Source organism: Lynx rufus, unplaced genomic scaffold, assembly GCF_022079265.1.
Source record: "Lynx rufus isolate CCGP_SWC_20201006 ecotype Redwood Valley unplaced genomic scaffold, mLynRuf1.p SCAF_15, whole genome shotgun sequence".
Taxonomy (NCBI): Eukaryota; Metazoa; Chordata; class Mammalia; order Carnivora; family Felidae; genus Lynx; species Lynx rufus.
Window position 1 is genome coordinate 23,822,857 of NW_025814829.1, and position 279,656 is coordinate 24,102,512.

A 279,656-nucleotide genomic window follows, 5' to 3' on the forward strand; every position below is an offset into this window, starting at 1 on the left:
TGCAGGGTTGGAAATAGACTGCAGGGAAACAAGAGTGGAAGAGGGAGAGCAGACAAGCAGCACCTGCAATAATCTAGTGATAGATGAAGATGCCTTGGGGCATCTTATAGCAGTGGGGCTATGGGCAGTGGTTAGATTCTAGATGCATCTGCAGGTAGAAATGGCATGATCTGCTGACTTGTCATTATTTATCATTATATATTTGAGCAAGTGTTTTTAAGCATTTGTTCCACTAGACTGAAAGCTCTATGGAGCACGAATCACGCGTGTATTTTATTCCTTGATGGATTTCCCATGTTGAGCCCAGTTCAGCAGTATTTGAGGGAGGAATGGAGGAAACCTGGGCATCTTCTTGATAACTTGTGCCTGTTGTGCCCCTGAGCAGGTGACCTCTTGCCCACACTCCCTTCTCTTGCCAGAAGTCCTCTGATGCCACAGCGAAAGGGCAGGGTGGGCTGGGACAGAGGCTGGAGTTGCACCAGCTGAGGAGATGATGCGGGCAGCGGGAAGGGACGGCGGGAGAAGGATGCACTCATCCAGAAGCCTGAAGAATCACAAGGCCAAAGAGAGGGAGCTGCGATGGGAGAATGAGTCAGGGGGAAGGAGGAGAGAGACGGACCTTTCCAGTAGAGTTGCATGGCCACACACGTGCTCCCCTGAGATCAGTCCACCAGCGCATGGGGTCACGGGCATGGTGGGGATGGACTTCACAGCAGGAACCCCGCAGCCGTGGAACTGGGGGTTGTGCTCCTCCCTGGGCACCAAGGGCAAAGGTCTGCCCCTTCGGTAGCCCGGTGGCTCTGGGGCAGGGTAGAGGTGGTTGCAGGCGGATGGAGATTCCGAGGGGCAAAGGTGAGGGAGGAGGAAGGGGCATGCGGAGGCGCAAGGAGAACCACGGAGGGAGCCAAGGCGGGAATCTGAAGGAATCCAGAGGTACAGCACTGTCCCTCTTCTGCCTGACATTCCATACCGTCTTTTAAATTAGCGATCCTTCCGCATGGTGCCAGGGTCATTACTTCTGATCGCTGTCCTCCGGGGCCGTTCACACGAGCTCACGGGCTCACTCTCACCTCAGTGTTCACACGCAGCTCGCCCTGGTACCTGCAGCACACACATGCCACGTGACTTGCTTCTTCCACCGCCCTAACCACAGAAGAATCTGTACATCGGAATGCCCGCAGTGCGCGCATGCGTGCGCGTGCACCCCCACCCACAGACACACCCACACCCATACACACACAAGTACCAGGACAACAGGCGCCAGGCAACATAGTCTTACTATCTCTATGTCTGTCCCTGAGACACAAAGCCTTTCTGGCCTCCTCATTTTTCTCTAGGTCTGATCTAGAGAGGGAAAATTTTCATGGTACTGTAATTTTATCCTAAAGCCTCTGCCTCCAAGGACTTTATTCTAGTCCTTCCATTCAAAGGTCCCCTCTGCTGCCTCTGAGCCTTGTTTCTAGGTCACTTAATCTGCCCTGAACCTGGATCTCTGCCTTTCTGTCAAGCATTGTTCAAAGCTTGTTGAAGGCCGTTCTCTGCCAGAAACCTTCCCTGCCCTCCTTTCTCTCCTGCCCTCCCCTGCCATCTGCTGCCATTCCAGCATCACACAGATGCAAGGAAGTTTGCCAAGGATGGAGCCCGTGTGTCTTTTTTACACCCCCTTCTCTCCCTCCGCATATTTGCACACAATCTCTGTGAACTCCCCAAGGAGAGGATGATGTCTCCTTCTCCCTCTGGTTATCCTTGTACCACCTGATCCTGGGTTCTGCCCAGGAATTACTCAGCCTTGGGTGTTCTGCCAGGAGATGGGATCCTTAAAGCAGAGACCTGAGCAGGCTAAGCATATCACATGTTCGCAAGTGACTGCATGGGGCATGGGGGCGGGGGTGCAGGGTAGAGGGGGCAGGATGGTAAGAGGGTGGCTCCTTCAGGACTGTAGGTGCTGGGGTTAAGCTCCCCACCCAGCAAGGCCAATCTCAGCACTTGAAACAGATCTTTCCTATTGAACGACCTACAGGCGGTTGCCCTTGACTGGTTGGAGAAAATTTAGCACCTCTCAGCTCTAGTATTTAATGAGCTGCCCAGGCTGTTAATTGCTTTGTCAGCTTTCCTGCCAGAGGCGCTCTCTGGTGAGGAGAGAAGGTGAGAAGAACCTGGAACAACCTGGAATAGGGAGGGCAGGTGTCCTGTGGCAAGGAACTGGGGACTCAAAGGGAATCTGGGCAAATCAAATCTAACGCGCCCCCCCCCCCCCAGGTATGAGAGCAGAGGCAAAGGGCCAAAATAGAAAGAGAATGAGATGTTGGTTTGCAATCTATTTTTAATATCCCGTCAACATGCCTTGCTTGTAAGCAAGTCCTGCTAAGCTGCCAGGCAGGCTCATTCCAGTTGCCCCCCAAGAATACCTCAGAAGTTATCCCATCAAAGGCACAAAACCCTGAAACGAAGAGACGTAGCAGCTCCCGAGGCACAGGCCTGGCAGGGCCCAAGGGCTGGGACTGTGGCCATTCACAGCTAGCTCTAAAGCAAAGGGTGAAAGATCAGAACAGGTTTTCCAAAAAGTTGGGGGGAGATGAGCGTTGAGATGAGAAAACCATCAGGTTGGAAACCGCCCTCTCTGCCTCCTCTCCCCAGTGCTCCTGTCTGACTCCCCCACCACATGGAGCTGCAACGGAGTGAGTCTGGCTGGGCACCCACCGGCCTGGCGCCTGCACCACCCTGCACAGCCACAAACCCTCCACGGCCACAACGGGAGGAGTGGGGGCGGCGGGAAGGAAGGGTGGGCTGCAATTTGGATTCAAATTCTCATTGACTTTCTGACCTGATTTCCTTTAGCCTGTGTCCCGGTTTCCCTGGCTTTCCAACACCCATCTCTGTCTCTTCCCTCCCTTTGGGGGGAAATTGGGAAGGCTGGAATGGTGATATCTGGCAAGTTCTTGTTCTTTGGGAGACAGTAGCTGGGCCCCAGGGGTATTATCAGAACCCTAGACTGCAAGCCTGGCCCATGTTGCCCCAGCTGGTTGGGAGGGGAGGGGTCGCGGTTAATTTTCAGCGGTGTGACTGTCCTAATCGCTGTTATAATTGGAGTTTTCTGAAGACAGTGCGAGCTCAGAAACTCCCCTTTCAAAAGAAAACCCCTCAAACTGCTCCAGAGGTAAATATTCACTCTCTCAAGGGTTCCTTCACTCATTCACCCCTCCCCCCCACAAACATGGCACCTTCCTATTGGAAGTCCCCCTTCCAGACAGAGTCCAGGAAAATATTCCTCCTATCAACTTCCCTCCCCAAACGAAGGTCTCTTAAGACAAGATATCTGCCTCTGTTCAAACAACTCTTGGAACATGTGATGCACATGTGTTTGGCCTTAATTAACAGAAACGGGCGCTGAAGGGGAAAGGCTGGTTCTATGACCACGGGAAAGGACCTTTGCTCCCTCAAACCTCGGGAAGTTTATAGAGAACGTGATGGACACATGTATTCCCACAAGAGTTAAGGGAGAGCTCTGCCCAGTGACAGGTGAGATAAATTCATCCTTTTGATACATATTTAATTGATCAGCTACTGTATAAACATTTATTGAGCAGCAGGTCTTATGCCAAGTGCTGGGGTCCCTGCCTTCACAGAGTTTTCGGTCTAACCCCTTTCTAGCAGAGGATTCAGGCAAGCAAGCGGTTACAACGAAGCACAATAAAGCTACAGTAGGGGACTGCTGGGGTTTAACAGGAGCACATGTGGCAGGCCCAGCCCAGACTCGGGAGACAGGAGCAATCTGAGGAGGCCTCCTGAGGAAGCGGACAGGATGGGCAAGGTAAGTGAAGAAGATGGAGGAAGAGTGTTCCGGGTAGAGAGAACAGCACATGTAGTGGCATATAGAGGTGGAAAAGAGAGGGGTGCCCGGGAGGAAGTGAAATGATTCTGTCACATCTGGGATGATTCCTCGCAAGGCTCGTCCCCATCAAGGTCGTCCCAAAGGTCCCGGACAGGAAGCATGTCACCAGCCGTACTCAGCTCAATGAGGATGTGCTTTGGGTGTTCTCCTAAGTGCATCGGCCTTGGGCTGCTATGGCTCCAGCAGCAGAATACATGGGTGTTAGTCAATGACAAGGCCTGTGGAGACTGCCCCCTTAGGGAGAAAGCTGTCTCTGCACAGGTGCTAGAGAAGGACTGAATACAGTGGTCAAAAAGCCTGGGGAACTCCTCACTCTTAAGACAGCATCCCAGTGCCCCATTCTAGGCTGCTTCGAAGACAGCAATCCTGACCCTCAGTCAGTGCTCTCCCTGGGCCTCTGTCCACTCATGACCTCTGGGGGGGTGGGAGAGGTAGGCATCCCTGCTTGTGTAGGTCCAGGGTGGGAAGTATGACATGGAACCTGCCCGCTGCTGCCTTTTATCAGGGATCAACAAACTACGGCCGATGGCCTGTTTTTGTAAATAAAGTTTTATTGGAAACAGCCAGACTTACTACTCATTTACTTGTCCTCTCGAGGTACTTTGGCGTGACGACAGCACAATCGAGTAGCTGCAACGGAACTTGTGCGGCCTGAATAAAATATTCACTGCCTGGCCCTTTGCAGACCCCTAGCCTAGATGAATGGAATACTTTAAATCTGTGTGTGTACCTGCAACATTTCTGGAGGCCTGCCCCCAGAAATGCCATCTCAGCAAATGCCCTGGCCTCAGGGCAGTACAAAGAACATGAAGAATTTCCTCCCATGGAGATTTTTGAGACGAGCTCTCAGGTGGGCATGGAGGAGGGAATATCCTGCAGAGAAGCAGGAAGTACACTTCTTAACCTTCTAGCCCTTTCTGCGAGCTGAGGCTGGATGACAGAGGGATAGCTTTGAGGGTCTGACAAAAATTTAATGAAAACCGCAGCTGCGAGAGAAGGGGGGATGGCAGCCAGAAGGGCTGGGTCACAGGGAGGCCAGGGCAGCCAGAGGGGCAGGAAGAGGGCTCCACACTCAGCCCTTGTGACTAGTGAAATAGAGAGGCCTGTCAAGTGATGCTGTTTTCTGATGGCTGCCTCATCAGCATCCCTAATCCTGCAGGGGTTTGCACACTCCTCTCCTGGTCCCACAGCGACAGCTGAACTCAATCAGGAGCCCCAGACCAGCCTGTTGGACCGGACAGAAAGAGAAGCAAGTGAAGTCCAGAAGGGAAGAATTCTCCAGGGAGAGTTTGAGTCTCCTTGTCTGCAAGGGCCTTCAGAGGTCATCTCACTCTCCCCCCTTCTCCAGAGCGGGGTGCACACACCAGGCTGGAGGGGCAGTCTTGCAGGTGGGTGACATCTGAGTCTGACAACCACACTCCTAGAAGGTTCTTCCCAGGCCCATCCTTTCTAGGTGGTTAAGAGCATAGACCCTGGAGCCCAATAGCCTGGGTGTGAAAGCCAGCTTGGCCACTCCCGTGCTCTGTGACATTGGTCACATAATTTAATCTCTCAGCACCTCTGTTTCCACACTTGCAAAATGGGCATAAAATAATATCTGCTTCACGGGGTTGTTGGGAGTTCTAAGTGAGGTAATATTTGAATAATATGTAAAAGAGTGCCTGGCATAGGGTAAGTTTAAAATACACAGCAGCTCCTAGACTCAATCAAGTTATTAAATCTTTTCCCTCACTTATATTCACTTGCTCTTGTAGGCTCAAGCATTAAAATAAGTAGTTGGCAAAAGACAACAGATACTTCCTCTGATTCAGACCTCAAGGGGCCTAATAGTATGTTGGGTCCTGTTGATTCAGTGTTTGGCTCCAGGGCACAATCTAAAACTGGGATAGAACATTCCAGAACGCGATAGCTGGCCTTCCTACCTCCTCAGCGCTGAGCACCTAGAACTCTGTTAGGAAGCCTGCCGAGAAGGCTAGTCCACCAGAATTCTGGCCCTGAGTAAATCCAAAAGAGTCTCCAGTTAGAGATGTTATGGATGTGAAGACTCAGAGCAGTGTGGGCCCCACGAGAGGCCACAGAAAGAGAAGCTTTCTGCGACATGAAGCTAACATCTTGAGCCCACTGCCCCCTTGCAAGGAAAACGCTGTCCCTGAGCTACCTACCCAGTGGCAGCTTCTATCACCCTGGAGACGAATCACAGCAGGTTTCTGCCACCCAGATGACAGTTGAAACAACCATAACTTCTCCCTCCCTCTCTCCTGATGCTTTGGGGCCAGTCCTCCCAAACACCAGACTCTTTAAAAGTACTCAGTAAGTACCTGATGTGTGCCAGACACTGTGTTAGGCATTTTACTCAAGTTCAGACATTTGGGGAACTTGCTGGAAAGAGTGAGTCACCAATCATATGTGCCCATGGCGCCATGTTGGGAGCACTTACTCCACTGCCTCCTTCTTGGGACAGATTTCTGGGTCTTGGGGGTAACTGAAGGAGGCCCTTCCCGGTGTACTCCTGCCTGCCCCGCCCAAGGATGGTGAGCCATCCCTGTCCCAGGCGGAGCCAGCTGCAGTTGGCTGTGATTAATGGCCTCTATTAACAGCAAGCTGTAAACTGATCGAGTGCACGGTGTCTGTGAACATCCCACCCCTGCTGAATTCCACACCAGAGACTACTCTTTAACCCCTGGAACTTCCTGCCTCCCCCAGTTTGAGAGACATAGGATCAGTAAATGGCTTGGGGGGGAGGGGGCAGTTCAAAATGCTTTGGAATCAGGGAGCAACCCTAGGAAATGCTTTGGAATCAGGAAGCTAACCCTTTGGGGGAAAGGTCCAAACCCTAAAACCTGAAGGTAGGGGGAGGCAAGACTGATGTCTGGGTCAGGGGAGCCAGTTTCAACAAGCCGCAAAGAAATTCCAGAGCTGACTCTGGCCAACACCTGGGTGACCTTGGGCAAGCCACTTCCCCTTGTCTGGACCTCAGTTTCTTTATCTGTAAAATGAGGGGGCCACCTGCTCTCATCAGCCAACTCAACAACACCGGCTGCGATCACAGGAACGTTTACAGAAGTCACAGGTCAGGCTTTCCCCTCATTCCTTCATTCCCTGAGAGAATTCCTGCACATAAGCAGTCCCTCCCACACCATTGCCCCCCACCCACCTCTGACCCTCATCTGACCTAGCCATTAGGTTGATTTCCTTCAAGTCAATTACAGACTTTTTAAAAGAAAACAAAAGATCAAATTGGCTTTCCTTGGTGAGCAAACACACATGCCAGAGAGGCCAGTGAAATTCATAGACTTCCATCCCATTTTAACTTTCAAACACTCTTTGGATTCTCTTTTTTGTTCTTAAAAGGAGGTAAGATGTGCCAGGTTTAGTTTAACCCATTGAACAGGTACGAAAACTGAGGTCCAGGGAGATGCTGTGGTTCAGAGTGAGTGGCAACTCAGGGATCAGAGTCAGGGCCCCTGGTCCCTCCCTGGGAAGCTCTGCCCCCAAAGGCCCCTGAGAACACGAGCTGAAAGCCTCCAAAACCACCAGTCCTTCCAGCTATGAGTGCAATTTGAGGTACAGATACTTAATCTCTGCCGTCTGAAGTGATTATGTGTAAAAACTGCGGATTAGTGTCTCCCGTGCTGCTGTGCCTCCTGGGATCCGCTGGATCGAGCCTCCCCACCCGCCGCCACCCGCGTCCCCCGCCCCAGGAGGCTGGCGAGGACGCAGAGCGGTCACCTCGGGGCTGCTGGCGCCGTGAGCCCAGTAGCCAGCACACCCCCTGCTGTGGTCCAGGCTCACTTTCTCTGACCTTAGCCTCGTGCTTCTAGCTCGCCGCCTGGTCGCGGCACCCGAGTCTGGAGCCCCAGACGTCCCCCACGGGATTTGTGTCAAGTCCTCCCACCCGCACCTCCTCGAGAAAGGGAGGGGACGCCCCCACCACTTGATTTCTTCCTGAAACCTTCTAGGCTCAGGCCCTGTCTGGGAAAGGCCCGAGCGGAGCGAGTGAGCGGCAGGCTGGAGGGCGGTTGCCCCAGGGATTTGTCACATTTTTTTCCCCGGGGTTAATTACCTAGCGGAGGGAATCTGAGCTGTGCCTGTCTCGGGTACAACAAGCCTTGTCGCCGGTGGGGGGATCTTAATCTTTCTCAGGTGACAGCTGCTGGCCGGGATAGAAATGTCCTCATCCTGGGGGCGTCACCTCCTCCAGAGGGCTGCAAAGGCCCAGGACCGGCTAGACCAGGGTGGGGTGATCAGCGGTTGGACAGCTGGAGCGTGAGGTCACTTGTGGGTGGGGCTAGGGCGGCCACATTAGGGCCGGAAGGCCCGGGCCTGTAAGGTAACCCTCCTTGGCCAGCCCCAGGCTGTTTAGCGCCAATGCATTGCATTTGCCCTTTGCATCTACGGGGCAAATATTTAACCTTTCCATTTTTGCACTGGCTTAATGAGTCTTGGTGTCTAGTATAGGGCTTGACACATAGAACGCATCTGATACCTGTTTGTTGATGTACACGCCTGTCAGCTTGTCTGTCTCCCCGGGGGGTGTCGTGGTCTCAGGCCTGCAGGCTTGTCACCACACAGTGAAGGCATGTGTCACATGTGCTACTAGTAAAAATGTAAGCCTCCAGAGGGATGCATTTTTCCCTTTCAATGATAAATTAGAATCGGTTGAAGATTGTTTTTATCATAATAGATCAAATGCTCTCTAGAGCTCTGTTGTGCTGTCCTGAGTAGGAGAGAAAAGGGTGAAGTATGCAAACACTTGTTTGCCCTTTCTGACAATAGTTTCTGATTTCATCTTGGGAGATGACCTTGGGCTGACAATCAACGTGTCCTGAATTTTCTTGCCAGGGGGCAACTGTAAGACCCAGTTAGGTCCATGGCACCACTCCCTCTTCTGGACTTTGAAGACTGAGTAGCAAGCTAAGGATGGGAGTGGAGGCATCATCTACCGCCATTTCACCCCAGTGGCAAAGATGTGAGAGGATGCACTAGTTTTTTCCCTCTTGATGCCTTATTTTTCAGCCATCTCTTAGATTACATAATATTATATGGATTTTCCTCTTCTTTCCAACAAGCTCCCCTTTTCCTTAGGCAAGTCAGTCAGTTTCTGTTGCTTACAACCAAAGCACCCTAACAGCCGGAGTCGCAGCTACTGATTGGGAATACACATAACTCACCACCTGGCCCCTGTGGGAAGCCACTCACAATGAACTGGCTTTGGTGTTGAAGAATCCTTAACTCACCCTCTGTTTTACAGATAAAGAATGGAGGTTCCAGGAAATCCAAAGTCACACAGCCAGACTCGGGGGATCTCAGAGCTAAAAGGGAACCTAGAGTCATTTGTCAAACTTGTCATCGTTGTGAGGGATGAATTTCCCTCTGAGGTAGCTTCAGGAAGTAGCTGACCTAAAGATATGTGAACACTCCCGGTAATAGCAAAACGGGCTCTCCGGGCAATATATTTCTTCTTTGGACCTCCTTGGTAAACATCCTTCCTGACACCAAACTGAAAGTTTTCTCTGTTAGTGTTGACCTTTTGGAGTCATGCACTATAAATTCTATTCCTCTTCCACATGACTTTCCCTCAGATGGCCAAAGACAGCTATCATACCGCTGAGGTGTCTCTTTCCCAGAACAATGTCCCATTTCCTCCAGCTGTTCCTCGTGTGGTGGGGTTTCAAAGCCTCCAGCCTGCTGGCCACTGTGTGCTCTGAATGCATTGTGTCTGTGCTCCTCATAGCATATATCTCTAAAACAGAACAGCCCAGAAGTGGGCTTCTGGTACAGAGCAGAGCAAACATAAAATGTTTTCTGATCAAAAGGACTCCTTCGGTCTTAACTTCTGCTAATTCAGCCTGAGTCAAATGAGTTTGTCAGTCATTTCACACTGTATTAGTGTAAAGCACTAACATATCTTGTGTTACATTACGTATCTCTCTCATCCTGTATTTGTGTAAGCGGGGAAACAGATCCAGCCTTCATTACAGTGTTACAAGATATTTTGGACCCTGACTCTATCCTCCAAAACATTGCCTTTTCTGGGACTGTCCTCCCCACTCCAGTTCTACACACACACACACACACACACACACACACACACACAGACACACACACACACACACACAGAGCTTTGTGGTCTCTGCAATTTGCTCAGGATGTGGTCTCTCTTCATCCAAATTCTTTACCCAAATGTGTCCCTACTAAAATCCTCCCTCTAAGGGCGTGTTTACCAGGACACTAAAAACTCCCTTTTGAGTCAGAAAATCCCTGCAAGAATCTGAAAAGGTTTGAGATCATCTTTATCCACCCCACCACCAATGCACCTTCTTATATTCATACAAGATTTGACATAATAACACTGAGTGTTGGCAACAGTGTGGGTCACCTAAAATCCTCATACACTGATGGAGTGGACATTGGTACATCCAGTTTGGAAAACTGGTAGTATATACAAAAGCTGAACATATGAGTACTCTATTACTCAGCAATTCCGCTCCTGGGAACATACCCAAGAGAGATGAGTGCATATATCCCCCCAAAGACATTTATGGTATAGCAGCTTTGTTCACAATAGCCCCAAACTGGAAATAATCCAAATGCCCGCCTTCAGTGGAACAGATACATAAGCTGTGGTACATTCGTGCAATGGAATACTGTTTGGCAATGCACGTGAATGACCTTCCACTACCTGCAGCAACGGGGGTCATTTTCACAGACATAGTGATGAGAAAAACAGCCAGGCAGAGATGAAAAGTAGATGCTGTGTGATTTAACTACATGAAGTTCAAGAACACCCAAAACCAGTTAATATTGATGGAACTCAGAAAGCTGGATGCGTCGGAGGCAAGGAAATCCATACTAACTGGGCTGGTGCACAAAGAACTTTCTGAATAACTAAAAATGGTTTCTATGTATTGTATGTTGTATGCCTAGATAAACATTCATTGAACTGTTCAATTAAAATTTGTGCATTTTATTGTATGCGAAGTATAGCTCTATATGGAAGTTTAAAAAAAGAAACTACATACCTATCAAAGCAAAAAACTACTCTAGAATCATCTTGCATATACACAGCACACTTTGTGGAATAATAATCTAGTTTAATACTCTTGCCTTATAGTTGGGACAACTGAAATTCAAAGGGAGAGACGTGCCCCTTCAATCGTGCAGAGATTTAACGGCAGAGCTGAGGACAGAACCAGGACTCCTGACTCCCAGGCCTGAGTCTTGCATACGAAAAAAAAATTGACTGAGCTGTACACTTTATGTACTTTACTATAGATTTGTTACGTCTCCATTAAAAGAAAGTTATAGAAAAAAACAAAACCTTTGGCAGGACGAGGTTTTTCTTTTCTCCCTTTGGACTGCTAGTGGAAGGAGAGTCCCTAATAAGAGAGTAGAGTCAGAGACCTTATTACGACATAATAAACCTAAAAATTATTCTTCTTCTGACAATACAAATTGTACTTTTACAACTTGTGCTATCATCCCACAGTTGTCTAAACAACCAAATAACCTTCTACTATGCTGATCATTCACCACGAGCATGACCCAAACAGCAGGCCCATCCCTTCCTCCACCTCTAAGTTACAAACATAGCTTTGTAAAAGAGCCCTTTTGAGTATTCTTAGAATTTTTGGCAGACTTCATCCTAGACTTTACTTTTTTGTAAATATCACGCCGGGAGTAATGAATATATACATTTTCTCCCAAAAAGTGATACCATGTGACCCATGCTCATTAAAGAAAAGTGAACAGGGAAATTTACTTTTGAAGTAAAATAAATTACTCATAGTCCTTCTCTTACCCCCCTATGAGAAACAAACAATAAAGAGAAATGTGTATATTTGTTATTTCTTTCCCATCCATCCATCCATCCATCCACTTAGGTAGAAGAGTAGACATCTGTCATTTTGCCTTCTTGGTATTCTCCTGGTCCTGATAGGAGTTAATCACAGGGCTTCCCCTTCCCACAGAGGTGGGCATCTGAACCAGGCTGGACAGAGTCACTCACCACTGTGGCCCAAATGATTGGTTGATGGATTAACTTGTGATCCAAGCAAATCCAATTAGAATCTTCCCTAAAATCTGCCACATTTATGCTGTGAAGAGAGGGTCACTTTTGCTTTGATGTCTACAGTCATGAAGATGTAGGCCTAGGGTCATTAGCAGCATCTTTCCAACCGTGTGCAGTGATCCTGAGAATAAAGCCAATTCACAGAGGAAAGCAGAGTCAGAGACGAAGAGAGTGACAGAGCTGTAAGGATGTCATTTGATTTATTGAATCCAACTGTGCCTGAGCTGGTTCAACACATGACCTTCCCACTTACGTGAACTAATACATTCCTGTTGTAGTCAGTTGACTGATATGAAATCGTCATTTATAAGTCAAAACCAGTCAAATATTAGCAATATAACATAGTTTAGCTTATAATTCAAGCAAATTCAAGTTAGATTTCCTTAAAGTTTATTTTATTTATTTTGAGAGAGAGAGTGCACACATGAGTGGGGGAGGAGCAGAGAGAGGCGATCCCAAGCAGGCTCCGTGCTGTCAGCACAGAGCCTGATGCAGGGCTCAATCCCATGAATTGCAAGATCAGGACCCGAGCCAAAATCCAGAGTCGGACGCTTAACTGACAGAGCCACACAGGTGCCCCTTGAGTTAGATTTCTAACAGAGTTAGCATCTTGACTAATTCAGGTAATTAAAAAAAATTAAACTTTCTATTTAGAGATAATTGTAGATTCACAGGTAGTTAAAGAAGTAATACACAAAGATCATCTATACTCATTACCCAGTTCCCCCCCTTGGTAGCATCTTACCAAACAATAGTGCAATATCACAATCAGGATATTAACATTGATACAGTCAAGACACAGAACATTTCCATCACCACAGGGATCCCTCATGTTGCCTTTATGGAGTCATATTCACCTGCCTCCCAACAACACTCTCTCCTTAATACCCAGAAACCACTAATTCTCCATTTCTATAATTTTGCCATTTCAAGGATGTTATATAAATGGACTTATAAAGTATGTAACCTTTTGGGATTGGCTTTCTTTTTTTTTTTTTAATTTTTTTTTAATTTTTTTTTTTGAGACAGAGACAGACAGATCGCAAGTGGGGGAGGAGCGGAGAGAGAGGGAGACACAGAATCCAAAGCAGGCTCCAGGCTCTGAGCTGTCAGCACGGAGCCCGACGCGAGGCTCGAACTCAGACTGTGAGATCATGACCTGAGCTGAAGTCGGACGCTCAACCGACTGAGCCACCCAGGCGCCCCTGGCTTTCTAAATTCAACATAATTCTCTGAGATTCATCCAGGTCGTTCCATGAATCAATAGTTCATTCCTTTTTATTGCTGAGTAGTATTCCATGGTATGGATGCACCAACTAGGTTAACCATTCACCCATTGAAAAACATCTGGGCTGCTCCCAATTTAGGGCTATTTTTAATAAACCTTCTGTAAACATTTACATATAGGTTTTTGTGAACATAAGTCTTCATTTCTCTAGGTTACATGTCTGAGAGTATAATTGTCTAGAGTTGCACTGGAGATCCATATTTAGTTTTAAAAGAAACCACCAGACTGTTTCCCAGGGACCTGTACCATTTTACCTACACCATTCTCACCAGCACCCAATTTATTCACATCCTCACCAGCATTTGGTGTTGTCACTGTTTTTTCCTTAACTTAGTCATTCTTACAGGTATATAGAGATACTGCATTGTGGTTTTAATTTGCATTTCCCAAATGGCTAGTGATGCCGAAAATCTTTTCATGTTTTTATTTGCCTTCTGTATGTTGCTTTCAGTTGAAAGGTCTATCCGTGTCTTTTGACCACTTTCTAATACTGAGTTTTGAAAGTTCTTTATGTACTCGAAATCCTAATCCTTTGTCAGATAAGTGATTTCCAAATATTTTCTCTTCATCCTCTTAACAGAGTCTTTAGCAGAGCCAATGTTTTCTAATTTTTATGAAGTCAGACTTATCATTTTTTTCCTTGTATGGATTGTGCTTTCTGTCCAAGTGTAAAAATGCTTTTCTAGCCCTACACTTTAATAATTCTCTTATGACTTTTTTTCTAAAAATTTTATAGTTTTAGGTTTTACATTTAAGTCCATGATTCATTTTTTTTAAGTCGTCTCTATACCCAGCATGGGGCTCAAACTCATGACCCCAAGATCAAGAGTCAGATGCTCTACTGACTGAACCAGCCAGGCACCCCAATTTGTGATCCATTTTGAGTAGCTTTTTAATAAGGTGTGAGACTTTAGTCCAGATTCATTGTTGTGCTGCTGGGTGTCCAACTGTTTCAGCATCACTTGTTGAAAGTTATCTTTCTTCCACTGAATTGCTTTTGAACTTCTGTCAAAAATCAGTTGGGAATATTTGTGTGGGTCTATTCCTGGGTTCTCTGTTCTGTTCTATTGATCTATGTGTCTATCCCCTCTGCCAATACCACACAGTCTTGATTATTGTGTTTTTAAAAAGGTTGCTGGTCAGGGTGCCTGGGTGGCTTAGTCTGTTAAGCATCTGACTCTTGATCTCAGCTCAGGTTTTGATCTCAGGGTCGTGAGTTCAAGCCCCATGCTGGGCTCTGGAACCTACTTAAAAAAAAAAACAAAGATTGCTGGCATGTAGTAGATGTTCAAGAAATGTTACTTAGTCATTCACTCAACAAATATATATATATATATATATATATATATATATGTGTGTGTGTGTGTGTGTGTGTAATGCTAATATTCTTCCTATTTAATTTTCAGCAATTTGTCTAAAGGCAAAATATTTAGCAACCTGAGGTTCTCTTAGTCCTAGAAATGACTACCATAAAATCTCTGCATTAAAAGAACTGAAAAGTATACATGCAGAATTTTATGTAGAGAAAAATGCATTCAAATGATAGAATCGGATCTGTTAATACTCAGGAAAAGTACCCAGGAGTCACTAAAGCAGCATTTCCCAAACAATGTTCCTTGTTACAACGGTCTTTAAAGAGTCTTCTCAAAAAAAGAGTTTCTGGCTAAAACTATGAGGAAACCTTATCCATGGTAGTATTTTTTAAAGAGATTCGTTTTGGGATGAGCACTGGGTGTTGTATGGAAACTAATTTGACAATAAATTTCATATAATAAAAAATAAAAAAATAAGCCATTAGAAAATAAATAAATAAAAATAAAAATATTAAAGAGATTCGTAACATGTATTATCACATCAAAACTTCTAAAAAGTTCTGCAGTAAATACATCTACATAATTTAAACTAGGGCTTCTCAAACTAATTTATTCATAGAAACTACATTTCCCCATGTTCAGTAACATCCCATGAAATTATTCCTGGGAGTGTAAATTCTGAAACATTTCGAAAAACACTACCATGGAGTATTCTCAGAAAGACCACAGAATGTCAGATCTGGTAGAAATGTTTTGGCCTTCTAAGCCAGCGGTTTTCAAAGCGTGGTCTGGGGACCGTGTGGGTCTCCAAAACCCTTTTAGCGCAATCATAAGGTCTGCTGATTTTCCTAGCGATGGTAAGATGTTATTCGCCTTTTCAATCTCATTTTCCTCCAGGCATACAGGGGGATTTTCGGGAAGCAGATGACACATGATAACACGTAATTCACAAGGAACTGAATGCAGAAGCAGATGTGAGAATCCAGCTGTTTTCTATTAAACCAGACATTAGGGAGATTTAGCAGAAAAACAGGTAAAACGATACCACCTTCCTCGCTCCATTTTTTCTTTTGGAAAATACAGGTTGTTTTTCACCAAAAGATGTTTATGCACACAACGTGTTTGTTATTGCTATTTTAAAACAAATTTTTTAAAGCTTCCTAGCTTTAATTTTAATACTGTAAGTATTGATGGATAGGATCACATAAAGCTCTTTGGGGTCCTCAGTAATTGTTAGGTGTAAAGGGGACATGAAAATAGGGAAAAACTGCTCCCCCTTCTCCGCTCACACTCACATATCAACACCTCTGACGTCAGATGCGTAGGTTTTCCCCACGTCAAGCAATTCTGTGACATCAGCTGGGTGTCCTACAGTTCCATCTCTTTCTGACACTAATCAAATGCGTGCAGACCTCACAGGTTGGGGATTCAGTCCCACAAGCCTGCTCCCTTTCCCCTACTTCAGATGCCCATTGTGAGTCACCTGCTTTCGCCTATGCGTCTGACTGGCCGGCTGTAAATCGAGGATCCCACGACCCTCTCCTCAGGTTCAATAATTTGCTCCCAGAACTCAGGAAAGCGCTTTCTTTATGAGAGTACCAGTTTATTATAAAAGGACACAACCCGGGAACAACAGCCAGATGGAAGAGACGCAGCGGGCAAGGTATAGGGAAATGGGTGCAGAGTTTCCAGGCCTTTCCAGGCACACCGCCCTCCCAGTACCTCTATGTGTTCGGGAATTCAGAAGCTCTCGGAACCTCATACTTTGAGATTTTTAGGAAGCTTCATCACGCAGGCACGATCGATTGTTAGCTCATTTTCCAGCCCCTCTTCCCTCTGCAGAGGATTGGGGATGAGGCTGAAAGTTTCAAGCTTCTAATCCTGGCTTGTTCTTTCTAGGTGACCAGCCCCCACCCAGGAGCCCACCAAGAGTCACTTTATTAGAACAAAAGATGCTCCTATCAGCCAAGAATTCCCAAGGGTTTAAGAGTACGTGCCAGCTGTGGCTGTCATGCAGGAAAGAAAAGATTTTAGGAGTTTTGTGTCAGGAACCATGGCAGAAACAAATATATAGATTTCTTATTATTTCACAGGACGTGAGACCAAAAAGATTTAGAGCTGCTCTTTCGAACAAATCCTTTGAGGGAGAAACTGGGGCCCCAGTGGGCTAGTTTCAAAATAAAACCCAGATCTTGTGATTTCTGAGCCCGGGGACTTACCCAGCCCCCATCCTGCCTCATGTACTTTTGTGAGCTGAGCTAACAGAATCCAAGATACTTGATGTGGTTAAGACAATTGAAACCCAAAGTGAACTGTTGCTCTATACTTCTGCAGTGCCCTCAAGCCTGCACCAAAGAGGATGTGCAGCAAAAGAAGCTGAGCCAAGAAAGATAGGAGAGGAGCCACTTAGTGTAAGATCACACACGTAATTGTGCCCAATTAATAATTGCTGGTAGAATGACTGGCATAAAGTGGGTCCAGAACTTAAATTTAAATGTGTGTGTGTGTGTGTGTGTGTGTGTGTGTGTGGACTACATATGTATGTATATGTGTGTGTATGTGTGTGTGTGTGTGTGTATGTATGTGTATGTATATGTCTACGTATATTAGACTGGGTGCAGTTTATGTCATGTAATACACTTTAGATAGAATAATGCTTCCATTCAGAGTTCTTCTCAGTTAAATATAATTGTTCTTTGACTAAGTGCTGTCTTAGCTGGTTTTGGGGAGTGCAGCGTGTGTGTGAAAAGGCAACTTTGGGGGCCCAGGCAAAAAAAGAGTACACATATTCAGGCGGATGTCAAGCCCGGGGAGTATGCTCTCAGCTCTGTGCCCCCTGATGCCTGAGAAATCCTGCTGTGGTCAGAGAGAGCAGACACCCTCAGGGCATCTGACGATGGTGTTCACTCCGTCTCAAGGACGTCCCTGGGCCCCTGACCTGCCATCTATGGGTGGAGTGATGACTTCCTATTAGAGGTGGATCAAGGGCTTCTCTGTACTCCAAACTACTGCCCCCTTAGAGCCTGTTACAAGCATCCAATTTCTAGCCCTTGAACTTCCTTCTCTGTTTGACTTGGATGACACTTTATTCTCTGTTTAGGTTGGATGATGCTTTAGTGTAGCTATTCCCTGGTGGGGCTAAAGCGTGGGTGCTGTTGTACAGATTAGGAAGTTAATCATCTTATAGGAGCTTGAGGGGCCAAGGCACTGGACAGATAGATAAGCTTTGCTGGGAGTAGAGGAAGAGCAGGGGCACATAGCTGATGCCGGGGAGAGTAGGCACCGTTTGGAGGTGATGACAGCAGTCCAGTCCCTCTCCAGGAGAACCAAGAGTGGGGACAAGGAGTGAGGAGGAACCCAGACTTTCAGCTCTGGCACAGATGCCAAGACCTGGTCTTTTCAGGCCAACGGATATTAGGGTTGTTGGGGTAAAAGCAGGTCCCTGAGAGGGACCTGTGGTCTAAGTCCCAGAGCTCCAAATCTGGGAGTAGGGAGCAAGGTGCAGGATGAAGACCAGTAGTCCCATGAGGAAGCAGCAGGAAGCTCACAGCTTCGTTCAGCCTCCTCTGCTGGAGGCAGCACATTCCCGAAGTTGCCTGGTCCTAACCCTGCCCTTGAACCCCGAGCCAGGGGCCCGGGCTCATTCGCTGGCTCACATCAACTCTCTGCTGTCATGAAGTTCTGGCCTTGGCTTACCCTCTGCCCTCCCTTCCCATTCACCTGCCCTGGGTTTGAGCCAAACCAAATCGTTTGCTCTTGCCCTACGTGCATGTTCCCAGGGCCATCTCTTTGCTCTTCTCACACCCCCTCTATGTGGATGTCCTTCCTCATAATCACCCTGTTCCTGAATTCTGTTCCAAATTTTGCCCACCCTCCTGGCTATATTAGGTTTCTATTGCTGCTGTAATGAATTACCATGAATTTAGTGGCTTAAAACATCACAAAATTTATTATCTTACAGTTCTGTAGGTCAGAAGTCTGACACAGGTGTCACTGAATTAAAATGAAGGTGTCAGCAGGGCTGTGTTCCTTCTGGGGACTCTAGGGGAGAATCTGATCCTCGCCCTTCCCAGCTTTGAGAGGTTATACCCTCATTCCTTGGCTCGTGGCCCCTTCCATCTTCAATCTCTCTCACCCTGCTTCCATTGTCACATCTCTTTCTCTGATCGCAGCCAGAAAAGGTTTCCCTTTTTTAAGGACTCACCTGATTAGATTTGGCTTGTCTCGATAATCCAGGCTACTCTCCCCATCCCAATGACCTTCATTTAACTACAGCTGCAAAATCCCTCTTGCCATGGAAGGTCACATAATCACAGATTCCAGGGATTATGATGTGGGGGGCTACTCTTCTGCCTATCACACTGGCCCAGCTCAAGTAGCCCCCCACTACCTTCAAAGCCTCCTCTCTACCATTCTGGGCTCCTCTGGCCTTTGGTCTCGGTTTCTCACCGGCCTCTGTAGGTCTTCCCCACCATAGCTCTTACCACCCAAAATTGTGATTACTTGTTGATCTGTCATTTTCCTACAATAAACTTCAAGGTCCACGAGAGCAGGGACAGGGTAGGTTTTGTTTATTGATATATCCCCAGCAACTAACATGCTGCCTGGAACATAGTGCTCAAAAATATTTTCAGGGAGAAAACTCTTCTATGACATATCACTTGATTTTTTAAAAAATTTTTTATGTTAATTTTTGAGAGAGACAGAGACAGAGAGAGACATACACACACATAGAGACAGAGCATGAGTGGGGGAGGGGAAGAGAGAGAGGGAGACACAGAATCTGAAACAGGCTCCAGGCTCTGAGCTGTCAGCACAGAGCCCGACGTGGGGCTCGAACTCACGAACCACGAGATCATGACCTGAGCCAAGTCAGACGCTTAACTAACTGAGCCACCCAGACGCCCCAGATCACTTTCTATTTTAAGTTACTTCCCGGCCATATGATTACTCCCGTACAAGACTACACACTTCTTGAAAGCAGGTTCCCATGTGGCTTGTCTGTGGTACCTGCTGGGATGTCTTGACAGTGCTTAGTCAATGTTTGTGGGATTGAATTGAATAAATAAGTTCAGACTCATCTCAATGGCCTGGCACTTAAACTCAGGGCACATGGAGGATGTGTGGGAATGAGGGGCCCTGGGTCAGCTAGGGCGACCGGGGAAGAGTTCCTGGAAGAGAAGTGCTTGGGGTAGAGGTTTGAAAGAGATGCAGGATAAGGATTGGCAGGGCTGAGGGGCTGAGAACATCCTATGGAAGGACTGGTGTGAACAAAGTCAAATATAGGAGATAACTGGTGGGTTGTAACCAGAGATGAGATATGGTGGGTAAGGGCAGAAATGGTGGCCAGGGCTTGGATGCCAGGTGGAACTGTCTGAACTTGATGTGACAGGATCCTACCAGGGATTATTGAGCAATGAACGATGTACTGAAAGCAGGGTTGGAGGACAGAGGAAGGGAGTGTATTTCAGGAAGCAGAGTGCTGGCTGCAGGGTTTGCAGACAGGGGGATGATAGCCCCTCCACAGAGACACCTAGATAGACTAGATGGAGACAGGAGATAGCAGAGACAAGGATAATTTTTTTTTTAACGTTTATTTATTTTTGGGACAGGGGCGCCTGGGTGGCGCAGTCGGTTAAGTGTCCGACTTCAGCCAGGTCACGATCTCACGGTCCGGGAGTTCGAGCCCTGCGTCGGGCTCTGGGCTGATGGCTCGGAGCCTGGAGCCTGTTTCCGATTCTGTGTCTCCCTCTCTCTCTGCCCCTCCCCCGTTCATGCTCTGTCTCTCTCTGTCCCAAAAATAAATAAACGTTGAAAAAAAATTTTTTATTTATTTTTGGGACAGAGAGAGACAGAGCATGAAGGGGGGAGGGTCAGAGAGAGGGAGACACAGAATCGGAAACAGGCTCCAGGCTCTGAGCCGTCAGCCCAGAGCCTGACGCGGGGCTTGAACTCAGGGACCGCGAGATCATGACCAGAGCCGAAGTCGGCCCCTTCACTGACTGAGCCACCCAGGCGCCCTGAGACAAGGATAATTTGACACCACAGTCTGGGGCCTGAGAAAAGCAGCAGGATGGAGGCCTGGCTTCCATCAGATGAACAAGATGGTGAATTCAGCATTGGGCGCCTTTAGTGTTGGGTGTCAGAGGGGCATGCCTTGGAGGTGACTGGGACTCAGCCTAATTGCTTTTGTCCCTGTGAAGTTCCCCACCTCCATATAAGAGATGAATTGGGAGAAGGAGGGTATTTTTCCCGTGCCTGAACTGTCCCTTCTGCCCCCATGTGGCAAGCATGCTTTCTCTGCCCCAGCTTACTCACCCAAGCAGCCATTCTGACCCCCAGAATGAGCTAACATCTCCATTTACAGATCCCTCCCCTGCTTTGTGCTAGCCTGCCCCTGGTGCTTTGCACATAAGGATCCATTATATTCTCACAATAACCCTGAAAAGTAGGTAATATTAGCCCCATTTTATGGATGTGGAAACCAAAGCCCTCCTAAAGGGTAAGCCAACCACCCAACCCTCACATCTAGGACAGGAGGAACCAGGATTCCTTCCCTAGTCCCTGAGCTATGATTTTGTGTCACACCATTGTGCCTCCTGCCTGCTGTCCAATGAGGTTTAATTGAATACTACCCAGTTCAGTTTAGCAAACATTTCCTGATCACCCACCAAGGGTAGGATAGTCTACAAGGTGGTGAGGACTTAAAAAGGCATAAGACATGAGTCCGGTAAAGAAACATAAACCCAACTACCTGCACACAAGGCGTCTAGTGTGCCTGTGAGGGGCTTAATTGTGCCCACACCCAGCCCATATGCTGATTCCAGCCACCAACATCAAGAGCGGGCCACATCAAGCCACTCCCTGAAATCCCCAAAATTTCAAAGCTGAAAGGGACCTTAGTATCCAACCAAATAAGTTTACAGATAAAGACACTGAGGCTCAGAGAGGGGAGGTGGTTTTTCCCAGGGTAACATAGCTGCTTAGTGGCAAAGCCAGGGCCAGAGCCTCGGTGTCCTCACTCTGGGTCTGGTACCCCAGGCTCAGATGGCTTCTCTTTCCTTCACAGCTGGCAAGAAGTTCACTTCTGCCCCCCAGCAGCCCAGACTTCCCTCTCTCTTCCCCAACCCCCCACTCCCCACTCCTCATGCTGGCCTTGCACATCTTGCCCCAGTCTGCCAGGTCCAGAACCGGTACTCGGGGCAGTGAGACCAGGTAACCGGTGGCCGGGCACACGCCTCACAGGCTCAGTCCTCCACTTCATTGCCACCCCTGGTTTCCTCCTCCTCAGGGAGGAGGGTGGAGGGAAGAGTAGAGCTGGGGTCTGGCAAAGTCTTATGCAGCAAAGACATGGATCCCTAAACATTTCCAGATTGTGAGCGAGGACAAAGCCCTTTATTGGATTTTTTAAGGTTATTGTTGTTACTAGCTTATTGTGTATAAAGTGCTTTCTCTTCAAAACAACAAGGTGAAACAAGCTTAGTCCCTCTCCCATCCTCCGCCTTTTATAATACAAGGAGGGGCCAAGCACTACAGTGGTAGTTTTACAGGCCCCACAAAGGCAAGACCCTTCCACGTTTCGGCCTGGAAGACTGACTGACGCTCCCTTTTCTTGTTTGGTCGGGTTTGAGAAATGCCTTCCTCTCCCTTGCGCCGGAGCCTCTAAGCCCAGGCGAAGGTGGGTCTTGTTACCTTGGCGATAGCGAGGTTGGGCTGAGAGACTGCTCCGGCAGCCAATAGCGGCCGGGAGGGGGCGGGACCGGCTGGGTCTGCTGCTGCAGCGGCGGGGCTCGCAGGTTAGCGGACGGCGCGTTGGGGGAGGGGACAGGGGTCGTGGGGGCACCTGGGGATTCGGGGACGGCCCAAGACCCCTAGATTAGGTGGGCACTGGCCTTGGCGGTCGGATTAGGTCTTCCAGCCTCTGCACCCAAAGTTTTCGTCGGGCCTTGAGCGGGGAGGAGCTGCCGGGCGGGCGGAGGCAGAGATGGCGGAGGGCGGTGGAACGGCATGCGAGGGTTACAGCACGGAACGTGGCCTGCTCCTCGGGACTCGAGGCCCCCTGCGGCCGTGTCCCCGAGAGGCCTCTCTTCTGGGCGCTCCGGGTGGGCAGTCGAGAGCCGGAGACTTGGGGGAGAGGGAAGGCAGCATTTGGCTACAGGGTTTTAGGAGGCCCTGGAATGCTGAGCCCAGCCCCCAACCCCATTCCCACGTCCCGGCTAGACGGCCAAGGGGCCGAGAGTGCCGACAGTGGTGTGGTCACCTTTCCTTGCCCGACTTCATATCTCTTATGCAGGTGTCCGGTCTGGTTGGCACCCCCAGCCTGCCAAGCATGAAGCTCCTATGTTTGGTGGCCGTGGTCGGGTGCTTGCTGGTGCCCCCAGCTCAAGCCAACAAGGTGAGGGAGGTGAGACAGCAGCACCTCTTGCACGACCACCCTCCCTGCGGACAGGGCTTCCCCAGGGGTAGCTGCTGTTCAGCCCTGCCCCTCTCGCTCGTTTATGGGCCATACTTTTGGGACTCGCAGGCGCAGAACTGCAGGCGTCGGGAAGGGTGGAGTGAGAGGAGTGGGGTGGTGCACAGAACATAGGTTCTGGACCAGATGGAAACCGAGGTAGGATTCCAGCAAGGGAGTTTGTGTTTGAAGGAATTATCTAAGTTCCCCATGCCTTCCTTTGCTCCTGGGTTAAAATAACTATGGTTATAATATCCACTACTCTGCTGAAGGAAAATCAAGTAATACAGTGAGTAGAAATGCTCTTTAAGTGTGAAGTCCTACACAGTTGGAAGTTTCTGTTGCCAAGGGTGACCAGCCTAACCCACCCTAAGCATTGGGACTCTGGAGAAATTGCCATTTTTTTTTTTTTTTAGGGGCATATTACCCGGAGCTGGGCAGCTCTGTGGTATTTGAAAATTTGAAGATCCCCAAGGCTTTAAGTAAGGTGGAGTCAGAGGGTTTGCTTGCAGTCTCCCTGGGGAATTCCTGATTGGGATGAAAATATTTGTGGTGTTGTTTCTTACCCATTTCAGAGAGGAAGAACTTTCTGAGGGGTTGCTTGAGTATTCCCACAGAAATGACCCTCTTTCTCTTGTTTACTTCTGCCCTCATCCTAACCTGGGAAGTTGGAGATGGGATGATGGAGGGGTGAGGAGAGAGGGTCTCACCATCAAGATTGCTGGACAGAGGTGCACACAGCAGATGTGGGGCCCAGAGTAGAGGACTGTCACTTTGCTTGCCACACACATCCCTACTCCAAAGCACCCTACTAGGGCATGACAGCCCTAGGCAGCTCTCTGGGGGTCTCATTTGCCACCTGGACAGTTGACGTCTTGAGGGTCCTGTGACACTAGCATCCTTTCTGCAGAAGCCATTCCTTGCTGAACTTGGGGATGGGAAAGGTCAAGAGCATTCATATATAGAACAGGGAAATGAAAGTTGAAAGTCTTTGCTAGAACCTGAACCCATGGGCCCTGTCTACCTGATACGCTTTTTCTTCCAGAGCTCTGAAGATATCCGTTGCAAATGCATCTGTCCACCATATAGAAACATCAGTGGGCACATTTACAACCAGAATGTGTCACAGAAGGACTGGTAAGGCACTGTACAGGCTGGCTCATGGCTGCTTCAACTAGTTGAAGTTACAAGTGTTTCCTGGGATTCTTGGACCCCTGGAGGATAAGCTTGCTCTCTCATTCCTATGGACAGTGTACAAAGTACTGTTTTATCCATGGTCACATAGCCAATTGGGAACAGGGCCTAGGTGCCTTGAATTCTAGCTGAGGGGTTCCTGGTCAGAGAAGTGGATGTTGTTATTTTGCTTTGGTTTGGGTGTTTATTCATATATGCAAAATGGTGGCAGAGAAATTGGGAGAGGTTGTTAGTATGCCCGCATACTGTGGGATCTTTTGTGTACTTTTGCAAAGCTCTGTTACGTGTGTTATTCTGTACCAGTGTCATTAACACCTTGTGAGGTAGGCGAGATAGGTAGTGCTCCCTTTTTATAACTGCAGAGTCTAAAATCCAAAGGGGAATTTTAAATTATACTCCTGGAGTCCTGAATTCATTTCTAGATGCTTCACGTTAAAAAAGAAATGAGGAAGCACAAATTCAGAGAGAGGAGACCAGCTTGATTAAAGGAAGTTTCAACACATTGTCCTAGAAGGAGTGATTTAAGGGAGGCTCAACGAGGGGAGGGTTTGGGGACATCTGGTGACTGACAAAGACCAGGAGCAGGGCTGGCATGCTATGGGAGGTGGGGCGCATGGAAATGGGAATCCGTTATGTTCCATGTGGTTTTTTGGTGTAGAATTGGAGCCAATAGAAACAACTTTAAGGAAAGCTTCAGGGAAACAGATTTAAGTGTGAGCTGAGGAAACATTTCTAATCCAGACTGTTTTGGGAGCTGGGAAGCCCCATCCTTGGAGGGATCTGAGCACAGATGGGGTGATTCTTTGCTAAGGGCACTGTTAGAAGGGATTCACATCATGGGGAGGGGATGTCCAGGTCAGTGCGCCTGCTTGGTTGTACGGCAATATCATCAGGTGGGCTTTGAGAAAATACAGATTGCCAGCACCTTCTGCCCCCCCAAGATTGTGGATTTTGTTGTTTTTTTTCTCCCCAGCTTTATTGAGATACGTTAGACGTAGAACTTTGTGTAAGTTTAAGGTGTATATCCAGATGGTTTGATATACATATTATGAAATGATTGCCACAATAAGGTAAATTAACACCTCCGTCTCCTCACATAATTACCTTTTGTGGCTGTGGTCAGGACATTTAAGATCTACTCTCTCCACAGTTTTCAAGTGTATAAGACAGTATCGTTAACGATAGTCACCATGCCCTACATTAGATCTCCTCCCCCCTAAGATTTCGATTCCGTAATCTTGGGAACAGGAAGGCAGGGGTAACATTTTCTTAAAGTTCCGTAGGTGATCGTGAGGCAGTTTGTTCGGAGAAGCATTTGGGAATTTTGAATTTACCCAGTTCTGAGATAGTCTGAGTGATTTTCCGAGAGGCTGTCTAGTTAGATGCACAGGCTGGGGATCTGGCTTGCCTTGCCCTCACTCTGGGTCTGCCATTTGCTCATTCTGTGACAAGTTACTTCCTCTCTAATGTACTTCAGTTTCCTCATCTGTAAGATGGGCGGCAGTATTTTGAGTATTAAGTGTGTGTGTGTGTGGACGTGTGTGTGTGGTATATGTGCTTGTACGTGCCTGTGTAAGTAAAGCACTTAGACGATGCCTGGCACATAGTAAGTGCTGTGTAAATGTTAGCTAATATTAATATATATTATCATGCGTTATTAGAGGCCACATAGATAATCGTCAGACTTACACCAAGCCCCAGAAAACTTGAGCTCCTCCCACAACATAGGTAGACTGTTTCCCTCTGGTTTTGCCTGTCCTGATGGAGTCACAAAGCCCTGAGACATGAAGTCCTGGGAGGAGCCCCTGTGACCTCCTTGTATGTCGGGGTTATAGCTCAAATAACATCAGGAAATGATCTGATAGACTGTCAGAGCCCCACAGCAGGTAATAAGACTACATCCCACAGGCAGCAGCAGATTTTATTAGCAATGTCTCCGCCCTGGGGTTATACTATGGTCTGAAAGCCCAAGTGTGGATGCCCACAGAGAAACGAGTCTTGTCTGGACCTCTCAGGCTGTAGTTTCTCTTCTCCTTAGAAATCACAATTAAGGGACTGCCTAATGAACAATCTTAATGGAGAACTTCAAGACAGTTCCATTAGGGTGGTAGGTGGAAACCGAGGCTGGACAGATTCTAGGACCCAGCGACACTGGTGACACTCCCTTAGTACTGGGATGGGGCTTGACATGTGGTCTTAGGGTCTCCGTGCTAGGACCAGAGGAGTCCAGTTGTGTCTTCAAGTCTCTGCCACCTTGTCACTGTGCTGCCACATTGGTCCACAGCCGGGGCAATACTTGCACCCTCCTTTGTGGTGCAGAGTGAAGCCAGAACTGCCTGAGCCGCAGTCCTCACATTTAATGGCATTTATGTTCCTGCGGTGCTGGTATCCTGCCATCTAGTGCTGGTAGTTCAGAACCACATGCCTGTAGAAGGGCAGAAACCCTACCAATGTTGCCCTGTTGGTGGGCCTGCCGAGGAGATAACGTATTAGAGGCCATCCCAGAGTAGGAAGGAACCAAACAGGTTGGCTAGTTCAGTGTCTTTCAGACTTATACAAACTGAACCTTTCTATCGACAGAATCTGTTTTGGAAACACAACGTACAAAACAAAATCAGAACCGGTGCCGAGAGGGACCCGTCCCTCAGCCCCTCCCTCAGCCCACCTCCTTGCACAGTGGTTCTTGAGTGGTTCTAAGAGAGCACAGCTTGAAAGACACCGATGGAGTTCAGCCTCCACTTATAAATGAGGAAACCGAGACCCAGAAAGGGTAAATAAATTACCTGCCATCACAGAACACATAGAAGAGCAAAGAATTAAACCCAGCTTATCTTTGTAGACCTCTCCCCTTAATGTCCTCTGGCCAATCCTTGGAGTCTTTTGATAGCATTGATCCCCAAAAAGGTAAAGGAAAGCCTTAGAGAGCAGGATCATGTTTAGGGTTTCACTGACTCTCAGGAGGGCCAGAGCCAGCAGAAAAATTACAGCTTTTCATTTACTGTTGCCCTAACCTTTCTAGAAACAGCCTGTTCCTGTAATAGCATTCCAATTTGAAGAACCTGGGTTGGCCCCTCCCAGCTCCCCCTGACACTCCACCTTGGCCTTGAGGGTAGTCCACATATCCTCCTGCAACACTGGCGTGACCTTCTAAACCACGACCCCGTGTGGCTCGGAAAGGAGGCATCTGGTCCTCAGGAGGCTTGTGGGGACTTCCTGGAAAAGAGAAGGTCCCAAGTGAACACTTGATGACCAAGTGTTGTGCGTGAACCTGGCCTTGTCCATCAGCCCCCAGAACTGGCAGTGTGCAGGGTCTGGAAATGATGCATTTAGTTATGGTAGAAGAGGACCCCTTCGTGCAGCTAGGAGTGATGTGGTGAAGTTGCTACCCAGTGGTGAAACTGGAATCGTCAGAGGTTTAGATGAAATCACATATGCTGCGGGCCAGATTTTTAAGGGGATCAGAGGATTTTAGAGGACATCTCATTTTTATGTCAACACTTGATCTTCACGTCACATGTCTTTGATGCCTCTGCCAAAAACCCAGCCTGAGTCTAAAAGGACCCTGGATAGCTCAGAACAGGCCTGGTTGTTTTCAGAGAGCTATGCGTGACTCTTGCAGGCTTCCTGTTAGACCAGGAAGGGCCTTCAAGGTCATCTGGTACAACCCCTGCATCTCAGAGAGGAGAAAATAGGCCCAGGGCCCCAGACACTTAGCGGCACAGCCAGGACAGCCCAGACCTGGCGATCCATGGCAGTGTGATGCCTGGCTCACCTCCGTGAACCTCTGAGGGTGTGTTTGACCTTTCCTGGTGGTAGTGATAAAGGCGCATGCTCTAGGTCATTGGCTTACTGTGGTCTGTGAACCATACTTGTTGAAAACCTGCCGATCTGAAGGGCTGGGGCTGATGGAGAGACCCAGATAAAGAGCTGAGCACAGGCCCTACTGAAGCTGAGGGTCAGATGTAAAGATGAGCCAACGATCAGGGTTTGGGTCCTGACCTCATCGTGGTGGAGATGCCACTTTGCCTTCCTGAACCCACCACCTTTTCAAATGGGCCTGTGATCTTTGGCTCACCTTCTGCAGGAGCCCTGTTAGGGAAAGGTGGGCTATGTGGGCATACTGTTAGAACATGGGATTCATTTGGCAGTCACTTGTTCACTGAGTGCAGCTCTGCCAGGGTGCTGGGGATGGCCTCTGTCCTCAAGGAACTCAACATCTCCTGGGGGCGACCATACAAATAAAGGTGAGATCACAGTACAGTGTGGTCAGTGCTGTGATAGAGATGAGCAGAGGGAGAGGTCAGGTCTTTGAGCTGGATCTTCAAGGAGGTGTAGGATTCAGAGCATGGAAAGGGAAGGTGACAAAGCCATGTATTCCTGGCAGAGGGCGGGAGATGTATCAAGGAAGGGAGCATGGCTCATTCAGAGAAGAGTCCAGAAGATCAGCATAGCTGGAGGAGGATGGGGAGCAGGTTGAGGGGAGGCAGGGATGGAATTGGACAGGTAGGCGGCCCTGGAATCAGGTGGATCAGTAGGAGGCCGAGGGGCAACAGCTCAGTTCGTTCTCACCCTAGAGGCTGGGTGGAGACATTGAACCAGCTTTCGGCTTTAAGCTGGGGGTGACATGACCAGAGTTTCATTTTGGTAACACCACTCAGCTGCCAGGTGCAGGTAGTATTGGCACAGGGCCAACAAGAGCAGGAGAGCAGTGGGGAGGCTGGGTCGTTTGCCCGAAGCAAGAATGATGAGAACTTCATCTGAGACACAGCAGCAGGAGACAATAGAGAAGGTGGGTCTTAGAAATGTCTAAGGGGGTAAAATCACTGGCTTTTGGTGGATTCATAGGTGAGAGGAAAAGGCAGTGTCAAGGTGATTGCCAGGTTTTGACTTGGTCAGTGGAGTGGACAGTAGGGGTGCTTTCTGCCGTTTGTAACACAAGACTCCAGGACTGGGGGGTTGGGGCAGAGGGGCGGAGGGGTGGATGTAGAGTTTGCGGACCCTGTGGGGTGCTCCTGTGGTGAATCCAGTGGGCAGCTGCACGTAGGAGGGCCCCGGGGTGGTCCTGACTAAGAGATTCTAGTCTAAGATACCAGTCCAGGCCTCACCAGCTCGGAGTTGAAAATCTTTGGAATGGATAAGCCCCAGCAGGGGAACCATAGCAGGAGACACGAGGGCAGCTAAGGGTAGAAGTTTGGGGAACGTTAGCGTTTTTCGTGCCAGCCCTGTAGGCACACTTTGGAGAGCTGGTTCGGATGGCCAGTGGCCAGGTGCTGTGAGGCTCTGAGTTGGGGAAGGGGGCTGGCGCCAGCCTGACCCTTTATAAACTCCATACTCCCTGGGAACACCCTCACCTTTGCCCAGCCCCTCCCCTCCCAGGCTGCCCGCTTCCTGTGGCCCTGCTCCCACCGCCCTGTCTATCTCCGTTGCAGCAACTGCCTGCACGTGGTGGAGCCCATGCCGGTGCCCGGCCACGACGTGGAGGCCTACTGTCTGCTGTGCGAGTGCAAGTATGAGGAACGCAGCACCACCACCATCAAGGTAGCCCAGCTCTCGGGGGCCCCCCTCCAATCCCCAGCTGCCCGGCACTCACTGTCTCTGGCTGTATTCTGAGCATCCCAAGTGGCTGTGGGACCGGCTTCTGGGCTGGCCTGGTCACAGATGCAGGGGCCCGCTCCCCACACCTTCTTGGAGCCAGCTTTCTCCTCTGACCTCTGTCCAGTGGCTCCCATTACACGGGGGCGCTGGGAACCTGGGAGAGGTGTTCAGTGTCACTCTTTTCTTCCCAGTCTTTCCCTTCCTCTCTCTCCCATTCCTTCAGGGAGCCTCCTTCAGGTGCCTTTTATGTTCTGGGCACCGCATAGGATGCTGCTAATAGAGCAATAAGCCCGCCCTCCTGGAACATCCAGTCTAACCGAACTCCTCAGAGTCCTGAAAAGCTCCCAAGAGTTGTGGACAAGGCGAGGTGTCTGCGTGGGGCAGCTGGGCAGGAGGGGCTTTAGCCCTGACCCTCGTTCTCCTAGGCTGTTGGGTGAATTCAGGAGAGAAGTAGTAGACACAACCACTCCCATAGCGAGTGAGGACGGGGGCCTTGTTCTTTCCTCTGCCTGAGGCAGATGCAACAGGACCACGGCTCACGCTAGCAGGGTCTCGTCCACCCACAGCCCCCCCGGGACTCCTAGTCTGTGTTCCAACACCTGAGCCAGACCCCGTCTACCGATTTCTAACTTAAGCCCTTCCTGGCCAGGTTCTGTGGAGAACCTGGTTCTGTGGAGAGTCTAGAAATAGCCTCGAGAAAGGAATTTGGGAATTTAACGACACTGCCTCATCCAGGTTTCTCCTTTTGAGGCTCAGGAGGGGAGGCGATGCTCACTGCTGTCCTCCCAGACCAGGGAGCCGGCAGCACCTTCCCTGCCCTGCAGTCCTCTGTGTTCTCGCCTTTCTCATGGAAAGCAGCTGCCTATCCCCCACGTCCGTCACTCCTTTTATCCTCCCACCTGACCCAGCCACTCCTGGAGCATCTTTCTCCTGCTCTGAACGTGCTCTGGGGCCCCACCCTCTGGGGACCAAGTGGCTGAGACTGAATTCTGAGCCAAGTGTCCCCTGTCCCTGTTTGGCAGAAAGGGACTTCCCAATATGGGGACCTCATCAGACACACTTCCTAATCCCTCAAATTTCCCTCCAGTCCTCCTCCCAAGGAGCCTCCCCCTCCCCCCAGCTTTAGCCTATTAGAGACTCAGTCTCTACTCCCCTTCCCCTTCCTGGGGTACAGGCAAGAGGTCTGATCATTTGCCCTGTTTAAAGAGGCATGAACGTTGATGCCCCAATCAGGGAGGAAGTTGGTCCAGTTGAACTTGACCTTTGAGCTGAGCTTTGACTTGAAAGTCCCAAGGTTTCTTTCTTCCTTTTATCCCTCCTCGCAGTCCATTTAGGGTCAAGGCCGGGTTCAGAGGCCAGTGATGGCCAGGCATTGTGGAAGTAGGAAAGCATTTGAGACAGTCAGTAAATCTGAGTTCAAGTTACATCTCTCCCACTTGCTAGCCTTGGCACCTAGGCTGAGCGGTTTAGCCTCACCATTCTCAGGTGATGGCAGCCGCCCAGGGGGCATTTGGACACAAGCAAAGGTGCTTCTGTAGTCCCAGTAACTGAGGTGTATTAGTAATGCCATTACAGGGACTGAAGCTGCTAAGTGTCTTGGAGAATCCTGTCTTAAATGCCCAGAGTATCACACTGGAAACCTTGAATTGGCCTCACTGAATCTATCTTCTGTAAAACAGAAATTACAGAAATTACTCCCGGGGTGACCGCCGGGAGGGGGAGATGTAGCCTCCAGCCTCCAGTGCACACCTTGCCGGTCTGTCCCCCTCCACCTGTTGGCGTGCCCTCTCAGGACCGCAGCTTCGCACCTGTCCATCCCGTTGGCGGGGGGAGTGAGCCCTCGTGCCCAGGTGCTCGGCCTCTGCCTTCAGGCCTCTTCACCAGCCGGTTCTTCCTTGCTCTTAGTGTCCAATTGCTTTCCACCCTTTCTTAGAGATATCCCGGTAGCCCTGTTTCCCCTATCCCCACCCCTGGGAGCATCTTGGGGTGTCAGAATCCAGATGTCTTCCTTCATTATCTGTTGTTTTTATGTCCGCCATTCTTGGGGGGTCCCCTCAGTTTTAGGGCAGAGCTGGTACACATGTGGAATAGGGCACATTCCCTTCCCTCTTGCCCTCCAAGCCCCCAGTGTCCTCGCCCTCCCCCAGTGCGGAAGTGGAGGCAGCTGCGCCATCAAATATGCACAGCACGGGAATGGACACGATTTGCCCTCCTGGCCCAGGATGCTCACAGGACAAGCTGGCTCTTTCCCTCAGGTTACCATTGTCATCTACCTGTCAGTGGTGGGGGCCCTCTTGCTCTACATGGCCTTCCTGATGCTGGTGGATCCTCTCATTCGAAAGCCGGATGCATACACCGAGCAGCTGCACAATGAGGAGGAGAACGAGGTAACCGGGGTTCTGGGCGCCAGGGCCCTGCCAGTACCTCTGCCCACACGTGGGGTCCTGGGCCCCCGGCATGCGAGTCCCCGGGGCAGAACCAGAATAGCATTACAGAGGCCTCGTTGAGGATCCGTGTCCCCCACCCCCCATACTCCAGTTTGCTCTTCTGTTCAGTGTCCCACACGTCACCCAGACTCTAGAGTTTTCCTCGGCAGGGGACTGCCCTTTGCACTTCCAGGTGAAGCGGGAGGTGGCCCTACACTTCTCCCGATGTCTGGCATCAGGCAGCCTCAGGGCATCGGCGGGGGGAGCCATATGTTCCTGTTACCCTGCCTTTCTAGGCCGAGGGGGAGTGGGCCAGCCAGGGCCGGTCACACGTGAACACAACACGTGACACCGGTTGCTCAGACACTGGTGTCAAGCTGTTGGCAGACTTGGAGGTAGCAGGTTTGTCCTTTAGTCATTCTGTAGTCCTCTGCGGAGCACCTGCTCGATGCAAAACACAACCTGGGCGCCTCGAGAGGAAAGTAGGATTTTGAGAGCCAGTGAGGAGTAAAGTAGGTAGCGGTGCTGAGGTGGGAAATCACTGTGTGTGCTTGAGGAATTTGGAGCGTTCCGAGGGTAAGGTAGGCAGGAGGAATAGTGGCAAATAGAGCTGGCCAGTAGGTTTAGGCCAGATTATTGTTGGCCTCAAATATCAGGCTCAGGAGTTTCAACGTCATTAGATAAAGGAGATGGGGGACCACTGGCACCAGGCAGCCTGCAGACCCCTCAGGTCAGGCCCGGCATAGCTAGCAGCCACTCTTGCCCTCCTGTATCTGTCCCCATGCTGAGGGGTTAGGGGCGCCCTGCAGAGGAAGCCCTGTGCGGGGCAGAGGATGGCTGCAGGAAAAAAAAAAAGTGAGAAGTGGTGCATGTATAGGCGGCCTGGTGTGATGAGCCAGCACGCCGCCCGAGGGAGGCTCCTCGCCCCGCGCGGAGCTCCCCCTCTATGGGATCACACAGCCACCACGACAGCCTCAGAGCAGTGGCATCCGAAGGCAGGGCAGGTCTCACTGCCACTCTCTACCCTGAGGGACATGCTCTGAGAAGTTGTGGGAAGCACAGACTGGTCCGTTAGCTCTGTCCTTGGTGGCTCCGGCTGCTGGAAGATACTGTGTATCCCCAGAGTGAGGGAAGGAGTGAGTGAACCAGCGCATGCACAAAGGGGCTTCTAGGGGTGAAGCATCTCAACCATGTCCTGGGAGGGTAAGTTGAAGAAACCGGGAGATGTTTAGCTTAAAAAAAAAAACCAAACAAGCCAAACTCAAGGAGATACGTGACAGCGGCCTTCGGATAGCACGTCTTCAGAAGAGGGCTTTGCTTCGCCCAGGTAAAGCCAGGGGTACGAGGACCCACAGTTGGGAGTTACAAGAGGGAGATTTCACGAGATCTAAGAAGGAATCTTCTTGCAGATGACACCGCTGATAATGTGTCAGGTGGGCTCCCTTGTAAGCGAGTGCGTTTGGAGTCACAAGAAATCACCAGGCATCGGCTAAACTGCCACCAGGCAGTCAGAATTTAGAACATTTCAGGCACTGGATCGGAGGTGGGCAAGGGCGGGTCCCCCACCAAGAGGGTCCAGGGCTCAGACCTCAGTGTGCAGCCATTGTGGGTCTGAGCCAGCACGAGCAGGAAGACGAGGCCAGGAAAGGAGGGAGGCCTGGCCATCCCATGGGCCCTGTTGCTTCTCTTGGGTGTGTGCCTGGACCATCCCCAATCTGCCCCCAGCCTCCTGCCGACATGCGTTTGGCCAAAGGGGGAACAGAGAGGCTGAGCCTCGCCCCTTGGAGCTGGGGCCTGGGAGCTGGTGGCACTGGCGGCTGGGTGGTCTGTGTTCAAGAGGAAACCTTGTGTGCCTACCCGGTTATTAATGTGCAGTAATAGCAGCTCTGATGGGGAGGAGCGTTGCTAATAAACACTCAGCGATTAGGGGTAATGTGGTAATTGCAGTCCTGGCTGGGGGAGTAATTGAGAGATGCAGCCCCGTGATTACCCAGTCCGCACCGCGATTTCTCTGGAATGTGTGGCTCTCGGGCATGGCCTTGTTGTGTCTCCTGCCATCCTGGATGTGGTGCCAGAGGGGAGGGCAGCCTGCCATCCCTGGGTCTGGGCGCAGGCCCCTCTCCCCCAGGAGACCTGGGACGCTCCCCACTTGGAGTCTTAAGTCACAGCTGCCTCTGTATGAAAGGGCTTTAGAGAGAATGGAGGGGTTAGATTTGGTCATCCAGTTCCTGAGAGCAGATCCTGAATCCACTGGAGCAGATCCTGAATCCAAGGGAAGACGTCCCCTGCGTGCAGATTTTGGCTGAATAGGAAGGAGGATTGGCCTACGAGGGGGTGCTGTCCAGCCATGTATCGTGGGTGCCTGCAAGGGCAGTGGGGTGCCTTAGGCAGCCCTCAAGCGGAAGCCGGCGAGCCCAGACTCCACACCGTGGAGGGGATTTCTGCCTTGGTAGAGAGAGGTGGGATGACACCCTCACCTCCTACCCCAAGGTTCTAGAAGGTAATAAAAGGTGTTCAGTCTCTGATACCGTGACCCAGCCAGCTCTGCACAGATGTGGAGGGTGGGGCAGGGTGCAGCTCCTGGGTGCAGCTCCGGAGGGTGGTTAAAGGAACACCTTCAGGCAGCCGTGAGTGGGGTCTGTCCCCCCGTTGTAGCACTCTTGGCATGGATTGTCCCCTAGTCCCAGTACTCGGCCTGGCTCCCCATCCCCTCACCTTGTGATTCTGTATGGTGTCCCCAACTTAGGTGTTCCTAGGTCATCCCTCCTGGGGGTTCAGCAGCACCATTTTTCTCCCATGGACATGGCGTCTCTTCTTTCCTCTGGACTCAAGAATCCTGCAGGTGGCGCTGTGTAGATTTGTAGACCTCATGTCTGCCCTCAGGGGGTTTATGTCCCAAGATGGAGCCCCAACCAAAGGAATGAGCAGGGACCATGAAGGCAGTTGGTGAGATCAGGTTTTAGGAGATGGGCAGTCAGAAAGCTGGGTGCTCTGGGAAGCCCTTTATTAGACTGGGGGCTGGGCACTTACCCTTTTTTTCCTGTTGGTCTGGGAAGGAAGGCTTCCTGGCAGGGGGCTCTTCAGAGCCAGCTCAGAGGATGGATGGGACACTGATAGCTCAGCTGCTGTAGGGACACTGGGGTCAGTAGTGCCCAAAGGTTTCATCTCTCCAGAGACCCAGTGCCCCTAGTCTCGGATGTTGAGGGATACTGTGCTGACCCACCTCTCTCAGTGCACTTGGGGAAAGGGGGGTGGGGTGGGGTTGGGGGCAGGGAGAGCAGGCCCCAAGGCCACCTGGCTGAGCAGCAGCAGAGCCAGGGCTGAGGCTGTGTCTCTGGGTTCATTGATGGTCTGGAGAATGTTTCCCTTAAGGAAGCGAGAAGGACGGGGTCTCCCCTGGGGTAAAGGATTTAGCTTTCACCCTGCAAGGAGGAAAGTTGGAATAGGACCTCTCAGTTCTTTGAAAGTTCTCCTGGGCCTCAGTGACCTTGAGGAGGAAACTGTCCAGGCTCTGGTGCCCCCACCCCACCTCCCACCTTGAGTCTGGGACCCAGTCAGAGATGGGTCTAGGGATTGGATCACTTCCCAGGTTTGGGGGCCCTTGTCCCCATTCCCCCAACTCCTGTGGCCAGGAGCTCTCCTGCCCTGGGGCGAGAGGTCTGGAAGGGGAAGGGAAGCCTCCCCCACAGCCGCAGCCCCAGCACCTGAGGAGGGAGATGAAAGCCTGGCGTGTTCCCTTTGAAAGTGCTGGCAGGCCTCGGTGGGCCCTGATTGCTTAGCACTGCCTCCCCTGGGATTCCGGCAGCATTAGGCTTAATCCCCAGGCTCAGACACCCTTTGAAAGGAGGAAGCAAGCATGTTTGCTGGGACAGAAACAGCAAACAGAGCTGTTTTAGATGTACAGGTTTGGCCCTCTTTGAAGAGAGAAATAAGGGTTTCCATGAGGCTCTGGGTGTCTCTGCTTCTTGTAGCATGGGCCCCTGAGCTCTGCGGGGTCCTCAGAGATCTCACCCCACTGGGGCTGGGTGCAGCTCCAGGCCCCCCGTGTGAGAGGGGTGTGTGGGGAAGCAAAGAATGGTGGTGACGACGAGGGCAGCAGCTGGGGGCACGAAGGAACCGGGGTGGCGAGAAGGCTCAGGGCCACTGGGATGGCCTCCCTCTCTGTCCACGGATAGGCGGGCCGCATGTGTGCTCAGGGCTCTCCCTCCAGGGAAGCTGACAGACTTGGAGATACACGCTGATGGGGACAGTCCTCCCACCTCCTCTGGGGATAGACAGAAAAGTATGTGATTCTAGAGCATCCGTTAGAGGACTCCCAGCACTGTCGTTGGGAGCAGGGCTTTGGAGCCACAGCTCGGGGTTGGAGTCGGACTCTGCCACTTAGTAGCCACGACACCGGAACTCTTAGTGTGGTTTCCTCAGTCTGGATTGGGTGCAATGTAATCAGGATCATGTGTGTTCCAGTTTGACAAATGTTTGTGCATCCTTAAGAATGAGGGGCCGCTGCCTGGACCGGTGTGGCTGCAGGGCTGGGGGACGCAGGGGAGGTGAGGCCGGGAGTGTGCGCCTCAGCCAGCTCAGGGGCCTTGAATGCCGTACCCACGAGTGTTTCATCTGTGAGGAGCCGAGTCAGCAGGCAGGGTTTTTGGGTGGGGGAATGGCATCATGCCATGTCCTAGGAAGGTGACTGGGAGCATGTGGGAGTCAGGGAGAGCTTTGCAGCAGAGAAGCAGTGGGATTAGGTGACAGCAGGAAGGATTTGGGCTAAACTGGGAAAACAGACGGAGGCTGTGTGGTCACTTTTCTGAAGGGCTTTGCACCAGAGCCATTCTTAGCTGTGTGACTGGGTAAGTGACAAGAGTGCCGGTCCTGCCCCCACTCCCAGGGCTGGGGACAACGGTGGAGGGGCCGCAGCTCCAGGTGGGGGTTCTTTTTTCCTCCATCTTCTTGTCATCAGAGAGGCTTCGGCCCAGCCCAGTGTTGACTCAGAACCAGTGCTCCTGTGTGGGCTGGAGGGGCTTCATCTAGGCCACTTTGATGGTGGTCGTCGGCTCTGGCCTGTGTGCACCAGTATCTGGGGCCTGCCAGGCCTGGATGGGAGGGTGGCTTGAAGTGCCTGATTCTGGGTGCCTTTACAGGTGCTTTGTTCTTCCTCCAGTGTAGCGGAAAGATAGCAGCTTGCTTCTTTGGGTTTCCGCATTGGCTCCCTCTTAGGAGAAACCAGCCAAAGAAGGACCCAGCAGAGTGCTGGGATAAGAGAATCACAGACATGGTTCAAACCCCAACTCAGCCACCAAAATGGCTGTGTGACCTTGGGTAGCAAAATGATTCATCTCCCATAGCCTCAGTTTCCTCATCTGCAGATGGGAGCGATGTTTCCCATGTGCCAGTCTTGTAAGCCTGGGGAGAATCCACGTAAAGTACTTAGCAGAACCCACGGCACTTAGTGATGCTTGTCATCGTGCTAGTCTGGTCCCACCGGGCATCTCCTGGTGTCCCATCAGTATCCGGCACCTTCCTCCTCTCCTAGCTGCCCTCTGGCTCCCTTAGTTCCCGGACACTCAGCCCCAGAGGAAAGGAGCTAGATCGGAGGAAGGGGGCTAGAAATGGTGCTGTTCTCCTCCTCCAGCTGCCATTCTGCCTGCAGAACGGGCAAGGGTAAGGCCCCGCTCTGGGCCGTCTCTAAAACAGATGTGGAGTCTTTAATACCTTTTAATCAGACTATTAGCAATGGAAACACGGAGGCTCTCAGCAGCAGCTTTCCCCCACTTAGGAGCTGTTTGTTAAGACTTTACATGAAGGGAAAACAAATGATACTGTGGTAATGCGGTGAATTTCAGCATGTTCCCTTAATGCTCTGCTCTTGGCTTCCTCTGGCTTCCTCTCCTCAAGACGTCCTCCCAAGATGCAGAGCAGTCAAGGAGAAGCAGGGCTGGAGCTGCCCCATCCCTCCAAGCCTGCCTGGGTATCCCAGCCCACACCTTGGAGCTCGCACCTGGGCACTCCTTGTGGGACCCAGAAGGGACATGATTAGAGGTGGGGGCCTGAGGGGGGAGGGGAGAGAAGCCCCTGTGGCCCCTGACCAGAACAGCAAGGTCCTGGTGGGCCAACAGCTTCCTCAGTGGGGCTTCAGTGCCCACGTCACCTATACTGCCACATGGAGCCCTGTCCTTGGCCCCCCATAGCCCTCGGCTGGCACAGCTGAACGGGGAAGGAACAGCACTGAAAGGTGGTACAGGGCCATGGGGGTTTTTCAAAGGCAGCTCCCTCTGGCAGCAGGCTGCCGGCTTTCTCCTCCTCTCTCCCACCTAGTAGAGCTAGGGTCTGCCATGAGTAATTGGAGCATTTGCTATCTGCCAGGCGCTGCTAGAGGCCTTACTTTCTTTGCCTCATCAAGAAGCCGCTCTTGCAGTCCTCACCTTATGGATGGGGAAATGGGTTCAGAGAATGAGCTGACTGGCCCAGGGTCATATTCCGATAGGTGTCAGAGCCAAGACTCACAGCCAGGTTGGTTTGATTCCGGAGTATTCTTAACCGCTGAGCTGCGCAGTCCAGGAAGAAGGAAACTAAACATTTCCTGAGCTCCTACTCCGTGGTGGCCAGTACACTAAGAACTCTGGACATACTGTTTTCCTTAACCTTGCCATACCTGTCTCCTCATCCTAAGCCGTGTTTTTCAAAGTATGGATCCCAACTGTTAGGCCACGAAATCAACGTACTGAGTCATGACCCGCATCTTAAAAAATAAAACGGAGCAGAGCAGAGAGTATCCGAATGCCTCATACTAAGTGTCTTGTAAAAGTTTTAAATGTAATTCCTGCTGACAGTACAGTCAGAAAAGTCTGAAAAGACTGGCTTCGTTAAATTGAAGCTCGGAGAGGTAGTCACTTGTCCAGGGGCACAGAGCTGCTAGGTGGCTGAGGCCACCCCTCTGTCCCAGCTCCCACTGGGAGGCCTGTGAGATGGGCCCTAGGGGTCTGAGGCGGGGAGAAGGTGGCCCCTCGGAGCCCCGGCCTAGAACCCAGGAGTCCTGACTCCAGGCTCAGTGCGCCCCCCGCCTCATGCTGACAGCACCCGCGTCCTTGATGTCACCGTGATCCTCAGCTAACCAGGCTGAGGAGGCCTTCCTCAGGGTTGTGGACTGGGGCTCCCAGAGGGCAGTGTTCCTCATGAGACAGTGACTCGGAGCTCTGCGGCAACGGCGAATTACCTCCCAGCCTTACCCCTGGCCAGCCACCGCTCTGCAACTGCCAGCTCTCTGTGCCTCCCCTACCCTTGCCTAACCACCCCTCCCTTCTCCCCAGCCTGGCAGCTGTGAAGCGACAGAAGCCGTGCCAGCTCGGGGCATTAGAAGCAAAGTTGCATTTACTGGGCGGCTCTGGGCTTAGAGAGGTGTGCTAATCCCTTAAGAGATGTGTGGCAGCAGATGAGAGGCAGGGAGAGCGAGGGAGGAAATCCCCACAGGGGTGTGGGCCTGGCCCTCGGCTCTAATTCCCCCCAAAGATCAGGTTGGGGTCCTGCAGGAAATGCATGGGCTCCGGAGCTTCAGAGGCAGAGGTGGTAATTAGGGGAGCCACTGCCTTTGACAACAGAGCAGTTCCGAGAGCAGAGGGGAAGGGGATCAGTAGGGCACCCAGGGGAGCTGAGCCGTCCTGACCTGACCTGTCAAAGGGGAGTGGGCCAGAGCAGAATCTGGAATGGGAGTGCTGGGGTCCAACTCCAAATCCCCATCCCTGCCAGACTCCCTGAGCGAGGGGCAACCCCTCTTTCCCAGGGGGAGTAAGCTGGGTGTCCGGCGCCTGGCAGAGCAGCTCCCGTGCAGATGCCTCGGTGGGCCCGTCCTCCCCACTGGAGCACACATGCTGCCATGTCAGGGCAGCGAGGCCCTAAGCCCTGGGCCTTCCCGCTGTCCCTGGGCCGTGGCTGGCAGGGCGGAGGAGTCCTGCAGCCTTGTACCCGCCACGGGGCACACCGATACGTATCCACAAACAGCAGACGGCATCAGGGCCTCTGCTGACCCAATGAGGTGAACAGTCCAGGAAGAAGTATTCCTCTTGAAGGTTAGAAATAGGCCAGTGTGGGGGCGCTTGGTGGCTCCATTGTTTGAGCCGCCAACTCTTGATTTCTGCTCAGGTCGTGCTCCCAGGATTGTGGGATCGAGCCCCTCATTGGGCTCCACGCTACACATGGAGCCTGCTTGAGATGCTGTCTCCCTCTGCCCCTCTCCCTGCCCTCTCTCTCTCTCTCTCTGAAAAATAAACAAGTAAATAAAATAAAGTAAAAGAAATAGGCCAGTGGGATGCAGCGAGGACTCAAGCTATAGCTGTGTGGTGACTGGGGCCTCAGATCATTTTCCTCCCGGAGTGCCCCCTTTCCCAGGCCCTACCTTACACATTCTACAAACACCAAGCCTGCAGCTGGGCTGTGGTGCTGTGCTGGGCCCCATGGACCACCAGGCAAGGCCCTCAAGCCACCCCTAGCCACTGGGGAGGTCCAGCCTCCCGGTCTGCGGGGAGCTCAACCTTTGGGATTGCTCTGAGGGCGTTTTTTTCTGTGTCAGGCTTTCGAAACCACCCCCCCCCCCGCCTCAACCCCTGCCTCCAGCCCACAGTGCCAAATCTCTCCCTTTTCTTCCACTGCAGGATGCTCGCTCTGTGGCAGCCGCCACTGCCTCCCTTGGGGGCCCTCGAGCAAACACAGTCCTAGAGCGTGTGGAAGGCGCCCAGCAGCGGTGGAAGCTGCAGGTGCAGGAGCAGCGGAAGACCGTCTTCGATCGGCACAAGATGCTCAGCTAGATGGGCCGACGAGGTTGGGTCAAGGACCAGAGGCCACGGCCGCCAGCTTCTGGGGCTGGATGGAGCCAGATGCCCCCTCCCCCCACTCGGTGCCACCCTTCCCAGGTTTTCTCTTTAGAAGCCCGTGGCCATTTTCCCTCTCCTCTCTCTTTTTAGGAAAGTCCTAGTCAGCTGATTGAATCTGGGAAGAGTGATGGGGTCCCTGATCTCTGGTTTGCCTGCTCACATCTTGGGCTTAAGGGGAGGGGGTGGTGGCCGGAGCAGAGCAGAGACACCTCAGGTGGCCTCAGGATTGGAATGGTCTGTACCTGTACTTCACCCTGGCCACCCTTCCAGCTCCAGGTCTCGGAATGTTCTTACCCTTCGCAGGATGGAGCTGGGCCATCGAGGACTCAGTGTGTGGGAGGAAGGCAGTCAGCATGTTCTCCTTTCTGCTGTGGTTCTTATGGCCACCTTCCTCCCAGCTCCAATACCTCAGTCCCGCTCAGCCTGGTTCCAGCCCTCAGGATGGTTCTGATGGGGCAGCTGATGCCACTGAGCCGCACTGTGTCTTCAGGGCACACCCACCCGCTTGCCCCCACCCCCACTCTCCCGCACTCTTTCCCCCAGGCACGGTGGTGCTGATGCACCTTGCTCACTCTGCCACCTGGGCCCTCGCCCCCACCTCAGGAGGCCGGGCTGTCCCCCCATCTCCCCATGTCTGCACTGAGCCAGTTGGTGGGACCACGTGACCATGGGCTGAGCAGCGGCTCTAAATGCTATAGCTCCTGTCCCTGGATTTCCACTCGTCTCTGAATTTCATTGTACCAGTGCATGGAGAGAAACGTTTGTCCTTCTGTTGTCTGTACATCAAGGAAGCCATCATTAAATTGTCTTCTTTCTCTCACTTCCTGGATTTCAAGAGATCTAGAGAGCTGAGAGTGTTTCACAAGTGATGTGATAAACGCTGTGTCCCAGAGAAGGGACAGAGAACATTGTCCTTTAATAGGTCCAGGGAGAGAAGCAGAGCCTGGAAAGTCCTGGTCGGTGTGGCAGGGTCCATGGGGTCCAGGCAGAGCCCCAGGGCTCGCCAGGAGTGCCGCTCACTTGATGGGTTGGAGACAGGCTCCTCACGAGCTCTATCCACTGGCCGCCAGGAATTACCTCGAAATTCCGTGTTTCCTCTTTGGGGAAGATTCCCCCTTCAACTCTGAACAGTCCTGATGTCAGTCAGTATCTTACAGACCAGTAAAAAGTGCTCCCTTCGAAACTCGTGTGTTTTCCCTAGTGAAAACCCACGGCTCTTCAGAGAGGTGTGGGGCAGCAAGGAAAACAGAGCTGCCTGGGGGAAACAAATCTGAGCACCATCCAGGGGCCATCCCGCAGAGCCTGGCCCGGTGCCCTCCGTCCCATCCCAGAACATGCAGTGCGGGGTGTGTCCTAGACCCAGACAGAAACGGTGCACCTAGAGGGACCAGCTGGATCTGATTAAAGTTTCTGCCCTTGGGTTGGGCCAGCAAACTTGTATTGAGGAGCTTTGTGTGGAGCCCCCTGCTGGGTCCTTGGTGAAGTGCGAGCTAAGAGAACAATGAGAGGCGCGGATTTCAGTTTGCAAAGATTTGCCCAAGTTCAGAGTCCAATACTAGTATAAAGGGGATGGGGGGGGGGAGCGGTGACACACCAATTGGGCTTCTAGGAAGAGCGGAGACTTTGGAGTTGGCCTTGAAGCAAGCAAGGGATGCAGCGGAAAAGGGGCTGGAGTGATTGCGGGATCCTGAGCAAATGTGCTCAGCCAGCATGAAAGTTTGTGATGGCATTGACAGGAGACACGCATGCCACGGGGAGGAAGGAGCATGGGTCCCAGTTCTGCCTTCTTCCTTTTCCTGGCACATACTTGGCACCTGCTGGGGCCACCGCTACTTTGGAAGGCCAGGGAATGGGGGCATTGTAACTCTTCCACAATGAGGATGCTCTTATTTCAAGAAGCAGGCAAAACTGGGTCTTTTCAAAGGTGGGCAGGTGCGTGTGTTAACTTATCTAGAATAACCAATCCAGAAATTGGTGTCTAACGTTGCTGGGTCCCCACCAAACCACACCGCCTGGGAGAAACCTCGAGTACCATGTTTCTCGGAGTCTTGGTTAAATCCTACAGATGATCCAGCTAGTTGTTGGTAATTTTAAGGATTTAAAATGAAGCAAGCCACTATCACTAACTATAAATAAGCCAAGTGTGTAAAAACAAATTAGTATAAAAAATTAGGGTGACTGTTCACTTTACATAAGGATTCAGCCAGTAGCCAAACATCTAGATATGCTTCACCTTACACACACACAAAATTGATTCTTAGGCAACTCTTCCAGAGTGTACCTCCTCTTTCTATGAACGATGAAAGAACGGGGAGCCCAGCAGAGGGAGAGTTTACTGCTCTGCAAGTCATCTGGAACAGGATTATGATCCCTACAGTTAATTACAGAAAAGATTAGAGTGCAGAAGTGACACTCTATCCCATCTCATGTAGTACGGCATGAATTTTAGTGTCGTGCTCGGGAATCCTGTGTCTCCTATGAAACCCACGAGATCCGCTGTTCAGCAATGCTCAGGCCCACCGGGAAGACACTGGGTTTGGCCCTGGGGACTAGGGTCTTAGAATTGGTCCCCACGGTGTGAGGCCGGAACACTTCCTGGTGGTCTCTCTGCATTTCTCACTCAGACCCACTCTGCCTTGTCTCCTTGCATCTACTGTACTCCAGCAAAATTCCAAGTGTGGATCTACAACCCATCCTGTCTTCTCTGTTCCTCCCTGGGCAGTTCAGCTCTGCCTATGAGAGACTGAGTGGGGCCCCTGAGGGCTGGTGGTTACCACCCCCCCCACCTCCTCTCTGCCTTTGTGGGGGCCATTAATCCCTTGGCATTAGTCCTATCTTGTGGCTCACTCTTTGTGGAGGTCACTAGGCAACTTTCCTAGTGGAGAAAAGTTTTTTTTATTTCCCTTTCTCCCTACCCTAGAAAATCTTACCTTGCTACTTCAAGAAAATCAAGGCCAGTAGGTATGATCTCTCAACTTCCTTACTCCCATCTGAAACTTTTTCTTTGTACTTACCTTACTGCCTTTGCTGCGGTCTTGGGGGTAGCATGTCCCTCCTGTTCATAGCCAACCCACCCATCCCCTTCTCCCAAGGACCTCTACCTCACCCTATTTCCTGGTCCTTCTCAGCCTATTAACATGTCCAGTCCTCCTGCCCTCCAAAGAAATTTCCACAGGCCCCATGTCCACCTCTGACTACCATGGAGTCTACTACCTGACCCCATGCCCTCCACCTTCCCTTTCAGTCCTTCACCCCGAGCCCTCTGTAGGCAAGGTCATTGATGACCGTAATTGTCAGACCCAGAGGATAGCCTTGGTTCTTATCTTTCTGCCCGCCCCCCCCCCCACTACATTTGATGCCCTCATCCTTCTTCCTTCATGAAATTCTTCACTTGGCTTCTGGGACCTTGCATCTTCGGTCCTTCTTGCCCTTTCTCACCATCCCTTCACTTCTTCCTAAAGATTGACATTTCTCAGGCTTACATTTCCAGCCTACATGGCTCAATCTAAAGTTTAATGTCCAAGTACTCTTCCTGAAAGTCTATTCTCCTTTGTGATTTTCTGATATTAACTCTAGAATCTCTCTCTCTAGCCCAGACCCGACCCTTGAGCTTCAGGGTTGTGTACCCAGCTCTCAGATGGACTCTCCCACAGGGTGCCTCAAGCCTGTCAAAATACACACGTCCAAGATTAAGCTCTTTAACTGACCTTTATATCTGTTATCGTTCAAGCCAGAAACCTGGAGGTCACTCAATTCTTGATATTTCCTTTGCAGTTCCTGTGCCCAGTCACTCAAAAGTCCCACCAACTAGACCACCAAGCAGAGCTGACTCTTGAATAAGTTTGAACTGCACGGGTTCACCTATATGTGGATTTTTTTACAGCACAGTATTGTAAATGTGTTTTCTCTGTCTTATGATTTTCTTAATAGCAATTTCTTTTCTCTAGCTTACTTGATTGTAAGAATACAGTATATACTACATATAACATGCTAAATATGTGTTAATCGACTGTTCATGTTATCAGTAAGGCTTCAAATCAACAGTAGGCTATTGGTAGTTAAGTTTTGGGGGAGTCAAAAGTTATATGTGGATCTTCAACTGCGCAGCGTGTGGGCCCCCATAACCCCACCCCACACCTATTGTTCAAGGGTCAACTGTTCAGGAATCTGTCCCCTTCCTCCACCCTTACCACCGCTCCCCACTTCATGCCTTCATTTCTCTTGGGATCTTGTTGCTTCCCTCCCTCAGAACCATAAAGGGCTCCCCATTTCCTAAGTCTTGAGTTCTTTATTGAGGCCTATTAGGCCTTGAGGCCATGTTTTGCCTGTACCACAGCATTTAGCCCCAGAACAAATTGGCAGAGTTACTGGGTGGGGCCCTTGCTAGGGGGGAATTGATGGGCTCCCCTAGGTGGGCGCAGGCGTAGCTACCAGGGACTTGGCTCTTCCCAAGCTGCCTCTGAGGCTCCGCCGTCTGGGGCAGGAGGCACTGTCAGAAGCTGACTCGGGCTTCTCACCAGCTCCCACTGTCCACCCACTTGCCCTGGGGGGCTGAGGAGGAAGCAGGGCTTTAAGACATGACTGCAGGTGTGGAGGAGAAGGCCGAGTCTTTCCCTCCTAGCTCCTCCTGAGCCTCTGCTTTCCAAGTGCAGGCAACTTCCACAGGTTCCAGGCAGCCAGCAGGGTGGGTGGCTGGGTGGAGCTCAGAGCCTAGAAGCTGGGATGAATAGACCCGGTGTCTTCGGACAGCCCTTCCACCCTCTGGGCCAATCCCCTCATCTGTAGTGATACCTTGGCCTGGGGTCTAGCCCGTGGTTAAGTGCTTATCTGGTGATGGCTGTCATTATGAGGGGCTGGACCGAAATCTCCCCATAAGATCAGCCCTCCATTTAGTAAAGCAAGTGGGGCACTTAAAAGCGTGAACCCTGAGCCAGTAGCCTGGGTACAAATGCGAACTCTGCCCCTTACTGTCTTGGCAACTTTGAGTAGATCTTGAAGCCATGCCTGTTTCCTCACTGTGGAAGGGGAGTAATTACCTACCTCATTGGGTTGCTGTAAGGAATAAATTATTAACATGTATAAAACACCTAGAACAATCCTAGCACCTAAATAAGCACTTAGTGCTGGTTATTCTTACTTCACTGTTATTACTGTTACAGCATAAACTCCTACCCATCAGGTCAAGGTTGCATAGATTGAACAGAGAATTCCTACTTAGTGCGATCGGGGGCCCTAGGGCCCCAGGAAACCCTGACCCCTCAGCTAAATCCCTCTCTTGTTGAAGTTCTTCTCAGAGCCCCCTGGGGGTGATTAGTTGGTGGCCCTTAGCTACTCCCTTAGCCCCCGATCTCCCTGCTCCCCAGCCATGGACTTGAGCTCAGAGCCAAGGCTGGAGGCAGGCAGGCCCTGAGAGCACTGGGCTTCTCTGATTACTGCATCAGGGTGGACACAGAGGGTGAGGCTCCAGGCTGGGAGTCGGGAGCCCTGGTCCCATCCTGGCTCTGTCACTCGCTGCCTGACCTCAAACAGCAGGCCTCCTGACTGAGCCTGAAGTTCTCGAGGTAGAGAGTGAGGACGTTACACCAGCCCATTGTTTCCCGAAGTGTGGTTCACCTGAGCGTGATTTTAGGGGGGGTACCCCGAAGAATACTTTTTATTCTAGTAGTTCTATGATTATTTTAATGAGTATTAGAAAAAAAAAAAACCACCATCAGCACATAAACTTCGTGATTTCAAGGGAAATGAGTGCTAAGGACGAGTAAAAAGCAGGGAAGTGAGTACATACCAAGGAAATCGTAGCAAAACCGTTCAAACTGTGCTCGGAAATGGCAGAAATTTTGCAAGAAGCTGGGTGCTACTGCCGCTGGTTGGGGACCCCGGAGGTGGTTGATATCTAAGGTACCTTCGGAACTGACACCTGTAAACTACTTAATCTCTCTGGATGCCAGTGTCCCACTGGCCGAACGGGGGTAAACGAGTACCGAGAGAGGGTCTTCTCTAGCTTCTGCTGGTGTGACGGAGCCGGGGGAGCCCAGAGCAGGCACCAAGTGGACCCACGCCCGGAAACCCCGGACCTGGCCCAGACCAAAGGACACTGTAGCGAAGAGGCCAGGTGGGTAGGCCCCAGAGCCAGTCTGCCTGGGTCCTAATCCCAATGCTGACTCTTCCGAGCTGTGTGGATCTGGGCAAATTAATCCGTCTTCCTTTCCTCAGCAGAGAAGCGGGAATAGTAACTTATCTCATAGGGTGTCGGAAGGGGTTGATGGGCGTGTGTGAGTGTAACAGAGCCTGGCAGGTAGTAAGTGCTCAGTGGTGCAGTTTGTAACCATGTGAGGGAAAGGAGTGTCTCCCCCTCCTGCTGAGAGGGGTACCTTGGGCCCCCCCCCCAAGGCTCTTTCTGAAAGGAAACAGTATTCAACGCAAAGGGGAGGGTGACAAGGCAGAGGCCAGCACGCAGGTCTCCTTGCTTCCACCTTGTCTAGGTCAGTAAGCTTTGCCAGAGCGGAGGTCTTGCTTTGCAGAAGGCTAAACTAGCTGGTTGCGTGCCTTGAACAAACCCTGCCCTCTCTGGGGGGGGCAGTTTCTGTGGCCCGGGTGGCCTCCAAGGGCCCCTCCAGCTCTGGCATCAGGCAGTTTTGTGGAATAGCCTTCTGCTGCCCCGTAGTCCCCAGCGGGCACACGGCAGCCCCCAGCCCAGCTGTGCCAGTACGTGTCCTGCCCCGCCCTGGAACTGTGTCCTAGAGAGCCACCACAGCCCTCTTAGTCCCCCATCCTTCCCCAGGAGGGCCCAGGGACCACATCAGCTCCCAGCACCCAGACTGGTACCATAAAGTCACTCCGGAGACAGGGCTGTCTTCCCCTAGCCAGAAGGACTGGCCCCATGAGAAGAGACCCCTTGTGTCATCCCAGGTTTTGCACCAGTCACAGTCAAGAGGCATTTCCTAAGCTCGAGAGTCCCTCCTGCCGCACACACTTCCATCTTGGAGGCTCTCTGAGCTTCCCTGCCAGCTGGGCCGGTGTGCTGGCCCTCCGCTGGCCCTCAGGTGGGCAGCGCCCTGGGGGGACAGCATCCCGGCTCACCCTTGGCTCCAGCCGGAGCCGCATTTGTCTTGCTTGGACTTGGGGCAGCCAATCACAGGAGGCCGAGAGTGGCCCTCTCTCCTCCTTGGGAGTGGATCCCAGATCAGAGGAGCCCCCCCGCCCCCCACCGCCCTCCTCCCTCCCCTTCTGGGTGTGTCGCCGCCGTTTGAAGCTTAATCAGGAAAGTGTACCTGGCTCCTGGTGCTGTGGCAGGGAAGCCGGGCCAGAGGCTGCCGAAGGCGCCGCAGGACAGACGGGCAGCACCGAGGTCCCTCTGTCCCCCTGAAGGCCCACGAGACACAGATCGCTGTGAGCGGCAGCCGCGGTGCTGGAGGAGCGATCCCCGCCCGAGGAGGTAACTGTGCAGAGGTGGGGGCTGAGGGATGTGTCTGAGTTTTGTCCTGAAATAGTGACGGCCCCACCCGGCTTGGAGGAGTGAGGTTGGGAACAGTTTACTCAGAGCTTAGTCACCCCCCGATGGCTCTCCTACCCAAAGGAAAGGAAAGCGGAGCCGAGCCACCTGCTGGCTGGGGTTATGGCACCCATCTCTGAGGGGAGCAGGCGAGATTAGCTGTGCTGCCGAAGGCTTTGCCACCAACTGGGAATTTTCCCGTGGACTTGATCTTGGGACAGTCCACTGCCACTGCGTTTGGCCCAATGCCTCATGCCTGCCAGTGTCCGGAGACTAAAGCAGGGCTTTTCTGGGTGGAAATCAGCCGGGGTTAGCCCTCCTGGAAAGCAGCTACAATGTGAAGGGGTGTGCAGGGGAGAGCTTGGTCCTGCGTTTGAATGTGGGAGCAGGCTTGAGGTGGCTCCGGGTGTGACCTCCGGAGCAGGCTGTCTGGATCAAATCCCAGCTCTGTCACTTGGTAGCTGTGAGACCACAGGACATTTGCTTATCTGCCCCTCAGTCCCATCACCTGGGAAGTGGGCCAGTAATACCTACCCCGTAGGACTGCTGTGAGGGTCATACGGTGGAAACACGTAGACCAGCGCCTAGCACCGAGGAAGTTCTACAGAAATCTCCATGTGGGGTTTGTAATCCTGCTATCTCCCAGAAACCCGATCTCACTGAAGCTCACTGAAGCTCTCTGAGCCTCAGTTTCTCCATCTGCAGCACAGGGAAGAGAAGTTACCATGAGGGGATTAAATATGTTGGCAGCACACGGTAGGTGCCCGCTAAGTTGCAGCCCCCGTCCCCATGAAGTGAGCCGAGATTCCGTCCCTGTTAAAACCGTATTTCCTCCCGTTCGGCGCCTATGCCAGAGGAAGCAGGTTGGATGGAAAAGTTTTGTGTTCTCGGGCCCGGAATGTCGGCATCGCTGCGTCACCGCAGACACGAGAAACTAGACGCGGCTCGTGAGCACCTGTGTCACCGCAGCGTTCTGTGGACCGGGTGGGTCACCCTCATGTGTGACCGCATGTGCTTGGCCGCTGAATCGCCCCTGCACCTTTAGGGCACCTGAGGGACCCACCAGGGGCACCTCCTGGGCATCAGGAGCAGCGCCAGCCCTGCGGGATGCTGAGGCGCACGAGGCACGGCCCCGCCTTTCTCCGTGAGAGAGCAAGACGCAAACATGTGGCCAGGTCATCGGCCGGGCGAGAGGACAGCCCGAGAGAGAGCGTCCCCAAACCGATGATGGCTGATGAGGGACAACAACGCAAAGGCTCTAGGATTCAGGGGAGAGAGAGAAAGAATAGAACAGGAGGGGGCAGGGTGGTCTCCATGGCCATGGACAGACTCCATCTGGCTCCAGTGGACTTGAAATTGGACGGGTGGAAAGGCAGGGGCTGACACTCCAGGAGGGGAGTGACCGAGGCGTCATGGGGAGAAGGCCGAGGCCGGTGTGGAGAAATGGGTCACAGTGGAGGCGAGGGCTGACTCGGCCAAGCGCCGAGAGGGAAGGTCGGAGAAGGAGGAGGTCGGCATGCCGCTGAGGGCCTTTGGTGCCAGGCAAGGGGGGATACGCTTTAAAGAGCTGTAAGTCACCTATGGAGGAGGGGGCAACATAATCAAAATAAGGTTTTAGAGGATGAGTCTGGCTCTGCGCCTCTAGAGGGTCTGTGTGGGGCGGGATGGGAGCCCGACATCAGCTGCCATCCCCAACGGCAGCAGCTACAGAGATGTGGACTGAGCGCTTGCACAGAAGAAGCTCGCACCCGTGACCTCCTGCAACTGCACGGTAACCCTAGGGAGGGAGTGTCACAACCGTCCGCCACCCACAGAAGAGAAAATCCAACAGGGTGGCTCACGCCGCTGTAGCTGGGAAGTGTCAAAGCCAGGATCCCAAGCCACGGTTGGCCGGCCCCAGAGTCCCTGGTTGGATGCCAAGTCTTGACAAGATGCAGAGAGCACGAATTGTGTCTGAAACGTGGCTAAGTGCGTGAATGAGAGAGAGATCGGAGAAGCCCGGGGATTGGACGTGGAGGGAGCCGTGAGGACCTCAGCCACCAGGAGAGGGGGCTGGGGTGAGGAGGTGAGAAGACAGGGCTACTGTCTGATCTGGCCACATGGGCCCTGGCTTCCTCCTGTGGAGTGGGACACTTCCTCACAGGGACACTCTGACGGCAGTGAGGTCCAACACCTGAAGCATCGCCAATGTAAACAACATTAGCTCTCTTCCCCTCCGTCATCGCAGACCAAGGAGATGCCATGTTCCCGGGGCCCTGAAGCAGGAAGTCACTTCCCACCTACAAACTCTCTGATTCCGTGATTGGGAGGGGCCTCAGGAAACCTCAGACTTTTGCTCTGCGGCCCTCAGGGATTTTTTACCCAGGAAAATACCCATCGCCCCCAAGGGTGACTTTCTTTGTGGCGAAGGGGGTGAGAATCTCTTTTTCCTCTGTTCCCCTAGTCAGCAATGATACGGGCTCCAAAGCCCAGTTCTCTGCCTGAGGTTGGTGCTAGGCCCACGGCAGGAGGCCCAGAGAGGAGACAGCCACACTAACGGGCTGAGCCCTGGGGAGAGCCCTGGGGGGCGTCCTCGGTGGCGCCCCCTCAGCCCACATACCCAGCCTGCAGTCGACTGTTCCCCATCAAGGGAAGCTGGGCTCGGCTCGCAGTCTCCTGGTCAGAGCTCTTCTGCGCAATTGCCTGGTTTGCGCTCACCATGCCTCCACAGGGTGATTTTCCTTCCCCGGTTCTTGTCTCTGAAATTAGCATGGCTTCAGAAACACCCTGGAGCACTTACTCTGTGCTGGCCACGATCGGAACAGGAATCAGAGTAACTTGCATTTGGAAGCAGTATTCTTTTAACCGAGAATCGGGTTATATACTGGGCTCCCAACAGAATTTTGGCGAGCGTCCCTTCCCTTGGCCTTTCATTCCCCAGCTGCCCTCCTGCGACCCTAACACCACCCTCCCCACCGACCCTCACCCCCACCATGAGGTTGTTGGACTCCTCTGAGCTGTTTCCCTGAAGGCTAGGGAAGCAGCAGCTTTATCTCTTGGTAAGATTTGCCCACTGAATCACATTAGCACTTACTGGTAGCTTTGGATCCAGATGAGTTTTAGATGTCCTGGCTTCTAGGCTGTGGCTTCTTTCCTCCCTGTTTTGGGTGTAACTGACAGCAGGGGGCAAGGGGAGGTGAGAGTGTGGGTAGAAAGAGAAATGACTAGAACAGTCTTTCTCTCTCTTGAATTTTAGTTTTTCCTCATTCTCCTAGACTGTTAAAAAAGACTCCTCCTTGGACAGAATGATGATGCCTAGCCAGTCCCAAGGCGTATGCCAGTTTCTCTCAAACGCCAAGTTTAACATTTAATCAGCTGTGTGCCCTTAGGAAAGTTACTTGACCTCTCTGTGCTTCAGTTTCCTATCTGCAAAATAAGGATAATAATAGTTCCTGCCTTGTAGTGAGGATTCAGTCACTGGCCATATGTATGTATGTGTGCGTGTGTGTGCAAGCAAGCACACATATCTGTGTCATTTACAACAGTGGCTGACCTGGAGGAAATCTCATGGACAAGTTAGCTGTTGTTCTCTGGTCCAGCCGTGCTCAGAATTCTAAGCTCTCAATGGCTCCTGAGGAGCAGTCACTGTTTCTGAAGGTCAATCTAGTGGGTCCCTTGGTGATGAATGCAAGAATGGGTTTTTCCCAAGGTTCATTGCAGGCTTGAAAGCATATTTGAGAAATCTTTCTGACCCCTTAGCTCTCACCCTTCCAGCATATATAGAGAGGTGGTACCTGATTGGTGGCTGCGTCTTTTATTTTTATTTATTTTTTAAAAAAGATTTATTTGGGGGGGGTGAGGGGTAGAGAGACAGAGAGAGAGAGAGGGAGAGAGAGAGAAAATCCCAAGCAGGCTCCTCACTTTCAGCGCACAGCCCAGCTTTAGACTCTCTCCCTCAACGCTGGCATCATGACCTGAGCCGAAATCAAGAGTCGGACGCTTAACTGACTGAGCCACCCAGGCGCCCCAGCGGCCACTTCTTTTAAAATGGCAATCGCAAACCTAATGATTACAATCCTTTTACACTTGTCTGCAACTTTACAGTTTACAAAGTGATTTTACAAACTTACCCATTTGATCACCAAACAGACCAGGCAGACATTACTGTCCACACATCCCAGTTCCGGGAAGTCAGGAGCAAACCTGAGATGGTCTCATGGTGCGTTTTCCTTAACCTCATGCCGTGAGTCTTTATCTTCTCCTCGCAACTCCTTTTGCTTTTCCCTTTCTGGTGGTATTTCTCCTTATGAGTACGACAGTGAGTGGGGCTTACTCAGGAGCCCAGATACCTGGATGTGAATCTCTACTCTGTCCTGTACCAGCTGTGTTACTTTGGGCAAGTGGCTTAACCTCTCTGAGCCTTGTCGTCCTCACCTGTAACCCAGGCTACTGTCAGTGCTGCCCTTCCAGGGCTGTATGAGAGCGCACTTAGAGACGGGTCCGGCACATAGGAAAGTGCTAGGTGTGCAATGGGCACTGTTGCTCACACGCAGTCCTTTTCCCCTGCCGCACTGGGGACAGCCGTTGTGGCTGTCCTGTGCTGAGCCCCAGCCCACAGCAGGCTTCCTGGAAGGAGCTCAGAAGACGTTTGGTGGGTGAATTGACAGGCAGTAGGACACGCGCCAACTACATCCAGCTTCTGTAGAGAGTTATGTGAATTCGGTTACCCTGTTCCTCCAAAGACTTGAGAAAAAAAATCAAGCCCTGGGTACAGACTTTTCCTTCTGGGCTTCTATCAGGACAGATGCGACTGTGGGGAGCTGTTTGAGGTGGGCATCAGCGCTGTGTCCAGTCACGATGTTGGAGAATGGCACACACCGTTTTGGGCCTTTTGCAGACGTATCCAGGGACCTTAGAGCTTCTAGAAGCTCTTCCCAAGGTCGCCCTGCCTTACCGACGATACCAGCTTCCGGTAATACCATTCCTATTGGGTGCCACGTGACTAAGGCACATTACCTTTATCTCTACAGTAACCCCCGAGATAGATATTGTTGCCCCCTTTTTACAGATGCGGAAGCTGAGGCTTCTAGAAATCACTATCTGGCCTAAGGCTGCTCAACCGGTGAGTGTAGAGCCAGGATTCAGTCCAGGGTGAAAGTCTGTGCTCTCCCACGTGTCTGGGCCACCTCTCTCGGGAACTCCTGGAGTTGGGGTGCTCTGGGGTTTTCCTCCCAGCAGGAGGCTAGGAGCCTGATACTCCTAGGAAGTCGAAGCAGGTGCCTCCAACAGCATCTTCCTGTGACCCCCAAACAAATACCGGGTCGCAGTCCAGGGAAGTAGGAAGGACCGAGCCCCTCACTTGACTCTGGCCCCCAGGAGATCCTGTAATGATCGTCCTCCTCCAACAAAGTTGGGGACCCCTGCCTAGCCAAGAAGGTCCTCATGCATCAACCTGACCAGACCCTGGTAAGTTGCACACAAGCTGTGTGCCACTGAGGCGCTCTCTTAGCCTCTCTGAGCCTCAGTTTCCTCTTCTGTAAATGGAAACAATAATACCTACCTCTTCTCTGGAATGAGGGTCACCCAAGACAGGGAGAGCAGGCCAGCAGGCAAAGTATCAGACATCAGAAGGCACCTACCCCACATTAGGCTTCCCTTCTCCACTCCTTTCCTCTTCTTTGAGATCCTCAGCAGAGTGATGCCATGCTGGAGCACGGGGCTCTGTCAGCCCATGCCAAAGCTCTGTAGTGCTGTTCTATTTGCTGAAAGTGGTGCAGACAGTTTGCTCGGGGGCAAACAGAGCTTTCCAAAACGGGAGGCAGGAAGGATGGCGTGGCGGGCAGTGTGAGGCTAGGCAGCTCTGGGGCTGAGGCCACCGTGGCCCTGCCTCGTCCACTGCAGGCAGAGGGGCCAGAGGGGCTGAAATCAGCCTGCACGCACTCTGTATCTGCTTAGAGCATAAGGCACCAGAGTGTCTAACCCTCCGAAGGCACCATGTGGGCATGTGGTCACCGGCCTGGCTGTCCCCCTCCTCTTTGGTCAGACCCAGTGTGACAGCAGTGAGATACTGAAATGATTATGTATGTTACACATGTATTTGGGGGGTGTTGCATATGCATATGGTGGGAGTGGTGAGGTTATCTTTCTAGAATGAGTTACAGGCCAAGGGCACCTGGGTGGCTCAGTCGGTTAAGCGTCCGACTTCGGCTCAGGTCATGAACTCAGTTTGAGCCCCACGTCAGGTTCTGTGCTGACAGCTCAGAGCCTGGAGCCTGCTTCGGATTCTGTGTCTCCCTCTCTCTCTGCGCCTCCCCCACTCTCTTCTTCTCTCTCTCTCTCCCTCAAAAATAAATAAATTAAAAAAAAAAAGAGTTACAGTCTATAAGACAGACTCCCAAGGGATATTATGAAATTTCTTATCCAAAAAGAAAAAAGTACATATTTATTCTGGAGATTTTATCGTTGAATTCCCTGAAATGAGGGAAAAAGTTCTCTGAGGTCATTTGGGAATTTCTGCGTTAACCAAAAATGGCTTTCTTTGCTGTAGGGCTTTCTCTGGGATGTCAATGCATCTTGAGAATCTCCAAGAAAGGGAATAAAGGGGGCTGCATTTCTGAAAGTATTTGACCACGGAGCCCTTTGGGGAAAAGTTTTAGTGACCACCTTGCTGGCGGCCAGGAGATGTGCAAGATGACAGCACAAGGCCAAACAGTTCCGTCACTTAAAATGTGTTGTTTTTTTTTTTTTAATTAACTAATCTCTATGCCCGACGTGGGGCTCCGACTCATGACCCTGAGATTGAGAGTCACATGTTCCACCGACTGAGTCAGCCAGGTCCTCCCTCTGTCATTTTAAGTGCTTGGTTTCCTTACAAATTCTCCCAGGTTTTGGCCGCAGAGGGTGGCAGGCTCTGGAAGAAGTCTTGGCTCAGGGGCTCAAAGGCACCATGGTGGGTTTATCAACTGTAGGAATCTCTGAGAGTGGTAGGAGAAGCTGAGGACCGTGAACTCCCTGTCCCCAAAGCTGCCGCTGCAGCCATGGGTTCTACGTTCAGCCAATTTCTGACCTCCGACTCCCGCCTCCGGCTCCAGTCCCAGTGAAGACAGTGAGAGAAGCTGTTCTTTAACTGGTCTTTTTGGAAGTTCACCTCTCCCTTTGTTTGATAAATGATGGCTCGGCCCTCCCTGGGGATTCCCAGTGTTGATCAACAAACATTTGTTGAGCATATGCTATTGTCTTAAAAATGAAGTATAAGGGGCGCCTGGGTGGCTCAGTCAGTTGAGCATCTGACTTCAGCTCAGGGCATGATCTCACAGTTTGTGAGTTCAAGCCCCGCATCGGGATCTCTGCTGTCAGCGCAGAGCCTGCTTCAGGTCCTCTGTCCTCCTCTCTCTCTCTCTGCCCCTCCCCCACTCGCACTCTCTCTCAAAACTAAACTTTTCTTTCTTTTTTTTTTTTTTAATGAAGTATAAGACAGGACTTCCTTCACTTATAGTTTACAACCTGGTCAGGAGGTGGCGTTGGGATGTGCTCCAAGGAGAGAGCCCGCTGGCTGTCCGTGGGCCACCAAGAGTCCAGCATGAGGGAAAGTGGGAGAATGAGACTGAGTAGCCACTAGACTCAGTGGCTTGGGAGGGGGCTGGGACAGGGGTCGGCAGGCGATGCTCATGAAGCCGTCAGCAAGATGCTGTAACAATGTGTCATCCCTGGGACTTGTGACATTAGAGCCTCTGGAAGCATGTGACAACAAGGAGGTGCTACCGGAGGGGCAAACGCTGCACGCTGCACAGTTGGAACAGAAAGACTTTGGGAGGGAAGCCCAGGACACCCCCACTGTCAACTTCCTCTACTGCAAGTTGGATTTGAGGGTTTGGAGTCCTGCTGGCCCTTAATAAAGCAGCCGTGCAGGGTACGATGTGAACGTATTGTGGTCCTAAAGGGGGAAGCTCGGTGTGCTCGCGTCGTGAGGTAAGCTTCATGGAAAAATATCAGGTACCTCTTGCCCTGCACATCTGCCCCGCTGTGCCGGGGTGAAAATAAACCAGAGTGGGGCAGAACTGTGAGGAGTGGGGGTGCCAGGGGCGAGGAGTGCCCTCAGTCCCAGACAGGAGCCAGCACCCCTTTGGAAAGTGGACAGCGTTGCCCACGGGTGCTGTTTTGTGGCTGCTTAAAGCAATCTATGGGTTGGTTGAACTTAACCCATCCAGTAGTCACCACTACAGCTAACATGGGGGGGGGGGGGGAGTGCCTCGTGACTTCAGAACCACACTTGTATCTAGCGAGTTGTCTAATACTGACACAATGTGCAAGTTTCTGTTCAAAACAAATAACAAAACATGTTTAATTATATATACTTAAAATCTTTTTTTAATGTTTTTATTTATTTTTGAGACAGAGAGAGACAGAGCATGAGCAGGGGAGGGGCAGGGAAAGAGGAAGACACAGAATCCGAAGCAGGCTCCAGGCTCTGAGCTGTAAGCACAGAGCCCGATGCGGGGCTCGATATACATATTGTACATAACAGAAGTTTAAGTGATGCGAATTGATCCACAAACTCAGGAAGAGAATTTAGTATATCTTAACAGAAAACTGAGTGAGTCTTCATGGGGGTGGGGGGTCTTCCCTCCTCCTTAAATTTCCAAAAGACCTGGAAACACAGTTCCCAACGGAGACTTAGAGCAGGCAGTTCCTTAAAAAGCTCAGGAGGTCCTGACCTGGAATTTCATCAACCACTGCCATTGCTTCTCCTCGCCACACGGGGGCACTGTTAACACACGGTTCTGCCCCGCCGAGAGAACTAAGAGGAAGGGTTAGTTCCCTCTCCGCTGCTGACCGCATCCTGCCCAGGCTGCAGACCTTTGAGTGAGGACCATCCCACTCACTATCCAGGTTGTCTAAGCTCAGGCAAGGGTCTTTATCAGGTTTCCTGGAGTACAGCTCCTGATGCTTGACTCAGCCTGATTACATCCCAATTCTTGCCTTCCCAACAGAGCTTCATGGCTATCCTTCCAGAATATCCTCAAGGGGGAGTTACCTTCCCAAGGTGACCTGAGGAACCTCTGTCACCAGAGCAGAAGTTCAGTCACAGCAGGATTATTCAAATCTGCAGTGGGACATCTCCTCCAACAGGAATCATAATTTAATAAGATACCCGGGATTGCCTGGATGGCTCAGTCGGTTCAGCGTCCGACCCTTGATCTCAGCTCAGGTCTTGGTCTCAGGGTCATGAGTTGAAGCCCCACGCTGGGCTCTGCACGGGGCGTGAAACCTACTTAAAAAAAAAAAAAGACACTTGTGTTAGGTTAGAGCAAACCCCTCTGAGATCTTTTGGTTCAAATGTGAAGCCACTGGGGGAAATCCTGGGGGAAGGAGTGAGGGAAGAAGCATGAAGAAGGGTATGGTCATTTAGCACTTGTTAGTTTATGAAATTACTCACTGTGGAAACTTGGGCAGTACCTTAACGTTTATGAGCCTCCATCCCTCCCCCCCCCCCCCCCCCGTAATACTGGTCGATTCTAGCACCGACCTCATGAGAATGGTGTAGGAGTTAAAGGGGATGATTCATGAAAAGCGCCTAGCATGGTGCCTTGCACATCATAAATAATAAATACCAGCTAGAACTATCATTACCATTATGTCACTGCCGTGTTCACGTGTTCGCCGCCCTATCCCAGCGCCTAGAGCGACCCCTAGCGTACACGAGGCCCTGGGTAAAGCGGCGCTGCCCGCATGACGGTCTTGCCTCTCAGTGATATTTCTGTGTCCCAGAGTGCCGGGGGAGGGGGGGCGGAGTCCGATGGCGGAAGGGGTGGAGCACAGCGCACGTGCAGGCAGGCGTGTTCTCGCCCAGGCTCCCTCCCAGGCTCTCCGCTCTTTCCTCGCGGTAAAGACAGAACTGGCTCCAGATCATCAAGCTGGGAGGTTTCTTGTTTGAGTCACTTCTCTGCAGAGCTTTACGAAGAACGTAAACAGTGTGTGAGGAAAGTAAGTTATCGGATATCGAGTCAACACAAATAGATACGAAGTTCTATTTACGGAAATTGTCATTCGAGGTACAGAAACTGACCTCTATCAAAATGAAACTTGAATGAATTAAATCAAATACGAAGAGACGGGGGTCACGTGGGAGAGTCTAGTCTGGATCCCATGGTTTTACCAAAAAAGGGCACCACTAGCAAATAATTGTCAGCTCCGTTATGTACCCAACACTGGGCAAGAAGCTGTTGTATACGCTTTCATTATGTAAGAATGAAAGGCCAAGCCCTTGCCCTCTGCTGGCTTACAGTCTGCTTGAAGACTCAGAAGGCACAGCCCCGAAAGTCCGCGCTGGGGGCTGCTAAGCTCCGGCCGTCAGCAGGGGCAGGAGCTCCCTCAAAAGTACGGCGGGGATGGGGAAAATCAAGAAAGGTGTGAGATGGGTCCCAAGATCAGTCAGTAGAAGCCAAGGAGTGAGGTCAGGAATGAGCAGAGAGTGGTCCTGATAAAGCTGAGAGTCTGACAGAGGTTTTCTAGAACAAAGGAGGGGGAAGCCCTGAAAGGCTGCTGGGCAGGGAAGGGATATGTGAATTTGTCCTGATGTCTGACACAGTTGCTTCCGCTTTTGAGAGCCGATGCAGGTCTCCATGGCGCTTGGAATCGCTGTTGAGTTTTCCTGGTTTTCATTCAGCATGGAGGGCAGAGCTCACTGGGGACAGAGTTGGGACCCAATGAAGGACAAAGATGAGCAAGTGTGGGCCACCTGGGTGGCTCAGTCGGTTAAGCATCCGACTTCGGCTCAGGTTGTGATCTCATAGTCTGTGTGTTTGAGCCCCGTGTCGGGCTCTGTGCTGACAGCTCAGAGCCTGGAGTCTGCTTCGGATTCTGTGTCTCCCTCTCTCTGCCCCTCCCCAGCTCATTCTCTCTCTCTCTCTCTCTCTCTCAAAAATAAATAAAAACATTAAAAATAAACAAATAAAAAAGTTTTTATTTAAATTCCAGTGAGTTAACATACTACACCCGGTGCTCATCACAAGTGCCCTCCTTAATCCCCATCACCTATTTCACCCATCCCCCAACCACCCCCCTGTGGTACCTGTCAGTTTTGTCTCTATAGCTAAGAGTCTCTTTCTTACTTTGCTCCTCTCTCTCTCTTTCCCTTTGTTTGTTTTGTTTCTTAAATTCCATACATGAGTGAAACCATATGGCATCTGTCTTTCTCTGACTGATTTCATTTAGCATTATACTCCCTAGATCCATCCATGTTGTTGCAAATGGCAAGATGTCGTTCTTTTTTGTGCCCAAGTAATATTCCAGTGTGTGTGTGTGTGTGTGTGTGTGTGTGTGTGTGTGTGTATCTTCTTTATCCATGCATCTATCAATGGACACTTGGGCTTTCCCCATAATTTGACTATTGTATATAATATTGATATATATATCTGGTGCACCTATCCCTCTGAATTGTATTTTTGTGTTCTTTAGGTAAATACCTACTAGTGTGATTGCTGGGTTGTAGGGTCATTGGACACTTTTTATAAGCCAGGCCCAGGGTTGTTTGTTTTGTGGGGTTTTTGGTATATTTTTTTCTCATTTGATTCTCCCATATTATTAACCTCCAGTGAGGGATATTTAAATTTCCACATGTGGAAACCATGACCCAGAGAGGCCCCCCAACCATGAAGGGATGAACGCAGGGCTGAACCCTGCTCTCCGTATATCGTCTTCAGCAGCCACACTGCCTCCCCTCATAGTGCTTACATCCCCTTTGAGGATGGGGGTAACACAAAGAAGCCCATCATAGAAAGCCTTTCCTAACTGATGTGTTCACTCTCCTCTTCTTTAGAAACATGTCCCTGAGCTGAGCGGGCACACTCCTAACAGCAGCCGGCGGTTTGCAGCCCAGGCAGCCGGGGGATCCCCAAGGCCCTGAGGAACAAGAACCAGAATGGAGCCCCAGGGTTAGTGCCCGCGGGAGGTGCGCCTGCTGGGCTCAGGAGGGGGCGGGGTGCAGAGGCCTGCCGTCCTGCCCACATGGGCGCCCCGGAAGAGGGCAGGGGTCCCCAGAGTTGTGCAGCGCCACTACTGGACTGGAGAGGGTGCCTGCTGAGTCCCTGCCAGGAGCCCCGCTAGGCCGCAACGATGACTGGTGTTTGGGACACCTCGGAGGCCATCCCACAGGGCAAAGAGAAGCCCTAACCAATCCTCGTACCCCAGGGCCGTGGCTGGCGATGTGACTCATCCCCGTGGTCAGGACGGCGCAGACCCCAGGCAGGGGCGATTCCCGGGGAGGGTCTCACTCTGGGTCCAGCTCCACGCGGCACCATGAACAATAACTTCTGCCGGGCCCTGGTGGACCGGCGGTCCCTGGCGCCCCCCAGCTGCATGCAGTTGGGCGTCGTGCCCCCTCCGCGCCGGGCGCCCCTGCCCCCCGCCGAGCCCCTGGGCAACGTGCCCTTGCTGCTGTACCCAGGCCCGGCCGAGCCGCAGTATTACGACGCCTACGCGGGCGTGTTCCCCTACGTGCCCTTCCCCGGTGCTTTCGGGGTGTACGATTACCCCTTCGAGCCCGCCTTCATCCAGAAGCGCAATGAGCGCGAGCGGCAGCGGGTCAAGTGCGTCAACGAGGGCTACGCGCGCCTCCGCGGCCACCTCCCTGGCGCCCTGGCGGAGAAGCGGCTCAGCAAGGTGGAGACCCTGCGCGCCGCCATCCGCTACATCAAGTACCTGCAGGAGCTGCTGAGCGCGGCCCCCGACGGCGCGCAGCCCGCGGGCTCCCCGTCCGACTGTCCGGGCGACGGCGAAGCCCGGGGGCCCGCCTCCCTGGTGCCCGAGTCGTCCGAGTCTTCCTGCTTCTCCTCCTCGCCTTTCTTTGAGTCGGAGGAATCCAGCCACTGATCGGTGATAGAGGGGGCACCACAGAGACCGGAGGAGCCCCGTCGGAGCAGTGAGGGCGCCGGGCCCCGGGAAGTTGCGGGTGCGCGCCGCGCCCGCTCCAGGCCTCAGGAGGGCAGCCCGGGACGGCCGTCCCTGGATGGGTCTCCGTCTCTGCTTCAGCCCGCGGCGGGGTGGTGCACAACCCGCCGTGGTGGCCCTGCCCCGTCCTCTGTCGCCACAGGCGCAACCCTGTGTCTGCGACTCCCTAGGAGGCCAGCCGGTCTTTGGTTTGGATGAGCCGTGCCCTTGCCGTCCACGAGATGGCCTCAAACACTAGCGTCCACTTTGGGGGCTGGCTTGCCACCCCCGCCTCCCACCCCACCCCGAGAGGAACCCAGAGGCCGCGGCGGAGGCCAGACTACTGCTTGCCCTCGGCCTAGATCGAGATCAGACTTGGGAAGAAGCCCAGAGGGGGCCTTGGTGGCGCCCTCTGGCTTCCCTGATGGAGGGCTAGGATCCACCCCCAGCCCTAACCTCCTGGTGTAGCCTTTTCATACTCACCCCCCCTCCCCCACCGAGGTTGTGTGAGGACTGTGTTTTTTCCCTTCAGCCTGTATCCCTCTGTGGGCAGTGGGACCATATGGCACAGTGTTTGTACCAAGAGGCTAAATAAAAAATTTGTTGGGTTTTGTGATTCCAGCTCATTGTCTACCCCCACGTGCTTTGGTGCCCCTCTCGCATTCCCATTGGCAGCTCAGAGCACTTCCTGTGGGTGGTGTGGGGTGTTCTGTTAGCTCCTGCATTCAACTAACATTGACAGAGCTTTGTGTATACCAGGGACGGTATCTGGGCGGGGCCAGGGTCCCAGGCATGAGACACAACCCTTGTGCAGTTAGGCGCTGAGGGCTTGGGGGAGAAGCGGACGAAGCACACAGTCTCTGCACCGTGCCGCAGGGGCTGTGCCTGAAGCGTTCATGTTCAAGGTTCTTCTGGGGAGCCTTCCACCCCAGTGTGGAGGCGTTAGCTTTCCCTGACATGGGGTGTGCATGGGGTGGGGGGGACTGACCTCTAGCTGCAGGGACTGAGATGGGAGGGGGTGCGGTGTAGTCGTGCCGAACTAGGCCACCCAGCACCTTTTCTGGACGGTGTCAGGGGGCTAGGGAGCGAGGTGGGGGGTGGGGTACTAATCTTGGCAGCAGGGAGCCAGTCTGAAGTTCGGGGCTCCCCATCATAGGCCATCCCCTTCTTGAACCCTCGATTGCCCCAGCCTCGAAGCCCTCCATCCTGTCGCCCGCCGCCCCCATCCCAGGCCCGTGTGAAAGTTCCTTCCGCCACCCCCCTACCAACCTCCTCAGGGACGTATTGGGATGTCACTGGCTGGGCTGGGAAGGAATGACAGCTGCCTGGCCTCAGGAGCTCAGGCCAGGCAGCGGGGAGCCGAGCGGAGGCTAATTTTACTTGCTGGGAGCAGGGGGAGTAATCCTCCTGCCCACACCCACGGCTGGCTCAGCAGGGCACGCTTGGCCCAGCAGGCTCAGCCGGTCCAGTCCCCAAGGCTGGGGCGCTGGGGACACAGGGAGGAGCGGGCAGCGGGGTGGGGGAACTGGAGACCGCGAGACTGCCAGGGGGGCCATGGAGCCATCCTCACCCCAGGATGAGGGCCTGAGGAAGAAACAGCCCAAGAAGCCCGTTCCTGAGATTCTGCCAAGGCCACCCCGGGCCTTGTTCTGCTTGACCCTCCAGAACCCCCTGAGGAAGGCCTGCATCAACATCGTGGAATGGAAGTATCCTTTAGGGTCCCCAGGGTATCAGGGAGAGCGCGTGTAATGTGGGAGAGGGAGACCGGGTATGCGCACAGATCACGAGATTGGGGGCCGGGGAGACTGGGGGCTTGGAGATGGGGCGAACTCCACAGAATGACATAAGGAGCCTTTGGGAAGGAAGCCTTCAGTTGAGGGGGAAGGGAGCGGCAGAACTCTCGAGGCTCCTGAGGCCTGAGTGCACTGCCCAAGGCCCAGTGACAGCCCTAGGACCGTCTACAACAGGAGCCAGGGTTGGGGGAGGGGCGGTTCACAGGTGTGCCCAAGTCACATTGTCATGGGGCTCCCCTGCGGGGTTTGAAGCAACAGTCTCATTTTGATACAGGCTAGGAGAGAAAAAAGTGGCGGCCTCTGTAAGAAAATTCTCCCCCTTGGTGGGAGAGTGTGAAAGCAAAGAGATTGCTGGGTGAGGGGAGGCTGGTTGGGGCTGGAGTTGGGGGAGAAATGGCCTTGAACAAAGGGCTGCTGTGAGGGGCTCCCGGCAGTGGCTAAGAGGCCTGGCAGTTTTAGCTCAGACATACCAGCCTGGGGCCAGGGACTTGCGATCCCTTTCTATGTTTGCAGTAGCTCTGAGGGGAATACCGGTGAAAATATCTGGGTTATTTGGGGAAGGGAGGAAGGAGGTTGGGGGGAGGGGCTATGTCAAGTGCCTTCTCAGAGAGAGGTCAGGAATATTTGAAATATTTCTGTAGGGTTCTGGAAGACTAGGCTCCCACCAGCTGTTCCCTAGAAGAAAGGAGAATAAGGGATAAGTGGAAAGATAAGAAAAACATGGGGCCGGTTGGAATAGTTGGGGTTGGCGTCAGCTCTGCTCCCCACAGCTGCACCTGGTGACGTGGAACCTCTCGCTGCCTCTCCCTGTGGCCCGTCTCCCGTGAGATCGGGTTTCCCTGGGTGGGTTCTCTCTCCTCCAACCTCCGCTCCTCCACGCCTCCTCCTCTGCTGGCCTCTGCCCCTGTGGCCAGCCTCTTCTCAAACACTGGAGGGAAGAGAGTGGGGTTGTCAGTCCAGACCTTCTCCACAAGCGTGCCTCCCACCCAAAACCTGTCCCCACCTCCACCACTGACCGCGCCCCTCCTTCCCTTTCCCTCCTCTCCTTCCACACCCGCTTTCCAACGGCTCAGCCTATCCGGTTGGCTGTACGGCTCACCCACAAGGAATGGGCGTGGGGTGCCCCCTGGAAAACGGCCCCGTGAAGCGGTGGGTGAGCCTGGAAGGGAGGGGTGAGTGAGTGCGAGTATGAGCACGGCTGCCCAGGGGTGGGCTGCTGACTCAGTTGGATTATCTAGTCCTTCCTCTGGCTGCAAGGCTCGGGTGCTATCTCGGCAGCCTCCCCTTTCCCTGTCCTGCCCTGTGGATACTCAGCCCCCAGCCTCCCTTGCCAGTTCTCCGAGTGGGACCCTCAGGTTGTCTGGCCGGAATCTCAGAAGGTCATGGCTCCTCAGGAGCAGGGCAGGTAGGGTTGGGGGATGGGCAGGCGCTTACAGCGGAGCATTAAGACCCCAGCCAGGAACCAGAGCTTCGAGGTCCCAACAGGTCTAAATGGAAGTCACCTGTTCCGGAGGAGAACGTACAACCTGCAGGAGAGCAGGGAGGGAGCAACATGGGCCCGTCAGCCTGGCTTTACATTCCTAGTCCAGACGGACCTTCAGGGCTCTCGTCCCCTTGACTGCACCGATCCCACCCCTCACTCGAGGGCTCTCCTTAACCCTGGCACCAGACCCTTCGAGACAATCATCTTGCTCACCATCTTTGCCAACTGTGTGGCCCTGGCTGTGTACCTGCCCATGCCCGAAGATGACAACAACACTCTCAACCTTGGTCTGGTAAGACAGGTCTTCCCACCCCCCTCCTGTGGGCCTGCAGCCCCAGGCTCAGGGAGGCCCCCCTGGTGGACGGCATGCTGGTGGATGATGCCAGAGCCTCAGTCTAGCTCCCAGCCACCTGCAGGGCTGGCTGAGTGGCTCAAGAGCTTTGCAGGGTACACCTGCTAATTCTGGATTCTGTAATATTACCATCCGGCCCTGAGCAAGGGCCCAGGCACTGTGCTGGGCATCTGATGAGAGTAAGCTTCTAAAATCCTCCCGGCAACCCCATAAAGTAGTCCCATTTGACAGATGTGGAAACTGAGGCTTAGTAAGGTCAGCTCCTGAGCAATGGAGGCAGAAGGCTAGTTTCCCTTTCCTGGATATAAGCCAGAAGAAACTTGCTTCCTGGGAGAGTGGGGTCTAGGAATCCCAAGAGACCACGTTTTAGACCTCTATACCACTTTTCTCCTCACCCCTTCACCAGTAACACGGACACAGAACCATAAAGTGCCAGATCTAGGAGGGATTTGTCCTATCTTCTCCCTGCCTCACTGGTTTATGGATGAGAAAATGGAGCCCTAGGGAGTAAAAAGGCTGATTTTACTCAACAGCTAGATAATAGTAAGCATGGTTACCATTTGTCGTGTGCTTACTAGATGCCAGGTTCTATGCTAAATCTTTTACATTATTGTCTTACTTAATCCGCAGAGGTATCCCTGCGAGGTAACAACATTAAAGCCATGTAAAAGACAAGGCAACTGAGGCAGAGAGTTTGGGTACCTTGCTCGGGACCACCCCACATGCAGGTCCTGCCCATAGGGTCTCAAACTCAGGCCTCTCTGACTTGAGGGCCTGCCTTTGTGACAGCTGTGTTGCTAATGTGGTAACAGCATGAAGACTTCTAGGGGAATCCCTCACAGAAACAGTGCTCCCAGGCCCACGAGGGGACAGGACAACGGACCCGCCATTTCAACAGGTTTTTTCCTGCATTTATACCACGGGGGAGGGGGGGAGGGCAATTAACATGTATCCAGGGCCTGAAACAAAGGTATTTCTCTTTGCCTCTCCTTTATGCCGGTTTCCATGGGAATCTATCTTGAGCTGGCGAGAAGCTGGGATCTTAAGTGTGTGCTTGGCTATAAACAGAAAAAACTCTGAGCTCCTGCGTGTGGAAGGAAAGTGAGACAAAATGTGGGCAGGACTGCAACTGAGGCTGGGAGGGGCCTTCCACAAGGCAGGCCCAGTATTCAGTGTTCCTGAATCTAGGAGGGCTCTGGGTCCACCCCACTCTTCAGGACTTCATATCTGGGGGCCTTAGTTTTATTTCAACTCCTTAAGAAGTTGGTTACTTTCAAAAGAAATTGCCCTCTGGAGGTTATTAAATTACACCTTACTGGGTCTGTCCTCTTCCGTCCTGAAACAAAATGGCTGTCCTAAAAATTTCACGCAGTCCTGTGTGCTTTCCCTTTAGCTTGTGGGCTGGAGTTACAACGCCTCGGGTGAGGTCTAGAGTGCATAAACACAGGATGATAAATTACCTGGAAGAGGAAGAACTAACCAGAAACCTTTCCAAAGCAGTGAATACCCCTCAACTGTCAAAGTTGGACAGGCTATTAATAGTCAGTGAGGGATCCTGATCTGATCCCTTTGGGGTAAAGCCCAGAGAGGGTAGGTGATACTCAAAGTCACACAGCCAGCTTCTAGCGGTGGATTCCTCACTCCTACTTGTCAATTATATGTTCATCTCCACACAATCCAGCAGGAGGGAAATGAGAGGAGTTAGACCAGAAGGAAGGGAAATCAGACATTTATCTCTCTCTTACCCTATTGGCTGCTTTTGTAGGTATCTGAGAAAGGTTAGGGACTTCCCAGTCATCCAAAATAACCCATAGTTTTTAAGAAGGGAGTCCCAAGGACCAATTCTTCATTAGCATTCTCACTCATTTTACAAATATTTATTTAGTGCCCATTATATCCCTGGTACATACTGGGGATAAGATTGGGAACCAAGTAGACCTAGTTTCTGTCTTCACAGGCCTTAATTAATTCAACCAATTAAAATGATGATAATTAAACCAGTTACACAAGTATCTGAATTGAAAAGGGAAATCTATAAGGTTTGGGACACTATGATATTGCACTGGAGGAAAACCTATTCCCTCCCAGAGGATGGGATGTTTTCCCTGAGATGTGAAGGACGAGGACAGGGCCAACTTTCATGTGCATGTGACCTGTGCAGTCCCTCCGGGGCCTGCATTCAGAAGGGCCCCATGGTTGGGGTTTAATGATCCATGGGTATAGCACTGAAAATTTAAATAATTTCATCTCTAAATCCATATTTTGTGAGCGAAGACCAGTGAGATCATGGTACGTGCACGAGTAGCTTGGAGCCACGTCTCACTCACATTTCGCCCTCTGCCACCTCCTATCACCTTCCCACCTCAAAAGACAGACACTGCTCATTCTCTCCCTGCTGGTGCCCTGGGCCAGGGTCAGGGTTGGATACATGCGGTCTGTCTTTGGTGTCTCAAGACAGGGCATGGCAATGGCTGTCCCCACCCTGGGCGGACGGTTCCACGGCCCATTCAGTGAATGGTCGCCGGGTGGAGACTGTGGCTGATCCCTCAACCACATCAACCACACAGACATCCCCTGTGTCTCTTGGAGCAGAGGTGGCCATATCCACCCTTGTGTGCTTCCTTCCTGTCCACCTTGGGTGGAGACAGCAAGCCCGTGGGAAGGGAGATGCCTGTCTCCACTTCCCCACCTCTGGCCGAGACACAGGATGTCTGGCTGCTGGATGGTGTGTGGGGGGGAACCTGGCAGCTGGTGGGCGGAGCCTGGAGGAGGTCACGGAGGAGGACGGGAGTGCCTGTGAGGGTCTGCCCTTGTGCCTTACAACATTAAATGGGCAATCAAAAACCAAAAACCAAAAACCACCATGACAGATTGAAAAAGAAACCATGGACGGAAGGAAAAAGCTTTGCATTTTGATACCTTCAATGGCATTTATTTCCGACTTTTTGGACAAAGGGCCCTACAGTGTTTCGTTTCGTACTGGGCCTGTCGATCATGTGGCTGGTCCTGGAGGGGGGGTCGGGGTTATAGAAGCCTCAGCAGGGAAGCCCCATGAGCAAAGGGCTGGAGGCAAGAGATTGAGAGAGGAGTTTGGGGCTTAGAAGAATCTCTCCAGCTACCGTGTAGAGGGTAGACTGGAGCGCGGTGCGATGCGGGAAGCAGGGAGAGGGAGGAAGAGGTCATGAAGTTGTCCAGGCAGGAAACAGGGGAGACTAGAATTGAGGCATGATGCGTAAGAGGGTGACGTTGAGAGACTGGAGACGGCTCAGTGGGACCTGGTGACTGCTGGATGTAGGGACGGACGCATGGGGGAGGGGAAGAAGACAAGGATGACACTTGGGTTTCAGAGTGGGTGCTAGAGCAGATGGCGGTATCGCTTCCCAAGACAGGCGACACCGGGGGAGGAGCAGGCTGAGGTGGGAGGGAGGGCCTCAGTGACTTTAATTTCCGACACGTGGAGATACAGGTGCCCACGTTCACCGGGCAATGGGCTCTGCAGGTCTGAGCATTTGATGGGTGAGAGGTGGGGGGCAGGGCTGGTCAGGGGGCAAGAAGGGCTTCCCACGGTTGACTTGGGTGCAAACAGAGTCAGGGGGCAGCTGGCACCCCCGATTGTGGGAAAGAAATCCTGACACTTGTCTGTGAAGCCGGCTCCCGTGGAAGGTCTGGGTGCTTCTCCAGGAGCTTTCTCCTACTCTCCATCTCCTTCCCCCCTGCTTTCGCTGCAGGTGATGGACTGGTGCTGAGGTACCCCCCCCCCGACTCTGCCTGTTCTGTGTCAGTGGGGAAACCTGGGTCCTCCCTGAACAGAAGGGGAAACTGAGGCCCTTGCCCAGAGAGGGCAGGGGAGTTCTGGGGAGACACAGTGGGTCAGAGGATGGCAAGAAGAAGATCTAGGACGCTCATGTCTTGGCCAGCTATGTAGCATCATGGCGGAGGGGGAAATGGTCTCTGAAATCAGCCAGGTTGGGGAAGCAGCGTGGTGGTTAAGAATGGGTCCTAGGGCTACCATGTATGTTTTCTTTTTTTTATAAAAAATTTTTTTAATGTTTTTATTTATTTTTGAGACATAGAGAGAGACAGAGCATGAGCAGGGGAGGGGCAGAGAGAGAGGGAGACACAGAATCCGAAGCAGGCTCCAGGCTCTGAGCTGTCAGCACAGAGCCCGATGCGGGGCTCTAACCCACGAACTGAGAGATCATGAGCTGAGCCGAAGTCGGACGCTTAACCGACTGAGCCACCCAGGAGCCCCTACAATGTGTGTTTTCTAGTCCAGAACCATTGATATACTAGCTGTGTGATCTTGGACATGTTATTTAACTTCTTTGCACCCTAGGTCCCCTCATTTGTAAGATGGGGATGACATCATACACTTCAGAGAAGTTACTAGATGAGGCACCACTGTGCCTCAGAGTGGGCTCCCCAGTCACCAAGCCCTGATCCCAGAGACCCTTGGGTTGTTCTAGGGTATGACCAAAGGAGTATTTCAGATAAAAAAAATTCCCCTTTCCTCCACCCACTGTCTGTCCCTGATGTCTCTTTAATGCTTCATTTTCACTCCTTGAAACATCCAGCTTATCTGAATGGCTTTCCTGGCCACCCCCAACCCCATCCTGCAGCAAACTGTCCTCCTCTTCCTCCTCCTCCTCCTCCTCTTCCTCGACGGCAACATCTGGTATTTGTCGAACATTTGCATCGTACAGGTTCTGTTCTAATGCTTCATATGCATGATCTCATGTATTGCCCACAACAGCCCCACAAGGCAGGTAGTATTACTTTTCTCCTTTTTACAGAAGAATAAACTGAGGCACAGAGACTGGGTGCACATACCCACCCGGCTACCTGGGCGGGCCTGTACGCTTTGTGGGGCATCTTGATGTGGCCTTCTGGACAGCGGAGGACAGAGGATGATGACCATCCCTGCTCCCCTGGGGACTGGTACAGGAAGGCGTCCCACGAGAGCAGCCCCCAGCCCCTCACTGTAAGTCTGCTTTCTCCTGATTGTGAAGCTGTTGCCTGCCCAGGCCAGAATGGACACACAGGGCATCCAGCCCAAGGCTCTACCTGGGCTGGACTCCTCTTGCCCAAGAGAGAAGCCTGCCTTAGGCTTGGGAAGCCTGTGTCTAACACAGCCCTGTCCCGGAATTCTCCCTGGAGAGTAAAAGCCTGGGGATGCGGGTCACAGAGGGGCACTGCTTGTCAGCGAAGCGGGAGGAGAGAAGAGACACAGAGTCACCACTGGGGCCAGCAAAAGGGCAGTGAGATGTCCAAGGGCAGTTGGAAGCCAAGACCAGAGTGCAGGGCCCTAGACCCTGGACCCAAACCAAGATCTTCTAAAGCCAGCTCTGCCCCTTGAAGCCCCACTTGCTCCCTGAGGTCTGAAGCAACGCTGATCCTAGGAGGTCCCCCTGCCTGAGTTAAAGGGGACTTTGGGAGGGTCACCATTCCAACCTTGACCGGCCCGAGGGGACCCACATGGAAAAGCAACCAGAGTCAGAGTTACTAATTACTGGGCACAGACTGGAAACTGATTGCTCTCGCTACATTATCTCACTTCATCCACAGAGCAGTCCTGCGTCCAAGGAGACTTTTCAAACAGTGCGAACATGACTGATTACAATAAAGAAGGAACACACGTTAAAGATTAGTTCCCCTCAGAACAAACAGGAGGGCAAAGCTGATTCAAAGAGAATTAGCGGAACAGAAGTATATGATAGTGAAGAAAGAAATGATGGAATAAAATTGCCAGGTTGGTTATCAAACTAGCTGACGTCCACCGGGCAGTAAAATAGTAACCCTATTGGGGTTATCTTTTCTAGCAGGCAGAAATCATTTGCGGCTCTACAGGACAGAACAGTGAGAGGGGAACCAGGTCAATGGTTTCCAAGGGCGAGGGAAAGGAGGGACAGTTTGGTGGGGACCGTGCCCACACTACTGGCATCTACTGGTAGAGGCCAGGAATGCTGCTAAGCATCCTGCAAAGCACAGGAGGGCCCCCTCCCACCAAAAAAGAGTTACCCAGCTTGAAATATGAATAAGGCTGGGGCTGATAAACTTTGTCCTAGATAATTAAATAATCCTTGGCCAGGCCTGTTATGAAATGCTCCAACATGGCGTTACAAGGACGCGGTGACCTCCGTTTGCCTGATTTCTGAGTTCTGGATGATTTTTGGTAGCACCAGTCGGGCAGGCCTTGGTGCTGCCCAGCACAGGGCCAGGCCAGCGGGATTCGGCCTTTCAGCCTGTCCCTGGCGTCGGCACCCCCGGCCTCCCTGTCCCTGGACCTTTGAGAGCACTGCGCCCACCCCTGCCACCCCTCCCGTGTCAGCAGACTCGGCCAGGCCCCTGGTACATTCCTGGGGTTCCGGTTGCCGTGCGGTCTTATGCACAAGGCTGCAGCCCAAGCCTCTGGCAAGCAGGGCAGTTGTTTTTTTATAGGGTTTGGAATGTGCCCGCCAACTCCCGCGGCCAGCAGCCCACTCTACGCACCATCTGGGGAGGCTCCGGCCTCAGATGGACCCCGGCTCTGGCCTTGCCCTTCAGAGATCCGGGACCTGTTGGGCACCGGTGACCGAGCCTGGGTCACCGTACGAGGGTCTGGCAAAGTACAATCAAAGCCTGCCTTTCAGCCTCACCTCGGAGCCCGCCCTGTCCCACTGCAGGGACTCTGCTCCCCTTCCGGGGCGTTAGCACTCCCCACCCCTCGTCTGCGCCCCTCACAGGAGGGCAGGGCTGAGGACGGGGAGGTAGTAGTGAACAACGAAAGCTTTGAAGGAAACTTGGGCACCCTATGGGGGAGTCATGGGGAACGTGAGGTTTCAAGTCAGACAAACCTGCCTCCACCCTGGGCTTTGGCTGGCAGCTTCCTAAGCTCTCTGAGCCTCAGTCACCTCACCAGGGACCACGATGGGTCCTTTCAGAACTCTTACATTGATGAGGGCAAGGGCATCATGTCCCGCACAACACGGGAGTTGTTCAGTTGTCATTCTTTTCCTTCCCCGCCTGACCAGCACTCCCAGACCACAGCCAAGGGGCAAGGGCAGACCTGGGCCGGGGCGGGGGAGGCAGGGACAGGCAGGATCTGACAGACCAGCATGGCCTAGTGGTTGGGACCACTGACCCTGGAGTTAACCTGTCTGGATTCACATTATGGCTCTGCCACATAGCAGCTGTGTGACCCCAGAGAAATCACATAACCTCTCTGTGCTTCAGTTTCCTTATCTGTAAAATGAGGGTAGGAGTACCTCCCTTGCACGGTTCCCGTGAGATTGAAATGTATGTATGTGGCTAGGATATAGCCTGGCACATACATGGGTACTTAATAAACCTCAGCGAATAGCTAATATTATCACGATTACCCGAGACAGTACCGGTCTCCCACCCTCTCGCATGGTGGGCTTTCCCCTCGTCCCCCCTCCGTCACCTCCACTACAAGCGTGCGGCTCCTCCTGCTACCCTCAGCTCCACGGTCTTGCTAGGGTAGAAAGCCCTGGCATGGCTGACCCCCCTAGACCCGGGGGGATCCCGGTTCTCCCCTGTGGGAAGGGAGGGGGGAAGTATGATGGCAGGAGAGACCCACTCAGATCACGTCTAGTTGGGTAAGACTCCATCGGCCTAAATATAGCCACGTTCCTCACTCCTCAATGGGTCATTTTCCAAACCTGGAGGCTGAGGTGGTCATGGAGACACATGCCAGGACCCTGGATACCCCTTGAATGGTGTGGCCACCGGACACCAGGCTGGCTTAGCAGAAAAGCCGTTGACTCAGTCCCAGCAGGTGGGACTAGCCCTTTGGGCCTCGGACACCCGGCTTCCCTCTCTGAGCCCAACTCTCTTCATCTGGGAAGTAGGAAAAACAGCGTAGCAGGACTGAACCTTCGTCCACAACTAAGGTGCTCAGGAAATGTCATCCTTTTTCCTAGAAATCGACTGTAATCTGGATTCTGAGCCCGTGTCCCTCTGGATGGGGACAGCTTCACCTGCAGTTATTCTTGGGTTAGGGTTAGTCGGCCTGCCTGCCCTGGCCTGGAGCCAGGCCTGTGTCTCAGGCAGTGCTAAGGGCCTGGGGTCACCAGTGCTCTGTCCGCCCTGGAGGAGACCTATTGTTCCAGTCCCACGTTCCCCTCAGGTCCACCCTCCACTGTCTCCATGCAAAGTTTAAGGGGCAGGAATCCTTGGCAAGGTGAGACCCTGCTTTCCTGGGGCTCCCTGGGGCCTCTTCCCAGACCCTGCCACACCTTTAGGGCACTACGAGGACGCAGACCCCAGACCAGATCTACCACTGGGGCCTCTCGGCCCTGGGGTGAGTCTCTGCTTCACTTGTGAGTCAGCCCTCTCTCTTCAACCCCTTTTTCCACATGGTGGGTTCAGGCTTAGAAAACAAAGGCCTGGGGCCCTGGCCCAAACGTCTCCTGGGGCAGGAGGCCCAGCACTGCTGTCTGCTTCAGGGAGCGAGAAAGGGGATGAGCCCAGGAGGAAAACAATCATTAATGTCATGAAAGTAACTCATAACCGCAGCACCCACCAGCCTGCTGGGAACACTTACTGTGAGGCCCCCGGGCATGAAGGCATGTGCGAGGATGCCCGCACGGAGCCCCGCCTCACCCAGCCTGTGCTCTCTACACACACACCGGGTTCCCTCTCCCTCCGCCAAACCCACTTTGGCTCCTTGAAGCAAGTGTACCTTAAAGAGTTAACAACAACTGTGAATGAATGGCCTCCCACCAGGAGGATTTGTGTCCTAACGGATCACCATGGGTTGAGCCTCAGGAAGGAGACTCAGACACAGGAGATGAGGCCCGGCAGTGGCAGGAGGCCTCTGGCTCTTTTGTCAGCCCTGCTCTAGGCTATGGTTCCTTCTGAGCCCTCCAAGGGAGGGCGCAGGGGGCCCGGGAGACTGGAGTCCAGTCCAGCCTTCCTGCAGGCTACAGTGTCGGGGCAGGGATATGGAGGGAGACGGTATGCTAACAGTTGCTTCTGTGATCCCAGACAGGGTCCGGCCAGCTCCCACCCTCTTCCGTCAACGCCTAGGACATGCCAGCGGGGGGAGCAGTTCCGTGGCAGGACTGGCTGCCCCTCATGGATGGAGAATAGCCTGGAAATAGAGGCAGTAGGAGGGCGAGGGGACTGCAGTCTAACCCCTGCCTTTTCCAGCCCAGGACTTTGGGAGTGGCCAGCTCCAACGCCCCCAGGAACAGGTGCAAGGGCTGTGGTCGGGGCCATACTCCGGGGAAACCCAGTTAGAGGTCTGTCTGTGGAGAGACAAGAATTCTCTTGAAGGGGATTGTGGCAGTGAAGGCACTTGTAGGAAGCTGGCAACAAAGTTCGTCTCGCAAAGTCAGACTGGTTCACGGTCCTCCCGTGAGGTCAGGAGGGTCAGGGGATCAGCGCTGTCTCCCCTACTCTGGTCTCAGAGCCTGGGGTGTAGCGTCCCTCCTCAGGAATAGAGATCCCGAGGCTGCACCCGTATTGACTCGGCACCCATTTCCAGTGTGTATGTGGGGGGTTTTTCCCACACCACTGGGCAACACTCTGACACCAGCCGGGTGAACCTACAATTCAAAAAAATTGTCACACTGTCTACCTGGATAGAACATCAGATCTCACAGATGAAGGGCTCGGTCCTACAAGATTGCCACCACCATCCCCAACTTCAGATACCCATAGCAAGTTCGGGTTGTTATCTGTGCTTCTGACGGACGGGTTGTGGATGGCAGGTTCCAACGACCTTCCCCTTGGGTCTGATTAATTTGCTAGCGTGGCTCATGCAGAGAAACATTCTACTTACTAGATCACTGGTTCATTGTAAAAGAATATAACTCAGGTACAGCCAGATGGAAGAGGTGCACACCTTGACCTCAAGGTATGGGGGAAAAGGGCATGAAACTTCCATGCTTTCTGAATGCACCACTCTCCTTCCCCGAGTCTCCATTGTTCACCAACCCAGAAACTCTCTGAACCTGTCCTTCTGGGTTTTCATGGGGCTTTTTAGATAGGCACAGTTGATTACATCACTGGCCGTTGGTGATTGATTCAGCCTTTAACTCCTTTCCCCTCCAGGGAGGTTAAGGGGGTTGGACTGAAAGCTCCAACCTTTTAATGATAGGGTTGGTTCCTCTGGTGATGTGTCCCCAACCTTAGGTGAGTTCCTCAAGTCGTTACTCCGTTAACATAACAAAGACATCTTTGTCAACTCTCATTGCTTACGAAATTCCAAATGTTTTAGGAGCTCTGTGCCAAAGACCTTGAAGAAGAAATATACGTTTCATGTTATAAATGCAATATCACAACCTCCCTTTAAATTACGTCGTAGGAGAGATGATGATTGTTGACTGCTTTTTTAATTCAGTCAACAAACATTTCTTGGGCACTTGCCATGTGTCAGGAAGTACGATGTGCTCCAGAGCAGAGGCTCGGAGACAACTATGTGGGGAAAAAATCGGCCTGTCGCTTCTTTCAATTTGCAATCCACTGCGGACTGGTAGGTGGTCCTACTTCATGGGATCACGTCACAGCTGTGCCCTCTGAGACTCGTCAAGCCCCACCTGAGGCTATGGTCCACCCATGTGCTCGGAAGTTGTGGCGAATTGCTGTGACGATTTCCAAATGCTTATTCTCACTGCCTATGCTTGTCTCAGACTGATAGCAACAGTTTGTGGACAGCACCAGCCTCCAGTCTGTACGTTGAGAAGCAGCGCAGTAAGGACACTGGCTCATTCCTTTGATCACAAACACTGGTGTGGCGGGCACTGTTCTAGATGCAGGTGACACAGCAGGGAACAGAGTCAAGGCCCCTCGGCCCAGGGAAGAGTGATGGGAAGAGCCAGGAAAGACCCTGGATTCCTAGCTTGGGCCGCTCGGTGTCATTGACTGAGACAGAGACAATCGAGGAAGGGAGCAAGTTCAGGAGTAAGAGGAGATCAGTTTTAAGCATGTTGAATTGAAGGTAGGACAGAGCCAAGTCCTTCCTGGTGAGCTACCCGCAGAAGTGACCTGAGACAACAGCTCTGTGGAAACTGGTAGAACACGGTGCAAGCAGAAATCAGACCTTCACAACTGGGCCCAGGCATCTAATAAGAAAAGCTGTGGCTTTCTGAGCGTTTGGAATGTGCCAGGAAGTTGTGGGCGCTTCCCTACAGGAGGCCATTTATTCCTCAGAATAACTCTTCCAGGTAGGTAGTGGTCGTTATCTCAGCTTTACAAATGAAGAAATGGAGGGTCACAGAGGTCAGGAACTCGTCCAAAGAAACAGAGCTGATGGGAACCTTTATGCCACACACCTACTGCCTCCCACCTGCTGATGGCAGCCTCTGAAGGGAGTGCTGAGGGGAACTGGGATGTTTGGGGGAAAGTTGATAACTTCGATCTTGGGGAGAGATAGCAGGGTCTTGCCTGCTGCCTCCAGTCCAACGTTGAATAAATATCTGTGGAATGGATGTCCCTTGTTCCTCCGTCAAAGACTGAGCCCAGGCTGGAGGGGCCATGGGGCAACCCAATGTGGCATTGACAACACTGTCCCAAAACTCAAGAAGGGACATATCCTGCTCCCATGTCCTCCTGGGCGAGGGCCCGTGTTACGTGCACACACGGGGCTCCTATGACAGATCCGTAGAGTTCCAGGTGCTCCGCGATCGGGTCAGGGGAGTGTGGTGGGGAGAGCTGGGCCTGGGAGCCAACAGGCTGTGGAACCTGAGTGACCCCATCTGAGGCCTACGGGCCTCGACAAGCTCACTCAGGGTCTGGCGGCCGTAGGACAGGCAGTGGCAGGTGTGGGCAGCGCTCCCGTGGACGTGGCTGACCGCCCAGCCTCTGAGCACCACAACTATTTTGGGTCCTGTTTTCCCTCCACTCACTCCCACTTCAACTGTCTTGCCCCTGGGGTTGCAGCAACTTAAAACTTTAAATGCTGACTTGACTTCACTCTCCTCCCTATGCTTTTCCCTTACTGGTGAGCCTGACTCCCCGGAAGCCGGCCCTGCCCAGGAACGAAAGCACCCAGCCCATTCATTCCAAGGAGGCCCTCCGTGGCTGCCCCCCACTCCACCTCAGCGGGGAGGTGCCCCGACTGCCCTGTGCATCTCCCCATGGAGCCAGGTGCCCCACGATTCCCGTTTCACCTTCAGTTAGGCACAATCCCTGTAAATAGGCCCATTAGTAGAATGGTATGTTTTGCATTTTAACCATACATTATCTGGAAGAAAAAGCAAGCTTTGAGATTACAACTGGTGGGAGGAACTAGGGGTGAGGTTAAGGAAAGTAGCGTCAGTCCATATGTGCCTCAGTTTCCCCCTCCATATAGAAGGGAAAACTATGCTCTCGGGAATGTTCTCTGAATGACGAGCTGGGAGGTTTCTCGGACCGCATCCATGTCAACGGGCCATTTGGCAACCTCTTCCCTTGCTTCCCACAGCTACTACTTGGAAGTAAAAACAAATTCTCTTCCAAATCATTAATGGGGTGGCCCGTTTCCTGATCTGACTCCATCCAGAATAAAGAATTCATATTATGAATTCATAATCTGAGTTATGCCTGCGGAGTGTGCTGATGGAGAGGCCCTGGCCGGGGGAGGGCTTTCCTGGGGGTGTTGGTGACTAATGGTAAGGGAGGGCGCTGGTTGGGGCACAGACCCCCTCGTTGGTCAGCTCCAGAGGGCAGTCAACCCCTCCCAGGGTTGTGTAGTGCTGTAGCTCCGTCCTGCCTGCGGGCCGGGCGACACCCTCTCGGGAGACTGGGCTTGTCCGCGGAGGTTGGTGGGGGTGGGGTGGGGTGCAGGGCTCTTGGAAGCCACCAACCAGGGTTCAGATGGCTGCAAGGAGAGCAGTTTCAGCCTGGAGTCCTGGCACAGGGGATGCTGCCTTCTCAGTTAGAAATAGCTCTCCTGGGCCCAGAGGTGGGGGAAGGGTGACTGGGTCCAGGACGGGGTAACTGAGAGAATCAGAGGATCGGGCTGCAGGGCCAGAACGTGGAAGGGTCAGCAAGGCCTCCTGCAGGGCAGAGGCTGAGCTGAAACCCCCACCCCCCCTACCTGGTACCTGCGGGCCCTCCTCCAGACACAGTGTGCCCGATTCCCCTCCCCCTGAATCATCCTGTTTGTGGGTCCCAGAGGGCTCCCCGAAGGCAGCTGGTGTGGGCGGGCTGGTAGGACGAGCAGGGGGAGGTTACAGAAAGATGGGTTAAAGGTGAGACCCCCGACCAGCCAGAGAGGGCCATCTGGGGTCCTGAGAAATGCACCCCCTCTCTGCAGTCATGCCCCACTGTCGGTCCTCAGGACGGCGCGAGAAGAAAGATGCCCAAACCAGAAACCACCTGGGGACCTTCACTTTGGGGGCTGCCCAGACCATTCATTTATTCATCCAATTCTAGGCCACGGAAGTGGAGTGATAAAAGAAATGAACAAAAATCCACATACTTCATGGAGTTTACATTCAAGTGGGTGAGACAGAAAACGAACAAGATAAAAATATATATGGTATTTTTAGCTAGGGATAAGTGCTAAGAAGATAAACTAAAGCAGAGAAGAGGAACAGAAAAAGTCAGAGGTCACTCCAGTTGTACTTGTGGGGCCAGGGAAGGCCTGGGTGAGGGATGACTTTTGAGTAAAGACCTGTAGGAAAGGAGGGAGCTGGCAATGTGGGGATGTGTGGTGGTGATGTGGGGTTGGGGGTGGGGGGTGGGAATTCCAGGCGGAGGGAACAGCCAGTGCAAATGTCCTGGGGCAGGCACGTCTGAGGAACAGTGTGCCTGGAGGAGAAGAGAACGGGAGGATCAAGGGCACACCCGGAATACACAGAGGAGTGGTGTGACTGTTTGCCTCCACAGGAGAAACTGGAGTATTTCTTCCTCATCGTCTTCTCAATCGAAGCCGCCATGAAGATCATTGCCTATGGCTTCCTGTTCCACCAGGATGCCTACCTGCGCAGCGGCTGGAATGTGCTAGACTTCATCATCGTCTTCCTGGGGTGAGGCCCACATGTGGGGAGTGGGGTTTGAGGTCAGAGGGGCTCTCTGAGGACGCTGTGCCCACCGCCGCCACCAGCATCCCAGAGGCAGGCGGGGCCCCCAGCACCATGCACGCCCTGCCGTGGAGCAGCCTCTGTTAGGGGCTGGCCCCTGCCTGTCGAGAGTGACACACTGCCCTGGCAGGTCCCGCCCCTCCCCCAGCGAGGCACCACGGGCTCCTTTCTTCTTTTCACCTCACACAAAATGGGAAATGATGGGTGTGGTTTCAATGGCCAGCAGTTTCTGGACATTTATAAATGTCTCCGCCTTTATTCCCTGGACCTACATGGGGTATATGGGGAACCTGTTATTTGGGCTCACAGAGATGGATATTTAGAAACCTGTATTTGTCTGCCCGGGGGGACCATAACCAAATCCCACAGACTGGGGGGCTTAAACAACAGAAACTCATTTCCTCGCAGCTCTGGAGGCTGGAAAGCCGAGGTCAAGGTGTTCCCAGGTTTGGTTTTTCCTGCAGCCTCTCTCCTGGGATTGTGGGTGGCCACCTCCTCCCTGCGACCACGTGGTCCTTCCTCTGTGGACACCCGGGTGCCTCTTCGTGTGTCCGAATTTCCTCCTCTTCTAACGACACCAGCCAGATTGGACTAGGGTCGACCCTAACAGCCTCACTTAACTTAACTCTTTAAAAAGAACTTGTCAGGGGCGCCTGGGAGGCTCAGTCGGTTAGGCACCCAACTTCACCTCAGGTCGTGATCTTGTGGCTTGTGGGTTCGAGCCCCACATTGGGCTCTGTGCTAACAGCTCAGAGCCTGGATGGAGCCTGTTTGGGATTCTGTGTCTCCTCCTCTCTCTGCCCCTCCCCTGCTCATGCTCTGTCTCTCTCTGCCTCTCAATAATAAATAAACATTTAAAAAAAAATTTTTTTTAAGAGGCCTTGTCAGGGCACCTGAGTGGCTCAGCCAGTTAAGCATCTGACTTCGGCTCAGGTCATGATCTCATGGGTCCGTGGGTTCAAGCCCTGAGTCGGGCTTTGTGCTGACAGCCCAGAGCCTGGAGCCTACTTCAGACTCTGTGTCTCCCTTTTTCTCTGCCCCTTCCCTGCTTGTGCTCTGTCTCTCAAAAATAAATAAATGTTAAAAAATTTAAAAAATAAAGTAAAAAGGCCCTGTCTCCAAATACAGCCACTGTCTGGGGTACCGAGGGTTGGGGCTTCAACATCTGAATTTGAGGGGTACATAATTCAGTCCATAATATAACTTTTAATAACCGCCCCCTAATTACAACAGCAGCATTTATCAAGCACTTACTATGTGTTTTACATGTAACATCTCATTTAGCTTTTTCAACAATCTCATTTTTTCCACTTAAGGAGGCTAAGGCTCAGAGAGGTCAAGCAACTTGCCCGAGGTCGCATAGCTAGCCAGTGGCTGTGCCAGGATTCGCACCAAGGCGATCTTGGCTCCAGAACCTGGTATTTAACCACTAGGCTGCCCCTCGACTCAATAAACATGATGTTGATGATTTACTAATTATCCCATGCGGCTTTAGGCACACTGGGGAAGGCAGAATTCTGGGAATCGGCCTCTACTCTTGATGAACCAGCCTGGGGGGGGGGGAGGCCAAGACAAATGATGACAGAATAATAGAGTGTGGGAAAACAATAGCACACAGCGCACCATTGTTGGACTCAGCGACTTGTCCCAGGGGTTCCTTGTCAAAGGCAGGATTCATAAAGAAGGGTTTGAGATGGTCTTCAGAGGATAATGGGAATGCGAGTGAATTGAGAGGAGGAGCAAATGAGCAGGAAAGGAAATAAGAGGGCATTGTCAGAAAGTGCTGCACAGGGAGACACAGCTCTGGGCTTTCTCCTCTGGGTCCCCACTGAGTGGTGACCTTCAGCACCCCCCCACGGGGTACACTCAGCTCCCAGGCCACGGCCTGTGAATGCCTGTGGGTCTCCCTGAACACCCCCCTTCGGTGCCCAGATTGGACATCTCAGATGGATCCAATCCTCTTTGTGCAGAGTCTGAACTTGGCCTCAGAATCTTCTAATAAAATTTTCCAGACCGGCATGACCAAACCCGAGTTAGTGATTGATGAGAGTTGCTTCCTGTCCCCTAGGCCTGTCCACCGGCCCCTTGAGCACAGATGAGACACAGGGTCCCAGACCAGTCGCTTGTCTGACCACTGAGCCCTCTTCTCTCCCTCTTCTCCCCTCTAGGGTTTTCACCGTGATTCTGGAACAGGTTAACGTCATCCAAAGCAACACCGCCCCGATGAGCAGCAAAGGGGCTGGCCTGGACGTCAAGGCCCTGAGAGCCTTTCGTGTGCTCAGACCCCTCCGGCTTGTGTCGGGGGTGCCGAGTGGGTGCCGGTGCTCCTGCAGATGCCCTTCCTCCTCCCCCAACCCGTTCCCCGGCCCAGTTCTGGGTCCCCTTCCAACCCAGAGGCTTCCCAGGACATAGAGAGTGGGAGGGCCAGGAGACCAAGAGGGGAAGTGACTCCTCCTTTCTCCTCCCTGCTCGCCCTCTGCAGGCCTGCAGGTGGTCCTCAACTCCATCTTCAAGGCCATGCTTCCCCTGTTCCACATCGCCCTGCTCGTCCTCTTTATGGTCATCATCTATGCCATCATCGGGCTGGAGCTCTTCAAGGGCAAAATGCACAAGACCTGCTACTTCATTGGGACAGGTGAGCTCCCAGGGCGCTGGGGCGGGGTCGGGGTGGTGGTGGCAGTGGCGGCCGTAGTCCCAAGACAACTCAAAAGGGACAGCCACCTCAGCCGTGGAGAAGGTCATTGCTTCCCACACCTGTTGACCTGAGGAATGGTTCTCTCTTGGACAAAGTCTCCCTTGAAGGAAGCACAGGTCTGCCAGGGTCAGTGATGGAGGCACGTGGACAGGGGCCCAGGCCACAGCTTGCTCTGAATGGAGCACTCCCACCCCAAATAAGTAAATTGGTATCTTTGGGCTTTCTGAGCCTGCTGTGGCTTGAGCTGCAGGTCAGGACAAGCCCGAATTTCCACTTGTACTTTTCTTTACAGCCGTCATTTTAGCTTTAGTCAGAGCCGGGACCCACAGAGCAGTGTTTGAAAGGGGATCTCAAGAAAGCACCCAGAGCCGAAGGGTTATTTGTAGGGTTCTCAGAGATAATACGTCTTGAGGCCCAGCCGAGCCTGACCCCAGCCTTCTAAGCCAGTAGTTCTCAAACTGGTTGCCTCAGGACTCTTGGCACTCTTAAAAATTATTAAGGACCCCAAAGAGCTTTGGTTGGTATGGATTTTATTCATTGACGTTTATGGCATTAGATACGAAAACTGAGGAAAAAATGTCACAATATTAATTTATTAATTCATTTTAAAAGGACACTAATAAGGCCATTATGAACATAAATCATTTATTTTATTAAAAAATTACTGTATTTTCCCAAACCCAAAACATTTAACGCAAGAATGGTACTGTCTTACTTTTTGTCTAAATCTCTTTAATGCCTGGCTTAATAGAATCTGCTGGATACCCACAGCTACCTCTGTGCTCAGTCTGTTGTGAAATCACACGTCATGTAGTCTCTAGAAAACTCCACCCTGCGTTTGTTGAAGGATCGGGAGATGAAATAATGTCTTGGCATTATTATAAAAATAATTGTGACCGAGTGGGGGCCCTGAAAGGGTGTGGGTCCCACACTGCACTCTGAGACTCATTGCTGCCGAGATGGCAGGTATCGATCTGTCTCGGTTGGAGGGTTGATTCTACCAGGGTCGACAGGAATTGGTGATGGCATGAGGAAGAGGTGACTTCTGTTAGGAGAACCCCTCCCACTGAAAGCCCAGAACCTAACTCACCAGAGTAACCCAGGATGGCCAAGACTACAATACCTGCAGTGTCTTGGGAGACACCTTACTTCCCCAGGCCCACTGACAAGGGGATGGGCAACGCAAGGTCCAAGCCCAACCCAAAACAGTGAGCTCTCATAGAGCTTTCAGTGGTTTCATTCCTAGTCCCCTCCTAGTTAAGCCTCATCCTGTTCCTGTAACAGTCTATGTCCTATGATAACGCGTTATCCAGACAGAGAGGAGGAGACTTTCTATCACAACCTTCAGACCAAATTTGGTGGTCTCATCCAGTGTTCTCATGCGTTCTTGACCAGTGCTGGCCAGCCGTGCTCAAAAACCTTTCTGGGATGGGCCCTCCTTGCCTTGAGGGGTCAGGGACCCACTCAGAGCCCAGAACTATTGATGTTCTCCTCTCCCTTCTCCAGAAGTTGGAGGCAACATGGTAAATACGGGTAAGATAGGGCATTCCAACTCTGATGAGCCAATTTAATCTCTGAACACAATAGAGGACTAAAACATCCCCCGATAAGAAGGGATCCAGGATGGAATCCAAACTGAAGGATTTTAGAGATAATAAGAGCCCCATCCAGGGACACAGCGGGGACTGCTGGGAATGCCTGTAGACCCGCACCCCTGAAGCATCGTGTCTTGTGCAGCTCATCTCAGTACCATTGGGGTATCTCCACGTCATCTCCCAGAAGGAACTCTTGAGTCAGAACACGTGTGACCTTGCCCCTCACCTCCGCCCCAGTGGGATAGCTGCCTCCTGTTTTAAAGCTCTGTGGATATACCTGGCATTCACATTACACCTGCTACGTAGGTTACGTCCTCATAGGAAAGTAATCCTCGAAGCGGGCCCTCTGATGAGGCCCTGGGGCCTAAGATATGACCGCTGCTGCCTGTAGACATCCACGGCTGGGCCCCTCGCCCCAAGCAGCCCTCCTCCTCCATCGCCATATGCTCCAGGGGGCGCAGTCCTTTGTGTTTTCAGCTGAGTGTGTTTTAGATCTATTACTCAACGATTGCAAACTACCCTCTCTCATTCCTGTCCACCTGCTCCTCTCATCTGATGCTCATGCTGCCTTCTGCCCCCAGATATCGTGGCCACGGTAGAGAACGAGAAGCCTTCACCCTGTGCCAGGACGGGCTCGGGACGCCCGTGCACCATCAATGGCAGCGAGTGTCGGGGCGGCTGGCCGGGGCCCAACCACGGCATCACGCACTTTGACAACTTTGGCTTCTCCATGCTCACCGTGTACCAGTGCATCACCATGGAGGGGTGGACCGATGTCCTCTACTGGGTGGGTCTGGCCCTGTGCCTGCAGAACCTTCTGCCTTCATCCGCAGGCTCGTCGGGGAGGGGGAGGGGCTCGACAGTCACTGACTCCAGTGTCCGCGGCTGCTTCTCACCCCTCCCTGGGAAACCTACACGGGGTGCGTGGCCCCCTTCCTGTCCCCAGGTGTGTGTCCCACCATGCTTTGGACGATCCCCAAGGTACAACCTGTCTGTGCAGAACCTAAGAGGTGGGAGAGGAATGGAAACCAGGAGCTCCATGGGTTCTGGTCTCAACTTCTAACTTTTCCCTAAGCCTGGCTGTAAGCGACTCATTCCTGTGACCTAGAATCTCAGATTTCTTGAGGGATAAAGGACCCTTTGAGTCTTTTTTTTTTTTTTGCCCCAGGGCAAGACTGCTTTCCCATATAAATATTTTTAGATATGAGTTTCCTTGTCTATAAAATAAAAATACTGCCTACATCATAGGGTAGTTCTGATGGTTACTACCAGGAAGATTAACTGAATTACAACAGTAATGTGGTCAATGCTATATAAGTTTTCTTGTTGGAGTATATTATTTATTTGGTGTTATCAGGAGCTAGGTTGCGTTTCTTAATTAATCTTCCAACAATGGAAGGCATGGTTCCCACTTTACAGATGAGGAAACCGAGGCTCAAGGAAGTCCAGTAACTTGCCCACAGTTATGGCGCTGGTGAGCAAACTCTAATCCCTCGGGCTCTGATCCCAGGACGCGTAACCACAACATGATACTGCCTGTTGGGGAAAAGATTGTCAAACAGTCAGATGCTTTGCAAACATAAAGGATTAGTATGGGTAGTTCTCGTCAGCTCATATTTTGGGAGCGAGTTATCAAACATGTCAAAGGACTGTCACGTGTTATTTCACCTCTATTACGGGTCTGTGAGGGTCGAGCATATATCATTATCCCCATGGACAGATGGGATAATGCTCAGAGATGTTAGGTGACTTGTCTAGGGTCACAGAGCTTGTTTATGAAGGAGCTGGCCAAGCTCACGCCGAGACTTTTTAGTGTTTCTTCTACTTTGAAAAATCTTGGCTGTAAGGAAACCAACTGGAGAGAGAGTATATGAGAGAGTTGAGCCCAGGGGTGCCCGGGTGGCTCTGATGGTTAAGCATCTGACTTCAGCTTTGGTCATGATCTCACGATTTGTGAGTTGGAGCCCTGCATCGGGCTCTGTGCTGACAGCTGGGAGCCTGAAGCCTGATTGAGATTCTGTGTCTCCCTCTCTCTCTGCCCCTCCCCTGCTCGCACTGTCTCTCTCTCTCTCTCTTACAAAAATAAATAAACACTTAAAAACAATTTAAAAAAAAAGTAAATGAAAGAGTTGAGCCAGGGAGGTGAATGGCTGGGGGAAGAAATGTGTCGGACTTGTCTGGCCAAGTGGACAGCCAGCAAGGCTACTTTTGAGATGTCCTTCTAATTCCGGGTCCTAGATCTTTGGGCGAGGACGGTCCTCTCACTGGGCCCAGATGGCCTCTCTCCTTGTCCCCAGGGTCAGGTGGAGCATTGAGTCCAGAAGGGGACCTAAGCCCTCTCAGGTCAGTGAATGGGGCTCATGCTTTTGTCTGGACCAGGTCAATGATGCCATCGGGAACGAGTGGCCCTGGATCTATTTTGTCACCCTCATTCTGCTGGGATCCTTCTTCATTCTCAACCTGGTGCTGGGTGTCCTGAGCGGGTAAGGAAGTTCACAAGCAGCTGCAGGGAGAGGGAAGAAAAGGAGAGGAGAAGGATGGAGGGTGGAAGGGAGAAGGGGCAGAGAGGTTGGGGGTGGGATGGGGAGAGCAGGAAAAGAGCAAGAGGGAGAAAGAGAGTAGGCAGTAAAGGAGGAAGAGGTGTGGGAGGAGGAGGAGGAGGAGGAAGGGGAGAAGCAGGGCAGGGAGATGTGGATTAGAACCTCCGCTTACCCCTGGCTCCCCTTTTGCCAAGAGCACACTCCCGGGTTAGCAAAGGAGGTGTAGAAGGTACAGGTAGGAGCCCCTCGATTTTTAATTTTTCTCCCTTCTCCCCAAGCCTTCTTGCATCCTTTCTTCTTCTGTCCCTCTACACCTGCACTCCCTCTGGGTGAAGCCCCCGAGATCCCAGCCTCCTGCCCCTGGATGTGCAGGAGCTGATGCTTCATGTTAAGAGTCTGTGTGGCCTTCAGGGAAGCACACAGACTGGGGCTAGACTGTCCAAGTTTAAATCTTTACACTACTGCTTGGTGGCTGTGTGACCTTTGCCTCGTCACCTAACCTCTCTGTGCCTCATCTGTCAAATGGGAATAATCCCATAGGGGTGCTGGGAGCATTAAATGAGTTAATACGTAGAAAGTCCTTAGAACAGAGTCCAGCACATAATGAGCATTAACTACTAATGGTCATTATTAATGAGAGCTGTTCTCTCTGCGACGGCTCCAAGGCAGCCACAGTGGAGCATCTAGAAGTGACCATCAGCCCCCTTCCCCATGGCCATCACCCCACCCCAGAAGCTTCCCTCCAAGCACTCTGTAGAAAGAACTCAGGGGGTCTGTGAACTTGAATGAGAAAAACTTGTCTTTCTTTTCTGCTAGCTCTGATTGAAATCTAGCGTCTCCTTTCACTAGGCATGGAGACAGTGCGCCACAGTGGCATTTAGCGCTCCCTGTGACTTGTCCCAGTAGAACCCACACGACACGCATTACTACTTTGAAACTACGAGAGTTGTTAGATCTGTAACTCGGCTTTGCTAGGGAATGAGCTAACAAAGAAGCATATACGTACTTATCACAATTTCTTTATATGTCCATAACTATATTGCGATACAATCGACTCCTTTGTAATGAGATGGTTTTATTTTGTGCATTTTGCAACATTATCCTGAGGAGGTAGCCTCAGTTTTCCTGGAACTACCAAAGGATCCACAGCAGGAAAGGGTCAGAGCCCCCCTGCCCGGGCCCTGTCCCTGGGGATGGTGCTGAGGGCTGAGGCGCTGATGTGACAAGCCAATGACTGTGCCTGCGTCTCCCTCTCTCCTCCCTCTCTCTCCACCCTGCTTAGTGGGTTGTCTCTGCTGGTCTGAAGATCCTTTGCTGACCCTCCGGTCCTTTCCTTCCAGTGTGGCCACCTGGTTTCTTCTAGACTCAGGGGAATTTCCTCCAGACCTTAGGTCTGTAAGCAGAACTAAATTCCTAAGGTAGCTTCAAGGGTCAGGGAAGCCTGGAAAATTTGAGGATCCGTGGCTGATTCTGTTAGGGAAATGGTCATGTCATTAACCCCTAGTGTCCAAGGCGACCCCAAGACGAGGGAGGATAAAATACCAGACGAGATGAGAAGAAGGCAATGAGAAAGGCAGGCTGGGCGCTCCAAGGTGCTCCTGAGGGTGTGGATGGCGAGGGGGCACGAGAGGAGCTGCCCCTCTGTCACCTGGAAGGGCACCTGGACCCTAGGCGACACCCTGGGCCCGAAGGCAGGGGCGCATCCAGCCACAGAACATGCTCTCTCTGTCCTTGGGAAGCCCAATCCTTCTCCACACCCTCTCTTTTTTCTCCGCCCTTCCCCATCTCTCTGTTCCTTCAGGGAATTCACTAAGGAGCGGGAGAAGGCCAAGTCCAGGGGAACCTTCCAAAAGCTCCGGGAGAAGCAGCAGCTGGAAGAGGACCTTCGGGGCTACATGAGCTGGATCACGCAGGGCGAGGTCATGGACGTTGAGGACTTGAGAGAAGGTTCGGGCCCAAAGGCATAGTCAGCATGCCCTCCCCACCCCTGAGCGGCCCCTCGCGGTCGGCTCCCAGAGACGGCACTGCGTCATGTCGCCCTTCCGGCAGGTAGACTGTTGCCATTTTGCAGGTGAGAAAACTCAGGCCCTTAGAGGGTGAGTGACCCACCTTAAGCCTTACGGCTCGAAATGATGGCATCCGGGTGTGCCCGGAGCTCCTCCTGAAGTACAGAGTGCCATGCTGCCTGCCCACAGCTGCCCCTCCCCTGCAAGTGTGGGCTCTTCCTCGGGCGGCTCGGGAAAACCCAGAGCCATCCAGGCCCACTAGGGCCTGTGGTCACAGGTGCCTCCAGCCAATGGCCCCTTTCCCAGGTGTGCCCGGCCTAGGTGTGTCCAGCCCGGAGGGGCCCCAAAGACTGGCCCACATTTTCTCTCTTGTTCCCAGGGAAGCTGTCTCTGGATGAAGGAGGCTCCGACACAGAGAGCCTGTATGAAATCGAGGGCTTGAACAAAATCATCCAGTTTGTGTAAGTATCTGCCCTTCGCCCCAGGGTCTTCCCAGACTCAGAACTCCCCGACACATGGAGTTAGAACCCATGTGCTGTTCCCCATGTACTGTTAGAACCCACTTACTAGCTTTAGAGTCACATGCCCCATCCCTCAGCGCCATCAGAGGGCACTCAGCAGATCACCTGCTTATACAGCACACAGGGAAGGGGCTGGGAGCCTGCCAGGAGGCAAGGAGAGGATTTGGCTGCTGCCCTCTGATGAGAGGGGAGTCGGTGGGCTAATTAGTCCCGGAAACCTCTGCTCGGGAAGAGGGAAGGTGTGCGTTGCAAAGAGGTGGCATGGGGAGCTTTGCAGGCAGGAGGCTGGCCGGCCAGGGGTCTGGAGACAGGGGGACACTCCAGGCTCAAGTGCCTTTGTCTCAAGAGGAAGATGTATTTGTTTGGTTGGCTGCTTCCTTTTACAAATCCATACATAACCGTGATTTTGAAAGCCCAGTGGTAGAGAAATACATCAAAGAAAAGATGAAGGTCCCACTGCCCTGCAAAGAGGTAACCATGGTAACAGGTGGCTATCCCTCCAAGACCTTTGCTATGCTTTTATCTCTCTTACACACACACACACACACACACACACACACACACACACGCCAGGTTTTTTGTTTTGCTTGCCTTTTTACATGACAGGGGTCTTTGCGTTAACTACTGTCCCAACAGAACCCAGAACAGTGCCCAACATAGACTACGTACTGCCAAATATTTGATAAATAAATGAATATGATACACATAGCATCTATGAACACTTTTAACTTAAGATCGTCTATTTAGGGCAGCTTCATACATACACACCCATCTTGGTGTTTTTAAGACTTTAATTTTTTTAAGGTTCACGGCAAACTGAGCAGAAGGCACAGAGTTGTCTCATATCCCCCCGCCACCACACGGGCCCAGCTCACTCATCACCAGCCCCCACCAGAATGGGACAGTTGGTACACCTGACGCACCTGGTTTACGCTAGGGCTCACTCTTGGTGCCGTGCCTTCATCCCGTGGGCTTGGGCAAATATGAAATGACAGGGACCCATCCATCATTATAAAATCATACACGGTGTCTTCACTGCCCTAAAAGTCCTCTGTACTCTGACTACTCATCCTTCCCCCACCGCCCCCGCCCCCCCCCAGCCACTAACCACTGATCTTTTTACTGTCTCCATAGCTCTGCCTTTTCCAGAACGTCACATAGTTAGGATCGTACAGTACGTAGGACTTTCAGACTGGCTTCTTTCACTTAGCGATGGGCAATTAAGTTTCCTCTGTGTCTTTGTGGCTTGATGGTCCACACACCTTCATTTGGTATGTCTTTGGATGTGAAGTATTTCACAGTATGAATATACCCTAAGATATTTAACCTTTGCAATTTTTGACCACACAAACGCGCCACAGGAACAGTTGTACCTAAGTATGAACATTTCTGCTGGGCCGATTCCTAGAAACGGAATTGCTGGGTCGAAGAGTATGTAGATTTGAAAACCTTGGTCGGCGTTGCCAAATTGTTCTCCAAAGCGGTTGCCGTGGCTGTGACAGTGCCCTTTCCACACCCTCACCGACACCAGATATGATTCATCTGTTACAGAATTTGCTTTTATAATGAGCAAAGTGAGGCCTCCCAGTGTGCTCTAGCTGAAATTAACGTATGTGGAGCCCCTATAGGATACTGGGCACAGTGCCAACTAAGCATTGTACTCGCATAATCTCTAATCCCCTCTGAGGCTGGCATCGTCATTATTCTCCTTTGAAAAGAGGAAGAGCTTCGCTAGTAAGAGGCAAGATTTTAAATCAGTCTGCCTCTGCAGTTCTTGCCCTGAGCGTCTCCCGTGTGGCCAGAGAGTGGGCGATCGGGCTAAGTACGGCTGCGGTCTGGCCCAAAGCAACCGCAGGAAGGAGGGAACTTGGAGTCAAGCAGCTCTTTGACTCCGTCCTCCTCTTTGTCCTCTCCCAGCCGCCACTGGAGGCAGTGGAACCGCATCTTTCGCTGGAAGTGCCACGATGTGATCAAGTCCAGAGTCTTCTATTGGCTGGTGATCCTGGTCGTTGCCCTCAACACCCTGTCTATCGCCTCAGAGCACCACAACCAGCCTCTCTGGTTGACCCATTTGCAAGGTGAGACAGAACGGAGTGAAGCCAGGAAGGGGACAGATGTGGCCGATGGCCAAAGACAGCCGGTAGCACCTCAGGTTTTGCAGAAGACGTCAAGCAGATATTGACATTGTTTTCTGGAAATTACAGGCTGGTAGTATTTTTCCTCCTGGCATTACCGGGGGCAGTAACAGCAGCTCACTGGAAAGCCTCCAACGGCGCACCCAGGTGTCTGGTTAAATTATTACAATTTCAGACACCGAACATGAGGATTACTGGCAATCTGAAACTGCAAACATACGGGTTCGAATTCTACTCCCCAAACAGCAATCTTTCACCAACTATTTATTGCGTGCATACTACATACGTAAGGCACAGAGAAAGAACCCAGGATGCAGAGAGAATCAATATGCTGTTCTTGCCTTCCAGGAAACTTACTTGGCCAGAGGAGAAGACAGATGCTAATGAGTAATGCCAAGTCCATATAGGGAGGGCAACAGTAGAAGCAACTGTAAGATAGCAAGAGAAGGATTACAGGGGAGGAGATGCTGGGGCATCTCCCACAGGATGTAGGGATCCTAAGCTAAGAGTGCAAGAATTAAAATCTGGGCGTCACTGGCAGGGATGGCAATAGAAGCTATGGCCTTAGAAGACATCACCAGGTCACCAGAGGATGGTATATACTAAATGTAGAGCTCAAGGTCAGCATTCAGTGATTAGGTAAAGAATTGCATCTGCAGAGGAGGCTTGGGAGAAGCAGGTGAAGTAGAAGAAATCCAGAAGGATATGGTGTCACAGAAGCTAAGGAAAGAGAATATTTGAAAAAAAAGCCAGGCTGGTCAACCGGGCCCCGGGCTTCCAGGAGCTCAGGAAAATTGCAGGTTAAACCACCCATTGGATTTGGTGACCTGAAAGTCATGCCCCTGAGAGAGTTTGTTGGTGGAGCGACCAGGTGGACCCAGTTAGGTATGAGTTAAAGGGTAAACGGGGCAGGGCAGGGTGTGAAGAGGTGAAGAGATCCAAGAAGATAACCTTTTGCTGTGTGTGGCCGTGATAGGGAGGAGAGAGCCAGAGCAGGAGCTGCTTGGGGGGGGTGGGGAGGGGTGGAAATGGGAGAGACTTCTGTGTTTTTTAAAACGGTGATGGGAGAATCCACTTGAAAGGAGAAGTGAAGCACACGGGAGAGAAAAGAGATGGTTGACGGTGGGTTTCGCCAGGTGGGGGTCAGGGGGCAAAGCCCAGGTGGACGGGCCGGCTCTGGCAAGGTGGGGGCACCCCTCCTCCCGCAGGAGAAGGGATGTGTACGGTAAGCAGAGTGGGGCAGAGCCCCATTAACTTGAGTGAAATCAAAAGCAACAGGATTCGGTTTTGTGAAAACATGGACCGGTGGCGCTTCTCGGGCGTCTGCCTCGGCGTTCCTCCGATGGGCAAACATTCCCCGGGTTCTCCTGGGCTGGGGGTGGGGGGGTGGTTGGGGAGCAGAACAGGGACGGTGCTTTGGAAGCGCGTGAGGGCGGGTCCCGGGTGGGGGGCGTGGCCAAGGCAAAGTCCCCGCGGCAGGGGGCGGGCAAGAGGGGCGCTGAGGCCCGGCCGCCCTCCCCGCAGACGTTGCCAACCGCGTGCTGCTGGCCCTCTTCGCCGTCGAGATGCTGCTGAAGATGTGCGGGCTGGGCCTGCGCCAGTACTTCATGTCCATCTTCAACCGCTTCGACTGCTTCGTGGTGTGCAGCGGCGTCCTGGAGCTGCTGCTGGTGGAGTCAGGTGCCATGACGCCCCTGGGCATCTCCGTGCTGCGCTGCATCCGCCTCCTGCGGATCTTCAAGATCACCAAGTGAGCGCGGGGCTGGCGGGGGCGCCTCCGGGGGGGACGGGGCGCGGGGGGGGGGGGAGGGGGGGCGCCGCTCGTCTCCACCGTGACCGTCTGCCTTCAGGTACTGGACGTCGCTGAGCAACCTGGTGGCATCCCTGCTCAACTCCATCCGCTCCATCGCCTCCCTGCTGCTGCTGCTTTTCCTCTTCATCATCATCTTCGCCCTGCTGGGCATGCAGCTCTTCGGGGGCAGGTACGACTTCGAGGACACGGAGGTGCGGCGCAGCAACTTTGACAACTTCCCGCAGGCCCTCATCAGCGTCTTCCAGGTAGGCCGTGCCGCAGGTGCTGAATCCCACTTCTTGTCCTTGGGGATCGGCGTGGGCATCACCTCCTCCAGGAAGCCTTCTGCGATCTGCTGGTTTGAGTTCAAGGTCCCTCTGCGGGCCCCCTCACCCCCTGTCTTCTCTCTACTGTGAGCCTCCCTCACCCTCCCAAGGCTAGGAGCTGTGCCCAGCTTGTCCTATTTGCCTGTGTCCCCCGTGCCAAGCGGAGCGCTGGCCCATCGTAGGATCACTGATACCAAACGAATGGAGTCCCAGGGTTTGCTTTCTCTCTCACGCACTACCCACATCACTCCCCTGTGTCGGAGCCAGCACTCACGAGGAACATCACCTCGTTGGTACCGGTGGGGAGGTCGGCGTGTGGCAATCAGTTGCTCTTAAAGATGACGTCACCCTCTCTGTCTTCCATTCACCCGAGGGCTGGTCCGGTATCATGCCTTAGAAGACACTTGACATTTCACACTGTTTCGGGAGGCTGGAATGCCAGGAGGCATGGGTGGGCGTAGTACAGGTAGGCCTGGGCATTAGGGACAGAGCACAGGGATGTGGCGACCCCACGGCCAAACTCCTTGGGCCACTTTTGACCACTGGGAGAGAGGCCAGAAGAGCAGGGACCTTTCGTCCTGGCCGTGAATGAAGAGAGGAAAGGTTTAGGGGAACTGACAGAGTTGGAGGGGGCCTTTTGGGCAGTGTGGTCCCGACAGAAGACTCTCAAGTCCATCCGCGTCCCTCTACCCCAGTGCTCCCTGTCCCTCTAGGTCCTAACAGGTGAAGACTGGAATTCTGTGATGTACAACGGGATCATGGCCTACGGCGGGCCGTCCTACCCTGGGGTGCTCGTGTGCATTTATTTCATCATCCTTTTTGTCTGTGGCAATTGTATCCCCTTGGGAGCAGGGCACAGAAAAGAGCGGAGGGAGGGGGTTGGGATGGGCGGGGGCTTACAATGCGGGTCAAGGGTACCCACTTGCCAGGCACCGGGCCCTCTGGCTGGAGGGGAGCTCCCAGGCTCATGGAGGGGGCAGGGGGATGGGATGTAGCATATGGCAAGTGCAGGTCGAGCTGTAGGATAATTCCTTCCACCAGGAAAGGGGAAAGACCACAGAGGTGACTGGTTACAGGTGGGAGGATTTCATCCCAGAGAGGCTGGTGAGCCTGGAACAAGGCAGGAGCAAGAACAGGTCTGGTGGAGGGGCCGTGACGTTGGTGGGCAGCCTCCTCCACAGGTTCGGAGGCAGGCAGGGAGGAACCAGGGAGCAGGCAGACCGAGAATGAGATGGGCAGTGGGGAGGGCGAGGTGGACGGGGCAGACAGAGCCGGCAGTGCCCGGGGTTCTGGTGCTGGCACCGTGGAATTTGATATTATGAGTAGCAGGGAGGGAGGGAACCAGTGGTCCTTGAGCTTATGTGCACTGAGCACACGACTCTCAGTTACAGTGCCTCACGGGTGCCCCACAAAGCCCCCCGAGAGAGCTGGGATCAGTCCTGGGCAGGAAATGGACGGTACTCAAGGCCCATCATGGGCACCCTCTGCAGTCAGGCTCCCCTGGGGATGCTTGTCCGTGCCCTTGGGCCCATGCCATCCCATGGGGTTACTGGCAAGAAGAACTCCAACACCCCACCAAGGAAGCAGGGTTGTCGTGCCAACCCACGGTCAGGGTGAGACTCCGGCCCCCCAGGTTTCCCTTTCATCCACAACCCAAGACTCCTTAGCCGGACACCCTCAGATATCCTGCTCAATGTCTTCCTGGCCATCGCTGTGGACAACCTGGCTGAGGCAGAGAGCCTGACTTCTGCCCAGAAGGCCAAAGCTGAGGAGAAAAAACGCAGGAAGATGTCCAAGTGAGTGCTGCATCCTCAGAAGGGAGGGACCTGGCATGCCTGATGGTGACCTCCTAGCTCTGGGCCGGTGGCTCCTTGGAGCCCAATGAGCAGAGGCTGTGCCACAGTGACACCTGCCCCAGTGGGCAGGCTTCTGCAACCAGCGTGCATAGGGATGGCTGAAGTCCTATGAGGTGTCCCTGGGCGCAGAATTGGAGGCAGTTGGTCTCTAGACAGGCCTCAGGAAATGTGATGGCAGAGCCAGGCAGGTGGGACCAGGGAACCCTGGTGGAGAGTTCTAGAAATTCAACCAGTCCTGCCACGGAGTCCCTGCACTTCTTGAAGGGAGTCATTTCCCTTTGCTGCCCCCTGGCCTTGTTGTATGTGAAGTGGTGGTTGACTTCTCAGGTCTTTTACACCTTTCTCCATCTGCTGGTTGGAGAACCATACTTAATGGTTCTAGACAAAAGTCCTGCTTCCTCCAGTGCCCATGCCTTCAGGAATGGTATGCATATTCTGGGGAGAGGCAGGATAGGAAGAGAAAGAGAGCAATGTAATCCAGACACTTCCAAAGAGTTGAGCCCCATCTTGAACCAAATCATGCTCCCACACTGTGAATTCTTTATGAACTAGGCACAAAACCATTTTTCACCCATTTACCCTTCAATGAACATTGAGCGTAGCTGACCAGCGAGCCGTATGTAGTCATGGCCCCAAGCTGAGCATCATGCCCTTTCGTCACAGGGAAAGGGCTTGCCCAGGGCTATAGTCCCTCCCATTTGGCAGTATACACTGCTCCATCCTCCACAGAGTCCCCTGAGTCCTTGGTGTGGGATCCCCTTGAGGATGCCATTAGACTAAGCAGATCCCTGAGAACTTTCTAGTTGGGCTTCCACTGTGGGATTTTTCTTCCTTCCTTTCTTTCTTTCTTTCTTTCTTTCTTTCTTTCTTTCTTTCTTTCTTTCTTTCTTTTAACTTAGGGGTCTTCCAGATAAGTCAGAGGAAGAGAAGTCAGTAATGGCCAAGAAGCTGGAACAGAAACCCAAGGGTGAAGGCATCCCTACCACTGCCAAGGTGAGCATCGTGTGGGGTATCTTCAGAGGCAGGATGGGGAGGGACTCTACAAGTCCCCTGGTTTCACCTCCATGACTTAGGGTGCTGGTGGGTGGGTAGGAATGTGGAAAGGGGCTATCTGCCTGGTTATCAGCCAGGTTAGGACATCTGTCTCCACTCTACTGGGGGGAGAGTAAATCCTACCCTCCCACAAGGAATCCTTTATACTGAGAGGCATAGATGCCCCACTCTGGGAACCAGACTTCCTCAGAGTCCCGGCTTCCCACCCCAGTCAAGGCGTCCCCCTCCCGACTTGACACCCCTGTTCCATTGAGAGACCCAGACTGGCTTCCCATCACTTCCTGCTTGTTCCAGCCTGGCTCTGCTCAAACTTTCTGGAAATGGTGGAAGCAGAGGTGCAAGGGTTGGAGAATTGGGCCCCAGGGAACGAAACAGGGGATGCCGTGCACGGGCTCAGACAGTCTGAGGTCTTGGCAACTTGTGTGACCTTTCTAAGCTTGGCTTCTCATTCATAAAAAAGGAATGATCCTATATGACCTGTCCCCCAGGCTGTAGGGAGGACTGAGCCGGAGCCTACACTGACCCTCCAGTAAATGACCCTCCAGTAAGCAGAAACTGCAGCTTTTGCTTTTATCCTCATCTTTGTTGTGTTCCTTCCTACAGCTGAAAATTGATGAATTTGAATCTAATGTCAATGAAGTGAAGGATCCCTACCCCTCAGCTGACTTCCCAGGTGAGGGTCCTGGGACTGCTCGAGGTGTATGCTGGTGTTGATTTCTCCCCGGGGACGATCCCTTGGGTGTCCCCTTCCCGGATCCTTCCATGAGGGGATCGCAAGACAGAGACCTCCCTTCTGACCTAGTCATGCAAATAAGCCGTCTGCCCCGCCTGCCTTGTGTCCAGTGCACACAATGGGAAAAATCCACACATTCTATTTTCATTCAATTCAGCTAGTATTTATTGAGTGCCAGTCACATACTTCGGTACTGAGGACTCCCGTTTTCAAGTTTTCCGCTCTGGCCACACAGAGTAGACCATAGATGAGGACCTGTCTGTCTGTGGTGTCGGAGATGGGCAGGTTACTCCCCACCAAGCATCCAGCAGGGCTGGGGCTGGACTGGTACAGGAATAAACAGAACCATGGCTTGCGCTGTGGGGAGAATTGAAATGAAGGAGGCAAGCGTAGGGTGGGCAGGAGGGTAATGCACAGCCACAGACAAACTATAAACGTCTCACAAATGTAAGTAACCAGTGGCTGCTGCAGGCGGGAACACATAGGTTCACAGAGGCTGCCTGGCAGAGCCCTGGAGGCCAAAAGCTCTGAGGTCCTCTCTCAGCTCGCTCACAGGTCCTTGGAGCACTGAGTCACTGGTGCAGTTTCAGGAAATTGTGGAATCAGCTGATTAGCGTCTGTTTGCCCCAGTGACTCTGAGCTCCGGGGGGGGGGGGGGGGACTTTTTGTGCTCCAAATGGCACAGAGTAGGCACTCAATAAATAGAGTAAGTGAACACATGAAAGAATTTTGCAAAGTGATGTGTGGGGAGAATGGAGCTGATCAAGACAGGGCTAATCATATCTCTTCAAATGTCTGCCAGAAGTGAATAGTTGGGTTTTAAAATAATTCATCTTGAGCTGTTTCATCTAACAACCATCACCTAGCAGGTGGGAGTGGCTGGTGTGCAGGGGAGATGACTGACTCAGGAAATCAGAGGTTAAGGAAAGGGAACAGGGTTGGAAAGAAGGGGGGAGGGTAGACGGTAGAGGCGAGGTGGGGTGAGCATTTGGAAGAGAGTTCTTACCAAAGAGGTTGAATACATTTATTCTGCTTCTTTCCAAAGACGATTTGAAAAGGCTTAGGACAAAATGAAGTTAACAAAATGGGCATAGACAAAGGAAAAAAGAAAGCAAATATATTAGTTCTAAGAATTAACACTTTCTCATCATAAGAAGGGAGAAAGGGGGGTTTCCGGTGGAGCTGCGAGCCTGTGCAGGCTGCCACGATGGAGAGAGAAGAATCTAGTGGTTCTTTCTTGGCTTCCCCAAGGGGCTCTGCCAGGGGCCAGCAGGGGTAAGGATGAGGTGGCGATGGGGTGAGGGAAACAAGGGACTGGGAAAGACCTGCATATCGAGGGACACTCCAATTTTCAAAAAAAAATTTTTTTAATGTTAATTTATTTTTGAGAGAGAGACAGAGACAGAGCATGAGCAGGGGAGGGGCAGGGAGCGAGGGAGACACAGAATCAGAAGCAGCCTCCAGGCTCCGAGCTGTCAGCACAGAGCCCGATGCAGGGCTCAAACTCACGAACTGTAAGATCATGACCTGAGCTTAAGTGGGATGCTTAACCAACTGAGCCACCCAGGTCCCCCCCCCATTTTTTTAAATGTTTTTAAGTATTTATTTTTGAGAGACAGAGACAGATCACAAGTGGGGGAGGGGCAGAGAACGAGGGAGACACAGAATCTGAAACAGGCTCCAGGCTCTGAGCTGTCAGCACAGAACCCAACAGAGGGACAGGCCATCTTTGGACAGTGCCCCCAGTCTGATCACTGGAACCTTGGCTCCCCCTGCTAAGCCCAGCTGAGGACCTCAGGTAGTCAGCTGTCTCATGAAGCCATGGGACCTAGCAAGTGAACCTAGAGGGCCTATGTCTTCCTCTTCGATCCCTCCCATCCCGGTATCTGCCTCGGTGCTGAGGACTGGCCGAGGCTCAAGGAATATTGACTTTTTTCCCATGCTGGCAGTTTCTGTCTGAAATGATCATTTTTAGAATTCTAATCCAGGAGAGGAGCTCAGAGCCTGTTTATTTCAACAAGCCTCCTTCCCCTGATCGATTTCACAAATTGGAGACCTGAAGCCCAGGAAGGACAGAAACGTAACTAGCATGCACAGCAAGTCAGGGGCAGAGCCTGGACCACAGCTCAGGTCTCATCAGAAGTAGAGACCACCCCCCCCAACCCCCCAGTCTCCCAGCTGTGAGCACTTGGGATGGTGTGAGTCCAGCCCTGAGACAGCAGACGAGACAGCAAGGCTCCTTGACTTTGCTCCTGGCCCCACTTCTGGAAGGTTCTGGGACTGCCATTTTCCCCTGACGGTTCAAATCTGTTCCCTGAGGGGAAAGGGAAGTATGAAGACAGGACTCTGCTGACATCCTCGTGCCCTGCCTTGGCCTGCTGCCACCTTCACTTGCTGGTTGCTGGGGGTTCGTGGTTGGGTTCGGAGCACAGAGACCTGGGGGAGCCGTCAGGTTTGTAAAGACGCCCCCGATGTCTCTCTCTCCCTCCCCGACAGGAGATGATGAGGAAGATGAGCCCGAGATCCCAGTGAGCCCCCGACCACGCCCGCTGGCTGAGCTGCAGCTCAAAGAGAAGGCAGTGCCCATCCCAGAAGCCAGCTCCTTCTTCATTTTCAGCCCCACCAACAAGTGGGTGGTCTCTTGGCTGCTGTGCAGGGTGGTTGATGGTGCTCTCGAAGAGGGATGGCTTCTGCTCTAAAAAGGCCCCTTTTGCTGATTCTTTGGGCCTACAGTTACACTATGAGAAAATGACTCTCATACAGTCCCCCTAGGAGGGACTGTATATTTTAGTTCCCTTCTGAGGGCAATTTTAGCCAGGACGAGGGGATGAGAACCGGGTGAGGCTGTATTTCTTCCTGGCTTCACACTTTTATACCTTTAAAATCTACATCGCCTGTAGTCTTCAGGGAGTTTCATGTGTCTGCTTCGTGGATGGAGATCGGCCGGGTCCATTCTTTTTGGGGGAAACCAGAGGGTGCTGGAGGAGTACTGGGGGAGAGGACGGGTGGTGGGAGAGGGGGCTAGGGCCGCGCTGAGAGAATGAGGGGCAGGGCCCCCGCGTGTCCAGCCAGAGGACAGTTGAGGTGCGGGCTAGCCTTCTCCGCCGAGCCGGGAGGGAGGGTTCCACCGTCTGTGTGTGGGACCGAGGCTGGCGAGGCCCGAGTGCCCAGGGGCTCACAGCTCCCCTGGCCCCCTGGCCATCTTCCCCCAGGATCCGTGTCTTGTGTCATCGCATTGTCAACGCTACCTGGTTCACCAACTTCATCCTTCTTTTCATCCTGCTCAGCAGTGCCGCACTGGCCGCGGAGGACCCCATCCGCGCCGAGTCCGTGAGGAATCAGGTGATGGCAGGCCTGTGCCTTCTGCCAGCTCAGCACCCCTCCCTACCCCAGGCCTCAGCCACCCGGACACCTCACTCTGGGGCTCAGAGCTCAGCTGTAGGCTCCGTGTGGCCATAGGCATCAGAGTTTCTTAGAGTTTAAATCCCTGGAGGGGTAAGACTGCCCGGTCCGGTCCTGAACTGTCTCAGCGTGTGGCGTGACAGGCTCTTGTTGCCTAGTTTTAATGATGATAGTGATGGTGGTGACAATGATGATGTCATTGTTCGGTTCTTCCTCTCACCGACTTCTCTCTCCCCTGCCCTGTCACCAGATCCTTGGGTATTTCGACATCGCGTTCACCTCTGTCTTCACTGTGGAGATTGTCCTCAAGGTGAGTGAAGGCTTGTGAGACAGCCTGGGTGAGTGGTGTCTCCAGGCCAGGATAGCAGACCTCACGTGGCTCCAACTTACACACCCGGCACTCGCTCACAGGCTGGGTGGCAGGGGTGAGGGAAGAGCAAGAAGAAAGTGGAGAACACCAGGGAGGGACTCGCGGGACCCAGGAGCAGATGGGGTTTCTGCTCGTAAGCTGGGGCAAGGAGGTGAGCAGGTGCATGGGTGGGGACATGAAGTACGACCAACCTGCAGCTGAGCACCTCTCAGCACAGCTCAGTGAGCACGTCCGCGTCTATAAAGCCTCGGGCATTCCTCCTCCAGCCGTGATTTGTTCTGAGACCTTTGTTACCGATGACTAAAAGGCGTCTCCCAGGAATCCCCAGAGAAGTGACCTTTGCCCCAGATGGGTTTCTGGCAGCTCTGTCCCATCGTAGCTCCCCCTTCCTTACCCACAGCACATCACTGCTCTCTCATCCTCGAGGCAGGTACACTGGGTTCACACCATCACCATGGAGGGTCTCAGAGGCAGAGGGAGGGCCCATCTGGGGCCCAGTAGCCCCAGCCTTCACCTTCATGAATGAAGAAGGGAAAGGCGAGCTTTGCAGAAGGAATAGCCCAGAGCAGGCTGCAACCTGAAATCAGGACAGTTCTTTATTTCAAGGCCTTTGACTACTAAAGCAGTTGAGCAGAGGGATGGTGGCTTCCCTGAAGTCCAAGAGGGCTTCCTGGAGGTGGTGGCATTAGAGGTGGCCAGGACTTCATTAGGGAGGGATAGCAGGGGCAGTCCAGGAGGACAGAAAATGGCAAACGCATTATGAGAAGGTGGTTCAGACGTGCTCAGAGAGGAGAAAGTGGTCCTTTTGGGCTGGGGTATAGCACAGAAAACAGAGCCTGGGAAGGCGAGTTGAGAAGAAATCACCTTGAATGCCAGGAAAGGCTTCAGGCTCATCAGACTTCGAGGGCATAGCATGTTTGCACAAAGGGCCTGGGAGATCATCACAGAGTACACGGAAGAAGCTGAAGGAACAGCGAGAAGGTGGGACAATGGGGAAGGGAGAGGGGTCCGGGCCTGGTGAAGGTCTTCCAGTCTAAAGGGGCTGTTCAGCCTCACTCAGCAATCCTCAGGGCAGAGGTTACTTCTGAAGAAGCTTCCCAGAGAGGAGGAAGAGGAATTTTATCATGTTCCACAGGGGAGAGAAGGGCCAGGGCTTCCCCACTCTGTGGCCCCGTGGGGAAGGAGACTGGGGCGCCCTATGGCATCTGACCAAAGAGACAAGCTCAGAGAGCAAAGTCTGGTGGAGCTGCCCATGAGAAGTCCTCATGTTTCCAGAACTGGGAGCAGAGAATGGGAGAAAAAGCACTTAGGACACAGCAAGGAGTGGAGTGAAGGGTAGAGACCTCCTGGCAGCCATCTGCCTCTGCAGACTGAGGCAGATCTTCCCTCGGGAAGCCCTTCTTTGTGGGGACACGCCCGTCCCCAAGCTCCCCACCGCCCCCACCCACCCAGGATGCTGGCTTTCCCCACAGATGACGACCTACGGTGCCTTCCTGCACAAGGGCTCCTTCTGCCGCAACTACTTCAACATCCTGGACCTGCTGGTGGTGGCCGTGTCCCTCATCTCCATGGGACTCGAGTGAGCAGTGGCAGGGGCCAGCCTCGGGCGAGGACCCCTCCTCAGAGCAGAGTCCCACCCACTGTCCGTTGGTGGGCACCAAGCCGCAAGGAGAGGGATTCTCAGGGCCATTGATGGGGGTCCAGGGTCCCCTAGGGTGTCACCAACTGGACTGAAGTGACAGTGCTTAGCAGGAGGGGCTGCAGTCCCTACCTCTGGGTCGCCCCCAGTCTGATGAGAGAAACAGAGCCTGTAGCCACCCATGGAGTAATCCCTTACTGTGCTGCACCACCGGGCAGGAGGCGGCTTTATCCGGGGGTGGGGTCCTCGCGCAGCCTAAGGGAAGGGTGGGGAACGAGGGGAGTGTGTTCAGACAGAAAGATGGCAGATGTGGAGGACTAGAGGCCAGGGGCAGGTGGAGGGCTGGAGCAGGCTGCCCTCACCCCCTACCCCCTGCCGCCTCCCCCAGGTCCAGCGCCATCTCCGTGGTGAAAATCCTGAGGGTGCTGAGGGTGCTCCGGCCCCTGCGGGCCATCAACAGAGCCAAGGGGCTGAAGGTGAGAGGGCCTGGGTGGGACCCCAGGAGCAGGAAAAGAGAGGCTGCAAGGGCCTGATCCTGGAAACCTCCGCCCAGCCGTTGCTGGGGCGCGTGTTGCACCCCTTTTGCCAAACGGGGGTAGGGGTGAGGCTGGGCGGCCATGCTTCCCCACAAAGCTCCCTCTGCCCCCACCAAGCTGGGAGGCAGCAGGGGATAGCAAGGGCGGGATGTTGCCGACCTGGTGTCCCTCCCCAGCACGTGGTGCAATGTGTGTTTGTGGCCATCCGCACAATCGGGAACATCGTCCTCGTCACCACCCTCCTGCAGTTCATGTTTGCCTGCATCGGCGTCCAGCTTTTCAAGGTGAGCCCCACCTACCCGGGCAGCTTTGCCCCCCCTTCCGCAGCTCAGGTGCCAGCTCTGAGGCCAAGGCAAGAGCCAGTCCGTTCCCCACCCTCTAAGCAAAGGGAGCCCCAGACTGTGAAAGCAGATGTCCTCCAGTGCACAGAGTTGTGAGGCTAAGCTACCTGGAGTCTGGATGAGGTTTCCTAGGCGATGCCCCTTCGTGGCCCCAGTGGCTCTGCTGGCCACCATGACCGTTGCACCTGCTGTCTTCCTGGCTCTCCGTGGCTTCTCCTTGAGGACCAAGCCCCCTCCCCTACCTGCCGGACCCTGTCAGCACCCCTCCCCGTTATCAACCTCCCCCACCCCTCCCATCCTGCCAGGCCTGTCTAAAACATGCCCCCCAGCTCTAGCCCCCATCCACTCCACCTTCTTCCATCAGCTGGACTTCAGCACCCCATGCTTCTGGCCGGTGTGGCTGGCATCATTCATATCTACCAGGAGCTTCTGAGGGAGGGAGGCCATCATTCTACCCTGGGAGCCGCCTCACTCTGTCCTCACTTTCCTGGGAGGACACAGCTATGCAGTCCCTCTCTAGGAATCAGCCCCACAAGGCTCCCCTTCCACCGAGCTGGTTTCTGGATGCCTCTGCCTTTCATACCATCTGCAGGACACAGAAATTGGTATCCGAGTACTCCAACACCCTGACATTTCCTTTCATGACCCAAACTGCTCCTGTCCCCCGAAGCATGAAAACCATGATGACGTAACTTCAGTCAGACTTGGGCAATGACATCATCGTACCGTCATTCATTCATTCGACAGCATTTGTGGAGCATTTTTCTCTGGGCCGGCGTCTCGGTTAAGGCCGAGAGGGGGTCATGAAGCAAACCCCACAGGTCCCTCCCTGTGGGCAGGGAGCAGGTTTGGGGGGAGAGCAGTCAAGGTGGGGTTTCCTGATGACCTTAAGGGAGATGGGTCCTGTTGGTTACTGTCCTGGAGGGGTGGAGGCACCCCCTTGGAAACCGCATCCAGACTGAGACAGCTTAGCCTTCAAACCTCAGTTACCATGATTGGCATGTGACCTTCCCCTCCTAGTTCCAGCAGAGGGCTGCCCCTCCCCTCGAGCCCTGCCCCCTCCTCTACCGGGGGCGCTGGGTGTAGGTCTCCCTCCTCCCTGACCCTGGCACCCAGCCTGGGCCTGGCATATAGGCGGCCCACAAGACACGTTCCCTGGAGGAACGAATGAGCGGCCCCCTCCTCTGGCTCCTGTGTGCCTTCCAGGCAAGAGCAGCTGTTCCTCAACCCCCCGACCCCTGCCCCGACCCCTGTGCTGTAGTCTCTCATCAAAAGACCCCCAGCTCCTGCCCACTCAGATAATGCCCAGACATCAGTTACAAGTGGCATCTTACCCCACGTTTTACCCTGTGGAAACTTCGCATACATTCCACATCACATCAAGAGTTTGCTTCCTATATTAAATTGGGTGTTTTGTTTCAAGTGCCCAGAAACCTGCCCAGTGACAGCTGTGTCCTCTCCCTGCTTCTCCCCCAATGTCACCTGCCTCCCCTTCACCCCTCTGCTCTGGCAACCGTAAAGGGGGGTGTGGCTGGAACAGCAAAACCCTGCAGCGGGCAGGGCCTCTGAGCCGTCAGCCAGTCCCATATCCTTGGCTGAGGCAGCTCTTTCTCTGGGCCTCTGAGGGGACTCGACCAGATGCCGTGAACTTCAGGCTTCATGTAGCTCCATTCGGGCCTGGTGATCACTCCTTTTCTTCACACAGATTCTTCTGTGGGTGCCCAGTCTGTGATGTAGACAAAAAGGGAAACTGCTCTGACTGTAATCAGCACAGGGGGGCACAGTGCCCGCCTCTTCAGGCCTCCGAGTGGGGGTGCAGGACCCCCGTTCCACTTTGAGATGATTTGCGCCCTCAAGACCCGGTTGGGCTCCGTCCCTGCAGCTCTTACTGTGCCCTGTGTGCCCTGTGGCCGCCCCACTGGCTGGAGAAGGAAGGGGGGGCAGCCCTTCTTGGTCTGTCATGGGGAGACCTCAAGAGGGCTTCCCGTAGCAATGGGAGGCAGGGGGCTCCCTGAGGGAGGGGCAGGGCCGAGCTGTATCCATATTTCCTTCCCCTCAGGCCCAGCCTGTTCAGGAACTGGCTTGTCAGCCGCGACAGCCTCGGGCCTGGTAGGGAAGCCCGCAGGGCAGCTGAGGGAAGGGATGATGGTGAAGGAGGAAGACAGTGCTGGGGCCCTCTTTCCACATGCCCTGCCACTATTCACTTCCGTAGCCCAGTTTTCAATCTTGTTTCCATGACAATGTGTGTCCCTCCCTCCCTCCCTCTTCTTGACACAGGGGAAGTTCTTCAGCTGCAATGACTTATCCAAGATGACAGAGAAGGAGTGCAGGTGGGCTGAACTCTGCTGGCTGAGGGCACGAGGTGGGACAGCCACTGCGTGGGGGACCTTGTGCGAGGGGGACCTGGGGAACCTGAGCCCCTAGGCCCAGGAAGCGTGTTCTAAAGTGTCCTTCCTTGGGAAACTGTGGTGAGGGAGTGCCCAGTAGTGTCCCCTCTGGTCCCCAGTCTACAGGGGATCAGAGGATGTGGGTGGGGAGGGGGCAGCCCAGCCATGCACGGTGGAGTGACTGAGCCTCCCCACCCCAGGGGCTATTACTATGTGTACAAGGATGGGGACCCCACCCAGATGGAGCTGCGCCCCCGCCAGTGGATACACAGCGACTTCCATTTCGACAACGTGCTCTCGGCCATGATGTCACTCTTCACGGTCTCCACCTTTGAGGGATGGCCTCAGTGAGTGAGGGCTGGGGCCTGGGTCCAATGCGGGCATGGTGGGGGCAGTGCCAGGGAGCCATCTTGCCCTTCTGCAGCCCTCACCACTCCGTGCCAGGCCCGCGGTAAGCGCTCAACAAGCCCGCCAGCTGGGAGGGTGTGTGGGACCAGTGTGTTGACCGGCCACCCTAAAGACATCCTGACCTGGGCACTCTGACAGGATGTCCCAGTCCCCCAACAGGTGTAGGCCTCTGTGCCCATGTGGGGAGCCCTACTGATTGATATGGGTAGATGGGGCATCCCACAGAAAGGCAGGCCCTTTCCAGGACCTGTCCCAGTCTTTTCTGGCATGGTCCTAACTTCCCTTCTGGTGCTTGATTGTTCAGAAAGCTCCCTCGGGTCCCTGTGGCCAGTGAGAGAAAGCCTGTCCTTCCTGGCCTGGCTCTCTGCCTCATCACCCCTGTCCAACCAGTCTCTTCTCTGTCCACCCCAAGGCTGCTTTACCAGGCCATAGACTCATACAAGGAAGACACAGGCCCCGTCTACAACAACCGAGTGGAGATGGCCATCTTCTTCATCATCTACATCATCCTCATTGCCTTCTTCATGATGAACATCTTTGTGGGCTTCGTTATTGTCACCTTCCAGGAGCAGGGGGAGACTGAGTACAAGAACTGTGAACTGGACAAGAACCAGGTGCCTGGGCTGAGGTGGAGAGCGGACTCAGCAGGCCTCCTGCCAGCCTGAGCCCTAGGCTCTGACCAGTGAAGAGTCCTGGGCCTGGGGTTGACCCCAGAACCTCCATTTCATGCCCAGACCCAGCCTGCATACACTCTACCCCATTCCCAACCCATCCCCAACATGAAGCAATACAAGTTGGTGCTGTGGGAGTCTTCTCGTGGAACCCTCGTGATGCCCAGAGAAGGCTAGTCCTTCAGAGCCCCTGGGTGGGGCTAGAGCCATGTTAGAAATGGGCCGGGATAACTCAAGGGGAACCCACAGGCCCACTGGGACTCGTCCCCTAAACAGTCCCGCAGAGCCCGTCAGCCACGAGTTCCTGGCCACAGCTGCTCCTGGCTGACCAGAATGCAGGGTTCCCTCCAGCCCATGCATGTGAGTGTGAGAGCAAGGGAGGGGCCGTCAGTGCTGACCTGCCCTGTGGTGTTGTGTCTCAGCGCCAGTGTGTGCAATATGCCCTGAAGGCCCGCCCGCTGAGGTGCTACATCCCCAAAAACCCATACCAGTACCAGGTGTGGTATGTCGTCACCTCCTCCTACTTTGAGTACCTGATGTTTGCCCTCATCATGCTCAACACCATCTGCCTGGGCATGCAGGTAAGGGCGCCCCCAGGAGATAAGGGCCGGATGGACTGGGGCCAGGGGCAGGGCAGGTGGGCGGGGCAAGGTTCCCGTCTCCTTCCCCCAATATACTTTTCCTGGCACCTCCTATGTGCCAGGCACTGTGTGGTGAGGTACTGCGGGGGAGAGAGAAGTTCCCTGGGCCCAGGCCTGGTTGCCAGGCACCCAGTAGTTTATTAAGAAGGCATTCAGACATACAAATAGCTGCACAAATCTGCAAACAGGAGATAGCTGTGCAGAAGCACACGGCAGCGTGGGAAGTAGGAAGTGCCTTCTCAGTTTATCTTCGGCTGTTGCAAATCTGCATGATTGAGTTGGCTGGAATCTTGGCTGCAGTCTCAAGAAAAATGGCTTTGATATTCACAGAACAGGTGTCTCTTAGGAGTTGGGCATACTTTATAGACAATATCACAATCAGCAGCATCGTTAGCAAACCTTAATTAAGCATCAGATCCCTTAAGCCCCGTATAAATAGAATTGCACAGCTAGGCTTCCTGGCCCTAGGCAGACACATCCAACAACAGGACTCTGCATTGCCAGGTGATGAGGACATGGAAAGTGAATCACTGGGCCAGCAGGGCCAGGTCATACAGAGGATCGTGAGCAATGGCTTAAGTTTGGGCTGAGCTGGGCAGCAGAATTAGGCAGTCCGGCTAAGACAGGGTGGGGTGGGGGCAGCCCCCAGATCCTTCTGAACTACCTGGGGGGGGGGTTTATGGAAGAAGCGGGAGTTCATCGACTTTCCAGAAAGACCACAAGGCTCCTGACAGGTTATATAAGGAAACAGAATTAAGGAGCATCACAGTGCTGGGTCAAGGGGGCTAAGGTTATTGCTCTGACTGCTTCACCATCCGGGGGACAGTGTGCACGAGTGTCAGCCTGGTGAGCTCGGTGGCCCACCTGTACACCTGTAGCTGGTGATAATGCCAGCTCTGGAATCAGCATTCTTCTCTCCTAGTTCTGTGCCCAGATGACTAGATGGAACCTGTCACAGAGTCCTGCTGAGGGGCCTCCCCTCCTGGTCATCCCATAACAGATCTGGAAATAAGCTCTGACCTTGCAGTCCCACGTGTAGACCAGCCTGCTCAGCAGGACCTCTCCTCCTCCTCTTGCTGTCTCTTTGGGGAGAGGGGGATCCATTAGACTTGGTGGGGATTGCCAAAACAGGCACCTACCTGGTTTTTGGAGATTTCAAAAAAGTGGGCAGGAAGCCCGAGGAAGAGGTTTGGGAGCTGCCTGGGAAGAGAATGGGGCTCTGGGATGCAACCTGCGGGGTAGGGCCTCTGGGCCCTTCCAGCCCCCTCTCCTGTGCCTCTCCACAGCACTACAACCAGTCAGAGGAGATGAACCACATCTCAGACATCCTCAACGTGGCCTTCACCATCATCTTCACCCTGGAGATGGTCCTCAAGCTCATGGCGTTCAAGGCCAGGGTGAGTGCTGGGGCACAGGCCAAGATGAGCAGATGGCACCTGACAGGACAGGTCATTTCTCGTGCGCCCCCCACCCCAGTGTCATTCTACTGAAAGCCCCTTCATCCAGCACTTCTGGTCCCGCCCTGCTCACCCCTTTGCTTACCTCCACCTTTAGACACAAGGCATAAGGCATGCAAGATATTCAGGCTGCCGGAACTGGCTGATGACCGAACAGATGTTGGCTGCCTCTTCCCCAAGCCCTTTGTTGAACCTGCCTTATGTTCCCTGCCCGCCCTTAGGCTTCTGAAGGGGGGGTATCTCGCTGTGTCTTTGGTTCCCCAGCCCCACTCCCACCTGGCCAAGCCCAGCCACGCCCAGCCACACTCTGAAAGGTCTGCACTAGCAAGCTCCAGACAGGGCTTCAAAGCTGGGGAGGATGAAGGAGTTCCCCATCCGGATCAGGATCCCAGATCCTGAGTTCTCAACCATGCTGTCCCTCCTCTCTGACCACCTTATGCTCTGGAGGAAGGGAACTACAGAGCCCAAGGGAGAGGGGTACTGGAGTGGGTGAGCACGCAGGAGCACTAGTGGAAAGTGGGGCCACGTGCACCCCACCTTGGCCTGGCTTGGCCATTCTGCATTACCTTGGACGGGGACCGTCACCTTCTGCTGGCCACCAAAACTCCTGCCCCCTTGAGCTCACCCCCTGGTTCTCCCATTGCTGTCCTTCCCAGGGCTATTTTGGAGACCCCTGGAATGTGTTTGACTTCTTGATTGTCATCGGCAGCATCATCGATGTCATTCTCAGTGAAATCGACGTGAGTATCAGGCAAACAGAGCCATCCCCGGGGTGGGGCGCAAACACTTGTGCAGTCCATAGACATTTGTGGGGTACCTGCTGTGTGTGCAGCATGGCGCCCCGGGGGTCTACAGAGATGGAAATGACAGGAGTCACAGCCTACAGAGCAGACAGATAACTCAGATTCTAGGCAGCCATCGTGAACACACCAGGCTGTCCAAGGCAAGAGCTGTTATGAAAGGGAAAAGGTCTCCTCTGGGTGGAGCGGTCAGGGAAGGCTTCGCGGAGATGGTACAAGCTGAAAGTGGGTCCTGAAGGAAAGCGAGCTGGTGACCGGAGGTGGAGAGAAGAGCAAACACCACAGGCAGAGCTGCTGTAGGGGAGGCACAGAGTAGGAAATGAATGATAGAAGATTCGGGGCACACCCAGAGGTCCAGTTTAGCAGAAGCACATGACTGTGCAGAAGAGGGACGAGGCGGGGGGTGGGGGGGGGGCGGGTAGGGATGGCTGTAGAGGTAAGCAGTGGTGAGGGGGCCTTGAACTTTATGTAGCAGACAATGGGAAGTTACCAGAGGGTTTGGAACAAAGCAGTAGAGGGACTAAAGCTGTTCTGGAGGAAGCTATTTATTTAGTCTGCAAATACGTATCGAGTACCTCCTACCCATGCTAGAGATAGAGCAATAAACAAGAACACGGAGGCCAACAGACGATAAAAATTCTCTAACATGGCAGATATGCTCAGTGTGTGTTATAAAGAAAAATAAACCAGGGTAAAAACTTACTGGAAGGGAATGAAGGGTTGGTGCCAAGATGGTATCTGAGTGACAACCTGAACAAAGCAAGGGGGTAAGCCATGCAGGTATTGGCACAGAGTGTTGTAGGGAGAGAAACAAGTGAGTGCAAAGGCCCTGAGGTTGAGGAATAGGAGGAGGCCCTTGTAGCGGGAGTGGAGAATGGTAGAAATGAGGTCAGAGACAGAGGGCAGGTGCCAGATCACTTAGGCTTTTCTGTTGAAGGCCATGGTTATGATCCTGGGTTTTATTCTAAGAGAGATGAGAGCCCTTTGGAGGGCTTAAACCTGGTCTGACTTTAGTTCTAAAGGATCCCTCTGGCTGCTGTGTTGACAGAAAGCTGTGGGGGACACAGGGCCGGCCCAGGGAGAGCCGCCAGGAGGGTGTTGTGATAACCAGGTGAGAGGTGATGGTGGCTAGGGGGCTAGCTGTGGACGTGGTGAGAACTGGACACATCCTATTTATTTGGGAGTTTGAGCTGACAGAATCTGCAGCTGGCCTTGATTTAGAGTGAGTGAGAGAGAGAGAAACAAATCGAGGGTGACTACCAGGATTTTTGTCCAAGCAATTGAGCTTCCATTTACTGAGATGCGGAAACTGCTGCAAAGCAGGTGTGGGGCAGAAGCCAAAATTTCTGTTTTAGACACGATAATTTAGGATGCTTACGAGGCATCCGGATGGAGATACCCAGTAGGCTGGGATTTATGAGTCTGGAGCTCAGAGGCTAGGGCGGGTCGGAGGTATAAATTTGAAGATGGTATTTAAAGTTGTGGGGATGGACGAGATCTGTGGAGAAGGGAGAAGGTATTTAGAGAGAAGGGATCCGGAGGCTGAGCCCTGGAATGCTCCCGTATTTAGTGATTGGAGAGACGAGGAGGAACCAGCAAACAGACTAAGAAAGAATTGGCCTCTGAGGCAAGGGAACCAAAAGAGAGTGATGTCCTGAGATCAAGGAGAACAGAAAAGTCAAGGAAGATAAGAGCTGAGCATTGACTTGAATTTTGGCAACGGGGACCTTGGCAGGAGCAGTTTCACTAGAATTATGGGGAAGAATGCCTGGTTGCCGTGGGCTGGGAAGGGAGAGCAAAGAATGGAACAATTCCTTTGAGGTGTTTTGCTACAGAGAGAAATAGGAGTTAGAGAACAATGTGAAGCCAAGGAGAGTTTCCTTGAAAATGGGAGAAGGGGCATCTGGGTGGCTCAGTCTGATGGGCTTCTGACTTGATTTTGGCTCAGGTCACGATCTCATAGTTCATGGGGTTGAGCCCTGCATTGGGCTCTGCGCTGACGACCTGGAGCCTGCTTGGGATTCTCTCTCACCCTCTCTGTCTCTCTGCCTCTCTCCTGCTCTCTCTCAAAATAAATAAGCTGGAAGAAAACCGAAACAAAAACAAGAAAAATGGGAGGGAGCATATCCTCAGGCTTTGCAAATATCTGGTAGTAAGGAGGTAACTACTGCAGCAAAGTCTTTGAATAAATGAAAGGGCTTAAGACCCGGTGTCCCAGGGGAGAAGCTGGATTTCAGAAAGCTGTAATTCGTCCATAGTAGAAAGAGGGTGTGCAAAGCAAACGGGCATAAAGCAATGAGAGTCAGGGCTCGGATGGCAGGAGAGGAACAGAAAAGCTCAGAGGCAGCAGGATTTGGTGAATGTGACCCTGTGGCCATGGGGAGGAAGGAACCCAAGGTGGCTCAGCACCTCCTGAAGAGAAGGACTTGGGGTGATGCACTCACCGTGATTCTGTTCTGGTGCTGTGGGTTTGGATGCTGGGTACACAAGTGGAAATGGGTAGCAAGTCATTGGAAATGCAGGAAAGGAGCCAAGTGTCACTCTGCATCTGGCACATGGTGACAGCTCCATCAACATGGGCTGGTCCCAGATGCATGGAGGTGATGGTTCAAGCCTCGGGTGGGATGAGCCAGCTGCGAAGGAGTTGAGATCCTGCAGAATTGAAGCCAGCAAGGCCATAGGGTTTGTGATTGGAAGCCATCCATGAGCAGGGTGACAGATTGGCACACTGTGGGGCTGAAACCGGTTAAAAGGATGCAGCAGTGACCAGAAAGTGATAAGAAGAAAAAAACCCCAAAAAACACCAAGCAGCTGTGAGCACAGGAAACAGTTTCTGCCAGGAGGTTAGGTGAGGTAGTTACTGGAAAGTGGACGTTGATTAATACAGGGAAAGGGAGACCATAGACGGAGTGAGTGCAGAGGAGAAATTCACAACATGTGAGAGAAGAGATTGTTGAGGAAGCGATTAGAGTTTCGGAGGCGACGGCAAAGGACACAAGTCAGAAGACTGGAAGAGGAAGAGTGTAAGCAGAGGTGGCAAGAATCACGAAGGGTGCGAGGGAGCAGGGGGATGGGGCGGAGGGAAGAGGGCATTCATCCTGGGCAGTCACAGGCGTGTCCGAGGCAGCAGGCAGAATCCTCTGCTGGAAGTGAGGACAGGACGGCGGGTGTGAGTGCAGGAACTGACCCTTGAGGAATAGCCGATGTGATGAGTCCATCTGCAGGAAGAACGACGGGGTCTCGGGTGGGCCTAGTGAGCTCAGTTTCACCCTGGAGTAATGCTCGAGGAAAGGGACCGGACCCCTGATGTGGTCTTGAGGGCTGGCACATTGGGTAGAGCGTCTCAGCGCAAGCAAGGGCGCTATAGAAATGGCAGGACAAACGTCCAGGCTGAGTGGGGAGGCAGATGGCTGAGGGTCACTGCAGGGTGAAAGAGGGGAGCAGGGGACAGGGAAGAGGAGCTCCAGGAATCAGAGACAGAACTCAAAAGACGGCTTCCCTCTGGGCACAGTGCCTGCGGAGGAGTATCCTAGGAAGGATGTGGAGAACACTCGGCCTTCTGAGCCACCCTAACCGTGGCCATAGTGCGATTCTGCTCAGAGGTGGCTGGTTTGGCCATGGAGGTGCCCAGCTGGGGACTAGCCCCAAAGCCAGGAGCCTTACCCATGCGTAGGGCTTCTTAACTTTCCGCTGCCTGCTGATAAGCACTTCACGGTCTGCCAGCCCAGGGGTGAATCCTATGGAGAGGTGGGGGAGAGGGCTGGCACTAAAGACACCCGAGAGGGGGCAGGGAGTGGGGGAGCAGCTGAGGAAGAGTCTGGAGCCTGTGAGGAAGGAGCCCTCAGCCTGAGATTCCTTTAGGCTGAAGCCCTGGCAGGAACAGCACTTTCTGGGGACTTGGCTGCCTCGCTGTCTGGGGGAGGGCTTGGCCTGGGAATCCTGTTCACCCCCGCGTGCAGAAAGACAATGACAGAGCTCTACTCAGATCCTGAGGGGGTGGGGCAGACTAAGGGCTGGATAGGTCCTGGGCAAAATCAGTGTGTGTGTGTGTGTGTGTGTGTGTGCGTGTGTGTGTGTGTGCGTGCGCGCGTGAGTGTGCATGCATAGGTGGGTAGGTGGGTGTTGTAGATTTCCATCCATTTTGGGTTTCCACTGGGAAATAGCATCCCAAAGTCCTCATGGTTTGATTCTCACCAGCAAAATTAGAAGAGAGAACCCCAAACAGCCAAAATAAACAGTCTGAGATCTGTGTAGAGGAAGCCTGGATAAATCAAAACAGTTTCTTTGGTGGTGGAGGGCCCAGAGGGCATCGGTCATTATTTGATTTTTAGGAGCAGATGTACTAATAACGGTTCCCTGAAGTCATGTTAAGACTTCAAATTTGAATGTTGATTTACATTCTTGACCTACAAACCGGGGAGCAGACTAGGGCAACCCTGCCTGTTAGAACTTTCTGCAACGATAGAAACCTTGTGTTCTGTCCAGTCCAGTAGCCACTAGCCATGTGTGTCTGTGCGTCTAGTGGTCACTTGAAATGTGGCTAGTACAACCGAGGAGATGAATTTCTAGTTTTATTTAATTTTCACTGTAATTCAGATAGCCACATGTGCTTAGTAGCTACCATATTGGTGGTATGGGTCTAGAACACTGGTTCTCATCCTTGGCTGCATATTAGAATCACCTGGGATGCAGTTTAAACCCCTGGAGCCAGGCCCATCCGCTAGAAGCAGACTTAATTGGCCTGGGGGGGAACCCAGCAAAGGAATATATTAAGTTCTCCAGCTTATTCTGATGTGCAGCCAGGATTGAGAACCAGTGGTCCACGGAAAAGCTGCCCAAGAGAATGTTGCTTGGTGGGGAAACCAGTATACTGGGAACCAGTCCACCCACAAATAATTGCAAGATGAAACAAGGACTTCCCCTGTCCCACAACTGCGGGACAAAGGTTTCTCCTGAAAGGTGGTCTAAGAGAGAAGTTTAGAGTAAACAGGAGAAAATGCGGCTCTCACACATGCAACTCCTGGCCCCTATGATGGAGGCCTCGGCCCCGCTCCCAGGTCCGGGGCAGAGAAGCAGCTGCGGTGGGGGTCTCAGACTCCCCCAGAGGGCCTTAGCCCCTGGAGGATGGGACTTCCATAAGGGCCTCAGTGGCACAAGGGAGCCTTGCTGGACCCGGGGAGAAAGAGGGGTGTGAGCCCCCTCAGAGTGATGAGCTGGTGTTTCCAGTGTGTCCCCGCAGGGATGGCCCCAGTGTCATGTGACCCAGACACACAGGAAGCACCTGAGCCCCCTGTCAGCTGTAGGCACATCCTGGAGATGGGAAGGGACCTGTCCGTGTCTGGTCTTCCTCCTCTTCTTGCTCCCTTGTCCCCAGCCTGTTGCCTCACTGTTCCCACAGCTTCATCCTCACACCCGCCCACCCCCACCCCTGATTGGCAGCCACTCGGGGTCTTCATCCCCTGCCGCTCTGTCTTTTCTCTCTTTAACTCTTCTGTGTGTCCTTTCTGACAACCTCTCCTCACCTCCCCCCCCCCCTTCCCACCGTGTCCCTCCTCCTCTCTCTCTCCTCCCCTTCCCCTCCCCCGGTCTCTTCTCTCCACAGACTTTCCTGGCCTCCAGCGGGGGACTGTATTGCCTGGGTGGAGGCTGCGGGAACGTTGTAATTCCAGGCTGCATGAGCCTGCCCTGCACGCCCGCCGGCTCTCTGCCCTGCAGCTTGCATGCTCGGGCCTGGCCGTGGATTGCATGGGGTGGATCCAGCACTGAGGGCTTCCTTCCCTAGAGCAGGGCGCCCTGGAGGGATGGGGTTGGGGGCAGGGGGGGGAGCGGGGGCTCTGCGGTAGACTGTGCATGGATGTAGTGGCTTTCTCGGAGCCCCGGGAAACGGGGCGAAGGGTCTCTCTGGCTCCTTCTGTCCAGATGGGAACATCCCGAGAGGACTGTGACTGCTAGCTGGCACAGGACCTTAGTGACCGTTTGCTGGCACGAGGTCACGACCGTTTGCTGGGGACACAGGAAGCCTGGCAGGGCTCTCCCCTTCCAGAGTTATCCGGGTGTCTAAGGCTAGGCTTGCCTGGCTTAGGACAGCCATGTGCTGAGTGGGGTGGCGATGTTGATTGATGGTGACAGAGCAGCCAAGCTTTAGGGAAACTGTGCTGAAAGGGTCCTCTGCTCCGTGGCAGCTTGAGGAGAAGGTGAGATAAGGCAGGAGGCCCCAGGAGGACAGGCCCGGCCACAGCCTCACCTCCCTGTTGCCCTCTCCTGAGAAGGGGCTTACCACGCTGCTTGGCCCACTCCCTCCTCTCGGCTAAACAAGCCCAAAGCCTTAAGGCTACCGGTGGTCCAGCGGCAGTTCACAGCAGGGGCCGTGAGGTGGGGGTGGAGCTGCCCCCCCAATCCATGGAAGCCTCCCCAGCACACACACGTTGCCCCTCCCTCCCCCGCCTGCCCCTTACTACCCCTGTGAGGTGCCACCTCCAGACTGACCTCTGGGGCTGCCGGCCCGCAGGACCCAGACGAGAGCGCCCGGATCTCCAGCGCCTTCTTTCGCCTGTTCCGGGTCATGAGGCTGATCAAGCTGCTTAGCCGGGCAGAGGGAGTGCGCACTCTGCTGTGGACGTTCATCAAGTCCTTCCAGGTGCGTGTGCCCAGCCTACCTGGCCAGGGTCCGAGCCAGGTCTGCGTGGGGGCCGTGGTCACCGCACGTACCTGGAGAGGCTGCGAGGGACATCCGTCCAGCCCGGGGGAGAGCCCTGGGGCGACCGCAGGGTCCGCAGTGAGCTCGGGGAGGGTAGGGCGTCGAGCCCTGTGCACTGACCCTCCCTCCTCACCCCCAGGCCCTGCCATACGTGGCCCTGCTCATCGTCATGCTCTTCTTCATCTACGCCGTCATCGGCATGCAGGTGAGAGGCAGGTGGGCCCAGGCCAAAGGAGGGATCTTGGCCAAGTGGGAGGGGGCGTCGGTGGACCCCGGAGAGCCTAATTAGTGTGGAGGTTGGACCCTCCGCCCTCCCCGCATCTTCCATCCTGGCCACCAGGGGCGTAGCTGTGAGTCTGAGAAAGGAGACTGCACCTTCTCCCCGATGCTGCAGTGCTGGTCAGGTGGGAGCAGTCCGGGAGGGGCCTCGGCATGCAGGTCAACAGCAGGGGCCAGGCTGTGTCTCTCCCAGGCCCTGATAGGCGCTTCAAGTGGTCCCAGTCTACCCTGCAGTGTCCCCTCTCCCCCCCATTCCCCACACTGAGTCCCCAAGTTGGCTTACTGTTGGAAAAACCAGTCCACTCTTGGACTTTCCTTGGGCTTGATTGGACGAACTTCACCCAACCTTGAAAATAATCTAACTGATTTGGCCTCGGGTGTGCTGTGGCCTAAAATAAAGGGGATTTGCAGGAGGTAGGGGTGGAGGAGGGGAGTAGGTCAGGTGGGAGAGGACAGTGGGGCCTGCGCTGAGGGGAAACTGTGACCTAGGTCCCAAGGTTGGAGCCCTTTGTGATTTGCAGATGTTTGGTAAGATCGCCATGGTGGACGGGACCCAAATAAACCGGAACAACAACTTCCAGACCTTCCCACAAGCTGTGTTGCTGCTCTTCAGGTACCAGTCTCCTTCTGTCCCCACCTTGTCCCCACCCTCTGACCTTGGCCTTTGCTTTGCTCTACTCTACATTGCAGGCAGGGCCGGCTTCCTGACCCTGTGGCCTGAGCAGCCACACAAGACAGTGCCCTCATTCAGAAGAGCTAAGGCTCAGGGTGCCTGGGTGGCTGTTGGTTAAGCTCCCGACTCTTGATTTCTGCTCAGGTCATGATCTCAGTTCAGGAGATCAAGCCCTGTGGGACTCTGTGCCGACAGCTTGGGATTCTCTCTGTGCCCCTCCCCTACTCGTGCTCGCTCTATCTCTCTCTCTCTCTCAAAATAAATAAACTTTTTAAAAACTTTAAAAAAGGGGCGCCTGGGTGGCGCAGTCGGTTAAGCGTCCGACTTCAGCCAGGTCACGATCTCGCGGTCCGTGAGTTCGAGCCCCGCGTCAGGCTCTAGGCTGATGGCTCAGAGCCTGGAGCCTGTTTCCGATTCTGTGTCTCCCTCTCTCTCTGCCCCTCCCCCGTTCATGCTCTGTCTCTCTCTGTCCCAAAAATAAATAAACGTTGAAAAAAAATATATATAAAAACTTTAAAAAAAAAAGAAGAGCTAAGTCTCTCCTGTCCCTGTTTTGAAATGTTTGATCACTTTTAGAAGTTAGCTGCGCTCACCATTATGCAACCAATGCCATTTTTAAAATCATTTTTTAACAAATGGCCCACATCTTTGTTTTGCACTGGGCCCCAAAAATGACATAGCTGGTCTGAGTGGAGTACGGTATATTCCCCTGATCTCATCCCACTGAAACAGGAGACAGAAGTCACATGTCCCTTCAAAAGAGCATGTCACCTTGGTCAGCACAGGGCTCTCCTGTGTGACCCCCCACCAGGGAGTTGAATCATGGATTGATTTTGCCCCTTTTCTTTAGTTCAGCTCCTACCTATAGTGCTCCTTAAGGGATAGAGCAGTGGGGCCACGGCACAGAGGGGAAACTGAGGCCTGCCTCACACTGAGCTACTTGGTGAACCCAGGGGTCTGAACTGCTTCCTTTGGGTTGGGGGAGCAGCCCTAGTCTGCTTGTCTGTCCATACCCTGCTCCTGCCAGGCTGCTGGCCTCCTGAGGGGCTGCCCAAGAGTGGACATGCCTTTGGGGCGCCTGGGTAGGTTAAGCGTCCGACTTCGGCTCAGGTCATGATCTCGTGGTTCGTGAGTTCAAGCCCCATGTCAGGCTGTGTGCTGACAGCTCAGAGCCCGGAGCCCTCTTCGGATTCTGTGTGTGTGTGTCTCTCTCTGCCCCTCCCCCACTCTTGCTCTGTCTCTCTCTCTCTCTCTCTCTCAAAAATAAACATTCAACCAATTAAAAAAAAAAAAGAGTGAAAAGGCCAACAGAAGCCCTTCTCTTCCAGGTGTGCGACAGGTGAGGCGTGGCAGGAGATCCTCCTGGCCTGCAGCTACGGCAAGTTGTGTGACCCCGAATCGGATTATGCCCCGGGTGAGGAGTACACGTGTGGCACCAACTTCGCCTACTATTACTTCGTCAGCTTCTACATGCTCTGCGCCTTCCTGGTGAGATGGCGAGGAGGGTGATTTCACAAGGGAATCTGCCCCCCCCCTTCCCCGTCAGCTTCTGTCTCTTGGGGATTGACCTCAGGGGCACAGGAGGCAGGAGGCTCTGGTTAGATTGTTCTGGTTCAGGCCATCCTGCAGGTGGCTTCGTTTTCTGAGGGGTTGCTAAAAGGTTTTTTGTTTTTGTTTTTGTTTTTGTTTTTTTACCTTTTTGGTTACGAATGAATAATCAAAAGAATGTAGTGGGGCTCTGTCCTAAATAAATAGGGGCTCCCAGTAAAGCCATTTGCCCCTCCCTGTTCCTCCGAAGAGAAAGTTGCCCCACTGTGAGGAGGCTGGGGCTCTGGAAATAAGGTCCCAGAGGAGGTCCCGAATGGGGTTAGAAACAGAGCACAGATTGTTCTAAGACACGAGGGCTGCTGTCTGTTCATGTGGAACGCAAAGAGCCAGCAGTATCCATGGGACTGTCGTCTCTTCACTCTATTTTCTTCCCTATATTCGGTCAAAACAGTTGTGTGAGCATCTGTGTGCCCCTGGGCTCGGTGCAGAGGGTAGAAACATGATAAGACCCAGTCTGGCCCTGGAGGAGCTCATTGGGAACCTGGGGAATCCATGTGTGAGCAAGCCTTGCAGTTCAAAGGGACGCCCACTAGACACAGAAAAGGCAAGAGCAGTAATGACGCACGGTCCAGTGAGGGCACAGAGGAGGGGGCTCATCTCTCTGGGGCGGGGGCAAGAGGCTGAGATGGAGGAGCTTGAGCTGGGTTTTAAAGGATCAGCACCAAGAACCCGGGCAGAGGACACTGTCTATGGAGGAGCGCAGAGGTGTGACATAGGTCGCTAGTGTTTGGGACGTAGGTCATTCAGAAGGATTGCAGAGAGGGCCCAAGTAGGAAGGAGCTCCGGCCCCCTTACCCAGTGGACATCTCCCAGCCCCCAGCCCCTCCCCATTGTCACCTGCTTTCCCGTGGTGGCAGCCCTTGGTTCTCCTCTTGCAGATCATCAACCTGTTTGTAGCTGTCATCATGGACAACTTTGACTACCTCACCCGGGACTGGTCCATCCTGGGCCCCCATCACCTGGATGAGTTCAAAGCCATTTGGGCAGAGTATGACCCGGAGGCTAAGTGAGTCCAGTCTGTAGATTCTGTGCAGACCCCTCCCTTCACTGTCCACCCCCCCCAATCCTAGCCCCTGTCCTCGTGTCCTATAGGGAATCACTCTCCAGTTTAATGAGAATGAATGGACTTCTTCTTCCTTCATTATCTGAGGTCCCAGATCAGAAAATTGGAGTTTCTTAGAGTTAGAAGGGATCCCACAGCCTCTCAGGACAGAAAACCCCTTGACTTTATTGGGAAATGGTCATTCAGCTTCTGTATGGACGCGTCTGAGAGCAGGGAACTCAGTACCTGAGCAGCTCTGGGCTCTGGCTAGCCAGTTTTAGTCCACTGACTAACAGCATCCTAGCTTGATTAAAATGCAAAGCCCCGAGCCGTACCCTGGACTGACTGAATCAGAACCTGCATTGCTTATTAACCTGATCCTCAGGGCATTCATACCTATGTTAAATCTTGGGAAGCACTTCTGCTTTACATTCTTTCTTTAAAAAGTAATAAGCTCATATTTGATGAGTATTTCCCAAGTGTCATGCATTGTGCTAACCATTGCATACATTATCTCATTTAATCCTTACAACAACCTATGACACAGGTCTCTAGCTCTCTACCAGTCTGTGGAAGTGAGCTTTCACCTCCAGTGATCCACACCCTCTACTTCTATTAATATAACCCAAGAGCCCCCCAGTCAGCTCAAACAGAACCCAAGGAAGGCTCTGCCGTGGGGAAAATGAGGTCCAGATTCTGGGTCTAGAGATCCCACATCTGAGGGAAGTCTGGTCTCAAAAGGATGTCTGCCCAAAAAAAGGACAGCCCATTCCTGGTGGTGGGTAACAGTGAACCCAAACATTGTTTCTTCTTTAAAGCAGGAGCTCAGCTTCAACTTCCTAAACACACTCTGAAAACAGGAAACACTCCCCTGCCACCTGGCTCTCTTCCCCTTGGCCGTTCTCTGAGCAGGGAGGAGGTCCTGGGTGGAGATGCCTGGTGTACAAGTCTCTGTGTCCTCCTGCAGGGGCAGAATCAAACACCTGGATGTGGTGACCCTGCTGAGACGGATCCAACCCCCTCTGGGCTTTGGGAAGTTCTGCCCACACCGGGTAGCATGTAAGGTAACCAGCGCGACCAGGGAGGGGTGCCCCCTGGGAGAGGAAGAGGCTCCGGTACCAAGGGACAGGGAAGCTGATGAGGGCCTGATTGGATGAGTCATTTTAGAGCAGTCATCTCCTGGGTCCCCAAGTCCCTTCCTGAGGACCTAAAGTGTCTCCCAACTCATCAGTGTCTCCCAACAGTCAACAGTGTCTCCCAGCTTATCTTTCCATCCCCTCGTGAAGGGCATCCCGAATCACCTGCACCCCCAGCCTTCATGTCCCATCCCCTCCCGGTCCACAGACCAGGCCAGAATGACCTGCCAAGCTTGGCCTGGTCCCAGCTCAGCAGCCAGCCACTGCCCCTCCCCTCACAGCGGCTGGTGGGCATGAACATGCCCTTGAACAGTGACGGCACGGTCACCTTCAACGCCACTCTCTTCGCCCTGGTCCGCACAGCACTCAAGATCAAGACGGAAGGTGAGAACCTTCTGGCATGCAGCCCCCTCCCTTCTCTCAGAGGATGAGTTTTCTGGTACAGATTCTGCCAGATTCTCAGAGCTAAGGGTTGGAACCAAGAGCCATGAGGAAAAGCAGAAGGAGCACCCCAGGCTGTGCCTCTCAGGGCTTCGAGAGAGCTCAAAAATTCTCTGCAGGGGAAAGGTCACTAAGGATCTCTTCCCACACAGCTATGTCTGAATGGGGCCCCAAAAATGGCAGTGTTCGTGCAGAGGTGGGGGCTGCCTGTGGTGTGGCTCTGGGGGGAGCAGAGGGACGCCTCAGGTAGCCCTGGGCTTGCAGCCCACACTCAGCTCCACAGCTGAGTGCCCTGCCGCCAGGAACCAGACATCATGGGAGCAGGGAAAGGACTTAAGCTGGGGGCTCTTTTGTTCCTGAGCCTTCACTTAGCTGTCGGCTGTATCAGAGCCGTCCCCGAAGGCAATCAGGACCACTGCAGGGATCTGAGACCACCACAGGGAAGGTTTTCTTGGGAGGGCAAGGAGAAGAAGACCAAGAGTGAGAGAAACCATGTTAGGGCAACAGGAAGGTTGCCTGAGAGTCCTTGGAATAGACCAGAGGGCCATGGGGATTTAAAGGCTTTTGAGGGGAAAGGGAGAAGACCAGGAGATGACAGACATACTTCAAAGGGAGCCACTCTGGACACTGGAAGCCAAGGCTTGTGGGGTGTGGAAACATGACTCAAGGGTTGGGTTGCCCCAGGGGGATGGTGATGCCCTCCCCTTCTTGCCAGTGCTCAGCACAGCAGCTGCCAAAACCAAATAGACAAACAAAATCTCGGCCAACATTTGTTGAATGAGGTGTTTGGAGAATTCTAGGTGTCTTTGTCAAGTGCAGTTGACTTGGGCCGTGTGACTTTAGGGCCGCCCCTGCCTGTCCCTTGCTCCCAGGTAACTTTGAGCAGGCCAATGAGGAGCTGAGGGCCATCATCAAGAAGATCTGGAAGAGAACCAGCATGAAGCTCCTGGACCAGGTCATTCCTCCAATAGGAGGTGGGTGCTGCTTTGGGAGACCAGGATCCAGAGGCAGCTGAGGAAAGGGGACAAGGGACTTCTCCAGGAAGCCCTGTGGGAATCTGAGAATGGCCCAGAACCTTCGTAAATACCTTGGAGAGACCCCATGGTGGTAATCAGGGTGGGTACCAACCTTAGGGTGGAACTGCCCACTGGCCAAGTCAGCAAGGAGAGGAGTGTCCTGAAGCGCCCGGTCCTGGCTACACCTGGGTCCCACTCTGAACCCAGTTCAGATTCCTACCCACCTTCAGGACATCCCTTTTGACTCTTCTGCAGATGATGAGGTGACTGTAGGGAAGTTCTACGCCACGTTTCTCATCCAGGAGCACTTCCGGAAGTTCATGAAGCGCCAGGAAGAGTATTATGGGTATCGGCCCAAGAAGGACACTGTACAGATCCAGGTAAGCCCAACCTGACCTCCAAGGGACTCCACTGAGCCAGGTCTTCAGGCTCCATGTCCTTGAAGGCCAGTGACAGAGGCAGAGAGGGAAGGAGGGCGCCAGGGTGAGTGAGGAGCCAGGCAGGAGCTCCTCCATCTTTGGGTGACAGACCCAAAGGCAATGGCATTGGTTCAGAAGAGGGATTTGAGTGCTTAAACTGGTCCATTGGCATGCAGAGAAATTTAGAACTTTGTTTCATCTCATCTGTCTTTTATTTCTATTTTTTGGTGTTAATTATAGTGCATGCAATTTACAAATTCAAAAATATGTGTGCCTTTGGGCTGTGTGCTCAAAAACTTATTTCAATTTCAATTTTTACTTTAAAACAGTGTCATGATTTTAAAAGTTGTGTGTATAATACAAACACCTTTTTTATGAACCATTTTAAGTGTAATTCCCAACATGACGTTCCATCAACCCAGAACATTTTCATATGTATTTCCTGCAAATAAGGGCATTTTCCTACATAATTCTTCTACACAACCACAATGCAACCACCAAAGTCAGGAAATTAACATTGAGACATTTTAACCATCAAATCTTCAGGCCCCATGCAAATGTCACCAGCTGTCCCAAGAATGCCTTTATAGTAAAAGGATCCAATCTAGAATCACACATGGCATTTAGTTGTTATATCTCTTTAGACTCTTTCGGCTAGAACAGTTCCTTGGTCTTTCCTTGACAAGACCTTCACGCTTTTGAAGACTACAGGATATCCTTCAGGTTGAGTTCAGGTGATGTTTCTTCATGATAGATTTAGGGATATACATCTTGTACAGCAACGTCACAGAAATGATGCCATGTTCTCACTGCAAGCTATCATATGACACCAATCTTGATTTGTCCCATGGCTTTAATCAACTTAAAAAACTGTATTAATGGCATATTCAGTAAAAGGAGATCATTTGTCTAAAAGACTCTACTGAGTAAAAAGATTTTTCCAGCTGGAAGCTGGAGAGGGTATGAAATCCCCATGAGGTTGGACCATCCCAGAAGTCAGAGCAAGACCTAGTGGCCTCATGGAGTCCTGGGACATTGAATGTCCAGGAGAGAGTGGGGCTGGAGCTGGAGCTAGAAATGAGCAAGGCCATGGGAAGCAGTCTGGTCTCCCCCACTAGACTGGAGGGGTCACGGAGCTTCTGTCCCCAGGCCGGACTGCGGACCATTGAGGAAGAGGCAGCCCCAGAGATCCGGCGCACCATCTCAGGAGACCTGACAGCTGAAGAGGAGCTGGAGAGAGCCATGGTGGAGGCTGCGATGGAGGAAGGAATATTCCGGGTATGTGAAGGCCATGACCACCCTGTGTGTCCCAGGCACAGGGAATAGCAACATCCCATAGAAATGAGGGCGAGAAGCCACATAGGAGGGGAATTTGGAAACTGAAGACACCCACAGCCCACATCTCTTGGGACTCAAAATCAGTGACTCAACCTAGTCAGTTATCAAATATAACACGTATTTTCTTCCCTTCCTCTACCAAGCCTCACTCCTTTCCTCACGTCCCCACAGCCACTAGTCAACATTCATCTCTTAGAATCCCTTCATTGTCAAATGCCCCACCTGCTTCCAGTTACACTGGCCCTCAATTCTTAGTGCTGTCTGGTGTTTTTTATGACGTTACAGAACTAAAAGGTCCTTAATGACCAGCTAGTTAAAACCTTCTGGGTTATTCATGAGGAAGTGGTGACCCAAGGAGATTATATGAGATATCCAGTATCACTTTAGCAAGTTAGTTAGTTTTAGAGGTGGGACTAGAACCAGTTCTCCAGACTCCCAATCCAGTGCTCTTTCCATGATACCATATTTCCCTATCTGGCTATCTGTGTCTCCTATGTCGTTCCTTAGATGTGTCCTGTCTACCCCATTGTACTGAGAACTCTCTGCAGGCGGGTGGTTTCTTCTCTGGCCTTACAGCCCAGTCCATTTCCCTTTGGCCTTATAGGATTTGTCTTCTAATACCATCACTTGTTCCCAGCAAATCATCCCAGTATGGCAGTCCCCACGCACTCTCAGCTCTCATTCCCCTGTCACTGCTCTCAGCCCTTATGCTCTCCTTCTTGACCCTAGAGGACTGGGGGCCTGTTTGGCCAGGTGGACAACTTCATGGAAAGGACCAACTCCCTGCCCCCTGTGATGGCCAACCAGCGACCCCTCCAGTTTGCTGAGATAGAGATGGAAGAGCTGGAATCACCCGTCTTCTTGGAGGATTTCCCTCAAGATCCACGCACCAACCCTCTTGCTCATGCCAACACCAATAATGCCAATGCCAATGTTGCCTGTGACAACAGCAGCCATAGCAACAGCCAGCTATTTTCCAGGTAGTGGCAGTCACTGCCAGCTTTGGGTGTAAGGGTACTGGGGTAGGACTGGGAAGACATGGTTAGTGGGTTCCAGGCTTTTCCGGAGAGGGGACACCCTGAAACATATAGGTTGTCCTCCGCTTGCCTTGGTGTCCTTTGGGATCCATCCTCCCCCTTAAGGCAAGAGGCAGGCCCAGACTGCAGAGACTCCTTTGGCCAGCAGAGGGCAGCCTCATGTCAGCGTTGGCACAAATGTTGCGCGGTTCCTTTATTCCATCATCTACGGCAGGTCTAGGAGCTGAGACCTACTGAACGTATTAGATTAGAAAGAGAGCTTACTACAACTGTGGAAAGTTAAAGTTTAATTGTAGGATTGGGGTTCCAGGGAGATCTCACTGCTGTTTGGGCCCCCTCTCTTTCACCCTGAGCTGTCCACCAGATATAATCTGTGATTACATAAGTCTCATGAAAAAACAGCAGGATGAAGTCGGGGAGCTTCTCAGAAATCATAACCTGCGGGCTGAGGTCCAAGCAGACCTTCCCTTATAGATAGGAGGCCGGGTGATTAAAGGTACCTTAGACCTGGAAAGGCTGAGTCGCACACCCTCAGTAATGGGCAGGACAGGGCAGAAGCCCCGTGAGCAGGTGTTTCCCATGGCCAGAGCTGCCTACACGCCCTTGCATTCAGAGACCCTTTGAATTCAGCCCTCAAGCCTTGAGAGGCACCTGCGCCTTGGGTCACCATGGTGTTAGGTATTCTGGGAATACAGAAGCACCAGACCTGGGCCCTGCCCTGAAAGGATTGTAGTCTTCTTGGGAGATGTGTCACGGGACCTGACAGTGACCAAATAATCACAAAGAGCAGGTGTCCTGAGAATGCAGGCATATTGATCACCATGGGCTGGAAAGGTCTAGATTTGAGCTAAACAACGTTTCTCGGCCTCCACTGAGCATCAGGAACACCAAGGAGCTTTCAAAATTGCAGTTCCTGGGCCTCACCGCAAACTCTGGGGATGGGACACAGCCACTACTAGTTTCTAAAGCTCCCCAGGTGATCCAGTGTACCACCAAGGTTGAGAACCAGTGTCCTGGAGGTTGTGAGGCTGGGCTGAGCCTCAGAAGATGAACAGAATGTGAAAAAGGGTAGAGGGAAGGGCATGTCTGACAGCAGGGACCATTGAACGAAGGAGAGGAGTGGGGAAGGTATTTGGCCCATTTCTCTTAGAGAGCCAGGACTGGCTGGGCACAGAGCAGTGGGAGCACCAGCCCCGGAGTCCAAGCTGCACACAATGATGGGTCCAGATCCTGAGGGAAAAGGATGTTTGGGGCCATAGAGGGGCAGGATGGCGGGAGAACCAGAAGCCTGCCTTGCTTCCCTATCACCAGCCTTGCTTCCATTTCAGCATCCGCTATGAAAGAGAGTTCCCTGGAGAGACAGAGACGCCTGCTGCCAGAGGAGGAGCCTTTGGCCAGCCCCGAAGCGTCCTGGGTCAGTCTTTTCTGTGCACCCTAGAAGCTGAGCCTTCTCCCAGAGAGGCCTGGGGAGACTCGCTCGTTCCTTACGCTTGGGGAATCTGGCTGGGAGGGCTGGCTTGGGAGCCTGCTGCGGTGGGATCAGCTGGGCCCGGGACGGAAGAGCAGTCAGGGCCAGCTCCTGATCCAGGCAGAGGTCAAGGGTGTCATGTAGGTCGCCGAGTGAGGTGGGAAGGGGGCATGCCTGGAAACTCACACCCACTCGCCCAAAGGGCAGCTCCTGAACGACTGACCCCTTGGCTCTGGGGCCCTTCGGCAGATGGTCTGGCAATGTCCCAGCAGGTCCTAGACTGCTGTGTGTGACAGCAAGAGCCCTGAGGATGCTGGAGTTCAAGGGAGATGAGGGCACTTGCCTTGCTCCGTGGCATGTAAACACACACACACACACACACACACACACTTCTGCATGCAAACACACGTGGACACACTGAGAAACAGCTTGACCAGAGCTGGTCAAACTCTGGCCCTGATTCCCCCTCCCAAACCCACAAGCACAAAGACCAGGACAAGTACAAGGGCAACGGGACAACACAGGGTCCTGCCTGGCCTGGAGTTGGTTGGGCCTCAGCCTACGTCCACCCTCTAGGACCCCTTCCACAGCCCCAAGGGTCTCAGAGAGCTCTCAGAGTTTGGATGCCTGGCCAGGCAGAGCTCTGTTGACTCAGGCCCCTCTTGCCTTTGCCCTGTCTTGCCCACAGGAGCCCACAGCAAATCCTGTGTGGAAAAGCTAAAAGGACAGCTGGCCCAGAGAGAAATGCCCGGGGCCCAGGCGTCTCCTACCCCCTGCCAGGTAATAGGGCACAGGCCTGGGAAGAAACTCTATGCATAGGAAGGGTGTGGTGGTAATTTGTCCATTAATAACAGAAAGGACTGGACTCCTGGGTCCTCCCTTTTCTGTGAGTCTTGGCTGAGGCTCCCTAGGGCTAGGGTTTCACCGGATCCCAGCGGGCTCCAGCATCCCTGTTGGGGTCTTTGCTTTTGTGCATTTGGAACAGCGTGCCGGTGCAGAGCCTCCCCTGCCTGGGGAGAGGAGGGACCCCACCCCGGGGCCTGAGGAAGCATCCCACCACGGTAGGACCAAGGAGAGTAGTTCCAGGTGCCAGACTCCAGCGACAGCCCGGCTGATACAAGAGGTGAGATGGGGGCTGGGACAGAGCAGTGGGCTGCGTTCGGGGGTGGCCCTGTGATGTCCTGGGGTAGAGAGAGGGTAGAGCCAACAGAGGCAGACCCCTGAGGCAGCTCCCCAGGAGATCACACCCAGCCTTCTCTCTTCCCTGCAGGCTCTGGTTCGAGGAGGCCTGGACACCTTGGCGGCTGATGCTGACTTTGTCACGGTGACAGGCCGGGCCCTGGCAGATGCCTGCCAGATGGAACCAGAGGATGTGGAGGTGGCAGCAACAGAGCTACTGAAAAGACAAGAGTCCCCAGAGGGCATGGCCAGTGCCCAGGGACGCTTGAGCCTCGGGTCCTCGCTGGGGAGCCTTGACCAGCATCAGGGCTCCCAGGAGACCCTGATCCCCCGCAGGCTGTGAGGCTCCGCACAGCAGCAGCATGGGCTTAGAGCTAGCATGACCAACGGTGAGGGAAGGGTGGCTGGGGCCGAGAAGGGTTAGCCCACCATGGCAGCCCCTCTCTCTCTCAGCAGCTGAATGGATGGGCCGAGTGGGGGTGGTCAGGAACCACCGGAAAACACGTCCGGAAGAAGTAGATTGACAGGCCCTTCTCCTCACCGGCAAGAGGCATGGTTGGATGGAGCTTCTAATGTCATTCAAATAGGCCCAGTCAGTGCCAGTGTCTGTCTGGCATAAGGCCACTCCCACCAGCAGGACATTAAAGTCTCCAGGCCTATGCCATTGGCCCCTGGCCCCTGCCTGTCTCCTGTTTTGGAAACTTCTACACTCACTCATCCCTCTTCCCCATCCCATTTCCCAGGAACCCCGCGCACAGGCTCGGGAGCCTGGGCCCAGGAGAACAGAGGGGCTCTCTGGGCAGCTATCCTGCGTGCAGCAGAGAGGGGCTCATTGTGGAGAACGTGGATTCTCCTAGAAGTGCATGGCCGGTTCCACTGACCGGGGCCGCGTCGCCGCAGGAGGGCCTGGCGGCCTTAGAAGCAACGGCCCCACATCCCAGGCCACACCACAACCCACCTTCTTTGAAGCTATGACCGTGTCCCTTTGGCCAGAATCCACCACTGACATAGGCCTCAGGTCCCTCACGTATTTGTGCCCCTGGATATCAAAGATCTGCAGTTTCCACAGCTCCTCTTACCCACACCAAGCAGTGATGAGTCACAGTGGCTCCTACTTACCAAGTACCTCCTGTGTGCCAGACGCTGTCCCGCGCCGTGGGGTGTTCTACGTTCTAGGTACAAAGCATTTCCACACAGCGTCCATTTCATTCTCGTTGCACCCTCGCAAGGCAGGGTTTTTAAGGGTTGAAAGGGATTTAAGGATGCGGCAGTGGGGGCACAGAGAGGTGATGTGGCGTGCCTGTGGTCACACAGCCAGTGAGAGGCAGAGTTAGGCCCGCCAGGTCCCAGCGGTGCCTTTCACTGGATACTCTTTCCTCTCCTTGCCATCCCTTCACCGAGCTTGCCCAGCGCTGGTGGCTGGGTGGCTGTGGTGACACTGGGCCACCCCGCAGCCTCCTGGCAAACCCCCAGGTGGGCTCCTCGGGCTCCTCGGGCGGGCCCCAGGCTGCAAGGGCAAGGGCAAGGGCAGGGAGACTCACCCTGGCCGCAGATGTGTGGTCCCGGACCGTTTCAGCTCTCCGCTCCTCAAACCTCGAGACCACTGGCTTCCCCCACGTCTTCCCTCGACAGCCTGCTGTCTTCCTCCACAGAGAAGCAGAGGCCGCCAGAAGGTCCCTCCCTCAGCTCCTGTTACCAAACTGATGAGCTTGCCAATGCTTTTGTCTCTTGCTCTCCTTTCCTCCTGACCCAGTGGAAGACTGGCATCTCCTCCAGCCAGCTTTTCGGATTTTACCCCAGCCCGTCTCCCGTCCTCCCCTCTCCCCCTGCTCCCTCCATCTGCAGGGACCACATTCAAGGTGTTTCCATCTTAACAACATGGCCTCACAGCTGCCCTATCTACCTACCTGAGGTCTATCTATTATCTCTCTCTCTCTCTCATCTATCTATATCTATCATCATCTATCTATCTATCTATCTATCATCTATCCATCTCTCTAGTCCATTACTGAAGAGCAAACTTCTTACCTGGGTTGTCGCCTCATCCACGTTTCCATTTCTAGTTCCCATTTCTCATCCCCATGCAGCCTGCCTTGTGCCCACATTCACCAATATCTCCACAACCTTGTTGCAAATCCAGGAGATTCCCTCCCTCCACCTTTTTTTTTTTTTTCAGGAGACCTCTTTTATCTTTATCTTCCTTGATTTCTAGACAGCATGAGGTACAATAGACTTCTCCCTCCTTCCTGACATGTCTCCACCACTGCCTCTCCTGAATCTCCTCCTACCTTTCAAGTGCTCAACCCAGAGTTTCCCTGTGAGTTCTCCCCTGGCCCATCTACCTCTCAGGTTCTGTGTCCTTGGTCCCTCTTCCAATCCGGGAGGTCTTCCTGGTTGCTCTCAGCCGCTCACACATCAGCTGCCTCTGTGTTGAAAATTCCCAATTCCATATGGCTAGACTAAACCTCTACATCTCTGTATCCTTCTCCCCAACAACTCCTCACATATGTCCTACCTGTACCAAAAGTGCATTGTGTCCAAATTCGACCCCACTGTCCTTTCCCCATAGGCTGCTGCTACTCTGGTATACTCTTGGGTGCTACCTACCCCTTGTTGAAACCAGGAGTCTGGGTGTTGTCCTGGGCTCCCAGCTTGCCCCACAGATTCACCCTCCTAAGTACTTCTCCAACCTGTCTTCATGTCCACAGTGACTTTCCTGACCTGTCCAATCAACATTTCATGCCTCTTCCTTTGCAACAGCTTCTGGACTGCCCTCTCAGCAGCTCCTCTCTTCTCTTCCTCCCTGACTGTCTCTGATCTTTCTTTTTTTTTTTTTTTTTTTTAAATTTTTTTTTTTCAACATTTATTTATTTTTGGGACAGAGAGAGACAGAGCATGAACGGGGGAGGGGCAGAGAGAGAGGGAGACACAGAATCGGAAACAGGCTCCAGGCTCTGAGCCATCAGCCCAGAGCCTGACACGGGGCTCGAACCCACGGGCCGCGAGATCGTGACCTGGCTGAAGTCGGACGCTTAACCGACTGCGCCACCCAGGCGCCCCTGTCTCTGATCTTTCTAAAAGGAGAAGCCTGTTGTCTCATTCTTTTGCTTAAAACCCTTAAAGGCACCCCCAAACCCTCAGAACATCGTGCAAACCCTTGCCCTCTGCTTAGAAGCCTTCCCTGGATCTGGACCTCACGCATGGCTCCTGCCAGCCCCACCAGGGGGAGCTGCCCTCACTTCTGACTTCCAGAGTGCTGTTGTCTCTGGAAAACTCCATGAACCCTAAACTCCATGGATCCCTCCCTAGTCATCTTTGAAATCTCAGCTTTGCTCTTGCTTCCTGCAGAAAGCTTTCCCCGGACACCCTCCAGACCCTCTGGAGGCTGGCCCAGAAACATGGCGGGCCTTTCCCCCCGAGTGCAGTGGGGATCAAAACCGCTTGTTTATTGTTACTCTAGCCAGAGGCTAAGCTTCACAAAATCAGGAGCCGGTCCACTTTGTTCCAAGTACTCTACCTGGAGCTGAACACTTTTCAGCACAGACCAGTGGCTCAATAACTGTTAAATAAATGCAGGAAAATGGTGGGAAGTGTGGGCCCGGCCCTTCGCTAGCTCACTGCCCAGTGTCACCTGCCTCAGTTCTGCAACCTCAGCCACCTTGGCTGTCTGTCTAGGCCCCGGGGAGACAGGGAGGAGGTGCTCTGCCTCCAGGGGCCACACGCTGGACTTCACCTCAGCCCTGCCCACACGTAGCTGCCGGGCCACTCCAATAAAGCCTAAAAGGAACAAGTGTGGAAGGATGCGGGCTGAGCGGGGAGTGAAGGGGACCAGACAGGTCTGGGGGGGAGACAAGCCCCTCCTCTCAGCAGGACCATCTGACAGAGACCGGGTACCCATAGGGGCCGGTGGGGCCACCTTCTGTCGCCTGGGGGACACTGGCCAGAAGCAGTGTCTGCTGGACCCCTATCTTCTGCCGGCAGTTCCCTGCAGACTTGGGGCCCAGCTGCTGGGTGCGGGGTCTGCCAGAAGGGGCGGGGCTGCAGCTGGTGGGAGGGGCTGGTCACAGAGCTTCATGCTGGCGGTGGGGACGAGAGGAGCCCTGTGCTCTGGAAGGTGTGAGGCTCAGATGGAGGACCCCTGGACACCATGGAGGGTGGGCTCAGTTCCAGTCTATCTGCAGAGTGGGGAGGAGCTCCCTGGCTCTGGTCTGGGTGTACGTGTAGGCCCTGCTCTAGATGTGATTCTTAAAGGAAGTGATTCTTAAAGGAAGCATGTGGTTACTCTCTGCAACACGTTTCAGAGCACAGTCTTGGAAGCCAGACCCCTTTGGACCTGCCTCCCATTCATTTACCTCCACGCTGTGATCTCAGGCAGTTCCTACAGCCCTCTTAAGCTTCTGCTCCTCCTTCTGTAAAATGGGGGACTCATTCCCACTTCCAGGTTATCGACAGGTATGAAGAGGACCCTGTAAAGCGCAGGCCTTTAGTAAGATGCTGTTGTTTTGATCCTGTCTGACGCTGGCTGGTGAGAGAGCTGGGCTTTTAGATGAGAGGACACTGAGCTCAGAGGGGTCCTGAGGCCACTTATTGAAAGCTGGGCAGGGCACCTGGGTGACTCAGTCTCTTGAGCTTCTGATTTCAGCCCAAGTCACGATCTCACGGTTCGTGAGTTCGAGCCCCATACCGGGCTCACTGCTGTCAGCCTGTCAGCACAGAGCCCTCTTTGAATCCTCTGCCTCTCCCCTGCTTGTGCTCTCCCCAAAATAAATAAATATTAAAAAAAAAAGACAAGAAAGCAAGCGGGCAACTTGACTGCCAACCCAGGTAGCTCTGCATCAGACCCCATCCCCCACAGCCCTGCCAGCTCCCAGGACAGTCCAGGGATGGAGAAGCCAGCTCCCGCCTCTGCAGAAGCCACTAGAGAAGGCACTGCCAACCCAGAGCTGATCTTGATCCCCATTTTTCTGGCATCTGATCCCAATGACGTGTCAACTCCTGTCATGAGGCTGACAGCTTATAGTGCCAGGTGACTCTCCCCGCCCAGAGAAAGAAAACCAAGACCCAGAGGAGGAAAGAGCCATATACACCCAACTTCCCGAGTGAGTGGGAGGAGCCAGGAGGAGACCTCGGGCTCCCTGGGCCACACCTTATAGCGTCCAGTGAAATGTGCAGGGGACAAAAGTCCTGGACGTGGAGAAACTTCCAGTTGTGTATTGTTTTCAAAAGCTCTCTGCCGTTGGCTTCCCCCTCTGTAGAACCATAGTAGCCGGTATTTGTCAAGCCCAGGTCCTTAAGTGCCTTGCCTGCAACATCTCGTTTAGTGTTTGCCCTGCCACCTGTAAAATAAGGTCCTTGTGAATCCCGTTCTGTGATGAAAACACAGCTTCAGAAAGACTAAGTTACCCCAGAGTCACTTGGCCAAGAAGTAGTGAAGCCCAGTGTAGGACAGGAGCCGGGACACCATTCTTGAGCTGCTGACTTCTCCTATCTCTGTGAGCATCCCCCAGCAACGCCCCCTGACCCTCCGCCTCCACCCTCCTCCCCGCATCCCCTTCCCACAACCTGCCAAGCACCGCCCACTGCACTAAACTCAGCCCCACTGGCCACGCTCGTGCCCCCACTCGCCGTGCCTTTCCCTGCCCAGTAAATGCCTCTGCACTCGGCCTTGGTCATCCCTGATGGCCCGGCTACACTCAGTTGCCTCTTCCGTAGTGTGTGGTAACTTTTATTATGGCATTTATTACCCTGTGACTAGGGTCACCTAGGGTCACCTAGGGTGACCTGTGACTAGTCACCTGTGTGACTAGGAGTTTAAAGTTTTTATCTACCGTGAGTTCCTCAAGGTCAGTGAGTTTCTTTATCAAGTTTGTATCCCAAGCTAGGAGAAGAGGAAGGAAGGGAGAAAGGAAGGAGGTGGGGAGGGAGGGAGGGAGGGTGAATGCACAAGACCACACCAAGTTCACTGCTAAACGACATGCATTCGATTGAATCATTTGAAATCGCAGATATTTTATCCTTTTTGTCTATGAAACGGCAGTTTGATAATATTTAACCTACTGTGATGAGGGTGGGTTTCCCCACCATCCAGGGCCACCCCAATACCACCACTGCCTCTCTGTGGGGGGGCAGAGACCCCACCTTTTGCTTTGGGTTAGTGTATACAAATCGGGATGAGGGCTCACTGAGGGCGGGTTCTCAGGCCCTGTGCAGGGCTGTTCTCAGGCAGCGTGCAGACTTGAGGGGGGCCTTTTCTGCATTTGCCGTAGGTGAGCTGTCCCCTCTGAGAGGGGGGGTGGGGGGTCACTATAGTGACCACAAGGAGTGGCCTACAGGTGGCGCCCAGCGGCCCCAGTGCCAGCCACTATCAGAGGTTGACTATCTCTACAGATCACCCCACGTCTGGTCTTTGGTCTTGGAGTTTGACCTCCCCCGAGGCCCGGGCCTCCCATCTCCTGGCTCTCCTTGGCTAGCCCCAGGGGCGCTGGGGCAGTCTGTGGTGGGGGAGGGAGGGATGGGAGACAGATTATGGCCTCTCCCTCTGGGTTCTTTCTAATTCGGGTTATGACTGCAAACTCTTCTTTGGCTCGTCCAACCTAGCTTGGGAGTTAAAGAGGAAGACAAAGTTCTTTTCATCGCTCTTTGCATCCTCCCCAGTCTCGTCTAATTCTCCTCAAGGCAGAGTGTCTTTTCTGTCAACTGGACAAGTGTCAGGAAGTACGGGGGTGGGGGAGAGGACACAGATTCATTTTTCAAGAGATTATGTCACCTCAGGCCAATGCAGGCTGTCGTGGCCAAAGGGGCTTTGAAATTCTCCTAAAATCATCCCAAGAGATTCAGCACATACGCACAGCCGGGGTGCTGGCATTCATTACGGTCCCATAACATTCCCAGTCTGGTACATTGTTGTAAAAGAAGTGTACTTCGGTGGTTAATCTTGTGTGATCTCTCACCACCACCTCTCCAACACCTCTCCAAGTCTCCAACACTGCCTCCACCCCCATTTTTAAAGTGTTACATGTTCGTTTGCTGACAGTTTGCTCTGCAGGGTCTCGCTGAAGCTAATGTCTATTAAAATCCAAGGAAAGGATGCATCCTTGGGGACTGCAAATCAATAGCTCCTAGGCAGGGTGGGGCTTATTTGTTAATCAGAAGGAAGGGGCTTACTAGGGTGGCCCTAGTAAGAGAGAGGACCTGACTTCCCTGGGGTCCTGGCTAGGACTGCCTCGAAGGCCCCCTCCTCACCACCAGGTTTGAGGGGAGGGGTCTGCCCCCTCCCTTCTTCCTTCCTCGTCATCTCTTTTCTTTCCCCCTCTCTTTGGCTTTTCCAGCTTGACTCCCTGCTTGCTCCTTCTCCTTTTGTGTCTACTTCCCCTCTCTGTGCTAATTCCCCAGCACTGTCCCTTCTGGGGGAGAGGGGACCCCCAATGAGTGCACAGTCCACAGGGGGCGGGGCAGAGGGCTCAGCTGCCTTTTAGGTGGCCAAGACTCCAGTTTGCTGTCCCAGTGATGCAGGAAAAGTCACCAGCTATTCTGCATCCCTGTTTGACCAAAGAAGTTGGAGCAAGTTACCTTTTTAAAAGAGTTCATTGAGTTATAAGAAACTGCAAATATTCAAAGTGCACAATTTGATTATTTCTGAAAGATGTGTATACAGCCGTGGAACCAACACCATCATCGAGATAATAGATGTATCCACCACCCCCCAAATTTCTTGATGCCTAATAGTGATCCCCCTGCCCCCTCTGCCCCTCCAAGTTATGTTCACTGCCCCTTCCTCCCTTCTCTCGGGCCCCCCACCACCCCCGGTGCCCAGGTCTGGCTTCTGATACTCAGCATAATTATTTTGGAGTTCATCCATGCTGTTATCATTGATAGTTCATCCTTCTTATTGCTGATTGTATTCTATTATTTGATATACACCAGCTTATGCATTCATCTGTCGGTGGAAATTTGGGTTATTTCCATTTTGGGGCTACGATGAATAATGCTGCCGTGAACATTTGTGTACAGGTCATTGTGTGGACCTATGAAGCAGGTGAATTCTCAAGGTGCTCTGCTCTTTCTCAGCTCAGCAGCTGCCAAGGTCTAGATCCATCCCAATTCTTCACTATGATGTGACACAGGATGAAACAGGAAATCGGCTTGCTTGGGTGGGTTCGACCCTCCCCACCCCCATCATTTGCCGCATGACCTTGGGCAACTCTTAGTGTCCTTTGTTCATATGGGAATGATAATTGTTCCTACCTCTTAGGGTTGTTGTGAGCATTACATGACCGTAGGGATCTGAAGCATTTAAACAACGCAGGACACAATGTTAAAAAAAGGGTAGCTCTTATTACTTTCTATGTGCCTCTGAGAAGATCTGTGGAATCCTCAATTGGCTTCCTCTAGGAGCTCTGGGTTGGGGTTAACACAGTTGTGTCCTGATGCCCAACTTGAGAGCTGTTTCCTAGGCAAGCGACGGGCAGAGGCACTGGAAGTCCCTTGGAACTGTTCTAATTACTTCTCAGCGTGGCCCCTGAAGACCCCTGAGAGATAGCACAGCTGACCAGAAGACTCGGAGCCCCCAAGGGGGTGACAGGAAACCATGCTCATTGAGGACCCAGCAATCTGGAAACATGGCAAAATCTTAGTCAAATCATAGGGAGTAGAAAGAAGGGAAGGCAAGACAGTCTCCCTGCCCTCTTCTCCTGCTCCAAAAGTTGTCCAGATCAGAAGCCAAAGGGGGCCTCTGTGTCTTAGACAGGTGGGTAGAGTCCTTGAAGGCACTTGGGCCCTTTGGGATCTTTACAGACCAGGGCTCTGAACTCTGGCTCTGCCCCTTCACTATCTCAACCAGGGTAGGCTAGGCTAGGCCAAGGTAACAAATCCGCCCATAATTTCGGTGGCCTGACACAATAAAAGTTTATTTCTCACGTAAACTCAATCAACAACGTGATGTAATGCGAGGGTGCCCGTAGCTCAGACAGCTTCCACCTAGAAGTGAAATGTGTCTGTTCCGCCCAAACGTCACTGGTCAAAGTCAGTCACGTGGCCACAGCTAACATCAGAGGACACGCAGTCCTGCCTTGTGACGGACAGCGGAGAGCCGGAAATATTTGGTGCACAGCACTAATGACTGCTACACTAGCCGAGTGACCTCTGAGCCCATTTCCTCTTCTGCAAAATGGGGACAATAACCGTGTTTACCTCAGTGATTGTCGTGAGGATGAAATGAGAAATCCTATGTGGCGTCCTTGGCACAGTGTAGCACATGGGGTGAGTGAAATAAAGTTGAGATGCCCTCCAGATAACCCCCAGTGAGGCTGAGACCAGGAGTGTTTGTGCACAGAAGGGATCCAGCATACCCCAGGCCCCTTCCTGCCTCTGTGAACACTCACCCTGCCCACTCCCCCCCCACCCTGGTCCCCACCACTGAGTGACCAGCAGAGGCCTCCGAATAACTCTGCGAATTGGCTTCCTCCCACCTCCCGCATCAACAAGGAGCACTTGGGCCCCGCAAACCTCCTCACCTTGTCCACACCTCATTCACACTCACCACAGACACTCCCTATCCTGCAGATTTCTTTATGACAGATGTGCCCTTCTGTCCGGTTAGAGGGCAGAGGCCCATCGCAGAAGGGACAGAGAATCCACGGGAAATGTGAAGGAAATTACTATTTTGTGCTGAGCATTATACTGGGTGCTTGGCCCAGGTTACTGCCTTTAACCTCATCCGGGTCCTGCGATGAGGGGAATGTGATTATCCTCTTTCGGAGGTGAGGGAATGGACGCCTGAGGTAGTTACATAACTTGCCCAGGGTTACGTAGCTAGCGCGTGGCAGGGTGGGACTCTCAACCCAGATCTCTGACTTGGAACACCACACTTCAGCTTCCACCTGTCTCTTGTTATCTGGTATAGTCTTCACTTTCATCCAAGCCAGAAACTCACGCAGGGCCCAGTCTTGGATGTTTAGCTTCTGGGTCCTTCCATGCTGCTGCGGAAACCGCCCTGCTCTGGACCCATGAGGACCACACTGTTGGTCCCTGCTCACTAGTTTATTGTTCAACTGTCGACGAGTCTCTTTACCCGTCTGGGCTTCCGTGTCTTCACCGGAAAATGAAACTGTAAAACTCAATGATCTGAGCGTTCTTTTCAACTCCACAAAGGTTCTGGGACATTGAGAATTTCCCACACCTGCTCTTCCTGCTTTTGGCCCTGATAGGAAACATGGCAGAGCACAAAGTGGATGAAGAGCCATGTCTGAGGTTATATGGAGTATTCATTAAATTGTCATTAACATTTGAAACCAAAAATAGTTGGTTTTTTTTTTTTTTTTTTTTTTAGGACTGATGGGGTGTTTATAATCCACGGCAGTTCTCTCTCCCTTCTATTTATAACAAATTCTGGTTTCCTCTAAGGCTAAGTCTGTCTCCTTCTGTAACACAGGAAGTCAGGCTGAGCCCGCGCCTGATCTAAGACCTCTGAATCTGCACCCAAGTAGATCCTTTCAGGGGTTCTGAGCTCCTGTTGGCAGGCAGAGCTGGGCTCCATATCCAGGTGGACACGGGAGGGCGTGGCTGGCAGGACGGGCTAATGCCCATTGTCCCATGGAACCAAGCCCAGCTGCTGGGGTGGGGCTGACAGTTAGGCCTGGAGGTCCAGAACTCTATACTTTCCATCCCCGGAACTTTTAGGACAATGCTCAGATCATTTCTTCAAATGCCAATGCCTAGTGCTAACCCTAAAGAAGATAAGAGGGAACAGGTCTCAGGTTCAGACCACCTCTAGAGACATTTCTGGAGCTGAAGGGTATCTCTTAGGTATATTGATTTGTTACCGTAGGATTGCTATTGAAAGCTAGGCCGTGCCTGAGAGATCTGGGCCAGATGGCTTCCTCAAGTTGCTGCTGGAGTATTTTAACTACAGGAGTGGGAGCTTCCTGCCTCAGAGAGGGTCCTCCACAGCTCCCCCCACGTTCCCATCTGCCCAGACGCCCACGGCTCCTGTCAAGAGAAATGATGGAGGCCCCTAGACGCCTGATGGGGAAAGGCCTCAGCTTAGGACAAGAGCTGGGGCTCAAACTCCAGTCCAATTAGCGGAATTAAGGACCAAACAGGAGGTAGTGTGTATGTGTTTGCCCATTTCTGTCAGGCTGAGAGGAAAGGGGTGGGGGTTGGGAGGGCTAGGCATATAGGCAGCTCCTTGAGAAACTTCAGGGTTAGGGAAGGAAAGAGCAGCTGGGAGGAGGGAGAAGGGGTGGGAAAGGGTGGGGGTGGGAACAAGCCAGAGAGAGGAAGCAGAGTCTGTGCTGAAGGCACACAGAGACTGGAGAGGGCAGGGATTGTCCTCGGCCTCCTCTGACCCATCTAACCTAAATCTCCCCACGTCTCTTCCTGCCCCTTGGATCTCCCTCGGACCTCTGTGCCCGGTTTCCCTGCTCACCTCTGGGCAGCAGTGCCCAGGAGTCAAGAGTCTGGACATCTAATGGCCCTGGTGGTCCAGGAGGGAGCTGCTGAGGTGGCTGGCACAGCTGATGTGGGGCCCTGACCTCTAGGAAGCCAGAGTTTCCAGCGCATGTGCCTCCCTGCTCCTCCTGGCTTGACATCCTTTGGCCTGGAGGGAAGGGGAGGGTGCTTGCAGCGGCTCTGGCGCCATTTCCCAGCAGTAAAGCTGTGAGTCAGAAGGGTCACCTAATCTCGGAAGTCAGAGGGGACCTCCTGGAGGCAGGAAACCAGAGATGAGCCCCAGAGAAGTCCAGGGTCTAGTGGGCGGGAGAGCAGCTTTGCAAAATGCAGCATTATCAACCAGGAGGGCTAAATCTCCAGCAAAAGCCTGGGTCAGGCAGGCTCCCTTCCCTCTGGGCACTTGCTTGGAGGTGATCTGGGGAGTTTGGAACAAGATGCATAAGTTCAAATCCTGGCTCCATTGCTTATATGCTGGGTGAGACTCATTCTCCCCCAACTGCAAAACTGAAAGAGAATAATAAAGCCCAGCTCACAAGGTTATGAGATTCAAATGAGAATATGCATAAAAATACCTGGTTCTCATGGATGGTCCATAATTGTTAGCCACCTCCCCATCTCTTATTTTGGTTGGAAGATGGGGAGAGAATGTCCAGGATCTGACTCAACACTCTGCAGGCCTACTGCTCGGGAAGGGGTGGCCTACTGGCCCAGAGAGAGCTTCCTCTAGGTTCAAATGCTAATAAAAGGTGCAGGATCCCACCAGCATCCCCTCCCTCTCCTCCTCCACCGTTGGGCCACTGCTGGTGGTGCCCTGTTTTGAAGCAGGTTGGGGGGAGGGGTGTTGATTTGCCCTTGAAATTTGCCCTTGAAATTATCATTGTTTGGGTTTGACTCATCAAAACCAGAGTGATCTGGACTACTGGACGGAGCAGTTATCTGTGGGGGTGAGTGGGGGAGGGAAGGGAGAGAGGATGGTACCAACAGATACATCCTCAGACCCTAACCCACACCCTTGCCAAAATCTCTGGCATAGTTTCATCATCATTGGAGGGTGATGCAAGAGGCTTGGCGTCTGACTCCCCTTCCCCCCTTCCCCCAGAGAGTATCATCCACATCTGGAGCTGCAGCTGGGTCCTCCTCTTGGGCTCTTTCCAGGGGGGGGGGAGCTGGTTGAAGTGTGGGAAGGGAGGGCAGCTGGGGAGGGCCCTGGGAATGGCCCCCATGTTGGGAGTTGGGGGGCAGGGAGAGGGAGTCTGGGCTCAGTGGGAGGGTAGGTAGAGTGGAAAGAGAATTGTGACTTCTCAGGGCATTGCTCTTCTCCATCTCTGCCTTATGTTTAAAGGCTCCGGGGCTCCCCTTGTCCTTTATATCCATGTAAAGGCAGCTGCACTGCTCTGTCTCCTTCCGCACCCACCTCTCCCCTCCAGCCTCTACCCAGGTGCCTGGAGTTGAGTGCCCCCTTTGTTGCCTTCTCTCCCAGTGCAGCCCAGGCCTCCCACGCCGACCCTCTGCCCCCACGGCCACGAAAGAGTGTGAGGCGAGCTCAGCGGGTCATCTGTGGGTCATAAAGGTCAGTGGAACCACTTCGGTCTAGCAGAGGGAGGGGCCCATCTGGGCGAGGAGCCTAGCCAGGAATCAACCAAAAGATAAACTTTAAAATGCTGCAGGATGGAGGTGAAGGGAATTTTGTTAGTCACCAGCAAGACTCTCGTTCAGTAAAGGTTGACACATTCACTGTCATAAATCAGAAGGGAAGCTTTCCTGGTGCTTTCGAAATATAAACCGCTAATCGCTGTGGGATGCTTTGAAGTGAAGCACTCTGCTCCGGAGACCTGGGTTCTTATCCCTTGCTTAGCCACCAAATCCGAGTGACCTTGGGTAGTTCCCCTCTTTGCGTTCCAGTTTCCTCATTTATGAAACCGGGGTCCCATCTAGGCTGAGATTCTGCCACTCGGGCGGCTGGGGGGGCAGAGGCTCCGGCGTGGTCAGCTTCTGGGCCCTCCTCCTCCCCAGCCCTCCAATCCCGCCCGCCCCCCAGCGAGCGGGTGGACGCGAGCCAAGAGGTCCCTTTAAAGGCTCAAGTCCCGCCCCTGCCGTTGCCCGGGCCTTGGATTGGTGAATGAGGGGCGGGGCGGGGCCCAGTGCGGGCTCGGCGGGGCTCGGGGGCGGGTCCTGGGCCGGGCCGGCCCCCGCCCCCTTTGTTCGCGCTGCGGCGGGAGGTGGCTGCGAGGGTGGGAGGTGTGTGCGCGCGTGTGCCGCGCCGTGGGGAGCGGCGGGTCGCGCCGCGGGCTGTCAGCTAGCTGCGCGCCGTCGCCCGATGGCGCGAGGAGGCGCGCGGGCCCAGCCCCGTGGGGCCACCCCTGGCCGCGGGTGAGCCCCTCTGCTTGCCGCCCGCGAGCATGTCACCTCCAGCCGCCGCGGCAGACTCCGCCAGCCGTGCCCGCGCCCCCGCCTCCCGCAGCCGCAGCCGCAGCCGCTGCCTGGGGCATTGGCCCCCAGACCCCCGCCCCTGATCCACGCCCAGACCCTAGAGCCAGAGGACCATGGCCGGCCAGGGGGACTGCTGCGTCAAGGTGGCCGTCAGGTAGGGACCGGCGGCGGGTGTGGGGGTGGGGGGGAGGGGGCGTGCGCGGAGGGGCTCGGGCTTTGTCTCGCGTGGGCGCCACTGGATTCGGAGCCCGCACTGCTGGAGGAGGGGTCAGCCTGAGCCGGGCTGGAGGGCGCGGGGAGCTGGACAGGCTGCCGCAGGGGATCGGCGGCCCGCGGGAGGCTGGAAGGTGGCTTTGTTTGGGTGGTAATTTCGGGCCCCTCTTGGGAGCCCTTAATGATCAGAAAATCGAATAAACAAGGAAATCCGGTATTTCACACCCAGCCCTGGCCCAGGCCGGAGCGTCTGTGTGTTTCCTCTTCGCCTCCCCTTGGGGCTGCTGTCTCATACTGGGATACTGGAGGGGGGAAATTTCCCTTCATCCACCCTAGTAGGCTACTTCTGTGCCCTTGGTCCAGCTGAGAAGGCAGCACACCCGGCCCCGGGAACCGGCTTGCAGACAAAGATCGATTGAGTGCAGGAACGAATGGAAGGGCTGGGATGGTGCCTTGGCCTTCCGTGGGGGGTCAAGGGCTTTTGGACAAAACGTGCTGGCCCTGTCCCCAAGAGCTGATGGGGCTAGGAGAAGGAAGAGGTGTATCTGAGGTTCTACCTCTGAGAGGGCAGGAGGGTGAGACAATGATACCCCATCTTCAGGCACTCAGATAAAATGGAGGTAGGGTGGTGCATGGACTTAATCTGGGACTTGACGAGACATCCTGACAGAACTGAGGTGTGGAGAAGACATGGCTGGGGGGGGGGAGGGAGCTTCTGTTGGGAGGGGTACACAGAGGTGCAAGGCAGGGAATACTGCAAAGTTGAGCCATCTGTGTCCTTTGTGTTGGGTGGAGATGCTTTGCACCAACACCACCTCTCCCTGTTTTTGTTTTACGTCTTTCTCTTTGAGAAGGGGTCTGTTGGTGGGAGAGTGCCAATCTGGCACTGGTCACCAAGGCAGAGATGATGGAGAAAATACACCCATCTCTGCCCCAGCTCTGTGTGATGGGGGTGGGGGTATGGAGGCTAAGTCTCCAGGGTGGGTCTCTGAGACCGATCTCTAGATTCCCTAGGTTGTAGGTGACCCAGATTCCAAGAGCCCATGGAAGTCACTCTAGACAGGGCCAGAGAGGACTATGGAAAAGCTTCCCCCTCCTTCCCCCCCGGGAAGATGCCCCCCAGGCAATCCGGCCAGTCCTCTGCAGCCCAGAGAGGAGGAGTGGACTGCTGATCTCGGCTCTGGGCTCAAGGAAGGGAGATTGAGGTGCCTCCCACCCGTCCATCAGGCAGCCTCAGCATCACTTGAACACAGCCTTGCTGGCCCTGAGCAGCCTGAGAGACAAAGAGGAGCCCTGCAGGTGCCTGGTGGGCTGGCCGGGGCGGGGCCTGGCTGCTGCTGGGGCTGACATTGCAGCAGGATCCTGTGGAGGTCGAGGGAGGGAGGGAGGAAGGGTGGGGGGGGGGGAGTGAGAAATGTAAATATGACATCTGCAGCAGACCGGGAGAGTCCAAGTACATCATAAAAGGGAAATGAAGCCCTGACCCCACTCACTGTGAACCAGGGCTGGGAAGGAAGGGACATAGGGTGCTCGCTCCTCCCATGGGGGCTTTCCTTTAGACTTCATCTTATAGGAGAGGGCCAAACAAAGCCCCCTGTACTGCCACCACTGTCAGCCTCCCCAGGCCAGACTGGGGAATGGTGAAGTGTGGAAAAGCCCTGTGGGATTGGCACTTTGTGCAGTGGAGAGAGGAAGAGCTGGGGTTGCCTTCTTAGCACAGCCAACGGAAGGTTTCTTAGACCCTTTCCAGAGAAGGGAGTGTGCCTGCCCACTGCACCCAGTTCTTTATTTAGGGTGATGGACATCATCTCTGTTTCCCACTCAGATTGCTCTAGTAGTGTCCAGAGGCCCCCACTCCTTGCCTCGAGTTGCTGATCCCAGATGGAGGGGTGGGGGGATTTGAACATCAGAAGAGCCAGGCTAATTTAGGGGGCTCAGTCCACTTCTCCCCTCCCACTCCAGTGTGAGCGCCCAGCCTGGCACACGCCAGACCTCAATGGGCAGCCGGCCGTGGAAGGCAGACAATGCCTGGACAGAACCCAGTTTCTAATCAGAGAGCTGAGGGGAGGACCAGACTAGAGCTCCGGCCGGGACAGGGAGCAGATGGTAACCACTGAGGAGCTGTAGGGGAGAGTCCCCCACACTTTTGGATCCCCGTCAAGCTCCCATCCCCACCTCTAGAAGCCACTTGTCCCACCTAAAGGACTGGGTGGTGGGCTGGAGTAGAGTATTGGAGGAGGGCATTGCTGCGAAAGGCCAAGGCTTTGGAACTGCCGAGGGCCCAGCCTGGTGCTGTGTTCTGCTGTCTTTCTGACTTCCTGGAAGTCCTTTCTTGTATCTAACCAAAGTGCTTTCTGAGTCCCCATGAGAATATTATGGTGAGCCCTGGGTCCAACTCTTGGGACAGGGATGCCAAGAATGAGACAGACTTGGTTTGGGGTGTGTGTGTGTGTGTGCACACACACATGCATGTGCGCACATGTGTGCACACACGTGCGTGGGCAAGGGGGGAGGTTCTGGCGGGTCTTTTAGACTAGGTGAGAAGTGCCAGGCCCAGGGCTCTTGGCCCTATAATCTCCTTGGCAAGAGGATCAAAGCTGGCTGTCTGCAGATCTCTGCAGGGCAGGCCAGGGCTGGGGAAGGGCTATAGGTGGAAACTTTCAGGACCTGGGGCTGTGAGATAAGGGCAGAAGGTCTAGGTGTGAGCAGACCCTATAAGCCCTACCCCAGGCCTCCCCAGAGTCTGGCCCATCTGTGTGCCCCTGAACCCAGGCTAGTTGCCTTTGCACCAAGGGATTCCCAGGCCAGCCCCTCCAGCCTGCCCTGTGATCCTTTTATCCATTAATCCCCTGTAGACAAGGACTCAGCTTCCTGGGCCTCTCTCTACCTGGGGATGGGTGGGGGTTGGGAGGATGGATGTTTGGGAGAGGTGAGGCTGAGCTGTGCCCTGCCCCAGGCTGCAACCCAGACCTGACTAATGTGGGGAGAAGGGGAAGGGGTGGCTGTTAAGAAATGCAAGTTGACAAAGTTGAAATTGGGGAAGGAAGCCAAGTCACATGGTACGTTTGTTTAAGACCCTTTCAAGCCCCACCATGAGGGGAGCCCTCAGTGCCCCTGTTATCTTTTCCTGGTTTCCTTTAGCTTCCTTCCTTTAGTGACTGGGGAGAGGAGGTGCCTCTATGGGTCTCACATCCATCCATGGAAACTACAGGGTTGAGCAGGGGCTGGAGGCAGATGGGGGAGGGGGGCACGAGCCAGGGACCCAGGGAATAGTGTTAGATTGCACCCCTGTCCTCTCTCATTTGGGTTCTCTACCTGTCGTTATTCCTGTAGCTTCAGGCTACCCTGAAATCTTGGTCAATGTCTGTATAAATGTTGAATCACAAGAATTGATGGCTTGGGACAAAGAGACCGGAGACGACCGAAAAGACTATGTGAGGGTGCCTTCAGAGTCGCCCTTCTCCACTCTGACAGCCCAAGGCTGTTCAGTGCCAATCAATGCCAGCTGTGTCCCATGCTGCCCAGGTTATAGATCTGGGGAACCCAGGCTCAGACAGGACCTCCTCTGCATGGAGACCTGAGAATCTTAGTGGTGGCCTCCTGCTGCAGAAATAGGGCTTATGTCATCACAAGGAAGTAGAGTGTAGTAACCACAGGCCCCGGAAACCGACCCCCTCCACCACCCAGCCAGCCTGCCTGACTACCTTGAAGCTGATTGGATCTCAGCTTTTGAAAACCTCAGAGCAAAGATGGGGTGGGGCAGGGGCTAAGGAAGTGGCAGAGGTGGCATGAGCCTGGCACCCTTACCCTTCCAGTTCTGGGGGCAAAAGGCAGGACTGGGGCCAGTGCAGTTCACCCATTGGCTGGGTCATGGGGCTTTTTTTCTGTTTGTCCTTCTGGGCTTCGGTTTCACCCACTGTAGAACAGGAACAATTTGTTCATTTGTGAAGAGCAGCGGTTTGGATGAAGCAGAAGGCATATAGCCCATAAAGGGTGGACTCCTGAGGAAATATTTATGTGAATAAAATGTTTTGAAAATAAGTTTTAACTTAAAGCATACTTATGAGGTGTCTGTCTGGTTTGAGCTACAGAGAGTGTTAGGTACAATGAAGAGTTCGCCTCGAACCTCCTCCCCCTCCCTCTCTCTCCCTCCCTCCCCTTCCTTCCTTCCTTCCTTCCTTCCTTCCTTCCTTCCTCCCTCCCTCCCTCCCTCCCTCCCTCCCTCCCTCCCTCTCCTTCCTCCTTCCTTCCACTTATTTATAGCAGAAAGCACGCCAAGGTGGAAAGGAGACTGAACTGGAAGGTGGCTCAGCATTACCTCTTGAACACATGCCCTGTGCCAGGCAGTGTGCCTACATTGTCCCACTCTCCCCACCTGGAGCCCCACCAGCTGACTGATGTTTTTCTCATCTTATAGATGAGCGAACGCTCATAGCCAGTGAATGGAGGAGTCTGGATCTGAACCCAGGGCACCCTCACTTCTAAGCACATGCTCCTTAGACTGCTCTGAGCTACCTCCCAACACAGCTCTAATTAGCTCTTAGCCTCAGTTTCTTCATACGCCATACCGCGCCGATTGCCATAACCACAATGCAAGAAAAGTACCCAGGAAGGCATTTGGTACTATGCAGATGTGCACCAAGGGGACATGGTCTGGATTTCCCTTTCTGGGGTTGCTTAGCCTGGGGCTGCCTGTCCCCTCCATGTCCTAGCTGTTTACTCCCTCCATGTCCATGCTGTTCGTGTGTTTGGGGAGCTTCTCCCTTCCTGCTGGGTATGCGTCCATCCGTTCTCTCTTTCCTTAGATCCCTGCAGCGGTCCCTAGAATTTGTTTTCCTGCCTGAGTTCCATCTTGACATTCTCTAGGAAAGCAAGTTCTGGGGACAGCCACATTGCCTCTTGCTACCCCTATACACCCCCACACCAGTCACAGGGCAGAACCTCAGGTGTCTTGGGTCTCTTCTCTCATTTTGCCTTCTAGACATATGGCCTGTTGAGGAAAGCCAGAGGGACACTGAGAGGCTGCTAGGCTGGGTAGGAGAGGATGCTTCCCTGCCCTGGGAGGGGAGCCAGGCTGGGACTGGTGGGCATTGGTCCCGGAGAATTACCACTCCATCCCTATGGGTGTGGGGGCTGTGGAGCTCTGTGGGAGGGGCTGTGAAGCCCCCACGGCAGGTGACAGCACGGCCGTGTTCTGACCTCTGGAATACTTTCACCTCTGGCTGTTCTGGGCTGTGGAAGGGAGGCAGTGCCATGGTCCCCTGTCCCCAAATATCTGAGTCCCTATCCCTCTACCTTGCTGGGTAGAAGCCCACCATCAGAGCAGTGGTGGAGGCCACCTGTCCTTTCTCTAGGCTGGCTGGTCCTGCCTGAGACTGGAGTTAAGGTGCACTGAGGAGGGCCTGGCAGCAGGGACTGAGGGCTGAGGACCGAGGACCAGGGACAACATGCTGGGGGAGAGGCTCACTGTGCTCCATAGCCAGCTGCTCGGAGGAGGCCAGCCGCCTGTCACTCCGCATTCCTCAGCAGGGGAGGGTCCCCAGGGCCCAGTTCACACTGAGCTGTCCTCCATGTGATGCACATGCCATCACAGCTCTGGGCTCTGGGCACTCCCCACTCAGCCCCACTCTGCAGAGTCTCCTGTCTCCTGGGAGGTCATGGGAAACCCCTGCCAGATGCCCTGAGAAGGGAGTGGACAGGGAGAGCCATGCTGGAGCGCAGAAGAGCAGATGTTCCCTGCGCTGCACTCACCCCTCTTCCCGGGCCCCTGCAGGGGGTGGGGGCAGACCTGGCCCCTGGCAGGAAGCCCTGGCCACTGCTCACCAGCCTGTTCATCTTTCCAGCTCAGGACAGGGCCCGGCCCCCTCCCTCAGCTTCTCCTGGCATCTCCGCTCCCCAGCCTCTGACACCTCACCCCGCTTCTGCTGGGGCACGGCTGAGATCGTGATGCCCTGGGGGCCATGAACAAGACTCCCCAGGTTCCCTCCCCTGTCAGACTGCCTGCCCCTGGTTGTTACTCAGAAGCCAGTGGCCAGGACTTGGATGAACTAAAAGAGAAAGGTCAAGGACATGTGAGGAAGGAGTGGAGGCTGAACCCCAGGTGCCCTGAATTGACACACCAAGGCTTCCTATAGGTTTTCTTGGAGCGTCGGCACCCTCTCCCTGTGCACTTGGGAACATATTTGGGGGCAGAGGTCAAGCACAGAGGGTTGACGGGCCCATTTCACCAGATCTGCTAGGGCCTCATAAACCCATGCTTTCAGACCCCACAGTACAAAGCCTTCTTGTTTAGGGGTTCCGTGTCTTCTCCCTGAGGGCAGTCTCAGGCAGTGCTGGGGGAGGGTCTGAGAGGCCAGGAGAAGGTCCAGTGACAGGGCGACCAGACTCTCTGGCAGTCACAGGGCTCTGGTGGCCCCCCACTCGGTATCCCTGCAGCTACAAGAGCCAGCACCCTAAATTGGGTCTCACCACCCTATTTTGGAGAGGAGTGGCCTCTAGGGGAAGACGCCTTCTCCGGGCTAAGTCAGCTAAAAGCCCCCGGGTGTCTGGGAGCCAGACTCCCCTGAGAGAGCAGGATTTTGCTTCCAGCCGCCTTCCCCAGAGCTGGCAGGCTGCCACGGGGAGGAGGGGGAAGAGGATGCTCATTACAGTGGGGGTGTAGACGCCCTGTTTCTGCTGCAGAGGGGAGCTGCCTTCCTCTGGCAGGGAAGCAGCCTCCTGGGCTCTTGTCTCCATGCTTCTCCATGCTCTAGGCTTCGGCTTTCTTAACTACAAAACGGCGAAAAATGCTTTCCCAACAGACTGCTCGTGGCGCTGCTGGCAGCTGTTGGTAGGATCAGTCCGGAGATTCTCGGAGGGGATCATTTTTCTCCAGTCCGACCTCTCTCCTGCCCTGGTGCCGGGTTGCTCAGTAGATGCAGTGGGATTGGGCAGAGTCAGCTTTGGTTTGAATTTCATTTCCACCATTATGAATTGTGTGACTTTGGGCTTGTGAAATTTCACCTTCTGAGCCTCAGTAAAATGGGGGGGGATGGCCCTTGCTTCACAGGGTGGTCCTAACACATTACATGTGTTCATGTATGTAAATGAGCTTGACACATAGGTTCTCAAAAAATGTTAGGGTTTGTTTGTCCTTATCAGACACGGCACGGAAGAAGCCACAGTGATACCAGTGACTACGATTTCAGAGCAAAAAGATTCCACAGACTCCCAGGCTCCCCTTTCCAGGGCTTAACAATCTTTGCAGGCAGGAAGTTCTTTTTGCTAGCTTATCTAAATCCCTCCTGCTGTAGCTGAGGTCCCCTTTGATCTGGCTCTGTCACTGCTGAAGAAGAGCTGGTCCCCGGCAGGTCACAGCATGGCTAAGTGACTCGGTGTGCCAGGCAGACTAGGAGTCCCAGTGCTCTTCTCTGTGCTCCCTGACCCCCACCCACACTTGCACACAACAGCTCAGTTCCAGTTTACCCGTGCTGCCCTGTGGTTGGAGCCAGGCAGACCGCTTGGGGCTGGGCAGAAGGGAGGTCGTGGCATCTGCCCAATCTCAGGCTTGAGGGCAGCACACCTAGAGACCAGGCGATCAACTTCCTCATTCTGCATTTCTCCCCGGGATGTTCCACTAGCCTCTGGGGGCTGCTTTTCAGGATTCCAGAACTCCATTAAGGGTCCTATAGAAGATAAAAGCAGATAGGCTTATTCCCCCTGGGGTCTCTTCCAGAGGGACTACTTACGCTGGTTATGTCGGCCATCTGAGGGGTGATTCCAGTCCAAGACCCTGGTTCTTCTCCAAGCGTTTGAGGCAGAGCCTGGCGGGAGGGTGTCTCCCAGCCTGGAAGTCCCCAGAGTGCAAATTACTCACAAGCATAGCTGCTAACATACTAGTACTCTCCAGCTCTCCTCCTGGACTGAATCTTTGGTGCTGATGGCTAGTAAAGGTAGTTTTCCTAGAAGAGCTTGTTCTTTATTAGCTATGTGACCTTGAGCCCAGTTAATTTCCTCTGAAGTCTCATTTGTAAATTAGGGTCATTAGAATGAAGAATGATCTAATGTGCAAAAGCATTGTGGGTACAGTGTCGAGCAAAGAGGCAGTCTTGCCCCATAGTATGGTGGTTGTTACTAACTGGAGGAGTTGAGTAAGCCGCGATGTAAAGGGGTTCCAGGTGCCAGCAAAGAAAGGTGTCAGGAATCACAGACCATACAATTGTAAGAATTTTCTAGCACTCTGGAACAGTTAGTTCTTGATTAGTTATTTTAATATCACCGGCTGTTACCTCTCAGTGACGAGACTCTTCAAATAGAAAGAACCTGGGGCTGCACCCTTAAGAGCTCGGGGGACTGAGCGCCTAACTGGGGGGCAATTCAAGTTAAGAGCCCAGGGAAGGGCCCTAGCCAGCTGATGGGGTGGGACTAATTTCACCTGAGATGCGGAGCCAACCCTTAGGAGCCCAAGGTCACTGGGCGGAGCCCCTGGGGGGGTGGTGATTGGCTGGCTCTGTGTGATGTCACTGAGGAAGGGGCGGGGGCGAGGGGAGCTAGCCTCATCCTCCCCCTCCTAAGCCAGGGGGCAGGGTGTGGGGGCTCCGGGCAAGCTACCCTTCGCCGAGGGAGCTTTGCTCCTTGGCAGTCTCTCAGCATCCCCCTTCCCTACCCCCCCCGCCCGGGGCCTGCCTCCCCCCGTCTCCTCTGTCCTCCCCTTCCGCCCCGTCCTCCTGGCTTCCCAAAGAGCTGAGGAACCGCTGACCTCAGCTCTTCCCGCAGCGCCGGGCTCGGGTTCGCGGCCTTTGTCCCGCCGCCGCCGCCGTGGGCACCGGCGGGTGGGGGGCCGACCCCGAGCCGCCTGCGCGTCCCTCGGCCGGTGCACATCTCTCCGGCGGTGGGGGAAGGATATTAAAAATACCCGCCCACATCACACCAGTCCCTGCTCAATTGTGAGCAGAGGAAGCCCAGCGGCCACGCGCCCGTGCCAGATCCTGCCTCTGAAAAGCCCTGGGCCCTTTCTCTTCGCTCTCGCGCCCGCTCCCACCGCCGCTCGGTCTGCGGGTTGCCAAGCGGCGAATAGACCCGGCTCTGTTCCGGGAGGTTCCGGGAGCCTTTCTGCGCGGGGCTGTCCGGCCCGCCCCCTTCCCTCCCTGCCCGGACCTTGAGAAGCGATGGAGCGAGGCTTTGTAGGGGTAGGGCCTGGGGTGAGGGGCTCCCTGGGTGCGATTCTAGTGGTCCCCGGACAGAAATGACATTGGATGTGTGGTCCACAAACGCAGAGCTGGCCCCGCGGGCCATTGTCTGCCGATTGGAGTTTCTCAAAGATTGCATTAAACTATAGTTTATCTTGATTACTGAGTTTTTTCATACCCCCTTAACTTTTGCACTTGTGGCGAATACCTCACTCACCTCATCCTAGTCCTGGATCTGGTCCACAGCTCCCGGAGTCTGTAGTTTACTTGGAAGACCCTAGAAATTGGTTTCCATCCCCGATCCCCCCTCCCATGCCCGCCAGGAGGAACAGGGCTGTGCCTGACTCCTATCCCTTCCACCCTGCTGTAACTAGAAAGCCTCCTCCTTCCCTTTATCTGGGGCAGGGCAGGGTGGAGTTGGCTAAGGGCAGCCCATAGAAGTGACCTCACCCAGGGTGGGGCCAGGAGGGGAGGCTGCTGGAGGGGAAGGTGATGGAGTTCTTAGAAAGTTAAAACTGGGAAGAGATCTTCTAGGTGACACAGGAGGAAGCAGGGGCTCACGAATAAGAAGAGAGTGGGGGCCGAGCCTTGTCAAGGACCTCGGACTCTATCTCCCAGCCCTCGGGTCTCCTACCTGTGGGATGTAGGTTTGAATGCTACACTGGGTGGTGAGGAGTGAACCCCCAGACAGCTGAGACACAATGTCTGTCCCTGCTGGATTGCAAGCCCTGAAGGCAGGGCCAGCCTGGTGCCTGGCCAGGGGCATGCATGAGCAGATAGATGTAGCAGGATTCCTTCCAGAGCGCCTCCCTGGCTCTAATGGTGGTGCTGTGGGAGGAAGTTTATCTATTGATTTGGGGATTGAGAGTTTCCCCGGGCAGGAGGTAGCTGGAGAAGCAGAACAGACTGCAGGCTTCATAGTCAAGCAGAGCAGGAATTGGTACCCAACTTCACTGTATTTACTCTGCGTGTGACCTAACCACTTCAAGCCTCAACTTTCCTCTCTGGAAAATGGGCATTGGAATCCCTAGCTCATTGCATCACTCAAGTGAGCTAGTCTGTGGCGGGTGCCTGGCCCAGCTAGCATATATAAAATCTTAATTCTTTTGCTTCCACCTCTAGCTACCCCTTCAAGTCCCATTCCTAGGACCAACACTGTCTCCCTCTTCCGGGTCAGTTGCTTTGGGAGTTAGTGACTCTTTCTGAGCCCATGTCCTCTGTCCCCCAGCTGGTACCCTTTTCTCTGAGTAACATTGCTCACCATCTGCACCCTGCAAAGCACCCTGGTGCCTACACGGAGCCACCCTGGGGCTGGCTGGTGTCTTGGCCTCAGAGGACCCCCACATCAAGATGTGCTGGGCCTCACATCCCAGGATAAAGACCCCAAGGGGAATGCCTGACTGACTCCACAATTCCTAGACCCCAAATTCTGGAACCCCTCTTCGACATCCTCTTTCCCAGACTGCTATTCTGCTAGCTCTCTGGTTCTTGGCAGGTGGGCTCCCCAGTGTTCTGGGGACTGGTCGTTGAAGGAGAAACTCCCCCCTCCCCCTCACTGATGGGCCCTGACAGGCAGGGCTGCTGCTCCCCCTCCCCTGCTCTCACTGTCTCCAGGGATCCTGATTCGATTTCCTCCAATCATCAGCAGTGCCATCTGCCTGGAGTAATTAAATGGTATTTGAATTGGATCCAGAAATCCTATCACAAGCAGCCCACATGGTAGGGAGGGTGTCTTCCGGAGTTAGTGCTTGCCAGCAATGCTAGAAACTCCTCGGAGCCTTCCCAGGCCAGCCCCTGGGCTCACCTGGGAACATCTGGACGCCCTGGCCAGTAAGTGTTTGGCCCTGGGTCCCACGGGCCTAGGGGCAGAGCCAGGTCTGAGGGCCAGAGTCCCAGGTACCTACCCGGTGCCTTGTGAGCAGTGGCACTCCCCTCCTCTGGAGGTGCTATCTGTCTCCCTGTGTACCTGAGCCACTCTTCCCTCACCCCGGCCCGCTGAGCCCTGCCCTTACTGACACCGCAGCACGGAAGTGTTGAAGAGGCCGTGCACACCCATGGTTCGAACCCCCACTCTGCTCCTCGCTGTCTGTGACTAGCCGGGCATCATGTCGTTTCCTCCTCTACAAATGGGGATGGAGGTATTCACCTCGGATGTTCTCTTGACGATCAAGAGGTAGTAAATGTCCATATGCTTAGACACCCCCTGGCATAGAGTGAGTGTGAATGCGTGTGTCAAGTGCCACCCTTAGTGGTCGAGGTAGAATCGCTGGCCCAGTCCTCCTCCTGGTGTGGGTCAAGTGCTAGTCTGCACGTCTAGACAGGATGAGCGAGTATCAGCTGCTCCCTTCTCAGTCAGAAAACAGTTCAGTGGGGAGACTGGGAAGCTGAGTTCTAATTTCGACTTGACCTGGAACAGCTGGATAGGGGGGACGAAGGTGGTAACCTCCCATTGCCGGCAGCCTCGGCGAGGGGAGAGCCGCTGGCCTATGAGAACCTGTTGCCGCCTAAGGGAAAACACTTCTGAAGAAAACCCAGGCCACCATCTGTGGTGTGGACTGGGCCTGGTGTAGCTAACTTCCCCAAACCCTCCCCCAGGGAGCTACCCCGCCTCCTCCCAGTCCCCTTTGACCCTCTGGCAGCAAAGTGCAGGCAACAGGCTGACGGCAGCGTCTCCCCTGGCCTGCAGCTCTGAGTGGGCCTTGGGGGCCGGGGCAGCCCTAGAAGGGACAGGATGGCGACTTGGTGGCCCTGGCTCTGTGGCTAGGCGCCCCTGCCTGGGCCCTGGATGCATGCTGGCCTGGCCCGCTCATTCTTTTCTTCTCTTGGTAAATGTTGGCTTTGCAAAAGGGAGCCTGACAAGCAGCTCATTGTAAGCGCCTGGCTGATAGGGCTGGCTTGTGTGAGCCCATGAGCGACAGCGCCTAACCCACCCCCCTTTTACTTTAGGCATTTGGGAAGTGCTTTTCTGCCAGTCCCTACAGCGCATGCTCACTGACTCACACTTGGTTGCCATGGGGACCTTGCCATGGCAATGGCTGCTTGGAAGAGGGAGAAGAGGTGGCTGGATGGAGATAGCCCTATCTGTGGCTGGCTCCCACCCAGCCCTGGTGCCACTTTTCTTCCTCATTGTAAGGGATCCCAGCAGGATCTGGGATTGGGATCCAGGCCTGTGGCAGGCCTAGTATCCCTTCTAGAGGTCTCTGCCCTTCTCAGCGGACTTTTGACTTGGCCTGCTCTGTCAGGGCTGTGTTTGGCCTGTCCCCCTTGGCTCCTGGAGAGGAACCAGAGCTGGTGCCTAAGAATGTTCCGCCAGGCTCTGGCATCCGAGAGGGGGCTCTGCAGCTGGAGGACTGTTGCAGCCCCTGCAGGCCTTGGCAGAGGCTCAGGTTTGCTCTTTAATTCAGTCCTGAGGGGAGCAGCCAGGCCTGTCCCTCCGGTCCCCACCCTGGTGCTGAGCCTTACCTCCCCAGCAGGGGGCAAGCTGTCTTCTCTTCCTGATCTGCGGGACACTAATTCTAGGGCTCTCCGCTCAATCAGGAGTGTGTGCTTTAATGTCGGACGTGGGTTTGGTTCTGTCATATCCCACTGGACAACCTTAGGCAAGTCACTTCAAGTCCCTCGGCCTCAGTTTTCACATCTGTAAAATCAGGCAGATACACACCTCACAGATTTATAGTGAAGAAGACATAAACTCATTTAGGTAAAATACTTTTAACACAGATCCAATATATAGAGTGCTCAATAAGTATTAGCAACTGCTCAATAAATGTTTGGGTGATATTTTTATTGATATTGATATTATATTTGATATAATATTGATATTATTATTACTATTGTGGTATTATTACAAAAGTTGCCTCCATCCTCTGGGGGAGGCTCCTAAGCTTCCTTCCTTCTCCTCCAGTTTGTGGGAGCTGTGGGGGGCGTCTGGGGGAAGGGGAGGCTTGGCAGGCAGGTGAGGGGGAGCGGGGGGCCACAGCACTCCCCTGCCGGCTGGGTCCGACCTGGGGCTCTCCCCGTCCCCGGCAGGATTCGGCCCCAGCTGTCAAAGGAGAAGATTGAGGGCTGTCACATCTGCACTTCTGTCACCCCGGGGGAGCCCCAGGTCCTTCTGGGGAAGGACAAGGCCTTCACCTATGACTTTGTCTTCGACCTGGACACCTGGCAGGAACAGATCTATTCGACCTGTGTGAGCAAGCTCATCGAGGGCTGTTTCGAGGGCTACAATGCCACAGTGCTGGCCTATGGGCAGGTAATCCGCCTCCACTCCCACCAAGGGCCACTCTGACCCCCATCACCCCACCCAGTGGAAGAGAGAGCCCTGCCCCCTCAGAGCAGTGGCAGTGGAGTGGTTTTGTCTGTTGTCTGAGGATGCTGCAGCCTGGCTAGCTATGGGAGGGAGGCTGTCAGAGGAGACTTCCACAGGGTGTGGCTGAGGGAGGAGGGAGGGGCCAGGAGGGACAGGTGACCCCGGCTGGGAGGTGAATGGTAAGGAATTCTGCCCGGCCTGGGATCCAGGGCTTGCTGATGTCCCCCAGAGGGTGCTGTCTAACACCTCCTTCCATCTTTGCGTGTGCAGACAGGGGCCGGGAAGACATACACTATGGGCACTGGCTTCGACACGGCAACATCGGAGGAGGAGCAAGGCATCATTCCGAGGGCCATCGCACACCTCTTTGGGGGCATTGCTGAGCGGAAACGACGGGCACAGGAGCAGGGTGTGGCTGGGCCTGAGTTCAAAGTCAGCGCTCAGTTCCTGGAGGTACTGTGGCCTCGTAGGGTTGGCAGGAGGGAGACTTGGGGGACAGCAAGACCATGGAAGCTGGGCTTACCCCCAGGACCGTGGAATGAGCCTAGGAAGCCGTGGCAGCATCTATAGCTGATAAATATCCTGCTGCTGGAAACATCCAAGCAAGAGCTAGAAGACCACTTGGTAGGACACTCTTAAGTGGTTTCCTGTATCAGAAGGGGCTTCAGTCGGGGCATCTGGGTGGCTCAGTCAGTTAAGCGTCCGACTTCAGCTCAGGTCATGATGTCACGGTTTGTGGGTTCGAGCCCTGCGTTGAGCTCTGTGCTGACAGCTCAGAGCCTAGAGTCTGCTTTGGTTTCTGTGCCTCCCCTCTCTCTGCCCCTATCCTACTCTCTCTCTCGCTCTCTCTCTCTCAAAAATAAATGAACACAAAAAAAAGAAGAAGGGGGTTGAGTCAACGAGAACCTTTAAGATCTCTTCACACCCTGATGGATTCTCAGCTCTGACACTTACTAGCTGTGTAACCTGGGGCACATCATGTCACCACTGCACAATGGTGGCTATAATATCTATTTCCTTACAAGTTTTGTAAGGATGACATGGAAGCATATGCCTGGCACATAGTGAGAACTCCTCGGCTCTACCAGGTTGCTCCCAGTCTCAGAGCGCCTGCCCTATCCCTTTCTGCCCGAGGTCCTTCCTGACCCTCTGAGTCTTGTCTGACCCCAGGCCAGGAAGGTCCAACAGAAGGAGCTTTTCTTTGCAATAGTTCCTGCCTCTCTCTGGGAGAATGTCAGTGTGTCAGGGCCAGGATTTTGGCATCTGGGGGTTTTGGGGATGGAGGGAGGGATCTTCAGCCTATAAAGGGGCCTCTCAGAAGGGTCTCTAAGGAAGCAGGTAGACCTGGGTACTGCTCATAGGTGCCTGACTTGACCAGGCACCTCCTTTAGGACACTTGAACCAGGTGCCTTCAGTTCTCAGCATCTGAAACTCCAACCCATAGATCCCCCCCAACCCCTGGCACTGGGCCATTTGCTGGGTATGGAGCTGCCCTGGACTCTGACTGTACCCAGGTTGTCATCTGAGGGAGGGATGTGGCTCCAGCCCTCTGTAGCTCTTCCATGGCCCACCCTGCCCACCGCACCACTGCTTCTCCCTTCTGGGCACTCAGAGCGACTGCTTTCCCTTAGAGGACCCTGTATTTTAGATGTGAGAGTTTTTCTTTGTCCTTCTGGACTTTTTGCTTCTGATAAATTGACTGCCTCTGTGTGTGTGTGTGTGTGTGTGTGTGTGTGTGTGTGTGTGTGTCCTACGGCTGTGTATCTCTATAAGCTTTTCCATCTCTTTGTTTTCTTCTTTCCTCTATCCTATTGCCATGGGAATCCCCAAAGAGTAGGGCAGTTCCTAGAAAACTCATGCCAAAGGGGGAACCACAAGGGGTTAAATGATGGTGCGCCTGTCTCAACAGACAGACAGACACCATGGCACCCACCTCTGCACCAGTCCCTTCCGTTTCCCCTTCCCCTTCCTGTGGAGTATTTCTGTTTCTTTAAGGCATCAAAGCCTCGGATGTCAGAGGGCTGCCGTCTGCCCCTCCCCCACAGGATTCTGTTGGCCGCTGACCAAGCTGCCCTGTCCCTTTTCCCATCCCCCAGCCCCAGCCCCCACCCCCAGCCCCGCCCCGCCTGGAGAATATGCCAACCCTTCAGCAGGTGAAGCTTTCCCTGCAGGGATTCCAAGCACAGGAATCTCCAAGATTGAGAGCATGTAAAATAAGGTGACTGCTCCTGGCCAGGTCACCTCTCCCAGTGGTCTCTGCAGGCCCTCCCCAGGATGCCAGGCCCCAAAGGCATGCTCTCCATGCCCACATTCCTTCCCCATTGGGAGGTAGTCGTCACCTCAACCCCCGGGACCATCAGTCTCTACTGAGCTCTGCCTTTCCCTCCCTCATCTGAAACCACGTCCCTACCCCTTTCCTAGCCTAGTAACAAACATAATAGGATCTGCCCAAATCTCGGTCATATCTTCCTCATTTACGTCTAGGACGTTGAGTCCCCTTGTCCCCTTTAGGTCATTAGTCCCTTGCCAAGACTGAAAGCTGCTGAATGCTGGTTGCTTGGGCAGTGGAAACAAAACCTCAATATAGTTCTTCCCAGGACCCAGCTGCCCCCCCATACCTATTCAGGAGAAAGATCATGGAATCTAGAACCTAGAGGGCACCAGTGTTGACAGGTTCACCTCCCAGAGCCTCAGTTTCTATATCTGCAAAATGGAGCTGATTTACAAACATGGGAAAGCCCCTTGGGGCTCCCTCCACACTATGTGCCACGTGAACCCAGCAGCTGTTTCTGCCCCTGCCCAGCTCTACAATGAGGAGATCCTTGACCTGTTTGATAGCACCCGTGACCCTGACGCCCGCCACCGCAGGTCCAATATCAAGATCCACGAGGACGGGAACGGTGGCATCTACACCACGGGCGTCACTTCCCGCCTCATCACCTCCCAGGAGGAGGTGAGTGTCCACTAAAGGTCCGGGACAGGCAGGGGCTGACTGCGTAGCTGGTCTCCTGTCCTCACGTATGCCTCCCTCCCCAGCTGATCCAGTGCCTGAAGCAGGGGGCCCTGTCCCGCACCACGGCCAGCACCCAGATGAACGTGCAGAGCTCCCGCTCACACGCCATCTTCACCATCCACGTGTGCCAGATGCGAGTGTGCACCCAGCCCGACCCAGTAAGGAGCCCGCAGAGGCCCAGGAGCTGGCGCATTATGGGGGCTTCTCAGGAGGGCAAAATGAGGAAGGAGCTGTGGATCTGAAACTAGCAAATCTGGGTTTGCCTCTGCCACTTGTTGATTTTTCTTTTTCATTTTCCTTAAGCCTCAGTTACCCACCTGTACAATGGGGTAACCATGCCTCTATGGTTTTGAGGATTGCATGAGAATCGGGCATGTGCAATTACTGTGCACATTGCCAGATGCTCTGCCTGTGCAAGGGGAGAGGCGCCTGCAGCCTCCCTGGCTGTCGGCTCCACAGCGCCCCAGGCAGCAGTACTGAAGGACAAGGGCTGAGAGCAGAGGAGCAGCAAGGTGGGGCGAGGGCCAGGTGACTTAGATGCCAACTTCTGCTGCAGGTGAATGAGGCTGTGACTGGGCTTCCTGAGGGCACGGCTCCCACAAGTGAGTATGAGACGCTCACTGCTAAGTTTCACTTTGTGGACCTGGCCGGCTCAGAGCGGCTGAAGCGGACGGGGGCCACTGGCGAGCGGGCCAAGGAGGGCATCTCCATCAACTGCGGCCTGGTAGGCACACGCGGCGGGTCACCAGCCCCAGCAGCTGGCACAGCTCAGTCTCAGCCCCTCTCCAGACCCTATGGCCCCTGGCTGCCCCGTCCTCCTTGGGCCTCTTGTTGGTTGCTGCCCAGAGCACCCATATGTCACTACTGTGAGGCCCTTGGTCCTTCACCCTCACTCTTGCCCCAGTTCCTGATTTCACCGAATGATCACATCTGCCTAGAAACCCTCTGAGGGAGCTTGAGGGCTGCTGGGTCATCAAGGCAGGTACAGATGGCTCGGGGCTGTCTTGTCCCGACTCCCTCTCTCCCTGAGTGCCTCCCAAGTGCCAGGGTCTGTCTCCCGCAGCTGGCCTTGGGCAACGTGATCAGCGCATTGGGGGACCAGAGCAAGAAGGTGGTACACGTGCCCTACAGGGACTCCAAGCTCACCCGGCTCCTCCAGGACTCGCTGGGAGGCAACAGGTACCCTACAGCCAACATCCAGGGAAGGGGCAGGGTAGGCAGGAACCTCCTGGAGAATATCGATGTGAGGGTTTGATTCATGAGGACCTTGTGGATGAGGAGGCCTTCCCACTGCAGGCTGCGGGCTTGGGAGACAGGAGCCTCAAGATGCCGTATGACCTCTAGCCAACATGGTCAGACTCAGCTTCTTTGTCTGTGCAACCGGGAGAGATAGTCTCAAAGTGACAGAGCCCAAATGGGGTAATGGATGGGAACTACTAGGCAGACACAGAGCTGTGACTGGCGGTGACATATCACAACCTGCCAGGCGCCTTCACTGTGGGTTACCACCGTTGGAAGGAAGCCCTTGGCCAGGTGGTCCGGAGCCCCACATCCCAGGTTCTGCCCTGGTGAATGCCCAGGGCCTTAGGGCCTTAGGGCAGTAGGGGAATGGGTTGGGAGCTGCGCCCTGAGGCGATGCTTCTGGGGGCCTTGCTGTGCCGCTCGAACCTCACTCTCCTACTGCACCCTCCCAGCCAGACCATCATGATTGCCTGTGTGAGCCCCTCAGACCGGGACTTCATGGAGACGCTCAACACGCTCAAGTACGCCAATCGGGCCCGCAACATCAAGAACAAGGTGGTGGTAAACCAGGACAAGACGAGCCAGCAGATCAGCGCTCTGCGGGCCGAGATCGCGCGCCTACAGATGGAGCTAATGGAGTACAAGGCGGTGAGCACGCTCCTGGGCGTGGCGGGCCCTTGTTCTTCAGCGTCCCTCGCACCCCGCCACCACCTCCCCACCCTGTCTCCACCACGTCCTGAGTATCGGCTCTGTGCATAGGGGTTTCCCTGGGTGAAGTGAGCACGGTCAGAGCCCCCAGGGTTTTAGCATACTAAGAGAAAGGAGGGAACTCAGCTTCTGTTGCATAGCTCTTAAGCACAGGATGGACGCCCTGCTGGGTGTTTTCATGTCCGCTGAATAGGCTACGTTGGACCAGATGAGACTCCTAGACTTTGGTACAGAAGAAGAATTGATGGGGACCGCATGAGCAGTCCAGTGTGCCTGGAGGCAGGGCAGGGGAGAGAGCTGGCCCTACTCGCTCAGGTGGCCAGTCAGGGAAGGCCGCATGGAGACGGGGGCCTTTTATATGGATTTTGAAAAGTGAATGAGATATCATCAAAAGCAAGTGGACCAGGCGTTCTAGGATGCAAACGAGCCATGTGCAAAGGAACAGAGATGGAAAAAATGGGTGCTTCTTGGGGAAGTGCCTAATTCCACATGACTGAGGCAAAATCAGTTGGCTGCCTAGTAGCCCGTGGCTTGCATCTGGTACACGAATGGGTTTTGGTTTGGCTTGCCCTTTGTTTTAAAAGAATACAGCTTTGTTGTCTGCCTTTCTGAAAATCAGGAAATTTGTTTTTCCTGAAAAAGTTGAAGATCTAATAACATAGAGCACTAAGTTGGCTGGGGTAGCATATTGCTGCCTCCTTTTAGACTGAGTCTGTGACTCTGTTAGCTCCAGTCCCCACCACTCCCTGTCGTCTTGTACCCAGACTAATTTACTCATATATGCCAACTGCCTGGGCCCTTTGAGGTTTTGGCCCTTGGGTTAGCACTTATGGTGGTATGAAGGTAGGTGCTGGAAAGGTAAGTCAAGGTAAGAATAGGGGAGGCTTGGAATGGCTGGCTATAGAATTTGGACTTTCTGGTTGTCAAGGAGAGTATTGGGAGACAGGAGCTATGTTTTAGAAGACGTGAGGCAGGGGGAGACCAGCAGCACTGCTATGTGCATCATCAACCCCTCCCCGCACTACGTGCTCTGGCACCTGACCACCCCCTGCCTGCCCCTCCTCCCAGGGCAAGAGGGTGATCGGAGAGGACGGTGCCGAGGGCTACAGTGACCTGTTCCGGGAGAATGCCATGCTGCAGAAGGAGAATGGGGCGCTGCGTCTGCGGGTAAAGGCCATGCAGGAGGCCATCGATGCCATCAACAACCGTGTCACCCATCTCATGAGCCAGGAGGCCAATCTGCTCCTCGCCAAGGCCGGTAAGTTGGGGTGCACCAGGCCAGCTCGGACACCAACAGGCTGGGGCTCCTTCTCCCCATACCCACCCTAGGACATTAGGGAGGCTGGGCTACCCGATCAATCCACACACAGATCGATGCATTTAAGCATTTTTTTTTCAATTGATTTTATTTATTTTTTTATTTATTACTTTAAAAAAATTGTTTAATGTCTATTTATTTTTGAGAGAGAGACAGAGCATGAGCAGAGAGAGAGGGAGACATAGATTCCGAAGCAGGCTCCAGGCTCTGAGCTGTCAGCACAGATCCCAATGTGGGGCTCAAACCCACAAAACCTGAGATCATGACCTGAGCCGAAGTCGGACGTTTAACCGACTGAGCCACCAAGGAGCCCCTCCAATTGATTTTAAACCTTTTTTTACGACACAAGTAATACATGAATACGTCTTCCTTGCTTAACATGCATGCATAAAGTAGAGGTTAAAATCCCTTCTCACTGAAGTCTCCATTCCGTGTCTTCTCCACTTCTTAGAGGTAGCTCTGGGCACACTTTCCCATATTTTCCCATACCTTTGCTCCAAGTGTGGCTATGTATTCATATGGACGTACACACATATGTGTGTGTGAATATATACTGCCTTTTTTCTGTATGTGAGATCGTATGTGTTGTCCTACGACTTCCCATTTTCACTTAGCCTTATGCTTTGGAGATCTTTTATTAAACATATAAATCTACTTCATTCTTTTAAGCTGTACAGTGTTCCATATGTGCCGATCATCGGCAGCAGCGCCTGCGGATGGCCCTCGGTTGTTTCCGATTTCGTGCTTTTACCAACAGTGCTTGTGTATATCTGTGCACACGTACGCATCTTTCTTTGATGTGAATTCCTTTTTGGGAAAGGTCTGTGTGTGCTGTCCTACCAGACGCACAGGTACAAGACCACCAGCTTTGAGCCGCAAGTCCTTACCCTTCCTTGTCTTCTTTATTGCCCTCTCTTTGCCCCCTTCCCCCTCCAGGTGATGGCAATGAGGCCATTGGTGCTCTGATCCAGAACTACATCCGGGAGATTGAGGAGCTGCGGTGAGTGAGCCCCAGCATATCTGGGAACGGCAGAGGGCCTGGGCTGGGCCAGAGCCCAGGGCGATGTCGGCTCACCTGGCCCCGACCACTTACTCTCCCCACGCAGGACGAAGCTCCTGGAGAGCGAGGCCATGAATGAGTCCCTGCGCCGCAGCCTGTCTCGGGCCTCAGCTCGGAGCCCCTACTCGCTGGGTGCATCTCCGGGGGCTCCCGCCTTCGGGGGCAGCCCGGCCAGCTCCATGGAGGATGCCTCTGAGGTGATCCGCAGGGCCAAGCAGGACCTGGAGCGGCTCAAGAAGAAGGAGGTCAGGCAGAGGAGAAAGAGGTGAGTGGGGAGCCCCCACGTCCCGGCGGGCTCTGCAGGAGCCCTGCCACCTGCCTGTGTTTAGCGGGGAGCTGCCCCAGGGCTACTTGGGAAGTCTCTGAGCACTTTTGCTCGGGCTTTTGGGCAGAAGCCACTCTCCTTTCTCTAATGCTGCACCTTCCCCCGGGGAGAGGGAGGGTGGAGATTACCCAGGGTTCATTCTAGATTGGGGGTAGAGAAGAGCAGCCACATTCTCTGCAGAACAGGAACCCAGCCCCATCCTCCTGCCCTATCCTACCCCTATCACCCCCCACCACACGCTCAAAGCTAACCTGGCCCACCCTTCACTCCTGGGCAGTCCAGAGAAGGAGGCCTTCAAAAAGAGGGCAAAACTCCAACAGGAAAACAGTGAGGAGACCGACGAGAATGAAGCTGAGGAGGTGAGGGACCGTCCCTGTCCCCTCCCCTCTATGTGCTCACTCCTGAGTCCCTACTGAGCAGAGGGGTCCCCATGGCTACCTTGGCAGGATGGGAGAGGGGCTTAGGTCTGCCCCCGGTTGAGTTGATCCCGGAGCTTCCTTGTATGGCTAACTGGTTGCCCTGGCATTCTCCATCCCTCAGTCCCCCACCTCATTCCAAACGGGTGAGGCCGGGTGGGGAGGCTGTCCCCGGGGGGCTCTGCTCAGGCTGCTGGGGGAGTCGGGTGGTACTCTTTCAGGACTGGGGGTGGGCACAAGGGGCCCTGAGCCTGGTCTGCCCCGTTCCCCACCATCTTGACACGCCTGGGGCATTGTCCAGACTCCCTCTGCTTCTGGACTCCCCTCCCCGAGGCCAGGCCCAGCCTGAGTGAGGAGGGTCCGCGGGCCTCCCCTAATGGTGCTTGGTGCCCAGGAGGAGGAAGAGCGAGACGAGAGTGGCTGTGAGGAGGAGGAAGGGCGTGAGGATGAAGACGAGGACTCGGGCAGTGAGGAGAGCCTGGTGGACTCGGACTCAGACCCTGACGAGAAGGGTGCGTGTGCCCGGGCTGGGGCAGGGGGAAGCGACACGCGGAGTAGTAGGTGCGCGGGGTGGGCTGCCCGTCAGCCCTGGGCCCAGAGAAACTGCGCGGACCTTCCAGACTCAAGTCTCTGAGCCAGATGCCCCGAGGAGGGTGGGGGGGGGGCGGGGAGGGGAGGTCAGGCCCCTCTTAAGGGCGTCAGGCCTTAACTGAGTTCTCAAAGAGTGTGGATGTCCAGGGCCCGGAACTCCCAGATGTGATATCGCCATCACCACCACCACCATCAACAAAGGCAATAGTAGTGATTAAGGATGGCAACGCTCATTATATGCCGGGAACTGCTGACCTTTGGCCTGGGTCGTTCAGTTCTCACTACAACCCCGTGCATAGATGTTAGGAGTCCCCCCCCCCCCCCCGCCCCCGCGCGGCAGATGCAGAACCAGGCCTTGAATGTAGGTCTGGCCGGTGCTAAAACCCACTCCTCTAAGTGTGGGCACCCACCCTATCAGCTCTGCCCTGCTGCCATTTCCTGACCCACAGCCTTCCTCCTCCACCCCGGCTGGGTCCCATGCCATCTATGACAGGTAGACGTTGGCCTCTGGGGCACAACAGGGGTGGTGGGATGCCTAGACCACCCCCCTCCCCACCAGCTCCTGGGCCAGCCTCGAATTTCTGAGGCTGGTCTTCAAATATGTCACCCCATCCGGTAGCCCCTACCCACCATGGGACTTATCATTCCCTCCAGCCTCTGCTCGCTAACTGGGCGTGGCTGACCAAAGGAAAGCCCCAGCGCCCCCATCCGGCCCTAAGCCCCTGGAACTGGATTGAGCCTGTCTCTGCCCCCACAGAGGTGAACTTCCAGGCAGACCTGGCCGACCTGACGTGCGAGATCGAGATCAAGCAGAAACTGATCGACGAGCTGGAGAACAGCCAGCGGCGGCTGCAGACTCTCAAGCACCAGTATGAGGAGAAGCTGATTCTCCTGCAGAACAAGATCCGAGACACGCAGCTGGAGCGAGACCGCGTGCTGCAGAACCTCAGTGAGGCCACCACCCCCGCCCTCGCTTTCCCCTGAGGCCCCTCCCTCCACTGTCACAAGCCCCGCCCAGCAGCTGGCACCTGTGGGATTTACCTGGTCTCCTGGGCAAGGGCTTCTGACCCGTGGACTGTGGCCCTTTGACCCACTGTCATCAATGTCTTAGGTCTAACCCTAGTTTCGTGCTACATTTTACATTTATTATTCTTTTATTGGCATCTTTGGTATTAGAATCCTTTATTTCCCTAGGCACATGGACCTGATGCTCCTCAGCTTTTTTTCTGCATTCAGTTCCTGGAGCATTTTCCTTCGAACCTATTTACAAACCTACTTGTCACATTCTGTCTTCTTTATACTGCTTTTTAGCAGTAATTCATTCAATTACTGTTTCACTCATTCATCCACTGATTCAGCAAACATTTGTTGACTCTGTCTTATAGAGCTGACATTGTTCTAGGTCCTAGAGATATTGGGGTGAGCAAAATCCCTGCATCACGAAGTGTACATTCTGATGGGCAGAGACAGACGTAAATACGATAAGTGAACAGAGTGGGTGACATGTCCAATGCTGATAAGTACCAAGAAAAAAATATACAGCAGGGAAGGAGGTCAGGGAGTGTTGGGGAGCGGGTTAGAGTTTTATAAAGGATGGTCATGGAAGACTTCACGGAGGAGGTGACATCTGAGCAGACTTGAAGGAGGTGAGAGAGTGCCAGCGCAGAATGAGCACAGGGCTGAGCATTCCAGGCAGAGAACAGAAGATGCCAAGGCCCTGAAGTGGGAGTGTGCCTGGCATGTTGGTGGAATGACAAGGGACAGAGTGAAAGGGGGCAAATGGCAAGAGATGAGACAAGAAAGACGGGACCAGGTCATGTCCGTCACTGGAAGGACCTTGCTTTATTCTCTGAGGGAGATGGGAGGGTGTGGAGTTTGGAGAGAGCGATGTGATGTAGATTTTAAAAGTATTTTGAGAAGAACACTCTGGCTGATGTGGAGGGGAATGAAAGTGGTAGCTTGAGACTAATTAGAAACTTACAAAAGATTCTGGTGAATCATTAGCGGCAAAAAAAGACAGCGAAGAAGAAATAAATAACCGTGGTGAAAGAGGATTTAGACAACATGGGCTTGAGGAGTGGTCCAGTTCTGGATCCATTTTTTAGGTAGAGAAAAAAGCTTTTGTTGACTGAGTAGAAGACGTAAGGTGAGCCAAAAGTGTCTCCAGGGTTCAAGCTTCTGGAAGGATAGTGATGGCATCTACTGAGACGGGGAAGCCTGCTGGGGTGAGGGGGACAGAGATTGCGAGTCTGGTCTTGTGCCTGTTAAGTTTGAAGTATCTGCTGCGCATCCCCAAGGGGACGCCTGTGCGCATTCCGGGCAGCAAGGGTCAAGGGTAGAGAAATCAGTTTATTCCTTCTGCTCTGGCCCACATCACTGTCTTCATACTAGCTCTTTCCTTCCCACTGGCCTGGTTCTTTCCTCTAGTTATGGGTCAGAGCTAAGCCAGCAGGAGTGGCCCACAGGACCCTCCCAGGAGGCTCAGAGGTCTCGAGATGCAGACACCCCCTCCAGGTCCAGTAGAAAGTCAGAGCAGGAAGGGGACTTGGCATCTTCCAGTCTGATCCCTTCAGTGTTTAAATAAGAAACAGGCGCACAGAGGCGTGTGACTTGCTCAGGGTCCCGCAGTGAGACTAGAACGCGGGCTCCCGCCCCCCACCCCCCACCATCTGAGCCCGAAGCTGACACAGCACTGACAGCCGCCTCTTGCTGCTCTCAGGCACCATGGAGTGCTACACGGAGGAGAAGGCCAACAAGATCAAGGCGGACTATGAGAAGAGGCTGCGGGAGATGAACCGAGACTTGCAGAAGCTGCAGGCCGCACAGAAGGAGCACGCGCGGCTGCTCAAAAACCAGTCCCGCTATGAGAGGGAGCTGAAGAAGCTGCAGGCCGAGGTGGCTGAGATGAAGAAGGCCAAGGTAGGGGCCGAGGGGGTGCGCAGCAGGGCTGAGGGGTGGCCGTGGGACGTCCGCTTAGAATCCACTTACTGTGTTAAAAATAACCATCGCGATCAGCGTGGAAATCTTCCCGACGCACAGCATTGCGTAATTCAAGCCCGTCCTGGCCCTGGACACTGTCATCTGAGCCGGGTTCACCGTCCAGGGTGAAGCCACCTCTCCCAGTAGAGGGGCAGGGGAGGAACTTGCGGGACGCTGCTCAACACTGCCCCCTGTGGTAGGAAACTGCGCCACAGTTGCCCCCAGTCCTCCCAAGTACATGTGAGGGATCGCCCGGGTGCTGGGCCTTGGCCTACAGTGATAATAATCATTACTGTTGTCTGAATGCTTACTGTGGTCAGGCTCTAGGCTAGTGGTCTCACATGCATGAGCATACTAAGTACTCAGGAGAACCTCATGAAGGAGGCCCTATTATTATTCCCATTTCGTGCATGGGAAAGTGAGGCTCAGAGAGGTCCCTTCCAGCTACCCAAAGTTAGCGCTGGGATTCAAACTCACTTCTCTGCCTCCTAAGCCAACTCGAGTCCTGTGTGGCATGGTGCCTTTTCCACTTTGCCGTCACCCAGAGTACTTAGTCTCTGGGGCCTGGAGTCTGCCCCTGAAGCTCTGGTTTCTTGGCTCAGGTCTTCTGCCTCCGATGTCTGAGTATGTTCTCGTTCTGGCCTGCGGCCCGGCACCTCCACACTCCCTTCGTGTCCTCCCTCCCCCTGACCTTCCTGGCCCTGCTGTCCTACCCTGGCCCTTAGCCCCTCATGCATTCCAGCTCTCCCCAGCCCTGGGCCAGGCCCTGAAGCTAGACCCCCTCGCAAAACCTGGCATTGGCAGCCGTCCCAGCAAGCTGTGGAGGGCTGGCCTCAGAAATGGGAGCACCAAAGGTGCTTCAGGCTGATGGGACAGCAGTATGGACTTGGGGAGCCGTTAGTAACTGTGGCCTCACCGCTGACTCATGTGTTGACCTGCGTGCAGAGGAAGGAGGCCATGCGCTAGTGATGCATTCTGAGAGGAGGTGGGCTCTGAGCCATCGGGTAGTCCTGGCCACCTCTCCCGGGCACGCTCTGTCTCCAGCCTCAGCTGGGCCACAGATCCAGGGGCTCCATCAGCCTGGCCAGGCTGCTGCTTTACTCAGGTTGGCTGGCCTGACCTGGTCCCAAGGAGTGCCCTCTGGTGGTGTAGAAGGGAGTGACCAGGGGGCCTTGGTTTTTCCCTGGGGGAAGCAGCGCACCCATCAAGGTTTGTGTTGTGTAGGCGCTCCTGGGCGGTGTATCTGTGTCCTCACTCTGTGTCTCCCTGGAGGCTCACTGGCTAATGCCCCTGCAGCCTGAGCTGGCCAGTGCACATCCTAGCTGGGGTGACCCTAGATAGAGCCTCGTAAGGGAAGCCTGGCGAAATAATATGATGTCCAGGATATCCAAAGGACCGAGGACCCACCAGTCTTCCTGCATTTCAGTCTCAGGATTGCCAGGGCCCTTCAGTCAGCTGCCCATCTAACTGTGCTCTCATGAGCCCTGGCTAGAGGTAGAAAAGAACCTTCCAGGGGTGCCCCAGCAGGGCCCAGGGTTCTGTTAGAAGGACAGATGGTGCAGCAACCTCGGGTTCTAACCTGATGCCATGAGAGCCAGTGTCTAAGAACCCTCCCGCCTCGGTTCAGCTGCAGTGTGATTCACAGAATTGAACCCGTGTGGGGTCCACGGTCCCCAGGGTCTCCTGGGAGATGAGACAATGCCTCCTACTTCAGATGTACAGAGCAATGCTGGTCTCAGGCACTGTGACCCATGTCCGCACTGCTGTGTGCCTGGGATATGCCTGCCCCTTCTGAGACCTTCCCCTCTGTGCAACTTGGCCACACATGTGAAGTTGGGTGGGTGGGCTTCTGTCTAGGGGTACACAGTTCTTCCCCAGGAAGCCTCTGACCCCTGACCCCAGCAGGTGCCATCTCAGGTTTGCACACAGCTTCTAACATGTTCTCAGGTCAGCCCGGGGCTGTCTGCTCAATGCCAGTTCTTTGGGAAAAAAACTCATTCTTGACCTTGAAGACCCAGCAGCTGCCAGCCCTCCTCTATAGATTCACCCCTGCAGGGCCTGCCCTCTGTGGGAGAAGCCAACCTCGCCAGCCCCCAGCCCCCTCGGAGCCTCCTTCCCTCCCATGCCATTTCCACTCGAGACTGTCTTCCGGGCACTGCAGGCTGGTGACATTCCTGGAGATGTCTGAGGCCTCAGTGGCAGAGAAGGATCAAGCTCTGTGTGACTTTCATTACCCTGTCACTTGGAAAGTGTCTAAAACCCCGTGTACATTGCCCTGTCCTTCTTTGGCCACCAGCACTTGGCAGGAGGGGGCGGATGCCGTGAGGTCCCAGGCACAAGCTCTCTATCATGTTGGGTCATCTCTGGCCACTATGATGATGCTCTCTGTGCCTTTGCCACAGCTCTGACAACCCCAGGTTCTAGGCTTTCCAAGCTTTGATCACTGGCTTTGCTCTGAACTGGCATGCGGTCCTCCCTGGGGCTAGAGTAACAGCTGGAGTTTGGGGACAAAATGACCGGGGCCAAAACTCTGACCGTTTATTACCAGTTTTTTGACTCAGTCATTGGTCTCTCTGGGGCTCACTTCCTTATTTATAAAACGAGAACGGTAATGCCTCTCTCATGTGACTGTCACAAGAACAGTGCCTGGCGTATTGCATGTTCTCGATAAATGGTGGTGGCTTTTATTGTTGTCACTGGGAGCCTGGCCCTGATATGTGGCCTTGACCCCCACCTCAGCCCTGTCTGCAGCTCAGTTGTCAGTGGGAGAGAGGAATGTGCCCCACCCAGGTAGGATTACCTGCCTCCAGCGACCTGGGCTGGATCTCCAGGGGCCAGACCCAGGACCCGGGTTTGGGTAAAAGCCACCAAGAGCTGTGACATTTGGAAGTGGGGGGCCAGGATTAGACCTGGCAGAGTCATTGCACCTGCACATCTGGGCTGGCAGCTTGCCCGGGCATGGGGCAGCTTCAACTCCCACGGAAGAGGAGGGGCAGACCCCTGAGCCCCGGGCCACCACCCCTGCCCAACATCCCCAGAGCCAGCTGCTCCCCGGAGGGTATGGGCCCCCCACTGCCCGGACCCCCTCACCCCTGCCATGCCTGCCTGTCCCAGGTGGCCCTGATGAAGCAGATGCGTGAAGAGCAGCAGCGGCGGCGGCTGGTGGAGACTAAGAGGAACCGGGAGATTGCTCAGCTCAAGAAGGAACAGCGGCGACAGGAGGTGCGGGGCAGCCCTTGGGGACCCCCAGCCTCCCTGTGTGCCTGGCTGCCCCTCGGTTCCCACAGCAGGGCATGGAAGGGCCAGGGCACGGCAGGCTTCTGGTCCAGCCCCTCTAGTGCCTAGGGGTGGGGGGGCGCAGAGCATGGGGGACCCGAGCCCCAGATGGCAGGACCCTGCCCAGGGTCACCAGCAATCCAGAGCCGGAACTGTGCAGTGTCCAGCCCCGAGCCCTCTAGTCCCGGATCCCTTGCTGTGCGGTGGAGAAGAGGCTCAGGGAATTGCCTGCACAGAGAGAAGTGTCTGCACTGTGACCTCCGGGAAGGGGAACCAGACTCCTCGTCCCCTTTTATCAATAAGTTTTGGCTACACAGGGATCAGCCCGAAAGCCAGGCCGTCGTCACCTATAGAGGTGGGCAGACCAGGCTGCGGGGCCGAAGTGTGGACCCCAACCCCCTTCTCTCACCCACAGTTTCAGATCCGAGCTCTGGAGTCCCAGAAGCGGCAGCAGGAAATGGTCCTGAGGAGGAAAACCCAGGAGGTGAGCGAGACACAGTTCCCCTTCTCCTGAGTTCCTCCAGAGCCGGGAGGGAACAAGTGCCCGCTGGCAGTGGCCCTGGCTCTCCCTTTTCTCTCAGCAAACACAATGGAGCAGAGCCTGTGCGAGGCCTGCTGTAGGGCCTTGCTCAACAAGAGGGCCGAGGCCTGAAGACAGGCTGCAGGCTCTGGTCCCAAAGGCCTGAGACCTTAATTCAAAAGGTGGAAGTCTCTTGTATTCATTTCATATCAAACAGAGAGCCCTTGGCTCTTTCTCAGTCCCAAGCTCACCCTGGATGGAGCAGCTCCTGTAGTCTCCCCTTCCGGCCCCTCCCCCCCAGTTTGGGCCTTTTCACAGGTCCCCGGGTGCCCTGCTCACTGGGTTCCTCTTTTCTTGGCCACAGGTTTCTGCACTGAGGCGCCTGGCCAAACCCATGTCTGAGAGGGTGGCGGGGCGTGCGGGACCGAAGCCACCCATGCTGGACTCGGGGGCTGAGGTGTCAGCCAGTACCACCTCATCTGAGGCCGAATCAGGGGCCCGCTCTGTGTCCAGCATCGTGCGCCAGTGGAACCGCAAAATCAATCACTTCTTGGGGGACCACCCCGCGCCTGCTGTCAACGGCACCCGCCCTGCCAGGTGAGCCGGGTGGGCAGTACCCTGGCTTCCATGGGCAGAGCGGGCAGAAATATGGGGGCAGGAGCAGAGAGAGGCAAGCTCAGGGGAAGTGTGGTCCCGTGACGGGTCCCCATGGCTGTTGGCTCAGGGCTGAGGGGGACCACGGAGCTACAGAGGCTGAGAGTGCTCCCTTCCAGGTGGTGGGGGGATGGGGATTAAAGAGTACACTTTTCATGATGAAATAAAATGATAAAAAACATGCATTTGCCCCCAAAAGAACATATTATTAACATTGTTTAATTACAAAATACTATAGAGAACCTGGGGGTGGGAGAGGGAAATGTAGAAAGGGAGTGTTCCCAACCAATTCCCTTTGCCTCTGTCTCCCAGAAAGAAGTTCCAGAAGAAGGGGGCCAGCCAGAGCTTTAGTAAGGCTGCCAGGCTCAAGTGGCAGTCCCTGGAGCGGAGGATCATTGACATCGTCATGCAGAGGATGACCATTGTCAACCTGGAGGCTGACATGGAGCGGCTCATCAAGGTGGGCCTGACCACAAGGAGCCTGGGGCTCCCGTCTCCCCTTCCTCCCCGTCTGCACTCCTCTGCCTGTCCTCTGCCACTTCTGACTCCTCCAGCTCATCAGACCTTCTCATCCCCATTCCGCTCGCTCCTTGTGCCTGCTCTGGAATCCGGAGGTGCAGGGGGGCCCAGGGACCCCACCTGGGGGGAGCTGTGGGTAGGGCTGGGCAGCAACCTGAGGTTTGTCCTCCATCACCCTCCCTGCAGAAAAGGGAGGAGCTGTTCCTCCTGCAGGAGGCGCTGCGGAGGAAGCGGGAGCGGCTACAGGCTGAGAGCCCGGAGGAGGAGAAGGGGCTGCAGGAGCTGGCGGAGGAGATCGAGGTGCTGGCAGCCAACATTGACTACATCAACGACAGCATCACCGACTGCCAGGCCACCATCGTGCAGCTGGAGGAGACCAAGGTGCCCACAGGGCCTGGCCTGGCCTGGGCGGAGGCAGAAGGGATGAGGGGGGTGGGGGACAGTCTTAGTGACAAGGGATCTCTACCTCCCCATCGTAGGAGGAGCTGGACTCCACGGACACATCGGTGGTCATCAGTTCCTGCTCCCTGGCCGAAGCCCGTCTCTTGCTGGACAATTTCCTCAAGGCGTCCATTGACAAGGTGGGCCAGCAGCTCACCTCCCGGGCGGGGGGCCCAGCAGTCACAGGCGCCTCCGTGATCTACCCTCATGGTGAAGCACACAGGCCTGGCTCCTGAGCTGCGTCACTTACAGGCTAGGGCAAGCCGCCTCACCCCCGAGCCTCTGATTCCGAAGCTGTAAAGCTGGGGTGATGACAATAGCAAGCTCTTAGCTTGCTGCGTGGCTTTAACAAGATGATGCATGCAAAGGGCTTGGCATGATGCCTGGCACATAGCAGGGCCTCCATTAGAAGTGACCCTACGTGTCTGGTCCAGGCCCATCCACAGCAGGGCTCGAGTCTGCTGGGAGAAGCATGTATCTGTATGTCAGGACAGGGGCAGCGGGAAACAGATAGACCACGTTCCACTCAGGAAGATTTACACTCGGACATCAGATCAACCTGTCCTGTGCTCCTGTCCTCTCTCCCTGACAGCTGGCCAGGGGATGGGCCTCCTTCCCCCTGGGGCCTGTGGTCTTTGGGGACAGACACCATGTAGAGTGTCTGACAAGGTGGTGGGGAGACCCGCTCTGCTCGCACTAAGCTCTTAGCTCTACTCTGTGTTTTAGGGGACTGTGTTAGTCTCCTAGTACTGCCATGACAAAGGGCCGCAGACTGGGTGGCCTAAACAACACAGATTGATTTTCTCAGTTCTGGAGGCTGAAAGTCCAAGATTAAGATGTCGGCAGGATTGGTTGCTTCTGAGGCCTTTCTCTTTGGTTTGTAAGCGAGTGCCTTCTCGCCTCGTGCAGTTTTCCCTCTGTGTGTGCCTGTGTCTTAATGTCTTCTTATTAGAAGGCCTCCAGTGATACTGGATTAGGGCCCACCCTAAGAACCCCATTTTAACCTAATTACCTGTTTAGAGACCCTATCTCCAAATACAGTCACATTCTGAAGTCCTGGGGGTTGGACTGTCAGCATGTGAATTTGGGAGGGTGGGGGCACAACTCAGCGCATAACAGGGGAACGTATCTAAGGCGACCTCTCCTGACATGTGTACACGGGGAAAGTTAGAAGGGTGGGGTTGCATCTCTGGTCTGGGGCAGGTACGAGGGTGATGTCTAGGAGTTAGCCCAGGTCTGGGACAGCAGGTACACGGGTGATGTCTGGGAGGGCCACCCTCCAAGGTGCCTTGGGAGCAGGTTGTCTGAGGGTGCTGATGAAGGTGCCCACAAAGCCAGGCTGGGAATGGTAACCCCTGGCCTGGTTCCTTGCCCACAGGGGCTACAAGTGGCACAGAAGGAGGCCCAGATCCGGCTGCTAGAGGGACGGCTGAGGCAGACAGACATAGCGGGTTCCTCCCAGAACCACCTGCTCCTGGATGCCCTGCGAGAGAAGGCTGAGACACACCCTGAACTGCAGGCCCTCATCTACAACGTGCAGCAGGGTATGGTGGGTGTGGGCAGAGGCCTCGAAGCTCCTAGATTCTTCTAGTGCTCCCTAGCTCCAACCCCTGGGGTGGGGGGACCCTCACCTCCCCAGAACTCCCCCAGAAGTCCCAGTCTGATCCCAGTGGGTGAGGTGTGGGAGGGAAGCCATCCCTTCTCCCCTCACTCTGTTGGGGCCTCTCATTACTCATCCCTCCTCCCTTCCACAGAGAATGGTTATGCCAGCACAGATGAGGAGATCTCAGAGTTCTCTGAGGGGAGGTGAGTTTCCAAGTCATGAGTGAGAGGATAGCTCATAGCATGAACCTGGGGCTGGGGGTGGGGGTTGCCATAGGATCCCAGGGCTAAGCCTAGATTTGGGGGCTCTTTGGAATCCATGAGTCTAAGGCTCAGAGAGCCAGAGGACAGGCTCTCAGTATCCTGAACTCCCTCTGCTTCTTCCTTAGCTTCTCCCAGTCATTCACCATGAAGGGTTCCACCAGCCATGATGATTTCAAGTTCAAGGTGAGCCCCATAGGAAGGCAGACAGGCTGCAGCAGGGCCAGTCTCCCTGTAGCCTGGTCTCCCGTCTTTCTGTAGCTCTGCCCCCACCCCCCAGCCCTGACCCAACAATATTGCCTCCAGCTGGGATAGAGATGCCCTGGGTTGGAATTGGGAGGTGCTCGGATATGTAACCCCGGTTACAACCCAACCCTTTTTGAGATAGGTGGAAGGTGGGAGAAATGGCTGGAGTCACAGCCTAATGATGTCACCAGAGCCAGAGGCCCTGCTTTCAAAAATTGCCCCGTTCCCCACCAGACTCTGCCTCATGCTCTGAGTCAAAGACTAACTTGAGACCTCTAGCTATTCTGCATGCAGATTATTGATTCAATAATATGGGAGTCAACAATGGGGGAGTTCACCTACCAGTGAGGGGTCAGTTATTAATCTGAACCAAGAAAAAGAATTTATTAAAGAGAGAAGGGTAGGGACTGCAGACTGGGAACAGTGAGTTGTGCATAGTTTTTGGATAAACTGATTAGCTGGTGACCAGGAAAGAGGTCAGTCTGGGCATTCTGTGTGTGCACAGTCCACATAAGGGCAGTAAAACCCTTTCGGTTGCTTTGGATTCTCTACAAGTCTTGAGAGATGGTCTCTGGGTGGTGTTCACCTGGATCTTCCATTAGTGGTTTCACCATCGGCCAAGTGGCACTATTTCCTTCATTAGAATTCTCCCAGCTCTCCTGTTATGTTTGGGCAAGTTGGTTCACCCCAGTCCTTCTGTTCCCAGGGTGAGCCCAAGCTGTCTGCCCAAATGAAGGCTGTGTCGGCCGAGTGCCTGGGTCCCCCACTGGATATCTCCACCAAGAACATCACCAAGTCCCTGGCCTCCCTTGTCGAGATCAAAGAGGATGGAGTGGGCTTCTCCGTACGAGACCCCTACTACCGGGACAAGGTCTCACGCACCATCAGCCTGCCCACCAGAGGCAGTACTTTGTAAGGAGGAGGGCCAGCCATGTGGGTCAGGGTGGGCAGGGAGTTAGGTCTGGGCCTCACTGGACTCTTCTGTTCTAGCCCCCGGCAGTCTCGAGCCACGGAGACATCACCGCTGACCCGAAGGAAGTCATATGACCGAGGGCAGCCCATTAGGTGAGAGCATGTTCCGGAACCTGCACCAGAGTCACTGCCGTCCTTGGATGCATGAATCGCTGTGATGTTCTACTCTGTAGATAATCAGGCATACTTTAATCTGGGCTGGTCTGACTAAGTCATTCAGCTTCCCCCAGTGGCCCCTTCCCCATCCTGTCAGGCATGGGCTCAGGAAATATCATCTCCATAAGCACCTTGAACTGGATGGCTAAGCCTGCTGCCCAAAACTGTTGGCTGATATGAGCTCAACATTGGTGGCTTTGTCGTGGCTTCAACTAGTCATTGTACTGATATGCTTCAGCTCCTTTTCATAACCACGGGTACTTGGGAGGTCTCAGCCCTTTCTAAAGTCTTGTCATGTGAGGAGCATAGAAGTTTAAAGAAAAACCAGGAGATGATTGCAGAATGGTGGCCAAGTCTCTAATTGGTTAGCCATTCATAGCACTATGACCCACAGAACTTCTGCTGGTCACCAGATGCCTCCTGGGGTCATCTGGCATGCACTTAGTTTTCAGAGAGCTTTGATGCTTTCTCCAAGTCATACAGCTTTGTACTAGAAGAGCAGGGGCTCAAGATGACCTCTTGCCACCACATGACCTGATGGGAGACAGGAGGATTTGCTCAAGCTCCCAGCCCTCCCTCCAGTCCAAAGCCGGGGCAGATGCCCATACCAGTGGCTTGTGGTGGGGGCCTTCAGTGGGGAGGAGTTGCATGGATATCTGTATACTAGGGGCCTCACAGACCATCATCACTTCACCCGGGAACTGAGAGAACACACTTGAGCTGCGGTCTGAGGGCTTTAGGCTGAACTCATGAAGACCCTTCAAAGGAAGGGAGGGTGTAGGCCAAACCCGATGACAGCTTTCCAAGGAGAGGAAATGTTGGGCTATTGCAATGGGGTGGTACAGTGAAGTCTTGGACCCTTCCCTGACGATACAGTCAATCCTCAGTATTCATGGTACTTAACGTTCTATCTAGTCACTGTGAACATGGAATTAGTTCACTGAACTAATACTGAACCACTGCTTGTGGGGAAATTCAGGGGTAGGTTCCGGAGAGCTTCCGGTCATGACATTTTTGTCAGCCAGTCGATATAGAACCTTGTTTTATGTGTGTTTCTGTTTAAAGACATCCCATTTAATATATATTGTCAATTCATTAACATTGAACTTGCAGTCAACAGCACTGTAACTCACACCTGAATGAAGCTTTTCTAACACATGTATTTTCTCCATAAGACACATTTCAGCCTTCATGTGCTTAGACATGTGCCAGACAGCCCTTCAGGACTATGCTTTGGGGGTATTTTAAGCAGTGAAATCACCAACGAAAAGCACAAAAATGCAAAAAACATGGCCCTAAATAGACCACAAGAAGGCCACTTGTTTACGGTAGGAGAGCAAGAAGGCAGAGGGACGCCTCATTTGACCTCTGCTGAGAAGGTGTGCATCTGGGGACTTGAATTTTTGGCTGCTCTGCTCCATGTCTGGGAATGACCCCAAAGCACTGTGAGAGTTAATTTGGGATCACAAATCCGTTTTAATGCGCAAGTAAACTCCCAGATACAGAAGCCATGAATAATGAGGATGGACTGTTTCAGAACGGCATCCAGGAGCTTAACCCGGAGCCGGGATCATTGCACAGCAGCCCCCGCCCTGCAGGCCTTAGAACCAAGACAGAAGGTGGTGCGGGAAACAGTGCGCGTGTGAGGCTGTGGGCTGGGGGTGTGGCCACTGACAGATGCTGCTGTGTCCCCACTCGCCAGGTCCACAGATGTGGGATTCACGCCCCCTTCGTCCCCTCCTACTCGGCCCCGCAACGACCGTAACGTCTTCTCTCGTCTCACCAGTAATCAGAGCCAAGGGTCAGCACTGGACAAGTAAGAGCCAGGGCGGGCCAGGGAGGGCGCTGCAGAGGTGGGCTGATCCTTGACGCAGGCAGGGTTGGGGCAGCCGGCAGACCCTGACCACGCTGCTCCAGCCCCTCTGAGAGACGAGGCTCTGAAGCTCTTCTGCTGGTGTCTCTGTTCTTTCTATTCTAACTGTGGACCCTTCCTCCCCTACCCCACCCCCAGCATGCTGGGACCTCAGGAGAGGGCAAGAAGGAAGCCACAGGGACAGGGGGCAGTCAGGTGGGGATGTTCACACAGGTCAGCCCCCCCCCCCCCCATAGGGCCTCACCAGAACTGTGTCTTGAATCCTCTGCTGATTCTTCGACTCTTGGATTCTTCTCTGAAGCCCCTTCCTGGCACTTCAGCCACTCCCTCCCTGCCACACATGCTCAGGCGAGGTCCCAGTGGCCCTTGTGCACTGTCCCAGCAGAAAGGGACTCCCTAATTGCCTTCACATGGCAGGATCAGCCCGACTGACGTGTTCAGCTCCCACTGGGCTGCTGTGACTACGGATAGTCGAGTGGGTATTAACAGCAATCCTGTGCGTTCAGAAGGTGCCTTCGCTGTGCACCCTGCTTTCATATATGTGATTCACGTGGACTATAATCAACCATGAGAACTCTCTTCCCTATTTTACAGAAGAGGAAATGAGGTTTAAAGAGGCCCAAGGACATTTACCTAGAAGGTGACAGACTTGGGCCCAGAACCTGGGGCCTCTGACGTGCTCCAGCATACGTTCCTCCCAGTGGGACTCTGCCTTGGGAGAGGGGGGACCCTGTCTTCCTCGTGCTCCTCTCTGTGCTCCCTACACTCTGGACCTTGCCCCAGCCCTCTGCAACTCTCTGCAGCCTCTGAGAGGGCTCTTCTCTTGGCTCCCTAAAAGCATCTCTACCCTGGCAGGGAGGAAGGCGGCAGCGCTGTTGTTCAGGGCAGCCCAGGCTAGAAAGTGCTAGCTCTTGCACCTGGTACCTGACATCAGCCCTTCTCCACAGAACTGTCTCTTGCCAGGTCAAAATACTGCTCCCTCCCCAAACCCACCTTGGCTCAGTTTCTGTTTTGGAAGGAGCGTATGGAGCCTGGACCAGGCCCACCAGGGTGCCCCCACCCCCACCATACCTTTACAGTCAGCAGGTCCCTTTTCCAGAAGCATGGAGGTGGGACTCTGGCCATTCCAGCCTGGTTGTCTTGCAGACCTTGGCCCTGTCCAGTGGACCAGATCTTGGAGTCCAGGCATGGTATAGACTCAGCTCCTAGGCCCATCCCAGCGGGCTTGCTGGGGACAGTGGGCTTTGTAAATAAGTCCCTGAGGAATCGCTGGAAGAAGCCAGCTCCCGGGGGTGGGGGGTGGAGGGGGTAGATAGGATCAGGCATGGCTTTTGGCCTCAGGTATGTAGGAACGTTGCTGGGGCAGGGCAGGGTGTTCCCAGCTTGTACGATGGGGCAGCCAGGGGCTTGGAACCGGCAAATGACCCACGAGCTGAACGTCGCCCTGGAGCGTGGCCCTCTCCTCACTCCTACCCTGTTAGCTGAGGGACCCCTGGCGGCCGGCCCCTCCCCACCTCCTCTCCTGCTTCCCTTAGCGCCCTTGCCCTCTGCCTCTCCCCGCTGCCCTTGAAGAGAATAACCTGCCCTCTGACCTTCCACGCTGCTGCTGCCTCTGCCATCCCTTCGTGTGTTTTCCTCTCTCCCCTAATCCAGCTAATTTTCTGCCCTCCCCAGGTCTGATGACAGCGACTCCTCTTTGTCGGAGGTCCTGAGGTACACACAGAATGTCTCCCGTGTTGGCTTCCCAGCTCTCACTCTCTACTGTCCCCTCTCTGCCTCTTGCTCCACCTCCCCTCCCGCCTGCACACCTGAGTCCTCAGCATGCCGCCCTCCCCACTGGCCTGCCTCTCCCTCCCCCGTGGTTCCTCCCTCTCAGGGTTGCTGCGTGGCCTCAGACTGGCCAGGCCCGGCTGGAGCTGGGGGCTTGGGGAGGGGTGCACAGTTGCTTGCCACAGGCACTGTTCTCTTCTTATCACCTGGGCAGGGAGGGGGAGAGCATGGGAGCCCGGGGTTGTCTGGGGCTGGGACCGAGCTCTGCTGGGGGCTAGGGTGAGGGGGCAAGGCTGCGGAAAGCCTGGGGGCCTGTAGGGCCCAGCTGGGCAGGGGTTGGTGGCCGTCCCCAGCATCCTTGTGACTTGCTCAGCTTGTGCCAGTGAGGTGCACATTTCAGACCTTGGCTCTGAGAAGAGCAGCAAGGGGGGCGGTGCCTGCTGCCCACATCTCCTAGTATGTGGACCTCGGGTGCTAGGAGACCTCCTTTCCCAGCTTTGGGATGACCAGTGGCCAGTTTCTCCAGCTACCCCAGCATAGCACCCTCCTCGAGGAGCATGTCCTAGGACCTGATGGGCCTGAGCTCCTGCTGGGCGGAGAGCTCCCTCCAGCTCTCCCAGTGCCCACTGCTCACTGCACCTGCTGCCCGGGCTATTGATGTCTCTGCAAACCTGCCTGCAGGGAGCGAGGCTTTACCACCGCGAGAAGCTAGCCAGACTACCAGCCTCTCTCATAACCTTGAAGAGGGTTATCCTTGTGATATACTTTCCACAGCAGTCTTGGGCTTTTTTCCCCAGCCACACAGCTGGGCCCAAACCAGTGTCCGAAGCAGGTATCTTTGGGGGCTCGTGTGTGTGACATCCAGCTGGCATCTGGCCCTGTCTGATTGCCATCCTTGCAGGGGGGCCTGGCTGAGTCCATGGGGGCTCTGACCAGCACTGTGGGAAGAACACTGGTCACTTCAGTAGCCCACAGGCCACGGCATCACTGTCAGGATCATTGTTCTCTTTGGAAAAGAACTAGAACATATTTTGAGACTTGCACATAACTTGGCCAGGGTCTCATTCCAAAAGACCCTCAAAAAAAAAAAAAAAAAAAAAAATCCCCAGAACCTCCAGCAGGCCGGAGTAGCAAAATCCTCTTGCTCACTGAGGACAAGCCTTATTCTCCCTCCCAGAACGTTCGTGGGAAACGAGGAGGTGCTTCTCCAGGTGTATGTGGCCTCATTCCCCAGGGGGCCTTGACATCCCTAACCCAGAGCTGAGCTGAGGGCCCCTAAAGGGATTAAATTAGGCCTTTGTAAATGACAGTCACAGGTCTGACCATGCAGGTCCAAAAGGGGCTCATGGGTGGGCGGGAGTGTGTGCACACTTGCACACACGTGTGCATTTATCAGCTCCAGAAGTCGCTGACAGATGACACCGAGGTGCTTGGGGGGGTGACAACCCGAGCATCCTCCCTCTCTGCACCCCTCACCTCACCTGCTGGGTTAACTGCAGCAGCAGGGAGGAGTCATAGTTGCTGCAGGAGCCAGTGCAGCCCTTGGGCCTCCGTGCATTTACGTCTCAGGATCTGGTCGGGCGGGCATCAGATGGCAACTCCCCATGGGCAGGGCCCACGTCTCCTTCCTGCTGTGCCTAGCACACGGTTTGCTCCCAGAAGTGCTCAAGATGGTGACTGACAGGCTGTTGTGCAGACAGGCCCTCCCCACCTGCACAGCCTATTCCCAGCTCTCAGGCACTGAGGGCATTTGGCCAGAGTCTCTGGGGTCTCCTTCATTAGGCCTTAGTCCTCTCTCCGTTCTGCCCCCTCTTATCTGTGTACCTCACTCAACCCGGCCTCAGTCTTCCCGGCTGACAGGTGCCCCCTTTCTCCCTCTCTCCTGGGAAGGGGCATCATCACCCCCGTTGGAGGAGCCAAGGGTGCGAGGACAGCCCCACTGCAGTGCGTCTCCATGGCCGAGGGCCACACCAAGCCCATCCTCTGCCTGGACGCCACGGATGAGCTGCTGTTCACGGGATCCAAAGGTGAGTAGAACCCAGACTGGCCTGGTAGGGTTAGGTCTCACACCCATCCCTGCTTCCTTTGCCAGAGCGGGCTGTAAAGATGAAAACACAGAGCCCCCAGGAGTTGAGGACGTGGGGTCAGCTTGCTTGCTACCTTGTCTCATGGCTCTTGCCTTGGCTCAAGGATCCCTGGCTCGGGTGCCCCTGACCAAGTCTCCCCTCATAGCTCATCCTAGTGGCTCCATCCAGCATTTCCTTCCGAAGCTTCCTCAGAAATTCCAGGCAGCTTCTCAGGTGCCCCACCCTGTCTCCTCATCCCAGTCCCCCAACCCTACTACCCCCTGACATCTACCCCAGCACTTTCATCTAAGAAATCCCTATGATCTTGGCAGTGGGACCTCACACAGTCACGATTACTTAATCACAGCAACAAAATCAGAAAAGTCTTACCAGCAGAAAGAACAGTTCTGCAGTAGACCTGTCAATAGAAAGACAGTCATATACATATATATTTGCACGGCGAGAAGGGGCCGAGTTGTCAATCCAGGTGTGATCTGTTGATTCCAAGTTTTCTCCGTAAGATTTGCTCGCCGTTTGTTCATTGATCGTGTCAGCTATTAGCAATTGTAGGAATAGACACCAAAAGCTTAAGAATTTTATTTTAGCCCAGGGCACCTTGGCCACACACACAGAACTCTGGTCTTTGTATAGAGTTTGCTTGAGAAACCCTGGCCTAAAGTTCTAATGGACTTCTCGCCGGGGTTTTTCTGGGCGCACACACACCACGTGAGCATGCACGAGCCCATCTTTCTCTCCCTTAGACCTAGGGCTCCTCCCTCTGGATGTCTGTGGACCGTCTCCCCCATCCTCCACAACCCCCGTGCAGGGGGAGCTTGCATGACCGGCCCCTGCTAACGGACATCTGCCCTCCCCCCCGCCTCTCTCCCTGTCCCTTCCAGACCGCAGCTGTAAGATGTGGAACTTGGTCACGGGCCAGGAGATCGCGGCGCTAAAGGGCCACCCCAACAACGTGGTGTCTATCAAGTACTGCAGCCATTCCGGGCTTGTGTTCTCCGTGTCTACCTCCTACATCAAGGTGTGGGACATCCGGGACTCCGCCAAGTGCATTCGGACCCTCACGTAGGTACTCCCCCAGTTGGCTCGTGGTGGTGGGCTGGGTGCCAGCACTCAGCCCTGGTGACCTACTCAGTATAGCCCAGTCCAGCTACTTGGACACGGAGGCCCTTATAGTCACATGGATTTGACCTGAATCTGGGGGACAAAGTGAGATCCCTGGGCTAGGGGACAGCGTCCAGGGCAGCAACTTGAATGAGCCTTTGCACTGTTTGGCCCCCTCGCTTCATCTCAGCCTCCCGGGCCCTGGCCCTGGGGTGTGCTGGGAGGCCCCCTGTGAGTCTGAAAGGGGAGCCGGGAATCAGGGTGGCCCCAGCAGACGGCAGCAGACTCCAAAGCCGCGCTGGCCACCTAGCTGCCTAAATGAGCCGCCAGAGCTGGTCCTGATCCCCGACCCTGACGGTCTCAGGTGGACAGACGTGCGGGAGACAGAAGCGAGACAAGGGCTCCAGCAAAGTGAAATTATTTCCTAACAGAAGTCTTGCTCACCCTTGTGTTTACGTTATAAGCTGTCATCTGTGATTTAACTTGATCCTTTCAAAAGAGTAAACACAGAGGATTTTTAGGGCAGTGAAACTCTGCTGTGTGAGACTATAATGGTGGATGCGGGTCATTACACATTTGTCCAAACCTCACACCATGAGTGAGCCCTCAGGTCAGCTGTGGACGGTGGGGGATTATGATGTGTCCATTTGGGTCCGTCGGTTGTAGCAAACGCACCCTTCCGGTGGGGATGTTGGTAAGGGGGGGAGGGCTGTGCATGCGTGGGGGCAGGGGATATGGGAAACCTTCCCCTCAATTTTGCTGTGATCCTGTAATTTCTCTAAGAGTAGTCTTTTTAAAAAACCAAAGAAGCGCAGGAAATAGAATACGTATTATCACCTCTTTTTAAAGAGGAGGAAACTGAGACTCAGAAAGATTAAGCGTTTTCCACCAGACCCCGGTTCAAACCCAGTCCCCTGACTGAGTCTTACCGTCTTTTTCTGCTGGGTGGGGAGTGGCACTATCACCATTGGTCTCCCCCACGTCAGACTAGAAACTTCTAAGAGGAGCTTGGCTCCTCTCCGTCGGTCAGGGAAGACTTCTTGGAAGAACTGGGTTATCAGGCCTGGTCTGAGTGAGGTTTGCTCGGTTTCCTGCCTGTGTGGATGGACCCCTTTGATCTCTGACCTTGCTTTCCTTGCTTGTGGCAGGTCCTCGGGCCAGGTGACCTCAGGCGACGCCTGTGCTGCCGCATCCACCCGCGCTATCACCAGCGCTCAGGGGGAGCATCAGATCAACCAGATCGCCCTCAGCCCTTCAGGCACCATGCTGTACGCTGCCTCGGGCAATGCCGTCCGCATCTGGGAGCTCAGCAGGTCAGGGAGATGCGTGGGGGGCAGCAGGGGGCTTGGCGTGGCGGAGGTGGGTACGCTGATCGCGGCTCTGGGTGCCACACTCCAGGGCTGGCAGGACCCGGGGATCCTCTGCTTCCCCGTGCTGTCGGCCTTGTGTCCCTGCTCTGAGATGCAGGTCCCGTGTTCCCCAAGATCCCTGGGACCCAGGACAGCTTATGTCTAGATTGTTCATCTTGTTTTGAGGGAGGGAGAGTGCCCTGGCCAGATCTATTCATTCCAGGATGGACCCGGCCACCACAACCCAGGGTTCCCTCTGATCTATCTCCCCCCACCGGCGGGCCTCTCCCCACCCGCAGGTTTCAGCCCGTTGGCAAGCTGACTGGCCACATTGGCCCTGTGATGTGCCTGACGGTCACCCAGACCGCCAGCCAGCACGACCTGGTGGTGACGGGCTCCAAGGACCACTACGTTAAGGTACCTAAGAAGACCTCCCTCTGCGGCCTGGGGCAGGGGGTGGGGGGCATTCTCTGCGTTTCTTCTGTCTGCTCCCCCCACCCCATCGCTTTGGGAATACTCATGAAATATAATGAGACTTCTGGGGATTTATGCTGAAGAAATCACCCCAAAGAAGCAAGCAGGTGTGTGCAGAAAGTAGATGGCAGCGATATTTTGTAAATGGTGAAGAATTTAAAACCACTAAATGTCCAAGGGTCGAATAGCAGTCACATAAATTAGGGAAAACCTGCTGAGTGGGCTGCAGCGCACCTACTAAAATGATAAAATGAGAACAAAACACAAAGAATACAAAACAACACTAATTCCGTTTGCTCCCCGATTGCATCACTGAAAGCTATATGTACACGGTCAGAAACTGGAAAGCAGTAGAGAAGCAGAGGGTGGTCGGTGCTATGATGAATGTTTCTATTTAAAGTACAAGTAATATTTATTACAAAATAAAAGGAATTTAAAAGGAGGTTCACACCCCAAACCCACCTTTCTCCAGATCGGCTGCATGTTGAGCTGTGTTAATTTCAGCCAGTCTCCCCCTACCCCTTGCTCCAGTCCCCTTAGGAAGGGTCAAGACCCGAGCCTTCAGAGGCCTCTGTCCTTGGAAGAAGCAGTGTTCCTCCGGGACCCCTTTCCTGCTGGGGACACCTCTCTCCCCCAGGACAGTGGCTACTGCCCTGGGCCGGGCAAACTGGGTCTGTGGGCTCCTGGGGACCACAGTGCTGTGTGATAGCAGGGGGGTGGCCCTGGCCCTGGCCCTCCTCCCTCGGTCTCTACTCCCTCGGGCCCTCCCTACCAGCCTCTCCTCCTGCAGATGTTCGAGTTGGGCGAGTGTGTGACCGGCACCATTGGCCCCACCCACAACTTTGAGCCCCCGCACTATGATGGCATCGAGTGTCTTGCCATCCAGGGAGACATCCTCTTCAGTGGCTCCCGGGATAATGGCATCAAGAAATGGGACCTGGAACAGCAGGAGCTCATCCAGGTATGGAGGGTGGAAGGGAAGGGGGGGCGGCACTAGGGTGGGGCTGTTCCCCAGTCCAGGCAGGGCCTTGGGGACCCAGGGTCTTGGGCCAGAGCCTCCTCAGCTTTCCTGTTGTCCACCCTCTTCCCCTTTGTGTCCACTCCCCTGCCTCCCTGCAGCACCGCGCCCCCCCCCCATTTTCCCCATTACGCAGCGGCTTTCAGGAAAGGGGGCTGCTCTCAGCCGCTAGGTTTGACTCTAAAGCTGAGTCACCATGTTCCCTTTCCTGAGCATTTAACCCTGGGAGGGCTGAAGAGTTCTCCACCAGTGCAGGATCTTGGGTTTGTCCCGGGATGGGGGAGCACCAAAGGACCCATCTCTGGGCCCCTGCAATCCCTACCATGGGCCCGCCTGGCCTGCCTCCTGGACCAGTGATGCCTACGTGGGGACCTCAGAGGCAGAGGGGATCCTGGTAGCTGTCCTTCGTGGCACAGGGTCCTCTGCTGGCTTCTGCCCACTCAGCACTGGCCCCAGCCCTCACTGGCGCTGTTCCTTCCGCAGCAAATCCCCAATGCACACAAGGACTGGGTGTGTGCCCTGGCCTTTGTCCCGGGCCGCCCCATGCTGCTGAGCGCCTGCCGCGCGGGCGTCATCAAGGTCTGGAACGTGGATAACTTCACGCCCATCGGAGAGATCAGGGGTCACGACAGCCCCATCAACGCCATCTGCACCAATGCCAAGCACATCTTCACTGCTTCCAGGTGGGTGCTGGGCAGAGAGGTCTGCTTTTGTTCCCCACCCCGGTCCCCGGTGTGGGCAGGGCAGGCTGGGGAGCCTCGGGCCCCCCTGCAGCTATCCTAACAGGCTCGGTTCGTGGAGCAGACCCCACAGCGCCTGCTAGCCTGTGCTGGCCTTCAAAGAGTGCCCAGCGGGGGCAGGGGAGCAGGAAGGTGCTGGGCCCCAGGTCAGGACTCACCCCCTTATCTGCAAGCCTTTCCTGCCCCTCACAGAGCAGCCCCCACCCTGCTGTCTTTACACCCCCCCTCCCCCATCCACGAATCTCAGACCACAGAGCAGGCCTGCCACCCCCTGGACTCGCCTCTCTCCCGCCCCAGCTCTGGTCCCCATCCAGGGGATGGCCAGGCCCTCTGTCCCACAGGGGAGCTCCTCAGAGGGGTCTCTTCTTTTTCCTTCTCGTCCGACCATGTCCCTTCTCTCCCCTCTTTCCCTCCCCATGTCCTCTTGCCTCTCCTCTCTGCCTCTCTGCCTCTCTCCCCCAACAGTGACTGCCGGGTAAAGGTGTGGAATTACGTCCCCGGACTCACCCCCTGCCTTCCTCGCCGGGTCCTGGCCATAAAGGGCCGAGCCACCACCCTGCCTTGACACTCCCCTCCCGTCTCCTCTCTCATTCCCCCCTCTTTCCTTTTCCCTCTCTTTCTCCACTTCGGTCTGAGCTGCTTCTCAACGGTATGAGATTATTTTACTCCTCCTCCCTACTCTCCCTTCACGCCCTGCCTGGCCTGGAGTGAATGCCCTGCCTGCCCCTCTTCCTCCCACCCTCCTCTTCCGAGCATGACCAGTGGGACAGACCCCCAGGAGAGGGGTGCCAGGTGGCAGCAGGCAGAGGGGGGAGCAGCCAGGCCTGGACAAAACAAAACAACACAACACCAACGAAAACCCATGATGAGAATTCTGTTGGGGACGTTGAGAGCACAGGCCCTCTCCCTCTGCCCAGCAGCCACCCCTCCACCCCTGCAGTCCGCCCTCATCCTAAGCAATGCTTGCCCTTTGGCCCCAGCCACATTTGGGGAGTTTGGGGAATCTGGCTCATCCTTTGCTTTGGGGGTAGCCAGCCAGGCCCCCTTCGATCGCTGACCAGTCCCTCTCTGTCCTCCACCCCAGTGACCTGACGGTGAAGTTCTGGAGTGTTCGGCGGTTACCCGGTGGCCCACCCTAGGAGCACACAACAGTCCTCACCCTGGCTGTCTTTCAGAGGATGGCCCCCAGACCCTCGGCCCCCGGCAGCCTGGACAGCACAGAAGGGAAGCTGTGGCCTGACGGGGCCAACTGCCCTAGGGACAGAGGGTGTGGGCATCGGGTGTTGCCCCTCTCCTGTTATCCTTCCCCTCCCTTGACCTTCCTATGGGATACTATTCCCCCAGCCCCTGCCTCTTGGGGAGAGAGGGAGGTTGGGGGGGAATTTAAGCTGTGAAGCCAAAGGGCATTTTCCCTCTCATTTCTCTCCCTGCAGCCCCTCAGGCTCCCCTTGCCCTCCCTCTGGCCACATTTTCTCCTGCTGAGCTGGCCATGCCCTTCCTCAAGCCTCTGGCCCAGTGGTGGGGCCCCGTAGGGGAGGCGAAGCGTCTCCAGCCCCTGCTGCGCCCCCTCCGATGAACAGGCCTCCCCCTACCTCCCCTAATGCAGCCTCTGGAGCCACCGCACCTGCCTCTGAGCCCAAAATGATAGTCCTCAGGTAACCATGGAAACCAGGTGGAGGCAGCTGGGCCCTGCGGCTGACCCTTAGCCCCTTGGCCACCAACAGCCATTCCCAGATGACCCCAGCAATTCCTTGGGGTCCCTTTCCGACGGGGCCAAGGTTAGAGCTGCTAGAAAAAATTCCTTTGGGGAGATAGTCAGAAATACTTCAGCTATTTAATTTATTTTATTTTTATTTTTATTTTTTGCTGTTGCCTCCTGGAAACTGACTTGAAGTTTCTCCCCACATGTTCTTTCCCTCTGCTCTTGGGGCTCGGGACTCCCAAAGGGAATCCGCCCTACCAGCCCCTCCAGGACCACCTCCTCTGTTTGCTTTGCAGCTCGGGCCTGTCCCCAACATTGCCCCCAGGGACCATTCTAGTGCACCCCTGACCTCTAGGCCGCCTGATGCTTCAGTGCCTTCCTCCACCCCGGGGCCTGGCACCCATGCTGGGCAGCCTTACACCAGCCATGCCCGCGGCACCACATGTGTCTTTTCACTCGCGGGGTCTCATGCCCGCTGCCCCCCAAAGGCGGGGGAGCTCCACCCTACAGCCCAGGGCCAGGGGTCCCCCGTTCCCAATGTCCCGTGTGGGCCACGTAGGAAGCAGCTCAGAGGATTGTGTCTACCAGGAAGTGGCTTGGATGGTGAGGATGGCCCAGCCCCTTCCCCAGCTCACCTGTATTTTCACCCCGACTGGGCAGGAAGTCCTTCCAGCCTCTTTCTCTCTGGTTATTCAAGAGAGACATTTTCAAGCCTTAAAGCTGGCATGGGGCAAGAGGTCCTCCCCTTTAGATTAGCAGCAAAGAGGGGAATTCCTAGTTTCTTTTTGCCTTGGGGCTGTGGAGTCAAGGCTCCAAGGATGTGGTTAAATCCGTGTTCCCGCGCCCCCTGTTGGGGCAGTTCTGAATTTACAGGACTGGGCCTTGGAAGGAGTCGCAGGACATCCCTCCATTCCTGGGCCCCAACCCGTCCACAGTGTTTTTTTCCAATGCTTAACTGGTCTTGTGCTTCCTGTCCTCAGTGAGGGGGCCAGGAGCCCCAACTCTGTTCTGAGATATGCAGTGACTTTTAGACTTTCCAGAGGTAGCTCTGTGTTTGTCCTCTGTGCCTCTCCCTATTTGCCCAGGGGATCGGAGCCCTCTCTGTGTGGTCCCCGGCATGGGAGTGTGCCGGCGCACTGGGCAGAGGAGGCGGTCTTAGCTGTGAAAGGGAAAAACACCTGCGGGGGCCTGAGTCCCCAGCCCAGCCTCTACCCTGTTCAGAGCTGCCCCCAGGACTAAGAAGGCTGTCCTGCTGTTAGTGGCCCCTGCTGGACACGCTGGTGGAGTCTGGGTCAGCTGAAGCACATACCCTTGAGTACTGGCCTCCCGGAGGAGCCGGGGACAGTCTGTCTTCAATGGCCGGAAATCCCTCCTCCTCCAGTCGTCACAGGGGTGCCCGGCAGCTCCCTCAGCCACTTGGAAGTAAGCACCTCTCCCCCTCCCCAACCCTCTCTCCACCCGATCAGAAAGCTTCAACCTTGCAACCTGTAAGAAAGAGTCTGTCTGCATGACTGTTTACAAACTGTAGAAACACAAAAGACTGCACTGTCCCCATGGGCCAGGGAGGCCCCAGCCTGGGGCGACTGTACTGTAGCTGCAAGGCCCGTTCTTGCGCCAGATACGACCTTACGGCCTGCGAGAGGTGCTCAGCGTCGTTGCCCGTTTCCTGCTGTTTCTGATGGCTCAGCTACCTCATGGCGGGCTGGCTCTGCTGTCCTGGCGAGTATCACTGATTCGAAACTTGAAGTCCCCCGGGAGCCCTGAGCCCTTCCAAAAGCTGTGCTCCAAGAGCATTGGAGTCTCTGCCTACTCCTTCAGGGATGTCCAAGGTACATAGTTAGGGGGCAGGCCCCCAACATCCTAAAGGTTGGAAGCACAAAATGGTTGTGATTTGAGCACAATAGCAAGGCTTGGGGGCAGGTGGCCTGGGCAGACCCGAGTCCGGGAGGCTCACCCCAGCTTGGTTCTGTCCAAAGGTAGACTGGGTATGTCTGTGTCTGGAGGGGCCTGCCCTCACTCAGACCAGGCCTCGGCCCATGGCTTGTCCTGACTCTGGGCTCATCGTACTGCTTCTTACTTTTCTTTGCCCATCTGCAGCCCTGAGTCTGGGCCAACGCCAGCCCAGCCACATCAGAATGCGTAGCTCCCTCACTCGACCCCACGCCCCAGATCTTTAAACGTCCGAGCCCGGACTGGGTGCCAGCCCTAGTGAGCCTAAGGAGCCCAGAGCCACAGTGCCTGTCATCTAGGCCGAGCCCCCTCGAATGCTTTTGAAGCTGACCGCCTGTGGGCCTTCTCCGCACAGTCCTGCGCCGGGCTCTGTTCTCAGTATTAACCAGTTCGGTGTTTGCTTTCGTCTGAGTGGCCGATTCGTCCACGACAGCCAGAATTCCCCAGGGGAGCCCCTGCAGCTGCCCTTGGAGATTGCCAAGGAAGAGGAAAGGCACACCCACGCCTTTGACGTGGTCATGGCGCCACCTTCAGCCCCTTGGGAGGGGACACGTGTGGATCTGGGAGTGGTCTCCGTGCCCACCCACCATCACGACAGCATCAACCGAGGACAACCCTTGGTTGTCTGGCCCTGCTGCCCGCCTGGGGCGGTGTCGCTTGGGCAGAGGGCAGCTTTAAAGCACAAAACCACCGTAGGGAAGACTGTTGCTGGGACTTTCTCACGCCACCCAGTGTGGTGGAGACGCAGGCAGGCCGCTGCTGTGAAGTCAGAAACGCCCTGCTCTCTTCCATCACGCGGACAATGCCGACTCTTGGCGTCATCCTCGGACGCAGCCTGGGCTGGGTGCAGGCACAGCCCCTGGCCTCTTCAGCGCCTGCCTGTGCCCGATGTGTTCACCATCGTGTTTGTGTGGACAGGGCCTGCCCTGCAAGAGCGGTGAGTCTCTTCCCGCCAAGTGGCCCAAATCTGTGGCATCTGTCCGCTTGCCATCCCAAACAGGAAACTGCTTACTGCTCTCTTAGCTTAGCACAGCCTCCTGGCCCAGCCTCAGGAGCCAGGGCTTGGCCACTGGCCCCACAGGCCTCCCTGGGCCTGGCCTTCCTCTCCTGGCTCCCAGATCCCTCACTGCCCTCTTATGTGCGAGGACAGAGTCTACAAGGAAAGTTCTGTTTTCTGTGGCATCTTTGTTCTATCCCCCACCCCCTACCCATCCCCGGCACTCAGATGAGCTCCCAACCCTTACCGTACCCCAGTCCAATTTTTTGAACCCTTGTCCCGAGAGCTTTGCAGGGAAGTGGGAACGACTCCAAGAAGAGCCAAGGGTCAGAGAAGACCCCTGAAGTGAATCAGGGCCCTGCCCTGCCCACCAGCTCTTTTCTAGTGATCACCCCCTGCCCAGGCTGCAGGGTTTCATTTGGCTCCGGCCCTCCTCGCTATGTGGCTAGCACAAGATGTATATATGTTTTGTACCTCTGCCGACGACTGTACATAGTGTATGAAAGTTATTTAAGCCTCATGCTGTACATTTCTGTTCCCAGACTGGATGTGTGTGTTCAAAGAAGTTGTCCTCAATAAAACCCAAATGACCATCATCTGTCGTGATGTGGCCCCTGAGAACTGCCCGCTTTTAGCTGGCGGCCCTTCTCTGGGGTGGGAGGTTGGTGCTAGGCAGGTGGGGCAGGCCTCTGGGTGAGAATTCCTGGGCTGTGAGTGTGGGGCTTAATTAAAAAACGGTGTTAAGAGTGTTGCCTCGCCTGCAGACTCCGTATGTTGTCTCCTGGGATGGGTACATTAGCTGCAAAGGGGGCACCAGCATTTAATGAGCACCCGCTGTACTCCAGGCACTATTTTGGGCATTTTTCCTTAGATCTTCGCTCCCCTGGGTGACAGGTAGTGTTCTCATTTTCCGAAATGGGAAAGTCTCCGAGAGGAAGTGACTTGTCCAGGATCTGAGCTAGGAAAGACAGCGCCAGGATTGGAACCCAGACCTTCGCGACCACAGCACCCGTTTTCCTTTCAGGCACGCATCGAGTGCCTTTCCTAGAGCCTGGAGGCTGCCGTGCGTGACACATACAAGACATCTTTCCTTCCCTTGCCACTTACGAAGGGAAGACAAATATTCAAAGCTCGTATAAGAAAACAGCTCCACAGTGGTCTTGATTTTTGTTTCTAGATCAGTGCTTTTCAATTTTTAAAAACTAATATTCCCTTTTTTAACCTAAGGCCCTAAAATCCTGCCTCTGCCTATTAGCCTCATTATTTTCAACATAAAAAGAAGTGTGAGAAGATGCCAAGCAAACCTGTGATGGGCTCTTCCCCCCGGGAGATGCAGGGTCGCTGCTGTGCACCCCAGATACTCGCGTGCTTATAACTCCATGTATTCGCCCGTTACCACTGATTTTCAGGAGCCCAGGGCCCCCATATAATTTTAGATTGCGCTTCACTCACTAAAATTATATGGCACCGGTGGCCCTATGTTCGCTCTGTGTGCAATTATCCAGTTTGCCAGGCTCAGTTCTCAAGAAAATATTTTTAATGCAAGTTTTATTGAGATATAACTCCCACACCATAAAACTCACCCTCTTTTCTGTTTGAGGCTAATGATTTTATTCTGGTTACTTCCATATTCCCTGTCAGTGCCTCGCGGCGACAGATGCCAAACAGGCCTTGGACGAGTGGGTGAGCCAGTGAACGAAGGAAGGGCAGAAGTGGCATATTTGGGAGCGCTGAGTTATGGAGTGTCATGAAATACCTTCCCCGAAGTTTTCCTTTGCTTAATGGTCACCTTCCCTTTCGATAACCACAGATCATGCCACCAACTCCTGGAGATTCTGGCCCATCCCCTGGGCATGGTGGCCTCTGGGGGACGATCTGCATCTTCGTCACCAGCCAAGACTATTCTGAAAGCTTTACTTTCTGAGTCTTGCATTGTGAAGACAATAGGGTCTCTCTCTGCTGTGTTTTCCGAATATAAAACCGAGTTGGTCCTGTCAAACTACACAGTCCGTGCTGCTCCTCTAGACCTATGGCTGTTGACAGGTGATCCAGCCGGTGAGTTCTGTGGGTCCGTGGGAGGCAGAAATTATCGTGGGTTGGAGGTGGGAGGCTCCCTGAGGGGGGGTGAGGGGGGAGATCCACCCAAGAGGCTCCTGGTCCTCAGAAGGGTCTTGGCAAGCAAAAGGGGACCTCAAACCACAGAGGGGGACCCAGGTGGGCAGAGTTGCCCTGATTTCCCAAGGCCGTCCAGAAGGCGCAGGAGCCTGGCCACCCTGGGAAGCAAGGGTAGCTTCTAAGGTTGGTTGTTTTTGGCCGGCTGACCAAGCCTTCCCCATGCCACCCTCCCTGCCCCACCCTCCCACCTGGTCTTGTCCCACCCTTGCTCCCCACAGGCCCTCCTTTTACAGAAGATCCCACCCTATGGGACAGAGCCCACTGTTGACTGTGGGAGGTGACGATTGGGTGTGGCCACCTGCAAGCCTGGGGGGTGTGGGTGAAACCAGAAAATGGAGGCCCAGGAGCTGCTGAACTTGTCAGGAGCAGGGCCCTGGAACAGACTCCAACTGGTTCTACCTTGTGACTGTGCCGCTCCCCTCACCCTGCAGAGGCTTTGCCTCCAAAGGTGGTTTTTTCAAACTCAGGTCACCCTGTGTCTTGAAGATGCCAAAGCACTTAGGGGTAGGGAGGCAGGAACACCAGGTGAAGGGACATTGTTCTTTTATTCTTTTAATGTGGGATTTGGTTCCCTCCCCCGCCAAACTGTAACAGTAATATCTGCTTATTATAGAAAATTTGGAAAGGAGTGTGTGAAGCAGAGAAATACTATTTAGGATGTAATAGCACTTCTCAGAATTTGATAGGAGCCATCCATTGTCAGGCCTGGTGGCATCATCAAAGAGGGTTTTTTCCAACGCTCTCGATTTACAGATGAGAGGGACGGAGGCCCAGAGAAGCCAACAGAGTTGGCCCCAATCCTACCAGGACAGAGATGGCCTGATGGACTTCCATTACGTCCCCCATGTGGTCTCTTCCCATCGTGCCTGTTAACTTGGCTTGACCAACGTGAGGGGGTGACTTGGGGAGGGGGGGCATCAGAACAGTCCCTGAAGTGGGTCCCGTACAGACACACTTGACCCGATTGTGCTTCGGAGGTCAGGGAAGGGAACGTGAGTGTACCACTGTCTTGTGCTATTCTCTGCTCACCTCCGTCTATAAAAGGTGCAGCTGATAAGGCCCCCAGCATCAGCCGGCGGCTGCTGATGTGAGAACCAGAGACCAGGCCAAGGGTAGTAGGTGAGAAGAGCCCTCCGGCCAAGGCAGACCTTTGTGTGGGCTTTAATGCTGCCTCCCTCTGAGGTTTGTTTGCAAGCAGACCCAAGTGACTCCAGCGGCTGCACCGGGGCTGAGAGAATGCTACGAGGAGCATGGCCACCACCGAGAAGGAGGCCCGTCGGGGTGGAGAGGGTGAACGAGGGCAGAATGCCACATGTTCCTGGGGGCTTGGATGCAGGTGACAGTAGCTGAGCACTGCAGGACGAGAGCCTAGGAATCTGCTTCACTGTGGCCCGAGCTCCTTTCGAGTCAGAGCAGGTATGGCCAAGGGGGAGCCCACATTTTAGGACATTGGGTTACTACTGTCCTTGTGCCCAGAGCTTTGGGACCCGGCTGACTGAAGGTCAGGCGCAACAGGTGACGCCTGGCTCAGAGGTGGGAGTGGGCAATGGGGGGTTGGAGGTGGCATGGGAGCATCCAATGACCCTGTGTAAACCTAAAGATAAACTCCAGGGACTGTGAGACGGCGCTGGGTTAAGACGGACTCTAACAGGAGCCCCGGGAGATCGCGCTCACCCAGTTCAGCCCTGGGAGCGGGAGGAGGAAACATCCGGCTCTTTGCACAAATGGTGGCGGAGCTTCTGAGAGCCGGTCCTGAGTGTTGTCACCTGGGCTGTGGTTTGGGCTGCGCAAGGGGGCAGCCCCACTGGTGTTTTTATAGAGCCGCCCTGTTCCTGATGGGTAGTCTCCAAACTCTCTGATCTCCGGGGATATTTTATGAGCTGACTAATGCCCTTTAATAAATCACTGCCCTGCTTAAACCTGCCAGAGTGGACCCTGTGGCCTGCCGCCGGGAACCCTGCCCGGTGCAACTGGAGCCTAGAATACCTCACGTGTCCCAGTATCACTTTCCTCCCACTTCGTAGTTCAGGCTGATGTTACAGGAACGTCCCACGCTCCGGCCTCCGATCGCCGGGCTACGTGGGAGAGGGGCAGGAGGGGTGGGGCTGGGAGAGGCCAGCCTGCACCAGGTGTTCAGGCAGAGGAGACAGCTCACAATGAAGGGCTCTGCCCCAGAGAACCAACTGGAAAGGCCAGGAAACACTCCACAGAAATTCATGCGTCTTCCTTTTATTACAGAGGTCCTGCAGGGACATATACCCACTTCTAGGACAGGGCTCAGGAGCCTGGCCCCACTGTCACCGTTGTCACAGTCTCCATCGCCCTGGCCAGGACCCAAGGACGCAGGCTCAGGAGTAGGTCTTTCCTGGCCTCCTGCTGCAGAAGCAAGAGGTAGGGGGGTTGACCAGCAGCTTCTCCTTGGCTTCCAGGATGTAGAGGGTCTGAGCGGCGAGGCAGCTGACCATGGAGTCGGGGTCTTCCCGCATGTACTTTAGGGCTGTAACACGGAGACCGCGAAGGTGCTTGGAAAAAGTAATGCCGTGAGGCTGGACACAAGGTCTGGGCCCGGCCGGTGGGCTCACCAGGACGGCTGTGCAGAGAGGGGCAGCACAGGGGGATGGGAACCGGCAGCTTTTAAAATCCGAGAAGAATTCCCGCTGGGAGGGAGTCCACACTGCTCAGTCACAAGCAGGATGCCATGCCCGCCCCGGGCTCAGGGAGCCGACAGCTTCTTGTCCTGCATCCACAACCAACCTCTTTGGCCCCCTCCGCCACCCCCTCCTGCCCAGCTGTGCTGTCCTCTTTTCCAGAGAGTACCTCTGAGTGAAGTCCTCTGACTTCAAAGGACTTCGGGCAGTACCAGGGAACCCAGCAGTGGATGAGATATGGGACTTGAGAGGAAAAGAGAAGAGCATGAGGTGGGGGTGGGGGGGAGGGGTCGTGTCTCAGAGGGATGGGTGGAGAATACGTGGACCATAACTGGAGTGGTCCTGGGGGCTCCACAAGGGAGGGGCTGGAAACCACTACGTCCCCCAAGTGAGAAAATCATCATCATTCAGTGATGGCCCTTTTTATCAAGAGTTGAAGCAACTGGGGCGCCTGGGTGGCTCAGTCGGTCAAGCGTCCAGCTCTTGATCTCAGTTCAGGTCATGATCGGGCCCCGAGTTAGGTTCTGCACTGACAGCGTGGAGCCTGCTTGGGATTCTCTCTCTCCCCCTCTCTCTGCCCTTCCGCCCTGCTTGCCTGTCTCTCTCTCTCAAAATAAATAAACATGAAGAAGAAGAAGAAGAAGAAGAAGAAGAAGAAGAAGAAGAAGAAGGAGGAGGAGAAATGAAAGAGTTCAAGGAACTGTCCTGGCTGATGAATGGCCTGGAGTTCAATGCAGGTGCAGGTCAGTGAGTGGACATGAAGAGGAGGACGACTCTGGCCAATGCCCCAAAGCTAAACGCCTTTAAGATGAACCTACCTCAGGGGCGCCTGGGTGGTTTCAGTTGGTTAAGCGTCTGGCTTCAGCTCAGGTCATGATCTCATGGTTTGTGGGTTCGTGAGTTCGAGCCCCACGTCGGGCTCTGTGCTGACAGCTCAGAGCCTGGAGCCTGCTTTGGATTCTGTGTCTCCCTCTCTCTCTCTGCCCCTCCCCCTCTCAGGCTCTGTCTCCTTCTCTCTCTCTCAAAAATGAATAAGCATCTAAAATTTTTTTTAAAGATGAGCCTACCTCTTCATTCTTTCCAGTGATACTTTTCATGAACTATCTGCCCATTCTCCCTCATTTCTGAGACTTCCCCACCAACACCACTACCCTTAAAAGATGCAAGAAATAGCAAGCGGGTTGCTACTCACCTGTATATACTTCCTCAATTTCATTGGCCTCTTCCGCATCCAGGATTTGGATGATCTGGCCTACAGGGGCACACACAGCACCTCAGGGGCCCCACAAAGACCCACAGGACCCTGGCTGCACCTGCTCTTTTGTCCCTTCCCAAAACGCACACTTCCTTTTGTCTATATTTCCCTCCCCCTAACTGGCCTTGCCTGGACTTTTTCCGCAAGTAGAAATTACTTCCCTTTCTTCTGTCATCAGCGAACTGAGCTGGGGCAGGGGGAGGGTATCCCTCTGCACTAAAGACGCCTATCCTTGGGGTGACACAAAGCAGTCCTCACCAGTCTCTGAGTTTTGTAACAGAGCAGCACCCACACCCTGACGTCCCGCCCCTTGGGAGCTTTGCTGGCCTGGCCTGGCCTGCCAGGACCTGGCCTGTTCCACTGGGAAAGGTCCTCAGGCTGTTGAAGGAACTAGGACAAGGACACGGAAAGTGGTACCTGCAAATCGTACAGCTGTCTGGCGAATGGGGGCCTGCGGGCTCTTGAAGAGAGCCAAGCACTGCTTCAGAAACCAGAGGGCTCTGTTTCCCTCCTGCTTCAGCTGTAAGAACAGGAACTGCGTTAAGTAAGGAACTCATGGCCAGGTCCTCTGCCTGCCCCTCCCCCGCCCTGACAATCTGGAGACATCTTCTCAGTGCAAAAGCCCATCAAAGCATTCTAGCGGTTCCTGGGTGGTTCAGAGCATGCAACTCTTGATCTTGCGGTCATGAGTTTGAGCCTCCCGTTGGGTATAGAGATTACTTTCAAAACATAAATAAATTATATTTTAAAAAGTTCTACATCTCCGTCCCCTCCCACCCCAGCTCCTGAAGTCTTGTTTCCTCTATGAAGCCTTCCTGGATTGATATGGGGATCGCTTTCCCTGTGGGAGGCGTGAAACCTGAATAGATTTACCCCAGTCTTTTGCTCGCGCATTTTTTTTTTTCTCCTACTCCCAACCATAGAGGATTGAACTCAGTTGTTGCAATATTGTTTATTTACGGCTTGGCTTAAAATCTGCAATCTCACCGTCATCCACGTTAAGCTGCAACAGAAACAATCATGTAACAGAAACCTTTCTGTTTAAACACAGCCTAGCAGGGCCACATATAATTAAGTGTTTTAAGACCTTCCCCTGCCTAGGCATGCACCTACTTCTGCCTGCATCCAGACTCTCTCCCTTGAAGGTTCTGGGGGATGGACGTGTCCTGTCTTTTGCAAAGGCCACCAACGGTAACCCCATCCCCTGTGTGTCCTTCCTAGCGACTCTTCTCCTCCCCCTTTGCACTGGAGCCCCAGTTCTTAAATGGGAGGCTCTATCCATGGTGTGTCGGACTTTTTTGGTAAAAAAACAAAAACAAAAACAAAAAAACTTTTCTTCAAATAAAAATCCTAACTGGAAACCTAATATTCCGACCCAGCAGAAGAGGGCCTGTTCTGGTCCAAGGTGGTGTGGGTGGAGCCCCACCCACTTCTCATCTTCCCCGGGTTGGAAGTTACCCTGAGAAACTCTTGGGTTCTTTGTGTGCTGGTCTCCGTCTACCCTCCCACTGATCCAGGTCTGGCTCCCATGGTCCCAATCCAACAGGCACATCCAGTCTTTATCTCCCTGGACTTGTGCTATTGTCACTACACTGTTAACCACTCACTGCTTTTCCTGAAACTATCTCCTTCCTAAGTGACCACCACCCTCCTCTCCTAGCCTGGTTTCCTTTCCTAGTCTCCTGCATGGGATCCTTGGAATTGATGCTTCCTGGGATCCCAATATTGAACCATATGCTTCTCCCTCTATGCTATTTCCCTAGATGGGTGCAGCCAGGCTCGTGGTTGCAGCTCCCATCTACAATTCAGCTGTGTGCTCAGTGTCCACAAATCTGTATCTTTAGCACAGCTCTGTCCTCCAAGCCTCCGTGGTTCAGTGAGCGCATCTACTTCCAGTGGGATAGATCTCACAAGCTCTACAAACTCAACACGTGCCGAATCAAGCCACTCATCTTCGCCTCCACACCTGCTCTTCCCTCTGTATTCCTGACCTCAGTCCATGACACCAGCATCTGCTCGAGTCAGAAACCCAAGAGGTGACCTTTACCTTCACACACTCCACGTCAGATAGCTCTCTAGCACCGGCCACTCACTCCATGTCTTTGTCTTCATGACCTCATCTCCCTGGACCCTCTCAACTACAGACCCCAATCCTGTCCCTTGTGAACTTATCCTCCAATCTGCAACCAGGTGGTCTGTCTAAAACACGCAGCTATCTAACCATGTTATCCCCTTGCTTAGAGCAGTTCAGTGGCTCCCCATTGCCTACAGCATCAAATCCTGTTCCTTATTGTGCCCAAACCCTCACTGCACAGTACAGCCCCGACTCCTGCTTCCTGCTTCCCATACCAAGCCCACACACTGCCAGTTCATGAGCTAAATCCAGCTTGCAGATTTTTTTCTTTCTTTTGCTCCACACAATGTTTTAAACATTGTAAATTATTTGCCAATAAAATGTAGTAAATATCACCTAAAGTCAGGATTTTCTGCTTGTCTTAAGAAAGTGGAAAATCTAGCAACACTCAACTCACTCTATGTCATAGAATCAATTAGTTGGTTCTCAACCCTCTCAAATGGGGACTGTACTGTCCCCAGGGGAATTCAGAACTTGGATGTTTTTGGTTGTCAAAATGATGAAAGGGGGTACACTAATTTCCAATTCCCCACTGCATATTTGTATCAAAGATCTGTTTCTAATTATCTGTGCCTAAAACCCGACCCTGTCTTTTATATAAATGCAATATTTTTTTCACAGTTCAGATACACACCGGATTTCCCAGGGATGCACCTACAATATGAAGCAAAGAAAGACTATACTTCATTGCATGTAGATCTTCACCAAACATTGTCCCTCTTTTTGAAAGTCATGTCACCAACGACAGCACTTCTTATGGCATTTGAGTCCCCAGCACAACAGTCCGGTACCATTCTGCATTTGTAATAGGTCAAGTCACAGAGGTTCCACACGGAGGGACAAGGAGCCAACTCTTCATCGTGTCTTCCGGGGGAGTGAGGCCCAGACACTTACATATACTATTTATGTTCCATTCCATTGCTCAACCTTATGTTATATCCTATCATGTCATGTAGTCGCATCATTTATGTTATATTGTGTTCCATACGTACACATTATTTCATTTAAAATTACTTTCTCCATTGGAGTTAGGGCATTATATCGATTTTGGAAATCCATACAGGTAAAGGGTATCACCTATGAACTTCGTTTTAGGATAGCAAGGGAGGCGTTACTGAGTACGTACTAGAACAAGGCTGTGCGGTGTCTGACCATTCTACAAGGCACTGCCTTTGCTGGACCCCAGGACCTTCGATTCTCCTCCAGGCCCACCCAGTCGGCTTCCCTCATTAATGTTCCCTGCACAGCCTTGTAGGCCTTTGAGTTTTCTGCCCCTGCTCTCATTATTCCAAGTCCCTGATAGCCGCCCCGCAGACCAGGCTCCTCTAACCTTATTTCCCAGGATCAAATTATATAAGGTGACATATGCAAACTCCCCGGAACAGAGTGAGTGCTTTGCTCCACATCCCTGTGTATGGCAGCACTTTGGCCCGCACTACTCATTGCTTCTCTTTGCCTAAGTGAGATCCTGCTTTCCATTTCCCCCTCTTCCCAGATGACACCTCCTCCAGGAAGCCTTCAACTCCCAGACTGGGCCGGGCACCCCTCCTTTGTACTATGAAGTACCTTCCTCTCTTTTAGCCCTCCCCACTGAAATCGTCCAGTGGTGTGCCTAGCTCCCCAACTTCGATAAGGAGCAATGGGAGGAGGGCGGGAACCAGGTTTAGGTGCTGGGCTCAACTAGATGCTCCGTGGGCATCTCGTTGTTGAACTACAGCTGCTGCAAATCCCAGACGCCTCAGGGAACAGCGCAGACTCGCTGGCCACCCTGCAGCCGCAGAAGGGTGAGTAAGCTGCCGCCTTACCAGGGCTCTGAGGATAGTCCACACGTCTTTCTCGGCAAATATCGCTTTGAGTCTCGACCAGCCCAGTATGGTGGCCGTGTGGCAGAGGGCAGGCCGGCAGATCTGGAGGGACAGGAAGGCGCCGCGTGAGGAGTTACGGGGGTGGGGCTGGGAGGGGACACGGAGGGACACAAAGAGGGGAGACAAACAGCAGTGAGCCCAGCCCCGGAGGGATGGAAGTCTCCAGTGAACCCAGAGGGACCCAGGGGTGAGGAGGAAGGCCGGGTCTTCTAGAAAGTTTGGCTTTGCTTACACCTGTTTCCCACTAATGAGCAGGTCAAAACATGTGGTTGCAATGATTCTCCCAGTTGCTATGGTGCTGCCCCGAGAGCCGGCACAATGAACCTGTCCACCTCCTAGCCTCATGCACCCACCACACGGCTTCCCACCCCCCCCCCCAAAATAGTCTCTCTGAAACAGATCTCCCCAAGTGTTGATCCCTCCACTGGCACGGTCGCTCCTCTGAATCAGGGTGGGTGCTGTCAGAACTGGGTTCCCTGGGAGGGGCTCCACCCCACAAAGGTAATATCCCAACGTCATCGCTGGTTCCAGCAGCTTCGTCACATGTGCCCATCAGGGGCCTCGCCCTGGCAAAGTAGCCCCATCTGGAAACTCAGCGTCCTGTTACCAACCGCATCGGCCACTTTGCAGCTTTCCCAGCGGCAGCCCACAGCCCTGGCCCCCCAGAACACGGGCCAGCTCCGGGCTCGCTCTGTCCCGCCCACCATGCTACCTCACGGGAGCCTCTCTGCTCAGGGAAGCCCCTCTCAGTTCAGCGCGACGGAGTGTGCGGGGAACAGCGTGGAGGGAAGGCCGCTGACGCCAAGGGCAGAGAACCAGGGGGAGGCCCTGTGCCTGACGGTAGAATTTTCCTCCCTGGCGTCTTTACACCCATTTCACATCCCACTGTGTGCTGCGGGCCAGCTGGAGAGAGCCAGGAGCTGGAGAAAACCCCGGCGCAAGCATCTGGTCACATCGGGCCTCTCACTGCAACTCTCCAAGGTCAGAGACAAAGCAACTCCATCAGCAGCACCTTCCAATCTTGCTACAGCCCCTTCCTTAGCATCTAACACCTGTTAGCATTTACCTCCTGTGACAACTGGGGATGGAAGACCAGGCTCCGTGGCCTGGCCCTCTCACCTGAGCCACGTTGACATTCGCATCCTCCAGGTGGAGCACAAGGAGGACTATCAAGTTGAGGACCTGGTGCTTCAAGGGGAAGACAAGCACTGTCCTCTTGACCTTAGCCAAGAGAGCCCCGTAGATCTCAAAGGCCATCAAGCGCAGATGCTCTGACTCCTGGGTGAGAAGACACACACGTTCACCCACCTCTGTTCACCCACCACCTCTGTTCACCCAGGAGGGACAGGTGGCCCCCGAGCTCGCCCCTCCCACCACATGCCCCTATGCACCCTCCTGTCTCCCCAGGGATCTGCTTTGACTGTGCACCATCCTGATCCTCCGCTGTCACTGCCGTCTGCTCTCGCTGCCGTTCACCCCTTTTACAGCCATTACCCAAGAGGACGTACACAATCAGACCATTACAGAATGGCCTCGCAAAAAGGCCAGAAGGGCCTTTCAAGATAATTCTGCCCAACTCCCTTGGGCGCCCAGAGACGGGAAATGGCCCCCCAAAGGGCTTCACCTCCTCAAAGAGGGGCCCCAGCATGAAGGTGAGCTGAGTAAGGAATGAGGAGGAATGCTTCCAGGTGAGGTGCTCGACGAGACACTTGAGCACCGTGAAAGTCTCCATCACAATGTCATCGTCCAGCGAGTAGCAGCAGCCCAGCACGTAGGGCTCCAGGATACGGAACTGTTGTACCTGCCGAGGGAGAGCTGCTCAGGAAACGAGGAGTCAGAACAATTCCTGCTACATCAAGGGACTCGCATTTCCACTCAGGCTGACCCACAAGAGCCAGTGCTGACGCGCTCTGGGACTGGGACCGGGCCGGTAAAGGGGCGGCAGTCCTTTGTCCTCACGGAAAAAGGGGAGAAGGCAGAGGAGACCCTTCTTCCCACTAGGCCCATAAGCACCCATCTCCATGGCCTTTATCATCCCTGGTGATGACATCTCCAGGACACCAGGATGGTCTGGGATCTTGGAATTGGCTTGGTCTCTACCCAGAAATGACCCATGGAAAACCCTTCTCTTTCCTTTCCTAGAAGAGAGAAAGCACGAATGGCTCAGGTCCTTGACCCCTGTATTCAGTGGCCTGGCTTCATGAGGGTTCTCTCTGTCTGATCCTGAGAGTTTGGTCCACCCTCTATGTAATGACACACCGGACCTCTGGACCTCTCTATTGCTTCCCCGGGTGCCATCTCTTGAGAGCATGCCCTTGGCCTCTGCCTCATCTCACCATGTTCCCGTGCTTTGCGAAGGTCTCCGCCACCCGCAGCAATAGCTTTACTATGGCCGGCTCCTCACACTGGAACCAGTTTGCCAGGATGTGCACAGTGACTTCATCCACGGTGGCTGCCACATCTGGGCACCGAAGCAGCTGCAAAAGGAGACCAAGAAAGACTGGAATGGTGGTCAAGGAGAACAAAAATCTCCAGTGATTTTTTTGAATCTGGGTTCCTATTATTCATAAAGAAATGTTCTTAAGGATTTGGAAAGACAGGTAAAGAAGCCAAAGCTTAGTTGAAAGGTAACATCGCACTCCATGTGAGAAGGCATTCACCCATTCTGCAGGTTTTCCCTTAGGCATCTTTTTTTTTTTTTAATTTTTTTTTCAACGTTTATTTATTTTTGGGACAGAGAGAGACAGAGCATGAACGGGGGAGGGGTAGAGAGAGAGGGAGACACAGAATCGGAAACAGGCTCCAGGCTCTGAGCCATCAGCCCAGAGCCCGACGTGGGGCTCGAACTCACGGACCGCGAGATCGTGACCTGGCTGAAGTCGGACGCTTAACCGACTGCGCCACCCAGGCGCCCCTCCCTTAGGCATCTTTGATGAGGGGAGCTGTTGGGGATAAAGTAAGAAGTGTACCCGTGTGTGTGTGTGTGTGTGTGTGTGTGTGCGTGCACGCGCATGTGTGTGTGATTATTTGAGCACGGAGGAAAAATATGGAAGGATACATATTTGGTTGCTTGCATATGAAATACTCAGGAAACGAAGAGGCGGCATGTAAAACTGATATAGCAGAAGGGAGGAGGCAAGATGGGAAAGAACAGGGGCACCTCGGTGGCTCAGTCGGTTAAGCATCCGCCCTTGGCTCAGATCATGATCTCGTGGTTTGTGAGTTCAAGCCCTGCGTCAGGCTCTGTGCTGAGAGCTTAGAACCTGGAGCCTGCTTCGGATTCTGTGTGTCTCTCTCTCTGCCCCTCCCCTGCTCATGCTCTGTGTCCCTCTGTCTCTCAATAATGAATAAACATTTAAAAATTGGGAAAGAACAAAAAGGCTACAATAAAAAAATAGCATACATGACTTCCTTTGTATATTTATGTAAAATTATATGGGTCTATACGTTATTTGAAATAGAATTTTCAAAGACAAAAGCCAATCAGATACATTTAAACGAGAGGAACTTGCTTTTGTGTGTATGCACACATGCACAAATGTATGTGTATCTATCTATGTTCACAGTGTGATCCTACTGGCAAAAAAAGTTGTCATGGACAGCGCAGTCTTTGGCCGGCTGCCAGGCAGACCCACCTAATTTACTTACTACCTGAGCAAGTTTCTTAAATTCTCTGAGTTTCAGTTTCATCCTCTACAAAATAGAGATAATAACACCTTTTTCACAGACTTACAATGAAATCAAAATAACTGAGGTCTCCCCTGTTCCCTAAGTACCGTGACGACAAGTACACAGCCCTGTCTGTTTTCAATGTTTCTACTTAATGATCCTCCCAGGGAAATGGCCGAGGGTAACAAAACAAACAAGGGCTGCAAAAGGCTGTGAAATATTAGAAAGCTTTCACAGCTGTGGTCTCTTGTTTATAGAGTTTGATCAGCTTTTTTAGCCGGTACATCAAATCCTGTTGGTTCTCCACCTTTTTTTTTTTTTTTTTTAGTTTATTTATTTATTTAGAGAGAGACACAGCGGGAGTGGGGGAGGGGCAGAGATCCAGGGAGACAGGATCCCAAGCAGACTCCCTGCTGTCAGCATAGAGCCTGATGCAGGGCTCGAACTCACGAAACCGTGAGATCATGACCTGAGCCAAAACCAAGAGTCGGATTCTTAACCGACTGAGAGCCACCAGGTGCCCTGGTTCCCCACTTTAAAACTGGGTCTCTGTTTAAATGCCCAAGAGTGAGTTTCACCTAGCTCCTTACTCAGGGGCAGTTGGGAGCCTTCTCCCCAGCCTACTGACGCCTCCCTCCCCTCTTCTCAGCCCGAAATTCCAGTAAGGGTGGCAGGTGAATAACTGCCATTCACGTGTCCGCTTGTTTAGTGGGGTGTTATATATTTGGGGGAACTTCTCGAGTGGTTCTCAATACTGTATTTCTAGAATAGAGCTTTAAATTCGGGAACTTCTAAAATAAACCAATGCCTGGACTTCATCCCAGAGCAATTCAAACAGAATATCAAGGCAGGGAGTAAGACGAGGGAGTGGAGTTGTGGTTTGGCATTAGCCTTTTTAAAGCTCTCCAGAGGATTCTAACATGCAGCCGGAGGTCAGAACGACTGCTCTTCAGAGAGTGCCGTCCACCTTCCGGTGTCCCACCCAGGCTTGCACCTCGTACTGTTCCTCAAAGCTGGGGCCAAGGACCACCTGTACTGCATCAACCCCGGGAGTGTTGACAGAAAACTAAGACTTCCAGGCCTTACTCCAGAGCCACGGAACCCAGGTCTCTGGGGATGTGGCCCAGGAATCTGCATTTAAACAGCTTCCCTAGTGACATGAGGTCCACTAATGTTGGACACCCACTGAGCTAAGGCATTCTCTTCCGTGCAGAGTTCTGCACCTTGCATGCACATTCCCACATCCCCATATCCCTAGCAAGAGTTCTGCCAACATGACATACATCCTTGAATGCATATATCAGCACTCCTGCCACCGTGCACATATCAGCTCATGGCAGTGGGCACCTTCCAGCAGGACAATGTCCCCCAACCTAAGTAAGGACACATTATGACACACTAGGAGAACATCTGCTTATATTCCAGTATTAGCACTGTATTATCTTCAGTTATGTTGAAATGTAATCCTGCTCCTGTAAAAAAAAAAAAAGTCAGGTGGCTTGAATTTTAAAAGGAGCCTATTTAAAAATATTGTGAGCCAGAAATCCCAAAACCTTCCCCAAACACTGCTGGCGGAAGTGTGATTTGGCCCAACTTTACTGGAAAGTAATTTGGCATTCATGCCAAAATCATAGAAGACATTCGTATTTTCTGAGCCAACACTTGTACTTATATTCAATATTTAAAGAAGTAATCTAGAATATGGGCAGAATCTTTTGCACAGAGATGTCCATTACAGTAATACTTATAATAGTATAAAATTAGAAACAAAATGTCCAATAAACTATAGAACAGCTTTGTGATGAAATATTACATCACCATTAAATTCTGGTTTGAGGAATGCCTGGGTGGCTCAGTCGGTTAAGCGTCCGGGTCTTGATCTTGGCTCAGGTCATGACCTTGGGGTCGGTGAGATGGAGCCCTGAGTCAGGATTCTCTCTCTCCCTCTCTCTCTGCCCCTCCCCTGCTCACATGCATGCACATTCTCTCTCTCTCAAAAATAAAATAAAATTTGTTTGAAGATGCTTGAAGAGAGCAGGATACAGAATATTAATAGGAAATGATGTCAACCCTGATAAAGAAACACACACATGGGAACACACACACATACCCCCCTCCATTCAGGCCAAAACCTGAAAGTGCTTTCCCCTGGGTATTGTGATTAGTAAGGGCTTTATAATTTTTTGACTTAGTTTTCATGTTTTCTAAATTTTCTACACCTTTTTTCTGTCAAATGGCTGGAACATACTGACTCAATCAGCGGTGCTTAGCAAAAATTAGGCTTTTTTCTTAATGTTTATGTATTTTTTTCATTTTTAAATGTTTATTTATTATTTTGAGAGACACAAAGAGGCAGAGCTCAAGCAGGGGAGGGGCAGAGTGAGAGGGAGACACAGAATCTGAAGCAGGCTCCAGGCTCCGAGCTGTCAGCACAGAGCCCGACGCAGGGCTCGAACTCACAAACTGTGAGATCATGACCTGAGTCGAAGTCGGATGCTTAACCGACTGAGCCACCCAGGCGCCCCTTTATTTATTTTTGAGGGATGGGGGCAGAGAGAGCAATAATCCCAAGCAGGCTCCACACTGTCAGCACAGAGCCCGACGCGGGGCTCAAGCCCACGAACTGTGAGATCAAGACCTGAACTGAAACCAAGAGTCGGACGCTTAACGGATTGAGCCACCCTGGCACCCCACAAAATTTTAGAAGACTGATGAGAGCTGAGGTGGCTGAAGGAAAGAGCTATGTTTTCCCATGAAGTTGGGACAGAGTTGAGTTGCCTTAAGATTCAAGGAGGAATCACACCACATACATTCAAAGCCTGTGACTCAAGGTAACCTCACCGTCGTTAACAATGTCCCTCAACCCTTCTGTGAGGCAGGGAGCCACAGGAAATTAGGCCTCCTCCTCCTCCACTGGCCATCCCTGGAGGTGTCCCCTGGGACACCTCTGCTTTCCAGAGGAACTACCCTCACCTGCCCGCCTCCCACCAAGAACTGCTCACTTCAGTCAAGAACATGAAGGCTGTTAAGCGATTTTTGTGGTCTCGTTCTTGGAGAATCCTGATGAGGAAGCTGAAGATGGGGCGGTTGTGCCAACAGTTCTTGATGACCATGGCCCTGCCGAGGAGAGCGGAACGCTCAGGATCGGGCCCGGGCCCCAAGAGAGAGCCAACAGGATGGCACAGACCTACCTGGCCAGTAGAGTGACACCCTCGTAGTGTCTTTCAGGACTGGTGAGCAGCTCCCAGCCTCCAAGTTTCTGAATGTAAGACACATAGTCCCCATACCCGGTACTTCGCATCAGCGTCTTCAGGGCCTCCACGGAGGAACTGGGGGGGGGGTGCAGAAAGCAGACAGGAAGCCATCCCCCACCATCTGGGCTCCTCTCCCATCTATGGGAGCCTCCCTTAGAACAGTGAACTGATAGAGGTGGGGCAGCCTGTAGAGACAGACCCAGGCTAACATTTTACAAACGAGAGCCGAGGCCGAAAGAGATGCGGGGTTCCCGCGGTGCTGCAGGAAGCCAGCAGAAGGGTAGAGAGTGGAGCGCAGGTGCACTTCTTATCCATTATACTGATTTTACTTTGGAACAGAATCTCTGTGTCAGGCCAGTGAGTCAGAAGGAGAGTCCTCTCTAAAAAGTCCAGTAAGACTTGTGGAAATGATGTGTGGGGAGCACACGCAGTGCCCTGCCCAGGAGGTGCAAGAAGGCTGTCCAGAACCAGCAGCCTGGGACCAGGCCAGGCAAGTGGCAGGGGGATACCTGGACACACACGGGAGCTGAGCAGATGGGCCCTGGGGCACAGTGGCCAGGAACTCTGGCCCAGAGGCCAAGGATACCTGACAGGGTCCATCCGTTTGGTTGCATGCTGCTGATCCTGAAAGTCAGTGTCCCCTTCAACCACGAGAAAGGAGATCTGGAACAACAGGGCCATACACAGGGAGGGGAAGAAGGTCTGCACCTCCGTCCGCCGACTCGGTTCCAGAAGGAGCTCCTGGATGGCCCTGGTGGCCTGCGGGTGGGGAGGAGAGCAGGGGCATTATCATTTTATATTCCAACTCTTGCTTCCTGTCATCATGAAATCCCTGCCCATAACCTATCACCACGAAGGGCTAGCCCCGAAAAGCCCATACTGCCAGGGCAGGTCAAGACTAAATTAGTGTGATCCAAGAAAATAAAGGGCAATTTCCAGAATGTTACTACTTTAAAGTGCTCTCATCCTCGTGGTGGCTGTTTCATTCTCTTATCATCCTTGAGAGTTAAGGAGGGGTTGGGGGGGGTGTGTCTTACCTAAGCTCACCGGGGGAGAACGAGAAGCTAGTCTTTCTGTCTCCCTACAAGGCAGAGGCAACTAGAAAACCCTCCCTCCAAGCACCCCCAAGACTCTGCCATTAAAATGTTCAACCAAACACGGATATGTAAAAGGGAGAGGCTCCAAGAGCTCAGGACAGCCTGGGACAGGGCAGTGGGATGTCCCCCACCCAGCCCCCAGCCCCCTCTGAGGGCCCCTCCATACAATCAACGGAGAGATCTCTGTACTGTGGCTGGGCTCCTGGCCCTTCGATTTCTGGTATGGAGTCAGCTTCTGCAGCAGAAATTCCATGATGACTTCATAGCCTTTGGGGAACGATGCCAGGATTTCCCAGGGCTTGCAAACCCCTCTGTAGAGGCAGAACCCCACCAACGTGGTCACTCTCCACAGATTCCCCCTGGAAGGGACTCTAGGCTCCTTTGCCCAGTGTTTCTAGCCCCCCCTCTTTCTCCCTTCTTCTTCCTTTCCTCTGTCTTCATTTTCTTTTTCTCCTTTCACTCCTAATTTTCCGTCTTCTTCACCTCCACACCTCCCTGTTCTCTATCGTCTCACACATAGGTAAATCTGAAGATATTCACTTGGCCTAGGAGCCTAAAATGAGAAAGCATCTCAGGCCATACTTCGATGTTGCAGATCAGTCAGAAGAGCCCCCTGTGGTGTCCTCTCTATTGCCTTGTCCAAGCTTTTGTTACCTACTCAGTACTCATTAGACGTTAACAGGCAATCTTAATCTCCCCAAGATTAAGAGTCTCTCAATTTCCTTAATTTCTTTGCAAAGAAATTATGTCCTTTCAGGGCTGCGCTGGCCAAGACAGAGCAAGCACATTGCATTTGATCTCTTCCTCTGATTAATGCTAAAAGTGCGGGTCAAGTACGAAAGCAACTACTTGAAGATTTTGAAAATGATTCATAGCAAGGGGACTGGGTGATGAAAGCCACAATTTGAAAAGGAACCCTTACTGGATGAGTGTCCCAGATTTTTTTCTTTCTCTTTTATCTCCCAACTTTGACCAGAAGCTGGCTGCAGTGTTAAACTTTGCAGCAGGCACATGAAACAAAATCTCTGAGTAAAACCCTGTCATTCTGCAGAAGATCTGGTAAAATGGGAACCTAGGAGTTGTGACTCTATGAGAGGATGGGTGGAATCTTTCTTTCTTTGTCCCTGTCCTGGGGATGGTTCCAGATGCAGAGCTGTGTAGTGGAAACGGAGGTGGCCACAGCAACAAAGGGGACTAATGACCTAAAGAGTATGTGTGTATGGCAGGGGATCCATATTTGCTCTCTCTCTTTTCTCATTTTACTGCCCTAAATGTGGACCCAGTTGTGCAGTTGTATTTTTTTAAATGTTTATTTTTGAGAGAGAGAGACAGAGTGCAAGCAGAGTAGGGGCAAAGAGAGAGAGGGAGACACAGAATCCAAAGCAGGCTCCAGGCTCTGGGCTGTCAGCACAGAGCCTGATGTGGGGCTTGAACTCATGAACCACGACATCATGACCTGAGCCAAAGTCAGATGCTTAACCGACTGAGCCACTCAGGTGCCCCTATGCAGTTGTAGTAGCAAAAGCGGTAAAATTCTAAGAGAAAGCCCAACTTTCTAGACAGAGGACCTGGAAAATGCATTTCTGAAAGCCGGAAAATACATTTCTGAAAGCCAGAAAATAGGAGAAGTCTCCAAGAGAAGAGAGAGAGAGAGAAATTCCTGTAAGGCCTGGGATCATTCCAGAGCTGCACGTATGGGACAGACCCAACAACCCCTGAGAAGCACATGCATAAGACAGACCCAAAGCAGTATAGCAAAGACTTTAAAAATATAACAGACACTGAAACTACGTCCAACAGAAGGTGAGACAGAACTTGCCGTCTAAACCATACACCAGACTGACTGCTTAAAAAAGAATCAACGTTCTCCAGGAAAATTTAACAAGACTAAGAACCTCACAACATCATATTAAAAATGTCCAGACTACAATCCAAATTTACTTGACACACAAAGAAGCAGGATAATGTAATCAATTCTCAAGGAAAAAAAAAAAATCAGCAGAGGCCAATCCTGAGATCACCCAGATGCTGAAATTAGCAGTTGATAAAGACACTGTGTAAATTTCAGGTATATAACATAATGGTTTGACCTACACATATTGTGAAATGATTACTGCAATAAGTGTGGTTAGCATCCAGCACCTCATATAGATAAAATAAAAAGAGAAAGAAAAGAAAAAAAATTCCCCTTGTGATGAGAACTCAGGATTTACTCTTTTAATGACTTTCACATATATTATATGGCAGTATTAGCTACAGTCATCATGTATATTGTTAGATCCCTAGTATTTTTTTATCTTGTTACTGGAAGTGTATACCTTTTGGCCACCTTTCTCCAATCCCACCCTCACCCCACTGCCTCTGACAACCATCAATGTGATCTTTTTTTCTATGAGTTTGTTTGTTGTTGTTTTTTAAGAGTCCACATATAAGTGAGTTCATACACTATTTGTCTTTCTTTGTCTGACTTATTTCACTTAGCATAATGCCCTCAGAGTCCACTCTGCTGTCACAAATGACAGGATTTTCTCATTTTTTATGGCAAAAGAATATTCCATTGTACATAGATAGATAAATAGATAGGTATGGTTGGATTTAAATCTACCATTTAATGATCTGTTTTCTGTTTGTCTCCTCTGTTTTTGTTCCAATGTTTTAGGATTTCAGTGGGTCTTAGGATTCTTTACATACCTAACTTTTCATAGTCTACATAGAGTTGATATTTTACAAAACTGTTTAAGTTTAGAAAAGGAAATTATAGGGCACTTGGGTGGCTCAGTCAGTTAAGCACCCAACTCTTGGTTTCAGTTCAGGTCATGATCTCACAGTTCATAAGTTCAAGCCCCACATTGGGCTTCATGCTGACAGTGCGGAGCCTGCTTGGGATTCTCTCTCTCCCTCTCTCCCTGCCCCTCCCCCGCTTGCGCTCTCTGTCTCTCTCTCAAAATAAATAAACTTTTTAAAAAAATTATAAAGGAAATTATAGTGTAGTAGATTCATACCATATAATATTATCCACTAAAATTATGTTTACAAAAAGGTTTTAACTTAGGAAAATTCTATGATTAAGATGTTAAATGAAAAATATGCAAATTGGCATGTACAATATGGGCTTGATAATCCGTTTTTAAAAACCATTTTTAAAATTTTTTTATTGAGAGAGGGCAGGGAGAGAGAGAGGGAGAGGGAGAGAGAAAGAGAGTCCCACAAGGGGCAGAGAGAGAGAGAGAGAGAGAAGTGAGGCTCACCGGAAGAGGGCCTCATGTTCACCTGAAGCAGAGCCTGAGCTCACCTGAGGAGGGACTCGAACTCATGAACCGTGAGATCAGGACCTGAGCCGAAGTCAGACACTTAACCAACTGAGCCACCCAGGCGCCCTCTATAAACCATTTTTAAAAGGTAGACCAATTATAAATTATATTTAGGTGATAAAAGATGTATTTATTTTTTTTTCTTTTTCAAAAAATTTTACAGGCTTTCAAATATGCCGCAAGAAGTCCATATGACTTTTACAATCACCCTGCTCCCAAATAAAATATATAAGGAACTGACTTGTATTGAAAACTGGGTACATTTTAAGAATAAGCAAATTAAAAGAGTGTTGGGGGCTTGTCCGGGGAATTGATAGGGTCACCTACCTCTGTGACCCGTCTTCCATGTTGAATAGTGTCAGGATAACCTCTTCCGTGTAGGTCTGAGCCAGCAGGTAGAGGATCTTCTTTATGGTCTCTTGGGCTGTGGTTTCAGTAATTCTGTTCATATTGTGGTAAATGTACTGGATGATTTCTGGCACCTGAAGTTGGAGGGGGCCAAGGAAGAGCAAGGTTCTTTCTGGACACTCAATGCCAGCTCATCGGGAGGCATGTAACTAAGCGCCCACGTAAAGTCTGTGGATGCACACAGATCTGAACCTGTCCCCAGCAGTCACTGTCCCGTTCTGGTTAGGCCACACCTGTGTGGCTGGGGGCTGTCCTGTCCCTATATGTTAAGAGGGGCAAAATGGAGAGCATCAGGGAAGGGTGACTCAAGTCATGTCTGGAAAGCATGTCATGAAGAATGAAGCAAGTGTCTGGGATGAGCAACTCGGAGAAGGGAGGACGGGAGATATAAGGCCTATTGTAGCGGGAAGGGGAGGGCTCAGGTCTCACCATTTATTGGCTACATGGACTCAGCAGTGTGCCTAGTGGTGAATAGCAAGGGCCCTGGAGTCACACTGCCTGAATTTGAGCCTCACTTCCTTATCTACCAGTTGCGTGACCTTGGGCAAGTTTTCATCCTCTCGATGCATTATTTCCTCGTATAGAAAATGAGAACAACTTTACCCACCTCCATGGTTCTGAGCTAATACATCTACATTGGCTGGAACAGGTCTGTCACATAATAAGTGCTCAAGAAACTTCAGCTACTAAGGCTCATAGCCTTCTTGAGCCTTTTCCCCATTTCTAAAAAGACAACCATTACTTCCTTGCAGACCTGTTGTAAGAATTCAACAAAATAACATGTGGATGAGGCTAGGACCACACATGGCTCCTGGTTTTAGTAAAGTGTGAATATTAATTGATTTCCGCATAACTCCAAAAAGTAAGCTAGGGCCAGAGTCTGGAAACTATGGGGATGCAGATTTCAATCCACAAGGTGGAACTTTCTTATAATGAAAGATTCACAAATTAGAATGAGCTATGGTTTAAGGTAGTGAGCTTCCCAAAAGTGCTTTCAGCAGAGGCTGGCTGCTCAGGGGTGTTCTGGAAGGGGTTACAGGCATCGAGTGGGAGGTTGCAGTGGCTGACCTCTGGGGTGGCATTCAGCTCGAAGAGCGTATTCCTAGTCTACTCTGAGGCATTCGGATGAGTGTTCAGGCCAGAGAGAGTGGCAAGGGTAAGACTCAGGTTGCTAATTGGACCTATCATGGAGGTGTCATTAGCATCACAGAGGAGTGGGTTAGGCCATTAAAATGAGAGTGAATCTATCAATCCCTGAGACCTTTAAAAATGGCATAACAAAAAGACAAAGATAAACTATGCTGTCTTAATTTTACTAAGAAACAATCCCACCTCTGACAAAAGAGTCTCTGTATTCCATTTCTGATTCAGGTCAGTGTCTCATAAATTCATATACATATAATATAGATATATGAGATCGATCGATCGATCAATAAACAGACCTCTGTCTTCACCTTGTATTCTCCCACCTGAATGAAGATGAAGGTGCCCACAGACCTAACATACTGTCTGGAAGCAGGAGAGATAACTGAGCTCTCTTCTGGTCCTACGCCCCCACAAGTAGCCTCCTGCTACAACTTTATTCTTCCCTTTCTGGTAGAAGTGGAGACTGGGAGGTCACCTTTTCCAATGGAATGGCCTTCCACACAATTGCAAACAACTCCTCCTTTAACTTTTTCTCCTCTGGGCTAAAGGATTGCAATTCCTTGCACCCCAACCAGTAGCAAATCAAACAGAACAAGATCCAAAACAGAGTGGAAGAATCCTTAAGTTGACCTTGAACCATTAAGTCCCTCAGAGCTGGTACCTTCCCAATCTCTGGCATAGGGTGCTTCAGGATCATCTTTAGCATCTTGGAAGCTGCACAGACATCATGCCTGCTGGCATTGGTCATGGCCTCCATTGGCACCATTATCACATCTGCTCTCTCTTCGGGGGTCAGGTATTTCCTGAAGAACTGAAGAGAGAACAACAGTTGTCTCTGCAATGTCAGCATCCCACTCTGGGAGTGCCCGAAGCCTCTGGACTCCAAAGAGACCAGTCAACCAGCGTCCAGTGGAGGCAGCCCCTGGCTACTATCTGGCTGTTCCATGGTGTGAGGCCAGGCTCCCGAGTGTCATTAGCTCTTAAGTCCTCAGATAACAACAATGGTCCAGACAACATGATACTGAGAAAAATGCAATAAGGCATTTCTATTTTGAATTTGGAACATAATTAGGCGATTCCATTTGGAAATAAGTTCTGATGTTTAGTGAATTTGCAGCATTCCAAAGCAAGCAGTGACTGCCAGGGTCTAAAACAGATGTGCCTCCTGTCTCTAAATGTACACACCTCAGTGAAGCTCATGCACTCACACAAGAAAGAGAGTCTCAACTCTGTGCCTGGTTCTATGCTGGGAGCTGGGGAAGCCCACACACAAGGCACCCTCTGACTTTGCCCTCAAGGAACTTACTGTCAGGGCAGGGCAGGGAAATAGGCAGTCATGGTGCCATGTGAGAAATGCCAGTGAGGGACACAGTGTGGACAAAGCTAGACTTGCAAGATTAGACAAGGCTTCCTGCAGGAAATACCTCCGAAATCCATACTTGGTGAAAGTGGGGGAAAGAGTTCCAGGCAGGGAAGAGACTCTGCAAAGGCCTAGGGAGGAGTTTTATGTGGTCACTGTGTCCTGCAAGGGACCTGGGCCAGGTGGGAAAGGGGAATCAAGACAAGATGAAGCAAGGGAGTCAGACAGGAGCCAGATTGTGCAGGACCTCATTGGCTACATGAAGTCTGGCCTTTAGGATAAGAATAATGGAGAGTCAGTGCAAAGTCCAAAGAGGAATAATATGATGATATGTGCATTTTAGAACTAATTCTCTGATGACAGTACAGAAAATGGTGTGACAAGAAGCATGGTTGGAAACGAGGCAATCGACAGGAGGCTGTTGCAATAACCCAGGCAAGAGATTGATGGTGGAATAGCTGTGGTGGGGCCAGAGCAGAGTGGATGGATTCAAGAGCCACTCAGGATGAGGGTGGACAGACATGGGATTAAACTGGATGTGGAAAGTGAGGAAAAGAGGGAAGGACGACTCTTGGATTTCTGGCTGGCATGTCTGAAGTAGATTAAGCTTGAGGACACCATTGTTAAGACAAGCAATACACCCTTGCTGATTGAATAGGGTTAAAGCTAGTCCACAAATAAAGGTACATGAACACAATCAGTGAGTGAAGGATAGGGTCGACTATGCCCCTATTTTAAAACTCTCTCAATAACCTCAAACTTCAATCAACTCAAGTGCAGCTAGGGGAATGGGCCTTACCCCTCCAGCATGCTGTCCATGAGACCTTGATTTTGGGGCAGTTCCCTGTGTGGGGGAGTACTCCTCTGTGACCCCAGCCAGGCTCTCTGTAATCTCTACTCGGCCATCTTTCTCCCCTGTGAACGCTCCCCATCTGGGCATCCCATACACCCATGGAGAGCGAGGGTTACCATTGCGAGATTCTGTATGTTGGCAAACCATCCTCCGCGGAAATTCTTCTGCAAATCCTTCAGGATGATCTCTGTCTTCTGTTTCATACCTCCGATCCAAAAACAACAATTAAGGGGCAGGGCCTTCACTGGGAGAAAGGAACACACCCTCCCTCACTTCCCCTCCAAACCTCAGAGAAGATCAACAAGGTTCAATAGGTGGAGTAATGTTTGCCCAGCAAAATGGGGAGAGTTCCCTAGTGCCAGGTTGATGGGTGGAGGGAGATTGTAGTTGGCAAGGTGGTCTGGTCCCCTGGCCCCTGCTATCCCCGTACCCATGCCACAGTGAGAACTGTTCCTACTCCCCAACCCCACAGCTAGCAAAACAGGAAGTACATCCTACTGAATCATAAAAAGCTAAGGTTTCTGAAACTCCCTCTAAGGCACATTTGCAAATTCCTCTAGCACCTCTGTAAGTGTGTGTGGCTGTCTGTATCTTTGGTTTTTCTGGGACAGAGAAGGTCTAGACCAAAGATTCCCAAGTTTGTTCCCTGAGAAACAATGCTCATTTTCTCAGTCCTACACCCAAGCAGTAGCGACGGGACAGCGGGAAGTTTTGGAGATGGAAGCTGATCTCCTAAGTGGCTGCAAATCTAGGTCTCCCTTTTTGCCAGGGATTTCCTAGAATCTTTTATAACAGGGCATTTCATCAGCAATGGGATTGGAGTTCATTTAGATAAAGCAGATTTATTCCAGCACCCCCGCACGAGAGAACTGCCCTTTGGTGTGCCTGTCACAAGGCAGGCACTCAGTGGCTGGTGCTTGTATGTTCCTGCTACTCAGCGGGTCCCCCAACTGTAGCCACATGATGGTCCAGGCTCATATCACTTACTTCTATGAAGCACAAGGATTTGGAAAAAGTAATGCAATGCCTCCGATGCCTCTACGCTGATCTCATGGTTGGCGTTCATGCAGGAGAGACCTAAAATGCCCATCATCTTCCCAGTCATCGAGAACTCCATCATGTGCTGCTGGGAAGAGGAAACCATTACCTCCTCACTGTCCCCAAAGGAGCTCCTCCCCACCATGACCATCATCCACCTCCAACCTTCCCTTTCTTCCCACATCACTAAATTATTTGCTTGTGTGTGGCCTCTCACCCCACCAGCGCCATGTTCTGTCCTGGCGTGGGGAACCTTCCAAACTGACACCCAGGGAAATGGGACAGCCAGGCACCTGAAATACGTTAGCCGATGCAAAGCTGTGGACCCATCCCAGCTCTCTAGGACAAGTTGCCCCACCAAGACTGAGATGTGTCTGGCCAGTTAGTTAACTAGGCTGAGGGCAATATCCCATGGAAGCAGAAAAGGCACGAAGGCTAAATAAACACATAAATAAGGTGCTCTGGTTAATCCTTGCAGAGCCTCAGGCTCAGTCAGGCACCCCAGAGAGGCAAGGCCCATCGGGTCAGCCTTTCCTGCCACCCCAGGCACTCACCGACAGTCTAGGGAAATTGCAAATAAATCTCAGCATCCGGGAAATGGTGCCCAAGGCCCGGACCTGTTGATGCACTTTCTCTGACAGTGTTAGCCAAGGCAAGATGATCTGGAAAGGCAGCATAGAGACACCAACAATGCCTTCGATGGGAAACATCCCTCCTTGTTTTGAGTCTACATCTCTAACTGCCGAAAAGACAAACAGCTGCTCGCTCTGGCAGCGCATATACCAAAAAGACAAACAGGAGGGAGTCGCAGCAGGTGACAGCTCCATGAACTTGGCAAAGCAAGGGTGTCTTTGGCCCTTCACCTATTACCTTCTGAGACTCTTCCTATAGAAACGGTTAAAGACAGTGATGCACTTGGAGGAGGAATTGCAAAGCGGAAGAGCTGGGAGGGACGAGATGCCGTGGAGAGCAGGGGTTCTGTTCACATCATAAATGCACAAACTCTTCCCCGCTAAGCCCAGGCCAAGGCGGAAATAGTCTCCAAGAGATGAGATTTGGAAGCATTAACTTCTATTACTAGTAGTAATACTCCTAGTGACCAGACATATAAGTTGTCTGTGTATAATAATTCACTTTATCCTCCCAACAACCCTATGAGACAGGCTGAGACACCATCAGGTGGGAGAGACCTGTGTCCTGTTCGGCACAAACCTTTGGAAAAGTGTGTCCTGCTTGCATAGGAGCTGGACAGATGCCCTTCAGGGTGGCCTTTCTGCCAGAACATTAAATCCTATCGTGAACATTCGGAGGCAAAAAACAAATAAAAATAAAAACGAATGAACCACCACCCATACGTACCTGACACCCAATCCAAATATTAATTCAGAATTGATCACAGGCATAAATCTAAAACCTACAACTATAAACTCTAGGAGGAAAATAGGAGAAAATATTTGAGATCTTAGGTTAAGCAAACAATTCTTAGGTAAGACAATAAAAGTATAACCATAAGAGAAAAACTTAATATTTGGGCTTCATCAAAATGCATACCTACTTTTCGAAAGACCCTGTTAAGAGAATAAAAGACAAGCCACGGAATGGGAGAAAACATCTGCAATTCACATATCTGACAAAAGCCTTATGTCCAGAATAAAGAACTCTCAAAACTCAAAAATAAGATAATAAACCAATTTTTTATTTTGTAATGTTTATTTATTTTTGAGAGAGAGAGAGAGCAAGCTGGGAAGGGGCAGAGAAAGAAGGAGAGAGAGATCCCAAGCAGGCTCTGCTCTGTCAGCTCAAAGCCTGACACAGGGCTCAAACCCATGAACTGTGAGATCATGACCTGACCTGAGTCAAAGCCACAAGTCAGATGCTTAGCCAACTGAGCCACCCAGGTGCCCCAATAATACCCCAATTCTTAAAAATGGGCAAAAGCTGGGGCGCCTGGGTGGCGCAGTCGGTTAAGCGTCCGACTTCAGCCAGGTCACGATCTCGCGGTCCGTGAGTTCGAGCCCCGCGTCAGGCTCTGGGCTGATGGCTCGGAGCCTGGAGCCTGTTTCCGATTCTGTGTCTCCCTCTCTCTCTGCCCCTCCCCAATTCATGCTCTGTCTCTGTCTGTCCCAAAAATAAATAAAAACGTTGAAAAAAAATTAAAAAAAAAATGGGCAAAAGATATGAATAGACACTTCACCAAAGCAGATATACAGAGAAAAAATAAACCCACGCAAGGTGCTCGACATCATTAGTCATTAGGAAATGCGAGTTAAACCACAAGGAGATACCACTACGCACCCATAAGAATAACCATCTTTAATAAAACACACTAACAATACCACGTGCTGGCAGGGACGCAGGCTGGCTACAGTTCTGGTACGTTGTGGATGGGATCACAAAATTATATAGCTACTCTGGCAAATACTCTGGAAGTTCCCTATAACAGTAAAATATGCACATACAATTCGGCAATCCCGCTCCTAGGTATCTGCCCAAGTGAAATAAAGAATCTATGTATGTACCCATTTGCAACTACGTGGATGGAACTGGAGGGTATTATGCTAAGCGAAATTAGTCGGAGAAAGACAAATATCATATGACTTCACTCATATGAGGACTTGAAGACACAGAACAGATGAACATAAGGGAAGGGAAGCAAAAATCATATAAAAACAGGGAGGGGGACAAAACATAAGAGACTCTTAAATATGGAGAACAAACAGGTTTACTGGAGGGGTTGTGGGAGGTAAACAGAGGGGTTAAATGGGTAAGGGGCATTAAGGAATCTACGCCTGAAATCACCATTGCACTATATGTGAACTAATTTGGATGTAAATAAAAATAAAATAAAATAAAATAAAATAAAATAAATAAAAATGTATTAAAATCTTCTAAAATATGAACAGTAAAAAAAAAATCTATGTATGTACAAAAGCCTGAATGCACATATTTATTGCAGCTTTATTCATAATCACCCCAAACTGGAAACAAGCCAAATGTTCCTCAACTAGAGAAGGGGTACACAGCTGTGATCCATCGGGACAATGACAAAATAGAAAAGAATGGATTAGTGATATATATAACAACATGGGTGAGTCTCGGATACAGTGTGCTATATGAAAGAAGACAGACATAAGAGGCTATATGATTCTGTTTATATGACATTTTGGAAAAGGCAAAACAATAGGGACAGAAAACAGATCATCTATTGCCAGGGTGGGCACAGGGGTTGACTACAGAGTCATGGGGGGATTTTTGGCGTTGGTAGATCTACTCGGTAGCTTGATTATCGTTGTGGTTACGTGACTGCGTTTGTCAAAACCCGTAGAACCATATGCACTAGGAAGGGTGCGTTATACTATATGTAAATTACACCTTAACAAAAATATGAAAAATAAAACAAAGACAAAAAGAGAGAGGAGCCCTTTGGAAAACTAAATAGGCCTTAAATGGTTTTTTTTTTTTTTTCAAAATTAAAACTCTTTCTGATCCTGCTGTGCAAAGTCAAACATGAAATAAGTGAAGTGTCATGCAATCATATAATTTTGTAGGAAAAATTATGTCTAAAATAGCCACACTTGATTTTTTTGTTTTCAGAATTACCTCGAAGTAGCAAATATAATCCAAATGTTGCTGCATATAATAATATCTATTTTTCTCATTTAAATTTCATTTATCAAGATAAATCAATAAATGAAATTTTGGAAACTACATCAAGCGGTGCCTTTGTGGGGCACCATTTATCTTTGGATAATGAGGACCCCAGTAATGGATTTCCTGAGGACTCCACCCTGATGGAGAACCAAAGGTCAGCATCTCCATCCCCCATAAACTCAAATTATAACAGTGCATTTACTAGTTCGCTTATAGTGAAGGTACCCACAAAGCACAGAAACACATCTCAACAAACGTACCAGAAAGGATACATTTCAAAAAAATCACATCACTAATCCCAATATGGATATGTTTCCTCTCTAGACACAGCCCTCATCAAAGTTGTTTTTATTATTTCTTATAATGTTTATTTATTCTTGAGAGAGAGCGAGAGACAGAGTGAGCACGGGCAGGTGGAGGGGCAGAGAGAGAGGGAGACACAGAATCCGAACCAGGCTCCATCCAGGCTCTGAGCTGTCAGCACAGAGTCCGACATGAGATTTGAACTCATGAGCTGTGAGATCATGACCTAAGCCAAAGTCAGACACTTAACCGATTGAGCCCTCCAAGCACCCACAAAAAAGTTTTTTAAAGATATCCAGGCGATCCTGTCTCTGCATTTGTAGTCACACATAATGTTTTATCCAAAATTATATTATCCTCATTAATTACCATCTTGTTGATGAAAGTAGGTTTCATGTGACTCTGGGCTACTTCCCCAATTCAAATTCAACCCCGAGAGATGACAACGTATCATAACTAAGAATATTTGAAAGGCTCTAAAGACAGTGAGAAGGAGACAGGAAGTGGTCTCCAAGTCATTGTGATTGCTCTCTGAGGTTTGAGAACTGATGGCCTCTGTGCTGAAAAGACCCCCAGACTATCCCCATACTCCTTATCTTTCCTCCCAAAGATCAGACTTAAAATAGGGCTTCTGTTTCCCCGATTTCTCCAGCCACTTACCTCCAGGAAGTTCTGCAGCAGGGACATGTCGGGGTCCATATCCTCCATTACAAGAGCTTGTAACATGTCATCTAAGGCCTGGACCGTCTGACAAGTGAGGAAGCATGGAGCGTAGGTGGACCGACAGCTGCTGTGCTAGCTTGGCTCCCTGGGGCACTCCCCCCTGTCCCTCAGATCCCACCTCAGGAGGAAGGAAAGTGGGGGCCAGGCTAGCCCTGCTGCCACACTCCCATCTTCCCAAGTGCTGACCTTTCTTGACCTCACTGAAGGCTGGGCCAAGGCCAACCCAAATTGTAAACCAAGTAGTAAAATGTAGGCATTGGGCAGTTCTCCCCAACAAATATAGCCCCCATGATATTCTCACCATTAGAGATTCATTCTGATAGATTAAGGAAAATTCTGTTTTTAAAACTGCAAACTCTTGAGAAGATTTGGCAGTCCATTGGCCGGTTAAGTTATTCCATAAAATTTGTGGGTTTTATCATTAGACTGTCTCTTCCTAGAGAAATAGGAGACTTAGTGAGAGAGGACACAGGTAGTGTGGCAGCATGGGCCAGTCCTCGGGGAGACAGGTGATGATGAGGCAGAGGGGTTACTTCGAGCAGCACGAGGGCCATGGAGCTATGAGCTCCTGAAGGTCAGAGAGGAGGGGAAGAGGGTCTAGGAGCTAAGAGGACCCAGGAAGCCTCTGAAGATAAATCCTCTCCTGTGGGGACCTCCACCAGGAGGCGATGGTGGGGATTACCTGGAGGTAGAGACTAGCACTCTCTTTTCTGTCTAGACTAGGCATGATGAGCGGCAGAGAGAATATGCTAGAGATGCCAGCATTCACCAGATCCAGTTTCTGGGATAAGTAGAATGGTGGATTCACCTGGCTGGGGTGAGAGGGGAGGAATGACAAGAGAGCTTTGGAGGATATCAGTGGCAGGGTGGGATATGTTTCTAGGACCCTGGGGCAGAACCTTCTCTGCTCTCCCTTCTGAGGCACAGCAAACAGTAAGGACCTGGGCTCCCAAACACCTTCCAATGACCTACTTGCCAGGAAAAGAGGTCCTGGCCTCTTGGGGAGCCTTCCCTACACTGGATGTCCTAATAGGCTTCTGATAGTGAAACTGGGGGTACGTCCACCACCCAAGGATGCTGGTAGATGAGGCAGCAATCATGGGGCCCTGCCACCCACAGCGCAAAACTCAAGTCCCCAAACCTTGCCCTTCCTCCCAACCCAAATGTTCACAGCATCAAAGGCCCAGGGGCTCAGAAGAGGTAACAGCAAGGAAGGAACCTCAGGGCCACGATGCAGAGCATGGCTCGCTGATGCACACTGCTGACCAAGACCTCGGTGGATTCTTCGAGGATTAATACCTAGAAGGGCCAGGAAGAAACAAGAATCTCTCTCAGAGAGAGATGCCAGCCCTTGGCTCTGGGACTTGGTCATCCTCATCCCTGGATGACCAACTCCCAGAAGAGCTTGGGTCTCTCTCACCTCAATTTTCTTGGCCAGAATGGTTTTGGGAAAGTAATCATTCATATTGCCATTTGCCTGGGCCTGAACGGTGGCACTCAAGGTTTCCACAGCCCTCAGGAACTTCAGTTTTTCCGACTCTGACTAGGGAAAAAAACCACAGAAATTTCTTGCCTGTGAACCAGGCCTCAGCCCTTCACTTCTCCTACAGGCTGCACCCAAAACCTGTACCCCAGACCCTGCCCCACACACCCAGCCCAGACCTCAGAGCAGCCAGGATGGATAGCTCACTTGATTTCCTCAACACAGTTCCCCCATCCCCTAGACTGACACTCATCAATGTCCCGGTCCCCTCACAGCCCTCTGGGGACAGTGGAGCTAGGGGTCCCCATGGAAGATTCTTTCAGGTCAGATTGTCCAGATCAGAAGGCAAAAATGGGCCGAATTTCAGGTGCTTTTCAAACCAGGGCTAGTATCCAAAACCCAAGGAAATGTGAGTTCTCATTTTTTTCTACTTTCTCCTCAGCTCTCAAAAGGTCCAGACAATTTCCTTACCGGTTGTCCTTCTTCTAGAAATTCCTGAATGAACTCACAAGCTTCTCTTTCTGACTGGCGCAATCCTGCAAAGGGATGTAGTTGGGAGGAGGCTGGCTGATTACCTCAGATGGAACAAGAAAGCAGGGCCATCCTATCCCCTTATCCTCTGCCAAGAAGGTTCAAAACCATCAGGGCCTGGGTGGGTATCTCAGCTCCAAGAACCAGCTTCTCCAAATCTAGGGCCTGGTGTGGATCTCTGAAGACTAAGTGGAAAAGCAATCATGTGGGGAATCAGGTAAGACTCCTGGCTTCTCACAGAGGCAGGTCTGACAATGGACAGGTGTCTGCATCACGAATGGCCAGATATAGAAGGGTAATTATAAAGAGAGGGATCTTTAAGTCACCCCCAGTGGCCACGAATTACTGGAGCTCTCCTAGACAGGCTTTGAAATCCTGTGAATGGACTTGAAATCTCAAATGAGCCTTGGAACCTCCCTTGTCAATTGGGCTGGTAGAGCCCTCTGGGAAAGCCTCCCCGAGTAGGGCCCCAGAGGCTGGGGGGGAGGGGGGGCAACGCTAAGAATGCAGACTGAGCACCCCCAGGGTGTCAGGAGGGGTGAATCAAGAGGCTGGAGATGGTAGCAGTTCTAGAGCGAGAAGCAACAGAAGCAACCAGACCTGGGTTCAGGCCAAGTCACATTGCCCAGCCAGCAGAGCGCACTGAGGGTGGGGCTTAAAGCCATAGCACAGCAGTCAAACCCCAAACTGCCTGAGTTCAAAGCTCAGCTCTTCTACTTTATTGGCTCCGTGAGCTTCCGCAAAGCAAACTCTCTCGACTTATATGTCCCCATCCATACGATGGCAAAGATGATGGTTAACTATTACCGTTGTAAGGCTTAAATGGATGAATGCATGTAAAGAGCAAATTGAATGTCCCCAGCTTCAGTTCTGTCATCTTCACATGGGGATGATAATCACGGTATGTGTTATTGTGATGAGGTCTGAATTCATTCATTCATGTAAAATATTAGGAGAATCCCTGGCACATAGCAGGGAAATCAATGAATTCATTCTTTGGCATCTGTTTATTGAGCATCTTCTAGGGAAAAGGCCCTCTTCTAAGCAGAGCTTACAGGCCAAATGGCTCCTTCATGGAAACTCTGGTTACTATTGTTTTAAAGGTATTCTTTTTGTATTTGCTCATATAGGTTTGTATACATACATGGAGGTCAGAGAAAAGCTCACTGACTCAATTTGAGCAGTCTTGAAGGGCCGGTCCTTTACGTGAGGACCAAACCATACAGATATCTAGGGAAAGAGCATTCTAGGCCCAAGGAACAGCAAATGCAAAGGCCCAGGGGCAGGATCATGCCTGGCGTGCTCATGGAAAGCAAGGGCCGTGTGCCTGGAGCGGAGGGAGCAAGGAGAATGGTAGGTGACAGAAGCGGAGTGGTAATGGGACACGTCACAAGGGCCTTTCAGGGCCTATGGAAAGGGCTACTGTAAGGACTCGGGCTTTGGCCCTGAATGGGACGGAAGCCCTGGATAGGCTTTGAGTAAAAGAGTGGTATGGTCTGACTTTTGTTTAACAAGATCAGTCTGGCTGTTCAGCTGAGACAGGCATAGAGATGCACACGGCAGGGGAGCATGGGAGTTGGCTCCCTGAACAGCTGTGAGCTGGGTGAGCTTTAATTCAAAGCCCCAGCGTCCTGTTCCCCGCCTGGCATCAGGCTCCTCGCGGAGGCAGTTCTGAAGACGGACACGAGCCCAGAGCTGTGAAGGAGGCAGCCGGAAGTGGGTAGGCTCGTGCCCACCAGGTGACATCTCGAGCAAAGGCTGGGCCTATCACCTTCACCTCTGGAACTACAATGAGTTGAAACGCAGCCCGGTCCGGGGCCAACTGCTCACCCGTTAAGTCAGGATTCCAAGAGACTTGGTGAGTTGATCGCGACAAGGTGACTCTGCCTAATTGGTGCTTGTGAGGATATGGATTCATCTGCATCCTTGGGGCAGCAGCCTGCAGCCTGTGAGGACTGTAGCCAGGTCAGGCGTTAGATGCTCCTTCCTAGGGATACAGCTTCTCCACCGAGGGGTGAAGCTGTGCGAGGCAGGACATTTACAAGAAAAGAACTGGCTGAGCAATGCCAGTGCCAGCTTCTCACCATCAGCTCCCTTTCCCTCCCCCATGGGAAGATATGCGACCCTCGGAAAGGGCCCTGACTCATCCCGACTTGTCTACAAGTCTTCCATTCAGGGCGTGACCTGCACGGGCAAATTTCAGCTGCAGACGTGGTCTCCTGGGGGCCTCATCACTACTGTCTAAAATACAGAATGAGGCACCAATGATGTGCGTCCCTCTGCCTCTGGGTCAAATTGACTCTGGGAGTCTTGTTGCTAAAATCCTAAAGCTCCCAGGGTGCCTGGGTGGCTCAGTGGGTCAAGCGTCCAACTCCTGTTTTCAGCTCAGGTCATGATCTCACAGGTTCAGTTTGTGAGTTGGAGCCCCACCTTGGGCTCTGCACTGACTTTGGAGAGCCTGCCCGGGGTTTTCGGTCTCCCCCTCTCTCTGCCCCTCCCCCTCTCGCTCTCTCTCAAAAATAAACATTAAAAAAAAAATAGAATAAAATCCTAAAGCTCCCTTATACCAGAGACTTCTGTCCCCCTTCCCCAATTCATCAATCCCATTCTGCCCTGTGGTAGGGGAGCTAAGAGCCCCTAAATATCTGTCCCCGTCCCCAGACACTGCCAAGGAAAATCTTCTCCTGCACCAGGAGACCACTGCCTGAGCCAGTTCTCTCACTGCCCTGCCCTCGGGGTCCCCAAACTTGTGTATCCCATTATGGGCTGTTCTTAGTAGAGCCTTGACAGAGGGCCTGCCCCTGCCTTCTTTTGTGTCCCCATATGTTAGCTGGTCTCTGTCAGTCCTGTGGCTGGGGAGCTTCCTCCTCTGGTTGCCTCCTCGGAACTCCCCAGCACTTGGTCGCTTTCCCTGGGCCTAACTCATCCCAATTGTCTACAATACAGAATCAAGCGCCCTGTTATGAGCACTTCCGTTAAGTTGAAGATCCTTAGGTCCAGAATTAGGACGCTCACTCCTCCGGAGACCCCTAGAGACCTGCTCCACCCACGCACCTCTACCCAGAATGGAGTCTCCCCCAAGCCTGAGAAAGCCAAGCCCCTGAAGCCCACAGATTCCCCCGGTCCCCAGGGCTCAGCACCCAGGGCCAGGCTGGAGTCACCCCTACCCGTAGCCATCGGCCCTCTGTGTGCTGTGGAGAGGGACAGGCGGGCAGGGGGGACCCCTTTACCTGACACACCGGGCACCTCAGATCCAGGGCACGCGCTTCTCCCGGGCATCGTGGCTCCAGGGGGCGCTGTGCCCCGGGTCCTATAGCGGCCCCTGCAGGGCCGGCAGGGAAGTGGGCTCAATTGGAGCTTTCCTCCCCCTCCCCTCCCCCTCCCCGCGCAGGTCCCCAGGTGGGAGGGGCTGTGGGCAACCCTGCCCAGATGTGGGGGAGGAGACCTTGTGGAAAGCGCCTCCCCCCACCACCCCAAGGAAACTCCTGCGTTGTAGAGCTTTGGAGAAGCTCCTATTTCTCATGGAAACCTCCACTCTGGGCAGGCCAGAGCTCCTAGAACCGCTTCAAGGAACAGGAGACTCAGCCCCACTCATCGCCATCCACTGCCTAGCCTGGCCTGGGGGAAGCCTTCAGACTTCCTGGAGCGGAAGTCCCTGCCGTTGAGAAAGTGGCTCCCAGAGCCCATCTCCTCAGGCCCTGGAGACCTAAGGAGCTCTGGCAGGGACTGTTCCTCATTCCATCCTGCCAGGGAGCAGAGAACCTCTACCACCCCGGCCATCCCCCTGTTCCCCAGGGACCAGGCCAGACCCGCTGGAGACCAGGCGACTCTGCCTCCCTGGGCAGGCATCTTGAGGGCTGGGCAAAACCTCTGCTCAGAAAACTTGGCACAAAAGAACCCTTCGTCAGCTCAGGCCAATCACAAAGAACAGACTTTATTGACATATTTGGCACTAAAACCCACACAGTTCCAGCCCCGCAGCCAAGTACGCAGCCACTTCGCAACTGCACCAGGCATTACACAGGACCAATAAGTTAACATAAAGGACCCTCGTGTGTGGGGGGGGGGGGGCGGGGGGGGCGGTGCTGGGATGTCTCCTGGCTCAGCCTAGGAGCTCTGGGCTCCCAGGAGGACACGGGGAGGGGAGATAGCTTTACACCAGGGACAGGCGCTCAGAGATAAAATGGAAGAGAACAGCATCTGAACTAGGACATTCTAACATAATGGGGCCAGAGTCCACCCAAAAAGGAGGGAGCTGCAGGATGTGGTAAGAGGGCAGTGACAGAAATGCGGGTGCTTCCCCTCAGGCTCTCCTCTCCTCCCCTGGATTCCTGACAGGCCACCTAAGTTCCTCCCTTGGCACCCTTGTGCAGTTGGCTACACTGCCTTCTGTCCAGTGGGGAGAACTGTGTTTCTTTGGGGTCAGGCATCAAAGTGATTGGGGGTTTAAGCTGTATTTGTAGTTTCTGTCCAAGTCCAGGCCACTCAGAGGGGAAAGGGGTCTGCATGGGCAGAATCAGAACTCCGTTCTTCCTAACACCACCAAGCTTCAACTCTGTGCTTTCTCCTTGAGGCAGGAGATTTGAGTATGTGACCAGGCAGCAAAAAGGCCCTGGGACGAGAACCCAGAGACTATCGGATGGCCTTAGCACAGGAAGTGTCCAGGCCTGCTCAAGTCTTAGCAGATGGGATGATTAATGAACGCCCTTAAGAGTGAGTATTCCCATATTTGTAAAAATAAGGACTTGCCCTCTTTCAAGGAAATCCAGTCTCAAAAGCAGAAGCACAGCTGGGTGAGGGGTAAAAAGGGCAGGGACCCCTACCCCCTCCTAGGAGAACATGCCACAACAGTGGTGCCTCTCCAAAGATATCTGGAAGGTTTTCGTTTTTAGGACGATAATGAAAAGATGACAGAGAAATGGGTGGGGTTGCAAGCTCTCACGATGCCCAGAGACGGTGGTCAAAGCGTGGGCTGCTCTCCACCAAACACCACCACGGGCCAGCCCCCAGCCCGGGCCTCCTAATGCTACAGTCTGGTGAAGCCTCAAACGTAAGGCTCAGAGGTCTGGGTAGATGTGGGAGCCCACACGGCACAGAGAGCATATGGTGAGTGACTGGGGGCCCTCCAGAGGGGGTTATGGGGTGAGGAAAATAGGGCCCAGGGAGACAATACTCCACCAGGATGTGTGGTCTTTAACCTACCACTTCGTGTGTGCATCACAGAGCACATTATAAAGGGGGAAGAAGATTCTCCCCCTGTCAGGCACCCCTACAGTACCCAGAGAGCTGGGAAATGGGGGTGGTGAGGCGCACTAGTGTGCCTCCAGCTGCAGTGAGACAGGAGCTGTTCTCCAGGGACGTGCTCTGAGCCAGAGAATAGTCTGTGAGGAATCCCGACGTGGCCCTCTCTGCTCCACGTGTCCCCTGCCACTTGTCTTGCAGAAGGAGACAAATGCTGTCAGTCAGACAGGCAATGCCTCAAGTCCAGTAGACCAAGCTCTGGGGAATAAAGCATCATCATATTATTGGGATCTTGAGGACAAATCACAATATAAATCCTAAGGCCAGGGTTTCTGAACAAAAGACATTAAAAAAAAAAAAAAAAAAAAAAGGCTCAGCTCCAGGTCATCGACCCGCGATGGGGTAAAGGAGCCGAAGAAGGCACTCGAGGCAGGGAGGTCTCGGCTCCAGCCCTGCTGTGGAACAGTCTTTTCCGGCAGCCAGGTTGAGGCATTCAGGGCACACGGTGACACCCGGCCTTGGTTACACCTGGCTGATGATCTCGCCATTCTCAGGCACAAAGACTTGCACAGGGGCCCCTTCGGGCGATCTCCGGGGCACATACACTGTGGTCACCTGCCGGGGTCAGGAAGAAAGGAGAGATCTGTAAGCAAACCTGGTAGAAATGTCAAACAGCAAACACAGGTACACCATCCCTTTGCCTTAAGGACACTGACTGGCAGCTACAGGGGCCCAGGCACTCAGCCCCTGCCTTTCCAGGAGGTTCTATGTCCCCCAGTGATCACCCTTTATCCATTTTCCACTCCACTTTCTTTGGGGTGTGCCAGGAGCCCTGCCCTCCTCCTCCCCGCATTTCCTGGGCTCACTTCTTGTCACCCTCCCTGTCTGGCAGGTTGGGATAGGCTGGGCCTGGGCTGAGGACAGGTCCAAGCTGGCAGGGAGGGAAAAGCAAAAGCACGTCAGCTGGAGGGTGCGGCCTGGGACCCAGGCCAGGCTGCTGCCAGGCCAGGATGCCAGCTGCAGCCCAGAGACCTGGTGGGTGGGGGAGGGATGTGCAGCTGGGCCTGGTAGGGATCTTGGGTCTCAAAGAAGCAGCCTGTTGGTAACTTCTGGAGGCTGCAGAGCCCTCCATGCCAGGGAGAAAGAAGACAAGACGCATGTGTGTTAAACCTACTTCCAGAATGAAGAAACTGGGTCACTGAAACCAGAGTGGGCAGCCTTACCTCATGTCTACCTTACCAATCTGGTCCTTGGCGGATAAGAATACCGCTTACTTATACTTACTCTACACTGTTCTGATCATTTTACACATAACAACTCATTTAAAGTTCATGGCCCTCTGAGGTAGTTGTCCAATCATTAATATCCCTTCCAGGGAGCAGGGCTGAGATTTGAAAACCCCCCCCTGTAGCCTGGCTTGAGAGGCTGATAAGCCTGTGCACTTAACCATTAGCCACCCTGCTTCTCAGCCCTGCAGCCAGGAGGGCCGCCGGAGGGGACGTGGACCCACAGGCAATCACAGGTCCTGGCTTCTGCAAACACGTGTCCAGACTCTCCCTTTGTCCTGGGCCTTCACATCAGGAAACTTGGGGGTTAATTCGGATTGGAATTCTGCTTCTGAATACAGGCTTATCTGCTTTGCGGATCATCTGTGGAGCCCGTAAGGAAAAGAGTCCCGCTCTCTTCCAGGATTACCTCCACCAGTGTACGTGGGTGAGCACTCTTGAGCTAGAGGCAAAATTGGGAGGTGCGGGGGGGGGGGGGGGGTGTGTGTCACGAGTGCCTTCCAAAGCCAAGAGGAAAGGCTCTGTGGCTTGTCCTTCCCAGCTGGGGACGGCGCGGCCACCAGCCTAGTGGCATCAAGCCTCTCTACTCTGGGGCCCGCTAGAATCGCAGCCCTCCCCCAGCTGGAAGGCCCCGTGACCCCGGGGCCGCCCGTACCTGTGTCCGGGGAGCCGGGGCTCGCGCGAAGCCCTCTCTCCCGGGGGGCAGGCTCCGGACGCGGAAAGCCCCCTGGCGGTCCAGCGAGTGCGGGCGGCCGCTCCGGAGGCGCGCGCGCTCGTGCCACGACTTGAGCTCCTCGGACACGGCCGCCTTGCTGAGCGCGCGGCCCGCGGGGCTGTCCTTCAGGGAGGGCGTCCGCACCAGGCGGCCGCGGGAGGCCACCAGCCGCTGCCAGCGCAGCGCGGCCGCGTCCTCCTCGTAGGCGGGGCCCAGGGCGGCGCGGCCCAGCTCCCACTCGCCGGGCGGCGGCAGGTGGCTCTCGGCCACGAGCACGTAGCGCCCGGGCGGCGGCAGCAGCTTGGGGTAGTGCGCGCCGGCCGGGACCCAGGCCCCGCGGGGACGGGGCGGCTCGGGCGGGGACAGGGGCCGCAGGAAGGAGATGTCGGGGCTGCTGCTGCCCGGCGACGTGGGGTGCGAGATGCTGGAGACGTCTGAGCCGCTGTCCTCCGAGCAGGAGTGGTAGGCGGGGTGGGGCAGCGGGGGCTTGGTCGGGGGGAAGCAGGAGTCGGGCACCGTCACCGTGTAGTGAGTGGGGCGGCGGCGGGGGAAGGCGCTGCGGCCTCGGCCCTCGGGACCCGCCCGGAAGGAATCCATCCTGAGGGGGGAAGGGGAGACGCACTGAGTCGGGGAGGCCGAATCTAGTCCTTTGGGCCTGGGGGGGGGGGGATAAACAGGTGAGGCAGACGCTCTACAAACCTCCCCCGCCCCCCTCCAGGAAGCATCCAGACACCCTCCTGGCCTGGTGTGCCATTCAACGTATCCCTCCTGCTGCATTCACACTTCTGTGCTTTGTGCAAAGCGTGCCACGGCCATGTGGGCTATTTTCAGCTGCTTTAGGGACCCTGTGTTCAGCCACATGACACCCACAGAATCCGTGGTCAGGTATCTAAGCTGGACCTGTAAAGCTGTCATGTGGTAGAGACCGTGTGAAGGAAGTAGATGGCCATGCACAAGGCAAGGAGAAGCCTTAGAAGAAACCAACCCCACCCTGATCTTGAACTTCCAGCCTCCCGAACGGTGAGACCATAAATCCCTGTCATTAAGCCACCCACTCTGTGGCATGTTGTTCTGGCGGCGCCACCAAACTACCATAGGGGGACTGCACGCAGGTCGACCCTCCACAAGGGGGCAGCCCAAGACCCGCAGGGGCTGAAACCCAGCCCCTTTTCCCAGTTTGCACAAAGGCACTGTTTGTAAAATAGCCCTGGGAGTATGTAAAATATAAAATTCATGGCCTGACTTGAGAGCAGTTGTCCCAGGCTGCACCCAGTCCAGTGCTGCCTGATGAGTGAATTTAAACTGACAGAAGAGCCCAGCAGTGGTGCCCAGGGCTTTCCGCCGGGTGTAGCTAACAGTGCCTTTCATAACGCTGTCACTGAAACTATCACCAAGAATACTGATAAAGCACTTGGAAAATAACATACAACTGACTCTCATTATTTGCAGATTCTGTATTTGCAAATCCCCCCCATAGTCAAAATGCATTTGTAGCCTCAAAGTCAACACCCACAATACTTTTGCGGTCATTTGTGGACGCACACACAGAATGGTGAAGACTTTGACATGCCCAATAGGCACATTCCCAGCCGAGACCGAACAAGGCAATGCTCTGACTTCTTGTTTCGGCTTTCGTACCATAAACGAGTATTCTTGCCAGTCTATTTAGTGTCACACGTTTCATATTCTTGTACTTTTTCTTGGTGACTTCACTGTTTAGAATGGCCCTAAGCATAGTGCTGAAGTACTGTCTGGTGTTCCTAAGGGCAGGAAGGCTATGAAGGTGCCTTCAGTAGAATATACATAGGAGATGAGTTTTATTCGGGCATGAGTGACAGTGCCATTGGCCAGTTCAATGTTAATGGGTCAACAGCATATATTAAATAAGGTGTCTTTCAACAGAAACACACATAAAACAAGGTTATGGACTGATCGATTGACAAAAATATTGTGACCAGAAGCTCTCGAGAGCCTCACCCTGTGCTTTCCGTAGGAGCAATGGTTCAGTATTGCTACTTTACTGTCTGCGGTGACTTTATAGGACGTCAGACTCCCACAAATAATGAGAATCGACTGCACATCAATTGAGAGAGTGAATCATCCACTGTCAGCGACCAGTAATACAACAATCTTAAACAGTTGCAAAAGTATCTACCAAGGCACATATTCTCGTGCCATAGGAGAATATAGGTTGGGGGGGGGGGGTTGGAACTTGAATTGGGTTGTGCAGAAAACAGCTTGCTTCACAAGTGACTTGCCTCTGGTTTTGCTGATTGTGGCAAAGCCTCTATTGAGAGGTGCCCCAAGAAGGGATGGAGAAGCCACAGCACTAGCCATGTGTCACCCAGTCCCACCTGTATCCTAGAAGCCACCACCCTCCAAATGTAAGCTCTCAATAGTGGGTCTCGCCTCCCCCTGCATCTCTGGGGTGACCTGTCTCTTACCTCAGAGACTGCGCCTGGCCCCTCCTCCCCTGCATCTCAGGGGTGGCTGGGGCACTGGTGCGGCCCTGCCGCTGGCCAGGAACGCTGCGGATGGGAACCACATGGTAGGAGGCAGGCTCCAGCAGCCATAGGCTGGAGGCACCGGGCCCGTCCTGTGGCGTGGTGGCTGGGCTGCTGCAAAAGAATTAGGGACAGGTCAGTGGCAAGAATGCCTCCATTCAGGGCCTCAAGCTGTGCAGAGGAAGGGGGCACCGTGGAAGGGGGCCCCAAAACTCACATCTCTCACCATCACACAGTTAAGGAGAGGGGCAGTCTCCCACGCCTTGCCCTGCCTGTACCCCCCTGGCCAAGCACAGCTCCCACCCACTTCCAGCCCTCCCCTTCCTCCCCGTCCTGACCTGGACTCGCTGTTGGGTTCAGAAGATTTTCTGGGCTTCTCGTAGGGGTGGTCCAGGCTGGTCTCCTTCCAGGGACTGTTCTGGATGGGGGCCCGCTCCAGGCCCCCAGTCTCAGGTCCTGCTGGCTTCAGCCCCTCCAGGCTCTGGGGTGGGAGAGGCCGGGAAGGTGGAGCTGGGGACTCTGGGGGAGGTTTTGGCACTTGGGATTCCTCTGCGGGGAGTGAAAAGAAAGCTGGTGAAGGCAGTGGCTAGGAAATCGGCCCAACAAGAACCTCCGTGGCCCACGCCTTGCTGTCCCTCCCACGGCTGCTTATCTGGCTGTTCCAGGCTGTGGCTCCAGGCCCAGATGCTCAAAAATGTTTTGTTCTCCTTTGGGACTTCCTCACCCATAGCTCTATTTTACACCTGCCTCCTTCAGGAAACCTCCCCAGATTGACTGCCTTTAGTTCACATCATTCCACCTTCTAACCTTTGCTCTTAGTATTATATCTGCAGCTACCTTTCCGCTTACCTAATTTTCTTGCTCATGCTGTGCCCAGGTGCACTATTTCCTTATTGACCTGGACACTCCCCTACATAGGACTGCGCTACCCTCTTGGTCCACCTTGACCCCCAGCATCCTTAAGGTTTATAAACAGGGTTCTTAATCGATGGACAGTGTTTCCTTCCCCAGTGCCATCCTCTATTCAAAGAGGGCAAGGATTGTGGCCAGATGGCTCTTAGGGTCCCAGGGCAAAGGCAGGGACCCCAGAGCCCATAGGCTCTGCTAGAATTCACCTTTTCCTTCCCTGTCAAAATGATTGAACTTCTAGAATGGCAAAGGGTCAGCACATCCCCACCCTCAAATGAACGTGTGCAAGGGCACACAGAAATTAGCATCAAGTAAGAGCAGAGACCTGGAGCCCAGCCCGGCACTCCTGCCTTCACTAGTTCAGTAAATCTCCACTCCCCATTTGAAGTCCTTAGCAGTGAAGTCTACCAAAGCCCCACTGTCTTCTGTTATGAGCCCAATCCTGACAATAGGCCCTAAACTACCCCTCTCACCTTCTTCCAGGAGCAGCCCATCTGATAGAGAGCTGTCATCTGAGGCGCTGAGCTCTGGAAAAGTCAAAGAGGAGAGAAAGAGGTGAGGAAATCAACTCCTAGATCTGGCTTATCCGGCAGTATTGACCCCACCCCCTTCCTGATAGCATCCCGTATCAGGAAATACCAACTGTGTACTAAATACTATGTTAGATATGAATTTATTACTCGGAAGTGGGAAAAAAAAATCAGAAGCTAGGAGGAAATGGGAAGCCTGATTTCAATCCTAGCTCTTCTATTAGCTACACAACCTTGAATAAGCCATTTCAATGCTCTAGGCCTCAGTTTCCCTGTCTGTAAGAGAAAAAAAAAAAAAAAGCCAGGGCTTTTTCTGACAGGGTTTCTCAGCAGTGGAAGGGAAAGGTGAAGTGTCATTCTGGAAGGCCTTTGGGATGGAAATAATTTGCCTAACGTTTCTGTAGTCTTCTGAGATCATGAATACAACTCAACTCAAAGACCCCGAATCTGAGAAGCCCTGCATTACCAGTACCAAGGGCAGCGCAAAGTGGCAGTTTGAGTTGTGGAGTTGTGGGATCAATTCACAGAGATCTGATTCTTCAATTGGTGATATGGCAAGTCACTTGCATGAAATGGGAGTGTGACATTTCTGCATGGCACAACAGCAGCTGTGACCCAGGAAATCAGAGGGAACTTACATTTGCCATTGCCCTTGAACAAACTGAAACATTTAGACCCTGAGAATACTCTACTGACCTGGATGGAATTCACAAAGTATTTTCAACTATGTTTGATAACAATGATGAGGGGAAATTAACAATAGCCAATATTTCTGTTGTACCAGTAGTTTTCTAAGTACTTTATGTATATTAATTTATGTCATCATAACCACCGTGTAAGGTAAACACTATTATCATCATGTACCAGCTAAGAAAACCAAAGCTTGCAGGAACTGAGTAACATGGCTTAGGCCAATCCACCAAAAGGTGATTGAGTCAGAATTCATACCCAGACAGTCTGACCAGAGTCTGGCTTGTCACCGCTACCTACCATTTATGGGTTCTCCTGTTAGCTAGCATCTAATGCACAAGTCATTATCTAGAAAGTTCTAAGACAGTTAAACAATTCCAGCCATCTTAAAATCCTTTGTACCACGACTGGTAAACTATGGGCCCTTGGGCCGAATACAGTTAACTCACTGTTTTTATAAATAAAGTTTTATCGAAACACAGCTACAGATTTATTTACATAAGGTCTGGCTGCTTTTGCACCACAATGGCAGAGTTGAGTAGTTGCGACAGAGACCTTATAGCCCATGAGGCCTAAAATATTTACTGAGCCTCTATAGAAGTTTGTCAACCTTTGCTCCACAACTTAAATGAATTTAAAAACTCTACCCAGAGTAGTTCTTAAACCATGTAGGGCATACTGCCCAAGGAGCTGGGCGACTCCCAAGTAGCCAGCTAGGCCATGCTGTGCTTGGCTCGTACTAGCCTTTGCCTTGGGGTTCAAGTGAGGCTACACCCTTTTACTGAATTCTGGTTCTCTGCCTCTGATCTTTTACAAAACCTCGGAGAATAAAGAGTGTTCTTTTTTACAGATCTGTCAAGTTGAAGAATTTGTGGGACTGTTACTATCATGGTCCTGTGATGCAGCTGGGGTTAGTATCATGTGTTTTGGTTTGACTCTATGATCTGGGAAGAAAGACATCATCTCCCATCATCCCTAATCTTCATAAAAACAAGCATGTCAGAGACTCATTGGCCAAACAAATGCAATGCAAAGAGGGTGATCTGGAGACCCGCTGCTTTTGTAGAGTTAAGACATGGAGGGAGCACATCTATCTGCCAGCCAAACACAGCCGTTCCCGAGGGCCGCTCACTGTCTCAGCCGCACTGCCCCAACCCAGCCCCGGATCACCTCACCCTGCCCTCAGTCCAGCACTGGCAGCTGGACCCCCCAGGTGAGGAGGTAACTACAGAGGTCACACCTACCAACTCTGCACATTCTCAAAGGCCGCACTGTTCAACGGGTCGCCACTAGCTGCATGGGGGTTATGTTAATTAAAATGAAATAAAATTAAAAATTCAGTTTCTCGGTCAAACCAGGCACATTTCATATGCTCTAGCGGCTACTATAGACAGCACAGATATGGAACATTTCCATCACCGCAGAAATTCCAATAGATAGCATTGCTAAAGGAAGGTATTGTCAGTCCACAAACGCATTCCGAGCACCTACTAAAATTAGAAGTGTGTGTCATGGGGGCGTAGAGGGATTTCTCATCAAATTCACTGTGGTGAATTAGTTTAACACCTGACTGCTCCCTGCCACCTGCAAGGTACTAGCTAATTACCCCCACTTGGCATAATTAGTAATTATCCTAAATTGAATAAGCCTTGTGTGGAGACCAAGGGGGCAGGGTGGCTTTTCCTTTCCTTTTCTTTTTTTTTTTTTTCTGTTTGCTTTTTTTTCCTTTTTAATTCAAAACACCTCTCAGCTACTAACTAATTATTAATCCCTTTCTACTTCCTCCTTCTGGGGAAAGCACAGCTGGGCAGAGGAGCCAGAGAAGGAATTACTTGTCTAGAGCTGCTTCCTCCTGCGCTCCCAAGGCAGGACATTAGAACCCAGGACCTCAGGCCCACCGGCAAGACAGGGTTTGAAGGTGGAGGGTGCAGCGTCTTTTTCTCTGATCTGGAGGGTGAAAGGTGGCCGCTACCTCAGGTTTCTTCTCTACAGCTGAGTGCACCGAGGTCTCAGAACCGCCTGTCTCCCATGGAAGGTTAACCAAAGCCCCAGGCACGTCCTGACCCGCTCATACCCCCAACGAGAAGCATCACTGGTCACAATGGCAGCAGCAGTGTGATATCCCCTCACACCCTCTGCCACCCCAACATCTGCAGGCTGCCGAGCAGTACAGGGCTGGAGAAGACACAGGATTAGAAGACACAGGAGGGGCTGAGGCAAACTGGGACAGGGGGACTTCTCACTTCCCCGCCAGCTCCCTACCAGCACAGCGCAGGTAAGCCCCTCAGGGACTTCCACAAGCCAAGTCAGTGGCTGCCTTTCAAGGGGGGGGCTCAAGTCCTGGGGATCCTGTCGGAGTGGAGGGAGGATGGAGAACTTCTTTTCCATCTGAGCCTGGGAGACCACGAGTATTGTCTTGCAGCCGGGCCAGAGCCAGTCGACCCAGAGAAGTCTGGCCATCTGAGCCTGGGTCAGGGGCACGGTCTCCTGGGTTTACTGGGTCAACTGTCACACGGAGGTACCTCCTCCCTCATTCTCTGCTTCTGCTGGAGGTGACCTGGGAGGTGTCTGGTCACACCCTTTCTCACCTACATCAGAGACAACGTGCGGCAGCGGGGACTCTGGAGACCTGTACTAGGAGCATCCCCTTGCCCATAGCATGGGCCACGGGGCACGGGGGGTTCTAAATACGAGCGTCCCCAACCAGAAGAGGAGAGCAGCCTCTGTGAAAAGCCAACCCAAGGTGCAGGGGTAGGAGCCGGAGGGTGTGGGAGAAGTAAACAATTCCCCAAGCCCAGACCAAGGCCTTGGTCTCCAGTTCCAAGGATGGCCCCAGGCCACCCCTCCCTTCTTCACCCCAGGTCCCTCCCCTACAACTGGGCCCCATGAGAGGCCAGGGGTTGAGGCAAGCGACGGGCATGATGCCGTGAGAAGTAGAAGGTAGGGCTGCGAGTGGACTTGACAAGCTGGGTTTGCGTCAGGAGAGGGCAAAGCCAACACAACTGAGGGCTCAGAACCACTTGTTGGAAGGTAACCCGGGCTGGGTGCACCGGTGTCCAATAATGGCAGGTCCTGGGCAGGGACGACTTTCTAGGTGCCCCACAGCCCCAGGTCTCTGGGCCACGGGGCTCAGGGACTAGACTAGAGGCACAGTAAGAGCAAAGAGCAGAAGTGGAGGGATTCCCCTTGACCAGGGTGGTTCTAGAAGCTTAAGGGATGGTGGGGTGTGGCACTGGTGGTGCTGGATTTCAACCTAAACATCCCACAAGTAGCCCTGGGTCCCTGAGCAGCCTCGCTCAGGCCGGGGGACAGTACGTCAGCTCAGAGCCTCAGGCTCACGTCAGCCTCACGCTTCCTGACCATATAAGCCAGCCCCTGGGGCCTGGAGGGCAGGAGGGTGGACCTGGCTACCGCAGCTGCATAGACCCTGGGAAGAAGCTCGAAGTCAGCCTGGGGAGAAGCTCGAAGTCAGCCTGGGGAGCACCTTTCTGCCTAGAAGGCCTTCTTGAGGGCAGTGGGTTTTGAGGCGGACGTGGAAGGAATGGGACGCTTCCTAAGGAGATTGGGGGAGAGGGCCTCACGGGATGGAGAAGCCCTGGGCCACAGCTTGTTGGGGTTGCAGAGGGTCAGGATGGTGTAGAGGTGAACCGAGGAAGCAGGTTTCCCAGCTAAAGCCAATCTGGACTATTAAACACAGTGCTGGGCACGAAGGCGAATGCAGTGGCCCCGGGGCCATGCCACCAAAGCTCACACGAGGCCCGCGTGGCCCGGGACGGGACTCTCAGGGCAACCGGCTCACCTCGGCCCAGGGGCAGGGCAGCGGCGGGAGGGGGCCCGCTGGTGCGCCGCTGCTCGCCCAGGCAGCGCTCCAGCTCCCTCAGCTTCTTCTCCTCCTGCAGCATGGCATGCTTCCGCTGCCGGCGGGCCTGCCTGCTGAGGTTCCCCTCCCGGCACAGGCGGCGGGCCGCTTCGGCGATCTGCAGCTGCAGGGCTAGCTCCCGCTCCAGGCCGCTCAGGGGGTCCTGAGGAGTGGGAGAGGCAGGGGGCTCGGTGGCCGTGGGGACCCAGGGAAGGGCCCCGACGGACCCCCAGCCCGGGAAGCAGACGGCAGCACGGGCGGCCCTGGGGCCATGGGGCGGAAGATGGAGCGGTGGGAGATGCCCGAAAGCAAACCTGTGGGCCCGAAAAGCCGGCACGGGGACCCACCCGCCAACCTGCCCACTGAGCCGGGCAGAGCGGTCACCAACGTGGGCCACTCTCCCTCCTGACCCCAAGGGCCGGGCAGGCGAGCCCAGGGGACACTTGCCACCTTTCGCACCATGGGGAAGGGATCCCGGGGCCCGAGCCGCCCCCTCACCACCTGCCTTCCCCCGCTGAGAAAGAGGACAGCCCTAGGGGCCAGAATAACCTGTTTAAATGGGCCATTGCCTCCCTGGGCTGGTGGTTGAGCTCTTAACTGATCTTCTGCCTACTGGCCCAGACAAACCCAGGGTCCTCTCGTGAGTCCCCAGCTCTTGCACACCTTCCCCATGGCCACTGGGCTACATGTGAGTGGGTGCCCCTCATCGACACGGAGCCGAGCACCCTGACTGGGTGTGATGGCGGGGGGCGGGGGGTGGTGGAGATTGCCAAAAACCAGGAGAGGGCCCTGTGCCTCAGAAGCTGCCCCTCCAGACGGTGAGGCCTTGGCTCAGGGATCAACATCTGGGGGGGGAGGTTGAGAGACAGCCCCCTGAGGTTCCTCACCTCTCTGTGCAAGGCCCGCTCGTCCAGTTTATAAGCTGCTCCAATCCTGCGGCGGACCTTGGGGGCCTTTTCCCCTGGTTTGAGGGGATACTCGGCCGGCAAGACACCCGTCAGCTCCTGCAGTGGAAGCAACGTCAGCCAGGCCCCGCTCCAACTGCCCAGCCCTTGGCCAACCAAGCATAGCCGGTACCCCCTTTGCCTGTGCCCACCCTTCCCCAGAGGCCCCTGCCCACTCCCCACCCCATCCCGTCCCCCAGGCCTGTCTCACTGGCCTCTTCAGGGCACCCTCCGCATTCCCTCCTCTTTCCCTTCTACCTTCTGCTCACCCCCGCCAGAGATCTACTCTGGCCCTGGTTACATTCCCACAGGCACCTCTGTCAACTCCCTCTGTAGCCCCTCTGTCTTTCCCTCCCGTGTCTGGGGGCCCCACCTTGGCTACTTCCTTCGCTCAGGGCCGCTCAGGGCCCAGGTCAGGGACTCCAGGCACCACACCCCCATCTGATTTCCAGAACTCTCTCACAAACGGGGTTCCCTTCCCTCAGCCCAAACATCCCCAAATGTGGCTCTAGGGCTCCTCCGGTTAACCCCAAGTTATTGGGAGGAACCGGGGGCCGGCCGAGGCTCTCACCGCCTCCCTGAGGCAGAGTCTCTTCAGCTCCTCCAGGTGTGCCTCCAGCCGCTCTTCCAGGGCCCTCTGCTGCTTGCGCACCGCGTGGGTCAGCTCCTTCACCGGGGACACCGGGCTGTCAGGGCCTAGGGGGGCCGCAGGGCACTGGCTCAGGGAAGCCGAGGTGGGTAAGCCCCTCTCAGACACTCGTTAACTATCCCAGGCCCACACGTGTACACACACACACACATACACACACACACACACACACACACACACACACACACAGCCTCATGCCTGCCCGCTGATCGCAGATCTCAGGTGCTGCGGCCGGTGTCATAACCACAAACGCCACATCTCCTGGCTGTCCGAGGTGGCAACATGACAGCTCAAAAGGAAGGGCCGCCTCAACAGGCCATCTGCAGGTGGTGGGAGGGCTACCCGGTCAGGGCTCCGTTCTCACCCTTCCCACCCTCCACCCACACAATTCACTGTTGCCTCCTCCTCCTTCTCCTTTCTCCCTCTCCCTCTCTCTTTTTCTCTCTCTCATTCACACACATGCTTCTTTCTTCTCTTCTGTCAGGACCAGACCAGGCCCACAGACTCAGGCCAACCAAAGAGACAGGACCTTTCCATCAGCCAGATAAGATTTTTCTACTTCTTAGTAATCACTAGGGCCAGAGTTGCAGAGACCTGTTCCAGATAGGATCACACCTCCAGGCCAGACCATCCAGGAAAACTGCAGTCCCTCTAGTATTTAGCCCCCAGCAGAGGCCTCTCCCACCCCTCCTGCCCTCCCCCTACTCCAGTCTTCCAGCTTCTCAGCCTGGCCAGCCCTGGGGCCTGGGGCCTAGGGCCTGGGGCCTCAGAGAGGCAGGGCTAGGGGGCCCACGTGGCGGGATTCCCCAAACCACTCACCAGACTGCAGGATGATGCCACTGTCAGTGTCGCTGACCTCATCCTTACTCTCCATGGTGGATTTCCGGGAGGAGGGGGCACAGAGTAGGGAGGGGTGACACCGTTCCCAAGCTGAGCCAGGATGTGTCAGTGGCCTGCAGTTTCCCCAGCTTTTAAGAGAACAACAACAAAAAGATAGATGTGAAACCCCTTAGTTCCAAACAGAGCCTAAGGATCGGATATCTGAGGGCACGGGGAATGGAAGTGAGGGCCATATTTCTGGAACAGTCTGGCCTGGGGGTTTCTTAGCTCTGGGGGTGCTACCGAGAAGGCTCTGTGGGCCTCACCAGCAAAGCCGCTCTCGGGGGCTCTCTGGGCCCACCCTAGCCTCCTGCCTCCTCCTTCTGAGAGGGGCCTCTCAGCCCAAGAGAGTCAACAGCAGCGGTGGCCACAGGGACCACTGAGACTGGGGACAAGGACAAGGAAAAGAGCAAGAAAGAGAATGAAAAGGAAAAGATAAGAAAAAATGGGTGGGAGGAGAAAGCAAGGAGGAAAGGAAAGCAGGAAGGGGAAGATGTCTTCTTGGGGCACAGCCGTCGATCGCCATGGGGCTGACTGTCCTCAGCCCGAGAACCCAGGAGGCATGAGACCCATCCCGCTGCCCCAGTGGGTGACAACACTTCAAAACTGGCTGGGCACTGGGTGCCCACCCAAGCCTGTGCTCTCGGGTCCTCAAAGCCCAGGCTGCCCTGCCCTCTGGACCAGGGTATGCATCCAAAGGCAGGTGCCAGAGAGCTGTCCCAAAGTTCTGAAATAATTCCCAAGCCACTATGTCTAGGAGACCCCTCAAGGAGGAGTCAGCTGAGATCCCCTATCCCCCACAGCCAGAGGAGACCTGGCGTGTGTGTGTGTGTGTGTGTGTGTGTGTGTGTGTGTCAGGGTCACGGGGGAGGGGGAGGGGCTGTGTGACTAGAGTGGAAGCCGCCCGAGGACAAGAAGTCCTCCCACTCCTCTATCTCCCTGGAGCACTTGGGTGGCACAGGTACAGTCTCAGCGTGTGTCGGCCCAGCTAGGGGTACCAGTCTCCAAAACAACACCTGCTCCTCACTGAGCCCACATCCCTGGGTCAGGGTCTCAGCTGGCCGCGGCCTGGTAGCTGTTGGCTGGAGCAGGGGTAGGGAGGGGCGGGAGGAGCCCAGGCAGGCGGTCTGGAAGGAGAGCCCAGCCACCTCCTCACTGAGTCAGCCCATTGAGCAACAGTCCAAAAGTCCTCCTGAGTTTCTGTCTGGAGCTTATCCTGCCTCCCCACGGCACAGGGCCACGGGGTGGAGGAGGTGGGCTCCACCCCTCTGCCACCAGCCAACAGCAGAGGCAAGTCAGCCCCGGGAAAGCCGAGCACAACGCAAGGCCAGGAGAGGGAGAAGGGACTTCGCACAGCCAGGTCCCCAGTAGGACCTCTGCCTCTCGAGACTGGAAGAGCAGGACCGATGGAGCGCTTTTATAGACCTCCATAAATGGCACAGGCCAGCGAAGTACCGTGGGCAATAGCAATAAAAAGGTAGCCTTGATAACAATATGTACCTGCACTGTGAAATTGCATTTTTCCCAGAAAGTCCAGAGAATGGATGATAGGATGAAAGAAAGAAAGAAAGAGAAAAAAGAAATGTTTACGTAGGGCCTTTGTAAACATGCCAAAGAGAGAGACCAGCCCGTGTTCTAGAAACCCAGAACAGGGTAATTAGTGTGAGAGTTACCTCTGCATGGCCCATCCCTCCCAAACCTTCATGCCCCCTGGAGATGAGAGCAGGATAGAGGGGCAGGCAGCTCACCCACCTCCCACCCACCGCGGGCAGCCTCTGACCTTCCCCAGAAGCCAGGGCCCAGGCCCAGCCAGAACTAGGAAGCAAGGGTGTCTCAGCTAGCACGGTGAGCGTTCTGCTTTGCACAAGGGAGGAGGTAATGTGGGAGAGAAGCCATGAATTAGTCACACTTGCTAATTAATTATTAACCACGAAGGAGTTGCCTTGGCAAGTTACGATAACTCAGCCCCTGCTTTCCTCCTTGACTGGTGCGGTGTGTAGGGTTACGCGGACAGAGGGGTGGGTATGAGAGGAGAGCCCCCTTGGCACACCCCCTCTCCTCCAGTGTTCACCGCCAGGGTCAAGGGCACACGCTGCCAGGGTCTGATGCTGGGCACACTCTGGGCTAACTCATGGCTCCAAGCGAAGCAAAGAGCACAGGACCCAAAGTTGAGAGCTTCAAGTTGTAGTTCGGCTACTGCCTGTGTTGTCCTGAGAAAGTTACCTGGCCCGGCCAGCCTCCTTTCCTCGTGGACACAAAGACTAGACAGTGTCCAGGGAAGTCCCTTTCCAGCTCTCCGCTCAGAATCTGGACCTCTTGGACAATGCCGGGCTGAGCAGGAACCCCAAACAGCCATGTAGCAGTCGCCCTCATGTGCCCTGCCAAGGCAGCCCTCCTGGCCGTGGGGACCCTGCCCCGGGAGCCCAAGGGATCAGCTCAGCTCCCGCCTCCGCCAGCACCACAGGAGTCCCTTGAGCCTTAGATATTTAAGGCATTGCTTTCAGATAAAGGCAGTTCAGGGAACATGCCCAACCCCTTCCCAACGCAGGAATCTCTCCCTGCCCTCCAGACCCTCAGCTCTAAGCGGCAAGCCCCAGGGCTGGGTCCTAAGAAGCAGTCCACCTGACTGAACAATGTCCCCAGGAAAAGGCAGACAGGAAAGAAGAGGCATAGAGGGAGGAAGGGAAACACCGGTGCAGCGTCCCTCAGGCTGAGCCACTGAGGACCCTCCTCGATCACCCGTGTGCCCCCAAAACCAGGTCCTGGGCCTCTCGCTTCTTCCTGTGGAGACTGAGGCCTGGGGACTACAGCAAAACTGTAGCAAACCTACAGCAAGGGGCTCCTCATCTGGGCCCACCAGCACCCCCCTATCATCCCACGCCCCAGACACAAGGCGGAGGAGGAGGTGGTGACGGGGGCTACTACAGGGGCTCCCCCCACTCCCCGGCCGGCCTGCCCCCCAGCCCCAAAGACCTGTTCCACCCTGCCCTGCTCTCACCTGCTTCTGGGGTTTAGTCCAGGATTCCGGGAAACACCCCTGTTCCCAGGTCAGGGGGCCGAGGGGTGTCGCATGTCACCTCAGGGTGTCCCAGGCCACAGGCCAGTCTCCCTTGTGCTCTCCTCTGACCTGGCTCCAGCTCTCTGCTTGCCGCTGCCGATGGCCGCCCCTCCCTCTGGTCCCGCCTGCTGGCCTGCCTGCCTTTCCTTGTAGGCTGCCTTTCCTCCTAGGCTGCCTGCCGGGCCAGGGGAACCAGGTTACTTGTTACGACTTGAGTCAGAGGGGAGGAGCAGGTGAGCAAGTCCTTCCCTGAACTAATCCTGCCGTGGCTGTTGCCAGCAGGCAGCTGCTGGGCCTCTACGCTTCCGGGGGTGGGGTGAGGAGGGAGAGAGGGGCTCCCCGTGGAGGAACCCCAGAAGAAGGCAACGGGGGGTCATGTCTTCATGGCCTCAGGGGACTCCAATGCAAAAGTGGTGAATGGTTAGGGCGCACAATTGCTCTCCTAACCCTTAGTCTCCCTAGCAAGGAGAGAGGTCAAGGCATTCGAGACCCCCAGGAGCAGGGTGAAAGGCCACTGTCCATGGGGAATACCAACAAGAAGTTGACAGAATGACAAGAATAGGTCATGACTCTTTCCATACACAGTCATGGAAAGCAAGGACTGGGTTTTGTCTCTCCCAAATCAGGTTTAAGGAAATTTCAGGCAAGGCAGTAACTATGGAAGTCCGTATGGGAAGGCTCTAGGGTCCCCAAGAAAGCAAGAGTGGTCTCTCTTTTCATCCTAGTCATTTCCTCCCAGGATCATCAAGGCCTATTTCTTTCTTACATCCATCCCTCAACAGGGTCCACGGCGCACTAAGCTGAACCCCAGTCCTAGCCCCTACGCCACAGGAGAGCCACTGGACCCCAGGCTCTAAATCCACTTCCCAAACATGAGGGACCAGGGACCGAAACGGAACTCGTTTTCTACAGAAAACAAGCCTCCAGGTCTCCCACCCCACTGATCCTCAGACAAACCCAAAACTGTTTAGAATTCAGCCCACTTCATTGGGGGAAGCAAGGGCTAAGGCTACCTGTGGCTCCACGTGGAAAACACACAGACGTGATACAGATTAAGGACTACACCCCTCAAGGCTTACGTCGCACCACCTCCCTTTCTCCCACTCTGATGTTCCCACCGTGTCCCTTCACGCTGGGGTATCAGCACCTCAGCATCTCTCTGGATCGCTCCCCTCTCCCAGCCCCATCTCCAAACGCCCTCCCCTTCCCCGTGGCTGGGCGGGTAGAAGTGTGCTCCACCAAGTGTCCCCTGTAGAGCAGAGCTGTGTCACCGGACAGAGTTCCTGTCTGCCTCCTTCCCTTCACCTGCATCCCCCACAGTCCCTACACACATACCCAGCTCACCTTCACATCCTATACACACCCTCTTTCCAAACAATGCTAGCCCCAGAGTCCTCCAGGCTGACCACTTCCTCCTCTCCCCAGGCTGAGGCTACGGGGGCCCCCCCAACCAGGGGCAGACCCCTCCCGTGATGTGGAGCCAGCTTTGGGTGTCCCAAAGAGTCTGCAGCCCTCCCCTCCCCCTACTGGCTTGTCACATTCTTCCAAAGAAGACAAACACAGAGAGATTGACTCTGAGTGGAACTGGTCCCCTTCTTCCACCTTGCCCATCCCCCAGCTCCAGGTGGGGGGTGTTGGAAATCTCTGGAACCAGCCCATGGCATGTTTTTTAATGCACAAAAAAGAAATGAAGAGAATCACCAGGAGAACGAATTATATTAAAATACAGTTCTAAAAACAAACACATAGTAATATATAATGCTTCTTTATTAATGTTAAACGGGATGTGGCAGTGGATAGTTTCATAGAAGCGATGAATGTAAACGATGCTTCGAGACAGAACAACTGCGACGTGACCGTAAACTATCTGTGAATTCTATCAACGGCAAAGACACAGCTACTGCCAATGGTTTCTTGCCTTCGTGATTGAAGGCATTGTTAAATTTTTGTTAAAGGTTGGTGTGAAATAAAGATATTTCTTCCCATCTAAGTTCACAAACCCTCTGAATTCTATCCACAGATGCTTTGGTGCCCGGGACCCAGTGAAGAACCCCACTATCAGGTAATCCCCCCTCTCTGAGTTCAGAGGAGAGAAATACAGATAATCAACTCACCGCATTGATCCTCTGGAATTTTTGTAAACCCCCTGCTCCCTCAAACTCACATGCAGCATTTCCTGACCCAGCAGAACGTGAGGTCTGGAATGCGACTAGCCAACCAATTCTCCCAAGAACCCTAGATCCGATGGGTTGGATCTCACTGTCTGCCAGGCCACTCAACGCAAAATACCAAAAGGGAGGTGGGTAGTACCCCCAGGAGCTGGCTGGGGTTCAGTGCCCTGCTGCCCGCTGGCCTAAGGGATCAGGGTTCTCAGATCAGTGCCCTGCCCCAACCCCCAGAGCATCAACACCCAGAGCACAAGCTGGTGAGGACGTGGAGTGTCCTTGAATAAAGTCAGAGTACTTGCAATCTGATTGTTCAAAGGAGAAAAACTGCATCTCTTTAGGATTTTCACTTCCCAAGGAGAAGTGCGGCATCAGGAAACTTCCACACTGTGGCCATCCACTCCCACAGTTTCAAAAAGTCCCTTTGAGTTTCTTCTGATACACGAGATTGGAAGTTCTTGAAAGCAAGAGCCTCATCTACCGTCTTCGCATTGCCTCCAGCACCCAGCAAAGAACAGTCTCAGGCACTCCTAAGATCCCACTTAACGAATTCACAGATCAATGGTCAGCCGCCGGAGCCAGCAGTGCAGAAAGAAGGGGAATAGCCCGGGACCCTCAAGGCGAAGGAGGGTGGAAGAGGGTCCCTTAACTGGTTTCTTTCTCCACTCTTCTCCCCGTCCCCACTGGGAAAGGTGTTCGCCTCCAGCAGGCGATGGTGGAGTGGGTTCTAGCCAGGAATGCGCCCTGAAATCAGACCTCTCGGCTTTCCTTAAAAAGCCCCTTTGTCCGGTCCACCCTGCTCCCCTCCCCCACCGCGCCCCTCCGCATCCAGGCGGCCCGAGACTTTGCTCCTTTTGTTTGGCTGCTTTCTGGCTTCCCGGAACCTGGCCAGGGGATCCGCAGGCGTGGGGAAGGTCGAAGGAGAAGGGTTGAGGAGTCGGAAATGTGCACTTTGGGTAGGAACTTGAAATTCCCACCCCCTTTGTAAATCACTCCGTTCCTGGTAGGGCCAGCTCCGCTCAGGCCACGGACCACGGGTTCAGGAGCTGGAGCCCCCCAGTTCACCCGCGCTGCGTCCCCCTAAGTTTTCCCCCTTACCTGTCCCATGGAGCTCTGGCGCCGCCCGCCTGTCCCCGCGCCCCCCGTTCCTGCCTCGAAGCTTCAGGACCTGTTTGTCCAGGCCATCTTCTCTCTCCCCGACCCTCCTCCCGGCCTTCCCTCCCGGGAGGTATTTCATTTAACTTCGGCATTTGCAGCATCCCAAATGTTAAAGATCCCAAGACATCTGTCCCCTGGGGCATACCAAGGCCCAGAGGAAAGAGGGGAAAGACGCAAGAAGGGATTCGAGATTCCGATCCAAGAGTCGGGGCGGGACCCCATGGCGGGGTGGTAAGATGCCAGCGAGAATGGGTACCCTTTGGGGACCCCGGCCCGGGGGGGCGAGACTGCCCCCTTCTCCCGCTTTGGGACGCCGGCGTGGCGGGACACCCCCGGCACTACCAGTTTCCTCCGCCCAGGCGGGAGGAGGCTCCTCTCTCCGTCCGAGGGCCGCCTTTCATCCGCGCGCTCCGGCCTGGCCGGGGGCCGTTTCCATTCCTGGAGACCCCGGGGTGAAAGAATGAGAGGAGCCGGCAAGAGGGCGCCGCGCCCCTCCCCCGCAGGCCCCGTCCCCCCTCCCCGCGAGTCCGCTTCCCCCTCGCTGGGCACCGCGGTGCCGCCGAGCCACCGCGCGCTGGCGCAGCCGCAACCGCCTCCCCCTCCTCCGGCCCGAGCCCAGTCCTCCTCCCGGGCGCCGGCTGGCCGGGCTCCGCCGCGCAAGGAAAGGAGCCCACTCCCGGTGAGCGCCTCCTGCTGTTACCGCTAGCCTGGTGCCCTCCCTCCCTCCATCCGTTCACTCACTCTCTCTCTCACTCACACGTCCCTGTTTTCATTTGTGCGAGAAGTTTATGGAGCACCTACGAGTGCCCAGCAGGGTGGATCTAAGTTCAGATTCTTCCCTGGATGATTCCCCAACCTAGGCGAGTAATCAAGTGGCAATAGCATCAATGAAGCAAGGGCTGAAACTCGGAGCAGAGAGAGAGAGAGAGAGACAGGCCGTGCGCGCGGCTGGGCCAGGCTGAGGGTCGCAAAGTCTGGCGGGAGAAGGCATGTGCCCGGGGAACTGGCGGGAGAATGCAAGAAGGACCTTGAGGCAGCTGTGGCGGGATATACAAACGCATAGTGGCAAAGAAGCACGGGGACCTAGGAGCTGCGCGGACCTTAGGGTGTCGGATGAGGAGGAAGGAAAAGAATGAAAACAAAGACAAGGCTAAAGTGGCAGGCAGAGGTTCATCAGGAAGCGGGGCAGCTCTGTCTGGTCGTCCAGGTTTCCACCATACTAAGAGGGAGGGCTCACCCGTGTTCCACCCACCAAGCTGTGTGCCCTGCCTGGAGGTGGTGACTTTTTCTCATTTGTACAAAGGCACTATATGAGCTAAATTGGCTGAAGAGCCTCGTGGGCTAAGTAAGGATTTAAGGTTTTTACCCTGAAACTGAAGAGAAGCTAATTGTATTAGTCAAGGTTCTCTAGAGACACAGAATCAATAGGATATATGTATATAATACATATGAGAGAGAGAGAAATGGAGAAAGAGATTTATTTTAAGGAATTGTTTCATTCCGTTGGAAATGCCGTCGAGTCCAAAATCTACAGGGTGGCCTGACATGCTGGAGACCCAGAGAAGATAGCAGTTCGAGTCCAGAGGCAGTCTGCTTGCAGAACTCCTTCTTCATCAGAGGTCAGTCTTTTTTCTGTTAAGACCTTCAACTGATTGGACGAGGCCCACCTACATTATGGAGGATAATCTGTTTTACTCAGTCTACTGTTTGTTTAAATGTTAATCTCATTTAAAAGTACCCTCACAGGGGCACCTGGGTGGCGCGCAGTCAGTTAAGCATCAGACTTTTGATCTTGGCTCAGGTCATGATCTCTCGGTTCAAGAGTCGAGTGGAGCCCCGCATCCGGCTCTGCACTGATGGTGTAGAGTTGGCTTGGGATTCTGTCTCTCCTTCTCTCTGCCCCTCCCCCACTTGTGCTAGCTCTCTCTGCCTCTCTCTCTCTCTCTCTTAAAATAAATACATTAAAAAAACTAAAAATAAAAATACTTTCACAGAGGGGCACCTGGCTGGCTCATTTGATAGATGAGTGTGCAACTCTTGATCTCGGGCTTGTAAATTCAAGCCCCACATTGGGTGTAGAGATTACCTAAAAATAAAATCTTTAAAAAAATTGGGGCGCCTGGGTGGCGCAGTCGGTTAAGCGTCCGACTTCAGCCAGGTCACGATCTCGCGGTCCGGGAGTTCGAGCCCCGCGTCAGGCTCTGGGCTGATGGCTCAGAGCCTGGAGCCTGTTTCCGATTCTGTGTCTCCCTCTCTCTCTGCCCCTCCCCCGTTCATGCTCTGTCTCTCTCTGTCCCAAAAATAAATAAACGTTGAAAAAAAAAATTAAAAAAAAAATCTTTAAAAAAGTAGAAAAATAAATATACCTTCACAGAAACATCTAGAATAATGGTTGACCGGATATCTGGGTACCACGGGCCTAGCCAAGTTGACACCTAAAATGATCCATCACACTACTGAAAACTGTCGATCCGGAACCTAGGCAGACTCCGTTTTAGATCACTTTGATGAATGAGCGAATGGAGCGGGGAGCATTCAGAAACAGCTTTTTAGGAGGTAGACCTGGCCTGACTTCACAGTTGACCGACTACAGACGTGGCAGGGAAAAAGAGGGAAGAGTCTAGGGGTTCCCAGGTTTTTAGCTTGAGGGTTCAGCGTAAGATGTGTTCACCTGAGGACATTGAAGGTAATGTCCAGTGAGCAGCCTGGCTGGGGGTTCTAAAGCCCCAAGAAGTTTGGAGAAGGGGGCTTGAGAGCCACTACAGAGCTGCAGCTCTGGGAATAGGTAAAATCACCCAGGAAGGGTGTGAACGATGAGAACAGGACAGGGAAGGGGGTGGGATCCTGGGAACATTTAAGGGGTAGACAGAGGGGAAAGTGCCTTTGAAGGTAAACATTATTGGGGCACCTGGGTGTCTCAGTCGGCGTCCGACTTCGGCTCAGGTCATGATCTCACAGCTTGTGAGTTCAAGCCCCGCTTCGGGCTCTGTGCTGACAGCTCGGAGCCTGGAGCCTGCTTCTGGTTCTGTGTCTCCCTCACTCTCTCACCCTAACCCACTCACATTCTGTCTCTGTCTCTCTCAAAAATAAATACACATTAAAAAAAATGAAGGTAAACATTATTATTATTATTACTCATGCAGTGGGACAATTTGCTGAAATATTGATTTGCATTCCTTTTCCCTTCGCATTCACCCCTCTCTTTTGTCTGGGTGGAAAGTGGAAGCTTCCCAAAGGCCTTAGCCCTAAGCCTGCTGAGACAGTGCCAGGGGTCCCCAGGGACAAGGGCAGCGAGGTGGCTTTTGAGAGCCAGGAAAAAGAGGTGCGATGGCCTGGGTGTGCGAAAGAAAATGGTGTGTGTCCTGAGCAGCAAGGACCTTCATGCAATGCCCTTCAGAGGCGGCAAGACCTCAGCGGGGCTGGGAGGTGGGATGCTGGGCCCCAAGTTTCTAGCCTCGACAGACTCTTGCACCAAACACATCCAGGAAGCAGGAGCCCGGGCTACAAGAGATCCCTGGGGGCTACAGCATCTAGATGTCCGCCCTTACCCTGCTTTCTGGCATCCCCCTAAACCTTCAGGATTCTGCTGGAGAAAGTAGCCGGTTTTTGCCATCCCAGCAGGCCCGGAACAGAATCAAATTGATTTAAAAGAAAAGAAACGACCTGTGTGCCTTGCAAACCTGAGTTTGTAGCTGGGGATTTGTAGCAGTACTATTATCTTCATTTAGAGATGAGGGAACTGAGGCCTAGAGAAGCTAAGTAATTGCGTTAAAGCCACGCAACCAGTTAAGTCTCTCTCTCTCTTTTTTTAATTTAAATTAAATTTAATTAATTAATTTGTTTATTATTATTATTTTTTAATTTACATCCAAGTTAGTTAGCCTATACTGCAATAATGATTTCAGGAGTAGAATCCAGTGATTTCTCTCCTACATATAACACCCAGTGCTCATCCCGACAAGTGTCCTCCTTAATGCCCCTTGCCCATTCAGCCCATCCCCCCACCCACAACCCCTCCAGCAACCCTCTGTTCTCTATATATGTCTCTTATGTTTTGTCCCCTTCCCTTTTATATTATTTTTGCTTCCCTTCCCTTATGTTCATCTGTTTTGTCTCTTAAATTCCACATATGAGTGAAGTCATATGGTATTTGTCTTTCTCTGACCAATTTCACTTAGCATAATACCCTCGAGTTCTATCCCCGTAGTTGCAAATGGCAAGATTTCATTCTTTTTGATTGCCAAGTAATACTCCGTTGTATAAATATGCCACATCTTCATTATCCATTCATCCATTGATGGACCTTTGGGCTCTTTGCGTACTTTGGCTATTGTTGATAGCGTTGCTATAAACATGGGGGTGCATGTGCCCCTTCGAAATAGCACACCTCTATCCCTTGGATAAATGCCTAGTAGTGCAATTGCTGGGTCGTAGGGTAGTTCTATTTTTAGTTTTTTGAGGAACCTCCATACTGTTTTCCAGAGTGGTTGCACCAGTTTGCATTCCCACCAGCATTGCGAAAGAGATCCTCTCTCTCCACATCCTCGCCAGCATCTGTTGTTGCCTGAATTGTTAATGTTGGCCATTCTGACAGGTGCGAGGTGGTATCTCATTGTGGTTTTGATTTGTATTTCCCTGATGATGAGTGATGTGGAGCATTTTTCATGTGTCAGTTGGCCATCTGGATGTCTTCTTTGGAGAAGTGTCTATGCATGTTTTTTGCCCATTTCTTCACTGGATTATTTGGTTTTTTGGGTGTTTAGTTTGATAAGTTCTTTATAGATTTTGGGTACTAACTCTTTATCCGACACGTCACTTGCAAGTATCTCCTCCCATTCTGTCGGTTGCCTTTTAATTTTGCTGATTGTTTCCTTCGCTGTGCAGAAGCTTTTTATTTTGATGAGGTCCCAGTAGTTCATTTTGGCTTTTGTTTCCCTTGCCTCTGGAGACGTGTTGAGTAAGAAGTCGCTGTGGCTGAGGTCTAAGAGGTTTTTGCCTGCTTCCTCCTCTAGGATTTTGATGGCTTCCTGTCTTACATTTAAAATTTTTATTTTATTTTTGAGAGAGAGAAAGACAGAGCATCAGCAGGGGAGGAAGAGAGAGAGAGGAAGACACAGAATCTGAAGAAGGCTCCAGGCTCTGAGCTGTCAGCACAGAGCCTGACACAGGGCCCGAACCCGTGAACCATGAGATCATGACCTGAGCAGAAGTCGGACGCCTTACTGACTGAGCCACCCACACACCCCAAAGTCACACAACCAGTAAATGACTGATGCAGGATTGGAAGACAGATCTTTCTAATTCCATAGCCCTAAACCAGTGGTTGGAAAACATCAAACACCTAAAGGGCCTATCAGATAAAGTGAAGGAATGAAGTATGTCAGGTAGAAGAATTCTGGCATTCCAACATGGCCGTATTTAGTTTGTCCCACTACAACTTGTACCTTGGCCTTGGCATGTGTTGTGGCTGGAGGGGAGCATGGAAAGGCGTGGTAGAGACTATGGCACATTCCAACACTGAGGTTCTGTCTCAAAGGTGGTTGTCACTGCAAATGTCACAAGCAAAGGGCTTCTATTTTAAAAACAAATGCTGGAAATCCAAATGTTTATGCGAAATCTGATTTGTACACATTTGACTTTTTTATTAAAAAATCAAAAGGAGTCAAGGGGCGTCTGGGTGGCTCAGTCGGTTAAGCGTCCAACTTCGGCTCAGGTCATGATCTCCCAGTATGTGGGTTCGAGCCCCGTGTCGGGCTCTGTGCTGACAGCTTGGAACCTGGAGCCTGCTTCGCATTCTGTGCCTCCCTCTCTCACTACCGCCCCCTCCCCTGCTCCTGCTCTGTCTCTATGTCTCTCTCACGTATAAATAAACATTTAAAAAATTTTTTTATTCAGAAGGAGTCAAGAAAAATGTGTCTGCCCTCCTTGGGCTGAAGTTTGAGTTGCTGCTGCACAGCTCTGAGCACAGGGCCTGGGGCTGATTTGAACGGGGTCTGCTGAAGCCGGGGCTTGGGAAGCAAGTGTCCTGGAAGCAGAAACCAGAGCCCTCACTGGGAACGGACTGGTTCACCCTATGGAAGGAAGGGAAGGGGTGCAAGTTGGGAGAGGTTATCAAGTCCCCAGTACGTTCCTCTCCTCACTTTGGCTGAAGGGGCAACCGTTCAACTCTGTCAGGTGGTTATTCCTGAGAAATACTAGAGGGTATTATGCTAAGTGAAATTGGTCAGAGAAAGACAAATACCATACCTCCTTCCTGAGGAGGGGTCTTGGGAAAAGCTCTCTGAGCTCTTGCTGGAGAGGAGAAAGAGGAACAAGCTGGGATCTCCGTGGCGTAGCTTCTAAAAGCCTCCCGGGGGCTGGGCGGCTGCCTTTCTGCACTGCACACAGCCCTCCCACACACACTGGGATGGGGACTCGCCCCAGACCTCTCCCTGCCCACGGGTGCTGCTGACTCAGGCAGCCTCGGGGCCGCAGGCCCAGCAGAGGATGAGGCTCACCTTGTCCATCCTCCCCTCCCCCTCTCCTTCCTCTATGGGCTGGATGAGGAGAATGAGTCGATTCTCAGCGGCCCAGACAGTGCCCCGTCGATGCCCTCAGCAAGGAGCTCTTTGGAAACCCCAGAATGACTCGGAGCCGGAGGCCCCGTTTCCTCTCCTGACCGCATCCTGCAGCTCGCAGCAGGGGGCAGGTGCAGGAGGGGCAGTGCCCGTCTGCCTCTGTCTCTGTGGGCCACAACCCGCTCGACGGGGCGCAGGCTGGCTGCAGGCAGGTGAGTAGCTATGGGAAATGCATATGACCAACTTCGGGGGTCAAGCCAGGCGGCTGTACTTAACTGCCTCAAGGGAAGAGCACCCCCTTAAGAAACTGGGGCTGGGGGACACGGAGTCTAGGGAGCTGCTTGGAGTGCAGGGCAGACCTATCACTGGGACTCAGACTCCCAAGTTGCATGAGATGGGAAAGGACCCACTTCCCCAAGCCACACCAACATCCTCCAGGCCAGCAATTCTCAGCTGGTTTCTGAACGCGGCCCGGTCCTCTCCACAGTGTTCAGGGTCCTGCCCCTTACCCTCCCCGCCTCCTCTCTCTCTTCTCTTTCATCTTTCCTCCGCCTTCTCTCGTTCCTTCTACCCCTTCCTCTCCAGCTTCTCCATCCTAGCCACGAGGGCTTCCACAGGATTCCAGGGACCGCAGGATTATGTCTGAGCACCTGTACAGAGCACTGGCCTCTGAGCCGCCTTCCTCCCCCGTCCCTTACTCTGCAAGCCCCTGTTGTAACTTGCTCTCCCCGGTGGGACCACCAGGGGGCGAGAGTTGAGCGCTCTTGGGTCTGGACCAACTACGTTCTGGTCTTTCTTCCCTGCGCCCTGGAGAAAAAAAATCCTGAGAGCAAAAGTGATGGAGGGCAGAGTGGAGTTGCCTGTAGGCTCTAATCTGGCCTGAGACTCTTCCATGCTTCTTCTGGCCCAGCTGGTGCAGGACGTGGACCCTTCCTCTCCGGAGAGCAGGACTGGGCGCCTCCTTCACTGCAAGCCCCAAGTCCCCAGCCTACTTTCCCTTCCTTCTGGGACCACTGCCCAGCAGGTCCGAAGGCCCTGGGCTCTAGCCATTCCCTCTTCTGTTTCTAGAGACCCACAGAGAATGTGAAACTAAGAAAAGATAGTGAGTTATGTTAAAAACAGCACCACTACAAAGATACAAAGCTAAATACCAGAGCTGAGAGAGCAGTGACTTTTGGGGGGCTTTCAAATGTGGCAGCATCCAGATAGACAGGACACCTGGGTCCCGAGGGCGCCTCTGCTCCAAGCTCTCCACACCGGCCCCCCCTTCCAGTTCCCACAAAGAAAGCTCATATTTGCTTGTAGTCAGATGGCACGTAGTAAAGACACTTTGTCAGCCTGGTCCCCACTGCATTTCTTCCCTGGCAGGGTTATGTGTGGTAGAGAATTCCCAGGCCCCTGGGAGCAGACCCCTGGCCGCCCAGCCCCTGTCTGAGCTGCACCTCCGGAAGGCTGAAGACTGGGCAGCTGACAGGAGACGTGGCGGGAAAGGTGGAGGGTGGGGTGGCGGTGCCTGCGGCTCTCATTGGGGCTGGATTATTATCAGAATTCTAATAACCGGTTGCTTTTCTCAAAGGCCTAGAGATAGAGGTGCCCTCCAAAATAGCACTTGACCTACATGGGGCCTTTTCCTCACTTTGCCTGGTAGGTGGTTATTAACCAGCTCAGGTACCTAGTTTAGGAGAGACATAAAAAGTATGTTTTGGAGCCAGACAGCCTCAGTTTCTTCATATATAAAATGGGGGTATAGATCAGATGCCTTTTAGAGGGCTTGGGTGGCTCAGTTGGTTGAACGTCTGACTTCAGCTCAGGTCATGATCTCACAGATCGTGGGTTCGAGCCCCACATCGAGCTTTGCCCTGACACCGTGGAGCCTTCTTCGGACCCTCTGTCTCCCTCTCTCTGCCCCTCACCCTCTCTCTCTCTCTTTCTCTCTCTGGGGCTCATTAAACATTTTTTTTTAAGTAATAAACATTTTTTTAAAGATGCTTTTTAGCATTATGCTTTGCCCATAGTAGGCACCTAAGGAAAGGTAGTGATTTTTTTAAGAGACATTTTTTTCCACATTCTTCGTCTTAAAAGAAAAATAAGTTCCTCGTCCTCACACCCAACTCTCAGGGAAAAAAAAGAAAGCAAGAAACTTCTGCATGATAATTACATCTTCAGTGGTCCAAACCTGTTTACTGGTGACCAAGTTTCACTTCCTGTGGTTTTGCAGCTCGAGGCTTCAAAGGGCACCTTCCTCCTGTGACCAGGCCCGGGCCTGGGGCCTTGGCATGGATTAACTAGAAACAAATTAGTACCTCACGCCTCTGTCTCCTCTTAAAATACTCCACATGGTGAGAAAGGAAGAGAAAAGGGTGTATTTTAAAGGGAGGATGGTTTAATTTGAGGTACGATGCTGTTGAAATCAATTGAAATGGTCCATAAACCCAGGGATGTGTGACCTCTTCCCACCTCCCACCCCAAAGCTCTTGTCCCAACCCCTCTGCACCTGGTCAGTGCATTTCCATCTATTTGTTCATAAACACATGCACTGATGTGTTCTCTGTGCTTTGATAGCTCTGTGGGAGGTTGGTGGAGAGAGAGGGCTGAGCTGGTCCTATGGAATGGTTGAAAGACGCCATGCTGGGTCTGATGAAGGATCCTGAAGCCAGGGTTAGTTAGGTGCTCATGATGGACAAAAAGCCCCCTAAAGCTGAAACCAGGGAGGAGAAACCAGTTAGTTTGTCCAAGAAGCTTCAAAAATGCCTTGGATGCTGGAAAGTAGGTGATGTCTATTTTATATCCTTGCCCACTGCTGAGAGCTGGGATTCTAGCAGGAGCAGCTAAGAAATTGAAAAATAGTCTCTATACACCCAAATGCTGGGGTGGAGTCTGGCCTCGGGACTGGGGGACAAAGAGGGGTTGAGCTTTACTTATCATTTCTGTGTGGACTTTTTGCTGTGAAAATATATTCTTTATTCATGTGTAATTTCTGTAATTAAAATTAATAGTTTAAAACTTTTTATTATGAATACCTTCCAACGTAAGTGAGAGTCTAGTATAATGAACTCTCATTTATCTATCACCTAGACTTACTGATATCAACATTTCCCTATATTTCCTCAGTTTACCTTTTCTTTAGCAAAATATTTTGTTTTATTTTTTTTAATTTAATGTTTATTTATTTTTGAGAGAGACACACACACACAGAGTATGAGCAAGGGAGGGGCAGAGAGAGAGGGAGACACGGAATCTGAAGCAGGCTTCAGGCTCTGAGCTGTCAGCACAGAGGCCGATGTGGGGCTCAAACCCATGACCTGAGCCGAAGTCCAATGCTTAACTGACCGAGCCACCCAGGTGCGCCTTTAGCAAAATATTTTAAAGAAAATCCTAATCATGGTGACATATCACTTGTAGATGTTTCAGAACGCATCTATGAAAAAAATTGGACACTTTTCTTACATAATCACATGACTGTTACCACAATAACTCCTTAACATCACCTGACACCGAGTCACATTCAAAGCTCCCCAGTTGTCCCAACACGGTCTTTTCAAGTTGGTCCGTTTGTATCTGGATCCAAGTAAGGTCTACACTTTGCATTTGGCTCTTTTAATCCTGTGTAGGTCCCCTTCCCCCACCCGATTTTTTTCTTATCATGTCAGTGCCTTGTTGAAATCAGGTCAGTTGTCTCATGCCCCACACTCTGTGTTTTATCTGCTTGCCTCCTCACATTGTCATTTAACTGACTCCTGACCCCCGTATTTCCTGTAACCTGGACATTAGCGGCAAAGGCTTAAATAGATTTTGGCTCATCATTTGTGGCAAGAACACCTCACAAGTGGTGCTGGGCATCCCATCCGCCTCGTCATCCTCCACCCTCACCCTCACCATCCTCGGTTGTCACATCGTGTTGTCTCTCTTATCACTGAGAACTAATCCCTGAGGTGACACGTCAGCATCTTGTAACAGTCCAGCTCTCGCCTCGTGGTTTTAGCACCCACCAATGATTGTTGCCTGAACCATTTTCTTAGAGGTTGCACAAGGTGATTTCTGTTTCTATTTAAAATAATTTTTTTCTGGGGCACCTGGGTGGCTCAGTAGGTTGAACATACGACTTTGGCCCAGGTCACAGTCTCGCAGCTCATGGGTTCGAGCCCTGCATCGGGCTCTGTGCTGACAGCTTAGAGCCTGGAGCCTGCTTCAGATTCTGTGTCTCCCTCTCTCTGGCCCTCCCCTACTCGTTCTCTCTCTCTCTCTCTCTCTTTCTCTCAAAAATAAATAAAAACGTGGGGCGCCTGGGTGGCTCGGTCGGTTAAGCGTACGACTTCGGCTCAGGTCATGATCTCGCGGTCCGTGAGTTCGAGCCCCGCGTCGGGCTCTGTGCTGACAGCTCAGAGCCTGGAGCCTGTTTCAGATTCTGTGTCTCCCTCTCTCTGACCCTCCCCCGTTCATGCTCTGTCTCTCTCTGTCTCAAAAATAATAAATAAACGTTAAAAAAAAACTTAAATAAGTAAATAAATAAAAACGTTAAAAAAATTTTTTAATACACAAAATAAAAGAAATAAATAAAACAATTTTTTTCTTAAAAAGCAATAGACTGCATTATGATGTGAGCAATCACCTTCTTATTGACCTACCTTCCAAATTCAGATTGTGATATAAGAAAACCCCCAAAAGACGCCTGTATTGATTTATTATATTATATTTTAAAATAACTTCCCTATTCATGCAGTCTGCTGGGGAGCCCCTGGCAGGCTCTGGTCAGGAGTCTTTCAGGTCTTGAACCTCTGAGAGTACCCAGAGTATGTATGCATGGATTTCTCTTGGTGTAGGACCACAGAGAAACAGGTTTTCAAGTGTCAAAAAGTGTTTATTAAGTGGGCTGATAAGTGAATTTTACATTCAGACCTAATGTAAGTTGTTTGTCTTGCCTTGATCTCCTTTTGATGGGATTGGTTGTGGTAATGGATGGCATGGTTGAGTTGTTGCCTTTGTGTGTGTGTGTGTGTGTGTGTGTGTGTGTGTGTGTGTGTATGGATTGTTTTGCTTTGATTGTTTAATTAAAAAAATTTTTTTAATGTTTATTTATTTTTAAGAGAGAGAGGCAGAGAGACAGAGCACGAGTAGGGAAGGGGCAGAGAGAGAAGGAGACACAGAATCTGAAGCAGGCTCCAGGCTCCGAGCTGTTAACACAGCTAACATGGGGCTCGAATCCACAAACCATGAGATCATGACCTGAGCCGGAGTCGGACACTTAACCGACTGATCCACCCAGGTGCCCTGATTGTTTAATTTTTAAATGATGGATATGTGTTTCCAGCCTTCTGATGAGTGCAGTTTATAAAATATTTAAAATATTTTTGAGGGGCGCCTGGGTGGCGCAGTCGGTTAAGCGTCCGACTTCAGCCAGGTCACGATCTCGCGGTCCGGGAGTTCGAGCCCCACGTCAGGCTCTGGGCTGATGGCTCAGAGCCTGGAGCCTGTTTCCGATTCTGTGTCTCCCTCTCTCTCTGCTCCTCCCCCGTTCATGCTCTGTCTCTCTCTGTCCCAAAAATAAATAAACGTTGAAAAAAAAAATTAAAAAAAAAATATTTAAAATATTTTTGAAAGTAATAAATTCGATATATCTCTGGAAAACAGATTGGACCTGTATTCATGGGACTATGGAATCTTTGGTCTGACAGGGACCAGAGAGGTCCCCTCATCCTACCCCCATCCAGGGCTGACTGTCCACCGCTGGACACAGTTGTTCAGCAAGGCTGTTGCTGTGTATAAGTCTCTGAGCCCCACTCATTTCAGGGAATGCTTTGGACTCAGCAGGAAATTCCCAGCCCTGAAAGACAGAATAACCTGGGTCTATACACAGGTTTTCACTCAAGAGACCCTGTGATCAACCAATTCTCTGGAAATCAATGATCTACAAAAGTGACTTATTCATAGGACAGAAGTCTTTGTGTACTTTTTAGTTTCAAGAAAAAGGAAAGAAGAAAGATAACATTTTGCCCCCAATTAACGGTCCACATGGCTTTTATTTCCTTCTTTTACACCAGTAAGCCCACATTTCCCGTCTTATTTGTGTGTGTAGGATAGAGACTCGAGCTTCGGTGGTTGTTCTGTAGAGGGACTGGAAGTCTTTAATTTCTGTAGCCCCATGGCCTCGCTTACTAACTGGCGCATCATAAATGCAAAATAAAAATGTGTTGAATCCATGAATTTGAGAAGAGAAATCCAAAGCCATGGTATAGTGCAGTTCCAGTCAACAATAGTTTGTATTGTTTGTTTTACTCCCAATAATTGTAGCAAACATACGATGCTTAATACGTGTCACATAGTTCTAAGCGCTTCCTATTTGAACACATTTAACTCCTTCACATGCCCAATGACATAAGAAGCATTGTTCCCATTTTACAGATGAGGACTTTGAAGTGGAAAGGGTTGAATAACTTACCGAGGTAACAAAGAAAGTGAGAAGCAGAGCTGGAACTTGAACGCGGGCAGTGGCACTGGTTTACGGACTAAAGCCCTACGTTATATTGTCTTTCACCGTTGGTTCATTAGGGCCTAAAATAATAATAAACAACTACTGACATGCCCTTCATTCCACTAATGTGTTGTGCTACTTTTCAAAGTGCTTCCAAAATGCATTGTTCATGAGTCCATGGCCGCTGTTCTTGAGGTGAGGGGGTTTCCCTGTTTCTGCTCCTCGCAGACCAGAAGAGGTGATAGAATCCCATGAAGGCAGCGAAGGAGAGAGACTAAAGGAGGGGGAGCAGGTGTCAGGGAGTTTCGTTCGGTTTGGAACAGACGTTCAAAACCAGTCCTGAGCTAGATGGGAAAGCTGCTCACTGCAATGTATTTATCAAAGCGAAAGCTCTTGAGCAAGTTGAATGTCTAATATGGAGGATTGTTTTGTTACATGGTGGTTTACCCACAGAGGGAAACCTTCAAAAACGACCATTATGAAATCTACATAGGGGCAGAGAAAAACGTTTACAGTATATTCTGCAAAAACAAAACAAAACACAAAAAACACCCAACAGTGACAACAACCCCCAAACACCAGAATGCCGCATGAGTAACAGCAATGTAAAATGTGACCATGATAGAGAAGGGTTCGGGAAGAGAATGTGCAAACAAGAAAATTACTAAAATTAGGGTGGAGGGTCTGGAGTTATTTTACTCTTAATATGACCTTTTCTCTCTTTATGGTAATAAGAACTTAAAAAATGAAACCTGAGAAGATTTGGAGCTATAGGTTATTAAAAAAAAAAAACAACCCAAGATTTTGTTTAAAAAGATAGAAATTCAGCAAGCCTTGTGACCTACATAGTATGTTGTGTCTTTGTGTGCATAGGGCCCAGTATGGGGCTAGTATAAGGCATGACCTTCTCGCTTTGGGGGGTTCGGGGGCTGCAGTGAAGAGACATATTGGATTAGAGAGGGGATGTGAGCATGCACATCATGAAGACAGTCATTTTCAGAGCAGGGTGAGTGAGATTAATCACCCTGTGTCTAGCACATCTCCCTGGGGCAAACCACAGCCTCTACCAGACGCTGGCAGCCGTTGTCTCGGGTCTGCACTTCAGGCTTTGCTGCCCACCAAGGCCAAGCCCCTCCACTTTCGCTTGCCAGTTAGGACTATGCAGGCAACATGGTGGGTTTCCGCACTGTTTCTCCCATTTGGACCCCTTACCTCAGCACATCTGGGAAGAGCCCCATTCACCCTCTCAGTCAGATGCCCAAGTTCTCCTTAGTGAGAGGACCCTGATTATATTAGTCTGGATTCTCCAAAGAGACAGAACCAACAGAAGAGATATAGTTCTATGTCTATTTATAGATCTATCTCTAAATCCACCCATCTATCTATCCATCTATCTCTAAAGACATTTATTATAAGAAATTGGCCCACACCCCTGTGGAGGCTGAGAAGTCCCAAGATCTGCAGCTGGCAAGCTGGAGACCCGAGAGAGTCGATAATGTAAGTTCAAATCCAGTCTGAGTCCGCAGGAAGAAGACTGATGTCGCAGCTCAGACGGCAGAGAATAAATTCCCTCTTACTCAGCCTTTTTGTTCTCTTCAGGCCTTCGATGGATTGGGTGAGGCCCCCCCACCCCACCTCGGGGAGGGCAACCCGCTGTACCGAGTCTGTTGATTCAAATATTAATCTCATACACACCTAGGGACACACTCAGAACAATATTTGACCAAATGTCTGGGCACCTCGTGGCCCCGTCAAGTTGACACATTAAATTAACCATCAATTAACCACTGATCTTTTGATAACAGAAGCAGGGTGATTTCTCTGCAGGGCCAGTAATGGTGGCCTTGACCTCAGTGTGCCCTTGGTTTAGTACTGATTAGTGATAAACAGGGCAAGGCAGGTGCTGGAGGAGTAGTTGAAGATGGAAACCGACTTGAGCTGTGGTCCAGGATGCATGGGATTTGTGTTCTGCTGTGTGTGTGTGACCCCGGCAAGTCATCAAACCTCTTGGGACTTTAGTTCCTCCATCTGTAAAATGGGGATAATAATACAAGCTCTTTAGAGAAGATACTTGCACAAGTTACATAAACTCAACGAGACTCAACTCTTTAGTCTATAGAACAGGGACAAAAAATTCTATACCTCATAAAGTTGTTGTGAGGATAAATAAGACAATATATATAACCTTTAGCTCGATGCCTCTCATATAGTATGTGCTCAGTAAATATTAGCTGTTATTTTAACATCTCCTTCAGAGGGATGTTGCGATCACACATTATGTATAAAAAGTCTTTGGAATAATACAATAAGACGGCATATTCTTTCAAAGTTTGGTGGAAACCAAACTGACAAAATATTTTTTAAAATAATAATGCCTACACCTCTAGAGAGAATATAAATTTTTCAACAATTTGGCACAACGTACCAAAAGTCTCAAACTGTTTATAATCTTTGATGAATACTTTCACTTCTAGGAATTTGTCCTAAGAAATGAATAAAAGTTTGTTATAAAAATCTTTGTACAAGGATGTTCATCATAGAATTATTTATAAGGGTGAAAACTTGAAACAAGATTAGGGGCTTAGGGACTCCCGGCTGACTCAGTAAGAAGAGCATGTGATTCTTGATCTTGGGGTCATGAGTTCAAACCCCATGTTGGGTATAGAGACTACTAAAAAAATAAATAAACGTAATAAAAAAAGATTAGGGGCTTGGTTACATGAATGAGGTTTTATTTCATATATTGATGTAATGTTACCTTAAAAACGTGTTTTAGAAAAATATCTAATGATATAAAATATAGCATATTGCTAAGTGAAGAAAGCAGGCTACAAAATAATGTATACATTGGTGCTTGGCTGGCTCAGTTGGTAGAGCTTGTGACTCTTAATCTCAGGGTCGTAAGTTTAAGCCCCACATTGGGTGTAGAGCCTACTCAATTAAAAAAATTATATTATAAATTTTATATTATAAATTAAAAAATGTATATCATATACATTATTTTGACACCAAAATAATGTGTATGATATACATTCCACATATAGTTACTGAGTCCCAATTTTGTGCCAGGCACTGATTATACACTTGGGAACACAGTAGTCTTTGGTCTCATGTAGATTGTCCCCAATTTAGCTGAAAAAAAAAAAAAGGGCACATCTGTATTATCATCTACATAGAAAAATATTCTAAGGTGTCTCTTCATGGTGTAATAATGGGTGTTTTTCATTTTTACCTTTATGTTTTCCATAATAGCCATTTTTATTAATAAAGAACCTGTGATTAATAATCAAGGGAAATTAGGGGAAAACTTGACGATTAGAGGAAAACTCTTAAAAATTAAAAAAAAATTTGAGTATAGCTGATGCACAATGTTACATTAATTTTGGGTGCACAACAGTGATTCAAAAACTCTATAGGTTATGCTGTGCTCACCAAGAGTATAGCTACCGTCTGTCACCATACAACACTATTACAATATCATTGACTATATTTCCTATACTGTACTTTTTATTCTCGTGACTTATTCATTCTGTAACTGGAAGCCTGTATCTCGCACTCCCCTTCACCTGTTTTGTGCACCCCCCCGTCCCTCGAGCAATCACCATTTTGTTCTGTGTATTTCTAGGCGTGAGTCTGCTTTTTGTTTGCTTATTCATTTGCCTTATTTTTTCGATCCCCCATCTAAGTGAAATCAAATGGTGTTTGTCTTGGAAACTCTTAAAATTTTTAAGAGAGAGCCTGGGTCAGGGAGTCACTGAGTATGACTGGGTTCAGAATGGAGAGATCATCTCTTTGGGTCTCACACGGGCGGGATGGCAGGGGAAGAGAGGGCAGGAGAGTTAAACAAAGGTTTGAGCTGCGATGTTTGCTTCTCTGTGACCTTGACCAAGCCTCTTTACTTGTCAGTTTCATCATCGATACAATGGAGCTAATCGTTCCCGCTTGCTTCGGGGTCACAATAATTGATGAAATCATGTGTATGTGCTTTTTAAAAATTTGTGATGTGTTACAGAGACCTAAGTGGTGTTATTATTACCTTAAGCAAGTGACTTTCACCTCTGATCCTCAGTGTCTTCTTAGAACGGAGAAAATGGGTCTCTAGCTCTAAGTTACTGCGATGGAGTAAATGTGAATCTCAGGCACAGTCCACTCTCGTGGAAGATGTGATTAATTACACACCCAATAAACACTTTTTGACTTTGATGATAATGACGAGGAAGAGTGATTTCACATTTTTGCTTCCTCTTTTCCTCTCACTTACCAAACATTCCCTGCTCCTTTGGCTGTGGGTCTTTCCGTCATTCTCCCCACTGGACTGAGGCTGGAGGGCTCGATGCCCAGCAGGGGTGGTAGGGAGCTTCCTGCTGGCCACTCAGTCTGGGTAAGGGAGGGATTTAGATCTGATAAACTCTGCCACCTGAGATGTCCTCACAAGTGTCCAGAGCCCTCTCTTTACCCCCAGAGTGACATGGGGGGGGGTGACACGGGGGTGAGTCATATCACCAAGTACAGCTTTGCCAACTCTGCCATTCTTCTGAACTCCCCAGATCACTCATCACCCCGGGAGGCCCTGGGTTCCCACACTGTGCCCTGAGAAAGAACCCTGGGGTCAAAGGAGGTACCAAAAAAAAAAAAAAAAAAAGCCCAGAATTAGTCACAAGAATGAAATCAGAATCACACACAGCCCATGTGCCCAGGCTTTGACCAGGTGCTGACCTTTTTTTTTTTTTTTAATATATTTTTTTTTCATTTGAGTATAGTTGATGCTGACCTTTTAAAAACCCAGAGCAGCTCCACCCTTCTTGTCTCCACAGAGAGGGCGAGGGCGAGGGCCTGGGTGGGGGTGGTGGTGACGGGGACGGGAAGGGGGCAGCCGGGCCTGGAACAAGACAATCCCAAGGGCGGGGCTCCTGTGGTTTGTTTGTCTAAAACACCACAGCTTGCAAAGTACTTTCAAGAACATGATTTCCTTTGATCTACCAGGCAGCCCAAGCAGACATGATCATCTCCATCCTTCAGATGAAGAAAGTGAGGCTCCTGAGGTGGAGAGATACCTCAGGACGGGCGGCCAGCTGGGACAGTGGGAGACCGGACCCAGGCTGATTTTAGCCCCAGCGCATCAGCGGTTTCACAGCCCTTTGACAACTGCCCTTAAAAAAAAAGGTTATAGAAAATTTCAAGAATGAAGAGAGGGAGGAGAGAAAGAATCTGTAATTCCCTTACTTTGACACAATCACTGCTAACATTTATTGAATTCTCTAGGCTTTCTTTGTGTACCCTTTTCTCAAATGTACATAAAATGCAATAACCTTCCTCTTCCTCTTCACAGTGCATCATATTATTTTATACTGCGATGTGGTTCTGATGAGCATTCCTTCGACAGGCAGTTCATGAGCGCCTACTGCATGCCCGGCAGTGTTCCAGGCACTGGGGATACAGCACTAAATAAAGCAGACAAACTCCTTTCACTATGGAGCCCATATTCTGATGGGAGAGACAAACAATGAACAAAAAATTAAAATAGATGACATTTCTTACCTTAGCACCAAGAGGAAAGAAACATACCTATGATGCTTAAAACTTGTGCTAAAGAAAGAAAAGAGCAAAACATCGTTTTTATCCAAAGGACTTTGTGGCACATAATGTCTTGCTTCAACAAAACCAATGCTAACAATTATTTAGCTTGAAGTGTGGGGGTATTTAACACAAGTAATTTTGTCACCTTTTTTTTAATTTATTTTTTTTAATGTTTTTTATTTATTTTCGAGAAGGAGAGATAGAGCGCGAGCAGGGGAGGGGCAGAGAGAGAGGGAGACACAGAATCTGAAGCAGGCTCCAGGCTCTGAGCTGTCAGCACAGAGCCCGACGCAGGGCTTGAACTCATGGACCACGAGATCATGACCTGAACTCAAGTTGGATGCTTAAGTGACTAAGCCACCCAGGTGCCCCTAAATTTCTTTTTTTCAATGTTTATTTATTTTAATATTTTATATTTTATATAAAATATTTTATATTTTAATATTTAAATAATATTTAATATTAAATATTAAATAATATTTAAATATATTTTAATTTTTAATGTTTATATATTTATTTATTTTTGAGAGGGGGGTAGGCGGAGGGGCAGAGAGATGGGGACAGAGGATCTGAAGAGGGTTCTGCGCTGACAGCAGTGAGTCTGATGCGGGGCTCAAACCCCCGAGAACCATATGATGACGACGAAGCTGGACGTTCAACTGACTGAGTCACCCAGGTACCTGTTACCTTCTTTTCATTTACTGTCAACATTTTCCAATCTGACATTAAAGCAACATCTTAAAATTTGCATAACAACAGTCCCATATACTAACGAGGGCATTACACCACTGTTGAACATTCAGGTTGTTTCTTTCCGGCGTAAGTCTTTCAGAATGTCTTAGAACTCAGTGCATCAAACTTGTTTTATTCAGAGTACTGTCTTAGAAGAGAGTGGCAGACAAGAAAGCACAGGGTAAAAGGAATGAACATTTTTGGGGGATGGGATATGAATATTTTTAAAGCTGGGGATATTGATTGACAAATTGCTTACTTCTTTTTTTAAGTAGGACTGCCCTTAATTTTTTTTTTTTTTTTTGAGAGAGTGTGTCCGTGCACCTAAGTGTGGGAGGAGCGGAGAGAGAGGGAGAGAGAGAGAATCCCAAGCAGGTTCCACGCTTAGCGTGGAGCCCATCCGGGGGCTCGATCTCACGAACCCAGAGTTCGTGATCTGAGCCAAAATTAAGAATCAGAGTCTTAACTGACTGAGCCATCCAGGCCCCCCAACTGACAAATTACTTTCTAAAAGAATCTGCCACTTACACACCTCCCAGCAATCTGTGTGGGAGTACTTATTTAACCCGTTCTTTCCTGAACCTGTGCCTCATCTGCCTCCGTAGCAACTGGAAGCTTACTGGTCCCCTTTCATTCCTGACTGAGTATAAAAGAAAATTGCCAAGGGACACATGGCAGACTAATTCAGTGACCTACCCAAATGACGGGAGAGAGCTTTCTCTCCCCGTCAGCCATAGTTCTGCAGTGGGAGAGAAACACTGAGTTTCAATAATTCCTGGAGGAGGGGCTATGAAAACTCACTCAGGCATGGAGAAGCCTTCTTCCTGCCTGCCTTCAGGGAGCTCAAGTGGTAAATCAGGAGAAGTAAATCGGCAGGAGTGGAGGTGGGGACTCACTCAGAACAGCCTCGTCGTTGGACGTTTTGCCACATGCCGACCCAGATGAGAGCCGGCTTCCCCATCCTGCAGCCCCACCATATGACACAGAATAATTTCTTGCCCAGAGAGGAACGGTGAGGATGAGAAGAGCCATGATATACTTGAGTTCTTAAACCTTAGTGTGTCTGAAATTTGTCCCACTGGCTGCAAGGCTTGTGACTCTCCGGGTATGTGGGAGGAATGTGGTTAACGTTTCTTCACAGCCTCACCTGCTAGGGGCAGCTGACAGGTGGGGTCAAGGTGGAGTGTGACATTCAATGCGCTCTAATCCAACAGCCCCAAATGCTGAAGGCAAATGCAGGTGTTAAGTAGGGGGTTAAGCAGCTTGAGAAGGAATGCCCAGGATACAGACCCAACCTCACATTGCCGTGCCGATCTGAGTGGACACTGCCCCCAGAGCCTACAACTTTATGATTGGCCTGGTGGGGATCTGGCTGGGAGGTGGTTTTCAAGAATTACATTCCTTTCCCTGCCCTGATTAACATTTCTTTAGGCCAAATCCCCTTAAATCAAAAGTATACACACCGAATTTCCAAACCCTCCAGAAACCTCAAGGGGTAAGTTATAGTCAGAAAACGGATAGATAGGCCCAAAAAGGATAGGAAAAAATGCCCAATACATACTTAAAATATCACATTGACAGATACCCTTTTTCAAGTGACACCTGGCTGGCAGATGCTCTTAAATCTGTTTTTATTCTCCCTGTAACCTTCAAAATGTGAAACGTCCTTTAAAATAATAAGAGTAGGGGCGCCTGGGTGGCGCAGTCGGTTAAGCGTCCGACTTCAGCCAGGTCACGATCTCGCGGTCCGTGAGTTCGAGCCCCGCATCAGGCTCTGGGGGCTGATGGCTCAGAGCCTGGAGCCTGTTTCCGATTCTGTGTCTCCCTCTCTCTCTGCCCCTCCCCCGTTCATGCTCTGTCTCTCTCTGTCCCAAAAATAAATAAACGTTGAAAAAAAAATTTTTTTTTAAATAATAAGAGTAAATGGGCACCTGGGTGGCTCAGCCAGCTGAGCGTCTGACTTCGGCTCAGGTCATGATCTCACAGTTTGTGAGTTCGAGCCCCACGTCGGGCTCTGTGCTGACAGCTCGGAGCCTGGATCCTGCTTCCGATTCTGTGTCTCCGTCTCTCCTGCCCCTCCCCCTCTTGTGCTGTCTCTCAAAAATAAATAAATGTAAACATTTAAAAAAATTGAAATAATAAGAGTAAATGATTTGCTGCCTTTCTGTAGGATCACTGCACCCACAGGTGGTACAGGTCTTTGACCTCACACCAAATTCTGATCATCCCGAGGGCAGCCTCAGCTACTGGCTTGAATTCTGTCTGGCGCAGTATTGGATTTGCCTCCTGATGCTCATTTCACTCCCATTGCTCAAGTAAAAAAAGACACGGTTGTCAGATTCAGGCTAGCAACAGTGTTTATTGAGAAAGGTGAACTGATGCAAGAGATTCTGGTGTCCCTGGCCAAGTGACAGAGACTCTGGTGAACGATTTCAGAATCTTCTGTCCAGAGGGAAGGGCCGAGATACTTTCCAGGGTGAGTCCTTCAGCTTCGTGGGAATGGGGAGAAGATACAAAACCAGGGCAGGCCAAGCACATGTAGGGAAATTGTCGGGAGGGATAAACTGGGCAGCTCACGCTGGGGCTGGTTCCCACGGCTTTGGTGAGCTTTGAAAATGAAAGTCTGAACTGATAGTGACTAATGATACAGCAAGGACAGCTACAAAGATGACTAAGTACGAAAGGGCTGTCGATTCCCATATTCTATAGAAATTTTGGAGAATGAGAGGGCCAGAGAGTCTGACTTCGAGAAGGTATTTCTCAGAAGGTAGTAGCTATTTGTAGGGGTTCAGAGAAAGCATAGCCGGAGACAACAGTCACTCTTGGGGGACTCTGGGTTTGGTATTCTGGCCAGTGTTATTCCCGATGGGGCAGAGGAGGAAACCCACTTCTCCTTCTTCTACTTGGCGAACATGTCTGTGGGTGTCCAGATTGCTGTCTGCACGGTCTCATAGGACATTTATTGGACTGGAGAAAATTACGCCCCCCCCCCACGCCCACTGGGCTGAGAGAACAGCTGGTCTCAGCAGACTGGTTTGGGGGCGGGGGTGGGAGAGAGTTCAAAAGGCGCTGAGGTTCTGAGAAAGCTAATGAAGGAGACCCTGGGAGTCCAGGCAGCGCCGGCTGGGGCGGCCCGCAGCCAGCAGAGAAGGCATGTCTGGGGAAGCCGGCACCACCCCCACCCCCCACGCACTCCCGCGGGTCTCGTCCCCCCGCGGGCTCCGGGGCCGCCACCTCCACCGGGCCGGGGCGGCTACGGCACTGCCGAGCCAGCGTTCGCCGGCCGGGCTCGCTCCCAGCTGCCGGCCGGACTCCGGAACACTGAGCTGTCGTCCCTGCAGAGCGAGGACACCGAGCTGCCCCTGCGCGCCGGGCGGTCGGCGCGCAAGCAGACTCCGCGCCAGGCCCGGGCGCGGAACGAACGGTCCAGCAGCAGGTAGATGAGCGGGTTGGCGCAGCTGTTGACGAAGGCCAGGCAGGTGGCGATGCTGAGGCCCCAGCGCAGTGCCAGCAGCAGGCCGCAGGGCAGCGGCACCGCCCCCAGGCGCGCCAGGTGGAAGACGGCCCGCAGGGCGCCGAAGGGCAGCCAGGAGCCCACGAACGCGCTCTCGACGGCGAAGATGATGCGCAGCGAGTTCCTCCGGGCCCGGCCCAGGTGCGGCGGCCGGCGCAGGCGGCAGGAGATGCGGCAGTAGCAGACCAGGGTGACGCCCAGGGGCAGCACGCAGGTGAGCAGCAGCACCAGCAGGCTCAGGCCCTGGAAGGCGTCGGAGGGCTCCTCCCCGCACTGGCTGCCCCCGCCGCCGGGGAGGGGCTGCAGCCCCCGGTAGGCCAGGGAGGGCAGGCCGGCCAGGAGCGCCACGGCCCACACGCCGCAGCAGACGGCCAGCGCGCAGCGCGGGGTGCGCAGGGGCCGCGCGTCGAGCAGCTTCACCACCGCCAGGTAGCGGTCCACGCTCAGGCCCGCCAGCAGCAGCGCGCCTGCGCAGCGCGTGCCGGCCAGCGCGAAGCCGCTGAGCTTGCAGAGGCCCTCGCCGAAGGGCCAGCGGCCGCCGCTCGCCGCCGCCGCCGCCCACAGCGGCAGCGTGAGCACGAAGCCCAGGTCGGCGGCGGCCAGGTGCAGCACGAAGGTGTCCACGAGGCGCCGCGGGCCAGGCCGCGCGGCCAGCAGCCACACCACGAAGGCGTTGCCCAGCAGGCCCACCACGAAGGCCGCCAGGTAGAGCGCGGGGATGTAGGCGTAGCCGTAGGGCAGGTCCGGGGCCAGGCACGGCTCCAGCTCCTCCAGGGCGCCGGACCCCGAGTAGTCCCAGGACGCCGTCTCGGGGCTGGGGCTCCTGGGCTCGGTGGGGTGCATGGCGGGGGCCGTCGGGCCTGTGCCGGACGCAGCCTGGGTGCGGGCTCTCCCAGGGAGAGGTGGGGGGTTGCTCTTCACGGCCGGTGCCCAGCACCTCCCTTCCTGCCACCCTCGACCCAGGCAAATGCGTGGGCAGGAAGGTGGGGGAGGAGGGGGTGGAGTGGGAGGGGCAGGCTCCTGGGGGTAGAGGCCGACGATTTGGGGCTGGCCCCAGGGGAAAGACGGGGACCTGGCGGAGGGGGCTTCACAGCTGGATCCTCCGAGGACAAGGCCTCGGGGCTGGGAGACCCGCTCTGCCCCCCAGGGGGAGTCTGATGTCAGGTTGCAACAGGTGGCGGGTGCCCGAGAGCCTTCCTCCCTTCTCGTCCCCCACTTCGCTCCTTCCCGTGCTCCGCGCTGCTGCTTTCTCTAGTTTTATTAGGGGCGAGGGCCTAGAACCCCAGCTGAGGGTTTTGTAAGGCTGGTGCCTCAGCCTGCTGCGGGTCCCCCGTCCTCTAGGAAAGAGGGGTTCTGCTATCTGGTGTGCAACGGGGTCGGGGTATACTGGGGAGCCTGTGGCTTCGAGGCCTGCCTCCTAAGCAGGCATCGGCCATCAGAGCTCTTCAGCTGTTGTAGGTTCAATGTCTTAACTCAAACAGTGGCTTTTCTGACCAAATCAAGTCTTCATGGAGCCACGTGGGAAGGTTTTCAGCTAGAGAGGGAGAGCTACCCAGCTAGAAAGGATTAGAGCCTGGGATTTTAATCCCAGCTCTTCTCTATCTGCCCTCATCTGGCCAAACGTCCCTATTAAGCCAAACACAGAAGTAAGTAAGCTCAGTACAAAAGATGACTCAAGATGGTACCCAATTTCGCAGCACATTAGTTGTCTTTAATTAGGAGTCAGGAGTTTAGAGGAGGATGACATCCCTTACCTACTGAGGGAGTCAGGGGAAGATTCATGAAAGGGTAGGAATGATGCCTGACTTTGAAAGGAATGGTGGCCCCAGGAGAGGATGGGTGAGAGAAAGCTCACCCTTACTCCAGAAGGTGCCCTTTCTTCTCCCCATTTTGTTTTGTTGATGATTTCCTTGGTTGTGCAGAAGCCTTCTATTACGGTGTGCCCTTTCTGCATCAGGGATTTGGGGCAACTCCAGTTAGGTCGGGATCCTTTTTTATCTTTTCAAAAAGTTGTTACAATTTTAAAAACTATTTTTAATTGGATTATTTGTGTTTTGTGTTTAAAAATATAATATTGTATAGTTGACATACAATATTAGATTAATTTCGGGTGCACAACATAGTGATTTGACAATTGCATAGTGCTTACCACGAGTATAGTTACCACGTCACCGTGCAACATTATTACAATATTACTGACTATATTCCCTATGCGGTACTTTGCATGCCTGTGACTTACTTGTTTTATAACTGGAAGTTTGTGCTTCTTAATCCCCTACCTAATTTGCCCACCCTCCAACCTTCCTCCTCTCTGGCAACCACGAGTTCTCTGTATTTGTGAGTCTATTTCTGTTGTTTATTTGTGGGGTTTTTTTGTTTTGTTTTGGATTCCACATATAAGTGAAATCAAATGGCATTTGCTTTTCTCTGAATATTTTACTTGGCAGGATCTTGGTCTTTTTTTATGGCTGATTAATATTTCATTACATAGAATTAGAGTATACATAGAATAGACAGTGCGTGTGTGTATATATACATATATATGTATACACACACCACATTTCCTTTGTTGATTTGTCTACCAATAGACACAAGTTGCTTCCATATCTGGACTTTTGTAAATAATGCTGTAATGAGCATAGGAGTGTAAGTATCTTTTTTAATTAGTGTTTTCATTTTTTCTGGGTAGATTCCCAAATGTGTGATATTTCTGTTTTTATTGAGGAACCTTCATACTGTTTTCCATAGTGGTTGCACCTGTTCGCATTCCCACCGGCAGTGCATGGAGGTTCTCTTTCCTCCACATCCTTGCCAACACTTGTTATTTCTTGTCTTTTTGGTATTAGCCGTTTTGACTGGTGTGAGGTGATCTCTCGTGGTGTTTTTGATTTGCAATTCCTTGACGATTAGTGATGTTGAGTATCTTTTTATGTGTCTGTTAGCCATCTGTATGTCTTCTTTAGAAAAATGTTTGCTCAGGTCCTCTGCCCATTTTTTAGATTGGATTATTTGGAGCGCCTGGGTGGCTCAGTCGGTTGAGTGTCTGACTTCAGGTCATGGTCTCATGGTTCATGAGTTCGAGCCCCGCCCCAGGTTCTGTGCTAACAAACAGCTCAGAGCCTGGAGCCTGCTTCAGATGCCGTATCTCTCCCCCCACCCCCCAGCTCATGCTCTGTTTCTCATAAATAAATGTTAAAAAAAATTTTTAATTGGATTATTTGTGTTTTCTGGTGTTGAGCTGTAAGTTCTTTGTGTATATTGGGTATTAACTCCATATCAGATACATCAGTTGCAAATACCTGCTCCCATTCGGTAGGTTGCCTTTTCATTTTGTTGATGGCTTCCTTTGCTGCGCAAAAGCTCTTTATTTTGGTGTGGTCCTGCTTGTTTATCTTTGCTTTTGTTCTGGGTCCGAATTCTTCCTAGCAGACATCCCTCCCATGAGATACTGTGCTGGAACCCATGTTTCAATATGTGTGCTCTCCCAGACCCCACCACACTGTCACCAGGAGCGAGTGACTGACCCATTGGGTGGATTATCAATTTTATTTGATTCAGTTCACTTAATAGTGAGCTCCTTCATGTGGCAGGCACTGTTTTCAGGCATTGAGAGAGAGATGCCACCTTGACCTTGGAAGTTCGTTGTTTAGGCAGGGGAGATAGATACATATACATACAGTATGTGCAGGGGCCAACCTGCTAGAAGTCAAACTGGTAAATGTGAAAAGCAAAGTTCTCTTGGAGCTTAGAGGAAAGAACAGTTACTTCTGATGGGAGGGGGTATCAGAAAAGGTCTTCCAGGAGACGGTCCTGGAGTTTAGGTCCAGGAAGGAGCTGAAGGGTGAACAGAGCAGCAGTACATGGGCCCAGTGTGACCAGAGCCCAAGGTGGGAGGAGGGTGGCAGGAGAGGAAGCAGGGAGCAGATCACAGGGTGATCTTGATTTCATTCTGTAGGTAGTGGAGAGCCACTGGACCTTTGAGAGTAGGGCATGACATCCGTCTGTTTTGAAAGGATCACTGGCAGAACTATGGATTGGACAGGGTGGAGGCCCAGGCCCCAGAGTGGACTATTGTGATTATTTGTGTGGGGATAGGGAGCATATGAAATAGATTACTGGCAGTGGGGACAGAAAAACGAGGATCTGTTCGAGAGATCATTGTAACATTGTGGATCTCAGCAGAGAGGAGTCAAAAGGTGGGTCTGGGTGGCTGTGTTTGGGAACTGTATGAATGCTGTTCATTGGGCCCGGGAATACAGAGAGGCTTGTGTGTGTATGGATTCTGTTTCTTGTTGATTTGAGGTCGGGTGATGAAATCACGTATGATCAAACCGGAGCACTTCTGAGAGTGAAAAAGGATCTATGGTAATTAACTCAGGCCACAAACCAGGACTGTTCTGGGCAAACTGGGACCTACGGTCACCCTAGCTTGAGGTCCCTGTGGCCCATGGGAATACCCAGGGAGTGGGAAAAATTACGGAGAGTTGGGCATGTCTATGTCTAGGCTGTTCTTGTCAAGACTGTTTCTGCCCGGCCAATTACAAGAGGGGGACAGGCACGCAGGAGAAGAGGCCAGGGAGTCGTTGGTTTCTGGCCCGTCCCTCCATGGGCATCCCAAACCTTAGGCTTGAGTTTCTTCTGAAGACCACCCAGAGAGGGTGAGAGCCTGTGGGCTGCTGGAGACTCAGAGCAGTTTTTCTAATGTCTGGTCCCACGGTTGCTGGTGAGTGGCACTGAGGCTGGGTGGCCTAGGGGGCCTCAGCCTCCTTCCCTACAAGGCTGGCAAGGACAGCGCTTGCTTGCCAGAGCCTGGGGACAATCGGGGACGGGCCTGGTGCTGCTGGACTTCACCTCCCCTCAGGCATAGTCAGTCTGGGGCAGAGAAGGCATGAGTGACCGTGAAAGCTAGAGATGAATGGGCCAGGAAACCACCAGGTGAGAAAGAAGAATGGGGCAGGGGACTGAGAGGGAAGCCTAGGCAGGGGATTGAGGAGGAAGGAGAAGTAGGTTGGTTAGCAAAAACACAGAGATTCTGGCTTCCTGGGGCTATGGTCTCATACCCGAGGGAAGTCTGTGGCCTAGGGCACGTGGTGGATTCTCTGTGCCATGGCCAAGTCCTGTGGGCCTTTGTAGACCTGTCTGGAGGGGAGGAGGCATCAAAGACTGGATAGATTTCTATCCAACTTGCAGTGACCAAGGCTAACTAACTCCACGATACTCTCTCTCTTCTCCTCCTCAGGGGGACTCCCCACAGGATTAGAAACAAGCCAACGAATAGAATATTCTTCCTGCTTAGCTGAGAATCTTGGCCAGTCTCTGACAGGTGTCAACAAAGCAAAGCAGAAGTGGTCTTCCCTTGTTCTCCATCTTGCCCTCAGGAGCCTTCTCTGGCCTCCGTACCTTATGGGCCTTCCTCTCTCTGGACCGACTTTGTTATGTGGGTCAGCCTCCCCTTGCGCATAGAGCTTCTCTCTGTCCACCACCATGATTGGTACGAGCCTGAGAACAAGCTACGTAACAAAATACCCATTGCTTTGAACTAGGTTACTTTCAAGAGTAGGTTCCTTTAATTTCTGCCCTTTTATGAGCTATATGTGTAAGCTGTTACATCTTCTCCCCCGCCAATTTTAATTTTTCCGTACACAGAATTTTAACCTTTAGGGAAAATTTTGAACGTTATATTTGCCTTTTTCATGATAAAAGCCATGTAACTAGATTGCAGAATATAAAACAAGCCAAGTCCACTCAGGCCTGGTACTGCACTTTGGTGAATTTCTCTCCGACCAGAGAAGGAGAGAATTTATTTGTAATCCCATAGTCTTAGATTTTTTTTTTTCACATTCCATTTCAGAGGTTCTCCACATATTTTTTTACACAGCTACTTCAGAGTCATTTGTAATTAGAATGTACATACTTTTATAGGCTGCTTTTTTCGATTAATGCCATATAAATCCACATTTTTCTAGGCTGCTTCTAATACTTTGATTTTGAATATTTTGGATTTTTCTAGTGGTTTTTTTTTTGCTATTCTAGAAATTTGTAACAAATAGTTGCACTTACGAACTTTTTCTTTCACATCGTTCTCATGATATAAGGTAAAAGTCTGAAAATGGCTTGATATAGATGCTTATAGTGACAGTAATTGTATGGCATTGTACAAGGGTAACAGGTTCAACATAGTCGTGTCAGAAATATTCATCAGCAAAATATACTTTTTCCACTTTAATAGGTAATGAGGTAAAAGTGGTTCCTCATTTTAATTTACATTCCCTTGAATATAAATAAGATTCAAAGTCTTTCTGTACTTAATTCCTCTTATGTGAACTGTCTAATCATGTACTTCATACATTTATCTACTATAATCTTATATTTTTTATTTATATGAACTATTTAGGATTAAGCATTATCCCATTTATTTTTTAATGTTTATTCATTGTATTTATTTTTATTATTTTTTATTAAATTTTTTTTTTACATTTATTCATTTTTGAGAGACAGAGAGAGACAGAGCACAAGTGGGGGGTGGGCAGAGAGAGGGAGACACAGAATCCGAAGCAGGCTCCAGGCTCTGAGCTGTCAGCACAGAGCCCGATGTGGGGCTCGAATTCACAAACTGTGAGATCATGACCTGAGCTGTCAGATGCTTAATCGACTGAGCCACCCAGGCGCCCCCTGTTGTTTTTAATTTTAATTTTTTTAAATTTACATCCAAATTAGTTAGCATATGGTGCGACGTTTCAGGAGTAGTTTCCTTAATACCCCTTACCCATTTAGCCCATCCCCCTGCCCACAACCTCTCCAGTAACCCTCAGTTTGTTCTCCATATTTATGAGTCTCTTCTGTTTTGGCCCCCTCCCTGTTTTTTATATTATTTTTGTTTCCCTTCCCTTACGTTCATCTGTTTTGTCTCTTAAAGTCCTCCTATGAGTGGAGTCATATGATATTTGTCTTTCTCTAATTTCACTTAGCATAATTCCATCCACGTAGTTGTAAATGGCAAGATTTCATTCTTTTTGATTGCTGAGTAATACTCCATTGTATATATATATATACCACATCTTCTTTGCCCATTCATCCATCAGTGGGCATTTGGGCTCTTTCCACACTTTGGCTATTGTTGATAGCGCAGCTATAAACATGGGGGTGCATGTGTCCCTTTGGAACAGCATCCCTGTATTCCTTGGATAAATACCTAGTAGTGCAATTGCTGGGTCGTAGAGTAGTTATATTTTTAGTTTTTTGAGAAACCTCCATACTGTTTTCCAGAGTGGCTGCACCAGCTTGTGTTCTCAATAATGTTTATTTATTTTTGAGAGAGAGAGAGAGAGCACAAGTGAGGGAGGGGCAGAGAGAGAGGGAGACACAGAATCTGAAGCAGGCTTCAGGCTCTGAGCTGACAGCACAGAGCCCAACGTGGGGCTCAAACTCACAGACTGTGAGATCATGACCTGAGCTGATGTCAGACGCTTAACTGACTGAGCCACCCAGGTGCCCCAAGCATTATCCCATTTAATTCCAATATTTTTCCAGACTTTTTTCTTAGCTGTTTTTTTCTTTTTTTTTTTTTTTTGGTTTTACATTTTCATAAGGTCAAATGTGTTGCTCTTAGCAACTTCAGAGTTTAGAATGTTACTTTTTCTCTGATCTGAAAACATTCAATTGTATTCTTGTTAAAAATAATTCTCTATCATCTTTTTTAATCTACCTAAAGTGTCATTTTTTTTTTTAGATTTCTGTCCAATTTTCCCAACACTGTTGAATTAAAAATATTGTTTTAAACCCTGCTGTGTTGTGATGTCAAACTTATTAAATACGTATCTTATATGTCATTGTGTCTGCTTGTGGTCAGTGAGCAAACAGAACAGGTCAGATTATTAGCGGCACGAGTCTGGCTTCTGCATCACTTCATAACGTGACAGCGGGGCGATCTTGGGCTCCAGTTTCTACATCTTCAAATGGGTGGGATTCTGTGTACCTGATTGGGTGTCGTGAAGGTCATATTAGCCCCAGCGGAATGAAGGCCCTGTCCCCGAGTGGGGGATCCGGTAGAGGCCCTCCCCTCCCTATGGGCTCTGCACCTGCACCCCCAGCACACTGTGTTCCAGCCTGCGCCGCGTCACGGAAGACTGCCCTTGTGTTCACCTGTCTCGATGCCAGACTCGCCTCCTCACACCGCTTCTCCTCAACTCCAGGACATGATGCTTTCTTTGCACACAGTGGGTGATCAGATAATTTTGGGATTGCACTGGGAATCCAGGAGATAATCCCCATGGGGGGGGGGGTCTTTGAGCCTTAGACAACCAGAACTCCCTGGGCCTGGCGTCACCGATGGTGAATTTCAGTGACAGAATGCTGCAGACAAACTGCTGACAGGACCAAAGCGCAGACAGATGGCATTATGCCAGCGCAGCTGTGGCCGACAGGGAGGTTAACGGTGACGACTCCGAGTGCTGAGTGGGAGGGCGACCTTGAAAGCCATGTTTCCTTGGGCGTCCACGCCCTCTCTTGCTGAGTTATTGAATTGGGAATGGGGAGTCCTCTGTTTTACTCACTGTTCCTGACTGGTTGCCAAGATGAGGTTTCCCATAGACCACATCCCCTTGATCCCCACAGGAGAAGTGTGTGTGTGTGTGTGTGTGTGTGTGTGTGTGTGTGTGTGCGTGCGCGCGCGCGCACGCGTGCGTATGTCAGGCGGGGGTAGTAGATTAAAAAAGGCAAGGACAGTCCTTGCCCCTGCCCTGCAGCCTAACCACCTGAGGGATGGCGGGCACACACCAGGGAAGGGACCCCACCCTGGATGCCGGAGGCCACACAGAATGTTTCAGATGTTTCTTTCCGAAACTTTCAGATACTAAATCTGGGGTGGCCGGGAAAGGACAGCGTCTGAGTTAGACATGAGTGTTTGGGTTCCAGCCCACGCTGCTGAGGGGTGACTCAGTGTGAAAGCCTTGTGGCCCACAGCTGTGTAATGGTCCCCCGGCCTGATATCCCCCAGACTTCATTGTTGGTCCTTAGGAGGCCTGGG

At 52.7% G+C, this 279,656-nt stretch overlaps 7 protein-coding genes and 1 long non-coding RNA gene across 13 annotated transcripts; 5 read left to right on the top strand and 3 right to left on the bottom strand.

The window, feature by feature from the left end:
* Window positions 1–22,572: 22,572 nt before the first annotated feature.
* TMEM9 (transmembrane protein 9) lies at window positions 22,573–45,028 on the top strand. Its single transcript, XM_047076699.1, has 5 exons — window positions 22,573–22,959; window positions 24,062–24,153; window positions 29,640–29,748; window positions 32,061–32,192; window positions 40,874–45,028. Exons 1-5 carry the CDS (start codon window positions 22,852–22,854, stop codon window positions 41,024–41,026), a joined length of 594 nt encoding a protein of 197 aa, XP_046932655.1. The 5' UTR covers window positions 22,573–22,851; the 3' UTR covers window positions 41,027–45,028.
* A 15,557-nt stretch (window positions 45,029–60,585) lies between these two features.
* Window positions 60,586–61,563, top strand: ASCL5 (achaete-scute family bHLH transcription factor 5). Its single transcript, XM_047077270.1, has one exon. The coding sequence runs from the start codon at window positions 60,861–60,863 to the stop codon at window positions 61,431–61,433; it is 573 nt and encodes a 190-aa protein (XP_046933226.1). The 5' UTR covers window positions 60,586–60,860; the 3' UTR covers window positions 61,434–61,563.
* Window positions 61,564–62,929: 1,366 nt separating this feature from the next.
* On the top strand, window positions 62,930–128,041 carry CACNA1S (calcium voltage-gated channel subunit alpha1 S). Its single transcript, XM_047077269.1, has 44 exons — window positions 62,930–63,196; window positions 64,953–65,058; window positions 78,937–79,076; window positions 81,299–81,441; window positions 81,613–81,765; window positions 84,002–84,207; window positions 85,800–85,903; window positions 87,762–87,907; window positions 88,346–88,427; window positions 90,405–90,565; window positions 92,147–92,372; window positions 92,473–92,680; window positions 93,454–93,574; window positions 94,422–94,536; window positions 95,496–95,589; window positions 96,253–96,322; window positions 98,879–99,011; window positions 99,595–99,724; window positions 100,035–100,094; window positions 101,627–101,733; window positions 102,182–102,269; window positions 102,506–102,613; window positions 104,948–105,000; window positions 105,258–105,404; window positions 105,878–106,079; window positions 106,559–106,717; window positions 108,064–108,174; window positions 108,891–108,974; window positions 114,637–114,693; window positions 115,543–115,671; window positions 115,871–115,936; window positions 116,532–116,623; window positions 118,012–118,171; window positions 119,170–119,297; window positions 120,301–120,397; window positions 120,751–120,853; window positions 121,783–121,884; window positions 122,182–122,306; window positions 123,495–123,623; window positions 124,413–124,663; window positions 126,049–126,134; window positions 126,877–126,968; window positions 127,174–127,311; window positions 127,459–128,041. Exons 1-44 carry the CDS (start codon window positions 63,045–63,047, stop codon window positions 127,708–127,710), a joined length of 5,616 nt encoding a protein of 1,871 aa, XP_046933225.1. The 5' UTR covers window positions 62,930–63,044; the 3' UTR covers window positions 127,711–128,041.
* Window positions 128,042–141,110: 13,069 nt separating this feature from the next.
* KIF21B (kinesin family member 21B) lies at window positions 141,111–190,887 on the top strand. Of its 3 annotated transcripts, XR_006961573.1 has the most exons (36): window positions 141,111–141,399; window positions 154,655–154,877; window positions 155,205–155,387; window positions 157,738–157,887; window positions 157,971–158,105; window positions 158,504–158,671; window positions 159,011–159,126; window positions 159,642–159,837; window positions 160,966–161,155; window positions 162,152–162,215; window positions 162,322–162,540; window positions 162,878–162,959; window positions 163,411–163,528; window positions 164,365–164,556; window positions 166,327–166,526; window positions 169,701–169,808; window positions 170,278–170,346; window positions 170,747–170,979; window positions 171,349–171,496; window positions 171,742–171,936; window positions 172,035–172,136; window positions 173,375–173,540; window positions 173,751–173,802; window positions 173,988–174,045; window positions 174,812–175,017; window positions 175,096–175,170; window positions 176,936–177,049; window positions 178,781–178,819; window positions 180,767–180,903; window positions 181,842–182,022; window positions 183,210–183,374; window positions 183,710–183,827; window positions 184,675–184,845; window positions 185,386–185,585; window positions 186,727–189,173; window positions 189,442–190,887. XR_006961573.1 is itself a non-coding variant. In XM_047076700.1 (35 exons), the coding sequence occupies exons 1-35, from the start codon at window positions 141,359–141,361 to the stop codon at window positions 186,779–186,781; spliced, it is 4,869 nt and encodes a 1,622-aa protein (XP_046932656.1). In that variant the 5' UTR covers window positions 141,111–141,358; the 3' UTR covers window positions 186,782–190,887. The 3 variants fall into 3 exon arrangements, 2 of the variants coding, with proteins under 2 accessions (XP_046932656.1, XP_046932657.1); XM_047076700.1 differs by having other exon boundaries at window positions 186,727–190,887; XM_047076701.1 differs by lacking the exon at window positions 178,781–178,819 and having other exon boundaries at window positions 141,112–141,399; window positions 186,727–190,887.
* On the bottom strand, window positions 148,635–150,972 carry LOC124510036 (uncharacterized). The gene is made up of 2 exons (XR_006961574.1): window positions 150,843–150,972; window positions 148,635–149,122 (listed from the first exon to the last, which is right to left on the bottom strand). It is a non-coding gene; the product is annotated as an uncharacterized LOC124510036 (long non-coding RNA).
* LOC124510035 (uncharacterized) lies at window positions 189,609–194,634 on the top strand. Of its 3 annotated transcripts, none has more exons than XM_047076704.1 (3): window positions 189,609–190,231; window positions 192,102–192,346; window positions 193,220–194,634. In XM_047076704.1, exons 1-3 carry the CDS (start codon window positions 189,609–189,611, stop codon window positions 193,423–193,425), a joined length of 1,074 nt encoding a protein of 357 aa, XP_046932660.1. In that variant the 3' UTR covers window positions 193,426–194,634. The 3 variants fall into 3 exon arrangements, with proteins under 3 accessions (XP_046932660.1, XP_046932661.1, XP_046932659.1); XM_047076705.1 differs by having other exon boundaries at window positions 193,511–194,634; XM_047076703.1 differs by having other exon boundaries at window positions 192,102–194,634.
* A 34,324-nt stretch (window positions 194,635–228,958) lies between these two features.
* On the bottom strand, window positions 228,959–241,396 carry INAVA (innate immunity activator). 2 transcript variants are annotated; one of them, XM_047076414.1, is made up of 9 exons: window positions 241,342–241,396; window positions 240,445–240,569; window positions 239,817–239,933; window positions 238,870–239,092; window positions 234,324–234,377; window positions 233,280–233,490; window positions 232,882–233,055; window positions 230,438–231,035; window positions 228,959–229,051 (listed from the first exon to the last, which is right to left on the bottom strand). In XM_047076414.1, the coding sequence occupies exons 1-9, from the start codon at window positions 241,394–241,396 to the stop codon at window positions 228,959–228,961; spliced, it is 1,650 nt and encodes a 549-aa protein (XP_046932370.1). The 2 variants fall into 2 exon arrangements, with proteins under 2 accessions (XP_046932370.1, XP_046932371.1); XM_047076415.1 differs by lacking the exons at window positions 238,870–239,092; window positions 239,817–239,933; window positions 240,445–240,569; window positions 241,342–241,396 and having other exon boundaries at window positions 230,378–231,035; window positions 233,280–233,488; window positions 234,324–234,362.
* Window positions 241,397–269,456: 28,060 nt separating this feature from the next.
* GPR25 (G protein-coupled receptor 25) lies at window positions 269,457–271,571 on the bottom strand. The gene has a single exon (XM_047077271.1). The coding sequence runs from the start codon at window positions 271,472–271,474 to the stop codon at window positions 270,371–270,373; it is 1,104 nt and encodes a 367-aa protein (XP_046933227.1). The 5' UTR covers window positions 271,475–271,571; the 3' UTR covers window positions 269,457–270,370.
* Window positions 271,572–279,656: the final 8,085 nt, after the last annotated feature.

Coding starts and splice junctions, on each gene's coding strand:
- TMEM9 (XM_047076699.1), top strand. CDS start 22,852: ATGCAGGTGTCCGGTCTGGTTGGCACCCCCAGCCTGCCAAGCATGAAG. Junction 22,960..24,061: donor CCCCAGCTCAAGCCAACAAG/GTGAGGGAGGTG, acceptor TTTTTCTTCCAG/AGCTCTGAAGATATCCGTTG. Junction 24,154..29,639: donor AATGTGTCACAGAAGGACTG/GTAAGGCACTGT, acceptor TCTCCGTTGCAG/CAACTGCCTGCACGTGGTGG.
- ASCL5 (XM_047077270.1), top strand. CDS start 60,861: ATGAACAATAACTTCTGCCGGGCCCTGGTGGACCGGCGGTCCCTGGCG.
- CACNA1S (XM_047077269.1), top strand. CDS start 63,045: ATGGAGCCATCCTCACCCCAGGATGAGGGCCTGAGGAAGAAACAGCCC. Junction 65,059..78,936: donor ACACTCTCAACCTTGGTCTG/GTAAGACAGGTC, acceptor TTGCCTCCACAG/GAGAAACTGGAGTATTTCTT. Junction 123,624..124,412: donor TGGAGGAAGGAATATTCCGG/GTATGTGAAGGC, acceptor TCTTGACCCTAG/AGGACTGGGGGCCTGTTTGG.
- KIF21B (XM_047076700.1), top strand. CDS start 141,359: ATGGCCGGCCAGGGGGACTGCTGCGTCAAGGTGGCCGTCAG. Junction 183,375..183,709: donor CGCATCTGGGAGCTCAGCAG/GTCAGGGAGATG, acceptor CCCCACCCGCAG/GTTTCAGCCCGTTGGCAAGC. Junction 185,586..186,726: donor CACATCTTCACTGCTTCCAG/GTGGGTGCTGGG, acceptor CCTCCACCCCAG/TGACCTGACGGTGAAGTTCT.
- LOC124510035 (XM_047076703.1), top strand. CDS start 189,609: ATGCTTTTGAAGCTGACCGCCTGTGGGCCTTCTCCGCACAGTCCTGCG. Junction 190,232..192,101: donor GGGCCTGCCCTGCAAGAGCG/GTGAGTCTCTTC, acceptor CGATAACCACAG/ATCATGCCACCAACTCCTGG.
- INAVA (XM_047076414.1), bottom strand. CDS start 241,396: ATGGAGAGTAAGGATGAGGTCAGCGACACTGACAGTGGCATCATCCTG. Junction 231,036..232,881: donor GGCCAGGCGCAGTCTCTGAG/GTAAGAGACAGG, acceptor TTCCCCCCTCAG/GATGGATTCCTTCCGGGCGG. Junction 229,052..230,437: donor ACCGCCAGGGGGCTTTCCGC/GTCCGGAGCCTG, acceptor TGACCCCGGCAG/GTGACCACAGTGTATGTGCC.
- GPR25 (XM_047077271.1), bottom strand. CDS start 271,474: ATGCACCCCACCGAGCCCAGGAGCCCCAGCCCCGAGACGGCGTCCTGG.